The following is a 288,358-nucleotide window of genomic DNA, read 5'->3' as shown; positions in this document are numbered from 1 at the left end:
AGCAGGTAAAACGTTCAGAAGATCTCTGTTTGTTTTACGAGGAGCGCTCAGACCGCCCGCTGAAGCTGAGAGCTCTTTTTAGAGGGGAGTGAGTACGTGTGTGTGTGTGTGTGTGTGTGTGTGTGCAAGATACGGGTAACAATTCCACAGATCACATATTTCTGGACATGAGACAAACCTAAGAGACAGAGAAGTCAGAGTGGGTGGAGTCACACTGTGAAACAGACTATGATTGGCTCAAGAATGCCACATGATTGGAAAGTGGTGGTGATAACTGCCCTTATCAGATCAAACAGATCAAACTGAGCCCAGCTTATTTCATATTATCAACAAGACTTTCTGTTCTCCTTCTTGAAGTTGCATTCTCCCCAGAAGAAAAAGAGTATAAATGCTATACTGTATCTGTTGAAAAGTCAACATGTTGGAGTACATTATCCCCGGCCAGAGTGTTTTTTATTTTATTTTATTTTATTTTTATTTTATTTTTTTTGTCAAGTGTTTTTAATCATTTTCACAAAAATGTCATGCACCCCACTATATTCTGTGTATGAATACCTGAACATTCAATATATCAAAAGAAGAATGCTTTTAAACAACAACAACAACAACAATAATAAATAAATAAATAAATAAATAAATAAATAAATAAATAAATAAATAAATAAATAAATAAATAAATAAATAAATTAATTAATTAATTAATTAAAAAAAACTTTTATTCTTGTTCAGGCTTGTGCAAAATTGGCCTCCATTCAGTTCATGAATTGGAATTTGAATTGAATTGACTCTGCCCCACAGGAAGTTGAATTGGAATTTGAATTGGAATGACAGGAAGTAGAATTAAATTCATGATAATTCAAAGAAATTCCAGTCACACAACAGAAAGAATGTGTTGAATCTCACATACATTCAGTGTTAGGAAGGTTACTTTGGAAATGTCATTGCTTACTGTTATAAGTTACCCATTATAAATGTGGTTTGGATTACTTTATCAATGCAAACCAATTGCCTTTTAATATGATTAGTGAATTGAATTACACATTTTACCTCAGTAATACAACAATTGCATTCATTTTGTAATTTAATAACACAATTTAATTACACGCATCTACACTGTAAAAATATTACACAGTATCTACTTTAAAAATATGGTATATTACATAATAATAAAAATATTACATTATATTTCAGCAGTTTTATGATGAATTAAATCGTATTAGTGGAATGTTCTTTTCTAATTGAAGTTGATTTTGAAATATATATATATATATTCGAGTAAATGGAAAGGACCTGTTTATATTTGACTTTCAGTTATGTTATTCGATTAATAGTCTGTTTGATGCTGGCAAAAGTAAAAATAAACTTGTTCTTGCACTAGCATTAGCAAAATTATTGCTCACTGAACAAAGCACCATTCTTCATAATAATGATAAGTTATTCACATCACAACCTAACCATAAGCTCTACTCTTCTGCACAATGGTAACGGTCAAAACTTCAACATAACAGTAATTCTTTCAAATGTCAAACATAAATGAACATTATACCTTAACAGAGGTTTCCCTTCACTCAAAAACACATTAAACAACACTTCATTTCAATATTAATCTCCATTTCCAGCCATATGCAAAGCATGATGGGAACTAACAATGGTCTCTCTAAATAAAACTGCATAATTGAGCTAATTCTCTTAAAATAAATAAGTAACCTTATTTTCCTTAATGTTGATCGCTTAACCGGTTCCTCAATTCAAGCCTCAAAATTTTGCTTACATTTCCTTCAAAAAAAAATTAGAAAAGTGTATCTCTTGGTTTTATTTCTATACAAGTCTGAACCGCAATTTTCTTAAGAAAAATACACACTATTTTTAATTATCACCTTCATTTTTTTTTTTGTGAAAATTACAAGACCCATGATTTTTTTTTTTTTTTTTTGTGTCACTCCTCAACCCTGCATATTGTTTTAAAATACAGATAATGATCGATTTAAATGAATTAACCCTTCATTGTTGTTTAATTAGTTTTGTTCCAATGTTATTTAATTTCAAAGTAATCAAATAACACAAAAGTTGTTGTAAATACAGTTATCATAAATTCAAATGCAAAACTCACTGAGCAACACTGATGCATCTAATTCTCAATCACTCCTCAAATGTTTTGTTTAACACTAAAGATTCCCTCAGCAGGTGCAGAGGAAGCTGCTATGGCAAGATGTATATGAATTTCTTTGAATTTTTCTTTAATTTCGATTCTGCTTCCTTTAATTCAAATTTGAAGTGTAATTCTACATACTGTTTTTGACATCAATTCAAATTCAATAATTGAATTGGTATTTAGGAGTCATTCTCAATTCAATTCTGAATTGTGCACAAGCCTTTTCTTGCTTGTGGATAAGTTTCATAAAAAAGCAACATTTTGAACAAGTTTTTGAGTTTTTGTCAAAGACTACGCCTCGATCGGATCAAAACACAAATGCAGTAGATCAAATCCATCAACACCCCAAAGCTTCACAGCCCTATAGCTCGTCCTGAGTCGACATTTAATGTTTTTATTTATATGCTGTTTAATGTTGGTAATCACGTTAATTTACATATTCATAATTCACTTGTTTCTGCATCTTCTCATCCTGTGTTTTGATCAGGAGATTTAGTACTCATTCAGAAGATGTGTAACAGGGCCATACAACGGTGAAAACACAGAAAGCCGGAAAATTCTGTCAATGGCGAAGGAGCGTTTTCTCACAAATTAAGGACATTTCTGTTAATGGCAGGGAAAGAATTAAGTCAATTTAAACCAGAACGTTATACCTCAGATAGTAACTATAACAGAACAAATGAAGTCATAGTTTACATATCCTGGGCTCGAGGGGCTTTCATGAAAATCTTTATCCCAGCCCACAGACTGTCAATCAACAGAAGGTTATTACCCGCACGTGACAGCGTTTTGCATTGCGAGGTCGGACGAAACTGAAAGAGTTGCTTTCAGTTTCCCCCCTCTATTTATCCTTAAACATTGTGTTCGTGGTGTTCCAGTTTAAAGTGTTGACTACATGCATAGAAATGTTCAGATTTTCCGTTGCAGTGTTCTCTCCTTATTTATGAATCTCTGCAGCCTACAGCCACTGCTTACAATGCACTGGATCCTTCACTGGAAACCGAGAGTAACTCACTCTCACTAAACGTTTGCTCTATGAATTCTTGCACCCGGGAACAATACAAGACACACTTATATATAAGTACTGAGTAATATTAATTAACAACATGTAGTTACTATAGGGTTAGAGTAGGATTAGGGTTTGGTTGAGAATTAGTTGCATGTAATTATGCATAATTTTCTGTTATTACTGTGGTAAGTACATGTAACATATGTAACTGTACAATTAGTGTTACCGCACTTTCTACTGCACAGGCAGCCACGTTTTTTTGAAAGCCCATTTTGGAGTACCACTCTAACTGCTCAATGAGATGTTAAACAACAATTTTATGAAATGCTCTAATGAGAAACCTCTTCACAGCCAGAAAACTGATAATAAGAATTATTAAATATGTGTTTACACACGGCTAAGGGTGCATCCAAACAGTATGTGTTCTTGTATTCTGTTGTGTTATTTTTAAACTGTTTCAGCAGATGGACGTCTCTGGCTGTCGTGTTGCGTCTGTTTTTTTTTAGCATCTCATGCCACAAGCGCTGAGTTTTTAAGACTCCATGTCAAGTTAAAAGTATTTTAACCTGAATGCGTCTCGAGACCCCTACTGTACATGCTATTCCATTTATGCCACAAACATAAACACAATCCAATTCAGCTACACACACATATGGTGAGGCTTATTTACATTATAGGCAACATATTGCTACTTTGAGGACACATAAAAATTTAAATGACACATGATGCTGTCAGACTTGACCTTTGCCCTTTAAACTTTCCATCTTCTATAACTGCAGGCAGCTTATATGCTGGGGTCAAAGGTCATTGCTAGTACGACACTCTATTTCTCCTTGCGTATGAATGATTCCAACAGTTAAGGAGCTTGGCCTCACTTTTCATTTCATAATGATCATTAATGTCAACATGGTCAATTTTAAAGCAGGTGCAGTCTGGAAAATACTTCAAGCATACGCCATTTTAAAACAATTTTACATTGGTGTGTTGTAATAAAATGAAACATTTTTGAGCAACAAAATATTGCATCATTGTTAGATCGATGAATAATGTGATGGAAAATAAAAAGCAAAGCTTTTATGTCTGTATTGTTACACAGTGGGTCATCGTTGCGTTGCATGTAACAGACAACACAGCCGCGCTCCCAATGCTTTCTTGTTCTCCAGAAACGAGACTATTGCACAGCAGAAAAACAACCCCTGATATTGACACAGTATCACTCAACTGCAATCAAAACAAAAGGGCATTTTTTCCAGCAATAAATCCAGTCTATTGATTGCAAGTACAAAGTGACGCGTGGAAGAAAAATATTGTGTGAAAGCAGAAAAGAATGGCTAAAAGCGATGAGGATTTCCATCTCTATCCACATAGCATAAATAAAGGGGGTCACAGTGAATAGAGGCCCCTCTAAGTTAATGAGAGCTTTGTGTGGCCGTGAGGTTTTACTGGCTTAATTCTTTTGCATATATTGCCAACATAAATATGGGCTCGCACCATAGGAGGCCCTACAGAGTATCGTTAAGGACGGCCATTGCTTGAGCGAGCTCGGATGCTCAGGTTTTACTGCGGCTCGTTCAGATTTCTCTCAACCATTCTACCCCGTTTGTGGAGGAAAGAGGGGCTGTAGCATCAATGACCGGGGTTACAAACACACAACAGCGCTGTCGCTACATCCAGCTCAAGAATGAGCGAGTGATTTGGGGCTTCTGGAGCAGTGATGTTTCAGCTGGGCTTTTCGAACACTTAAGCTGCTGGATACCATAAGATCTTTTCTCCGTCGAACGTCCTGCGGTCTCTATTTAAAGTTTTTATTGTGCGTGACATGTAATTTACACCAGCGAACAGATGTCTTCACTAAGACACCAGTCTGGACAATAAGTCTACTCCTTTCAAATCTGGGATTTAAAACATACACCAATACTCTGATGGGTTGGTTCTTGGAATATTCAGTTAGCAAAGACCTGATTATGCAGAGCGACAGAAACATCTACATTAAGATGTTACTCTTTGTGCTGGCTTTAATGTCCATGTAAAATGGTACATAAAGTTACATAATAAATATATTGTGTCCAAGACATGCATAGACTACTGCGTTCCAGCTCATATTGACTGAAGTTGTCATCACACACTTGAATAGGTTAAATGAGAAATTTAGGGCTCTATCATAAACCCGGTGTAACGACTGCACCATTGATAAACATAAACCTGCTCTTAAAGTTATTTAAAGGGCACGCTAGTAATATGCACCTATAGGTGGGTGCACATCGCGCGTACACTCTTCAGAGTGTGCACACAGGGTGCACAAACATTTTAAAATATTAAAAATAAAAGGATTCCTCTCTGCAGTCTTTCCCATCGCAAATTCCGCAATGTAAGTAGCAGGGGTAACCCCTAATAGTCGAAGATTCGATGCATCGATATGCAGGACCGGATTCGAGCACTGATCTCATGGTCGAATCTTTGCGGGTGTTATGAAACGAGGATCATACCATTTTGGCAATATGGGGGTGCTCAATATTAGTGTTATAAAGACGTGTCGCGGCGCTGAGTGATCGCCCCTTTAAGGGAACTGAGCTTCGCACCGGACGCGCCATGCCTTTAAAATTCGAATACATATACACCGACAGCAGCATTCGATGCCTGTCTGCGGCGATTAAATGTATATTTCCCTCAAATCGTGAATGTACATACTGATTTCACCCTGTGCTACAAGATACACTCATCGTGCAGCTCTTCTGTCAGAAGTCAATTGAAAATTGACTTTTAACATTTTAATTGAACAATGAACAATTGTCAATTGAACAATTAACAGCTTGCGGGCGGCGCATATATAATGTTCACGTCTGCCTGAAGTGTTATCTGAGACATGGCGCTGAGCTTCAGTCCGGTGTGTGACCCCCTTCAGGCACAATCGGCTTGAGAACATGCATATAAACGCACTCAAAGTGTTCTTTTCCTCTCTAGGAAGGTATTTTTTTAGGTTTATTTATCAAAATGTTATTTTATATATTTGTGTGATGTTCTGTGTTTCGTTCGCGGCTTTTAAATGTTAGAGATGAGACTCTGATTGGATTATTGTATGTTATGCCCAAAACACACCCATGACTCATTAAGAGACTAAGTACAACCCTTTTGGAGCATGTGCCTGGCGCGTTGACCTTGTTTTGTATTCGAACAAAATTTTTTGCTTTGTTTTGTATAATTTTTTATTGTATTTTGTTTTCTTTTGTATTTGTTTTGTATTCCTTGTATTGTATTTTGTATTCTAAGTCCACCTGCACCATCCACTCAGACAACACAATCTCATGTGTATCAATAGTACGAGTGTGAAATCTCGTGGAATGGATACGCCATAATTAGTTGCATATGATACGCACTTTATCGCGTGCATATGACACGCTCTTGGGTAGGATTAGGGTGGCGGGGTGGGGGGTTCATACGTATAATACGCCATAAAGTGCGTATCATATGCACGCAAAAAATCACGTACCATATGCATGCCAAAACTCATTTTGGTGTATATATTCCACGAGATTGCACACTCGTACTATTTATACGGATGTTCATGAGATCGGGCTTGCACAGATCGTTACAATAGGGCCCTAAGTCTCAAAAGCCCTTAAAGTTTGTTTTATAGACACCATTTGTTTCCTTGAGTGAGCCATGAGAGTCATCAGGGTTTAACCTCTGATTAATCACCCCAAAAAAAAATATTGTCATACCTTACTCACCCTCACATTCTTTCAATCCATATTTTTATACAAAAGGAGCTGAATGTTCCAGCTGCTATTATCCCTAAAAGGAAAATGAAAGGTGAATGATGTTGCCAGTCAAAATGATTCCACAATATACTGTATGTTTGATTAAATGACAACTCCGGACAACAAAGGACAACAATTAACAGATGGTTACCGAGTAGATCATTCTCTGGGATGCGTTTTCATGAAAATTGAATGTAAAGAGTTTTATCTCTAAAAACAGTTTAGCTTCTCAGACGCTTGTCTATGGGGCAAAGGGTAAGTGAAATTAAATCACTAGTTAATACCACTAACAAGGCTCAAAATAGCCTCACACTAACACGGTAGCATAATGAGGGTCCCTACATGCAAAGATGAAGACTTTAACATGAAGATACTTTATAAAGACAGTGCATTACTTGTTCACGGTCAGGCGCCATCTTGATGAGTCAAACCACCTAAGTGATAAACTATGACTTGGAATATCATATGGTCCTTTGTTTCCGGAAGCACTGAAGATACTGAATGCAACAGAGAAAATAAATAAATAAAAATAAAAATGTCCATGTAATTAGATTTCACAAACTTAATTCCTATCGACCAGCTCACTTAGAACACCGTTCGTCACTCGACTAGTCGAGACTGTTTTCCAAGATGGCACCTGTCCGTGAACACGTAATGCACTGTCCTCAATGCTTCGGTTTGCATGTAGGATCCCTGATTATGCTACCGTGTTAGTGTGAGGCTATTTTGAGCCTTGTTAGTGGTATTAACTAGCGATTTAATTTCACTACCCTGTGCCCCATAGAAGTGTTATAAGCTAATCTGTTTTTAGAGATAAAACTCTTTACATTCAATTTTCACTAATTACCCCTATGATCATTTCTCACTGGAGTCGCCCTTTAAATAGCCTAAAGGCAGTCTTGGTGAGCACAAGAGACTTCTTTAAAAAATCTAAAAAAACACTGGTGGTAACAACATGAGGATGAGTAAATGAAAAGCATTTGGTTGAAATAGTAGCCAATGATTTCCACTGAACAAGTCAGTAATGCATGAACACACCATATTATTAAGATCCATGTCTCAGCTTAGGCCGCCGATCTTTGCTAGAGTAATCTGGCTGGAAGAATCTCATTTGTGGAAACTTGGGCATCTACAACAATATTTATCTTCTTCCTCACGCACAGTAATGACTTTGGCAGGATGAATGAGACAGTTGTCTTCTTGCCTTCAGGTGAAGAACGACGGAGAGAGAGAGAGCGTAGAGTCCTGGCCTACAGCCAGCTCATGACAACGTGGAAGAGAAACGCCTCCGTTACTCGACATATCACCATGCGAGAACAATTGAACATTAGCATAATTAGCTAACATATTGTTAATTTTTTGTGTGTGTTGTTGTTGATGTTCCACAGCAACTAAACAAATTTAATTTCAGGGTGAGCTAACAGACTGCCTGAGCTATGGGAAACCTTCGGGGTGAGAAAAACTTTGAGAAGAATACGTCCTCTGTGGCATTAACTCTTTTGCCTGATGGTGCTTGCTAATTATGGCACTTCCTGAGAATGAAAGTAATAGGCTGGTGTCAGTGCCTGAAGCTTATCAAGAAACATGCAGGCAGCCATAACTGGATGTTGCCTTTTTGTCACCATGTTCCTTTGAGGGAGAGGAAGAAAAAGTCTGAAACCAAACACAAAAAAGACAGAGACAGGAGAATGAGCGAGATAAACGCTCGGAGAACCAAAGCAATGGGGTCAAATTGCAAATTAAGTAGTCAGTTTCAGATATAATTAACCTTTTGATTCAGGACGCACTGTCTTGTAAACAAGCGTAGCAATTAGCTAGTATTTTTTGCTATCGGCTGATAGCGATGATTCTCATTAGCATGGCATGACCTCCTCTAATCTATGCGGACGCAGATATGCTACTTGGCCCGATCTGACGCTTTGCTGTTCCTCCATTGACAGCGCCATACACTGGAGGTAGAGCAGGGGGTCTCTAATAAACACGACACACAGAAGTCCTTGATTCTGCCTTGTTTAAGCTTTTTCCCTCTCTCTCTCTCTCTCTCTATTGCTCTTATCTGTGAAAAGAGCCGGGTCTGTCGTTCCGCCTAAGTTTTGTCTTCTGTTTATTTCTATGCATTGGCTTCACTAAGCATTCTTAGCAGCTCATTTGCTCTGAAAGGCAAAAGTCATGTTACATGATCATATAGCCTGCCTGAAAATATGTAAGTATTTGTGTTATCCTTGAATCTGGTAATGAGAGCTGCTGACAGTTAATCTTTGTAAAAAGTATAATTTAGGAGAAATGTATCAATGGAGAAGACATGGTACAGACAAGAGTTAATGAGGTAGTACACACACACAGACACACACGGGAAACAGTCAACAGGAAACTTTAGGAACAACTGTTTGAAAAGAGAACTATGTTACCATTACTTTGTCTTAACCTGAATCACGTTACATGAATTAGAAAGTTTGAAGAATTTCCCCATTTCATCTTGTTGTTTAAATAAAATATGCATTTCACAGGGTCTTCAATGAAGATAAATCAGCAGTCATCTTTCCGAACAGCATATTTAAAAATATTTATTATTAACACATATGCATTTTTAATATATCTTAATAAGGCTATTTACCACAATTATAGTTATATCTGCAAGTGAAACACTGAATACATTGTAGATATAAGTAGTGAAACTCTGAAGTTGGAAAAACCTACCAGCATAAGCAATACATCAACAAATGCTTTGGGTGACAAGTTGCAATTAACCGTGAAGACAGTAGACATTTGTATGCATTTCATATCTCATTAAATATAGTTATTTATTTTACAGGGAAGGGTGTTCGCAGAGGAAACCGAAGCTATTTAAACTGGAGTAAAAACCTAAAGCTTAACGATATGTGAAATGTACCAGGGCTTACTACCAGGTAATGAATCATACATCTGGGAAACCAGAAACATCACACATGGCTTTATGTCATGCAACGCGTTACTTTTGGATATTAAACAAATCACTTTGCCTCAACATATCAGATTAATCCATGCCATAAAATAGATTTGTGACTGCAAGTGTCAAAGTCTGAAAGAGAACGGGCACACAGAATGAGAACATACACTTACAAATTTCAATTTGCAGTAAGACTGAACTCCCAATTTGTCTTTTGAAAATGTTGTGTAAATGCTTTAGCTCAACTGAAATCATACAACCCTTGTTCAGCATAAATGTTAATCAGACTCCAGTTTGTCTTGCAGTTATGCACAACCCACTGGGGATATTGCAACATAAGCAGGAAATTGTAGCAGTCCGTACGATAATAAAAGTTTATTAATTTACAGTAAAAGTACAATTTAATGTACATGATGTTAATTAACATTACTCAGTACATCATTGTATAATTACTATGTAATTACTGTACCAAGGACATATACAAGTGATTATTTAGCTTTATTTAAGGAAAATAAAAAAGTTAACTCATTGAAATTGCATATGCATTGTGCATTACTTAAAGGAAATTGATGTGTAGCCTTAATTTTAATTATTTTATTAATTTTTCATGACATTAATTTCTTCATAGCAAGTCAATACTTTTGACTATATGAATAAAGCCCAATTTGCAGAGTATATTGCCGAACAGTCTGAATATACATAAAGATAAATTATCCATGTAAAGTGACAAACCAGACTTAATTTTGTTTTTAAGTGCTGTTTAATGGTGGTAAATATAAAATAGTTTGCAATAGTAGATCAATGTGGACCAAAAAAAAAAAATGCAAAAACTTCATGACAATGTTGGTCTTTCTGCACAGAAAATACCAGAATAATGTTAAATGTATAAATTGAGATGGTTATTATTTACTGATTTTATTAGACAGTTTATGAGGGGTGTTCTGGCAGTCAACTGGACTTGCTTACTAATTCCAATGCAATGATATAAAAGACTCTCTTTTTCATAACCATCAACCAATTCAGTGATTTATATTAAATTTAAATCATTAGAAGTCAAATTTATATGCATAATCCTATAAAAGTGTCAGGCCCATGATATTAAATAAATATGTTTAGGGGTACCATTCACTTCCCCTTTTAAAACTTTTACACTAGGCCTGGAGTGTTTTCAGTATCCAAGGGAATTATAGCATATTCTTCCGCAACTAAATACGCCTGAGACTCAATATGAGCACACTAGACCTCCAAGGCATAACCAGACCTATGAGATAATCTTTCTTAGACTCTGATAGACAGGTGTAAATATTCCCTCGAGGACCTTCAAGTGAATCAAACAACCTTAGAGACCTACATGTGATGTCTGTTGAAACTCTGAGAGTGAACTGTGTCGCTACGCCCAGCTTGACTTCTGAGCACTGTAAAAGCAGAGGAGAAATGCCCTAAGATGGTGCAGAGAAACAGAAACGTGAGAATCATGGAAGACCAGCATGAGAGAAACGACTAGTAAATGTCACCTTTGTCAAACGAGGCTGCAGTTACGGCCTTGGCCTGCTCTGCGTGAAGCCCATATAAAGAATCAGTTGTGCTGGCTAAAAAGGATTCCACATCCTCTGGGCGGCCATCATGGTGATCTTACAGGCATGGAGTTCCCACATCCACCTATCCTTTCCATCCAAACCTCAGCCCAAACCAACACCACAAAATGAGATATGATTGATCACAGCACCGCTACGATCATTTCATCTGTCTCCATGATTCCATTTTCAGATCATGTCATTAAGCATATGGCTCCAACAGGTCTCTCAAGAGGTGCCAAAACAGATTCGGTTCAAGAGGGCACACATTCACCTACTCTCAAATGCACCCCATTGTGTACTTTGGTGTGTTTACAAGTTACCACAAATCCAAAAACTCTTGTCGGTGGTTTTTGAGTTTCAAAATCGTGCAGCACAAACAAACCGATTCCAGTTTTCTGGAAGGCCTCTAGGTGGTGATGGAGCCATCTTGCACCGGTTAACAGCAAGAGGGTCCAGTTCATCTCCATGAGCTAACTAAATAAACAACCGATGTGTTTGATCACAGATGTAAGTCTCAAAATATCCCACAATAGTGTGTTTGCCTTGGCCATGTGCGCTGACTCTATTAAGCAAGACCATCACGGCATTTCAAAGCTTCGTAGGCCTTGTATTCCTGGACCTTGAACCTCCCTGAGATGTTTATCTGCCCTTTTGAGATCTTGAAACCATATAGCCCCGGGCCAACGATGTGGTCTACTCTGTCTTAGACCGTCCCAGTTGCACATGCACTCTCTGCCCAAACACTCCATATGCAGGAGTTCATAATGAGTGCAACCATTTTACACGCGTGCGCGTTGAGAAAGACCAATCTATTGAGGGAAAGAAGAAAACATTGCTGTCTTCCATAAAAGGTTTTGAAGAAAAGTAAAGAAAACATCCTCATCTTTTGGACTCCAACTAAGTTTCCAGATGTGCCCGGGGTCAAAGGTCATAGATAAAAGTACCAGGATGTGGCAGGACCCTAACTAGAAGCTAGCTTCTAGAGTGAGCATTCCTCGCAAGAGGGGAGCGGCTTGAGGAGGGCCGCACTGTTTCTTCCCTCCGGCATGCCCAGCAAGCGGTCTCATTTTGCACTAGTGAGTTATTACACTGCAACTTCGTCCTCACTACCTTTGCAGTGTTTACAGACGCCGGCTGGGCAAAATGTCAAGTCTGTTAAGCATCACTAAAGGCTGGAAAAAAGTTTGAAATGCTTCGAAGGTTTCACTCAAGAGGCCCTGGGATCCAGGGGTCCAACGGTGACGCGTTTTACCTTGATGTAATGAAATCGGAGATTTCTTTACTAGCCTAGCGTGCTCACATCATCACCACTTTTGCGATAGCTTGTTTGCGGATCCGAGCTGTGGTGCGAAGCGGGCTTCTTTTTAAGACTAGGGGAAGGTGATGAGTAATTTTATGATTGACTAAGTCCAGAGGCCTGTTTTAATTTTTGTTCCCAGCTACGTCTTTTTCTTCTTTAGAATACAGATGATAGAGACATCGCATGTTGGATACGTCGGCCTTCCATTACCATGAAGTGCACACATGCTAATACACAATATTAGGATAATTTATAGAAAGCACTAATACGATTACTTCAAGTGTGTCAGAACCTTAATAAGTGTGGAAATTGCCCTGTCAAATACGACCAAAGAGAGGGGGTCAATTACACGATTATGAGGGAAAATCTTCCAGATTGTTTCTTTACATAAAGTAATCTGCTCGATTAACGGACATGGAGGCAACTTCATTCCAATTTTGAAAAGTAGAGAAAATCGGAATGACAGCGACAACTTTATTTTTGTGAATTAGGATAATACCAAGATTTGGAGGATGGGCTAAGCTCATATGTTCATGTAGATAGCCCATGCCATCACTTTCATCACAGGGCTAACCTCCTAAAATAGTTTTGATCCCTTCCTTTTTTCAAAAGCAAAGGTCTTCTGTAAATCTCTAAGTACATAATTTACTCCTAATTGGTTTTTAATTGGAAATTACTGTAGATGTTAAACACAGGATTAGTGAATAGAAAGGGCATTGTGTTCTTGTGAGTGTGTGTAAATGATGGTGTGTGTGCTCTGTGAAGGCCTAGTGGTCATGGAGTTACTCAGGACTGAAGGAAGCTCAGTGAACCACTAGATGGAGTCAAACCCTAGTTAAGAGCCACTGGGAGGTGGACATTACCCTTGTTGTGAAGGAGTGAACCGGTGCGTTTGTATAACTAACAACCTGACTGTGCCACCCAACTGTTTGGACCACACTTGCCCTCTGCTAACCCGCTTTCTGTGTCATGTTTGAGAGAATTAATACATGTTGCGAGCACATGCGATCCCCATAAATATAATTCCTTGTAGAAAGTATGTAATACGGAATATGAAAACTTTATTCACAAAATAAACAACACAGACACATTGAAAAAAAAAAACTTCCAATTACCTTATATTGTATGTTAAATGCTGTTGTCAATAAAATAATATAATAAACTATACAATAAATCAAATATATAAGAAAATAAACCAGTTCAAATAAGAGTACTCAAATCATCCTTTTCAAAATGTGTATCCTTACAATCGTAAGACCCGAAAGAAGCTCTTCATGCATACGTCAAACTTTACATTTAAATCCCAGAGGTTAAAAATATAATGTATACGAACATGTCTAACATGGCTTGTCATGTACGACAAGAGACAAGAGAACAATTGTCAGAGAGTCTGCTGTATGTGAAAAAATGAGGACTACATGCTCGACTGCTTGATATGATAACCCTTATAGCATGTGCCATATCCTAATGGAATGAAAATTATAGCTGATATGGTGACGGTAGAAAAGTGACGTGCTTTTCTGTTCCTTCTGGCCTGGACGCAAAGCCTGTGTTTTTCATATTGCTGCTGTCTCTATGCGCAAGTGCCAGGAAAAGTTCTACGATTGCAATTAGATCATTTAAATACAGCCTTTTCCCTCATTTGTGATAAATTACAGATCATTTGTGGCATTGTAGAAAAAGAGCATATTCATGTTCCTCCATTTTTCTTAATATTATTGCTCAGAGGAGTACAGATTTGAGAATGCAGTCTTTACACGTGTCACGTTATTTCCTACTTAAAGGCAAAACGTCCCTCTTACAGAAAGCGCATCGCTCTGTCAACAGATGTTTGACACAAGGAAAACAGCTAAAAATTACACAGCTCTTGATATAGCGCTCTCACGTGAATTGCACCATTTAGCATTTTGCCGTTTTGACAGGTAATTGACTTTTCCCTCTGACAAAGTGAAACGTGTGTGTTGTCATAAATAATGCATAGTTTAAGAAGCTCACATTTACACCAGCATGAATATTCATTAGTAAACAGAGTTGAGAGAAACAACACCAGCCACTTTAGCCTACCATGTAGCTATACGCGCCGTTTTTCTCCTTGTAACAAGATACAGTTGAAAAGTCTCTAGGCTTTTAACTTTCTCCAGTCAAGATGCTAATGCTAATATAGCATCAGTAAAATTTTAGCTAAATCCTTTTTAAAAATAGGTTGTGTGTCTAAACCATGGATGAAGTCAGTTAAACTGTAAAGTTTATTATACAATCTGCATTCCCTTTGAGGTCAAAACATGCACATTGATCCCAGACTCTGTTTTGTCATTTGCTAGCGTTATTGTCTAATATGACCTAAAAGCCCTGAGTATGTAAAGCTTTAGACAGCTGAGCTGATTAAAAACTTGCCTTTTGAACATTAATTTATTCCAAGCCATCATTTTGTCAGGGATACAATTGTTTCGTTTGAGTTTTTTTTTTTTTCTTCTTTCCCCCCATCACCCTCAGATGGATGTAGGCCTAATTCTGCCGCCTTTTAGAGAAGCTCTTTAGTCTTGTGAAATATGATTAATCTGATTAGTCATTCAGGCCGGTCTGCCTTTATGCTTACATTAACTAGCACAAAGAGCCCCCCTACAGGTTAAAGTTTAAATGTGGATTACCAGATAAAGCCAGCCCTGATTAGGTTACTAAGGGCCATGCAAGACGGAGAGAGAAAGAGAGAGAAAAAAAAATTAGATATGCTTCGCTACTAATTTCACAAACATCTTCATTTTATTTTTTGCCTTTTCTTCTGTTGTTTTACGCTTTAATTCAATCCAATGACATTCACTTGGATATCAGTTTTAGACAAAAATCTTTCAGCAATTATGTAAATGGATAGGGCGCACACAATACTGCATGGAAATGGAAAACAGGAAGTAATGCTCTCATTAAGGACAGATGGTAACAGTGCTGTAAGTTTACGCTGAGGGGGCATCGCTTCAGAAAATGTCCAGATTTTTTGTTTACTACATATTTGCTGGGATGTTGTCTGTGATTAGATGCCTTTTTACAAAATATAGCTTACTAAAAACATAACCAACTTTGCCAAGATGCATTCTGAAGCATTTTTTGGTGAAAATTCCCATCATTTTCCTTCAACAGACTGACAAACTAGCTCAACACTGAGGCTTTTTATGTGTGTCTCAGTGTTGCATAACAATACCCTGTTTCAGTTTATGAATAAATCCATGCCCTATGAAGGATTTTTGGGCGTCATTTCAGAAGTGTAAATTGTATGCTTGTGGTCAGATAGCAGAGAAATTAGAGTATGTTTCCTGAATACAAATTGTTCAGGGCAAGCAAAAAGAAAAACAAGAAAACCCACAAAACAAGCAATTAAAATAATCTTTGAGATGCTTGATACATTTTAAAGGCTCCGTTTCACCCAAGAAATGTGACCGTAGCATATCACACACAAGCCTTCAAAGGGCTGCTGTGGAAAACCTAAACTCTCTTGAAGATTCCAGCGTGCAGAAACGAACAAAGGAATACATGGATGCTGACAATTAATAATAATAAAGGCGTGTAGCAGCAGAGGCGGCTGTTTTGTCCAGCTCAGATAAGAGGAAATGTTAGTTTATCACCATGGCTTGCATTAACCAAGGGTGGCGGAAAATTATTTGCCCAGTGGATTATGTTTTAAAAATCTTGTAGGTTGTGGCACACCAGCTTGAGTGTTGGGTAGTAAAACCCACATACATAAATCTGAGCTTCCGCCTTTGGACTCACCTGGTAACAGCAGAACATCCAACCAGAGGAAGCATGTCGGGAAGAATTGGGTGGTGGGAGTGTTGTGTGGATTGATATAGAGCAGCACCAATGTTTAATTTTCCCCCATCGCCCGCCGAGGCCTGCTCCAATACCACCGTCTGGGACTTTGATGTGACCGTGTTTATTGTCGTCTATTCTTGGTTGTCCACCCTGTCGTACAGCGAGACAGTGAGGGGATGAGAAAGAGAGTCCCATTTATTTCTGCTAATTTTCCCTTCTTTGTGATGGATGGCTTTCTTATTGTGCCATTTGGGCCTTTGAAAAATGTTCTCTGAAGCAGAAGAAATTGCCAGTTTCCATATCATGCAAATCTGCCATTCAAATATCCAGCAGTCAACTGTCTGGGTACACAGCTCTCTATCCCTGAATCTTTATTCGATCCTCAAACCAAAGTATTTCACACACACACACACACACACAAAAGTATGCTAAAATACAAGAACCAGAAATAAAATGTCATATAACATGTAGACTTGGCAAATGCCTAACTTTGTCTCACAGATGCCATATTTCAACTATATACACTCAACGTGCGCTGGCCATTTTGCAAGATGGAATGACCAAACAAAACTTGAAGCACAGTTTTTGAACAAGAAAATGGAACATAGCTTTAGATGTTTACGTCTGTAAGTTATATAAAGTAAGACAAAGTGCTGTAAAACTTGCAGTTTACAATTTACAAAATTTACGATTAAGCACATGTAACAAAAAGGTTTGTGTGTATATATATATATATATATATATATATATATATATATATATATATATATATATATATATATATATATATATATATATATATATATATATATATATATATATATATATATATATATCCCTACGGTTTTAGAAAAATGTTTCAAAATTGACAAAGACAATATTTCATGTTATGTTTGTGTTTAAGCTCTCCATGTTATAGTATAATGATACATTTAAGTACTCTGCAATATTAATTAACTACACATAAACATAAAGTTTATGATTGGGTTTTGATTTAGGCTTAGTTGCATGTATTTATGCATAAGTTTTAGTTATAGTAACATGTAACAAGAACATGTTTTTGTGTGTGTGTGTATATTTTAGCCATGCACACTCCTGCATGTATGCTTATGAACTTTCATTATCAACAGATATAGTATTGTCATGAAAAGTTAAATATTTCTCGTTGACCGCATCTCTTCTCTGATCAAAATATTTATACGCAAAGTGTGTCGAAAACAAAAACCTACAAAAAGTTGCCCGACAAACAAAGAAGGGGTGTCATGAAAAGAAAGAAGCTAAAAACTTTCATCTTAAAGGCTTTATTCTCTGAAGTTCCTTTTATCCTTTCTTTTCGGATTACGCCGTGTCTCAGAGGCTCTCAGAGGGCCCCAGTTCTTATTAAATTATTTCTGGGTGAAATGGACACAACTTGAATGGAATCATTAAACTTCACTAGTTATAAGAATGCGTCGGATCCTCCACGAGATGAAAAGCCACGCAGTTTCATGCTCCTCCAAAACATTTAATATGCCATGAAAAGATATGACATCAATCCTCGCAAAAACACAAGGGCGAAATGAATGATGCCATTGTGACTCCAAACATCAATCATGCCCAATACCCTGGAAAACAATGGAGTTTTGTTTGCATTTCAGAGGTGACAAACAACATTAGTGACTGGCTTAACATTGTCAATTCCATTACTCAAGACCTGAAGCAAATCAGAATTAAACTGTGGCCCAGTTGCTAGGCAGCTGAGTTCTCTTGACATGGTGGTTAGTTTTTCTTTCATTGCTTGACAAGAGCCAACTGAAAGGAGTTTTGAAAAAGTTGCTAAAAGCGCTGAGAGGAGGGGGATAATTGGTGCCGCTGGATTGTAAGGCATCTCTTGTGTGGAAACAGACTGTGGAGAAGAGAGAGAGAGCAGTAACCATCGCACGATAATAAAAAAAATCAACTCTTGTACACAAACTTGACCTGGAGACTTTCAGGGCCTTCAATAATTCAGGGGCCTGCCTTGGTACCACAAACACAGTGAAAGCCCTTCAAATGACAGGTGAGATATTGGGACAACCCAAAACACAAGAATCCAAAGACACTTCTCGCCTTATGTTCTGACAGTGCTTGTTAACTTTTGACCTTGGATTTTCCATTCTAATATGTTGCAAAAGAACAAATTGGGCAAACGCATTTTTTTTTTTGAAGGAAAGAAAAGATGCATTTATTTATGCAAATGAAGCTAGGGTAGAGTTTGTAGCATGTTGCTATGTGGTTGCCAGGGTGTTCTGCCTCTATAAACGTCTTGTCCCTAGATTTAGTTCATTCTACGACTATTAATTTGTGTCTTTGTTCGTTTAAAAAAGCAACGACACACATTTTCTTATCAGCCCTCACCCTAATGGTGCAAGACAAATTATGCTAAAATGTTATGTCCTGGATTGAAATCCCTAACCCTAAAAGAATGGTCACCCTAAACTTTAAGCATACAAATTTTCTTCAAATGAACAAGTTATAATGTAACGTTCTATGTTGCCTTTTTTAAACATAACGTCAACATAGACCCAATAAAAATAAATCCTAAAGAAGCCAACACCACTAACAATAAAAAAAGATTTAATTCCTAAGACTCCAGAGTAAACCCAACAATTATCAACCTTCGAGAGAAAAAAAAATAAAAAATCAGCTTTTTAAGTAAACAATAGAAGCAGAGGGTATTCTTCCAGAAACCTGCAGCACTCTCAAAAAAACTTCCCGAAAAGTGCACACCCAGTCTGAGAAAGGACCAATTAATGCTGGATTAAGACTCATGCTTATTTACTGTCGCTTTTGTGCTCTTTCCTGCGCTCTGACTTCCTCCATGGAAGAAAGATCGGAGGAATAGTGGGAGAGGAAAAGGGAGAGGATGAGAGAAAAAAGAAAGGAACTTGAGGGAGGGGGGCCGCAGTCTTGAGAGAGAGAGCTGGAATTGGGGGGTTGTTTAGACGCGAGAGGTGTAGTGAGGTGGCTGGTTCCATTGTGAGGACACCACCTCTCTCATTATACCCTCTCAATCAACACTCCTGCTCACAGGAAGCCCCTGGAAAGCCCATCTGCCATGGCTAATCTGCAGGCAAAGTCGTGGCCGTACCGTCTAAGGCCCCGCTACCCTCAGCTGTATTATTCTCTCCCTCCGCCACTGCACCAGGGATCAGCCAAAGCCCATTAAAGTAAATAATAGCCAGAAATGACAGGCTTAGTGCGGATTGGGGAGGAAGTTGAAGACCAGTTTGAACTGTGAGCTCTGATTAATAGAGAATAGCATTTGGAAGTAGATGGAGAGAGAGAAAGGCAAAGAAAGAGCAGGAGAGAGCGAGAAGGTGGGTAGGAAAGGGCAAATTACCTCAGCTCCAAAGACTTCTGAATCTTTAAGTTGATGAGGCTTCCATAATCTTAGGCACTACTCTTATTTTCCATAGGGTAACTTTGTTTAGCAATGCATTGTACCTGTTTCTGAGTGTACACATCATGTTTGTAGGAGATGCTACGGGGATCAGATTTTGGCACCAAATGCAAAGCCTGGAAGAATCTTAGGAAAGAGGAAAAGCTACCCAGCAAGCATCCCGTCTTTCTTACAGATAGCATCAAGGTCACCCACATGTAGTAGTACTTTATGCTTAGCCTAATCTTCATAGAACCATTTCAGAGGTCTTAAGGTTTTTCCATACATTTTGGACCGTTTATATCCGGCGCCAAAAAGATTCTTTGAACTCTAATCCCAAAAGGGAACATACTGACTGTGCTTCATAAATTCGATTTTGAGGTTATGTGCCATGCACCTTTTAGACACAAAAGTAAGGCTTATAGACAGAACCAATACGATGTAGTAAATATGATATTTAGAGATACTAAAAGAAATGTTAAACTTAAATAAATCACCTTTAAACCGAATCACATACCAATTTGGACCGCATTGAATTTCCACAGTAACTAGACAAATAGAAATTGGTCTGAAAAAGAAAGTCACACTTCTGCTGCAAACAAACAGTGATTACTATTAAAGCTTCAATTAACATTCTTTTATTTGGTGTATTAGACCAAAAATATATGACAGTGTGATTTCTATTTTAGGAGTAGTCTTACTATGGAGTGTCTTACATAGGTTGGTACTACAGTATGTAGTAATTATCTCAGTAAATGTACCGTAGTCAATATGTTAGAACAACGTGGAACTAAATGCAGTTTTATTCCAAGTTAATCACATTCCCTTCTGCCTACTTCCATTGCCTTCAGGCAGAGAATGGAGACTAAATAAGACTGCCTGACAAAGCTGTGGAGTCTCGCTTGTTTATGGTCGTACTTGAGGTTAGCTCGCTTGTGCCTGAGTTCAGCTGGAGGACTTAATATGACCTGTCATCTGGCCGACGGTGGAGTCTGTTTCTGCAAGATTATGTCAAGCACTTCCACCTCTGCCTAACAAAGGTTAAAAATTGCTTATACATCTGTGAATGAATTGGAATGCTCACAGGAAACAAAGGCTAAGGCAAATGGTTAGCGACTGTGAAAGCGTCTGATTGGCTGCTCACCCTTTGCCCTGTTCCATGAAGAGCAGATTATGTTAATGTTATGGAGATAATACTCAATATGATGTATGATACACCTCACAATGGTGTGTCCCATTTTAGATCTCTGGGTTTAAATGTGTACGATGTGAGACGAAGGGGCTAAGGAACAAAAGGATGTGTGGAAGGGAAACATAAGAGAATTTCGTGCTTTGAGACGTAATGAAGTATTTAAGATCTCCCGAATGTGTTATTGACAGAACTGTAAAATATATATTTATATAAAAAAACATAGGAGTTCACAGAGTCTCATGAGATGCGCTTATGTTTGTTTCTGAGATGTGTTTAATGGTATCGATTTTTAGTGTTCAATGGAGTGTGTGAAGTTTTTGACAGGCTTATTGAACTGTTCCGAAAAAAGTGCTGTTGAAGATTACTGTTTGGGGAACATCCATTTTAGGGTCATGAAAGAATTACAGTTTAACAAGAAAGGAACGGCAAGGAAAAAAACACTCTTGGTTCTCATTTCTTTAATGAGACTAAAGAGCACTAGTGTTGACAAGTCTGAGACTTGATTTGCACATGTCCTTCCTAGGATATGGTGTGTACCATTATCCTACTCGTAGAGATTCACATAAAATCCACTGGCTGTTGGTGATCTTGTAAAGCTTGTATTCCTATTCCCCTGGCTACGTCATACGTGTGAGGACATTGTCGGCCAGTAGAGGCCTCCCATGCTTTGTGCAACTTTTACACACTCTCTTGACATGTTTGAGACTAACAAACGGACGCCTGTAGCCATGCCATTTGTATGGCTCTCACAACACAATGTCTTTGGAATGCTAAGTTGCTTGGCGCCTCATATGACAAGTGTTTTGGTTCCAGCCATCAGCAGAAGCTTTTATCCATGCATTCAAGGTACACGTTTTAACAGTAGGTGTGTTCCCTGGGAATCTAAAATCTTGGCATTGCATGTGCAATGCTCTACAGATTGAGCTACAAGCTACTGGGTAGACCAAGATGATCAAATGCATTCTTCAAAACCTTTGTTCAAAGAGCGCAGAGCACATTGTTTACTCACAAACGTCACTAAAACAGTTTGAGCACTGCTTTATCTTCTTATTTACCAATCCACTCCATCTTTCCCAAAGCCCACACAAGAACCGCATGCATCTGTGCCAGCGTGTCACTAGGTCTGTTTCCCTTCCTGCCCAAGTCTCTTCTGTGATTTCTATATCCGTCGTCATGGCGACCCAGCAACAGGGAGGAAAATGGCAGCCTAACCTCTGGCATTCATGCAGACCAGGCCAGGCCTGAGGGCCAAGGGGCGATTGCAGCCATGAGCTGCAGGACCCTGCTGGGTCTCCCAGCCCTCAATCAAATTCTTTTGACCTCAGAGAAAAACGAGAACATTCTAATACCCTCCGCTACAGTTTTAGTGAGATTAATGTCCCAGATCTTTGCATTAACTCAGACGAGCTGCTTTTCTAGAACCGCCTGGATGAAACACTGAACGTGGGGTCTTGCATATGCTACCAGAAACAACTGGAAGATTTACAATTGGCACAATAAACCCTCAAAGAGGCAATCACATGACAAAGAGGTTGTTTTGTGTCTAATTTAGGGGCAAAGAAAGGCCCTTCGATCCGGACCCAGTGTTACTGTAAGGGAGCAGTCGGTTTTGTGCAAAATGTGACACAAACACCTGATTGCTCTTGAGGGGTGAATAGAGCAGAAGGGAGGGATTTTCATGACAATCTCACAATGCTGAGGAAGTACATTATCACCCGACTGCAAGGCACCACGGCTGTCGTAATGAAGACATCTACGTTATTAAAATCGAATTCGGAATCTTCAGCATGGCTTGTCTAATGATGAGCGAACAGCTCGGCTGTCGTAGACAGAAGACGAAGAAGATTTTTCCCTTCGTTGGCGCCATGCCCAGATCTCATTCAAGCAGAACTCTTCCCACAGCAAACTTCTGCCCTGCCAATTAAAGGACAGATCCGCCCTCCCCTTCCTCAGCGCGAGAGAACATTTCAAACTATATTTGTTTTTATGACATACAATATTTGGATTAACATGTTGATTTAATGTACTGATTCGCATCACAAAACTGCCAAACCTCAGAGGATTCACATTTTCTAATTTACATTGTGCATTTACACAAACAAATCAACCAAAATATCTGTCTATAACATGCCTTATTGATTTAAATTAGTGACGGGTTTTCCTGCTGCACTTGTGCTAGGTTTGATCGATCTGTGGGAAAATAAATATCTGTTCACTCAAAGCGCCGTGTTTAGTATTGTTTCCTGCTCCCCTACGGAGCGAGTGTAAAATCTAATAAAGAAGATCTGAGGGAAGGCACTTTGATCAGGGACGCCTCAAACAAGAAAGATCACATGGGACACAATGAGGAAATCTTTGAAGACTATAACATTAATGCGAACAGGTTCTGGCTGTAAACCAAAAAAAGATACATTTTATCTATCCCATCTTTTTATATTTCACCATTGTGCATTATATATAATATAGCTGCAGTGAATAGCTGCCGTGAAAATTACAAATATACACAAGGCAACATTTCATTTCCCCCAAAAAAAGGTATCGTCATTGCTGTCAAGCAGAAAACAAGTAGGATGGAAATACCCAGCTAATGTTAGCCATTGCTTAGTAAGGGATTGAGAAATAGTTTACATGCAGCGGTCAACAAAAAAATAAATAACATAACTTAATTTACGTCTCTATTTACAAAATAATATTATCCAAAGTGTGTTAACAGAAAAACTTCTGGTCTTGAGTCAACACAGCATGTGTCGTGGTGCTCCCCCTACTAGAGTGCAGGTCAATTTATTTAAAGGGTTAGTTCACCCAAAAATGATATTTCTTTCATTAATGACTCACCCCAATGTCGTTCCACACCCGTTAGACCTCCGTTCATCCTCAGAACACAGTTTAAAATATTTTAGATTTAGTCCGAGGCCTTTCTGTCCTTTAAAAGTAAGTGTATGCCCACTTGCTGTCCACGTCCAGAAGGTAATGAAAACATCATCAAAGTAGTCCATATGTGACATCAGTTGGTTAGTTAGAATCTTTTGAATCATCGACAATACATTTTGGTCCAAAAAAAAAAAAAAAAAAAAGACTTTATTCAGCATTGTCTTCTCTTCCACATTTGTTTTCAAACCTCAAATAAAGATTCAAACGGTTGTGAATCAGCAGATTGATTTGTGATTCGTATCGCCAATGTCACGTGATTTCAGCAGTTTGCCAGTTTGACACGTGATCTGAATCCTTAATCATGACCGTTTGATCCTTTATTTGAGGAACACAGAAGAGGTCTTACGGGTGTGGAACGACATTGGGGTGAGTCATTAATGAAAGAAATTAATTTTTTGGGTGAATTAACCCTTTAATTACTAAACAGGTGATAAATATATATAATATTTTTAAATTATTTTAAATTATTTTTTTCAAAGCTTCATAAAATTTCATAAAATTTAAATAATCTGGAGTGACATGGATTACGTTAATTATGTCTTTTTTATTATTCTGGACCTTGACTGCTTTAAAATGAGGGACTGAAAGCTCTTGGAAAATGGTGAATAATTAATGACAGAATTTTCATTTTTGGGTGAACTAACCCTTAAAAGCTATGATTTTTTTGGAAACATTCTTATTAGAAAAAATAAAAATAAACAACTGCAATATGTTTAAATTAATATTTTTTTGTGGCTTTGTGACATGACAGAAATATCAACTTCTACACAACTCGCACCTAAGTTGGCTGAATTGTGGCAGTTACACTGTGTGCATGTAGTTTACCCTGTTGGCAAAGGGTGTTTTGATTAACCCACAATTAAAAATGTGTGATATATTATAATTGTGTGTGTGTGTTTGAGTGTGTGTGTGTGTGTGTGTGTGTGTGTGTGTGTGTGTGTGTGTGTGTGTGTGTGTGTGTGTGTGTGTGTGTGTAGTACATACTAATTCATTATGTCTGTTTTTTGTGTAGTTTCTAATTATGTCTGTTTTCAAGCAAAATTTCCCAGACACAGAACCACGTTTCAAATTCAGTCATAGTAAGAAGTGTTATAGCTAGTGTTGAGAAATTATAACTATCAATGCTGTTTTATTATGGTTAGCAAATCTAACAGTGTAGATCTGTAGCTTCACACCCCAGATGTTTCCAGAACGCTTACAATTTCCAAGTGTCTTATCGCTTTTGACTTTAAATATATTACGCCATATGTCATGCGAGCTCAGAGCACTTTCTAAACACTTTCTGAGCAATGATATCACTGCGTTTAATATAAGTTACGCTCTATCTACAGCATCTGTGGCTCACTGTCAATTACAACTGACAGTAATATCAACTCATGCCTCTGTTTGTAAAAAACAAACCAAAAATATGTTGAAAGTTATGCACTTAGAATGGAAGTCTATGGGACAAGTGTACATTATTGAAATCTACTTTAATGAATGTGCCTTCCATATATTTTATATGAATATTCTGGATTCTACATTGTTGTGACCAGTGGAAAAGATTATCGTGAGCACCGCATGCACGACGTATTGCAGCAGATAATAATATAGAATCTTTACATTGAGCTGAAAACCAATTTTCAACAGGCTTTCAAACCCAACGGCTTTAGAGTAGTAGGATCAGCAGGTGGACTCTATGATGTGGTGTAATAATAGATTGTAATGCCCTGAGTGGTGGCTGCTTAGCTGTGGTCAGTAATATGCAGCACTACTGTCATGGTTCAGAGGACCGGGTCTACTGTTGATCGGCTCTGAGATGACATTCATGCTGCATTATTACAACAGCAGTCAGTGACAGTATAGCGTGAGTCACCTCCATCATGCCATGAACAAAGATTTGCACAAATAGGAGAATATAGAAATGAAAAGAAGGGAAGTTACCAGAACCAATGATATATTTTAAATGATCACATCCATGATTCGAAAGTGCAATTCAAACATTTTGTTGACATGATGTCCTGCACATGGGTCAAAAATAATTCAAGAGCCTTAGATTTAAAGTAACATGAATCACACAAGATGGTATTGTGTGGGGGCAAATAGGCAGAGGCTTTTGGGAACTGATAGTATCATGAGAAAGGAGTACATAACAGAAGGGTGTTTGTGGGAGTGAGAGATTGAAAATAAAATCGATCGACGATGTCAACCAATCCCGTCAGTTTTGTAGGCAAAACATTACATTTTAAGATTACAAAGACATTTTTCATTGACACTTTATTTTGATAGTCCTGCAGCTATAACGCTGCAGCTATATGTCAACTTCTAGATTTTAGATTATTAGTAGACTGTCCGCCTAATATTTACTAGCATTTTATTTTGATGCTTCCCCAACAGAGATTATATAAGTAACTTTGCATATACATGTCACTAATACTAATACGGAGTGAGTTGACATGTACAACCCTGATTCCAAAAAAAATCATGAACTTATATTTTATTCACAATAGAATATAGATAACATATCAAATGTTGAAATGTCATGCCAAATATTGGTTTATTTGAGATTTTAATGAGAGCTACACATTTCCAAAAAGTTGGGACATGTAGCAATAAGAGGGCAGAAAAGTTAAATGTACATATAAGGAACCGCTGGAGGACAAATTTGCAATTTATTAGGTCAATTGGAAAAATGGTTGGGTATCAAAAGAGCCTCTCAGGGTGGGAGTGTCTCTCAGAAGTCAAGATGGGCAGAGGATCACCAATTCCCCCAATACTGAAAAAATAGAGGAGCAATATCAGAAAGAGTTTCTCCAAGAAAAATCGCAACATGTTTAAAGTTATAATCATGCACAGTGCATAATATAGTCCAAAGATTCAGATAATCTGGAACAATCTCTGTGTGTAAGGATCAAGGCGGGAAAACCATACTGGATGTGCGTGATCTTCATGCCCTTAGATGGCACTGCATCACATACAGGAATGCTACTGTAATGGAAATCACAACATGAGCTCAGGAATACTTCCAGAAAACATTGTTGGTGAACAGAATCCACCGTGCCATTCAGCGTCGCCAACTAAAAATCTATAGATCAAAAAAGAAGCCATATCTAAACATGATCCAGAAGGGCAGGTGTTTTCTCTGGGCCAAGGCTCATTTATAATGGACTGTGGCAAAGTGGTAAACTGTTCTGTAATCAGACGAATACAAATTTTAAGTTATTTTTGTTAAACTGGGACGCCATGTCATCCGGACTAAAGAGGACAAGGACAACCCAAGTTGTTATAAGCGCTCAGTTCAGAAGCCTGCATCTCTGATGGTATGGTGTTGCATGAGTGTGTGTGGCATGAGCAGCTTACACATCTGGAAAGGCACCATCAATGCTGAAAGGTATATCCAAGTATGCCAGACCACATACTGCATCAATTGCAACATTATGGCTGCACAGAAGAAGGATCTGGGTACTGAAATGGCCAGCCTGCAGTCCAGATCTTTCACCGATAGAAAACATTTGGCACATCATAAAGAGGAAGATGCGACAAAGAAGACCTAAGACAGTTGAGCAACTAGAAGCCTGTATTAGACAAGAATAGGACAACATTCTTATTCCTAAGCTTGAGCAACTTGTCTCCTCAGTTCCCAGACGGTTGCTTTTTTATAAAAAAAAGAAGAGGGGATGCCACACATGGCCTTGTCCCAACTTTTTTTGAGATTTGTTGATGCCATGAAATTTAAAATCAACTTCTTCCCTCTTAAAATGATAAATTGACTCAGTTTAAACATTTGTTATGACATCTATGTTGTATTCTGAATAAAATATTGAAATCTGAAACTTCCACACCGTTGCATTGTTTTTATTCACAATTTGTACAGTGTCCAAACCTTTTTGGAATTGGGTTTGTAGTTGCATATATATATATATAGAGAGAGAGATTGAGAGAGAGAGAGAGAGAGAGAGAGAGAGAGAGAGAGAGAGAGAGAGAAAGAGAAAGAGAGAGAGAGAGAGAGAGAGAGAGAGAGAGAGAGAGAGAGAGAGAGAGAGAGAGAGAGAGAGGGGGTGGCTTTTTACTGCCTTTATATTGACAAGCATGCGCAGGACATTTTTTATTTTTTTCATTTTATTCTTCATTCATGGTCCATAAAATAAAGATGGGCATATGGCATTAGAACAACACCAGGGTGAGTAAATGATGGCTTATTTTTAGGGTGAACCATACCTTTAATAAAGTATACTTTATGAGTTTGTGGACTGTAACAAACCGCTCCAAGACTTTGGGTTGGGGATCCAAACACAGCTTTAATGAAGGGTAATCCACAATCGTAGTCAAAACAGGCAAAATTTCATACACATGCAAGCATTTCAAACAAGCAGACAGGAGAGACAGGCAAAAGGGTAATCCAAGGAACAGGCAAGTAATCCAAAAAGCAAGAGACAAGATACCAGGGAAAATGCTCAGAAATACAGTTGTTTACAACAAACAAGACTTAGCAGTGAATGAATGTGATAACCAGGTTTATATATAAATAGATAACATAGATCCTATAGATCCGAACCGTGTCTGCAAGGACACCCCAGAGAGCGTGATTCTGATATACACATAATTATAATATTACATAACACAGAATAATATAGTTATTTCTTATGTGAACGTTTGGTTAACTGTTGGGGAAAAACCTCTGATGTGTAACATTATATTAGACCCGTGCAGAAAGTCTTAAGCAATACATATAAGCAGTAGACTGTCGGTTTCAGGTTAATGTTATTGTGGTATTACGGGGGAACAAAATTGGTAAGGTTTTAAGGTATTGTTGCTAGATGATTTTGTTTTTGGAATCTTCAGAAAACTAAATTGTTCTCAAAATTGGCTTTCATGACTCTATCAACATCAAAAAGGGGTAGCTCAATAATTTAGTTTGATTTAAACAAACCATACGTTTTTTTGAATAGAGTATGTGAAAAACTCATTTTAAAAAATTTGCTCATTGCGACTCATTTTACCTGCATGGGTCACATATAAAACAGACAGCATTATATTCAGATATGCCACAACCCATAGCACAAAAGACCTGGATGCATTTCAAGCTCAGCGAAAATGCCTAACAAGTTTCCCCCAGATGCATTTTGACAAATGGCCCCCACTAGCAGTGCTTAGACCTTGCGATTTAGCATTAAAGAAAAGACCCTACGGTGCAGGGGCCAGAACGCAACTCGGATAGCTGACGGATAGCTTCATTAGAGAAGGGTCCCTCGTAAAAAACTCATCTTAGAATATCTCCTGGTCTGATTGCTGACGACATGAGGAACACACACATACAAACACACACACACGGTCACCTCAACAAAAACCACACACATCCATGGAGAAGCATGTGTAAAAGGACTCAGTCGAGCATCTCCTTTTGAGCTTGACTGGAACAATGGCTTGACTACACAAGTACAACATGTGGCTGATCCCATTGCCATCTCATTTGGCTTCTTTGTAGGCTTGTTCCTGGGACCACCGTGAAACAGGGAGGCGTTTGAAAGGCCCGGCCCGATAATCAGCTCTGAAGGAGGGCAAGCACATTTCATATTTCAGCCTTCTCTTTTTCCCTGACTGGCAGAGCCAGCGAAGCAGGAAATGACACGGGATGTTTCAATCTAGGAGCGGTGAGTACTGTAGCCCCCGAGGCTGGATGGTACAGCCCACTCAGATGTGACCGAGCAGCCTGTCTGTGACAGCACACACACACACACACACACACACACACACACACACACACACAAATACACACTTTCCCAGCAGTGAAAACTGCAATTCATCAGCAAAATTAATTCACACAAACTCCAAATGGGTGCATGTAAGGGCTCAACATCCACTCAAGTGTTTTTGCAACGCCGTGAAGTGGCGCATAATGTTTGGCTGTACACTATTTCGGAGTTCGCAGATCCACGTTCCTCCGGAGTGGGATTTGATTGGAATCGTGTGGCAGTAAGCTGCGGAAAGCTTCCAGACAAGCGGGATGAAATGTCTCTACGGGCCCAGGACGGCAAGTCCCAGAGCTGCTGTCATCCACGGCTGTCTGCCTTCCTCCAACAGGACGCCCAGGGACTTAACATGGGGGTGAAATGACGTTACAAACAATTATATTTCAACACTCTATTTATATCAGTGCCCTTTCACGAGATTGTCCCCTCTCCGCTATGACATGACGCCCTAATCCTAGGAATGATTTGGGGTGGGGGTGAGAGATTGTTGAGTGTGGGGCAAGTGGGGGGTAGAGGGGGTGTTGAGTAAGATCACGCACAGCTTGCAGGCAGAGGAAGAACGACACAGGAAGAGAGACAGGAAAAGCAACCATCAGAAAAATGAGTGTCTCTGGGATAAATTCCGCTAAGATGAGCTCAATATATCACTGTCAATAACTCAAGTGAACACAGGACAGGGGGACATGCATATTAATTGAAAATAATCTGATTAAATCACTAGTTTGACATTTTGTGAGATAGCCACTTTATCTTGGGGGACGTCAGTGGAAGATTGGCTATGTACGTTGGTTAGTTCTCTAATCTGGCAACACATCTTAATTGCATGTTATCACCGTCTGATTGCTGTGGCATTATTTTAAATAGTCTGGTAATTACTCTGTGGATGGTGGTGTATATAGCCAAAGGCTGCTGCTGCCTGCACTCTAAACGTAAGGGAACCGAGCGCCAGGCCAGAGGTCTAATCGTTCGGTTAGCCACAAATTTAGAGCCTCGGCGAAAGTGTCAAATATGTCGCAGTTATTGTTATAACAGCAATTAGTAACCCTGTAGTTGCACTTTAAGGCGCCGTTCCCCTTTTCCATTGCTTTTCTATGTAAACACACTAGAAACGTTAGCATTTGATCACTGTTTTTCAGCTTTTCCAGAAGCTCCACTTACTGTCAGAGAGTAAATTTGCATTACATTTTTAAGAACAATCAACTTGGATGTTTAAGTAATTTGGACCCACTTTATATTAGGTGGCCTTAACTACTATGTACTAACATTTTAAATAATCATTTGATACAATGCACTTATTGTGTATATACATGTTTTTACATTGTACTTATATTTTAAACAGGCTATTCTCACAAAAATGCGTATAAATAGTACGAGTGTGCAATGTCGTGGAATGTATATGCCAAAACTCATTTTGGCGTGTCTTGGCACGCTGTTTTTCGCGTGCATTTGACACGCATTTTATGGCGTATTATACATACGAACCCCCCACCCCACCACCCTAAACCTACCCAAGAGCGTGTCATATATACGCCCCACCACCCTAAACCTACCCAAGAGCGTGTCATATATACGCCCCACCACCCTAAACCTATCCAAGAGCGTGTCATATATACGCCATAAAGTGCGTATCATATGCACGTGAAAAACAGCGTATCATATGCGCGCCAAAATGAGTTTTGGCGTATACATTCCACGACATTGCACACTCGTACTATTTATACGCATTTATGTGTGATCGGGTTGATTTTAAAAATACCTGGATGTAATTACGTCTGTAATTAATTTCTGTAGTTACATTTGTAATTACACAGTTGGCACTTCCCTTACACCTAACCCTAACCTTAAACTGACCCACTCCACCACACCTGTCTCTAACTCTACCCGTATCCCACCTCAATATCAGCAAAGGTGTTTTGCAATACAATTTGAACACAGTAAGTACATTGTACTTATTTTTAAGGTAAGTACATAATACTTAAGGCCACCTTATATAAAGTGGGGCCAGTAATTTCAACTTAAATTACATTAGACTAGACTTTAAACAGTTGAATATTGTAAATAGCTCATAAAGGAAGTAGAAAATTGCAGGCAATGAAAATTGCATATTTTCTTAACTGTATGCTATGTACACTAAGTGCAAATAACAATATATTCTATTTACACATTGCAATAAAATAGTATTATTTTCTTTACAATAAGTGTAAATAGTAGTTAAATACTATTTTCACCTTTGTACTTTAGCATATTATAAAACAGCATGGGTAACACTTTCGTATGGGGAACACATTCACTATTAACTACGACTTTTGACTCAATAAACTCCTAATTTACTGCTTATTAATAGTTAGTAAGGTAGTTTTTGTAGCATTTAAGTTCAGGTATTGGGTAGGATTTAGGGATGTAGAATAAGTTCATGCAGAATAAGGCATTAATATGTGCTTTATAAGCTAATAAACAGCCAATATCCTAGTAATGTACATGCTAATAAGCTTAAAATAAAGTGTTACCACAGCATGAAATAATAACACATTGAGTGTAAATTATATATTTATTAACCCCTTGGACCCGAAGAATACGCCGATGCATTTTGCTGTATTTTTCCTCATGACAGTGTAAAACAACTTAAAATACTCGACCTAATACGATAGGTCTTTAGAAAGCTTAATGTGTCTACTTTTATTCATGTACCCTCAAAATAAAAACGAAGTTTTGTGTTTTTCGCTAAATAAAGGAAACTAACATTATGCACATTCTCCCGTCTGTCTCCCTGCCATGTCCATTCTGAAATGTGTGTGAAAATATACTCAGAACTCTCGCCACACAGACACGACAGATATCTCTTTATAAATACCACCTTATTGAGACAATAAATCCCTCCCTACCCCTAACCCTACCTCATAAACACATTATTAAATAACCGTACGGCACTTCAATTCCACTTTTCACATATTTTCTTCATGTTTATTGAAAATGAATGCCTTTCCATTCTGATATGCGATAGATAATGGTAGAAGAACGAGTTCGGCAAAAGACGGATTCGAACCCGAGTCGATCGCATCAAAAGTATATACTACATGCCTTACTCTCTAGACTACTGTTGACAAGTCACCCTTTTTTTGTCAGGGGAGACATTGAGGGGCGGAGTTAATGTAAATAGCGCTTGCCAACAAGGTGGGCTATTTGCACAATGTAGATTTTTTTATTTTATTTTTTGTCCAAACTTGTTTTATTTTATTAATCTCAAATTGTTTAAATTGCAGGTTTTGCAGTTTAGGGTGTTACCTTATACATTGGTGATATTTCAACGCAAAAATCCTACTTAAAAAAAAAACATGTAGTTATATTCTAACATCAGAATTTCCTGAAACAGTTTCAACTGCTGGTGCCAAGAAATTTTAATAGAAAAATGGATCCCAGTTCATCTTTGATCTAAGTACAATTTATTCGCCTATTTATCATTTGCCAGGTGAAAACGAAAGTCAAATCGCTTAGTAAAGTAATAGCACACCTCCATTAATCGAGATTTGAGATATCATTCATTAGCAATAGTGATGCTTCCCTTCAGTTATAGGTAAAACATTTCCTAAATAATATATATTGGACAATAATTAAAGCATTATATTGCCAGCCCCGTGTAGCATCAGCTAGACCAGGTGCAGTCTGATCACAGATGCACAGAGAGCCATTAGTTTGTTAACACAGCCTACGGTTTCCGTTTGCCCTGGAGCAGACATGGAGAGAGCAGCCGTCATATGTTCCAGACATTTGTACACGACCTGATAAATGTTCAGGCGGGCTGCGTGAGAGGGGAGGTCTCTAAGAGTGCTGGTAATAAGAGGCTAATAGAATAAAACAATAACCCACCGCCTCAGGGCTGAGACTTTATACTGACAAATTTATATGATAGATTTTTATTGTTATGGCGACATTAGCATTGGATTCAGCGATAACTCGGACTCAGTCTGAGGTGTTTTTTGTCAGAAAGGCACAATAATGAAATAGATTTCAGGTGGGGTTCTCCTTGTGGGTGCATAAATTGATTACGAGCGTATAACACTAAAAATACTGAGAAATATGCAGTATATTTTAAGTAATGAGATATTCTTCATAAAACAATAACATGGTGCAGAATTACCTGACTTGAGGGAAATAAAAGCTTTACAAATGATGATAAAAGTTTATTTGATCGTCTTGGAAATGGCCTTTCGGCAACAAAGAAACTGAAACTGCCGATATATTACCCGTTTTTAATTGTATTGCTCTTTTCAAAACCCAGTGCATTGCGTGTTGGTTTAACTTAAAAAAGTAAGTTACCTGGTCACCATAAATTCTGAAATATTATTATTATTATTTTTTTTTTAATACAACAAAGTAGATTGGTTTAATAAATAGAAAATCAAAAAAGATGATTTTACAAAAGAATGAATATATTGTGATAAAAAGTCATTATACTAAAAATCTGAAATGGCAGATGAGTCAAGAGAATGTTGGTTAAAAATGTATTTAATACTAAAAGTATTTATACTAAATAACTATTATTTGTATTCTATTAAGTGTTCTGTATTTTTATGATTAGCTGTTAATGCATTGAGTCATGTGTGAAATGCTATTTTGCCTTTGTAGAATTTAAAATTTGTCTCTTATGAGGGTCTTTTTTGGGTTACAATGTTGCTTTAAAAGGAAGCTAGCTATGTAGCTTGCTAAGTTTTGCAACAGAGCTTATAAGTCAACAAGTCAAAATATAAGGTGAAAAATCCGTGCGCAAGACTGTGAAAACACTGTCTGGAGCATATTTTTGACTAATTTACCCTAAGGGGTATGATGGGAATATTAATTAGCCACATCCATGACCGTCAGATAATAACAATGTCAGTGGGTTGAATGGAAGCTCTGACCTGTAAAAAGCCTATTCATATTCTCCAGTCTGCCATAGTTCTGCAGACACAGGACTTTTTCACACAGTTCCTAAATGTGCCAATTGTCCTTTTGCGAGGCATTGTGACTGGAGTCTGTAAAAAAACACCTACTTTTTTTAACGGAACGCAGATTTAACATTCACAGCTCATTTAGGGCATTTTTGGTGAATAGACCAATTTAGATACCACACTCGTGAAGGTTTCTGTCAAGAGGCCACAACAGACATATATGTTCTTTGGCCTTTTGAAGCACTCCTAATGTTTAGGTTATAATTACATGTCATGGACCACAAACACCAAAGCAGAGGATGTGCTGTGATTGGCCAACCCCTGCTAAGCGCGCTCTCTCTTCGCCTATGGTTTGTTCTCTCTTCTTCGACAAGTTTCACAGCATGAAATGTAAACATGAACCCTCTGACGGCGTCCTTCTAACGTCTGTCTTCAAATAATGAATCTTAAAACAGTTCTACTCGAGTCCAGTTGCTCTCCACAGAAACATGCATGTCGGGGAACATATTGCAGATAGCATGCACAGACATACTAACATAACACATAAAAAAATTAGTTATAAGAATAATAATAATAATAATAGTAATAAAAAGTTTTATATATATGGGGGAAAACTATTTCAGATTATGTCCTATTAAATTCTTGCTTTTGTATTATGGCAACACTTTACATTAAATCTACACTGTGTGATATTTTCCCCCATCTTAACTCCTACGGTGGCCGATTTAGTCCAAGATTAACATGGCAACCCCCCTCTTTACATTCGACACGGTGCCATCGAGTGTTAAAACGTGAAAGGCGTAGCTTGAATTTACGGGTATGTCCCGCAACCCGATCACACATAAATGCGTATAAATAGTACGAGTGTGGAATGTCGTGGAATGTATACGCCAAAACTCATTTTCGCGTGCATATGATACGCACTTTATGACGTGTATGACACGCTCTCTTGGGTAGGTTTAGGGTAGTGGGGTGGGGGGTTCATATGTATAATACGCTATAAAGTGCGTATCATATGCACGCGAAAAACAGCGTATCATATGCACGCCAAAATGAGGTTTGGCGTATACATTCCACGACATTGCACACTCGTACTATTTATACGCATTTTTCGTGAGATCTGGCTGGTCCCTCTTTGGCTAATGTACTTTCAAGATGGAGGACCAACATGGCGACCAGCATTCGAACCCCTCACCCGTATGTATTTTCGATGGCATATTATAAACTTACGAGAATACTTTATTACTTGAAAGAAGTTAAAATATATTAATGAGCACAAATATTTTTTAAATCACTAAGTGTTTTTAGCTAAGAATAAACGAAAAAAGTTACACAGTGAAGCTTTAAGCTACTACTTTTTTATTATTATTGGTTAACTCCATTAGGTAACATGAATGAACAACAAACAATACTTTTACAGTATTTAACAATATTTGTTAATAATATTTTTCATATTTTTTTATTAAAAGTTAAATATGGAAATAATAGTTAATACACTGTCAATTGTATGTTTATTAACTGTAAAATGTGCATTGTTTATGCTAATAAATTTACTTATGTTAACAATTGAGACCTTATTGTAAAGTATTACACATTTTTTTAATTATATTTTAGGTATCTTAAAATTAAAGGCAGTACAACTGATTTTTTTTTATTAAAAACTTTGATAAATAAATAATACATTTAAATTGAAATAATATAGCGCTATCTTATTGTTAGTAGTAGTATTATTTGTTTGATAAATCACAATTGTTGAGAAAATTGATGAAAAAAAAAAGCAAGATTTAATATAATACAAATGGCCTGTATTATTTTTACAAAACAAAACTCATGTCTCTTTTCCACTTTTCTTCACTTTTCAAGATGAGAGCACACAGTATTTAGCATTTCCTTTGCGGAGTGTCTTTGAATAGCTCCAAAAATCCACATACAACTAAAACAGTCAATAAAACATGGCCAGCAATACCCTTAAATGTTACGAAAGAGGATTTTGGGGGTCAGTAAGTTCATTGTTTGCATTGTGCGGCATCTAAAGAAAAGGCCGGCTGGGCCATTCTTGTGTGTTCCCTCTCTCCCTAAAGGAGGTTATTTAGGACTTAGGAGTTTTAAAGAAGTTTTAACGTTCTCGCTCGTTTATCCAGTGCAATGCCCAGCGGAACATACTCCATTCAGAGTCTGTTTGTTTGCTTACATGCGTTTTAAAGGCAGATGACATTCGCTATGGAGCTACAACCTTACAGTTAACGAAACCTGAATCGACAGAGGCCCATAAGACAATCCTTTCAATGGCTTTGAAGCAAACCACAACAATGTGAGTGTAAGACATGGAAATGGTGGGGAAAGAAGCTTTTCACAGTCCAAAACCGAACACACCCCTGCTGTTTTAGGTGATGTTAAATATGATGTACAATTACGAGCTCGATCTCACGAAAATGCGTATGAATAGTACGAGTGTGCAATCTCGTGGAATGTATACGCCAAATGAGTTTTGCCGTGCATATGGTACACGGTTTTTCGCGTGCATATGATACACACTTTATGGCGTATTATATGTACGACCCCCCACCCCACCACCCTAATGCTACCCAAGTGCGTGTCAGATACACGCCATAAAGTGCGTATCATATGCACGCAAAAAACTTTGTAACATTTACACGCTAAAACTCATTTTGGTGTATCCATTCCACGAGATTGCACACTTGTACTATTGATACGCATTGCCATGAGATCGTGTTGACAATTACACTTAACTTCTACACCACATCTCCACTAGTACTCAAATGAAATACTTATTCTTAAAAGGATTCTGCCAAAAGTTATTTAATAATAAAAACAACTTAAGTAAGATAAATCTTAAAGGGAAAGTTCACCCAAAAATGAAAATTAGACCATGATTTACTCACCCTCAACCCATCCTAGGTGTATATGACATTCTTCTTTCAGACAAATACAGTTGAGTTATATATATATTAGGGCCGGGACTCGATTAAAAAAAATAATTAATTTATTTATTAATTAATTAACTTTGTAATTAATTAATCGAAATTAATCGCATTTTATTTGCATATAAATATTTGACCTGGAACAATGAGAAGTAATTTTTCACATGGATTTTTAGTATACCATTGAATAATGACTGAATACATAAGCTTAATCAACAAAATATTGTTTATTTATTTCAGTCCAGCAGACCAGCGCAATGTTTGCCATTAAGTGTAGCAAAAGCATATTTGTGATATTTGAGGCTCGATGTGCTGCGGTGATACGCAAATTCCTTGATGTATAGCTTGCACCCAACCATGCTCTTGTCGACGCTTCCATCCTTTCGTTTTTTCAAACAAAATTTCCCATCGACGGGGCCAAGCAAAGCGGTCTCATCAGCTTCTTCGTTCATGTTCACTCATGGTTTGTTGTTTTCGTGACTCGTGAGGTGAGCGTTAGTTGGTGTTCCAGTATAATCGGTCGTCGAAACTCATTTATTGAAAAACGTTCCGCGGTGCAAAAATAAGTGTGGTTAAAATTATGTTAGTTATTTTTTTGCGTAATTAATTAACGCGTTAAATCCCCGGCCCTAATATATATATATAAAAAAAGTCCTGGCTCTTCCAAGCTTTATAATGGCTGTTTCTGTTTTGAAGTTTCTGTTTCTGTTTTGAGTAATAAAGGCCTTGTGGAGTGGAGCGATGAGTTTGTGTGCCATTAACAAACTCACAAACAAACTTTTTCTGTGCCGTTAAAACTTTACAAACTCCAATCTCTAACTTCCGCTAACTGTTTTCCGTGTGTTCCAGTGTATGACGTGGGTTCCGGTGACTAATGCGGAAGCGCAGAGGAAAGAGCAGAACAAAACTTGGTTCTTACCAGAACTTGCATATTCTCACTGCATAGCGTCCTACGTCATACGCTGAAACGTCATCAAAGTTATCAGAAGTTAGAGTTTACAGTTTGTAAAGTTTTAGGACCCACTTTATATTAGGTGGCCTTAACTACTATGTACTAACATTTTAATTAATCATTTGATACAATGCACTTATTGTGTGCATACATGTTTTTACATTGTACTTACATTTAAAAAAAATACCTGGATGTAATTATGTCTGTAATTAATTTCTGTAGTTACATTTGTAATTACACAGTTGGCACTTCCCTTACACCTAACCCTAACCTTAAACTGACCCACTCCACCACACCTGTCCCTAACTCTACCCGTATCCCACCTCAATATCAGCAAAGGTGTTTTGCAATACAGTTTGAACACAGTAAGTACATTGTACTTATTTTTTGATGTAAGTACATAGTACTTAAGGCCACCTAAAGTGGGCCAAGTTCTAAATATTGATTTTTTTTATTTTATTTAAACGCATCGCTCCGCTTCAGAAGGGCTTTATTAACCCCCTGGAACCGTTTGGAGCACTTTTATGATGGATAGATGCTCTTTCATTGACTTAAAAACAGAAACAGCCATTCACTGCCATTATAATGCTTGGAAGATCCAGGACTTTTTTTTAAACATAACTGTATTCGTCTGAAAGAAGAATGTCATATACACTAGGATGGCTTGAGGGTGAGTAAATCATGGGCACATTATTATTTTTTTGTGTGCGAACTATCTCTTTAAGGTCCTAATCTTTCAACACAATGAAATGAGTGCTTAAAGTCACTTCACAAATGTTTATCTGGTGTGCGAAGAGGTAAGAAAGCTGACAGAAGCACGGACACTGCAGAGAATGAGTTAAATCAGGAGCCAATGGAATTCACGTCAGAACGGGGCCAGAGACTCACGCGAGGCGGTTAATCTAGTCGTGAGAAAGAGCGACAGACTTATGTGTCCTGCTTTTGATCCTCTATCACATTCCACCTCCACTAGGGCTAAGCGGAATAACCAAAATCTGTCATGGTATGAAATATTCAATATCCTGAAAATATGAATGAAAAGTGGGTAGCACTTTATTTTGCAGTCCTGTTCCCCATGTACATACTGTGTACTTATACTAGTGATTACAACAACTGAGTAATAACTAGGTAATAACTATGAACTCACCCCTGAACCTAACCTTAACCAGTTGCCTTATATTATACTGTATTAGGTAAGGCCGCTGTATACAGTATATGAAAGTGCACATACTGTAAAATAAACTGAAACATTTGTATATATTAAATAATAGGGCTGGGTAATAAATATTGATTTCTCGATTTTAATCTATACTCATTTTTACGAACCAAGAATTGAGTAGTCATCCTGTTTTCAGTTGATGAATGAAAGGAAAATTGCAGAGCGCCTCCCATCCAATAAATTGCAATATTTTGTGTACTTTGTTACTACTGATATGAAACAGTCTCAGATTTCAAATTACATCCATTTTATCACAAAATTCAAAAATATAAATATTGTTTTGGCGCTGTGGCGTGAGATCACTCTGGCGCAGCTCAGCTCAAGAGAAGCGGCAGTGCGGTTTAATACCAGTTACAGCGCAAAATAAACATGAATGAGCATCTGAAAGTGTGTTAAAAGATTGAGCTTAAAATTGAACTTACAGAAATCATGTCATGTGGAATCGCTTAATCAGTGTTTCAATCATAGAAAGACACATTTACCTCAGAAAAACATATCCAGTGTCCATAAACTCATTAGTCAGCTTGAAAATTTTACTTTTAAGAGGAGCATTTTTCTAAATGTACCATATTACATAGGCTATGCCTTACAATGTTTAATGTTCTTCAATATTTTATGCACATATGAATAAATCTGGGAAGTTTTTATGAAAGCCACCATTTAAATGTTTATATCTCAAAAAATGAATTGGAGTAGAAATGTGATTATGTAATGGTAAAGTTAATATTATAAGAATTGAGAGTAATTTAAGCGTTTGAATAGAAATCAGTTCGTTTTTACCTTCAATATTATAGAAGGCTACAACTGACTCAGCATTAGTTAAGAGATTTGTTTTCCTTGAGAACATTCGCCATGTATTGTAATTGATGTATATCCAAAACAATCAATACTGAATCGAATCAAATCAAATTGAATTGAAATCGATCTGTGTCAATACCTGGCCCTATTAAATAATCTTGTGCTAATGCTTACTGTATTTATAGATAAAGAATTCAATATTTTACAAATGAAAGGAACTTAAGGTCATTAACCGACTCTGTTATTCCAAACCTTCTGCTTTCATTCTTCTATGTGAAGAATGTATTTATGAATATATTTGTCCGTACACTGAAAGTCAGTGGGGTCCACTGATGTTTTTGAAAACTGTTGAAACATTCTTCTAAATATATTTGTGTTCCACAGAAGAAAGAAATCCATACTGGTTTAACCCATACAGACATTAAACTTGTTGTTTCAACTTTAAGTTCTTCTGTTACAGAAGCCGTTGTAAAATATCCAATACATAAACCTGTGATGCACATCAGTTGAATTCTATATTGATAATGCATCAGCATTGCTCAACCATAAACGAACCGTTTGCTTTTTGCCCATTCAGGGTTATAAGTAAACTAAAACTTACATTTTCATTAAATGAATTAAAATAAATGTTAACACACATAATGTCACGTATATGAATCATGCAATTCAAAGGTTGATGCAGAAATAACAAAAAGTATTTAATGAACAAGTATAAAGATACTGAAGAACATTCAGGAGAATTAATAGTAGATAACACACACACACACACACACACACACACACACACACACACACACACACACACACACACACACATAACTTAAGCTTGATAACCAGCAAACAGGGAATATCAATACACTGAGAACTAGATTACAGGATATTAGGTAACTAACAAACAAGGACATAAACTGAAACCTGGGTTGAATCTAAAATCTGAATCACTCTTCCCTATATAAGTCCACTATTGAGGGTAAAAGGGGGATAATGGATTCAGCCCAAGAAAACTGAAACTAAACAGTGCTGTTTAGTTTCAGTTATTAGGGGTGTCCCTGACTAAGGAATTGTCGAATCTTTCTATAGTCGACCGATAGTCGAATCATCTATGTGTGTGTGAATGGGTTGGGAGGGGCACGACACTAGTCAGCAGGAGGGTAAAACTATTTTTATTTTCCTTTACACACTGCACACAGAAACAACTTTTAATAAAGTGACCAAAACTGCCTGCCAGCTGACAGACGAACTGACAATGGCTTTCTAATTTAGGTTTAAATAAAAGGTAATGTGGTGGATAAACATTCGTAAAATGTTTTCTCTTAACATTTTAAAGCTGTGAATGAAATACAGAACATTGCACATATATATAAAAGAATATTTTGATAAATAAAACTTTAAAAAAACACCTGACTAGAGAGGAAAAGAACACTTTGAGTGCGTTTGCATGCACGTTCTTAAGCCGATTGTGCCTAAAGGGGGTCACACACTAGCATCTTGCAGTTGATGGAGATTTGTGGGATGCACATCCAGGGCATGAAGCTCCCATTCCACCACATCCCAAAGAATGTCTATTGGGTTGAGATCTGGTGACTGTGGGGGCCATTTTAGTACAGTGAACCCATTGTCATGTTCAAGAAACCAATTTGAAATGATTCGAGCTTTGTGACATGGTGCATTATCCTGCTGGAAGTAGCCATCAGAGGATGAGTACATGGTGGTCACAAAGGGATGGACATGGTCAGAAACAATGCTCAGGTAGGCTGTGGCTTTTAAACAATGCCCATTTGGCACTAAGGGGCCTAAAGTGTGCCAAGAAAACATCCCCCACACCATTACACCACCACCAGCAGCCTGCACAGTGGTAACAAGGTATGATGGATCCATGTTCTCATTCTGTTTATGCCAAATTCTGACTCTACCATCTGAATGTCTCAACAGAAATCGAGACTCAGACCAGGCAACACTTTTCCAGTCTTCAACTGTCCAATTTTGTTGAGCTTGTGAAAATTGTAGACTCTTTTTCCTATTTGTAGTGGAGATGAGTGGTACCCGGTGGGGTCTTCTGCTGTTGTAGCCCATTCGCCTCAAGGTTGTGCGTGTTGTGGCTTCACAAATGCTTTGCTGCATACCTCGGTTGTAACAAGTGGTTATTTCAGTCAAAGTTGCTCTTCTATCAGCTTGAATCAGTCGACCTATTCTACTTTGACCTCTAGCATTAACAAGGTATTTTTGCCCACAGGACTGCCGCATACTGGATGTTTTTCCCTTTTCACACTATTCTTTGTAAACCCTAGAAATGGTTGTGTGTGAAAATCCCAGTAACTGAGCAGATTGTGAAATACTCAGACCGGCCCGTCTGGCACCAACAACCTTGCCACACTCAAAATGGCTTAAATCTCCTTTCTTTCCTGTTCTGACATTCAGTTTGGAGTTCAGGAGATTGTCTTGACCAGGACCACACCCCTAAATGCATTGAAGCAACTGCCACGTGATTGGTTGATTAGATAATTGCATTAATGAGAAATTGAACAGGTGTTCCTAATAATCTTTTAGGTGAGTGTTTACATATCAGCTAGTTGCCACATTTTTCATTTTCATTTAAAGTGTACTAAAAAAATATATATACACATTTTTCTGTGATTAATCGTGATTAATTGCATTTAAAAACACATGTGCTTTTAATTTTTGTCTGTGTGCACAATTTCTGTGCGTCGTGTGTGTGCCACATAGACAGGGCATTCACAGACAGTGCAGTCTCTTTTGTCTTGTCGCCTTTGAATTGTTAAAAAAACACTGGCTTGAATAAGAGCGTGAGCATATAATGTAACGCTAGCCCAAGATGACAGAAAAACGGATGCTGAGTTAATTGTGTCAAATATTTGAATGTGTTAAACTGGAAAAAAAAATTATCGCATGCGCGTTGACAGCACTAGACAAAACTTCCATTTCAATCTGTAGTTTTCAATTATTACATGTATTTTTGTTGCTCTCATTTGCAAATAACAATCTAGTTTTTCCATATGCTATACAATGTATAGCAAACCACCTCTCTACTGACAGGCACATTTGTACCATCATGACATACTGTCACATGCACCTCCCTGCCATAGCCTGCAAATAATGAATTAAAAACCTTTTACTAATGCAAGGCTTGTTAGCACCCAGAGTTTCATTCCAATCACATACAGTCGACTTGCTAACTAATGCACTGCCTAGCAGAAACACATCAATACATGCCCATAGCTTGCGGCTAGTCTGGCTACGATAATATTAAACCTTCCTCAGAGAGGATTTGTTCTTGTCACAAATGGCCATTACTGACATTAGCAGTGTAATGAGGGAGCGATGGCTGCTGTAGGACAGTCTGTGGTGCCGAGGTACTATTGGGGGTTGGACCTCCTCAAGTACCACCTGCTTTCGTTGTTCACGCTGTCACTGCTCAGCCTGTTTTGGGCGCGCAGGGGTCTTTTAGAGTTTAGATATGCCTTTGAAGCCCTCTTTGATTTTTAGAATATGCACACGATCAATAAGGAGCCTGGACTTCAAAGAGGTTTGCGGCCCTCACCTGCTGCTGGTCACCAGGGCTGAAGAGTTTCCAGTCCCACACAGAGACTAAACAAACCAACAGAAAAAGCAGACGCAGACGAGCTAATAAACTTAGAACAACACAGAAACTGCAAGCTTGTAAAGTGGACCTTCAAAAAGGGAATACACGTTATATTGCCAAGACTGTCTGTGACAAAAATTTACGGTGGGACTCATCTACCAAAATACTGTAATTACTGCAAATATTTCTAGATACTATGAACCTGTGATGACTTGATATTTATCAGCCACCACAATCAATCAATCAATCAATCAATCAATCAATCAATCAATCAACATTTCTAAAAGAAAAACAGAAACAAGAAATTATAATTATATATATATATATATATATATATATATATATATATATATATATATATATATATATATATATATATATGACCATTAAGAATGTGTATTGCACACACATACACAAACACACAGTAGTTGCCACATTTCTCATTTTCTTTTAGTGTACTAAAATATACAAAACTGAAATATAAATTAATGAAAAAAAGAAACAAAAAAAAAGATATTTTAAACACTAACACATAGACATATTTAAAAACAACAAATCTAATAAAAATGTCCAAAAAAAATTCAACGATTAATCGAGATTAATTGCAGTTAAAACACAAGTTTTTAATATATTTTATAATGTAATAATTTCACAGTTAATCTCCAAATTAATGTAGAAAAAAGCATAAAATAGGATATCATGGTTTAATGGGAACATTAATTTAACTGAAAGTTATCAATTTTTTACCATTAATTAGGCTTTTTTTTCTATTAATTTATACACTTTGTATTAACAATTTAATATGTATTAATGTATGTGGAATATGACCTTTAATTATAACAAATTAATGTTCATTTTAAATATTAGCTTATGATAGTGACAGGTTACATGGTATTTTTTACCATCTAAACTAAAACAGATTTTTTTTTTTAAATCAGGGGAAAAAAGTAAACGTCTTGATCGGAGAGCTTCGAATTGCATAATGAAATCCTCTTAACGCTTGAATGCAATATGAATTAGACCTATTTTTCGCATCATATGCTGAATCTACAAAATGAAGAAAGTTCAGTTCAATAACCTCCTCTGTTTGGTGCTCTTCCGTTCTCTGTGAAGAGAGTTATATCATGACAGCTATCCCCCCACTTCAAACAGCCTTTGATTAATGAATAATATTTGACATTCACTTTAATGTCACGAGAAAACGCTCAAACATAATGCCATATTTGAAACACTAAATATTCCTTAAGAATAGCTTTACAGAGCTGAGAAGCCAGTGAAGTGGCAGCAAAGGTTAAAGAAGTGGATTGTAATACATGTTATCTAAATAAACCCGAGAGACGATTATCCTGGACCTATGAAATGTCTGTCACATCGTTGTGAATGCTCTTTATTACAATTCATCTTAATCTCATCCAGTTTAGGCAAGGGGAGGGTTGTGAATAACAATGACCAAACTCTCCTTCACAAAGCTTCCGCTAAGCTGCGAATGCAAACGAAGCTTGTCATGTGCTGTAATATTTTTCGGGTACTTTCCTTTTGTTTGGTGCATCTGAATTAGAGTGAGGGGCGTGGATCAGAGAGTTGGACAGAGTCAGCATGACCTAAACCAGTTCCATCCATCTCACCTAGCATTAATAACCACGTGCAGGTGCTTTCATAATAAAAGGTGTGGTGGAGGCAAGTTACCTCCTCCTGACCAGCACAATAGGCCCCTGTATAGACATTAGGCAGGTAGAGAGGCTGGGACACTCGCATAATAGACCAGCAAGCACCCCATTTGCATTTCACCATTCAAGAGCCAAGACTATGTGCATCGAAACATATGAAAAGGCCCCATTCAAACATGCTAATGGGATTGTGTATGCCACAATGCGAGAGGGATGACTGCAAACTTCCTGAGTTGCGAGTCTGTGGCGGCTATAGCCTTTAATTGCAGGCTAGTGCTAGTTATCCATACTGTGAGCTCGTTAGCTTCGACTGGGACATGGATGGGTAACGTCTGCATTTAGATTGTGTGCTTTGAAAGATTTTGTATTTCTGAAATTAAAGTCAGATTTATTTATTTTATTTTTTCATGTTGACATGTTTCATGTTGACATGTTTTATTGCTTATCCAGCTTTAAATGAAAAAAAAAAGATAATAATAATAATAAAAGAAGGGTTGTGTAACCAACATGCAAAAAGCCATTTTGTTACTACAAACTACTGCACAACCGAAAATTACATCAAAGAAAGGAGCTGAGAGGGTTGTTGTTGTTGTTAAAGCTGTAGTCCATCATTTTTTGGGCTTGAAAATTATCCAAAATAATTTTTTGAGTAAGTACATAACCAGCCAGTGTTCAGAGCTATCTGCTTACCTTAGATCGATTAAAGGACAACTCCGGTGAGAAATGACCCTAGGGGTAATTAACAGATGGTTACCGAGTAGATCGTTCTCTGGGATGCGTTTTCATGAAAATTGAAGGTAAAGAGTTTTATCTCTAAAAACAGATTAGCTTCTCAGACGCTTGTCTATGGGGCAAAGGGTAAGTGAAATTAAATCGCTAGTTAATACCACTAACAAGGCTCAAAATAGCCTCACACTAACACGGTAGCATAATGAGGGTCCCTATGCAAACCGAAGCATTGAGAACTTTGTAAGTGTACAAACAGTTTAATAAGAAGATACTTTATAAAGACAGTACATTACGCGTTCACAGACAGGAGCCATCTTGGAAAACAGTCTCGACTAGTTGAGTGACGAACGGTGTTCTAAGTGAGCTGGTTGATAGGAATTAAGTTTGTGAAATCTAATTACATGGATATTTTTATTTTTATTTATTTATTTTCTCTGTTGCGTTCAGTGCTTTCTTCCGGAAACAAAGGACCATATGAGATTCCAAATCACAGTTCATCACTTAGCACAGCGTTCGTGGTTTGACCTGTCGAGACTGTTTTCCAAGATGGCTCCCGTCTGTGAACGCGTAATGCACTGTCTTTATAAAGTATCTTCTTATTAAACTGTTTGTACTCTTACAAAGTTCTCAATGCTTCGGTTTGCATGTAGGGACCCTCATTATGCTGCCGTGTTAGTGTGAGGCTATTTTGAGCATTGTTAGTGGTATTAACTAGCGATTTAATTTCACTTACCCTTTGCCCCATAGACTAGCGTTATAAGCTAATCTGTTATTAGAGATAAAATTCTTTACATTCAATTTTTATGAAAACGCATCCCAGAGAACGATCTACTCGGTAACCATCTGTTAATTACCCCTAGGTTCATTTCTCACCGGAGTTGTCCTTTAACAATGGTAAGCTATAGTGGTTTTAATTTCAGTGGTTCTGGTGGATTTCCAAAGAGAATTCAAGCATATCTTTGCATCATTATGGCACATTTGTACTGTACACATAAAGAAGGTGTCCCGGCTAGTAGGCCATAGCGTGTGAGGAAGTTGGAGATGGAGATTTATAGCCTTTTCTCACAGCACTTGATATAATTAAACTTATCAATTCCAGAAAGGTTCAAACGACAATACCCAGTGACAACTGGAGATTCACCCGTTGTAAAATGTAAAAGACTTAGGACTTCAGAGTGGCTACAGAAAAAATGAGGCACCAAAGGGCTTTTTAAAGGGGGGGGGGGGTGAACTCTGTGATTTGAAGGTTTTTTTCAGCTTTTTTTCTGCTAGACAGGATAGGCCTAAGACATTTCATTTAGGCTATGTAACAGTTGCACACTTGTTCGCTTAATTCATTGTTGAGTTTTCTTTGTTGTGTTCTTGTTTTGTTATGTGCATATCAATTATTTTGTGCTAGATATGAGAGGGAGCAATTCTCACCTCTGTGTTCCTCCACATTAATTTGCTGGTAAGCATATGTCTATTAGAAACTAGACTGCACAGAAATGTAAACTGAACTACAGGTAGCCCTAATTCACATTAAACCCAATGCCGATGTTAATATAAACAATTTGAAAACAAAGTATAATTTGCACGGTTATATTATAATCGTTAGTTAGATTTAATCATCACAATTTATTGCAATGCTTTTCCCCCCTTAGTTGGTCAGAACAAAAGTGGATGTTAACTACTTACTTGTTCAGATGGCATTATGTTGGTCATAATATCGCATTTCTTACAGTAGAATCTGTGATTCCGAATGACAGTATCCACACCGGCGCGGTGACTGACAGCCAAACATTCTCCTCAAAACGTTGGAATACTCTGGGCTGTGCCGAGCTGAGGCACAAGTCATGTCAAGTTAAAGGTGCACTATGTAGTATTTTTGCAGTAAAATATCCAAAAACCACTAGGCCAGTGTTATATATTTTGTTCAGTTGAGTACTTACAATATCCCAAATGTTTCCAACTAATAGTAAATTGTGAGAAAATTGCTATTTTAACCAAGGACCGGAAATGTTTCAGCATAGCGATTGAGGGAGTCACCTGTCAATTGAGTCATATCTGCGTTACCCTCGGTTTTATTCTGCAGAAGCGCTTTTCTCTTAGCAGTGTGAACATGTCACAGCAGTGCCGAGCGAATGCACAGAGTAACGTCATCACATAGTTTTAAACACACTTAAATGTATCTAATATGATAAACAGATCTGCTTTACCTTATAATAATGACCGGAAAAGGCGGAAGTGCGGGCGCCCGGCGACTGTGTCCCGTCCCGTCATAATAAAAGTCCCGGTGCCCGTGAGCCGTGTGTTTGTATAACAATCGCTCCAGCGGCCGTGCTCAGCTCCACAACACTCGGCCCTGCTCTGCTTCATACTACAGTAACATTAATAACCGCGTTCATGAACATGATTTCTGCCCGAGTCCTATTTTCCACCAGCTGTGAGGTGAAGACCACATGTCCCAAGATGCTGCACTCACACTCGGCGTCATCAAACTACGCCTTTGTTTAGAAAAGGCGCCCTCCAGTGGACGGAAAGTTGCCTAGTGCACATTTAATAATTCTGCAAATAACTGCAATTGCAGATTTCAAGCAGAGATGGCGACAAAGATCAAAATAGAATTAAAACTAAAACCACAAAATAATAATAATAATAATAATAATTTGTTGAAATAAAATAAATATTAACAAAATACAAAAAGTAAACTTATTTGCCAGCTCTTTGCTGAGGCAACATTTCTAATTGTCCTTTAGTTTAAGTTGAAATACTAAAATAACTAAAACTAAATAAACTAAAACTTAATAGTTTAGTTTATTTAACACTATAGACATATTTCAAAAATAATAAAGTTACTAAAAATGTACTGAAAAACAGTTACACAACAAAATTACTAAAACTTTAAAATGGTGATAAAAACGGTAACACTACAATATGGTTCCTCTTTATTGTTAACATGAACTAACATTTAACATTTATTAATCTTGTTATGTTAATTTCAACATTAACTAATGACTTTGCAATGAATTAAAATCTAATATTGTAATCGTGACATGGACTAACAATGAACAGTTGTATTTTTATTAAGTAATATTAAAGGAGTCCTATAATGCCCTTTTTTACAAGATGTAAAATAATGTCCCCAGAGAGTGTGAGTGTGAATGTGTGAATGTGTGAGTGTGTGAGTGTGTGAGTGTGTGAGTGTGTGAGTGTGTGTGTGTGTGTGTGTGTGTGTGTGTGTGTGTGTGTGTGTGTGTGTGTGTGTCTGTGTCTGTGTCTGTGTCTGTGTCTGTGTGTGTGTGTGTGTGTGTGTGTGTGTGTGTGTGTGTGTGTGTGTGTGTGTGTGTGTGTGTGTGTGTGTGTGTGTGTGTGTGTGTGTGAAGTTTTAGATCAAAATACCCCACTTTTTGAGGATGGGCAAAACCATGCCGGTTTTGTGTGTCTCTTTAAATGCAAAAGAGCTGGTGTGTGTTCCCGGGGGCAGAATTTATGTAAATTTTAGGGTTTGTGATGTCACTAACCCGTAAAGAAGTTTGCTGTAGTCCGTACCAGCCGTTTGCTCTGGTCCTTAAAAAGCAATGTCTTTAAAAAAAAATAACTCTCTTTGCATTGAACTTTGAGCGTCGTAACTATGCAGATGTTGTTTATGCTCAAACAGCTAAATTACACACTAACTAAAGTTCATAATCATAATCAAGGACCTCTTTAACAAAGATTCATAAATACTGTAACAAATGTATTGCTCAATGTTAGTTAATGGTAGTGTGTTGGCATAATCATAACATAAATTATTTATGTTTCAGAACTTAAAAAATGGCATGTGTTGCACTATAATGCTATTAACAACCCTCACATATGCAGAGATGGAGTTTGTTAACCGCACTGCTGAGACGCGCTCCACGCGTGTAGGCTAAATGATAACAGTACAACACTTAGCTATGAAACAAGTGCGTCAGACTTTATATGCATTCCTGAATGCACTTTATTGGGAACCCAAACAAACAGCACATGCACAGAGTTCGTGTGGAGCGGCAAACACATGTGGATGATTAAATTATTTATTTGAAAATTCAACCACTGCTGAAATCCACCCACATTTGGCGTGGTGGCTTGTGTTAATGTCAAGCCCTGGTAGTAAGTTTGTAGTAACAAGCACTAATCAATGTTTCTAATTATGTGAATTATTGTTCATCGCAATTTCAAAATAAAAGCTGGCCGGTTTTGATGCCCACATGTTCTTGTTCAAGAAATCACAGTGGCTATAGTATTTCTAGTGTAAATATAATATTAATATATTATATGTATGATGACTTTAATATTTGGCCACTTCTTTACATATTCACGAATACAACTCCATGTAATTATCTTAATAGCACAAATATTTCTGCCCGTTTTCATTCATGTGACTGCAGAGAAATTACCCCGCCACATCTAAATTTTGCAAGTAAAATCACAGGCTTTGCTTACTGATTTTACTTGGATTTACTGACTTATCTCCTGGATATGACGTCAAGACTTGTAAATGTTTTTCCGTTATAGATATAGCTGTATGATATATCATAAACAACAGTTCCTTTCCGCTTGCTGCTATCTTGTTGCAATAGTCGGTGTTATACCGGTTACATCACTTTCCCATCGTCATTTTAGTTCAGTTAGAGAACAGACAGTAAAATTAAAAACTGACCTGAGCACAGACCAGCGGCAGGAATCAGATTTCATTTATCACAAGAGTGACAAGCTGACAATATGACAGTGGAAGATTTGGTTTCAATGCTAAACGTAAAAGCGCCCATTTAAGTGAACTTGTCATTGTAGTCAACTGTTTTAGAATAATACTGACACACCTTTAAAGCAATTTGCTCCCAATATGGCTTTAACCTCTTAATCTGCATCGGATCGTGGGCAGGTAGTCTGACGCAAGTGGGCGTGTCTCTACTTATAATTACTTTTGTTTTATACAAACTGTTCAATCACAAACTATGCATCACTAGAAAGCTAAAACACTCAAGATGCATGTTCTGGAATCGTTTTTTCAATAAATACACCAGAGATGAAAGGGTTAAATTAAATGCTAAATCAGTGGCTATTTAAACATTAGCATAATAAACGCGGTACTCATCTTTCCTCTCCTGACGTTTAGATCAGATCGGACGAATCCAAAAATGGGCGAGAATTAAGAGGTTAATTCTAAAGTATAATGTGCACATCCGCACAGGCATTTATAACGGTTCACGTTATGAATGCAACCTCCATTCTAAGCGAAATATGGATAAAAATGCGCACAGAAAAAAAAAACTTGCAAAAGTTATATACCAAATATAGGCCAAATCACAGATGCCGATTCGCACAGGACTAATATTATCACAGGAACTCAGTGATCAGCAAAATACGGTAGGTCATTTGCAAGCGATTGTTTACTTTACAAATTACAGACATGGCCGATTTGCATGGGATTAAGATCACAGGTGTAAGGATAGTACACTAATGAGGCGAGGTTGAGAACCCAAGTGCAGTTTATTGACATTTAACATGAATCAAAAGCAAAAAATGGAACAAAGACTTGACTTGAATAAACTTGGCTTGCCATAAACAGCCTTTAACTACCACTCACCGACAGTGGGTTACACATGCAATAACAGACAAAGACTATAGCAAACCTGTGGGCTTAAATACACAAGGGCTAATGACAAGACAAGGAACACCTGTGAACAATGATTAACCCATAAACCAATGACAACACGACAAGCAGCAGGAACGCATGAGGGCAAAGTCACATGACAAAACCAGGAAGTGCATGACAAAACATGACAGTAAACATCAAAACCTTAAAACATGAAACATGAACCTACACCAAAACACCCTGTGACAACAGGCAACCTCCGCAATTATTACAAATTACTAGACGTCACCAGGTAATACTAATCCCAAGCGAATAGGTAGACATTTGAATTAAGTAAATGGCTAATGTTGAATAAGGATTTGATGATGATGTAGTAAAGTGCAACAACAACTATCACCAGGCCACTGGTGCCATCTACAGGCATTTGTTGTAATACTTAGACCTGGTTTCAAAGACAAGACCTAGATTAAGCCAGGATTAGGCCTTTATTTAATATGGACATGTAAGTAGTTTATATATGATATATGAAAAAAAGACAAAACGATGAGACAAAAAATAATTGACATATTTTAAGATATATTTCAACTGAACTTTCTTTAGTTAAAACAGCTGAAACTTGAAACCAGGGATAATGTGAATAAGTAGATTTTTTTTATTTAAAATAGCATATATGGAAAGGTCAGGTAGTGTACATCCCAAGAAAGCTTCATTTATTTTAATTTATATCTTTTTTTTTTTTTTTTTTTTTGAAAATGCGGTAAGCGCTTTTCAGAAACTCGCATGAAAGCAAAGATTATATTTCTAAAAGCTTGATACACTATTAAACATTTTTTCTCTCTCATTTTCATCATCTCAAACATTCTTATTTCACCAACAAATAATTACATTCAAAATAAAGGGTAGAATGGTAGAATTAAAAACAAAATGAAATGAGCCCTGAAGGAAACGAACCATTGATTCATTTGTCTCGGTGAATTGCGATTGACCCTTTCTTATGGTCTTTTTGCAGTTCTGCACAATTGTTCTTTTTTTCCCCCTTTTCTTCTTCTTCCTCCGTTTAGTGAGAGGCAATTACGTCCTCTCAGAAATCGGATGTGAGAGCTTCTACAAAGACACTTTAAGTGTACATGTTTTAAAGGTGCAAATACTCGACTGCAAATTCAAAATTAGAGCAAATTACGCATCAAGTGATTATGAAACTGTTGGTAGTATAGAAATCAGCCCCATAAAGAAGAGGGGAAAATGGCTGGGCAATTTGTAGCGACCGGCCATAAGAAGTGATGGCAAAGTCAAGTCCCGAAGCAACGTTAAGGGGGGCGCGGGTGTGGTAAAAATAATTTCAGTTAATGGTCAGAGCACGGACCTCGGCTAACACACTAACTGACACTGGAGGTGCAGGTAATCAAACTGACATTAATGCAGGCCCTGAATGTGACATCTCGTCATCAGGAATTTTCTTCATTGGCACAGAAAATGCCAGGCTGCTCACCTCTGACTGCGTGGCCCCCACATCTATTAACCTTATTGATTTGGAGTCCTGCTGATACCCTCCAGATCTCCAGCACCCCCGCTGAGCCGGTGAAGTGGATCAATCCGTCGCCGGGGGCCACAGCTCTAACAACGATGCGCATGGAGACCACTGTTTGTGGCATGAAATTAATATCCAGATATGGCTTTGAAAGTGCATTGCTCCATTTGCGCAAACCCCGCTTTTTTCGACAACCCTCCACCCCTTTCTCCTCTTTTCTCACATGCTCTCTCATTTCGTGAGGCTGAATGGAGTTTATGCAAAGGGGACCAGTGGGTGTTATGATATTGGTATTTCAAGAAAGCACATAATTTCACGGCCCCTTAATATCATAAAACAGGCATTACCATCATTACGAGTATCAAATCAATAATGGGATAATACAGTACAATATATGTATTGTTTTTTAATTCGTTGATTGCCTTTTGATAAATGAATGTTTGTGATTTGCTCTGGCAACAACGTCAAAATTACTACTACTCTGGATATCACATTTACATTTAATTTGCAGTTGCTATGAGCAAATACCTCTCCAGATTATGAAACATTTAGATTAATAAAACATTCTGTGGATGAAGTAGCCGTTCTTGATAAGGAAACCCCAGTAATCAGTATAATCCATGCACAGCCAACTGGAAAGTTAAAGTTTAATGCATGCAAAAAGCACGACTTAGCAATTGCCATTTAAATTTCATACACGTGGTCTCTCTTTTGTAGGCTACGTTCTTCTTGATTAATCAACATCATTAACATAGCTGATTTTTCATATTTGTTGAACTCTGATTGTGTGTGCCTCATATTTGATGAACACTGTGATGGACTATGGAGACACATTAGACATTATTTTCACTCAATAATTCTATTTCTGAAGCAGGCCGGTCAATGTCCATTAAGACGATGCATTTGCCGCGTTCAAATGCGAGGCCTGTGCGAACAAATGACATGGTGTTATTGATATAAGAACGTAGAAAGTTTCATACAAACATGAGCTTAGAGCTGAGGCATACAGCAAAATTTTCAATATATATGACCCTGGACCACAAAAGCAGTCATAAGGGTAAATTTTTTGTACATCATCTGAAAGCTGAATAATATGCTTTCTATTGGTGTATGAATATTTAACTGAGATACAACTATTTGAAAATCTGGAATCTGAGGGTGCAAAAAAAAATCTAAATATTGAGAAAATTGAATTTAAAGTTGTCCAAAGGAAGTCCTTAGCAATGCATATTACTACTAATAATACATATATATATATACAGTGCCGCTGCTCCCACCACGCGCATCATGCGCTGCGCGTAGGGCACCAAGTGCTGAGGGGGGCACCACTAGAATTTTCTCTCAGCTCTAAAAATTTAACTTTCATATATTTAAGATTCATTGCACACCAACTGAAATATTTCAGGTCTTTTATTGTTCTAATACGGATGATTTTGGCATACAGCTCATGAAAATCTCAAAAAATTTGCATATCATGAAAAGGTTCTCTAAACGAGCTATTAACCTAATCATCTGAATCAACTAATTAACTCTAAACACCTGCAAAAGATTCCTGAGGCTTTTAAAAACTCCCAGCCTGGTTCATTACTCAAAACCGCAATCAAGGGTAAGACTGACCGACCTGACTGCTGTCCAGAAGGCCATCATTGACACCCTCAAGCGAGAGGGTAAGACACAGAAAGAAATTTCTGAACGGATTGGCTGTTCCCAGAGTGCTGTATCAAGGCACCTCAGTGGGAAGTCTGCGGGAACGAAAAAGTGTGGCAAAAAATGCTGCACAACGAGAAGAGGTGACCGGACCCTGAGGAAGATTGTGGGAAAGGACCGATTCCAGACCTTGGGGGACCTGCGGAAGCAGTGGACTGAGTCTGGAGTAGAAACATCCAGAGCCACCGTGCACAGGCGTGTGCAGGAAATGGGCTACAGGTGCCGCATTCCCCAGGTCAAGCCACTTTGGGCTACAGAGAAGCAGCACTGGACTGTTGCTCAAATTTTGCATGTCATTCGGAAATCAAGGTGCCAGAGTCTGGAGGAAGACTGGGGAGAAGGAAATGCCAAAATGCCTGAAGTCCAGTGTCAAGTACCCACAGTCAGTGATGGTCTGGGGTGCCATGTCAGCTGCTGGTGTTGGTCCACTGTGTTTTATCAAGGGCGGGGTCAATGCAGCTATCTATTAGGAGATTATGTAGCACTCAATGCTTCCATATGCTGAAAAGCTTTATGGAGATGAAGATTTGGTTTTTCAGCATGACCTGGCACCTGCTCACAGTGCCAAAACCACTGGTAAATGGTTTACTGACCATGGTATTACTGTGCTCAATTGGCCTGCCAACTCTCCTGACCTGCACCCCATAGAGAATCTGTGGGATATTGTGAAGAGAAAGTTGAGAGACACAAGACCCAACACTCTGGATGAGCTTAAGGCCGCTATCGAAGCATCCTGGGCCTCCATAACACCCCAGCAGTGCCACAGGCTGATCGACTCCATGCCACGCCGCATTGAAGCAGTCATTTCTGCAAAATGATTCCCGACCAATTATTGAGTGCATAACTGAACATAATTATTTTTTTGTATTAAAAAAAAACTTGTATTGGTCGGATGAAATATGCTAATTTTTTTTAGATTTGGGGTTTTCATGAGCTGTATGCCAAAATCATGTATGTCCCTCTTTGGCTAATGTACTTTCAAGATGGAGGGGCAACATGGCGACCAGCATTCAAACCCCTCACCCGTATGTATTTTCAATGGCATATTATAAACTTACCAGAATACTTTATTACTTGAAAGAAGTAAATATACATTAATGAGCACATATATTTTTGAAAGAACTAAGTGTTTTTAGCTAAGAATAAACTAAAAAAGTTACACAGTGTAGCTTTAAGGGTAAAGTTAGGGTCAGGTTTGGAGGTATGCATGGGTAAGTTTAAGGGTAGGGTTAAATGTAAGGGAAGTGTCAAGAGTGTAATTATAAATGTAACTACAGAAATGAATTACAAATGCAATTACATGCTGGTAATTTAAAAAATGTAAGTACAAAGTTAAAATATATATATGTACACAATAATTGCATTGTTAGTAGTAGTTGAGGACAACTAATATAAAGTGAGTCCACTCTCACTAACATAAAGTGTTACAAGAGGATTCAGATTTCAGACAGTGGCTCCTATGAGACTTTCCCTAACTGTCCCGAGTGACTGCCGATGAGACATTCAGCTTTAAACAGGTGGTGTGCGTGGGATCAGAGCGGATGGATTGAGAATCTAGACCTTCTATTATAAGCCTAATCACACTCTGGAGGTCAAAGGTTAACTGCCCCTTCCGTGTGACCTCCCTTTGTTCCATGGAATGGGACAAGACAGGAAAATGTCCCACTTTGCCGTCTATTTATGCTCTTTTTTTGGAAGTAAAATATTATGTACAGCTGATTCTCATTGATTCGCTAATACTGCCAAATTCGAGTAAAAATTCCATTCCTTTTTGAAGTCAACTCAAGGAGAAAAAAAAGCATCTGCAAAAACAATCTTCAGTAGCTTCACACACATACTCTTTTTCAAACAGCCCAGCTGTAACAACCTTGTCTGGCCAGATGCAGCGCATACAGCAAAGAGATTGCTTGCTCTTTCTTTTACACTATATATATATATATATATATAATAATAATAATAATAATAGATTTTATTTATAATGCACTTTTCATTCCGAAGAATCTCAAAGTGCAACAGGGGGGGGGGGGGGGGGGAATAACAACAAAAAATGAATAACAAGTAAAAATATAGAATACTACTACAAACAATCAACCAACACAGAAAACAGAACAGAAAACAGAGCTGATGGTGAACAGAAACAGAGCTGATGGTGAACAGAAACAGAGCTGATGGTGAACAGAAAACAGCTGATGGTGGAAGTCTCTGTTAGCTCCGCAGCACACTGTGGTCCACTCCATGTTTCAGATTTCTCCCAGCGGCAGTGTACCGATGACATCGCCGAGGCAGGACAGCTGAAGACCAGATGATGGGTCTTCATGACGATTCAAACGATGGGGATCGCCGCAGCACCATGCAGGAGGCAGAACATTTTTTCGGGCACTTCTGTGGACACACCGGGGTCGGCGCAGAAGTCCAAGCCGCTCCACGGCCGCAATGCAGGACGGAACAGCGGCGCAGCCGAGAAGCGGAACATCCCAACATCATGCCGGACGCCGATTACGATGGCCCAGATGACGCTAGCCCGGTGCAAACTTCAGCCACCATGCAGCTTAAGCCCAAGGGAGTCCACCAGTGAGCAGTCGCGGCGAGAAACATCAAATGTCCTCCAAACCAGAACCAACCAACCGCAGCAATTCAAACGTAAACATTAGAAGCGGTGGAAAACGGCGAAACGAGGAACAACGTCCTCTCAGTGGCTGCCAGCAATCAGCAACAGCCCCAATTGTAGCTCTGACTGTTAGACTAGTCACAAACATAAGGAAACAAAATAAAATCTAAATCTAATAGTACATTAACATGATTTGCTGTGGGTGGAGAAGCGGCGAACAGACGACGCCAGCGTCCTCTCCCCCACGTTCAAATGTCAACCAATATATATATAATTATATATATATATATAATTGTGTCGCCCTAAGAACATGTTTAAATACAAAATCCTTAAGTTTCTAATTTAAGCTTTTTTAATTTTGAAACTTAAGTTTCTTTGATACCTCAGCAGATTCTTTACTGTCTATAATGTTTATCATATTGTTATTTGCTGAAATAATAATAGGATAAACATTATAGACAGTAAAGAATCTGCTGAGGTATGAAAGAGCAGCTTATCTAACCAATAAAAATGTACAAAAGACACATTCCCTATATTCAGAAACCACAATATATCCACCAAAATATATTTGTTACTACGGCCTGTGTTGCTCTAATACTATGATAAATAATCAGAAGGAGTCATTAATTCATTAATTGACATGTCGCCGACTATAGAGAGAGGTTTATCATATATGCATGCAATTAAGCCAGTTCCACCATATTACACTCAATCGTTCCCCTCTTCACCACTGTACGGGCGATCACCATTTCTCATTTAAATAATTACATAGCATATAAAACACACTGTATGCGGGTTAGAATATCCTAGGATTCGCCAATCAGCTCATGCTGGAGGTCATAAAACAATGTGACGGCAATTAATGGAGAGCATTAAATTACCAGGCCTGTCTTAATCACATGCATGCGTGCACTGGCCGCTCTGCAAGCCGCACTGACAACGGTGGATAGAGACAAGCCTCTCAATGGCAGCTTCCTTGACGGCCATAATAGCTTAATGTCGGGATTTGACAGCAATATTGGGGAAGGGGGTGGGGGGTGACTCTTTGTGCGGCTGTGTGGCCCAGAGGCTTTTGCTGTCACTGCTGATGACAGTAACTTTCTCCATGCAGATTAAATTGGTGTTTACAGATTTGCCCTGGGTGTAAGTCCCCTCTCCCACTGGGATGCAGTGACACAGGCTGATGAGGAATCCTAGACAGGACCAGCCACTGTAGACGGCGAAGCTTCTGTCTCCATCTCACCAGGACTTCCCGTCTGCTAGAGCTGATGGGACTTCACTGGGACTGACTGAGTACAGGATAAACTGAGCACAAGCTGGATCCGCAATAGCTTTAGACACAAGCAAAATATATTTTGTTTGGCCCTTTGGAAATGTTGTTGGTCAGGTTGCTATTTCATAACTCAACAGATCGCAGTTATGATTCATGTAAATTTAAATTAATTTATTAAAACAAAGACTATTTTTGACATAATGGTACGACAATAGAGTGGATAGCAGCTCAAACTAAATTTTAAGAATTTGATGAGAAATTACAGACTTCGGTATCTTGGTAAATCCGAGCACAGTTTAAGACATTGAGATCTCCTGTAAAACTAGAGGAGGCATGCTAGAATATTGTCTAAAGAGAAAAAAACAAAAAGCTGGAAATGTATTATTAGAAAACTCTCTATTTAATCTCCATTTAAGATCTTTGCTGTCTATGAGTAACAATTAAAATATTAAAGGGATAGTTCACCCAAAAAAATTGAAATTCTGTCATCTAAGTTGTTAGGATAGTCTCAAAATAAATAAATAAATAAATAAATAAAAATAAAAGATTCAGGCCCTTCATAGATATGAAACATTTAAATTATGTTCCCTTTACTTAAACATATCTAATTTTGTCACAACTTAATTTAATTGTGTTCAATCAACCTTATATATTTAAAACTGAAGTTTACTTAATTCATTTGTGTTAAAACTACATGCAATATTTGTGTTGACATAACTAACTGTGCAGTGGGTAGTTCCCATCATGCATTGCAAGGGACTCCTTTCAGAAAGAACATTTAGGGATTAAAGTGTTATTTGATGTGTTTTCTATAAAGGAAAAGATGTTGTTAGTTAATGTTAGTGTTTAATGTTCAGTTATGCTGGACATTTAGAGGAGTTTCTGTAATATATATATTTTTTTATTCTATGGTTACCATTATCCTGAAGAGGGGAGCCTGTGCTTAGGCTGTGGGCACTCAGTGATCTATGCTGATTACTGATGCAAAGTCCGATTCATTACGCAAACCGGTTCTTCTTGGACAGTTCGGCGGAATGACCCGGTTCAAAAAGCCAATTCATAGGTTCCTGACGTCTCATGCAATGATGTCACTATGCATTTCTTTTATGCTTTTTAATACATTTCTCTGTGTCATGTTATACCAAGGGAACATTCAAATAAATTAATAATCTGTATCAATGCATATTGAAACAATCGAATAGTTATTTGCGTGTGCATTTTCTGATCATTGCCTTTCACTCACTTAATGGTGTTTGTGTTGTGTTCAGTTCATTAATTTATCATTCGCGTCGGATTCACCTAAAATTGCGCAACTAAAGTACACATTACAGGCACTGATCAACAAACGCGGATATGTAACATGTCTAAAGTAGCTATATAGAAAGAATAAACCAGTCTCATAAACTTATACATTTTGCTTAACAATAATCTGCATGCACAATAAATTACAGTAAAATGTATGGTTTTTGTGTGTTTTAATAAAATGTTATTTAATAACAGTAGTCATCATCATAAGCGTATTTCCAGTAGTCTACGTGCCTCAGACTTGCGTCGTCAACTCAATCCCCCTCGCCTCGGAAATCCTCTGCAAACTTCGACAGATGTTTAAACCACGTCAATCAGTTATTTTTCAGTCAGACGTGCTACTTCGGCTTTTGCTTCTTATGTCATCATCAAGGAACTAAAGTTCAAATCAGTTCGATTAGTGAACCGGCTCGACCGGTTACTTGCTGAGAACCGCCTCAAAATAACGATTTATTCAAGAACCGAAGATCACTGATGATAAATCGGTCCTTCCAGGATTTCACAGGCCTTTTTGTGATTGTTGCGGCCTAAAATGCCTGATATTGCGGCCACTTTTCTTAAAAGTTGCGATGAAAGTTGCAATGTTTTTCTGCATTTGTTTTTCTAGGTTAAAATGGCAAAGGTAGATACATTTTTACTTAAAATCCTCATATTATGCTTTTTTGCTTTTCCCCTGTTCTTTATTGTGTTATAATATCTTTTTTGTTTATGTAATAGGTTTTCAAAATGAAAAAGCCCAAAAGTGCACCCCAAAGGGACCACAGAAAACACTGTTCACCATGTGCTCCATTGTAGTCCAGCCTTTACTCCAGAGACAAATGTGCTCACTTTGTAACAAACATTATAATGCTCGCCTAGCAGTATGAAACACCCTCATCATTTTTTGAATCATTAAATCATTACAACTTAAAAAGGATATTAATAAGGAGAACAAAACTAACCTTTAGTTAACCTATAAACAGGCGAAACAAACGATTTAAAGACACAGCAAAACATAACAAACTATGCTTTATTTTTAAACAATATCCACCTGCAAAAATTTAAATGTCCATTATAAACAGCAAAGTTGAATCGAAAGCAAATAATGTGTGATTATATAATAATCTAATCGAAAGCAGAGATGTATGGAGATATGTCCTTAGCCGACACTGATTTAGAAAACACTTGTTTATTAACTTTACCTCTTTATTTTTTTAAGACACACAGTAGGGCTATTATTAGCATACTTTTGCCTAAAAAAAGCTATATTCCTCCATGCACCCAGTATTTCAACAGAAATATAAATCTGAGATTAGTCGACTAAAGTTTCTAAATGTAGTTTCTAAATGTGTTGAAGCTACTATTTATATTACTAACATTATGTTAAATCTAGCCATGGTAATAAGAAGCCATTCATTGTTTAACCTGTGGCATCGTCTTAGAGTAATGTAAGAACTTTGAACTGAACCCCAAATCAATGTCAAACTCGGTAACGCCCAGCAGTTTCACAACATTTGGAGGGAGGCCCATACGTATGGTGGTCACCCGTTTGACACTAAAAGTCAAAAAGCGGCCTTAAGTTGAAGGGCGGATGATGAGAACTTAACAATAATGACAATTACTTTCGGTCCCTCCCCTGTTTTTCACACCCTAACATCTTGATTTCATGGGTGACACTTAGGTCTCCCCAGTGTACATTAATGGGAGCGATGGGACCCCTTTCTCTGTCACTCTCTCCCTTTGCTCACAGAGCTCCAATAGAGGATACAAATATATTTCCTCCTTAAAAGCAAGTGAAATGCAATATGGCTAGCAAATGGCATGAATTGTTGTTCCTTTGGTTTGTTTTGACTTTATTGTCTGATCAGGTCCCCCGGGCAGAAATTTATATTTAACACTGGCATAAAAAGATACACCAGACATGATATCCACATTACACATAATAAAACACAAGGGACACACATTAGCCCCCAATCAAAAATATGCATAAAACAAATGAATGCAATATATATCTGCATATATACAGGCAAACATACCTATGCATACACATGTACATACATATAGTAGAATTTCACTTTATATGATGTGCAAAACAGTATCTATTGCAAAATAGGTCAATGAAGTATCCTCAGCTAACCATTACCTAAAACAGTACACGCTGTGGAAAGTGCCAAAACACTTGAATGGGAATACATTTTATTGGCTGCAGTTGATTTCTTTCTAAAATACTCAATAAATACGGGAAATAACTGTCCCCATGGTCAAGGCTAATCTTCAACACGTAAGGCCAACCGGGATTAAAAGAGCGAAATAAAGACTGATCAGATATTGTCCTCTTGTTTTGGCTCACGCTGCCAAAACATGGCAATTTGGGGCTTGCCCTATTCATGCCAGGAGTGAGTTACAACCAGTAGAGACTGATCCTGGCTGACTGGTGGCCAGAGCATCCACGGTCTGCGATCTGTCAATCTGGGTTCTGCTTTAGCCGGTGTGATAGTGTCGGGGCGAGAGGTCTCCATGGTTCAGTTGGCTTTGAGCCCAAATGAGGGATCACTGCATGTCCAGGGACCATAGGCCCTGGGGCACACAGCGACAGACCAGAAGCATCAGGACAGATTTGGGAAAGTGCTATCAGCAGGGGTTCCTCAATGCGGCTAGGGCACGGTAAATAGAGAGCATGGCGGCAGCGGCGGGCAATTTTCCCAGAATGCATTTTGCAAAGCTTATTTCCAGAGCAGGGAGGACCGGGCATGCTGTGGGCAGGCCTCCACATCGAAACCACTTAATTTCCTCCTTTCTTCCAGCTTTTGGTTTGATAGTCTTTAAATCTCAGTTTTCTTTGGCCCGTTTGGTGTGGAACGGATCATCAGGAACTCTCCCCCCTTGATCTCTGGAGTAGATAGAAGGATCGCTTTCTCCCTTGCCCACTGTGTGCTGTGTATCTTGGCTGGCTTTCAACAACAGTGGTCGGTAGGTTTTGAAAGTGGGAAACCACACTAGCTGCAGATGACAGAGTGCTATATGACCTTTACCGGGACTGGTTCACCAGCGTTCTTGCACCAACACATTCAATTCTTCCCTACTTTATTTGATTTATATTTCATAGCGTGGTACTAGATCTAATCCAAATGCAACCCTGCAGATCTGTGATTCACTTTAAAGATGGCAGAGGTTGAATTACATCACCAGGTGAGGGAAATATTGTATGAATCCTGCTGATTTAACCCATTTACTATGTACCACTGGTTCAGGAGCTGCGTAGGAAATCCAAGTGCATGAAACGCTCTGCGATGTGCCCTCTAAAATAATTACGATGACACCTCCAATTGTCTCGTCAGCTTCTCGGAGACTAGCTCTCCGAGGCAGTAATTAAATGAAGCACAGGAGAAGAAAGCTGCAACAATTCCACCGCCTCATAAATCTTGCAGGAGCATTATTTGTTCTAAAACCGAGAATGTGAGAAAACATTTAATTTATTTATTCTGCTGGGGACGATCAGTCGGACGGACGTCTCGTTACTTCTGGAAGTGGTCAGTGCCCTGGTTGGCTTCCACAGTTTGTAAATGAAGTTAGCATAGACACCTTTACTTTAGCATAAATACATGCACATACCAATATAATATCTCTGTTAAAAGGATGTAGTTAGGCTTCAATAGGTCTGTTTCTCTTCATAATGACTAAATTGTTGCGCTAGCTTTGGCGCGTTATGGGTATTAGTGCAACATTGCAACTCTTATTCAAAGCAAAAATAAACAACGTCTGACCTTTAAAATGTAAATAGACTTTTCTAGCACGCGCTGCCTGAAGATGCTTATTAAATTACATGGGGATGAAGCATAATTAGGCATCATTTAAAAGTAGATGGGGTAATTATTGCAGAAGCAGCTTAACTTATTTTGGTCCTAAATTGAAGACCATCATGAATGCAGCATGGATCTGCCCAGACATGCTAAAACCCAATCTAAATCTTAATTAAATTTTGCTCAAAAAAGTGCAAAGAAGAGCTTAATCCATTTACGAGAGGCTGTTGAAGGGTTATTAGCAGACATTAATTCGTTAAGAGGAACTGTGCGTAGGCCTTGTCTATGTTGTAAAAGAAGAGGCTTGCGAGACGTACAAAGGGCTCCTGACTTAGCAATGAAAGCTTAGTGTGAATAGATACGTCAAGGCCGCTAATGTGTTTTCGCGGCGTGTTTCTGTTTTGGATAACATGACTTTGTTCTATTCCGTCACTAATTAAGACGAGAACATCCTGAAACAAGCACCTAAGCCAGGTAGGCTTGGTCCTACCCTGACTACAACTCCACAGGGGTCAAGTTCTCTCTATAGTCCTGCTAATAACATCATACGAGACAAAGCTGTATCACGAAAGTTCAAAGAAGCTGATAGTACGGAAGAGAAAAGAAGCTTAGAAGACGCGAAACCCCTATTTGAAGAGGTTTCAAAAAGCAGGGCCATCCACAGTGTCGAAACAGCATGGCCTCTTGGTTTCAATCAGGCAAACTGCAACACAAATATATGCAGAGAAATGCACAACAAAGGCAATAGCTTTTAAGCTAGCAATTGAGTTTCCTAATACTGCTCCAAAGGAGAAAAGGTGCTATTCATGATGCTTACTACTACGAAAAAGAGAAAGACGGAAAAAAAACGTTGAGGGTACATCCTTGACTAAATCCTCTTTTCAAGCATAATCCACCTTGCACTCTCTCTCTGAGAACTAGAGTGTGTAGCATCTGAACTCGTCCCAGAAGCTCATTCAACAGCCAGCTCAGCCGACTTGATTATGTCCCTGTTGTGGCAGACCTATTCACCCTTTTGAGCCTTTCCAACACACCTGGGATAAAAAGGGGGATTTAAACAAGCCTGAATGGTTTAACCAGGTGTTGAAACAAATAATGGTTTAACATTGTAATTAAAATAGCATGAATAGCACGTTGCTCCTGGTTAAAGGTCCCTCGTTTGAATGACTTTTGGTATGCAAAAGGAAATGATGCTGAAAGGTCCTTTTTTGTCTCAGTCGTTGAAGAAAATATCACGCTAATGGTGAATTAGATCCATTAAACTATATGTCGGTATAATGGCAGCTGGTGAAGTAGCCTGCGTACTGTCACAATTTCTTTATCTGAATTTGGGAGATTAGCTAATTCTCTCTTTAAAAAAATGTTAATGGTTTTGATTACAGCATTGTTTACATTTTCAATAAACCTCCATAAATTTGCCAAAAAACGAACAACCTGAAACATGACTGATGCATACTGAAATGCATCTATAGCTTCCTGACCCTAGATCTAACTTTTGTAATATATACTCTGGCTTGGCCATTCACACAGGACTTTTGTGTGTGTAGTGCGTGTGATATGTGCAGTCAAACACATCCATCTACGTAGAAAAACAATGGAAAAGCAGTGGATTGTAAAAATGTGTTCTGTGTGAACAGCAACAAAATATTTTATTTACACAAATATGTGGCAAAGAAATGCAAAAATAAAGTGTCATAAGTCAGTATGATCAAGGAGTGTTCATGGATGAAGACCGACATTGAATCTTACCCTTGCATGATACATTTGGCTGATTATAATGAAACACAGTACATCCCACAGCTGTATTGGTGTATCAGGAGAGCGTTGACTCCACTCAGCTGTGTTTAAGAGGATGCTGGGAAAGCTGAGGGAACCCGAACGGAGAAGTTTCCAAACAGGAGAGGTAAAACTTCCTAGCAGACCCTCATTTCTCCTGAGTGCCGCACGGCTCCCTGCAGAGAGGGTCCTAATCTCCACACATCAAGCGATGAGGAAACGAGAGCAACAGAAAAAAAAGGCTGATTGCGGGTGATTGGCAGTGCATGCAGTTACAACAGTCACTCCATTTTAGTTTTCTCTGAGAAAAATGTAATTCATTGTCAGAAAAAAGCATTTGGAGGACGATCCATTAAAATGAAGGCCAGATTAAGAAGTGGCCCAATAGAAATAAGAATTGGTGTAATTGGATGGCTCAAATTTTACAGTCCAGTTTTGTATAGAAAAGGTATTAACACTGACCCTTCGCCACACCGAAGGACCACCGCTATACCCCTTCTAGCTACAACTCTTCTTCTCCGTTTTGAATGTATTTCTGTGTGAGAATTGCAGCGCCACACACTAGCCTGGCATGCAAACTACTTCCTTTTGAGTTGGTTTCGGTAAACTTGTGTGGATGCAGATATTTCTTGAAACGAGTGGAAAAAAAAGATCGGATTGGGAAATCTCTCAGAAAATAATGCTGTAAAAAAAAAAAAAAAAAAAAAATGAATGCAAATGCCCACAAAATTCAGGTTATGATTGCAAAATATTACTTGCATGAGAGCTTATTTTTTTATATTATTACATATTATATAATTAAGCAATATAACAAGCGCAAGAGAGTGGTTTTCACAAACATGAACATGATTTTGTGCAACAACAGTGAAAAGTAGCCCGAAAAATGTCCCAATGCGATTTTCTCCATCATATGGCACAAGTCTCTACTGAATTTGTATGCCTGTGTTGGAGCTCTGAAATCACACATACAGCGTAGAAAATCAACCCGCAGATTTTTTTTATCCTGCACCAACAACTTAAAAGTAGCCCAATTTTCGACTTGACAAAACTGCAAACGCGATATAGATAAAATGTTTTTTAAAACATTAATCTCAACATTATTAATGTAGTTGTAATTGAATAAATTAAGATGCATCCACTTTGCCAACTCTGCAGTGCAAAGATTAATTTTGTTGTCATTTAATTTGTTTGGTTACAGCTTTATAGTCTTATTATTCTAATTGTATACTGATTAAATATAATATATTTCTGCAGTATATGTGGATCTGTAAGATGAATTTGAGGAATGCTGGTCTGATGTTGGTCTTGACTCTGTCTCTCCCTGCCTTGATCTTGATCTTGTCTAGTCTAAGTCTCAACACACACTGGTTTTGGTCACGACCTATTCTCGTTTTAGGTGGTCTTGACTAAAAAAAATACCCTCTGTTCAGTTTACGACACCATATTTGAAACCACAGATTTTGTCTGTGTGTGTGTTTATGACTTTTATAGACATTTGAAATAAAATGGCCAGCAAAAAAATATGCTGAACATTTGCGTTTGATCATGAATGGCTATTTAAAAGTTTGTCTTTAAATGCTCCATTTATTTTACCATTAAGTTTCATTGACACTACAGACAAACCAATGTGTATTTAGCAGTGTTTTGAACACTAAAGCACATAACCCTGTGAAACAAAGTAGGCACTGAAACAAATACATAAATAAAAAACTATAATGCTTTTACAGACAAAAAAAAACTTTCTAATTCTATGGTTTTTCTATATAAATGTTTTTTCAAATGTAAAATAATGTGTACAAGGGTACACAAGAATCAGTTGAAAAACAGATTTCTTTTTTTTTCTCCAAATGTGCACATGAAAACGATTGCGTGTGCTATCATGGGTGCGTGTTTGCGTGTGTCTGAGAGTCTGAGAGAGTGAGGGCTCGGGTCATCAGTGCTCCATAGCGTGCAGCGTGTGGCAGCAGACAGCGGGAGATTCAGCTCACATGTGGACTTCACATCAGCGCCAGCGGAAGGATGAGTCGGTGAGACAGCACAGCGGCCCACTCCGAACTTACTTAAGGTAATTAAACTTGAGAAAGGTTACGGTTTGATGCTGAACTGAGGAGAAAGGCCTTTCTCCTGGGCATGAGCCAGGAATGGCCACCTCGTCAAAGAGGCTAAACTGTGACGCATCTACTCTTTTTGGTAAGCGGAGAGGACACAGGAAGGCCTTCTACGCTGACAGAATAAGGATGAGGCCCAAAATAGAGATAGCTATGATTCAATTAGAAAACCAACCTTTTGTTTTTCTCAAAGTCCACTGTTTAAAGAAGAGAGGCTGTTCAGGATACATCACACAACAAATGTGTCCTGAAAGGAAACTGAAACTCGCTGCGAAAGTACACAAGGAGACTTGATACTAAAAAGGGTCACTGTCAATATCAGTAAGGGGAGAGAGAGCTGAAAGGAAGTGGAAGGTGTTACCACAGTCAATCCAATTTAGTTTTTTTTTTTCAGATAATTTTTTTTTTAATTGTCAGAAAAAAAGGCATTTGGAAGCGGATCTAATAAAATAGAGGACAGATTAAGAAGTGGCCCACTGAAAGTAAAAATCAAATGTAATTTATTATTTATGGTAGGCTAGTTTGCAACCTGTGGACATTTATTAAAACTAATATTGTTTACATATTACTGTAAAGATACGTTTCACTTTTACTTATTGCATCAATCTAACCTCTGATGATAGTTTGGTATCTTTACAATGACGCAAAAATTTTTTATAGAAAAGTATTAACACTGACCCTTCAAAACACCAAAGGAGCATAAGCATATGTAAAATAATCCAACCCGATCTCACGGCAATTCGCACATATTTTACGAGGTGCTAATTCGTACAAATTTTTACGAGCTCACTCGTTTGTTTTGTTAATATTTTGCTAAATCATACATATTTGACGAGTTCCCCTATTCGTATGATTTCGTACGAATGACAACCTCAAACCCCACCCCTAAACCTATACGTCACTGTGGCTTAGACAAATTGTACAAATTCATGCGAGTGAGGTTGTACGAATTAGCTATCTCGTACAAATAGGGAATAAGATTATGGTGGCCCAGTAGTGCAAAACACAATGAAATTTAAAAAGCAAACATAAGTTCACAACACAACGAAATTAATCCACACCACAAGGTAAACAAGCCACAACACAACAAAAACACCACAACACAATGGAAACACCACAACACAATAGAAACAAGCCACAACACAATGAAAACACCACAACATAATGGAAACAAGCCACAACACAACGAAATCAAGCCACAACACAACAGAAACAATCCACAACACAAAGGAAACAAGCCACATCACACGGAAACAAGCCACAACAACAAAAACACCACAACACAATGGAAACACCACAACACAATAGAAACAAGCCACAACAACAAAAACACCACAACACAATGGAAACACAACAACACAATAGAAACAAGCCACAACACAATGAAAACACCACAACATAATGGAAACAAGCCACAACACAACGAAATCAAGCCACAACACAACAGAAACAATCCACAACACAAAGGAAACAAGCCACATCACATGGAAACAAGCCACAACACAACGAAATCAAGCCACAACACAACAGAAACAAGCCACAACAAAACAAGCCACAACACAACAGAAACAAGCCACAACACACGGAAACGAGCCACAACACACGTAAACAAGCCACAGCACAAAGAAATCAAGCCACAACACAACAGAAACAAGCCACAACACAACAGAAACGAGCCACAACACATGTAAACAAGCCACAACACAACAAAATCAAGCCACAACAACAAAATCAAGGCACAACACAAGAGAAACAAGCCACAACACAACAGAAACAAGCCACAACACACGTAAACAAGCCACAACACAACGAAATCAAGCCACAAGACAACAGAAACAAGCCACAACACAACGGAAATAAGCCACAACACCACGGAAACAAGCCACAACACCACGGAAACAAGCCACAACACAACAGAAACAAGCCACAACACAACAAAATCAAGCCACAACAACAAAATCAAGGCACAACACAAGAGAAACAAGCCACAACACAACATAAACAAGCCACAAGACAACGAAATCAAGCCACAACACAACAGAAACAAGCCACAACACCACGGAAACAAGCCACAACACAACGAAATCAAGCCACAACACAACAGAAACAAGCCACAACACAACAGAAACAAGTTACAACACAACAGAAACAAGCCACAACACAACGAAATCAAGCCACAACACAACAGAAACAAGCCACAACACCACGGAAACAAGCCACAACACAACGAAATCAAGCCACAATACAACAGAAACAAGCCACAACACAACAGAAACAAGTTACAACACAACAGAAACAAGCCACAACACAACGAAATCAAGCCACAACACAACAGAAACAAGCCACAACACCACGGAAACAAGCCACAACACAACGAAATCAAGCCACAACACAACGAAATCAAGCCACAACACAACGAAATCAAGCCACAACACAACAGAAACAAGCCACAACACAATGAAAACAAGCACCAACACAACGGAAACAAGCCACAACACAACAAAATCAAGGCACAACACAACGGAAACAAGCCACAACACAACAGAAACAAGCCACAACACATAGAAAACGCCACAACAGAACGGAAACAAGCCACAACACAACGGAAACAAGCCACAACACAACAGAAACAAGCCACAACACAATGGAAATGCTTTAACACAATGAAAACAAGCCCCAATACAACGGAAAGGCTCCAGACCACTAGGGAGCTCTCAGAGTGTAGTAAAGTTCGGTTTCCTTGCCATTGTTCTCTAGATTTGTCAGTCTTACAAAGATTTAGGGTGCTTTCACATCTCTAGTTCGGTTCATTTGGTCCGAACCAAAGGCAAACAATTATACATTGTTGCATTTTTCAGCTTTTTTGGTTCCTTTTCACACCACACTGATTGCTTTGGTCCGAACCAGTTGAAACAAACCAAAACACAGGCACGTGACAACATCCACGTCACTCATTGGCCATGGTGTATTTCCTAAACTGCTTTTCGATTGGTCAGAATTTACGTGTGAAAAAATTCCAACAGAAGAGGCAAAGCCAGCAAACTATAATAACACTATGGAGAGACGACTGCGCGGGCCAGTTTTGTCCCTGGCCATAATCTACTACACTGTGTGTATTTACCACAGTATGCAAACCCGAGTGCGATTGCTGCTTTCAGACCTGACCAAACGAACCGCACCAAAGAGGGAAACGAACTCTAGTACGATTCAACCGAACTAAATGAGGCAGGTGTGAAAGCACCCTTACACACTACGATCAGTTTAAAATCACCTGCATGCATTAGCTGCATATTTATACTTTTAAACGCTTTTACTCGCTATCGCAGCACTTAGAGGGTTAGTTCACCCAAACATTTAATTTATGTCATTAATGACTCACCCTAATGTCGTTCCACACCTGTAAGACCTCCGTTCATCTTCAGAACAGAGTTTAAGATATTTTAGATTTAGTCCGAGAGCGTATCCAAGTGTATACACACTTTACTGTCCATGTCCAGAAAGGGAATAAAAACATCATCAAAGTAGTCCATATGTGACATCAGTTAGTTATAGTTATATGTAAATACATTTTGGTTAAAAAATAGCAAAAACTTTATTCAGCATTGTCTTTTCTTCCGGGTTTGTTTTCAGTCCTCAAATAAAGATTCAAACGGTCATGAATCAATACGCTGTATCATGACCATTTGAATCTTTATTTGAGGACTAAAAAAAAATGCGGATCAGAAGACAATGCTGAATAAAGTTGTAGTTTAGTTATTTTTGGACCAAAATGTATTTTTGATGCTTCAAGAGATTCTAACTAACTTATGTCACATATGGACTATTGTGATGATGTTTTTATTCACTTAAATTATTTATTGCACTTAAATTGACATATTCTGGGTCAACTGGTAATGGAGTGACTAGTTCTCACAGTTGCGCCTTTGGTTTTCGTAATTGTGACATTTATTTGTATAGTGCTTCTCACAATACATGTTTTTCAAAGCAGCTTTACAGAAAATGTACGTATATCCCAGTGTGACTTCATAATATGCTATATGTCTTAATTTATCGCCATTGTGTTTGTATAACTCACAGTATTACTTCTTACAATGTGACTTATTTTATAATAATTGTGACATTTAACTTAATTTATTGCTTTATGATTAATCAAAAGGACTTCTTATTATATTTTACTCTAAGGTAAAAATTAATCTACAATATAGATTCTTTCTTCCATGCAAATCTTTTTTGTCCACCAATCATAATTACAGAATTTTTTGCAGCCCTTTATTTTACAGTCCTGTTTCACGTGTACATACTGCATAAGTATGAATAGGCACTAACCCTAAACCTACCCATGTTGTTACCTTATATTACTGGGAACTTTCTTAGGTAAGTACTTTAAAATGCAACCAATTTTTTCATTTTTTAATGTTTTTTATAATTCATATATGTAATTTATGTTGTGTAATGTTGTATTATACCAACATATATCTGGTGTTCATTTCTTTTACTGAGTCTACAGGATTGTTTCCCTTGCTTTATTGTTCACCAATCAAAAATTGCACGTCCAATCATTTAATACCACAGCTCTTTCATTTGAGATATGGCACAAATGATGCAGGGCAAGTGATGCACAAAATCGTAATATTTAGGGATCGGGTTTGTTCAAATAACCAAGAGCAGTGCTCTACTAAAAACGCAACTAAAAGATTTTCATCAGCAACATGTGACGTGTCTCCAAAAGGCCATTACCTTCACCATTATATAAGTACTCTTGTCCTATTGGATTACAAGAGGGCTGTTTGAAAGTTGAGCACATGTTCCTCGGCTTTGTGGTCATCAGCAATTGATCCAAGCAATGCGCTTCTCCGAGCTTTTTGTTGACGTGTCAGTTGCACACTCCGGTGTCTCGTGAGAGTGGGGCACATACGCTGCGGATGATAGTCCTCTTTGTCTGCTGTCACAAGGCCTGCTTCCATCTCAATGGCCTCTGAATGGGTCTCGCCAGCTGTCATGCAAAATGAGTGCATTTCATTACAAATTAATTTATCTGATCTTGATGCTATTACTTTTGGTCCCCCCCCCCTTCCCTTTTCACGTCCCACCCCTCCCTAATCATAATTATTTAACGCTCCAGGCAACAATCTATAGCTCACCAAAAACAAATAAACAGTGGGTGTTCTTGATCATTTGTGAGAGGGCAGAGATTTTTTAATAGAAACATTAATATCATGCATTTTTTATGCAGGGTTTAATGTAGTTAGAGAAGTCTGTCTAACCATCTAAAATGTAAAAGGATACACTTGATTACCTGTCATTATATGACAACTGGAAATTTGATTACAGAAGGAATTATATATTTAACAGCCGTATGAAGACCCCATCCGGATTCTGCTTGCGGAAAAAATGTGCAATATCATTTTTGTCTTTTAATCAAGCCTTCAGATCGTTTGTTTGTCTGTCTCCGTCAATGAATGTGACACTTTGAATGAAAGCCTTCTTATAAATCGCAATTGAGGAGTTGAGTCATTCTCTTCCGCTTTATGTAAGATTTCAGCCCCAAATATAGTTGAAGCCACAATCAACCAAAATGACTTTGTACGTGGCGGTAACATTAGCACGCCCTTTCTTGAAATGATCTTTGATTTTCAGGTGTACCAGGCAGGCGCACTACACGAAGTAAGGTCGCTATTTACGCCCACAGACGTCTGTTCTTTAAGAGTCTTACTTAAAGAGTACTTCAACATCTCAGCAGCCAAAAAGGGCAACCTGAAGTGGAGCTCAATGCAGATCACACCGTTCAAGAGCTAAGACTCCTCTCAACACTGAGAGCACACTATTGTCTGTTTCAAATCCTACATAAACTGGTACGAAGCCTGCCAACGATCCAAATCTGCTAAGAAGATCAAATATTACTTTTAATTTTGCCTGTGGTACGTAGAAAATTAAAGTATTAACAAAAGCTCTGGCTAATACAAACATTAGTGCACGTTTGTACAAACATGCTACAATCAAATATTCCACAGTAGATCTTTTTGCAAGCGTCTTCTATTAATGCGGTCCAGATTAAGCGCTCTCGTGGTTCGCTAGGGCCCTCGTCACTTTAAAGCTGCTAATCTCTGGTTCCCAACTGCAGCAAATCCTATTAAAATCACCTTCAGTTTAACACTCACATTGTTACAAAATGCAAAACACGCAGCTTTCGCCTTACTCTGTTAATTGAGGGTAGCGCATTCCCTGTAAAAGCGTGCCTGCGAGTGTGTTAAATAAGTCGTGCGAATTTCCGAACGTCTGTCAGGAGGACCTAGCACATCTGAGTTTGGCAATGCAGATCTCCGTCTAGTTCTCCCTTGGGTTCTCCCTAGGGTCCCGAACGAGGGAATGGAAGTCTCGTCAGCCCTTCAGTGTGAAAGTGTCAGCATCTGAGGATTTGACTGATTAGGTAATATTCCGACATGTTCGTTGTGTAAGCAACATTTGAAAAACTCATTTGAAGGAATCTATCCCTACATAATTCTCCTTCCATCCGTCACTCCTTTTCACGAAACTTTCATCTCTAAGACCTCTTGTCACCGCTTAAGAGTCACCGGCGTTGATGGTGTTGGCAGGCGTCAGCTTTAGCAAAGCCACTTACTGAAGGGAGCGCGCCCCCGGTGGATGTGATGATGCTTAAATTGCCTGCACCTCTGCCTTAGCAACCAAGCATCAGTTATAGAGTATGTCCTTGACAGGGCTACTCTGTCAATCACGAGGTAAAAACACTCTAAGAACTACTGTCACACTAATGACACAATATACTGGAGTGCATTGCCATTTTAACCTTAGTAACAGCCATAGCCATGGTTGACGCGGACCATCGACTTGGGTCGTGTTATAAAATTCATATGTCAATTTCTTGACTAAATTCTAAAGCTGTCCAAAATGATAAATTTGGCACTCTTGCGAAGGACGTGTAAATTGAGGGAATGTCCATAAATATTTCTGGTAACACTTTACTTAAAGCCTATATGTACAATGCATTATATTGAGGGTTGGGGAGTAACGAAATACATGTAACTTAGTTAAATTACAACATTTTACTAACTGTATTTACATTTTAAATGGGTGGTAATCAAATTGCAGTTACATACGAAAAGTATAACCAAAGTGATTCATGTTTAAAAGAAATTCAATGCACTGCATGGTACTTTTATTTAGTACTGTCAATAAGCTAAAAATTGCCACATTCAAAAATATACATAATCCTGAATCTTAACTGTCCGTCACCTGGATGATCCACTACTGTTTTCATGTTTCATGTTAAGTAATTTATTTAGGTAATTGTGACTTTTTCATCTCACAATTCAGACCTTTTTTCTTGCAATCACAATTCAGAATTATTTTCTGAGAACTGAGATATAAAATCGCAACTACCAATTATTATATCTAATTATGAGGGGGAAAACAAAGACTTTAATAAAAAAATAAAAAAATAAAAAAAGCTAAGTGTGCCTTTTTCTCTCACAATTCTGATTTTATAACTCACAATTCCAAGACAAATCTTAATTCAAATCAAGTCATAATTGTGAGATAAAAAAAAAAGTCCCAATAACCGGTTTCATTTTTATATTTAGTGGAAACAAGCTTCCATGAAATAAAATGAATTAAGAGCAGGGGGTGAAAACTTTTGAACAGGATGATTATTTTGTTTAAAAATCATATTTTTTTTTATATAGCACTTCTCTTCAGATGCTAATAACTACATGATTCCCAGAAGACAACATAAGTATAATTACCCTGTTCATCCAATTCAAAAAGTTTACACACCCCATAATGCATTGTGTTGCCTTTTTGAATTGGATGAACCGGGTAAACAGCTGCTGCTTTGATGACCATAACGCACCCCAGTTTGGACCTAAAAATCAATCAATCAACTTTCTTTATATAGCGCTTTTATAAAGATGATTGTTTCAAAGCAGCTTCACATTGTTGGACAATATAATATAATATGAACACAGTCCAGTGGGGGCAGGGGAAGAGGGAAGCAATCGAACTCTAGTTCGGTCCAGGCAAACAAACCAAGTTTGAAAGCACCCTAAAATTGGGCCAGGATTAGGCCATAGGTAAATCAGGGCCTTTAAGTAGCTTTTATAACCATGTTTCAGTTAAAACATGCATTTTAGTATGGGACTAGCTTCAGCCTGGTCTGTGAAACCGTAAATCCTAAAGTTAAAATGCTTTTCCGGATTCCTTGTTGCATTTGAAATGGGTTGTTTGTCGTGCGTTTTAATGCTTTCTATAGGTTAATAGATAAGTATTTTACTGTTGTAATAATTATTAATGAGATCATATAATTCTTACTGGCCGCAAAACAGTATTTCACATTAATATTTAGTAAGTAAAATCATTATATTATTATAGTTAAGTTAAAGTTAAGATGGGTAAGCGTGTAAAATATTACTACATTGCAGTTTCAAAAAAAAAAAGCAATTATTCAGCTGCAGCGAAGTCCCAAAGCCAGTATGTTAGGGCTTATCGAGTATTGATTGCGTATTAAAACTGTCTTTTCATTTGTAAAAAGCTTTGAACAATTAGTGCAGTCACTCCTTCCACAAGACCGCTGTTCTTGTAAAAACACAGGCTCATAAAAGCAGTAAAAAATTAATGACCACTTCACACAACATCAAACAAGTTCCCTCCCCTTCACTTTGATGGCCTCTGACAACCTTTTGATGGCAATTTCTAGCCAAGTATCCCAGTCTTCTTAAATAAATATGGATCGAAAGATTATATGAGGTCTCTATAACCGGCCTCCACCCCCATCATCTACCTCCCAAGACACAGTTTTATTAAGGTAGAATTACACGCCCCATCTCATATGCAATACCCAATCCACTTTCCCCTGCCATTCACCCACTGCCTGCCACTATCAAAATTAGACAATTTTTTGATGACTGTACATGTGAATGCTAAATCTGTGGGGATTTATAGACCAGTGAGCCTTCATAATTGAACAATAATCAGATTAGTAGATTATCTGCACTGTATTCTTGTGATGTGCGAATAACGTTACAGAAACATTATGTAAAGAAGCAGGTTGCAGACATGGGTATTATGAAAAGAGGCTTTAGATTCCCGCCCATGGGCTCACTGGAAGGCAAGTGCTTTGTTAACCTATACAAGCGGTTGCTTTTCTATTTCCGATGATTTGCAATTCATCGGTTTCAAGAGAGGAATCGTCCGACAGCGAAACGCTCTTTCAAATGAGCGTGTGTTGACATAAACAGCACAGTGGTCAACCATCTGTTTTAAAGATAAACGAATGATCAAAGGGCATAACCAAACGTGTAAGGGCTCTCTCCCTACTGTCTCTCACTACCCTTTCTCTTTTTTTCCTCCTTTTTTTTTTTTTGAAGGGGAGTTTAAAGAATGCAGAGCGGTTTCCAGGGGATACGAATGAAAAGCTCTCGGAAATGCGGGGAGGAATTGAGCTGAAGGGGTAGGTTCTGAGAGAAATTCCCCCATAGCGTTGGGACCCATGCTAGGAATCACCGGGGTTCTTCTGATCACAAAAAGGAAGGAAGAGACAGAGGAATTACCTGTCAGGAGGTTCTAGGAGACCCGTTTAATGAATTTTGTTTATTAAAAAAAAAGAGAGCAAGCCAGAGTTAGACAGAGAGGCAGCGAGCAACAAAAGCCTGACGCCTCCGTCTGACCTCTAACCTTAAAAAGCCCTCTCTCTCTGACTCTGGTGTTGTCTCAGTCTGCTCTAATAAACTCTGACACGTTGTTTGGATGTCTGGAGGGAATTTCAGGATAACGCTTTGCTTGAAAAATATATTTTCTTTCCCTTGTTGGAGCCTGACAAAACTGAAACAGCTTACTTCAGGAATTGCATAAAAGTAACTAGAGCTGTTCACAATGATAACAAATGCAGCAAACAATCTTGCTATGTTGCATTAACCTGTACCAAAACCTAGTTCTCTGATATACTTCATGCAAAGCTTTGATCAACATCTGACCAAAATGAGTGCATACTAGGATTGCTTTCACTGTAATGCATAGTTTATATGTACTTTTTATCGTGAATTATTTACTGTAACCACAGTGTATGACACTACTGTACAATGCAGAAATGTCCCTCGATTTTTTTTTCCTTTAGGAACAAAGCAGTAAAGCAAGGTCATAAATTGCTATGTTAATACAATTGAAGTATACTGTTACACTGTAAAAAATGTCCCTGTAAAACAACAACAAAAACAACGTAATACACTGCCAGCTGTGGTTGTCAGCATGATACTGTAACAATACGGAGCACTGCTGTTTTTAGTAGACAACTGTAATGTAACTGTTAAATTACAGTTGTCTACTGTACCTGAAAAAACGGTATTTATACATATTTTTATAGTATCATGCTGGTAACCACAGCTGCCAGTAGATTACCGTTTTTTTAAAGGGACATTTTTTATAGTGCGGGCCAAAATTGTCACTGAGAAGCCGTGGACAGGGTTATTTTTGTGGCTGACGTTGTTGCATATGCATTTGTAGGAGTTTCCCTTTCAGACGCAAAATGTATGGGGGAATTATATAAGCCGATTTACTAAGGTTTGCTCTAGTCAATAAACTGGTGTTTGCACCATTATTTACTGCCCCAATAAAGACAGTACAGCATATGCAATATAACATACATAACTACGTTTTCATTGATGTATAAAGACCTTGCATTATGAACCGTTATGTTTTTATTACCTTAGAATTGGCCATTTCTATCACCATACACCGTGGATCCCTTACAGTCATGTTTCTACAGTAGCCCTAAACGGAAAAACTGCTCTAAAGAGCACTAGCTCCTCTCTGCTGTCTCAGATGATGGCATCTTTGTCCTGTGTCTGTCACCGTAGCTTTTCACTGAACCATTAGGGCCCTAATAGTTTCTGCTAGTTTCCGCCTGACAAGAGCCTAGGAATCTAGATGCACCCTAGCGGCAGCAAATCTAATTGGCTGCGAGTGTAGTCTAGCAACTCTCAATAGACTTCAAGGCTGGAAAAACCAAACTCTGGTCAGGTCAATCACATCATGTATAGAGTCGGTGGGTGGGGCTTAACATAATGACGGCAGTGTTGCCGCGGTTCCACTTGCTACTTGTAAACAAAGAAGCTGGCGAACGGCGGCCTTTCGAATCGGCTTTAGCCGCAACTCTGGAAGACTTGGAGTTCAGCTTTTCTCTGAGGAAAGAACAAAGAACGGCACTGAAGTCATTCTCCATTCTTAAGAAGGGAAAATGTTTTCTGAGATTTTCCAACCAGATACGGCAAAAGTTTTATCTATCAACTAGCTCTGCTTCTTTGCTCTGATTGGTTGTAGCGCTATCCAATTGCGTGCAGAGGGAGTTTGAAAGACAACCGTTTATCTGCCTCTCGAATTGAGCCCTGTCATTAGTGAGTTTCCAGACCAAACATCTTGATGTGGGTCTGGCTTGTCAGGCTAGCCTGACACAATTACAAATACCAAATGCATTGTTGGCCCATGGTCTGAAAACGAGTTGTGTTCAGGCGTATGTTGGCACATTGCTTTTGAGGCAACAGAAAACGACTGCACCATTGATCAACAAAACCCTGGTCTAAAGTCAATAGCCCAGTATTTTTCTGTTATTTAATGGGTGCATTAGTTATATGTTACTATAGGCAGTTGCACAATGCGCACACACTCTACTTATTACACAACAGGAACATGCAAAACTAACATTTTTTAGATATAAAAAAATAAAGAATTCCTCTCTTGAGAAGCGTTTAGTCTGTCCTCTGGCAAATTTCACCATGTAAATAGCAAATCCACTATGTTGCAAGCACAACTGGCTTTTAGATGGAATGGGAGATGAGACTTTTTTTTTCCATGTCATCCCTATTACACACCCATTACTCATTGAGAGACTAGATACAACACTTTTAGACCATGTGCCTGGTGTGCTTTTTTCCATCGTTAACCAAGCAAAAGGGGATTTGGACATGACCTGAGTGCACCTGAGCCATGCCCTTCAGACCAGGCGTTCAGATCAAAATAGGGCCCTTAATGTCATAGAAAATACCAATACATTTTATTAGTAATTTAATTTGATCAAACCACCAAGCTCTAATCACACATTGTGAAAAAAAATAGCAGGAAATGTACAATTGATGTATTTGAAAAATGTTCAGCAGTGACTTTTAGGTCACAAGTCGGATATTAAAAATGACGTCTTAAATATAACTAATGATTACACTATGTAACTTAACAAGAATGAATACTGCAAGACAAGCAACAAAGAAAAGCAAGAAAACAGCTATGAGATGGGTAAATGTGTATATTTGCTCAGCTCTTGCTTGAATGGCCATAAATGCACTTATGATGCTTTTACTAAAATAGTCTCCTCTTTTCTCTTCAAGAAGAGAAGGAGCTATTTTTCTCAGTTCTGTGCTCTGGGTAAACTTAGTCATTACTCAGTGCTGTAAAAAGGCATCTAAAGTAAAAAGTAAATGGAATAGCTTTGTGCCTGGTAGACATATAGATGAGGATAATGCACTTTTCCTTCGCCTTTAGTATATAAAAACTGACAAATTCCAAAAACACAATGTTTTGCACCGACAAGAAACTGTTTGCTAAGATTTTATGACTGTTTATTAAATTGGTTAAGGCAATGTATTTAATTCAGGTGTTTATGTGAAATAAATTAATGGTAACAGTGAAACATCACACTTCACACAATAAAAAAAAAAAAAAACTAAAAAAAAAAACTATACTGTATTCAACTATACTGATGATAATAACTCTAGAGCATCCGCATATTATATAATGATTTCTGAAGGATCATGTGAAACTGAAGACTGGAGTAATGATGCTGAAAATTCAGCTTTGATTGCAGGAATCAATTACATTTTAAAATGAATCAAAATAGAAAACTGTTATTTTAAATTGTGATAATATTTCACACTATTACTATGCATTTCGGTCAAATACCTGTATATACAGCCTTGGTTGATCATTAGAGCCTTTTTTCAAAAATCGTATTAAGCCCAAGCTATATTATTTCAGTCTTAACAAATATTAAAATGAAACAAATTTTATTGGTATATAGACTGAATTTAGAATCTTTGTGCTGCATATAGCCACTCAACTAGATCTGCTGTACACCCTTTATATCACATAAACACCACTGACATCACCGAAGAGTGAAAAATGGGGCATTAATGGGCCTTTTCTCGCCACCCCTGTTTTAATGCAACACATGGCAATGGCTTGAGCACATTTGGCCATCCATTTTTCGCCTCTCGTTTTCTTTCGAGGCCTGATGAAATGGAGGTGCCATTATTGTTTGAGCAGCGAATTTGGTGAACCATTCAAACGCGATTGCCTCATGAGGCTATGATTGTGCGAGATGGTTTCAGAGAGGATTCTCCTCCCCGCGCTCGGAGAACGTCAGATGCACTTCGCATGCTGAATGAAGGCCGGATCCATTTGCACCCGCATGAAAATCTACGGCAGAACCGAAACGACCCTTTTATTCTGCCAGCTAATACAAATTATATAACCTAAACAAAGTAGAAGACATTTCTCATCATTAGGTCAGATGGTGTGAAAAGAAGAGACCTGGAAATACTGTCCGAAACAGGAAATAATTGGCAGCTTGTGACACCCTCATTATTGGTATGCTGATAATTCTGTGCCTGCTGCCCTCATTAAAGCTGACAAGTCACGCAGCGAGTATAAATCGGAATGCTGCAACAACAGTGTAAGCATTAGGATCAGTGACTGCTTTAACTCCCAGTGACAAGGAAAGCCTGGCCAACGACTCCTCTCCAGTCAGTGGGGAAGCTTCAGCCTCACTGCGTACCAGCGATCTAAACTGACAGCTCTCTCAAATCTGAGAAAGAGGGGCCGCGGGTCCGGCAAAGGGTTGTGGGGGCCAGGGGGTGCATCTCTGTGGCCATGCTATCGTTTTGGCCTGGTCCGATCCTGCCGCTTGGAGAAGAAGGAGGGGGTCGGCGGAAAAGAAAAGCGATTTGGCAAGCGAGGCTACTGAAGGACGCCATACCGACAACCTTGAGTGGAAAATACGAATATTTATGCCATATGTTGTTTTCTCAATCTGCTTCTTAACAAATATTAATGTAGACAGTGGAAAACAAGCCAGAAACAGCTTGGGAACATCACAGTTTCCTAAGCACCACCAGCCCTGCCTGGCAAAGTCACGGAAAAGAGACATTAAGGGTTTAGTGAAGTGATAAATGTCCAAGAAGAAAGAACTTAAATTAATCATCTTTGAAGGTGACATGGTCTGGAAAGCATCAAGGATGCGAAAAAAGTGTTGCGGCGGTTGTAAATTCAAATGCTTAGCGAAGAAAACGAATCCAATTACTATTAAACGCCCCCCAAAAAAGCCTGTCACAACACTCAGAAAATCCAGAAGTGGCAAATGAAATATATCAACAGTGACTCAGTCGCTACGTGCCACCTCACCGTGACAGGCTGGGTATTTCTTTTTTGTGTTTGTTTTTTTGTGAGATGATAAACCGAGGGCTCGTCTCCTCTTTTCCCGTCACTCACAGCAAATCCTGATGGATCGGAGTCAGCGTGGTGCCAGGGTTGGCGTGCTGGGCACGTGGACCGAGGTGATGGATGGCTGGGGGAGCGCCAGTGGAGAGCAATCTCTCTGCCCATATGGGCCGGTGGCGGTAGCAGGAGGCGACAGGGCGATGGCACTTCGAACGCCAGCCGTGCTTTGGCCGGCCACCAGGCCCTGTCATCACCCTCGCACACTGAGCCTCATAAACCTCCACACCCGCTAGAGAAAAAGAGCAACCAACTGCCATTCTCCACTAACAAGGGCAATCAGGTCTGTTCTAAAAATAGGAAACATACTTAAAAAAATAAATAGACTCATAGATACATACAGCACAGTATATATACACAAAGATTTATACCATCTCTGTCTCCAGTCTGGGCTAACAGCACATATTTAAACAGAGGCCAGAGGGTTCTGCATCAGTTTGACGCCGCTGCTCAGGTCTGATATAACGTGAAACCAAAATAGAATGACGGCTTGGCTCTTTTCTGTTAAGAGATTTATGATTCCAAGCTCAATTCAGAGCTGTTTGTGCACAGATGATTCATTAGTTCACTTTACAACTGTGTTCACAGAGAGGCACTGGCAATCAGATTGTAAAACAGAGACCAGACCAAAATATGAAATCTATCGACATGTAAAATATATCACAATGTAAGCCACTGGCTTTGATGATATGGATGCAGCACTCCTAAAGACACCACCGTAACATCACAGTCCTTATATTTGAAGCGGTTTGGAAAAGGACTGAGACTTATGACTTGAGGTGCTGAAGTGTGAAATTTCTGTGCCACTAGCGTTGCCAAAAGGGATCATGACCGAACACTCAATGTCTGACATTGGCTGGACAAACAGACAGCTCCTCCACAAACTCAAGTCATTAGTTAAAACAATAATTCTGTGTTGGATTGGATTTTAAAACAAAGGGTTTTCACCCAAAAATGAAAATTAGCCAACGACTTACTCACCCTCAAGCCATCCTAGGTGTATGACATTCTTCTTTTTGACAAATACAAATCACATATTAAAAGTTATAGTACAAAATATCCAGTCTCTTCCGAGGTTTATAATGGCAGTGAATGGTAGTCCAAAATTTGAAGCCTAAAAAAAGTGTATCCATCCATTATAAAAGTAATCCATATGGTTCTGGGGGGTTAAAATAAAAACCTTCTGGAGTGATGTGATACGCCTGTGTAAGAAAAAATATACATTTTTAACGTTATATAATAAAATATCTAGCTTCTGTCAGACCGCCTACCATCTTGCGAAAAAAGCGTAACTGACGCAAAGTATGACGTCGGACGTAATGTAAGCGTTTTGAACTGCGAGAGGCGTTACTTTCTTCGTAAGCTGAATAAGGAAGGCGTCTGCTGTAAGCAAGATATTTTACTTTATAACGTTTTAAACATGGATATTTTTCTTAGAAAAACGCATTGTTTTGCTTAAGAAGGCCTTTATTAACCTTAGAGTTGTGTGGATTACTTTTATAAATTTTGAGCGAAAAAACAACAACAACAAAAAAACTTTTTTAATGACTCTTTTAGCCTGTTTCAGACTCTTACGCTGTTGACGTAACAGTGCAGCGCTTCCACATCCAGAATGCCGACTTACCATTGGCCGACGCTGAGCACCACGGCACACTATTTTAATGATATCTTTACTGCACTTTCTGGGCCTTGAAAGTGGTGATTAAATTGCTGTCTATGGAGGGATCAGAGAGCTCTCCGATTTCATCAAAAATATCTTAATTTGTGTTCTGAAGATGAATGAAGGTCTTACAGGTTTGAAATAACAAGAGGGTGAGTAATTAATGATAACATTTTAGTTTTGGGGTGAACTAACTCTTTAATGTTTACTCTGAAAAAGACTCTTGACTATTGAAATATTGATATAGGCTATATAAATGTAATCAGAAAGTGTACTTTTTCAATATCTTGAAAATAGCAACCTACACAGATGTTTAGTTATGATTGATATTCTGAAGAAGGTGTTTACAACACCCAAAATTCAGATTAATACAGGCACATGCTAGCTGCCCTTTTCAGAATCTGATTACTAGAACCAAAAATATTGGCTTAATTACGCTTAAAGTTGCACTATGTAATTTTTCCGTCCACTAGAGGGCGCCTATTCAAAACAAAGGCGTAGATTGATTTGACCAAGATTGAGCTCAGAATCTTGGGGACATGGTCTTGACCTCACAGCCGGTGGAAAATAACCGGGATTGGATTCGGGCAGAAATAACGTTCATGGATGCGATTATTAACGTTACTGTAGTATGAAGCAGAGAAGGGCCGAGTGTTGTGGAGCTGAGCAAGGCCGCTGAAACGATTGTCCCGAGCAGCGAGACTTTTATTATGACATGATGAGACACAGTCGCCGGCGCTATTTCTGCTTTTCCGGGCATGAGTATGAGGTAATGCAGCTCTGTTTATCATTAGATACATTTAAGTGTGTTTAAAATGATGTTATGACATTACTCGGTATGTTCGCTCAGCGGATGCTGTGACACTTGTTCACACTGCTAAGAGTAAAACATTTCTGCCAAATAAAACCGGAAACTGAGGGTAACGCAGATATGATGCAATTTACAGGCATAGCAATGGTAATAGCAATTTTCTCACAATTTACAAGTAGTTGGAAGCATTTGGGATATTGTAAGAACTAGGCTGAACAAAATATATAACACTGGCCTAGTGGTTTTTGGATATATTACAGCAAAAATACAACATAGTGCTCCTTTTATTGTAATATGAGCAAATTCTGATTAATATCGGAATATTCTTGTGTAAATAAACACAGTCAGTGCTTACAGTTTTCAGAAGTATCAAACAACAAATAGTTGTGTTTGCATGAAAACTAGTGCAGTTTGAATACACATGTCAAATCTGTTTCAGTCAACTTTGTTTATGTGCCATATTAATGATAAATATGTAAATATAAAGCTGAGGAAAAATGCTGTGACGTGTTATGGCATAACAATTATCAGTCTCTGCATTATTACAGAGATTTTATAGGGACACTTTGCATTATTTTTACTCTCCATGTCATAATCTTTAATTATATTTTGGGCAAGATCTAATGAAATTGGTGGGTTTCATTTTGACAGTGTGAGAGATAGCTTACTGTCTGATCGCTTGTGGTTACTATACATGTTATGCTTTATAATCCTGTGATTTTAAATTAATTTCCCAAAGCACATATTACACTTCCCAACAAGTTGTTCCTTGTTTCAACTTTGCCACAATAAATAGCAGAGGAGGCATGCAGTTTAAAAGAGAGGTTCCCAAGAAAAGTACCATTTTGTGTTGTTTTCTCTCCCCCAGGGGTAGTGCTCAGCTGGAGTAAGGTGTGCTGTATTCCCTAATTATATTCAGTGAGTCTGTCAATAATGAAGTACTGTAAATTAAAGAATAAACAAAATATTATGTGTATGGGACATATTTTACAGTAAACCCCAAAGGAGTGGAAAGGGGGAAAATAAGAGAAAAAGCAATTAAAAGAATCAAAGCAGATCCCACAACATCTGTCTGCCCTTATTAGAGCGTTTAGCAGCTTTGGACTTGAGGGACTGCCGGAGATTAAAGGGTTCAACTCATCAGGCCAAATTGAGTGTTCACCCTGAAATGACTGAGCACATTCAACAGCAAATTAGTTCACCTGGTATCGGCAGTGAGCATTGATTCGCTACGGCTGACCGGACTGTCGTAGCAATGCATTTCCTCAGTCTTGAACCACACCAAGCAATCGAAGTCCTAATCATGATACCTTGCGAGAGCCTTGTTATAAGTGGTTGTGATTCCTCTACAATTGTACATTCTGAGAGCATGTTTGGTTCCAAATGGGGAATATTCACAAAATAAAAATCTGGTGTCATTTCTTTCATCCAGAACATTTTCATGGACCCATTCTATATAGTAATATGTAGGATCATTTAAGTATAATTGAGACAGACACATCTCAAAATAAAAAAAATACTTTTGTGAGATAGTATGAGATATGAGAAAAAAAGAGGCGTTTTGTTTCAGAAAAACAGAACAATTTTTTTTTTTTCAAAAAAATTGTATCTCGTAATTCTGAGATAAGTAATTAATTTAGAAAACCAGAACAAAATATTTTTTTTTCAAGAAAAAATTAAGTCATTAATTCAGAAAAACAGAGCAAAAAAATTTATTCATGAAAAATTCTCTCATAATTCTGATATAATTAAGTCATTAATTCAGAAAAACAGAGTAGATTTTTTTTTTTCTCAAGTGAATGCAATAAGCTTCCGTACAATTTAAATGTTTACGTGCTTTTATTAAATTTTTTGGAGCGGTGATTATATATATTGCTCTTGTAAATACTTGCCAGCATTTAAAAAAAATACAAGTCTAGAAATGCATCCACATAACAGCAAAGCAACCGTATGGTGCTCTGCAGTGGTCAAAAATGATTATAAACAGTGCATTTTGAGGCAATATATTCTTGAAAACTCAGAGATGTGGATTCGGACAGCTATTACATCACACACGACCTTGGTGTTTGTCAAAAGCAGTCGGTAACTTGGCCGGGGATTTTTACACTTAAATGTAACTTAAATGATGGCAATACTTTCTGACCCCATGAGAAACAGTTACCCTCCGAATAGGGCTTCAACTAGCCTAGAAATCTAGACGCACCCTAGCGGCAGCAAATCTAATCTGCCGCGAATGTCGTCTAGCAACTCATAATACACTTCTGAGCTGTAAACACCAAACTCTGGTTGGGCCAATCACATTGTGTATAGAGTCGGTGGGGGGGACTTAACATAATGACGGCAGAGTTGCGCTTGTGTGCTTCTAGTAAACACAGAAGCTGGCGAACAGCAGTCTTTCGAATCAGCTTTGACTGCACTAAAGTCATTCTTAAGAAGGGAAGATGTGTTCGAAGTTTTGCTGACCGGATACGGTGAAAGTTTAATCTGTCAACGAGCTCTGCTTCACCTTTGTTGCTCTGGTTGGTTGTAGCGCTATACAATTGTGTGCACGCCGTGCAGAGGGAGTTTGAAAGAGCCGTTCATCCTGCCCCTCGGATTGAGCCCTGTCAATAGTGAGTTTGTCAGGCTAGGCTTCAGCCACTCCTTCACCACTAACAGATTGAGCTGGAAAAATTAAACTTTTCCTGAATTGCCCCTGTTGGGGAGGAGGGCCACAACATCATGGCCACTTCAGCAAACCTGTGAAGTAAAGTTACTTCTCAAATTCAAAAACTACTAAAGTAATCTCATTACAATTTACAGAAGTAACTAGTAACTAATTACTTTTCTGAGTAACTACCCCAACACTGTTTACAAATAACGTAATATAAAAGGTATAATAGCTTCTTTTGCCTTAGGCACAATTTTTTCTCCTCCGTTTCCCTCAAATTAGCAAGGAGTAAGCAACTTTGGCGCTAGTAATGATTGTAAATGAGCATAAACTCATTTACAAGTACGCAAGTATGATGTCAAAGGCAGTATTTTTCTCGGGTCCCTCCCTGTTAAAAGCAGTGATGAAATAGTTAGCAGATTATCATCACTCAATGGCTGGATGTCTAAGTGGTGTCTGCAAAATAACATAGGGTTCATAGACAATTGGAAAAGTTTTTGAAAAGTAAAGGGGGAGGTGTTGCTGTCATTTATAATAACATTTTCAGGACTACTCAGAAGTCTAGTTTCAAATATAATTCCTTTGAAGTTTTGGTGCTTTATGTAACATCGTGTAGTGTAAATGATAAATCCCATTTGACATTTGTGTTGGCTACTGTATACAGGCCACCAGGGCACAATACAGACTTTATCAAAGAATTTGATGGCAGAGTTAGTATTAGCTGTAGATAGAGTACTAATTGTTGGTGATTTTAATATTCATATAGACAATGAAAAAGACGCATTGGGATTGGCATTTAGAGACATTCTAAACTCTATTGGAGTTAGACAACAAATATCGGGACCCACTCATCACCTTAATCATACTTTAGATCTAATAATGTCACATGGAATAAATGTTGATACCGTTGAAATTCTGCAGCAGAGCGATGACATCTAAGATCTTTACCTAATATCATGTATACTTGATTTACCTAAGGCTGCAAAGCCATCCCCTCGCTTCAAATATGAAAATCTGCTTATTTCTAACCTAGAAATCTAGACGCACCCTAGCGGCAGCAATTTTAATCTGCCCGCAAGTGTCGTCTAGGAACTCTCAATACCCTTCTGAGCTGTATTCCTCTCAATCTGGATGGGCCAATCACATCGTGTATAGAGTCTGTGGGCGGGGCCATAATGATGACAGCCGAGTTGCGTTTGCGTGCTTCTAGTAAACACAGAAACTGGCGAACGGCTGCAGTCTTTCGAAACAGCTTTGACTGCGATTCTGGAAGACTTGGAGTTTAGCTTTTCTCTGAGAAAAGAACAAAGAACGGCACTGAAGTCATTCTTAAAAAGGGAAGATGTGTTCGGAGTTTAGCCGACCGGATACGGTGAATGTTTAATCTATCAACAAGCTCTGTTTCACCTTCGTTGCTCTGGTTGGTGTAGTGCTATCCTATCGCGTGCAGAGGGATTTTGAAAGACAACCGTTTATACCGCTCCTCGGATTGAGCCCTGTCTATGGTGAGTTTCCAGACCAAACATCTTGATGTGGGTCTGGCTTGTCAGGCTAGCTTATTTCTCAACTCTTTTAGAAGAAAACAAACAAACCCTAGGTATTTATTTGGTACAGTGGCTAAATTAACAAAAAATAAAGCTTCAACTTCTGACGTTTGTAAACAACACTGCAGTAATGACTTTATGAACTTCTTTACTAGTAAGATTGATAATATTAGGAATAAAATTATAACCATGCAGCTGTCTACTACCGTATCACTTCAGACAGACTATTGTAGTGTCACTGAAGAAAAATGACACTCATTCACTGCTATAGGAGGAGAAGAATTGGCTAAACTTGTTAAATCATTAAAATCAACAACATGTATGCTTGACCCTATACCGACTACGCTACTAAAAGAGATGCTTCCAGAGGTCATAGATCCTCTGCGTATTATTATTAATTCCTTCATCCTTGACATTAGGATATGTACCGAAAAGTTGGCTATAATTAAATCACTTATTAAAAAAAACGCAACTTGATCCTAAAGAATTAGTCAATTACAGGCCAATCTCGAATCTACCGTTTCTATCAAAAATACTAGAAAAGGCTGTGTCTTCACAATTATGTTTCTTTTTAGAAACAAATGGTATATGTGAGAATTTCCAGTCAGGATTTAGACCGTATCATAGTACTGAGACTGCTCTAATTAGAGTTACAAATTATTTACTCTTATCATCTGATCGTGGTTGTATCTCTCTATTAGTGTTACTCGATCTTAGTGCTGCATTCGATACTATCGATCACAATATTCTTTTGAATAGACTCGAAAATTATGTTGGCATTAGTGGAACTGCATTGGCATGGTTTAAATCTTACTTATCTGACCGTTATCAGTTTGTAGCAGTAAATGAAGAGATGTCACACCGATCACAAGTTCAGTATGGGGTACCGCAAGGCTCAGTGTTATAACCCTTGCTTTTCACCCAGTATATGCTACCACTGGGAGATATCATTAGGAAGCATGGCGTTAGTTTTCATTGTTATGCTGACGATACTCAGCTCTATATTTCCTCACGCCCTGACAAAACCTACCAATTCACAAGATTAACGGAATGCATAGCTGATATAAATAAAAATAAAAATTTGGATGAATAGTAATTTCCTGCAACTTAATTCAGATAAGACATAATTTTTAATTATTGGACAGAAAAGCTCCACAAGTAGTAACCTAGAATACTGTCTAACACTTGATGACTGCTCTGTCAAGCCCTCGCCATCAGTGAGGAACCTGGGTGTGCTCTTTGATACCAATCTTACATTTGAAAGCCACGTTTCTAGCATCTGTAAAACTGCATTCTACCATCTTAAAAATATATCTAAATTACGGCACATGCTTTCAATGCAAAATGCTGAACAGTTAGTACATGCGTTCATGAGCTCAAGGCTAGATTATTGTAATGCCCTACTGGGTGGTTGCCCTGCTCGCTTAATAAACAAACTCCAGCTAGTCCAAAATGCAGCAGCTCGAGTTCTTACTAGAACCAGGAAGTATGATCATATTAGTCCATTTCTGTCAACACTGCACTGGCTCCCTATTAAACATCGCATACATTTTAAAATCTTGCTTATTAATTACAAAGCACTAAATGGTTTAGCTCCCCAGTACTTAAGTGAGCTCTTAACACATTATACTCCATCACGTCTATTGCGGTCTCAAAACTCTGGCCAGTTCATAATACCTAGAATATCTAAATCAACTGCAGGTGGTTGATCCTTTTCCTATTTAGCACCTAAACTCTGGAACAGTCTTCCTAGCATTGTTCGGGAAGCAGACACTGTGCCTGGACATGACCAACACATTCTGGAGTTTCTGCTGAGACCGTGTCAATTGGTGTCTCCTTTGAATTTGCCTCACCGGCACGTCATGCTCAAAAGACCCGTCTCCGGCGCAATAACTCCGATCTTTCATGTATTCAGACTCTTGTGTAATCGACGCACCATCCTAAATAAACCCGTCTCTTGCGTGATACCCTGAAATTTTGAATATTCCGATCTAATGATTTCTGACCTGTACGGTTGTCAGAATAATAATCATACACGATGTGTTAATAGGCCAGAGGAGAACTGGCACCCCGACTGAGTCTGGTTTCTCCCAAGGTTTATTTTTCTCCATCATGCCCTGATGGAGTTTTGGCTCCTCGCCACTGTCGCCTTTGGCTTGGCTTGCTCAGTTGGGGACACTAAAATTATGATCAAATTTATTCAACTAATTATACAAATAAAATTTATGAATTAGGTTTTAATTAATTCTATAAACTATAATACAGATCTGCCAACATTGTCGCTATATGATAAATTAAAATAAGTTGTTAACATCACTGTTTTCTCCTGTACAGCCAAATCTAATTCTGTTGCAATATTGTCCTGTTTGACACTGTGAAGCTGCTTTGACACAATCGTGACTGTAAAAGCGCATTATAAATAAAGTTGATTGATTGATTGATTGATAAACCCCATACGTTCCACCATGTTTACATGTCCATTTGTTTACATCTAGCTACCTCAGTTCATTGCACTCAGGCAGTTGGGCGTGACTTTGCCTGGAACCCTACAAAGTAGTGAGTCATGGTTTGAAGTCATAACTTACAGCCTCAAAAACCTGCCTGAAACACAGCATGAGTCTCAGGTGTCCCCAGATTGTGTCTGTGAAGCTTCAATTCAAAATATCCTACAAATAATTTATTATACCATGTTGTAAATGTTCATTTTTGAGTGTGAATATGAACACAACGCGTTTAATTACACGTTGATTTCCTCCCATAGAAAACCAATCAGTTGCAAAGGTGCGTTTATTCTGCAAACAGTAAGGTGGAGATCCGTACCTGTATTTGTTGAAAATCATTGCTAAAGGTTTGATCATGGCAGAATTAGTCACACAAATAGCACAAGTGCACTGTGAAGAAACAAAAACTGGCTGTGACACTTTCATTAAAGCAGGAATTTGCTGGGACGATCGCAAAACTCCAGCGCACGTTTGTTTTCAGATCATCAGCGCTTCTGCCGCATCTTGTGGGAGCGTGTGCGCAGGGTTGTCAGATTGCACTGATTAAGTAAAACACCGGGAAGAAAGTATATCCTTTTATGGAGAAAAGCTCTATTTAGGGGATTTAAGCTCTTCGCATCTGGCAACCACAAGCATGACTGCTAGTGGAGGCTCGTTACCAACGCAAACCCCAAGGGAAAAACACGTTTTAAAGATAATTAACGAGCGGGCCAATATCGTCACGATTATTTGAAATCAATCGACAGAAGCCAATATCGTTATCATGATTCAAATTTGATTAATCGTGCAGCCCTAATCGCATCCATGAACATGAGTCCTATCCCGATTCTTTCCCACCGGCTTTGAGGTGAAGACCACATGTCCCAAGATTCTGCGCTCAAACTTGGCTTCATCAAACTACTAAAAACTAAAATTTACATAGTGCAGTTTTAAATGCTCTGGTAAGGGAATACACATGGCGGAATGTGTACAGTTCACTCAGGGCGTGGTCTTTGCTAATAGGGCAGAGTCTGTCAGCAGTCGTGGGCGGGGCTGAAGGACATGTGCAGTGCTGTTTCTAGGCATAGGCAAACTAGGCGGTCGCCTAGGGATGCCAACAGCTGGGGGGCGCCAGTGAGCCCCCACCCCAACAAGATTCTTTTGTTATTTCATATACATTTTATTATTAAATTGGAGTAAAGTCGCCATGGTGATAGTGGTGCAGCTGTAATGAAATGAGATCATGTAGAGGGCCGAACGTCGTCAGCAGGGTTGCCAACTCTCACGCATTTGACGTGACACACACGCTTTCAGGCTCGGTGTCACGCTCTCACGCTGCCCAACTTCATCTCATGCCAAATTGCCAAACCTGCTTTTTATATTAAACAAAGCTAGGCCTATAGCTTTTTTTTTAATCATTATTAAGTTTTAATGCAAAATGCAAACAATGAAAAGCGTTTTGGCGCTAAAGTTAAAGCCAGAGGTGTTGAAAAGCGGAGTTGCAACATGCTCTCATCTCCCGGCGGCGCACAGTCACGTGGTACATGGAGCACTCAATAGTTCCATCGCGTTGTCAATGCATTTAAATGGCAGTGGTGATAAACCTGGCTACATTATTGGATAAATGCATGTACAATATGACCATGAAATAGGGACATCATATTTGCTTTATAAGTTATTTTATAAATATAATAACTTATAATATTGCAAGATATGAATCTTGCCTGGGGTGCCAGAAAGGCTAGAAACGGCCCTGGACATGTGACATCACAGCATAGAAACTGCAAACACTTGTTCTGAGAATTTTAAAAAATGAGGTTGGTTTAAGATGGTTGTGAACACACATTTATGTTCAAAACACCCTGTAAATGTGAATCTTGCATTAGATCCTCTTAAAAGGTTTCAGTGTGATATTTTAGTCTGTACTGATAGTTTGAAGGCTGTTGGGAACTTGAAATGTCAAAGGAAACCAGATCTTTTTTAGCTCTTGTGAGACTGTTCATCTGGAGGTGAACCAATATTTCTGGAAATATTATTGATAGAGAAGAGTCATCACTCACTTGAGCCAGTACTTCATGGTTTTTGTGAATGCATTCGACTCCGCAGTCAAAGATAGGAGATTAACTATTTCTTGTGCTTTGCAATAAAGTAGAAACTGCAGTGCAACCTGCTGTTTCTTGGATTTGAATAGGCCCTATCTCCAAGAGAGCAACTCCAATAACAATGTACCACAGAGCACTTTATAATCCTATAAACATTACTCTATCTGCACATGATATGGCACACAAAAGACGAGAAGAGCAATCCTGAATATCATGTCTTTGTATTCACTGCATTAATGAAATTCATTAGTAACAGTTAGCTAACACTAATCTACTGAAATTGAAATATGAGGCCAGTATTGAGGGCAGAACGTAAGTAAAATGACAACTTCATTAGCATAACTACAACCGTGCATCATAAAAGTCTTATTAAAAATTGCTCCCTAAATTGCCATATTAGTTTCTTTATGAGGTAATTTCTACATACGGTAATAGAATAGTTCCTTTAGCCTCCAGTGCGTATTAAACTCACTCATCTTCTGCTACAAACTTATTTTAATCCACTCAAACCATAATGAGCAAATATGGCTAGTTCAACCATTTGCCAAATTGCAGAGACTGAGACTTTTTTTTCAGATGGATTAAGCCAACAATAAAAAAAGATAAATAAATAAATGAAAACAAATTATATTTCTCTTCTTTTGACCTCAGATGCCACACAATCACATCACATTTAATAAATAATAGTTATGCTTATCTTATTTTATTATAAAATATCCATTTGTGCGGTTTAGTCAGATTAAACAGTTGTTAATTGATATGTTGTCTGAAAAAATAGGGATTTTTGTCATTGTATTATGCTGTATTCCAAGGCTTTTTGTGTCTATTTGTTAATGAGGGATTTGTGGACACATTCAAGTTTTTATATATGTGTAGATTAAAAATAAAATATTCCTTTTTGAAATGAATGCATATTGTTCTTATAGGTTATCCCAAAAAAATAAAATTCTGTCATTACTCACTCTCATGTCGTTCCAAACCCGTAAGACCTTCATACTAGCTGGACGTCGTAATATTCACCCTGCGTCCCAATTCGCATAGTATCCATACTTAATAGTACTCAAAAAGAGAATTAGTATGTCCCGTATGTTGAAAAGAGTATGCCAAAGATACCCGGATGGTTTACTATTTCCGGTCAGAATTCGAAGTGCGGATCGATGAGCACTCTAACAGCTGATATTACCCACAACCCAATTGGTAGTTGGCCAATCACAGGTGTTGAATTTGGAATCCACTCACCGCTTGGGTGTTTGTCCAGTTGCTGAGTTCAGTAAACTCACGCATCAATCCTCTGTAAGTGCAGACATTGCGAAAATAAGAGACTGATTATATACCACCTTCACTGATTAATATAGCAGAACTTTGTGAGATTGTGTTTATTGAATGACAGCTTTTAGTGATTATAAAGTGTATTACCACATACATGCTTCAATACACTGACCCATCCGCATATAACGTTACATGCGGGATTCACTCGAAAAATGTGATGACTGACAGTTATAAATATTCATGTCATTATCCATGGATCACTGATTCTTTGGTAAGTTGTAAGAAACACTATATTACGGAGGCCCAGTAGTGCAGCTGTACTAAATTAAACTACAAAACAACGAAATTGCCACAACACAACGGAAGTAAACCACAACACAACGGAAACAAGGCACAACACAACAGAAATGCTCCTGACCACAAAGTGCAATAAAGGCTCTCGGAGTGCAATAAAGTTCGTTTCCTTTGCCATTGCTCTATAGATTGGCCAGTCTTACAAAGATATAAACACTACAATCAGTTTTAAGTGTGTAACCATAGTATATCGACATGAAATATCAATTCAAAATCACTTACAGACCAAGTAGGTGCACTACACAAACCAACTGTCTCCATTGTCTTTCTATTGGGAAGCGGCCTCTTTGTAATTTCTGACTTATTACAAAAAAATCTAACAATGTCTAAAAGCTCACATGTGACAAGGTGTACAGAAAACTTGAAAAAACGAGCGTTTAGAGACAAAAAAGTGCATACATGCAATAGAGACAGAGCGCATCATGCTATACACTGAGAACTAGCCCACTGGAGGGGAAAGTAATCAGCGACAGGAAATATAATATATAAAGCTAACATTTGGATATTTGACTAAATGTTTACTGCACACCTAGGCATACTGAGGCTGAGGCATACTAAGTGTCAGGATCCCCAAATTGGCCCATTCTTCCTGCTGAAGCTTCATTTATTGCCTTATCCACTTATGTCTCCTAAACACTCGGTCGACAGCTTATAAAAAAACTTAGTTATGTGTTTTTTTTAGTTTGTTTGCTGCACATCTTGTCATATAACAGCTTTTAGACATTGTTCTGTTTATGTAATAATTCTAAAATTACAAGGAGACGGCCTCACGCAATACAAAGTCAATGCTCTGTCTCTATTAGCTGCAGTCACCAGCTCTTCTGCCACCAGCCCCAGCTGAGGGGGCGTGTTCCGTGTTTCGATGCATACCCTCTATTCTATTGGATAGAGCTACAACCAATCAGAACAACGGAGCAACGCATAGTTGTCATGTCAACAGAATTCAACTGTAGGAAGAAGAGCTATAATCGGAGCAATGCATAGTTGTACCACAAAGAACAACAAATATTACTTAATTCAAATCAAGATTATTAATATTTATTACACTGAAGAAATTGAGTAACTTAACTTATTAAAACAATGCACCCCTCAACCGACCTGTGACGATTTGACTGTTGAGTGAGTTTCTCTTCAGTCTCCAGAGCAGTTCCTCATTCTCAGCAACGCAGAATTGGTGCATTTCCTCTGTGAAAATCAGGTTTGTGTGTTTTATTTGATCTATAAAATCATTACTGTGCTTAAAACCCTTTTATTAAATGCAAAAACAACATACAGTGAGTCAGTGACACAATGCGAGTCTAAATGTGTGTGGCATCTGTCTTTGAAACGCCCAGTGCCTTGCTCAAAAACACACTACTTTATTCCTAAAGAAAATGAATATAAATAATTTAGATGATTAAATGTTCTTAAAACTGTGCACTGTTTGTTTATTGGCTGGTTTTGGAGTCATGCTGGTCAGGACTGCAAGCGAAGTTCAAAGTCCAGTCATTTCAGGTTCGAGAAACAGCGCCGATTCGCTGGAAATCGTTAACAGCTGGTTGATTACTCTTGAATTACTTTTAAATGTTTAAAGGGGGGGTGAAATGCTGTTTCATGCATACTGATCTTTTTACACTGTTAAAGACTTGGAATCCCATACTAAACATAGACAAAGTTTCAAAAGTTAAGGTGGACGTTTGATGGGAGTATTTCTTTGTCAAAAATACTACTTCCGGTTAGTCATAAGTTTCGGCAAGTTTTTTGAGATCATGCGTCCCCTTTGACGTTAATGGGGCGGAATTTCCTTGTATGGGCCTTACGGACAATTCTACCGGAAGCGCGTGAGAGAGAGCGAGGGAGAGAGCGAAAGCAACAGCCTACGCCCATCAAAGCGCTGGCTTGTAGGATGCTGGACAGGTGACAATTACACATAGCACATAACAATGTCACCAAAAAAGTGCGTTTTTGGTTGCCAGACCAAGACAGTCCTGCACAGATTCTCCAAAACCCCGTGTTAAGGCAACAGTGGATGTAATTTGCTTTTCCGGATCAGCAACTGAGTTGCGCGAATGTTTATATCTGTTCGCTGCATTTCGGTGCCGACTGTTTCTGTTGTATACTTTGTTGGAACGATTAACTCCAATAAAGGCACGCACACAAAGTTAGATGTGTTTAACTTCTCTTTACTCAAGCGTGTTCACCTGTTTCATAGTAATCACATGCGCCATACATTTACGGTCCATACCAACTATACAAACTGTATAGGGGTGACCTGGACTGAGCCATTTACTGCATATACTACATCCCCCTTCTTAAGCTTTGAACAAAGTGTTAATTAGACATGAAACAAAACAAAACAAAAATATGCTGTAAAATTACCAGTGTAAAAATAAACATTTGCTATGAACGGGCAATATAAACAGTAGTCTAGCATACTTAAGTAAGCACGTAATCTTTGAACCGTACAGGTCGTCTGATGGTGCGTCCAGCTCTTGTGCATTCAGAACCTCGCACAGCCTTTTCCACACTTTGAGGTCGTTCAGTCTGAACAGGTTCTGGAATTGTGTGTTTGCACAAATCATTGTCAGTGTACATGGAACTGTCAGGTTGTGAAACAGGATTGATTGACCTGTCCGGCCTAAGGTGGCGTCTGTTCCTGCGGTAGATTGTGCCCGACGATGTAACAACGTCGTATGAGCGGGGCTCATCTCTGTTACTGATAACTGTAGCTGGTTTCCACGTGTTTTTGATTCTCATGTATACTCTCTGTCCCCCCTTTAAGGCTGGAAGTGGAGCTGCTGTTCTATCATACCAGCTCTTCTGCTGTGATTGGCGATGTTGCAGTGCTACCTGAACGTGTTTAGGTACAGAAGGTCGCAGGACAGCTTTGCTGGCTGGCAAGGTGGAACGTATGACTCTACCCATAAGGATCTGGGCTGGAGAGTATTTGAGACCAGTGATAGGAGTGTTGCGAAGATTCAATAAGGCTAGGTGAGGGTCAGTGCCAGACTGTGCAGCAGCTTTCAGCATCGTTTTGACAGTCTTTATGGCCCGCTCGGCCATGCCGTTGGACTGAGGGTAGTTCGGACTGGAATGTGTGATGTTGAAACCCCAGTCGCAAGCGAATCGAGCCATTTCAGCACTGGCAAAGGGTACATGATCTGCAATCAGGATCTCGGGCACACCATGTCTCGCAAACACTGCTTTGAATTGTGCTATCAGTGAGCCTGACGTTTTGTCTGACAGCTGTAGGACTTCTGGATATTTAGAGAAATAGTCCACTATCAGAAGAAATGGTCGCCCTTGAAAGTCAAAAATGTCAGCAGCTATTTTCAGCCAGGGTCCCTCTGGAACCGGATGCGAGATAAGTGGCTCCTTCTGATTTACAGGGAAGCTCTCTTGACAGCAACTACAGGCTTCCACCATGTGACGTATGGCATCAGTGAGTCCTGGCCAGTAGAAGCATGATCTGGCGTGTGCTAGAGACCGCTGTATGCCCTGGTGTGCCGTGTGAAGTCGTTTTAGCACTTCTGGTCGCAGTGCACGAGGGATAATAATGCGATCATCTTTCAAGAGTAGCCCATCATCTATGCTAATAGTGTGTTTGACTGGCCAGTAAGCTTGAGCAGTTAGTGGGACATTTTTCTTTCTGTCCGGCCATCCTTGCTCATGTAGCTGCCGTATCAGGTGAAGCTCGGGATCTGACTGTGTGGCTTGTTGGATCATGTGCATTATGTTCCCACTGAGCGATTCTCCATTCACTGCATAGATGACTTTCTCCTCACTCAGGTCAAGACTCTCTGCTCCGTCAGACTGAATGTATGCTCTGGACAGTGTGTCTGCGATTAGCATTTGTTTACCTGGAGTGTAGACAATGTGGATGTCATACCTTTGTAGCTGAAGCAACATTCTCTGCAGACGTGCTGGCGCTGCTCCAATGGGTTTGGAGAATATCGCCTCAAGTGGTTTATGATCAGATTGGACTCTAATGGGAACGCCATAAACATACTGATGAAACTTTTTTAGTGCGAACACTATGGCCAGCAGTTCCTTTTCTATCTGAGCATAGTTCTTTTCTGCCTCAGATAGTGCTCGTGAAGCGTATGCTATTGGTTGCTGGTTCTGCATCAGTGTGGCTCCCAGACCATCTTTTGAGGCATCTGCCTGTACCTCTATAGGCTCTTTTGAGTCGAAATGTCTGAGAACAGGAGCTGTTGTTAGTGCTGCTTTTAGCTGTTCAAGTGCTGACTGTTGTTCAGGGTGCCACTGCCAGGCTATGTCTTTCCTTAGCAGCAGTCTGAGTGGTGCAGTAAGGGTGGCTTCGTTGGGTATGTATTGTGACAGATAGCGTGTCATACCCAGTAGACGCTGAAGTGCCTTTCTGTCAGTAGGGGAAGGAAGCTGCACTATCGCCAATACCTTTGATTCATCAGGTTTCATTCCATCTGATGTGATGACATGGCCTAGGTATGTCACATCCTTGACCATATACTGCAGCTTGTCTTTATTGAACTTGATATTGAGACCCTCTGCTCTGTTCATCACCTTTTCAAGAATGGTATCGTGCTCTGCCTTGGTGGATGCCGCTATGATCATGTCGTCGGCCACCATGAAAACACCTTCAATGTCGCCAAAGCTCTCAGAGTTCAAACGCTGAAATACCTCGCTTGCCGACTTGATACCAAAAGGCATGCGATGAAAACGATACCTGCCCCATGGCGTGTTGAAAGTACACAGGTCTGCGGACTCCTCATCTAGCTTCACCTGCCAATAGCCGTCCTTCTCGTCTAGGATGGTGAACAACTTTTTGCCAGCTAACTTACTCCGTATGTCCTCCAGAGTGGGTATGTTGTAGTGCTGACGGAGTATGGCCCTGTTTAGGTCTCTAGGGTCCAGACAGACTCTCAGTGCGCCGTTTTTCTTCTCTGTGATGCACAGACTGCTAACCCATGCAGTAGGCTTAGAGACTTTGCTAATCACACCCTTTTTTACCAGGTCATCCAGTGTCTCTCGGAGTCGGTCATGGACTGCATACGGAATCTTCCTGCAGCCATGTATCACAGGAGGGACACTAGGGTCAGTGTGGATATGGTGCAATCCTGGAAACTGGCCCAGACCTTGAAACACAGATGCATAGCGGGTGAGGAGCTCCATTTTTGTGTTGGGCGATGATGGTGTAAGGGCCTCTACTTTTCTTATGAGGTCCAACTGCACACATGCCTGTCTCCCAAGTAGAGCTATATCTGATGCTGAGGTCACAAAGAACATCATGTCAGTCTTAATATCTTTAGCCTGCACGTGGAGGTTAACAACACCTTCTGGTTTGATGCGAGTGCCTCCGTACGATACAAGCACTGTGTTTGTCTTTTGGATTTTCACAGGAATCTGAAGCTGGTCAATGATTTTCTTTGGAATGACGTTCGCTTCAGCCCCTGTGTCAAGCTTGAAGTTGACAATCGTGCCTGCCATGCGCAGATTTGCGTGCCAGCCTGTGTCAGACGTGTTTGAGTGAACTACAGTACCGATAAACAGTGTATCTACTCCAGATAGCTCAGTGTCCATGTCGAGCATGTCCATTTTAGCTTTGGATTTGCACACAATCGCGAAATGATTATTTTTGCCACATTTTTTACAAATTTCATTATAGGCTGGGCACTGTCGTGGCATGTGAATGCGTCCGCATTTCCCACAGGTTTTTGCGTGTCCTCTCGTTGACTTTGAAGTTTGTTTATTTACTGCAGGTTTGCTTGATTTGAACACAGGCTGTGAGCCTTTCTTGTAAATGGCATGTACAAATTGTGCTTCTGATGATGCTGCCATAGCTGTGGCTTGTGCTTTTGTGACCTCTTTAGCTCTGCATACGTCAATGGCTTTTGAAAGCGTCAAATCAGATATGGACAGTAGCCGTTCACGAAGCCCAGAGTCAGTCATGCTGAATACTATTTTGTCTCGTATCATGAGATCTTCCGTTTCTCCGAATTCACATGTGCGTGCTTTGTTTCTTAACTCTGTTACGAACTTGTCTATGCCTGCTTGCTCAGAGAATGTATGGGCCCAGAACTGGTGTCGTTCAAAGACGACATTTTTCCGCGGAGCACAGTATCTCTGAAATGCCGCGAGCACCTCTGATAATTTTTTATGTTCTGCGTCCGCATATTCAATCTCCAGTGAGTTATAAATGTCTAGCGCCTCTTCTCCTATGCAATGCAGCAGTACAGCGATCTGTCTCGACTCAGGTTTATCCACTAGCGCTGAGGCAGTAAGGTACAGATTAAATCTTTGTTCCCACTTACGCCAATTTTCGGCCAAGTTTCCCGTCAGAGACAAAGGTGGTGGCGGATGAAGCATTTCCATCTTGTTCGCCGCTTCAACGTGCAGAGCTTCTTTTTTTTTCTTTCGTCTGCACTGCTGTTTCGTCACTCGCGCAGCGGTGATCTTTTGTCACTTCTTCATGTGCGCGGCGTTAGTTAGTGGGTACAGTCGCTTCTGACACCATGTTGTATACTTTGTTGGAACGATTAACTCCAATAAAGGCACGCACACAAAGTTAGATGTGTTTAACTTCTCTTTACTCAAGCGTGTTCACCTGTTTCATAGTAATCACATGCGCCATACATTTACGGTCCATACCAACTATACAAACTGTATAGGGGTGACCTGGACTGAACCATTTACTGCATATACTACAGTTTCATAAACAAGGCCCAGCTCGACGCCGGATTTTCCCAATCGCCTAATGCTGAAGGATGGAGCAGTCCCAACGTTAGAAGGGTGAGTGAGACTGCTTCAAATGTCTGTGTTTTTTTTAGTCCGCTTACTGTCTACACAAACCACGCGTAAACACACAAACACACGTGCACAACTGCACTTCCCACATGTACACCTTCAAAGACAAAAATACGACGATATAATTCAAGTATAAATATGTAAATAACACAAGCCGCTAAGCATATTATATAGTTAGTGTATAACTTGTAACTTACCACATACAGACGTCCTGCTCTAGTCGTTTTTGCTGCTGCTCCTGTTCAACTGCAGCCTCTGGGTCTGATTCCGGATCATAGATGTATGGCTGTATCTGATTAAAAGCCATATTTTTATTTTGAATAAAGTTTTTTTCCCGCTGTTAGGGATGCACTCGACTCAACACACAGCGCGCTGCTGCACACGTCATTATTTAGCTCCGCTCACACGACACGCCCCCACCCGCTCGGCTTTTTTCGGAAAGACTCGGAACAGCGCATCTTTCTTATATAATTATTAAAAAAATAAAGACTTTTCGGAGATATGCAGGATGCAATGCTACTCTACCTGTACTCAAGATTGACATGACACTGACTGAAACTGAGTGTTTCACCCCCCCTTTAATTTTAACTTCTAAAAAGTTTGTTACTTGAGTTTGAATGTCAAAACAGTAGGCCTAATATATGCTGTATTGCTGTAACATTACTCAGTGTGGTTGTGTGGAGTATTTTGTTGAGGAAAATAAATTTTATATTGAAGTTATACAATACAAGTTAATATTAACTTACTCATAAATAAAAACAGTTAATGATATTCATAAACATTGTTCTTTAAATGTTTCCCCCCCAGTTTTTTATACTCATTTTTTGTACCAAATTAGGTTACTCAGTACTCTTTAAAAGGTACAAAAAATAAAATGTTTCATGCAAAAAAAAATAATTCATAGTAAAATGTATAGTAAATTTATAGAGTGTAGTTAGTTAGGAACTTAATCTACAGTGTGACTGAAAAAACTAATTAAACCTCAGTAAATTAAGCTGGACCAACAGAAGGACATTTTGTTAAACAAACTAAATTGTGTTGAACAAATTAAACCAACTTAGCTAGAAAGAACTAACTTAAATGAGGTGTTAAAACTTTATCCAATATTTTTCTCTCTTTTTTTTCTGAATACTAACTGACTAGCTGGCATAAATCCTCAACTAATCAAAGTGAACAGATGGAAACGAGGCTGAGAGGGATATACTTTACAGTGTTATAGACTGAGGTCATAGATCACGACTGTTTTGTGGATTTTGTTTACTGAAAGTTTTTGGGAAGATGTTTCATCAGATGAACAATCGGTATGCGGTGAAACAACAGCACAGCTCTGAACAGTCAGCCAGCCTTCAGTACTTCTATCCCTCCTCCTCTCTCCTGTCAAAAATGAAATGCTGCAACCCTGACTAACGTTTTTATCCAAAGTTGATGAAAAGCTAATAAATAAGTCAAAAAAGAAAATTCAAAATAAGTTAATTTTCAAAATAAAACAATTTAAATAAGATGAAATATGTTTCATGAAAGGGACAAAAGTTTGAGCATCACATTGTTATGGAACAGAGACAGTGTCAATGGTCATTTCTTCATTAACACAGATGAGCAACCAGTAAATGCCAGTGATATTTTGATAGTTGGCACTTGACAGATGACAATGGAAAAATACTGACAGTTTTTCTGTCATAGGTAGATTGGAGAACATGGATGAGGGATGACAGATGATAGATCACAAACCTCAGTGAGGAAACCAATAAGTTACAGATCTGCAGGAACAGGAGATGATGGAAACAACACGGCGCTTGAAGACAATGGAGGCTTCAGGATAGCAGGTACGCCAGACAATGTGAGTGTTCGAGTTGAATGCTTATATGCAGCAGTGATTGGTGAGTGAATGAGCTGCAGGTGCGAATGAACAGTAGTCTGGTGATTGCCAGCATTGTGATTGGCTGACGGAGGAGTATGGCTGATCTTTGACATGCACTGTATGCATGGTATTGATGGATGTATGGATGTATTTATTTATTTGTCTTTTCTTAAAGTTGATATTACATCAAAATTCACCCTATCTACGATACTTTTTAAATGCATGTTTATATATATATATATATATATATATATATATATATATATATATATATATATATATATATATATATATATATATATATATAATGTTTTGACTGTTGTTAATTAAAATGTCTTAACTGACACATATGCCAAATACATCTGGGGCCATTATTCACAAAACATCGTAAGGCTAAAAGTAGCCCCCAACGTGCCGATTTAGGAGAAACTCTTAAAAATAATGGGCATGTCAGTCCGAATTTTAGGATGCAGAAAACTGTGGCGGTAATTAGAGGTGTGAGTCGACTGTGTATTCTATGCCTCCTCTCGAGCTGATTAGATAGTGCTCCTCCCAAATTTTGTTTATAAAACATAATTTGTCGTTTGAATTCTGCTCGATCCCTCTTAATCTCATATACTTGTTCACTTACTTTTTAAAATCTTTATTTGAATATGGCAACATGATACCTCATTCTACAATATTTCTATCACTGACAGAGACCCCTCCCCCATGAGCCAATCACTGTGGCTATAGTTAGTAAGTGTGATGACATCATTCATAACAACGAGGTCAACTGTTGTGTTGAATTACTATGGATGGGTATCATTAATGTTTTAACGGTATTACTACTCTTACCTTTACTGCTTATCTATCTGGTACTTTAACGGTATTCTTATCGGTTATTTTTGTTAGACTTTATTATAAGAAAATAATTAACATTGTTTTATAATCTGAACATGCAAAATATCTATAGCAAAATAAAGAGCAATTTGTAAACAAAACGAATATAATACATCTATCACCAATGCATTTACAGGCATTTTTGTTTCATACATGCATATGAAAAGAACAAGAAAGAAAGTTCAAACAAATGGTCAAATAAATACAGTAAATATACAATAAAACAAAGGTACAAATAAAATACGGTGCTTTAATCTCAGGAAGGTCTTCTAACATTACTGTTTGGGTAATGGCCTACAAAAGACATCTAATAATCAAATATAAAATAACACTGCATAGTTTTCACTGTACAAATTAATAGATTAATGCTTTTTAAAACTGAGAGTATCTTTCTCTTCGCATTTTGTTGTTTAATTCACATTAATGAAGATCGTCAGGGTTTATTAGACGCTGCCCCTTTAAGACCAAATGCATTTGTAATAATATACATAATACTTTCTCCCAACTATTAATGCCCATTTAAGACATAAACTGTGTTTAAGTGAATACTCTCCAAGCTGTCATTTTGACATAGACATAGTGTGTATTTGATGGTTTAGATGCGCACACAAAGCCTAAAGTACTTAAATGTGCAAGTTACGGTCGGATTTGAATTGAAGCGCACACACACACATAAGCTGCCTTGAAGCTGGAAACTCTTGCGGGGATTATTGTGCTTTTAATAGCTCTTTTTATTTTTTAACAAACACGTCCTGCAATTTAGCAACAGTTGAGACTGCATTTTACAATAATCACAGATTGTGCAGAGTCATGGTTTAATATTATTGCTCATAGAAACGGCTGGCAATATAGAATTCACACTATAACGTCTATAAAACAATTATACATAGTATGTGTATTTTCTTCATCTCTCCAGCAGAACCGCTAATCTAACACCGGGTCTTCGTACCCATCCCTATGAATTACTCTGTGCCTCATTTACAAAACAACAGGCCGTTTACAGGCCGTCGAGGCCTACAGTATGATGCTGTAAAACTACTTGTCTTGCTCTGAAGGCAGGCATATTCAAATGAATCTGCCAGTGTGACATCACAGATCCCACAATACCCAACCGAGCTGGGGCTGTATTAAAGGGCACCTATTATGCCCCTTTTTAAAAGATGTAATATAAGTCGCGGGTGTCCCCAGAGTGTGCCTGTGAAGTTTCAGATCAAAATTCCTAACATCATTTAATATGCCATTTTGAAAATGGCAATTTTGGGGTTGAAGAAAAATGAGCAGTTCTGTGTGTGGCTCCTTTAATGCAAATGAGCTGCTGCTCCCCACCCGAGAGGGTGGAGCCTACACATCTCCTTCACAGCAGGGAACACGCAAATGAAAACTGAAACATGACATCTGTTTGTTTTAATGATTATCTCTATCACAGACACCTTCATGTGATATTGCATTTCTTCATCGTTATGAAATATTATCATCTGCATGTGTTTTAAAGCCTTATCGCTCTCAACTTAAACACACACATGCTCCTGTCGCATGCGCTCTGCTGGATGTCAGCACATCTGTGAGTAGTCTATTAAAGGGTAATTCACCCAAAAATGAAATTTATGTCATTAATGACTCACCCTAATGTTGTTCCACACCCGTAAGACCTCTGTTCATCTTCAGAACACATTTTATGATTTGGATTCATGATTTGGATTGCCAATATCACATGATTTCAGCAGTTTGGCAGTTTCACACGTGATCCGAATCATCAATCAATCAATCAATCAACTTTATTTATATAGCGCTTTTACAATCACGATTGTGTCAAAGCAGCTTCACAGTGTCAAACTGGATAATATTACAACAAAATTAGATTTGGCTGTACAGTCGTTCTGGAGAAAACAGTGATGCTATCAGCTTATTTTAATTTATCATATAGCTACAATGTTGGCAGATCAGTGTTATAGTTTATAGAACTAAACAAAACCTAATGCATACATTTTAGTTGTATAATTAGTTGAATAACTTTAATCATAAGCTTAGTGTCCCCATGAATCATGAATCAATACGTTTATTCATAACCATTTGAATCTTTATTTGAGGATTGAAAACAAACCCAGAAGAGAAGACAATGCTGAATAAAGTCATAGTTTTTGTTATTTTTTGACCAAGATGTATTTTCGATTACTTAAAAGATTCTATTTAACTAACTGATGTCACATATGGACTACTTTGATGATGTTTTTATTCCGTTTCTGGACATGGACAGTATAGTGTGCATACTAGGGGTGACCCCGAATAGTCAAAGATATAATAATAATAATAATAATAATAATAATAATAATAATAATAATAATACATTTTATTTATAATGCACTTTATATTAAACAAAATCTCAAAGTGCTACAGAATTTAAAAAAAAAAAAAAAAAAAAAAAAAAAACAATAAATAAATAAAACCGAAAAATAAAATAAAATAAATTAAACAAGTAGCAAGTCATATGATATGATGCATCGATATGCGGAGCCGGATTTGACCACCGATCTCACAGTCGAAACTTCGCGAGTGTTATGATCGCGTTATGATCACAAAGTGTAAATAGCTGAAGATGCTATTTATTAATTGAAAATAGTGATTATTAGCCTGAAGTGGTCATACTCAATTCTAGTCAGAATATGAGTCTGCTCCATTGGGCTGTGATTATGAGGCGTGTTTCAACCGAACCAGGAAAGACCTGGATAGACCTTTGTAGGTCTATCCAATTGATGTCTTTCCTGGTTCGGTTGAAACACGCCTCATAATCACAGCCCAATGGAGCAAACCAATAAGAGCAACGAAGCGACGCATTGTCAAATGTCAACAGATAGAGCTCAACTGCACTGTGTTGCCAAGTCCGCGTTTTTTTCCGCGGTTGTTTTCTATGTCCAAGTGTTGAAGGGACTATTATGTGATATATAGACCCATTAGTGCTAATTTTAGCAGGCAACCTTGCCAAAATAACACACATTTTACCCCCCAAACACCATTTTCCCCCCAGAGAACCCCCCGAGAAGCTATTGTTTAGCGCTAGTAATTGGCAGATTTTGTTGTGAAAACTTGGCAACCCTGTCTGCACACACGCTGGAATAAATGAGCTTTGCCGGTTGTGTAAAAAAATAAAATAATTTATTGATAAACAGAGTACTTACCAACATGATCATCATCTTTGAGAGAAATTATGAAGGTGAATGCAGATACAAACAAGCTCTCCGTTTAGGATTCGAGTAAATATAAACCAAGCTCCTTTGATGACGTGCATGATTACGTTACTGTTTATCATCTGTCTTTCATCGTCTAAAGCCCGCCCTGATGATTTCATTGGTCCGAACAGTTTCTGTTCGGAGATAATTACTCCTCTATGGATCAAGGCCAGACCGAACTGCCTGACCTAAAAATGTTGTGGGCGGGGCTAAGTTCGGCTGTCATCCAGGCTAAGTGATTATATTTACTCTATGTAAAAGTAGCAGTTCTTTGCAATAATGTGTAAATAAATAGACACAATTTATACTATATTTTGACAGATGCATACTATGTGCACCTCAGTATTGTTGTACATTAACAAGATGCAATTATAACAGTGTAAATTATTATATTTATTAAAATTATTAAATGAATGCCGACTTAATGGGACAATAAAAGCTCCCTACCCCTAACCCGCCCAATAAATGCTTTTGTTATTATTTTTAAAAAAAATAGGCAATTTATTTCCACTTTAAGAACATGTTCTTAATTTTTATTGAAAGTAAATGCCTTTCCGATGTGATATGTGATGGGAAAAGGGAGAAGCGCGAGCTCTGTAACAGGCGGATTTGAACCCGGGTCGATCGCTTATGGATTACTGACTACGCCACTGAAGTCATTAAAATATGTGCACATAAAAAATTATCATATTTCATAACATGCTTAACAAATTTAAGACAACAAGCATTCTGAACTATTCACTTACTCGTTTTTATCCATTTACTTGTCTCCTCTTAAACTGCAAAAATGGGGCTGGACAGGGTCATGACCTTCAGATTAATAATTAAAGCTAAACTTTAATAGACTTTGGTAAGAGTGAGAAGAGAGCAGAGGGATTGAAGCATCAATCTCTGCAGGATTTGGTTTCAGGGTGGCGTGAAAGTCAAGAAGAAGGAAAAGGTAGACACAAAGGGCATGTTCGGAAATGCCAATAAATGAATGATGAACGATTTTACCCTGATTAGAAATATTGCGATTTTTCACCGCTGTCAGTGGAATAAAGGCATCAGCAACATTGCACTAGTTACTGGCTTTTTCATAATTGAGACTTTAGCTGCTAGCTGTGCCCACAGCTCATCATTAATCAAATGGGCTAAAGCTACGACACCGTGACAGCTTCAGATGGCATTAGATGAAGAAAGTGCTTTTCAGGTAGCCAGGCAAACATTACAAGTCATTTATCCACCACTGAAGTACTTAATTGTTTTCCCTCAGCATTATTATCTATTTATCTATTTCTACTTTTTTTCTTTCCTGGCTTTAGCATAGTTAATATTAGCTTTCATCCAGTTCCATTAGGCAGAATCAAGTCGCCTGGATCATTTATATTCCCAAGAATGAATTTGTGTTCATGAAAAGCCTGGCTATTCAGTTTGCTTTGATAAGTATAAATGGCATTTTATTTCATGGAAGCTCAGAGGAAAATTCTATTCTATTGCTCAGAGGTTGTTTGATCCGTATAATAGAGCTTATTTCATTTAAGCATCAATGTTGTCTTTCTTCAAATTCTTTAGGAAACTGTTTTTTTTTTCTTCTTTTTTCCGTGGGTTTAGGTTCATAAAATGAACCGTTTTTTTTTTTTTTCTTGGTCATGTAAATGTGCAATATATCTCGAAGAAACAAATAATAACCCTCATGTTCTATTTAGATGACTTTACATAATTTTGGTTTCCCAGAGAACCTTATGCTTTGTGTGTTCATAATTCATTATTTGACCTTCAAGTTCTTTTAATATCCAGTCAATTCCCAGTATGTACATATCATTTTAGCTTTTTCGTTATATACTTATATTTAAGTTTAATATAACAATCTTATCAGTTCTCATAAGATAAGTATGATTGGTTTCGTTTGACCTTTGGACTCTATTGTGAGATTAATTTATTTATATTTTCAATGATGAAAACTATTTTTCATGTCCTTGTCCCCTACTTAAGTGTTTATGAGTAATAGCATCTGGTCTCTCATAGGTCCTTTCCATACTGTGTCGTACCACGGAGAGAGACTAAACATTTATTTTTATGCATCATTGCTGGTGTTTTTAACATCTGTCTGTTCCATTAATCATATATTACATATTCAAACATACACTGTAAACACAAATTAATTGGCAAAACTCAAAAGAATTGAAGTAATAAGTTGAGAAATATAAAGTTTATGTTAAGCACTTGCAGATTTGTATTTTGTACTCATTAATTTGAATTGCTCTTAAAGGACAATTCCAGCGAATTTGAAAGTTTATCTTGGTTGTTATATCTTTGTGAGTACAGTCTATAGAAAAAAAACCCCAAAAAACTAACCGGATTGGTGCTTGCAACACGGAGCTGTTACAGTTAATGCCCAGAGCCCCCACTCAGCTAAAACGGCAGCTATGGGGGCATAAATGTAAACTGTGTCTTTGTAACAGACACAAAATGCTATTAAAATGTCTGTCCAACATGAACAGGTCTTTTACAAAACAATGAGATGCGTTTATCCACTTAGCCATTGTTTAAATTCACCTAAATAGTGTTTTAGACGGCTAGCTGTATCTTGCGCTGAAGTCTTGTGGGAACGCCGTTGTAGCCGGAAAAAGGCAAATAGTCCAGTTGGGAAGAACGTCGTGTGTGTGAAGAGGCTCTGCTCATCGGCTCGTCAGTTCTCAGTATCAAACGTGTCCAAAAGAAACGGTTTTCAATTCTGTACTGCTGACCCGAGAACCGATGTACGTTCGGTTACACGCGCATGGTCAGTATCAGCTGCTCGTGAGTTCTCATCAGTTCTCTCAGCAAAACATGTCTTAGTTCAGTGAACGGTTGGAGTTACAACATATAATTCAAGACATTTGTTTATTTCTATTCGGAGGGACTGTCACTCATGTCAGAAAGTGAATAACTAAAGTAACTTGTGGGATCAGCGCTGATTTGAGACGCGAACCGTTTAGAATGATTCAGTCCGATTTGGTAAACTGGTTCGACCGTTTCACTAAAAAGAACCGGTTAAAAAGAATGATTCGTTCGTGAACTGTGTTTTGTGTCTGTTAAAAGGCACAAAGACACTCTTTACGTGTATGCCCCCACAGCTGCCGTTTTAGCTGAGTGGGAGCACTGGGCATTAACTGTGACAGCTCCGGGTTGCAAACACAATCCGGTTCATTTTTTTTTCCTATAGACTACTCACAAAGGTATAACGATCAAGATAAACTTAAAAATTCTCCGGAGTTGTCCTTTAGCTTAAAATATTTGAGTAAGCTAATTTATATTGGAAATTTGGCTATCTTTAACTAGCTAATTGGTGACACAATTGTTTAGCAATTAGCATTAGCATAGCATATAAATTAGTGAATAAGTACAGCAATATTAAACATTCAATGTATATCTTTTCCCAAAAAAGATACTCTTCTAAACTACTGTAACATAGCAAAACAGTAAACACTACTAAAGCTCACACTTAACATTAATCTTACACAAAACAACAACAACAACAAAAAACATGCTAATTTAAGCATTTAGTATTCCTTTTAAAGGTTTAGTTCACCCAAAAAAGAAAATTAGTCCATGAATTACTCATCCTCAAGGCATCCTGTATGACATTCTTCTTTCATATTAATGCAATATGAGATATATATATAAAAAAATAAAAAAAATAAAAAAAATAAAAAATCTTTATAATGGCAGTGACTTCTTGGACCATTTTTGAAGTCCATATAAGTGCATCTGTCTATCATATAACTGCTCCACACAGCTCCGGGGGGTTAATAAAGCCCTTCTGAAGCAAAGCAATGTCAAAGCATGCCAGGAAATAGAAATCCTAGCCCGGTTTCTGTTCAATTTAAGTATGTCTAAATTAAAAAAAAAACAATACAACTCAAAACAATAAAACAATTTAGACTACTTAAAAGGTATCAGTTTTGTGAACTCAAAAGATAAAGAAAGTTCTAAATATTCATAAAAGTTAATTTAATGTAACTTATTTGTTTAATTTGAGTTGGCTCTACAAATTACTTTGAGTGTTAGGATGGACAGTGTATAGGATATTATTCCATTATACTGTACTCAAAAGCGTTTACACAACATAAGATCTTTGCAAAATTGTTGACCATCAAAAATTTATGGGCGGAATAGCTTGAATGGCAAATCCCATTATCGAAGTTAAGGATGTTCATTAATTATCTGGTTTAATTGGATGGATGCAGAGCATCTTGCCGAGTGGTCATTGCCGGTAGAGGACCATCCTTGTGTTTCAGTGTTCCATTAGAAAGCAGCATGTCCCCCAAGTCCCTGTATTACACTGTGCTTTATTGATTAATGACTATAATTTATTATAGAGAGGAGGGCTGTGCATCCGCTTAAATGTACAATTAATCAATGCTCTGTCATATTATGTGCTGAGGTAAAGGTATAGAGGCCACTACGGAAAAGGAGACGTCAAAACGTGCGGCTATGTGGCCCGCGCTACTTCAGGGTGACTTAACACTGGCTTAAGACTCTTTTGTGTTAATGCTGCCTGTCCCATGTGACAAATGCTCTCCTCAGAAATTGAATATAACTGCTGTTGATGGACTCACCGCCATATCATGGGTCTATCACTCAGTCAAGCCCACCAGAATAATGTAGCACCCTGTGCACCCTGCAAAACCATCTATTAAATGAAAAAGTGCCCAAAGGTTCAAATACATCATTGTTAAATCAACAGCATTATATTAAGCAGGGAACGGATGTAAGGAACCCAGGGCAATAGGAGGATAAATTTCAACTTTCTGAAATCCATTCAAAGTCATTATTTCCCAGAGAAGCGTGACATATATGACATGTTAAATCCAGCTTTAGAAAAGCCATAATTGATCATAAATTTTAGTGGCATGCCTCAAGAGCACCACGGCTGTTTCCATATTGCTGACTTTCTGAAGAGTTAGGAGAGAATAGATAAGTATGAAATCTTTTTTTAAATTAATTTGGGCCTGTCGCGATTATTGATTAATCGCCTGATCGTGGTTATTCCATGTACTTATAATTATTTTAGATAACCATAATAATTGTGCAGTTTAAATTTAAATCACATTTGCCATCCAAAATTTAGACGCTTCAATAAATGCCATCAAATGTGCAATATCGTCTTTCTTTTCTGGTGTGGTAGAGAGAAGCAGGAGAGTTAAAATTGCAGGAAGAATAACGATTATATTATATTATATTATATTATATTATATTATATTATATTATATTATATTATATTATATTATATTATATTATATACAATTTCAAGTAAAAAAAAAGGTGATAATTTACACTGTGAGTGGCATGAGCACAACTATATTAAACAGATTCTGACAACATTTGAATTGCTGCAGTCTATTTAAAATGTTTTTTTTTTTTTTTTCACTTTGAAAGTATGATTTAAAGGCACAGTATGTAATATTTTTGGATTTAAAATATCCAAAAACCACTTGAACAATGTTATATATTTTGTTGACTTGTGTACTTACATTATTGTTTCCAAGAATGTTTAAATCCAGAGAAATAAACATTTTTAACCAGGACCGTGTCCATGCGACACCAGTGACATCATATCTGCCTTACCCTCGATTTCTGGTTTTATTTTGTAGTAACCATGTTAACAAAGATTACTATAGATAATCTATAGATAACCAAAGATTCTATAACATATTATGTGTTTTATTAGCCTAGAAATCTAGATGCACCCTAGTGGCAGCAAATCTGCCACGAGTGTCGTCTAGCAACTCTCAATACACTTCTGAGCTGTAAAAGCCAAACTCTGGTCAGGCCAATCACAATGGCCCTCATTTATCAAAAGTGCGTACACCAAATTTCCAGCGTACACCTTGCGTACACCCAAACCCACGGTGACTTTGAGATTTATCAATATGGAAGTTGGCGTACGGCACGCTCAAATCCTACGCCAGCTCAGGAAGTGGTGTACGCACGTTTGAGTTAGTGGGAAAATGCGCAGAAAAACAATTCCTAACACCACAAAACGCACTGACAAGATATGCTATATTATTATCCACTGTTAAAAACCACAACAACAACATTCAGTGCTTATTTTTGTGCAACATGAACGTCAATGTTTAATTTGTGTGACTTTACCAAAGCGTTTGATTTTTAGGCATATGTAGCCTATTCCTCCAGTTGCGAGCCCGGCAGCTGCGCACGGACTGGGACTAAAATAATTCAGACTGACAAAATAATAAAAATGACCTTCTTTTTTTAAATAATAATAAAATCAATAAAAATGACATTCTTCTTCTAAATAACAAGCGTCATTAAGAATATTAATCATAATAATAAGAAGAAGAATCTTACAAATTGTCATGTAATTATTAATGTGAATGAATGGCACATCACATCATCATCACTATTGTACACCCCAATACATGTGCCGTGATACGAAATTAAATGCTAATTGTTTCAAAACGTGCTGTAAAATAATGCATTGTGATGGTAATTTATCATCCAAACAGCTATTTAAACTGCTGGAGTGCGCTTCTCAACCGCCACACTATTAACAATACTCGTAATTTAGGTCCATATTTTGTTTTTGTAGGTGCCTCTAATCCCACTCTTTAAACTCCCAAATAAAACAATTTCGTTTTTTTTTCCCACTTCCCTGGTGATGGTCTCGATGGGCGCGTCTCGATCATCTCACTAGTTCAGTAGTCAGGGCACTGATCAGGGAGTCAGCCCATTGACTTATGTCCTAGTCAGTGCCCTGACTAGTGGACTATAGTGAGATGATTGAGTGCGCCCGATCTCCACGTCGGAGAAGTTTCGCTTCTTTGCCGTCTTCTGTTTGTCCATGGCGTAAAATGAAGGCGTGGGGGAGGTGGAGACTAGAATCTATAGGGGCGTGTTATTCAAATGACGATCGTTTTCAGCCTCCGCATTTATCAAGGGCAAGTATTGCGTACACCTGGATTGCAGAGGTACGCACAGCTTCATAAATCAGGCGATGAGAGGAGTGTAAGCATAATCTTACGGCAACATATACACCCGTTTCTACGCAAGATTGATAAATGAGGGCCATTGTGTATAGAGTCGGTGGGCGGGGCTTAACATAATGACGGCCGAGTTGCGCTTGCATGCTTCTAGTAAACACAGAAGCTGGCAAACAGCGGTCTTTTGAAATCAGCTTTGACCGCAACTCTGGAAGACTTGGAGTTAAGCTTTTCTCTCAGAAAAGAACAAAGAACGGCACTGAAGTCATTCTTAAGAAGGGAAGATGTGTTCGGAGTTTTGGCGACCGGATACGGAGAAAGTTAATCTGTCGACGAGCCCCGCTTCACCTTCGTTGCTCTGGTTGGTTGTAGTGCTATCCTATCGTGTGCAGAGGGAGTTTGAAAGACAACCGTTTATCCCGCCCCTCGGATTGAGCCCAGTCAATGGTAAGTTTCCAGACCAAACATATTGATGTGGGTCTGGCTTGTCAGGCTAGTGTTTTATTAGACAAGTGAACAACTTTACATTAATCGACAGAAAACGAATCATTGTTTTATATCAGTCTTATTTTTTAAATCTCGATTTCATTATTTACCACAAGTACCATGTTTTACCATGCCTAATATTGATCACTGCAGTGTGTATAACTGTCTCATAGTAGCCACCGGGCAAACGCACAGAGTAGCATTATAACATAGGTTTCAACACACTCAAATAATGTGTCTAATATGATAAAACAGCATGCATGACCAGAAAAAGCTAAAGCGACCTCTAGCAGCAAAAAATTAGCTCGCTCATAAATACTTCACTTGTTTCATTATTGGAAGAATCAGCATTTTTGAACAAATCGCTTGAATGAATGATTCAGTGACTAATTTTTTAAAAATCACTTGTCGCCACCTACTGGTGTAAAGATGTAATTGATATGATCGTTATTTAAAGCATCAAATGACGTGAAAAAGGAGACATCAGTGTTTATATCCAAACTATAACCTTTTATCCCAGTACTTCTGTGATCATTTAAATGATTGTATAATGATACAGTGTGGTCGAAAAGACGGTGTGTGAAGCTGTTTCACACCTGAACGTGACAACTGCTCTCTCTGCATCAGAACGGAGATCTGAATGGTTGTGGGTGTTTGACTCGCAATCTTTTAACAATTAATCAGGAAGCTCTAGTAGTAACTGTAACACAAGTCGAGTACCAGGATTTGTGTGTGTGTGCTTGTGTGTGTGTGTTTTCTTACTCTCTGGTTGACAGTGTATTTGAAGTAGTGTCCCTCAGTCTTTTTCCATTTTACATCAATGGACAGGGGCGTAGCCATCTTTTCAGAAGTGAGGGGGACAGAAATGTTTTTTTTTTGGACCAATATAATTTATCGCATCTCTTGCTTTTAATTGGGCAAGATATCAAATACACTGCTGAACAATAACCATTAATTAATATCTATAATGTTATTCTCCTATTTTTTATGCCAATTTTATGATTGGTTTATATACTACAAACACTTCTGCATTAAGACTTTGCAGATTTTATGCAATGTAAAAAAAAAAAAGTATTCTAATGTAAACCATGCTGTTCTCTATGTGAAGATATAGTAAAGTGTGATTTATTCCTGTGATCAAAGCTGAATTTATCATCATTACTCCAGTCTTCAGTGTCACATGATCCTTCACTAATCATTCTCATATGAGGATCTGATGATCAACACACATTTATGATTATTATCAGTTATGCTGCTCATGGTGATGCTTAATTTTTGTGGAAACCATCTAAACATTTGTGGTAAAATTAAAAAAAGAGCTAAATTAATACTTTTATTGATCAGACATGCATTAAATTGATCACAAGTGATATTTTTAATATTACAAATTAGATAATAATTGATTTAATAAATGCAAATAAATGCTGTCCATTGAACTTTCTATTCAAAAAATTATATTCAAAAATTCTATAGAATCCTGAAAAATAACATGTAGGCTATCATGGTTTCCACAACATTTTTAAGCAGAACAACTGTTTTCAACACAGATAATAATCATAAATGTTTCTTGATTATGAAATCCTCATATGAGAATAATTAGTGAAGGATCATGTGACACTGAAGACTGGAGTAATGATGATAAATACAGCTTTGATCACAGGAATAAATTACTATATATTCACATAGGAAAAAAGCTGTTTTAATTTGTAATAATGTTTCAAAATATTACTTTTTTAACTTTTTTTCATTACATAAATGCAGCCTTGGTGAGCAGAAGATACTAAACATTAATCACATGATAGCCTACTTTATTGTCAATAAATAGCCTACATCGAGATGACTTGAAAAACACACATAAAGCATATATTGTCGCAATCGTCTGATTGTCGTCGTCACGTTTAATCTCTCATAACGATTGTTTTCCTTCAGCAGCGTGACTGGGTATTACGAATCCACTATTGGACTTTCTATGTGAGCGTCCTCCTCATATTAGGAATCGAAAAAAATTACAGGTCATGCATAGATTATTTTTTGTCTCTGAATTTAAATCTTGATGTATTCACATTGGTTTCTATGTAAATACACTTGCCCGTGACCTCAAGAAGCGCGCTATAAACCGAGGATAGAGAAGGCTGTTTTTAGTGTCCCTGTTAACTTGGCCGTCGCCGCGCAGGGTAATGCCGGATCGAATCCCGCTCGGAGCGGGTCGACTAGGATCGGTGAGACCCAGTAAAAGTGCGGGGGACGAAAATACATTTTATTAAAAGTGAGGGGGACATGTCCCCCGCGTCCCCCGCGTAATCTACGCCCATGTCAATGGATATTCAAAAACCTTTATCGTAATGATAGTTCTTTATAGACTAGATGTTAAAGTCTCTATCTTACGTTTTGTGTTTTTCAGCATAAGGGGGATATTAAAATGTCAGAAATTAGGCTCAGGATGACCCAATTTTTAACACTGAAACACATTATTTGCCTTCTTTAAAGTCTTACAATATCTTTTTTTTTTTGCTAAAACCTAACTCCCCTGGTCAACCTGGAAAAGCACCTGTTTCATACAATGACCCCTAAAATGATACATGCTACAGACCGACGACTCTGCAGTCTACAAACTGCAAGCAAGACCCTTGTCATTCAAACATGCATGCCTGAAAACAATTAGTCTTGTTGTGGGGTGAGAGGTCTTTACGAGAGATCTAAAGGGACATTCCCCATGGGACCTTCAGGGCAATGACATAGGGGCAGTGGGAACAGGCACAGAAATCACAGGGGAGTTGCAACTTCTCGTCAAACTCTTTCCTGTACAAGATATTGTAGAACATAGTTTGCCCACTTACCCACAGAAAATGATGATAGAGGCATTCAGCAGTTTTCACCATTGATTACCTTTATTTTCTGGTTCTTATATTCGTCCAAAAATGTGTAAGTCTGGACACTGGGTGATGATTATGAATAATCAATACAGCCATGAACATCCAGAACCCTGGTTGTCCAGACCACCATTTCATATAGTATTGCAGAATGTTTAAACTTTCCAAATATTTTCTCAAATATACAAGATTGTAATCATGGAAGCTGTATTTGTACTGTTATGAGTCATTGCTTTGTCCATTGTAAACCATTTTGTTTTGGTAATTTTAGTAACATTTTAGTTTAGAGTCCAGTTCTCACTAGCCAGCAGCCATATCACCCTTTAGCCCAAGACTGGTTTCCCACTGAAGCTAAGCAGGGCTGAGCCTGGTCAGTACCTGGATAGGAGACCAAATGGGAAAACCAGGTAGCTGCTGGTAGAGGTGTTAGTGAGGCCAGCAGGGAGTGCTCACCCTGTGGTCTGTGTGGGTCCTAACGCCCCAGTATAGTGATGGGGACACTATACTGACAAAGAGCACCGTCCTTCGGATGAGACGCTAAACCGAGGTCCCGACTCTCTGTGGTCGTTAAAAATCCCAGGATGTCTTTCGGAAAAAGAGTAGGGGTGTAACCCCGGCATTCTGGCCAAATTTGCCCATTGGCCTCTGTCCATCATGGCCTCCTAATCATCCCCATATCCTGATTGGCTTCATCACTCTGTCTCCTCTCCACCAATCAGCTGGTGTGTGGTGAGCGTTCTGGCGCAATATGGCTGCCGTCGTATCATCCAGGTGGGTGCTGCACATTGGTGGTGGTTGAGGAGATTCCCCCCTTCAATGTAAAGCGCTTTGAGTGCCTTGAAAAGCGCTATATAAAACGAACACATAATAATAAACTAGTAGTGGGCGGCAGTGGCTCAGTGGTTCACATAGGTTGGATTCCTGGTTCCACCTGACCAAGTGTCGAGGTGTCAATGAGGAACACACCATGAGGACGTTTCTAAATTTCCAACACTGGACTGCAGTTGTATTACTCGCCATGATGGCAACTCTCACAGGGTTGTAGCCATTGCTTTCAGTGGCGATGTGAATTGATGTCATTGGCAGACGTGGTGCGCTGCAAATTTAATAGAGCCAATAGAGCCATTCTACAATGAATGTAATTTAACATATTTATACAGCTTTATATATATTCTATATATTGCTTATATTCAGTCGTTAGTTAACGTTAGCAGTCGTTAACATTTTCATAATTAACTGTAAATAAATTAAACAGTAACTGTGTGATTACAGTTACATGTATTTTGTAATTAGATTACGTAATCTAGGCACATGTAACTGGTTACTCCCCAACATTGGCTATAGTTTAGTTTAGAAAATGGTAATACAATAGACAAAACGGCCTACCTGAGCATTGTTTCTGACCATGTCCATCCCTTTATGACCACCATGTACCCATCCTCTGATGGCTACTTCCAGCAGGATAATGCACCCTGTCACAAAGCTCAAATCATTTCAAATTGTTTTTTTTTGAACATGACAATGAGTTCACTGTACTAAAATGGCCCCCACAGTCACCAGATCTCAACTCAATAGAGCATCTTTGGGATGTGGTGGAACGAGAGCTTCGTACCCTGGATGTGCATCCCACAAATCTCCATCAACACAGTATTAATATGGTGTTCCTATTAATCCTTTAAGTGAGGGTATATTCTCACAAACACCAGAAGATTAGACTTCTAATTCCCAGGCCCTTTTGAAACACCAAACAGAATTGCAAAAGCACAAATAAACATGTATGACTTTCTTCCATGCAACACAACAGTAATTGTTTTGAATAATGTACTTTTTCATAATTATTATTTTACCTTCACTGTTAAAAAAAGATTGAAGATAGATATTCTTTATAATATTACAAATATTGCATGACCCCTGTAAGTGAATAACGCACCAGTTCTGTCCTTATAGTTCATAGCTTTCCTTTATTTTTACATTCATAGAGCGTCAGTGTTTTTGGACTTTATGGTGGAAGAGTTTACAGCGGAAAAGCACTGCTCTGAGATCATCAGGGGCATCTTCAATCGTCCGCAATAGTCTGGCAGGACTGGTGGATACCTTGTTAGATTGAGGTGCTCAATCAAGGCAGCTGTAGAGTGCCAAGTCGGTGCAGAGAGAAAGAGTGGTGATTACAAGGCTATGGGCGCGCAGAGCAGGGGAAACGGACTAGCTCTCCGCAGGTGGCCCTCTGACATTCAAGCCTGCATTTTCTGAATCAGTCTTGAGTGATTAGGGCAGCGACAGGCAAAGGACAGATCAAACAATTATTTCCTCTCTTCCACTTTTTTTTTTCTTGGCCTCATGAAAGCGGCAGGTCATTTTTTCCTCTCCTTTCACTCTGTGTCTTTCTCCACGTATGACTTCTGCTTTTCTTTAAAAGTCAAAAGAATCTTTGGTGGTTAATGCTGCCATGTTGATTATTTTGTTGCCAAACATTTTAATAAGATCAAGACAACAGTGTATAATTGAAATCACACATTTGAAGAAAATTAGAGACACTGTTGAAGAAGCGTTTTCCCAAAAATGTGACTTTATTTCTTCTGTGGAACACACACAAAGATATTTTGATAATACATAAATGTTAAGCAACATTTTATGTTGCTTAATGCACTTATCAATGCATCAAGAAAGATTGAAACATAGAGCTTAAAGGAGAAACAAGCCATTTAGATTCATAAAACACTAGATAAGATGCAGAGCATCATGCAATGTTGAAATTTCTACATGTTGTAAACATCATTTCACAACCCATAATACAGGCAGTGTAGAATCCAGCACAAGAGGGCAGCATTCAAACCCACAGCTGCTTTAGCCACAATCTCCACCTGAAACAACAACCATAAAAACAGCAGCCGGTCTGTAGGCTTCACTCTCTCTCCATGGCTCCATGTGGAGCTGTGGAGGCATACAACCAGAGCCTGCTCTCTTTTCCTCGGCCTTCACACTGCCGCCTACCACTGATTCACATCACAGAACGTAGCTCAGGCTTGCCTGGCCACTGACAATGTTGTCCGGCAGTACAGCAGGGACTCCCTTTTGATGTGGTCTTAAGACGTTTTCATTTCTTCCAGGGAAGCCTGGCAAGGCCTTGCAATTTAGGGGGAGCCTTTGTAAAGTTTTAGAGATGATTTCTGCTGAAAGAATAAGTAATGGCTTAGTGTTGTGCATTATCTGACATTGTTTAGTGTCATTGTTATCAAAATGACCATTTATTTTCTAAATAATAGTATTAAAGAATAGTTTATCCAATAACACTTTAGAATACTCTTCCGTCATTAATGAATAACTACAGGAGTAATGCACTATTAAAGGTCCCGTTCTTCACGTGTTTTCAAAGCTTTGATTGTGTTTACAGTGTGCAATGTAAAAAAACACAGTATTTTTCACACAATTTACTTATCTGTACAGCGCTGTTTTCTCTTTCCTAAAAACGGCCTGATGATTTCCTTGTTCTATGAAGTCCCTTCTTCAGAAACACGTAACGAGTTTTGATTGCTGCCCGTGTTGTGATTGGACAGCAGCTTAGCGCACTTTGCCCGGAAAGGTCCCGCGTCTTACAATAATGGGGAGATACAAGCGCTGCGTGCTCTTCTCCACTTGGGAGAGCAACAAGACCACGCCCCCTATTTTGCGTGTTCTTATGGGCGGAGGGTTAGTCAACAAACGGTTCTAGTGACGTCATTCCTGCAGGAAGTGCAGGGGTGTAGTCCAAACTGGCCGTTCGCTGTAGGCTTTGAAAGGGAACTTCTGTTAAATAAAATATCTCGCTTGGCATTGAACTTTGAGCGTTATAATTTTACAGGTATTATTTATGCTCTAACAGCAACATTACACACTAACTAAAGTTTGAAAGATCTGGAATTGCAAAGAACGGGACCTTTAAAGGATTAGTTCACTTTAAAAGGAGATCTTCTGTCGAAAAGAAATGAAGTTTTTTGAGAAAAACATTCCAAGATTTTTCTCCACATAAGGCACTTCTATGGCAACCAATGGGTTAAAGGTCCAAATCAATGCACTTTCATGGGGCTTCAGAGGGGTCAGCATGATCCCAGGAAAGGAATAGGGTCTTATCCAAGGGGCAACATCCTGTGATCTCTCTTGAAGGCAATGCGGAAGTAATGTAAACTGCAATTAATTGTCTGGCCACTAGGGACAGGCTCCCGAAGGGAGCAGAATCTCAGTGATCACCATGTTAAAATTCCCAACTTTTCAGCAGAAAAAAATCATGTTTACAACCTGGTTCAAATTGTTTTTTGCCTATACGGCTAATTTTGACCTTCATGACAACTGTGAGGGGGATTAATTGTTTTATAACTCATGAATTTACAATATATAAAGGCTTAAAGTTCTGCATAATTAAGGACGTGATTACTTTGAGAGACAGTTGGATAGCCATTTCTCCGCCGTCTATAGTCATTGCGTCACATAAGCTCCGCCCACATCCCGCCTTTTTGTCCCTTTTCTGTTATCTGGGAGTGACACGCGATGACTCACTCACAAGATGGCAACAGCCAGCTCGTTTCTACTTTAAGCTTCAGAACGGCTTATCGGAATCCTATGGGTGACAACACGGACACTACGTCTATGGCAGGGGTCTCAAACTCAAATTACCTGGGGGCCGCTGGAGGTAGACTCTGGGTCAGGCTGGGCCGCATCAAATTTTCCACAAAAAAAACAGATCCAATCTTCTCAATCTTTATTATTAAAAGCTCTTCAACATTAATGTTTCTTCTGAACATGAACATGGCTTCTCTTGCTTACTCGTTTTTTTTTTTAATATTGCCATTATATTTTGGATCTGGTTATCCTTCGTACCTATCTATTTCCCAACAGGTGTGTGATGGTAATTGTGTACTAATAAATATGTAATACTGAAATAATAAATGTTTTTATTTTTATTTAAAATAATAGACTATTTCAAAGCAAGGCCATAACCAGGTCAAACAGATCAGTGAACAAAATTCTAGATCTAATTCTAGTTGGGAAATAATTAATTTTGGACCATTTGCAAACAATATTTGCATTAATTGTCGTCAAATATATTATTAGTCCTGAGGTTTTTCGCATAAGTGAATAAATACGTACATCCATTGTGTGTGTGCAATTTAGTTTTGTGATTTTACCGGAAAGAATAGTCTCTCTTCGCAACACGAGAGATTGACACGCTCGTCTGTGTGTGTGTGTGTGTGTGTGTGTAGACTGCGGGAGCATGTGCGCGAGCCAAAAGAGAATGTAAATCCCGCCTACTTCGATTTGATTGGCCATTTGAGCGCCGTTAAACCACATTCATTTCGACTGTCTGAACATGTCGATCACGCGGTGTCAACCAATTATACTGCATGAGAGAGGGCCGAGCTAACTCTCTCAAACACACACACACACAAAGTGAGGCATAAAGCACGGCACACGCAACGACTCCGCCAAAAATGGTTTTCAGAGCAAGGCGCGGGCCACACTAACACTAAACTTTGATGTCAAGTAGGGGGCCACACAATTTCATCCTGCGGGCTGCAAGTGGCCCGCTTTCATTTAAAAAAATATATATTTTAAATGTATATACTTTTTAACCTAAATTGCTCTTCTGGATTACGTAATGTCGGAAAGGTCACACTAGACGTAGGCGGAAGTACCAGCCCTGTGTTTACAAAGTGCACATGAAAAGACTGATACAAATGTTCTTTAGCAAAAAAAAGGTGGAGATGGAGTTTTTTTTTTTTTGGTAGGAGGTGTTTGTTTTAGTCTTTGATCGACTAATTGTATTAGTCTTGAGACGGTACTTCCGCCTACATCTAGCATGACCTTTCCGACGTGATTCGCAGAGCAGCGCAAGATGAGGAATATAAGAAGTTTTAAATGTAAAATTTTAAGTGATCTTATCCTTTAACACAGGGGTTTCAAATCCTGCTTCTGGAGGGCCACTGTCCTGCAGAAATTAGCTCCAACCCCAATGAAACACAGTTGAACCAGCTAATCCGGGTCTTTCTAGGCATACTAGAAATTGGAGTTAAACTCTGCAAGACAGTTGCCCTCCAGGACCGAGTTTGGAGAGCCCTGCTTTAACATATTAACTTACAAGAAACTCTTACAAATTAGTTGGTTGAGAACTATTAGCTAATCAGCAACAACTATTTTTTTTCATGCCTCCCACAGAACATACTAAGAATTATGTTCGGGACACTGCCGCTGGGAGAAATCTTAAACATGGAGTGGACCACAGTGTGCTGCGGAGCTTACAGAGACTTCCACCTTCAGCTGTTTTCTGTCCACCATCAGCTCTGTTTCTGTTCACCATCAGCTCTGTTTCTGTTCACCATCAGCTCTGTTTCTGTTCTGTTTTCTGTGTTGGTTGATTGTTTGTAGTATTCTATATTTTTACTTGTTATTCATTTTTTGTTGTTATTCCCCCCCCCCCCCCCCCCCCCCCTTGTTGCACTTTGAGATTCTTCGGAATGAAAAGTGCATTATAAATAAAATCTATTATAAATAAAATCTATTATTAATTACTATATTATAGGTTCATAAGTAATGTGAATAATGCAAATTGTATAATTCATTCTAAAGTTAAGATCATGGTAACCCAATATCAATGGCTCAAAATCCTTCTTCTTTATTACCAAATCCTTCAGAAGGAATTACATCTAGAAGAAAAACACTATAACTCCCTAGTATGACTGAAATTATTGTACGCTTTTGAGGTTTTTGTAAGGTTTTGGATAGTAATGACTCAAAATGTTACCAAATCCATCAGAATAAATTAATATACGCCTTACAAAAACCTCAAAAGCTTACAATGATTTCAGTCACTGCTAGGTAGGTATCATGTTTTCACTTTAGAACACTGATCTAAATAATTAGTAATTTGGGGACCCACTTTATATTAGTTGGCCTTAACTATTATAAACTAACATTTCAATTAATAATTTGATACAATGCACTAATTGTGTACATACATGTTTTTACATTGTACTTACATTTTTACACTGTTGACGCTTCCCTTAGACCTAACCTTTAAACTTACCCATACCACTACACTTGTCCCTAACTTTACCCTTAAACTAACCCACACCACCACACCTGACCCTAACTTTACCCTTAAACTAACCCAGACCACCACACCTGACCCTAACTTTACCCTTAAACTAACCCACACCACCACACCTGACCCTAACTTTACCCTTAAACTAACCCAGACCACCACACCTGTCCCTAACTTTACCCTTAAACTTACCCACACCACCACACCTGACCCTAACGTTACCCTTAAACTTACCCACACCACCACACCTGACCCTAACGTTACCCTTAAACTGACCCACACCACCACACCTGACCCTAACTTTACCCTTAAACTTACCCACACCACCACACCTGACCCTAACGTTACACTTAAACATACCCACACCACCACACCTGACCCTAACTTTACCCTTATACTGACCCACACCACCACACCTGACCCTAACTTTACCCCTAAACTAACCCACACCATCACACCTGTCCCTAACTTTACCCTTAAACTTACCCACACCACCACACCTGTCCCTACCTTTACCCTTAAACTAACCCACACCATCACACCTGACCCTAACGTTACCCTTAAACTTACCCACACCACCACACCTGACCCTACCTTTACCCTTAAACTGACTCACACCACCACACCTGACCCTAACGTTACCCTTAAACTGACCCACACCACCACACCTGACCCTAACTTTACCCTTAAACTTACCCACACCACCACACCTCACCCTAACTTTACCCTTAAACTTACCCACACCACCACACCTGACCCTAACGTTACACTTAAACTTACCCACACCACCACACCTGACCCTAACTTTACCCTTATACTGACCCACACCACCACACCTGACCCTAACTTTACCCTTAAACTAACCCACACCATCACACCTGTCCCTAACTTTACCCTTAAACTTACCCACACCACCACACCTGACCCCACCTTAACCCTTAAACTGACCCACACCACCACACCTGACCCCACCTTAACCCTTAAACTGACCCACACCACCACACCTGTCCCTACCTTTACCCTTAAACTAACCCACACCATCACACCTGACCCTAACGTTACCCTTAAGCTTACCCACACCACCACACCTGACCCTACCTTTACCCTTAAACTGACTCACACCACCACACCTGACCCCACCTTAACCCTTAAACTGACCCACACCACCACACCTGACCCTAACTTTACCCTTAAACTGACCCACACCACCACACCTGACCCTAACTTTACCCTTAAACTTACCCACACCACCACACCTGACCCTAACTTTACCCTTAAACTTACCCACACCACTACACCTGACCCTAACTTTACCCTTAAACTTACCCACACCACCACACCTGACCCTAACTTTACCCTTAAACTTACCCACACCACCACACCTGACCCTAACTTTACCCTTAAACTTACCCACACCACCACACCTGACCCTAACTTTACCCTTAAACTTACCCACACCACCACACCTGACCCTAACGTTACACTTAAACATACCCACACCACCACACCTGACCCTAACTTTACCCTTATACTGACCCACACCACCACACCTGACCCTAACTTTACCCTTAAACTAACCCACACCATCACACCTGTCCCTAACTTTACCCTTAAACTTACCCACACCACCACACCTGTCCCTACCTTTACCCTTAAACTAACCCACACCATCACACCTGACCCTAACGTTACCCTTAAACTTACCCACACCACCACACCTGACCCTACCTTTACCCTTAAACTGACTCACACCACCACACCTGACCCTAACGTTACCCTTAAACTGACCCACACCACCACACCTGACCCTAACTTTACCCTTAAACTTACCCACACCACCACACCTGACCCTAACTTTACCCTTAAACTTACCCACACCACCACACCTGACCCTAACGTTACACTTAAACTTACCCACACCACCACACCTGACCCTAACTTTACCCTTATACTGACCCACACCACCACACCTGACCCTAACTTTACCCTTAAACTAACCCACACCATCACACCTGTCCCTAACTTTACCCTTAAACTTACCCACACCACCACACCTGACCCTACCTTTACCCTTAAACTGACTCACACCACCACACCTGACCCCACCTTAACCCTTAAACTGACCCACACCACCACACCTGACCCCACCTTAACCCTTAAACTGACCCACACCACCACACCTGTCCCTACCTTTACCCTTAAACTAACCCACACCATCACACCTGACCCTAACGTTACCCTTAAGCTTACCCACACCACCACACCTGACCCTACCTTTACCCTTAAACTGACTCACACCACCACACCTGACCCCACCTTAACCCTTAAACTGACCCACACCACCACACCTGACCCTAACTTTACCCTTAAACTGACCCACACCACCACACCTGACCCTAACTTTACCCTTAAACTTACCCACACCACCACACCTGACCCTAACTTTACCCTTAAACTTACCCACACCACTACACCTGACCCTAACTTTACCCTTAAACTGACTCACACCACCACACCTGACCCCACCTTAACCCTTAAACTGACCCACACCACCACAACTGACCCTAACTGTACCCTTAAACTGACCCACACCACCACACCTGACCCTAACTTTACCCTTAAACTTACCCACACCACCACACCTGACCCTAACTTTACCCTTAAACTGACCCACACCACCACACCTGATTTTAACCAGGTAAAATTAGTGTTTTCTTACAATACTAATGATAATTTGTAATAAAAGTATATTACAAAAATTTTCATTTAGATGAAATCCTAGAAGAATCCTACTAACTTGTACAAAAATGACATTATATGACCCCTTTAATCTAACTCATACCACCACACCTGTCCCTAACTTTACCCGTATCCAATATAATATGAACACAATAAGTACACAGATTTTTTTTTTAAGTGCATAGTTGTTAAGACCACCTAGTATAAAGTGGAACTGGATTTTGTTACTTGAGTGTTAATGTTGTGTTCTCATTTGTTCCTGCAGTTATCCTTTAATGATGGAACAGTATTCTTAAATGTTACCGTTTATCTTAATGTCTTAATTATACTAAAGTGTGTGGTCTACTTAGTTTTATTTTGTTTTCTGAATGTGACTCATGACTAAAATGTTACCAAATGTTTACATACCGAATAGTGTTTGGTCACTTCTGTTTTGCATCTGTTTCATTTAAATATCGTTCAAAACAACCTGAACACTTACAAAAAAGAAAAGAAACTATTCAAATCTTCCCTCAGAGGGATTTCTGTCTTTCCAATAACATTTTGCTATAACATTTCTTTAAAGCATCATTAATGCTGTAGTTTTAATATAATACACACCAGTAAGGGATAATTAGAGGTTTATTTAGGGCTGTACGGCAGAGCTGCAACCTAATGATACCTGGAGCTAAAAGCATGCAAAAGGGGCCACTTATCCTGGGATCAATTTATATGTAGGCTCAGTGAGTCCACAACTAGGGAACATCTTTACAAACTATAAAACAACATGCAATATAGGGAAAATCCAGTTTGCTAGTTGAAGAGGGATCATGTGTGCTATTGGATGGGACTGAATAAGTGGGACAGGTCCTTAAAGGTGCCCTAGAATGAGTTGAAACAATATGTTAAATTGTTCTCTGATATCTACATAGAGGGTTTTTGGCTTATTTAAGGGCAAACGTTGTCCAGATACAGTTTTACAGGTCCATTTTACAACCCTATAAATTTTCCCTAGGATGTAATGCTCTGTTTTTGCCTTATTTAGAAGGGTCATGAATATTAAAGGGGTAATGAATTGAGAAATCAACTTTCCCTTGAGCTTTTGATATATATATATATATATATATATATATATATATATATATATATATATATATATATATATAAAATGTCATGGTAAAATAAGAATATCCTGTAAGTTTCAGAGCTGAACACTTTCTTTCAGAAAAGAAAAGCTTTTCTAGACACCAGGCTCAGCAAACAATCTTGTGCTTCATTCTTACATCATAGCGCAACGAAACTCCACCTCTACAGTGCATCTAATTCAGTAGCCTCGCCCACCGACTCATGGAGCTGAACGGCTTGTGCTAGCTAGCCAACAACAATAAACATGCCGAGGAAGTTTAAGATATTGCACTATTCCTGGTTGTGGAAGAACACAGTCGCTGCATAAGCTTCCTTCTGATCCTAATATTAGGAATCTGTGGTTGAACTGTATTTTTAATGAAGTTCCACCTCACGTGGGGAAGACAGTGGTGTTCACTTCATTTCACTGCGGAATCGTTTGTAAACAAATCTCCGGTAGATGCAGGATTTGGATCCGACAGGAATGGTGCAACACACTTATGTGAGTAAAACACATTTTTATATGTAATAGTACTGCACTGTTATAGATCATTTTGTTTATGTGTACGTGTCTAAAAGAACATGCCTATAGCTTTAGGAAGGAACTTTTACCTTTACCTTTAACATGCAATATGCTATAGCTATTAGTGTGTAAAATTGATTTTTAAAAATTATTATATAATTTAAAAATTATATTTTGACAACGATACCATTTATGTGTTTCACATTCTCTCTGGGAAAAGAAAGCATCGCTACAACTTCTGAAAGTGACCAGCAGTGTTTAAGCATACATTTGTCGAAAACCTGATTACATCATTTTATTATAAATGTTTCGGTGTGTGTGTGTGTGTGTGGGTCAGACAGCGCTAAATTGTAAGGAGTTGTTTTTCACAAGTTATTGCATTTAATAACTCTTTTAACATGAAGCAAGTCACATAAGTAACAGTCGTGAGCCCAGTCTATTCTCTGCTTATGTGTCAACCTAAAATGTACACTTTTCACAATGTTGAATAAGCCTATTTAAATCATTCAGATACTGCTTGCCGTTGCGATATGCATATTGTGTTATGTACATTTGCGATATTTCGCTAATTTAGATATATTGCAAACCCCTAATATATATATATATATATATATATATATATATATATATATATATATATATATATATATATATATATATATATATATATATATATATATATATATAATTACAAAATGAAGTCTTGTCAAATGACAATCATTTTAACTTGGTGGAGGTGACGTTAGCTAGAAGGATCGAGTGAACCATCTGTAAGCAACTAAACTAACATAGTAATTTTATACTAGTTTTATAAGTAATACAAAATAATAACCTTTGTCATTAGATACACCATTTAGTTTTGTATGGTGTCTCTTTCAATTTAATTAGAAATTCTTTAGACAGTCAATAAGTGGATAAATCACTACTTACTGCTCTCTGGAGTATAGTTGGAATTGCCCCTTTCTTCAGTTTTAGACACTGAGCGAAGCTTGCTTGATATTGTCCCAGGTTAGACAAACTCTGTGGTGAAATGGGCCGAGGAAATGAACGATTTTGAATTAAATTGTTGCGGTATCCGATTATAATAAACATCAACATGACTGTTGACATTTTTATCTGTGGAAAGGTTATGGAAATATGAAAAGTCCTCACGTCCCCTGCACAGCCTGGAACAAGACATTTATTTCCATGATCTGCCGTTTTCGCTATCCTCGCGTGACGCTTGTTTACCTGCAGTCCCGATGATTCGGCTCTGTCAGTTCCGCCTGACAATGAACATGGGCTGGCATACAAATGTTGGGGGCGTACATATCTGGCTTCAATCTGTTGCCCAAGACTGGTTTCCCACTGAAGCTAAGCAGGGCTGAGCCTGGTCAGTACCTGGATGGGAGACCAAATGGGAAAACCAGGTAGCTGCTGGTAGAGGTGTTAGTGAGGCCAGCAGGGGGTGCTCACCATGTGGTCTGTGTGGGTCCTAACGCCCCAGTATAGTGATGGGGACACTATCCTGTCAAAAGAGCACCGTCCTTCAGATGAGACGTTAAACTGAGGTCCCGACTCTCTGTGGTCGTTAAAAATTCCAGGATGTCCTTCGGAAAAAGAGTATAGGGGTGTAACCCCGGCATTCTGGCCAAATTTGCCCATTGGCCCCCGTCCATCATGGCCTCCTAATAATCACCATATCCTTCATCATTCGGTCTCCTTTCCACCAATCAGCTGGTGTGTGGCAACATTGCTGCCGTCGCATCATCGAGGTGGGTGCTGCACATTGGTGGTGGTTGAGGAGATTCCCTCTTCTATGTAAAGCGCTTTGAGTGCCTTGAAAAGCGCTGTATGAATCAAAGAAATTATTATTATTAATAATTATTTGACCAAAGACACCAAATACCAAATTTATCACTGCAAAGTTCCTTCCTTATAGTTTTAAGTAATCAACTTGTATGTTTCAGTCATTTCAACTAAAATTGCTTTAAACTGACTTAAAATAAATTAGTTGAATCTTGCATAACTTGGCCAAAAAGGCAGCTTGAACATATTCTGATTAGTTTAAGCAACGTAAAAACATATTGTCATAACATAACCTACTGATCATATCTTTTTTTTTTTTTTTGCAGTTTGTGCTGCACATGCAGATTAAGGGTGATGGAATTGTTAAAACCAGACCCAAGGAGAAAATGAAAATGAAAGGAAATTAGTCTTTTTTTCCCCCTCCAAATCACACAGTAATATAGCATTCAATTTTTTTGTGTGCTCCAAAGTCCAGCTTCAAAACCAGCCTGGTGCTTCAAAGGCAAAGGATTAGAGTCTTTATCCCATAATTAATATGGTGGAGGGGAGAGTGACAGCACCTGAGGACGGGCCAGAGCAGCCAGCTTCCTGCTGAGGCCACAGAGAGCCTGCTTACCCACAGTGCAATGCAGTCCAAACCCATCAGCCAACACATAATAACCCACGTCTCCTTCTGTCTCTATTGATGGAGCATAATCTATTTCACAAGCCTTTTCTCCTTTTTCATTTAATGGACGCTGAAATACATGCTTCTGATTGTGAAGCACAAATGAAAGCGAGCCTCCTTTTCACTGTCCTGGTCGCCCTTGAAATGTATCCTGGGAAATTCTTGACATGTTTTTTGGCCTTTAACCCTACCAGGTCATTTTCATTTCCCACCAACTGTTAAGCAAAATAGGCAGGTCCTCTTCTGGCGCTCTCTCAGCTTCTCTCGCTCTCTGTTGCCTCCCACTCTCTCGTATCTAGTGTAGAGCTGCTGTTTACGGCACCTTGCTTTTATGACAAAACAGTACATTCTGTGATTTCAAAACATTTGTTAATAATAACTGGTCTCTTGAATAACTGAATTATTAATTCACATTCATTTAGTTTGATTAATTTATTTTTGAGGATTCACTGTGACATTCTATGTTTTGGGAAGAGGAAAAACACAGGAATTACATATCTGAAATAGTAAGTGGTACATGAATCATGGGGAAAATTGGAAGAGGAAATATTTTGGAATATCAGTCTGAGAGAGGGGATGATTCAAAGGGTGGGTTGATTTGAAATTGCCAGCAGTTGTTTTTGGAGAATTCCCTTTTTGCTTTGAAGTCTGCACCCCACTGAGTGCCCTAACTTTGACACAGAGGGGCATGAACTGAGCTATTTTTATATCATGTGGGAGAGGGGCTTTCCTCTGGATTATTTATCTAGAAGTATAAATAAAAATAAAAATAAAAAAACTTATTGGCATATAGAATGTGCATGTGTGTGTGTGTGGCTTTCAAATGGTTAAACGGTTAAAAGTTTGTTGTTACATATGTGTCTGTTCTGTGTATAATTATTATGTATCTATAAATACACACATACACATGTATAAGAAATATTTGCATGTATATACTGTATGTATATTTATATAATTTATATTATATTTGTATATACAATATTTATATATAACCATTTTTTCTTAAATATATACATGTATGCGTGTATTTATATGACATAATTGTGCACAGAACACACACACAAATAAACTTTTATTTTGATGCGATTTTTTTTTTTACTTACAAGTACACATTACATACACCTAACACGTTTTTAATATAGGTTTGTGTTGTAAAAATGTCACATTTAATCTTTAAATTAATGTAGAAACAATATAAAGACAGTATATTTTAAATATATGATCTAACAGGTAGGTAATATACAGAAGCTGAGTAAAGTTATTAAACATTTCACAGTTTTCCCTGCCTAAATCAATTTAATATAACATTCCAGTCAAGACCAGTGAGTAATTTTTTTCAAAAATTATTTTGCTTTTTGATTCACCATAAACACAGACATTACCTCAGCAGGTTTATTAGGCTGCTGTCACTTTAAGATCTAAAGCACATGACTCAAATCTGGATCTGATGTGCACTATTTAACTCGTTTAAGACTGCGCTTAAAGGGTTACTTCAGCGATTAGCATATGGCTTTCTATCAGTAGAAACGCTGGAGTATATTTGAATGATCGTGCTCCCCCCTCTCATATCCCCCTGAGATGAGAGATTTATGCATTTTATTTCTGGAAAAATTACTCCGGTCATGCAAACTTTTCGATTTGCGTCATCTGTAAAATGTTTGGCCAGACGCTAAAAACTACAGCTAGCAGAGGGAGCTATTTCCGCATGTTTTCAACTCGCACATAGGATATGGAGATAGCACTCGCAGCTCAGGCATTCATGGAAACGGTGCGGCCAGCGGAGCAAAGTGAGTATTTTATCTTCTCAAGTTAATTCCTATGAAAGTTAATCTTAAAGGCATGAACTGAAAACGAGCCAGACTGAACACGCGTGTAGAACTACTGCCGTGAGCGTGGACGCGTTTACCTCAGCTCTCATCAGCAGTGAAGCATTCTGGTAATTGTAGTCTTTCATCCCCATGAGACAAATTGATTTTCTGTCTTTTCTCAGTCTAGAAAGCACCAAATTCAAAAATAATTTTACATTTCTACTACATTAATGACCCAGTTTAAATACAGATTAATCTTCCCACCGCTGAAGTACCCCTTTAAGAGGACACTCGATGAAGTAAACATTTTGACATACTTTTGAGTGTTTTTGGCTGTTCAAGCATGAATGAGAACTCACTGCAGCCGCTCAAATACAGATTTATTTGAATGAGTGATATTTTTATCATATTCTGTAGCACAGCCAAAAGATGACTGAAAAAAATGCTGCTGTGTAAATGCATAAAATATTTTAGTGCGTTAAACTGAAAAAATGTATTGCATGCATTAACGCTAATTCTAACAGCCCTATATATATATATATATATATATATATATATATATATATATATATATATATATATATATATATATATATATATATATATATATATATATATATAATATTATCTATTGTGCAAAGAAAATAACTCTGTAAAACCTTAAAAGCCTAATGCACAGGTATAGATTTATTTATTTTTGCAGCATTTATATGCCCTTCCATAACTTTCTCCATTGACAAGCCCTTATGAAATGCATGTCTGTTTGCTGCGGACCCCCTGCGGTGACTCTTTTGGCAGTCTTATAGTGGGGTCAGTCGAGGAACAGAGCGGAGAGACCGATTCTGGCTGTTCCCAGCCCATGCACATCCACCCTTACATCTGCTCTCTTCCAAACACACACACACACACATGCCACTGCTACATCCCTGCATGCTGTTTGCCTTAAGGAGTCAAGCCTCGACAGTATTCAAGACAAAAGAGGAGAAATGAGAACGAGAGGTGAAAAGAATCACTCCAGCTGCACAACGTTTGTTTCTTTATCCATGCAAAAGCCGCTACGCTCTTTATGGGCATCAGTGTGAAGGAATAATGCTTCCTTTGATGTTGGTTTACAGTATCGCACTGGGGCATCACTAAGGCCACAACTAAACCCTTACAAAAATGTCTAAAGGAATTACAAAATGCACCGTGGGGACCACTAATAAATTGTAGGCATTTTAAATCAAACCGACGTGCTCAATGGAGAAGGGTCGGTGACGCTCAATGAAGACACTGTGCCAATTTTCAAGTCACTGATCCAGCGGCAAGACGAGATGCACGTAAGAAGGTCAGATTTTAGAGGAAAGTTAGAAGGACAGGGGACTTGTTCGGGCTTTAATCTCCAAGCTCTGGGATCGAAATCCAGTCTTCTCGTCTCCCAGAGGGCACTGATCAATCAAGACCTGACTCACTCAAACTGTTTGCGCTGGGTTCTCCATCTATCAGCAGGCCTGCTCCTCCACCATGTCTAAATACGTGGCTGTGGAAGAAAGAAAAAAACACTTTCAATTAAGCACCTTGAGATAGATTGATTCTGCTTGATTTATAGTGCATGAATAATTACGTAAACAGGATCTCTAATGAAATCGAAGGGTGGGAATATAGGTTTATTTTCCAAGCTTCCGCCAGCTCAAGCTACATACACGAAGGAGAATGGTCCTGTCCCTCAGAAATGGGAGGATAATGAAAGAGTGACAGAACCTCTTAAGTGGCTTTCTCTGAAATCTGAATGAGTTGAAGAGAGAAATGCAGCTTTAATGGCAAATTCATTCAATTTGACAAAGAAACTATTTACGGAGGGCAATGCATGAGGCATGTATGTCTCTTTATCTTTTATGTGTTCTCTCTTCATCAATGCTGAATTTGATTTCTAATATCATTTAGATTGAAAATAAACCCTTCTATAATGCAAAACTATCTTTCTGGCATGGCACATGGTAGTTTGAAAATAACAGATAATATTATGCACACATTAGTCTTTCTTTCTTTTTTCCCCCCTATTTTTGGTGGCTGACTATGACTGGATATGTTGTGTTCTGGCTCATGAATACCTTTAACTGAATGATGAATTTGTATGAAACAGCATATTATGATAGCAGCGTTTTCCGGCCTAGCTTTTCTAATGGAGATACAATATCAGAAAATGTACCCATAAATTTGGCATAAATACTCTAAAGGTCAGTGATTTTACCATGGTTGAGGGCATTGTTGCACTATAGGCCTAACATCAATTCCTTTCTATGGTAAAATCATTGTGGTTTGGTCTTGATTGGCCCATTGCTTTAGTAATTGTGCATGCAAGACTCTATTTAAACACCTACTTGTATGTCTCATTTTCAAATTTATATTTAATATATATAATTTAATAACTTCTACTACAAATTATTCTGCTAATTGGGTAAAATACCTAGCCTAGCCTCTTTTGGTCATTTCCCTTCTGATCTCTATGGCTGTTGTAAGTTAAAGTCAGCATTTTTTTTTTTTTTGTACTATTTCATCCAAATGTTTTAATTGGCCTATTCGGTTAAAACGTCAGACTTTTTTATTTTGCTTAAACCATACAACTCCCATATCTCAAAGATGGATGCATAAAAAAAATAAAAATAACATATGTAACATATAAATGCACATATAACACACACATCGGTTGTGGTAAATGGAAGCTCAAGCATCATTGCTTGATGTGCAATGGCCATTGAGGTTCATTCCCATTTTACGTAGCACTTTTGAGCTTCAAAGGGGGGTGAAACGTCTCGGTTACGTATGTAACCCTAGTTCCCTGAGGGAACGAGACGCTGCGTCGAAACGCTGTGAGAACGCCTCTGCGTTAATGCGTCGTGAAGCGCCTGTAGAACCATTCCATCGGAAAAAAGATCGATCGTCGCCGACGTGATGACGTCGCCGACGTGATGACGTCATCAACCGGAGACTATAAAAGGTCCGCGAACACAAACAGGAACTAGCTTCTGATAAAGCCTGAAGTAAGTGATCACGGACACGCCGGGAGTATGGCAGAGCGACGCAGCGTCTCGTTCCCTCAGGGAACTAGGGTTACATACGTAACCGAGACGTTCCCTTTCGGGGAACTCGAGCTGCGTCGAAACGCTGTGAGAACGCTTATACCCACATCGCCATAGGACCCAGTGTCTCGTATGTGTGAAGCCGAAGCGCACACGGTTACGAGAGTACCTGTGCCCCAACTGTAGATGCCAGGTCTAGTTCATAGAACCTGACGAAAGTTAAAGGAGACGACCATCCGGCCGCGTTTACAAATATCGTGGAGGGACGCCCCCGACAAAAGTGCTTAAGAAGCAGCCATACCCCTGGTTGAATGCGTCCAGACAGCCAGTGGAGACTGCTGCCCGGCCGCCTCATAAGCAAGTGAGATGGCCTCGACCACTCACTTGCTCATCCTCTGCTTAGATACTGGGGCCCCTTCTTAGGGGGCCCGAAACAGACAAACAGCTGATCAGTTTTCCTCCACAGCTTTTTGGCAGCTCTGTGGACATAGTATCTAGTGCTCTAACAGGGCACAGCAGATAATCTTCCTGGTCTGACGTCGTGAAAGGAGGAGGACAGAATGCTTAAAGAGTAATGGGGCCCCGTGGGCTCGAGGAACCTTGGGGACATAACCCGGCCTGGGATGAGAAAACCCCGGCACAAACTCTAGACATGAGTGCATAACAGGCCTCAACCTTAAAGTGCCACGGAGGAAACGTGTAATCAGAGGGTGTCTTCCCAAGACACTCCACCCAAAGGGACGTGGACGGCACCCAAGGCCGCCACGTACGCCTCTATTGTGGAGGGGGTCAACCCTGCCGAGAACCTTGCCTGCAGAAACTCCAGCACTGTACCAACCGGGCAGTTAACTGGGTCCCACTGGCGTTCTCTGCACCATGCTGAGAAAAGTTTCCCTTTCAGAGCGTACAGTTTCCTCGTGGACGGAGCTCTGGAGTGAAGGATGGTCTCTACGACCTCGGCCGAGAGACCTTCCTCTATGAGCCTAGCCCCCTCAGAGGCCAGGCCCACAGTTTCCACATCTCTGGGCGTGGGTGCAGGAATCTCCCGCCCGCCTGAGAGAGTAGATCCCTCCTGGTCGGAATCTCCATCGGAGAGCCTTCCAGAAAAGATATCAGGTCCGAAAACCATACTCGGGTCGGCCAGTACGGAGCCACTAGGAGTACCTGGGCCCCGTCCCGGCGTACCCTCTCCAGAACTCCTGGAAGCAAGACAATCGGGGGGAAGGCGTACAGAGGTAGCCTCGGCCACCCCTGTACCATGGCATCCAACCCAGGGGCTGGATGGGTCAGAGAAACCACTGCGGGCAGTGAGAACTCTCCGCCGAAGCAAATAGCTCCCATATACCTTCCATAGGAGCTCCACCACTTCTGGGTGGAGTCTCCATTCCCCGGGCCTCGGCCCCTGCCTCGACAGGCTGTCTGCTTCCTGATTCAGGACCCCCGGGATATATACTGCTCTGACTGACAGCAATTTCCCTTGGGCCCACAGGAGGATCCGATGTGCCCATTGTCCACCGGACGGGACCTCAGACCCCCCTGGTGATTTATATAGACGACCACCGATGTGTTGTCTGCACATGGTGGCCCCTTGAGGTCGGGCAGGAACTGTTTCAATGCAAGAAACACTGCGAGCATCTCTAGCCGATTTACGTGCCAGTGCCGCTGATGTTCCTGCCATAGACCCTGGGATGAGCGACCACTCATGGTCGCCCCCCCAGCCCGTGAGAGAGGCATCTGTCGTTAGCGTTACGCGACGAACATGAGCCCCCAACACGGGACCCTGAGCGGGTTTTCCCACATGACCAGAGCACGTAGGCATCGCCGCGTGACTTTGATCGTGCGGAGCGGATTTCCCCTCGGGGAGAACCCTTTTGTTTTGAGCCACCACTGCAGTGGCCTCATGTACAGTAGGCCAAAAGATATCACGTTGGACGCTGCTGCCATGAGACCTAACAGTTTCTGGAACCGTTTCACAGTGACGGCTCGGCCTAGCTTCTGTTCTTTGGCGGCTGCCAGGATCGATGCTATGCGTGTTGGCGATAATTGCGCCCGCATAATTACCGAGTCCCAGTTCACACCTAGAAAAGTGGTTCTCTGAGCCGGAGAAAGCACACTCTTCTTGGCGTTCAGCCTCCACCCCAGCTTCGACATATGGGCGAGAACAGCATCTCGATGCTGAACCGCCATCTGCTCTGTATTCGCTAGAATCAGCCAGTCGTCGATATAGTTCAGTATGCGGATGCCCTGTAGACGCAGCGGCGCCAGAGCTGCATCCACACACTTGGTGAACATGCGGGGTGACAGTGCTAGACCGAAGGGAAGTACACGATATTGGTATGCCTCTCCCCCGAAGGCAAACCTCAGGAACTTCCTGTGATGTGGAAGGATGGAGACATGAAAATACGCATCTTTGAGGTCTATGGTGACAAACCATTCCTCCGATTTGACCTGCGCTACAATCTGTCTGAGTGTAAGCATCTTGAATTTGAGCTTGGCCACCGAGCGATTCAATAGCGGCAGATCTAATATCGGGCGTAAGCCCCCATCCTTCTTCGGCACGATGAAGTAACGGCTATAAAAGCCAGACTCCCTGCTGGGAGGGGGAACCCTCACTATAGCCCCTTTTTGCAGGAGTGTCTCTACTTCCTGTGCCATTACCAGAGCCTGCTCCGGGCCCACCTCTGTAGGTAGGACACCGCAGAAAGGAGGTGGCCGACTTCTGAACTGAATGGCGTACCCCTTTTCTATTATCTGCAGGACCCACTGAGATATATTCGATAGACGTTTCCACTCGTCTAGAAAATCTACTAAGGGAACCAGCCTCTCGAGGCTGGCCTCTGGTGTATTTTGAGCAACAAGCACAGTGCCCTGAAGCGGCGGACCGGCAGGGAACGACTGACTTGACTGCTCGGGAGCCCCCCGAAGGGGGAGCGGACCACCCTCGAGTGGCCCGCGGGGACCGTCTGCGCCCCGGCATTGCGGCGGGGTTGGCAGCGCGGCCCCCAGAGGGCGCTGCAGGACAACGGGTACCGTAGGCAGAGGTAAACACCGTTTCCCTTCGGAGGGGACTACCCTCAGCGTCCTTTTGTTTCCCCTGCCCTCCGAGGAGGGGGCGGACCACCCTCAGGTGGCCCGCGGAGACCCTCTGCGCCCCGACATTGCGGCGGGGTTGGCAGCGCGGCCCCTTGAGGGTACCGAAGGAAGACGGGTACCGTATGCTGAGGTAAGCACCGTCTTCCCACGGAGGGGAAACTAAGGGAACCAGCCTCTCGAGGCTGGCCTCTGGTGTAATTTGAGCAGCGAGTGCAGTGCCCTGAAACGGCGAACCGGCAGGGAACACCTGACCTGACTGCTCGCATGCCCTCCGAGGAGGGGACGGACCACCCTCAGGTGGCCCGCGGAGACCCTCTGCGCCCTGACATTGCGGCGGGGTTAGCAGCGCGGCCCCCTGTGGGCACCGAAGGAAGACGGGTACCGTGTGCTGAGGTAAGCACCGATTTCCTTCGGAGGGGAAATGCCAGGGACGATGCAGCTGAAGGCGAGAGATAGCTCGCAAGCGTCTCTTCGATCTTCGGCATCGCCCCATAACCATAGTGTCTCAGCCCAAATATATTACTATATGCAGATGTATGTGGGCTGAACACTCTATATGATACCGCTTGTTTCCTCCATGACCTAGACACCTCGGTGTGCAGGTCAGGGAAGAATGGCAGGACGTTGATGCTTTGCACGAGAGGGCAGGAATCGCTCATCTAATTTCGTTCTCTCTGATTTCGATGGGATTCAGATATTCCAGCCAGCCAGTCATTTCTTATCTTTATATTTAACCTGGCCACAGCTCTCGTGAGAACCTCAACTCACTAGCGGGTGACTGAAGTGGCGAGTCTTCAGTCGCGATGCTCTCAACGTCCACCTCCTCAGAGCTGGATAGTTGGAGCACCGGTGCCCCGCCCAGGGAGGAAGAGACCGCAGAGCGGGCTTCCAAACCCCGAGACGAGACACTGGACGATACAGGTGAGGGCTGAGATAAGGCTGGGCCCGTCTCAAACCCCTCTGTAAAGTCCACTTTTTTTTCTTTTTTACTCGCAGGGGACTGAAGTGGCGAATCTTCAGTCGCGATGCTCTCAACGTCCACCTCCTCGGAGCTGGATAGTTGGAGCACCGGCGGCTCTCTCGGGAGGGAAGAAACCGCAATGCGTGCTTCCAAGCCCCGAGAAGAACCGCTGGATGGAGCAGGTGAGGGCAGAGATAAGGCGGTGCCCGTCTCAAACCCCTCTGCAACATCCCATTGTGAACCCCACGACTGCAGCCTCCGCTCTGCCTCGGCAGCAGCGGGACCAGAGCCGCGGGGAACACGAGCCGAGGCACCCTCCTCGAAGAGTGCCCGGCGGGAGCGCAGCGTTCTCAGTGGCATACGCTCACAGTGCTCGCAAGCAGCCCCCTCGAGGGCTGCCTGGGCATGCTGCGCTCCCAAGCATGCAACACAGAGAAGATGTGTGTCCCTGCCCGTGATGTAGCGTGGGCAGGGAGGAACACACTTTCTGAAATTGCTGCTTTCACTCGCCATTTCTATCTATTTTATTTTCTCTTTTTTTTTGTTAATATATGAAATATTTAACAAAAGGGTGGAAAATCTCTGATAATAGACAGACAAAAACACCAAATAGACAGACAGGTTCACACAGATCGCTTACTGAAGGCACAGAAGCTAGTTCCTGTTTGTGTTCGCGGACCTTTTATAGTCTCCGGTTGATGACGTCATCACGTCGGCGACGTCATCACGTCGGCGACGATCGATCTTTTTTCCGATGGAATGGTTCTACAGGCGCTTCACGACGCATTAACGCAGAGGCGTTCTCACAGCGTTTCGACGCAGCTCGAGTTCCCCGAAAGGGAACACTCAGTTTCAGTCAATCTCATGTCAATCTTGAGTACCTATAAATTAGTATTGCATCCTTCATATCTCTGAAAAGTCTTTAGTTTTATTATATTTATAAAAGAAATATAGGCTGTGCCGAGTCTTTCCGGAATAAAACGAGCGTATCGTGTGGGCGAAGCTAACAAATGACGAGCGCGCAGCTACAGCACAAGAGCTTCTGAAAGCTGACATCCTCAAGCGTGGAGATGAAAACGTTACTCTAATAAATGGCTATCAATTAGATTCAACTAATACATATATGATCCAGAATCAGATTCGGAGGCTGAAATAAATTGAACAGGAGAAGCAACAACATCAGGACGTCCGTCTCTGTGACGGACATGATTGGACATGATTCGGTTTATGGACTATTGTATGCGACAAAACCGTTTTGCACGTCAGACTAGTGTAACGTTATACAGAGAACAACAATGGAGTAACCGTTAGCGCATTTGAATGACGAAGCACGCTTTGTGAGAACGCTAGGTTTATGTTTGGGTGGTTTTACTGACACCTATAACGTTAGTGGTCAGCTAAACAAATGTATTTGAACACACACCATGAATCGCATGCTCCATTGATAAATTAACTATACACGATCATGTCGTTTACTGATGTTTACTCACGTGACGATAGCCGACAGCACAGACATTTGAAACAGTTTAAATCACCGGCTGCTTCCAAAGCAGGACCGAACCTTTATCGCTAGGACCGCTCCGTCAAAAACACACTTCTTTGGTATGATTTGGTGAAGTCCTGTGACAGCATTGACCGTGGAGGTCCGCGATGTTATGAAGCTTCCCGTCATTTCTGCGTTCAAATCCAACCCAATCACACATAAATGCTTATAAATAGAAAGAATGTGCAATGTCGTGGAATGTATACGCCAAAACTCATTTTGGCGTGCATATGATACGCTGTTTTTCGCGTGCATATGATACGCACTTTATGGCGTATATATGACACGCTCTCTTGGGTAGGTTTAGGGTAGTAGGGTGGGGGGTTCGTATATATAATACGCCATAAAATGCGTATCATATGCACGCAAAAAACAGCGTATCATATGCACGCCAGAATGAGTTTTGGCGTATACATTCCACGACACTGCACACTCGTACAATTTATACGCATTTTTCGTGAGATCCGGCTGCAGCGCTGCCTTCCCGGAAGGCTGTGCTGAAGCGTTGAAGTCGCTTGATGTCACCCATAGGAATAAAGTGGAGCGCGGCGCGACAGACGTGTTGCACGGACTAGTGGATCTGCTGCACCTGAGAGCAGTGTTTATGGGCGGCGTGCATCTAGTCACGCGCGCGCGCACCTTTCCGGGAGAAGAGCCCGTACAGCCCATACAAGGACCTTCCGCTCTATCAACGTCAAACTGACCCATAACCGACCTATAAAAAAACTCTCTGAAACTTGAGAGAAACCGGAATGAGTATTTTTGACACAGATATACTCCATCATAACGTCCAACTTGTTTGAGCATGTTTGAGCTTCTGCCAGGACAAATGTGGTTCATTCTTGTTATACGGAGCACTTTTGTGCTTCAGCAAGAACCAATGAGGTTCATTCCCATGTGTTATACAGCACGTTTGAGCTTCAGCTAAAACAAATGAAGTTCTTTCTATGAAGGTATTTTTGGTGCTAAACAACTGAACACGTGTGAGAGTGAAATTTGTATCTGTAGAGCATATCCACACGTGTATCAATAAATTAGAAGTCACAGAGAAAAATCTTTTAGGAGTTGTAAACAGTTGCTTTTTTTCTCTCTTACTAACACAACACAAAATTTACACCTTCACATGTTCTTCACTGCAGGTGCACAAATCCTATTCTACGAATCACACATGAAGAAACTCATACGCTTACATTTTTGCTACAGTTGCTGCAGTGCATATGGTTCAAAACGCAGTCATACACCCGAATCAAAAATGTGAAGTTGCGGACACATTTTGCACATCTGCGAATTAACACTTGAATCCATGCAATGAGAGTTGAACACTTGTTGAATACTTGGTCACAAATGCATTACTTTTCTTGTATATTTTTCTAACAAAATCACAACTCCAATCACAACAACTGCTTGAATCTGCTGCTACAAGTCTCACGTGCAGTTTTTCCACTTTCAAATGACAAGTTTGGCGCGCTCTCACTTTTGCACCAAATACACGAGAAATGTGGAGCGAGAAAAGTGAGTAGTGCACACGAGAAAAGTGAGTAGTGCATCTGAGAAGCAGCGGCAGGCCCTGTGCAGAGAGCAGAGTATCTTGACCAATTAGAAGAGCCCGTTTGTTCTGAGCCCCGCCCCCAAAGGGACGGGTGGTGGAAGATGAGAGATAGATAGATAGATAGATAGATAGATAGATAGATAGATAGATAGATAGATAGATAGATAGATAGATAGATAGATAGATAGATAGATAGATAGATAGATAGATAGATAGATAGATAGATAGATAGATAGATAGATAGATAGATAGATAGATATTGAAGGCGGAAAAACTGTGTGAAAGTGTAAATGTTGTGTTGTGTTTGTAAGAGGGAAAAAAGCAACTGTTTACAACACTCCTAAAAGATTTTTCTCTGTGACTTCAAATGTATTGATACACGTGTGGATATGCTCTACAAAAACAAATTTCACTCTCACACGTGTTCAGTTGTTTTGCACCAAAAATACTTTCATATCTTTCTCGTGTTATGCAGCACGTTTGAGCTTCAGAAACACACCAGTGATGTTCATTCTTGTTACGCAGGCCGATTGAGCTTTCACAAGAACCAATGAGCTTCTCTCAGTTTTCATTAAAAATATAAATAAAAAAAATATATGTCTTTTGTGTTAGATAAATGAAAATCTTACGGTTTTGGAATGGCATGAGGGTGAGTAAATGATTACAATTTTTATTTGTGGATGAACTAATCTTTTAACTCTCTACAAAAAAGAAGCTCCATAGAACCAGAAAGTCTCATTGAAGGAATTAGTATTCAGTCATAACAAGGTTTGTTGACAATTAGCATCCATTTCTTATTCCACAACGGATGAGAAGTGCAAGCCAGCTAACATGGTTGGTTAGCACACAAATTGGTGAAAAGGGTTTACATGCGAATGGATTTCACACAGCTAACTTCCAGTTCACAGCTGTAGGTGTTATCTCAAGAGTGCACGTCTGTGTATGTGTAAATATGGAAAAATACCAAGAGAAGGTTTTCAGTTTACAATCTCACCCTTCTTCACAGCAACTCATTAAGCTGGTCTCCCTAGAAACAATACTTCCATCAAGTGACTACATTAGAGCGCCAGTGTGGCAGCTCTGAATCGAGATGGCTTCATGCTAATGAATGTCATGAATATTAATAAAATAGCCAGTGACAAGAAAAAGAATCCTCCCATTGATTAGCGAGGGATGATGAAAGTCAAATCACCTGCTTGTGTTTGTGCTTTGTAGAATAAATCAAAAGCAACTGCATTTAAAACGATATTTCACCCATTCTGTCATATTTTATTCAGATTCATGCCATTCTAAACCTGTATCACTTATTGTGGAACACAAAAGCTTTCACATAAATAAAATGAATGGGGAACGAGACAGACAAGCTGAAAAAGAAAACACCATAACAGAATTATATGATACATGTAATATATTACATTTTTCCTGAAGCCAACGGACAGACTCTTAAAGCATTTGCTGAAGTTATTTGTAAATGCATTTTAAAAATGTCATAAATTCTATCATGAATGTGAATTTTGTCTTATGGCTTATCATTCCTTCATTTGTACTCACTGTACTTAACTGTAATTTTGCACAATTACAAGTAACTAACCCTAACCCTACACCAACTCTATTGTAAGTACATGTAGTTAATTCATATTACTTAGTACTTATTTGAGTAAGTAAAGTGTAACTGTGTCGCCTTAAAATAAAGCGTAACTGAAAAAAACTTAAAAATTAAGTTACTTGTAATGCATTACCCCCAACACTGGCCACTAATATAAGCTGTTGTATAAAAAGAGCGGTTTGTAAATACAGTTGTTTTTTTGTGTTACAACTCATACAGGTGTGGAACAACATAATAGTTAGTAAATTATGAACCAAGCTAACCCTTTAATATCGATTTGACAATCCAATCCCCATAACCGCTACTAACCTGAGATGATACATTCGGGTAGGTAAGTCTTATGCCACATTTTAAAAGTGGTTCATAGGCTGACACGTCACAGGGTTGATTTCAAAGCCATTTAAGACGTCGAGAATGAGACGGATTTCCTGCCCACGTTGTCTTGAGCGAGAGGATATGAGGGGAAGTCACGGATGTCTCCAAGGCACAGGTAATGAAGGTGCCTTAATCAGTTAGCTGGTTCTGCTTGTCGCATTCTCTGTCACATATCCACTTAAATATGGTGTGATGGATAAAATCGCTAAAATGCTTTATCAGGCTCAGTCACACTCCCAGGCCTCGGCCAGGCAAACGGGCGAAAGATGACAGCTGTTTATCACATTGTAACTTTACCGAAGCCAAGTGCATAATCGCTGTGTTAATACTGTTTGAATGGTGTAAGTTTGAAACTCTTGGATTAAAATAAAGCTGAGAGGAGAAAATTGCATATTTTTGCATGCAGAATGTTATAGCAGTCATACAAGATCAAGTGGCTTAGCGGTTAACCTGCATTTATCCTCCAGACACACATGGTAGATGCCTTTATGCTTTCCCTGACCGGAGATGTGTCCGAAATCAGACTATGGGATGTCGGCCATTTTGAATTATTGTCTGAATTCTTAGTGAATCAACTTATAAAGTGCAATCATTTGTTACAGCTCATTCTGATTCGTAGTATAATGTTGTACACTTGCCAACATATAATACCAATGATGTAATGCAATAAAATATGGCAATTTTTAATTATTATTTAAAAATTTCGTTTTGCAGTAAAAACTCTTTATCGGCTCTTTTACCTGAAAGCGGGACTTCTTCTCCTCCTTGTACTGTCTTTGCTAACATATATCTAATTAAGACAACACTGATACAAATTATGTTTTGTTGAAGTAAATATTACAGGCTAAAATGTAAATGTAATGTTTACCTGAATAAGTTAGTTCAGGCAATAATAATAATAATACTAATAAAAACGTAGGCTACAAATTGAGTAATATCATTGCACCGCTGCATCCAAGGTACGGCAGCAAAGTTCTGTGATTATTACGCAGGAATGAGAGTACAGTCCCTAGCCATATCGGTCTAGAAAATCACAACTTTTCATTTTCCGTCAGTCTTAATGCATGGTGTAACTATACACATCACTAACATGTAAATAGGAAAATAGTGGCGCTATTTTTGTCAGTAGTCTAGATGGAGTCGTTTACCTTCAGTCTTCGTGCTAAGCTAGGCTAGCGGTGGGTGCATCAGACAGAGTTATGGCACACACAGAGATGAGAGTGGTATGAACTTATTTAACTCTGAGGGATAAGGTGAATAAGCTAAAGTCCCAAAAAGTCGCTGTGTTCCTTTAAGCAGACAGTCTAGTAATACTTACAGTCTATAAGTAATACTCTAAAGAGAGTTAGGCAGTGGATTATCGAAATAAAGTATTACGGTTTTTCTTTCTTCTTCAGAGAAGTTGTTGATGTGGTCATATTCTATCCATCCATCCATCCATCCATCCATCCATCCATCCATCCATCCATCCATCCATCCATCCATCCATCCATCCATCCATCCATCCATCCATCCATCCATCCATCCATCTATACATATACTATATATAAACTAATTAAAAAAATAATACATTATTGATTTAGTGTAGTATTGTATTTTATGAATAACTTTAATAAATAATTTATTTAAAGAGAATCTGAGTAATGTGGCTTAAAAAAAGTGTGTTAAAAGATTAAACACGATTTAATCTTGTACATTGGTCCCACATGAATCAATTAAGTTAAACAAACATCATTTTTTTCATGTAACTTCAACATCACAGAGTTAAGTAATTTAAACGGTTAATAAAGGGTTAGTTCACCCAAAAATTAAAATTCAAAAAACAGTTAAAAATGATTACGCCATGTCTGACAACATTGCATACCAGTTACGCTCATCAGATGTAGCAAAGCATTTTTGTAAGATGAATACAGAAGGCGATCAGCCAGAAGCTAGATCATTTACTCTATAAAGTTTATATATATATAATGTGTTATATTAATAACAATTAATATAATGTGAGTAATACATAAAATGTAACTAATATATATATATATATATATATATATATATATATATATATATATATATATATATATATATATATATATATATATATATATATATATATATATATATATATATATATATATATATATATATATATATATATATATATATATATATATATATATATAGTTACATTTTATGTATTACTCACATTATATTAATCTGAAAGAATCAGTTCCCTATCTCGAGGGAACTTCGAGCTGCGTCGAAACGCTAGGGGACGCCTCTGCGTGCCATGTCATGAAGCACTTGTGTAATCAGTCCAATAGCGGGACGATACGTCACGGGCGGGTGACGTCATCGACCAGGAAGCTATAAAGCATGCCCGGACCAAACAGTCACTAGCTTCTGTGTCTTCACAAGCGCTCTGTGTGAATTGTATGTCCATTTATTGTGTGTGTGTTCAAAAAAGAAAGAAAGAAAGAAATATGGCAAGTCAGTATAGGTGTTGTGTTCCTCCCTGTGGGGATACACACGTCCTAATGTGTGATGTGTTTGGGGCTCGAGCATGCCCAGTCAGCTCTCGAGGGGGTCGGCTGCGAGCATTGCGAGAGACTCCCAATGCGCATATTAAGATCACGCCGGGCACTCTTCGAGGAGAGTGCTTTGGCTCGCGGTCCTCAGGGCTCGGGTCCCGCTGTTGCCGAGGCGCAGCGAAGGCTCGCGTCCTGGGGATCGCAGTTGGATCTAGTGGCGGGGTTAGAGACGGGTGATCCCCTATCTCTGCCTTTACCCGCTGGATCTCATGCCTCAGTTAGCGAGCTGGAAGCACGCTCTGCGGTTTTCTTCCGCTCGCGCTGAGGCACAAGCGCAGCAGCACTCCAGCTCCGAGGAACTGGATGTTGTTAGCGCTGGTGATGATCTGCCAAAAGAAAACGACACACACACACACTCATAAAAAGAGGTGCTATTGGTGTAACTCGCGCTGTGTCCAGGTTAAGTTTAGACTGGCCGGCCGAGTGTCAAGAAGTTCGCCAAAAAATAAATAAATATATAAATAAAATAAGAAAGAGAAAGAACAATATAATGGCGAGCAGACAGTATGTTTGAGATTACGAGGGGCTGAATCTAGTGGCTCGGATCTCGCGTTTGCCGAGGCAGCGTGTAGATCACGGGTCTACAATATAGATTCTATGACTCGATCGCGGATCTCGCGCTTGCCGAGGCAGCGTGTAGATTACGGGGTTGAGTTTAGTGGCTCAGATCGCGTGTTTGCCGAGGCATCGCGTAGATTATGGGTCTGCATCTATCATTCAGAAAGGGCGACGATGTCTCGCGGGGAAGAGACGCTTGCGAGCTATCTCTCCCCCGAGTCCACATCGTCACACAGCCCCACAGCTGCCCACAACAAGCCGGTAAAAAAAAAAAAAAAAAAAAGTCGGCTTTGGGGGTAGGGCATATTCGGCAGCAGATCAGGCGGCCGCCGGTTTGTATACGGCGGTTGCCCTGCAAGCATATAAAACAAGCAGACCTGCTGGGGGATATTGATATTGAGATGTGAAATATAAAATATATATATATATATAATAAATAAATAAATAAATCAAAATGTCCCTCTGGGGCTGTCGGGCGGGGCAGCCTCAGCCGAGTACATCCTTTCTCAAACCTACACCAAGCAAAACAAAAGAGAGAGCGTGGCCGCTCGGGGCCCCCCCGCAGAGAGATCGGGGGTCCGGGCGACGCGCTCAGCCGGGACCTTCCCGTGGTAGGGCGGATCTGAGGGCCGTCCTTACTGCTAGGAAGGCCTCGGCTAAGAAGTCCTGACGTCAGAGGCGCAGGACTTCCGATGGCAGTCCCCTCCGGGAGAGTGCGGCTCGCCGAGGCGCCCGCTCTTTCCCGGTGCCATCGGGGGGGGCCGGTCTGCCAACCCTGCCACCGTTGGTGCTTCAGGGCGCGGCGGTCCCCGGCGAACATATATCTCCTTGTCCGCCCGGAAACGTAGCGGCTTGGGGATGTTCGCGCCCTCTCGTGAGGGCCCCGGGGCGGTCAGTTCGGTTGCTACCTGCCGGTTATCCGTTACAGGACACCGGGCTGACCACCCAGGAAAATCCAGAGACCAGCCTCGAGAGGCTGGTTCCCTTAGTAGATTTTCTGGCAGCGTGGAAACTTCTGCCGAATATCTCAGAATGGGTCCTGCTCACATTATAAAAAGGGTTCGGGTCACACCCACCCGTGTTCAGCAGGGTTACTCCTACGGTAGTAACCCCCGAGCAGCCTCTGGTCATGGAACGAGAGGTACAGACTCTTCTGCGGAAAGAGGCTATACACGGGTCCCTCCCCTCTGCAGAGAGTCGGGCTTTTACAGCCGGTACTTCATAGTTCCAAAGAAGGATGGAGGGTTAAGGCCTATTTTTAGATCTGCATCAGCTAAACAAAATGCTCACGATAAAACAGATCGTGTGTCACGTCAGGTCCGAGGACTGGTGTGTCACAATAGACCTAAAAAATGTATACTTCCACATCTCCATCCTTCCGCAGCACAGACAGGTCTTCAGGTTTGCTTTTGGGGGCGAAGCTTACCAGTATTGAGTGCTGCCATTCGGCCTAGCTTAATCACCCCACACTTTCACCAAGTGCGTGAATGCAGCTCTGGCTCAGGTGCGACTCCAGGGCATTCGCGTGCTCAACTATATCGACGATTGGCTGATGTTAGCATAGTCGAAACAGTGGGCGTTCAGCATTGAGATGCTGTTCTCGCCCATATGAGAGTGTTGGGGCTAAGGTTGAACGGAAAGAAATGTGTGCTGGCACCTATAAGCTGCAGAGTACTACTTTTCTGGCGGTAGTCTGGGACACGAAAATAATGTTGGCTCGGCTATCCCCTCCCAGGATAAAAACGATCCTGGATACCGTGAACCAGATAAAGCTAGGTCAGTCACTCACTGTGAAACACTTTCAGAGAGTGTTAGGGCTGATGACAGCAGCGTCCAACGGGGTACCTTTTGGCCTGCGGTACATGAGACCCTTACAGTGGTGGCTCAGGACCAAGGGGTTCTCCCTGAGGGGAAACCCTTTTTCGCTTGATCAAGGTCACGCGGCGCTGCCTACGTGCCTTAGTGAAGTGAAAAGATCCTTGGTTCCTGTCCCAAGGTCCAGTTCTGGGGGCTCCTTGTCGTCGCGTAACGCTAACGACGGATGCCTCCCTAACTGGCTGGGGAGCGGTCATGAGTGGCCGCTCGGCCCAAGGTCTGAGCGGCCGTCAGCTCTCCTGGCACATAAACCAGCTGGAGCTGATGGCTGTGTTTCAATCATATAAAATCAAACACTTCCTCTCAGACCTGCGGGGCCGCCATGTGTTAGTTCGGTCAGACAACACTTCGGTGGTCTCGTATATAAATCACCAGGGGGGGTTGAGATTGCGTCGGGTGTGGAAGCTGACGCGTCATATGCTAACATGGGCCCACGGCAAGATGCTCTCGCTCAGGGCGATGTACATCCCGGGGGTCCTGTATGTAGCGGCAGACTCCCTGTCGAGGCAGGGAGTGATGCCGGGAGAATGGAGACTCCACCCGAGGTGGTGGAGGAGCTGTGGATCCGCTTTGGGCGAGCCCAGGTGGATCTGTTTGCGTCTCGAGAGACGACACACTGTCCAGCATATTTCTCCCTCACGCATCCAGCCCTGCTGGGGCTGGACGCAATGGTACAGACGTGGCCGAGGCTGCGTCTGTACGCCTTCCCCCCTCTGGCATTGCTCCCAGGAGTGCTGGAGAGCGTCCGCCGGGACGGGGTTCAGCTTTTATTGGTAGCCCCGCTCTGGCCGGGCCAAGTATGGCTCGCCGACATTATGTCTCTCCTAGAAGGTCCTCCCTGGAAAATCCCAGTCAGGAGAGATCTTCTTTCGCAGGCCGGGGGGGTCAGTACTGCACCCGCGCCCGGAACTGTGGAAACGGTGGGCTTGGCCCCTGAGGGGGCCCAGTTCATAAACACGGGTCTATCTACTGAGGTGATAGAGACCATGTTGCACTCCAGAGCACCATCCACAAGGAGACTTTACGCACTCAAATGGAGAGTTTTTGTCGCCTGGTGTACGCACCAGGCTTTGGACCCTGTTAACTGCCCGTTCGGTTCAGTTCTTGAGTTCCTACAAGAAAAATTCTCCGCAGGGTTATCTCCGTCAACACTGAAAGTATATGTGTCGGCGATATCTGCTTATCATATTCCATTAGATAATGCATCATTGGGGAAACACCCTTGGGTCATGCGTTTCCTTCGTGGTACTTTGAGGCGCAGACCTGCGGCACGCTCGAGGGTGCCTACTTAGGCAGTGGCACCCTCTTGTATGGAGTTTGCACCAGGAATGGTAAAAGCATTTCTCTTCCCGAGGGAAGGATATGCTCCCAAGGTCCCGACTAATGTGCCGGGACCACTAATGCTGCAGGCTTTCTGTCCGCCTCCGTTCACTAGTCAAGACCAAGAGAAGCTAAATCTGCTATGTCCGGTCAGGGCCCTAGATGCATATGTCCACAGGGCTGCCCTGTGGCGAAACTCAGAACAGTTGTTTGTGTGTTTTTGGGTCCCCGAGCAAGGGAAAACCGGCTTCAAAGCAGATGCTTAGCAAGTGGATAGTCGAGGCTATTTCGCTCGCTTATGAGTCGGCCGGACATCCTTCACCAATGAGGGTCCGCGCCCACTCCACTAGGAGTATGGCTGCCTCTATGGCTCTTATTTCGGGAGTTTCATTGTCAGAGGTATGTGATGCGGCTGGGTGGTCCTCTCCGCATACATTTGTGAGGTTTTACAATCTAGATGTAGCCTCTACACCGGGGTCCCGGGTGTTTCTGGGTTGATTCACACATACAGACATTTGGGACTCTGGCGGCGTGGGTATTGAGGTCCCCTAGCGTTTCGACGCAGCTCGAAGTTCCCTCGAGATAGGGAACGTCTCAGGTTACGTATGTAACCATGGTTCCCTGAGAGGGAACGAGACGCTGCGTCGAGATGCCATACTCCCGGCATGCCTGTGATCGATTTGTTCGACTTTTCCAGAAGCTAGTGACTGTTTGGTCCGGGCATGCTTTATAGCTTCCTGGTCGATGACGTCACCCGCCCGTGACGTATCGTCCCGCTATTGGACTGATTACACAAGTGCTTCATGACATGGCACGCAGAGGCGTCCCCTAGCGTTTCGACGCAGCGTCTCGTTCCCTCTCAGGGAACCATGGTTACATACGTAACCTGAGACGTTTTCTAGTACATTTGGAAAACCAGGGTTAGTCACAAGTGTCTCCCTAAGACTCCATTGATACCCTGAAATATAGTGGAACTATATACTTTTGCTTACAGTTCACTTGACAGTGCCTTCACCCCTCCTCCCCCCAGAAAATAATCCATTGTAACACACTTTTTTACTCCTTCTTTTTTTGTATTGAGACTGTCTCTCTCCCCGTGCGTTTTATGAAAGACGCAACAGTGACTTGAATGTGTAATGTCCCTTTCAAAGGGGACTCTTGACAGGAAAAGAAGTTGGCAGAAATAAAGTGGCACTCTTTCCTTCCCCCTTCTTTGCTGCTGTCACACAAGCATCACAGACTCTCCCATAACCTCCCGCCATCTCACTTGTCATGTTATCAAGTGCACACTTATATGTATTTCCCTTGCATTAGCCTTGCTAGGAAAGGCAGCCCAGGACTGACATGCGCTGGCCACTGTCCAATCATCAGCTGAATAAACACAGAGAACATTTGCTTGGGCAGGTTGGCAGCCACAGCCGTGTTTGTCTTTCAGACCTTTTCCCCACACAATTCTCCTCCTCCTAGTTTCAGAAGGGTGAGGGGGGACCATACTAACTTACAAGTGTGTCAGCCTCCCAGTGTGTGCTGGGTAGGGCTGCCAATGGCCTGATCTTTTGGAAACGTGCACTCTGTAAGGAGGACTTTGAAGTGTAAGAGAATTTATTGACAGTGAAATAAGAATGGAAGAGTAGCAGTCGCTAAAGTGCACATGAAGTGCTGCCGATTGAGTGACTTTGACATATAATCCTAATAAACTAATACTCAGTAAAGCTCCTTAATGTATCTGATGAATGACAGTTTCATGAGTCATGAATTTTATATAAAACAAAATGTCTATAACTTCAATGGTTCCCTTCAATTTAACATAATGATATGATTGATATATATATATATATATATGGTCGTTATTTTGCTAATTGAATTTGATATACTTTTGAAAATATTTGTCAAATTTAATAAATGAAAAGAACAAAATTACACATTTTGTATTTTACATACAATGTTATTTTGAATTTAAAATACCACTTTTAGCACTCAAAATACTCACTTTTAATACCTCTACACTCAAGTTTAGAGTTTAAATGCATGCTGTCAGAATGTTATAATCAGTGCCACACACAACTAGACTGGGTAAACCCAGCCTGATCTGACAATTTCATTTCGCCCTTTACATTCATTTCTACTGCTTCTGTTACACTTTTGCGGGTACCAATCACAGACTGGCTGCCATTGGCGGGTTTAACACCATGAGAGAACCAATGGGTCTGCTCGTTTATCACACCTTATGTGGTCTGATTGGTTGAAAGACTATCCAACTGAGTACAGAGTCATATATGCTGTTTATCACGTCTCTTGTGCAGTAGAAAATAAAAATGTTCAATCTTAAATTGAGCTTGGTCTGTGATAGCCAGACAAGCACACAACACCTCTGCAACAAGTATTCATGTTTTGTTGTTGTTGTTTTTTTTCCATTCCAGCAGAATATTTCTTTCTTTTTAATGCATCTTAAGTGTTACAATGCCAAATGACAAACCATTTTAAACAGTTTTTTATTGTTTGTTTTTTTAGAGCTTTTCTTATAAGATTGGAACTACATTTATTTGGTTTTATATTTATATTAATGCATTTTCCTTCAATGTCTAATTCATTAACTACAAGCTTAAACGCTTTCAAAAGCCAGGAATTGTACATAAGATGTTGTCTTGCATCTTAAGATACCACTTAAGTGTGAAGCTCTTTGAAATGAATTTCAAATGACCTTACATAACCACGTATGCAACATACAAACAATCTTGTGTGCATACAGATCACAACAGCAACTTATTTCGACTTGTTTCTCTATCCTCAAACATTTTGCATCTCAAGTCCTTAAAAACAATAGAGACAAATGTGAATTACAAACTAAGTGGAGACTGAGCTGTGACGAACAATGTGACTTAACAAAGCTAATGTAAACATCTAAAGGAAGCCATGCCATCTTCTATTCAGCCAGAGCTTCTTATTTGGAGATGCTCTTTCATAGGCTCACAATGACACGCAAATTCTGCTGTTTCTGTCAATTTAAACAAATAACAATGATACAAAAGGACACTTCCAGCGAATGTAAAATGCAGTGTGAAGGAGCAATGGGCCCGTCAATAGATCTCCTGCGCATCACAACAGCCACTGCAGGGCAGGACAGGCTCAATATTTACATTTCCTTTTTGAAATTTGGTGAAAGGTTTTCTTTAACCCACAGAGGCCCGAATGAGAATTGCTAGATAATAAGAGATTAAAAGGTGAAGGGGGACAGAGAGGAGAGAGAACGAGAGAGAAAGGCAAATACTGGCCTGGGGGGCTGATGTTAAAACACAATGGACACCAGAGCAGTAAAGCAGTCAACTGTTTTTTTTTTCCTTTTTCACCCCCTTATACAAGTGCCACCTGCATTACAATTAACCTCATGGCAACCTTGAGGTCCCTGATTAGTGATGGCCCATTGTCTCAGCACCCATTAGAGCAATGGCCTCCTCTGCCCCTCAACATCCCCCCAATCGACAAATCAAACCTCCGTTGCTTGCGGGGTGCTCGAATCTGCGTTGAAGGGAACTAGCCCTCGTCACAACAGAGCAAGGCAGTGCGTGGGGTCTTGTAGTGTGTGCACACTGCTACCTGTGAGGGTCACGACCTCTGACCTGTGTGGTCTGACACTAGTGGCCTTGAGTGTGATACGTGGACCTCGTGACAATAGAAACGTTTAGCCTTGCAAAGGTGATTTATTTTTTAAGTGGACATAAACTCAAAATGGATCCTAATTATATTATCACTTATTGTGATTGGTATTGCCAATATTGGCATGTCATTGGCTATTTGCAAAACTCCATGCTGGTCCTGCTTTTTTTTTTCTGCTTTTCACAATAAAAACCAGGGCTCGACATTAAGCATGTTCATGTGCTTGTCCTTTGGGCAAGTAAATCTGTCATTCACTTGTCCGAATAAAAAATGTGCTTGTCCGGAAAAAAGTTAGATTTGTGTGTTTGTGTGTGTGTTTTAAATATAACTTATTCTGAAGCAATATTCTCACTAGTGTTCAATCAGCTTTGACTTATTTTAAATCTGCATATTTGTGATATTTTACCTTTTATAAAGGGCATTTCCCCCCTAATCGTATTAAATATAAGATATGCTTAAGGTTCCAATTATATTCTTAATTTTGATCTATACATTAAATTAAAATAAGACACTATAGGGCTGGCACCAATTAAATTAAATAATTTATACTTAAAAATTACAACTGCATTACATAATGTTATGAGATTTGTATTTTTGAATAAACAGAAATGTTGAAAAGTATATGAAACTAAACCACCAGTAGGTGGCAGCCGGTGAGTCTTAAAGAGTGAGTCATTGAGTCATTAATTCAAAGGATTCATCCAAACAACTGTTTATTCAAGAGGCAATCATTTACAAACAGGTCATTGAATCTTTGATTCAACCGATTCATTCAAACACTGAATCATTCAGGAACACGTGAGAAGCGTTATGGTTCTGCTGTTTTGAACTTTGTTGCTTGGAATCTTTATTTTTTTTTTGGCAAAGACTTAATATTACATCTAAAGTGTAAGTAACTAAATGTTCATTAATTGTTTATGGAACTGTCATATGAAATCCGTGTCATTTTCAATTGTGACAGTATTCAGGAAAACACTCTTGGTAGTGTTATATTGTTTAACTGTACCATATGTTATAAATATAAAAGCTTCACATGTTGAATGTTTACCGTCAGTTCATTACATATGTTATTCATATGCACTATCAATCACCACTTACACTAAATTAATGCAGAGTCAGAATTTGGCATAAACAGAATGAGAACATGGATCCATCATGCCTTGTTACCACTGTGCAGGCTGCTGGTGGTGGTGTAATGGTGTGGGGGATGTTTTCTTGGCACACTTTATGCCCCTTAGTGCCAATTGGCCATCATTTAAATGCCACGGCCTACCTGAGCATTGTTTCTGACCATGTCCATCCCTTTATGACCACCATGTACCCATCCTCTGATGGCTACTTCCAGCAGGATAATGCACCATGTCACAAAGGTCGAATCATTTCAAATTGGTTTCTTGAACACGACAATGAGTTCACTGTACTAAAATGGCCCCCACAGTCACCAGATCTCAACCCAATAGAGCATCTTTGGGATGTGGTGGAACGGGAGCGTCGTACCCTGGATGTGCATCCCACAAATCTCCATCAGCTGCAAGATGCTATCCTATCAATATGGGCCAACATTTCTAAAGAATGCTTTCAGCACCTAGAATTAAGGCAGTTCTGAAGGCGGAAGGGGATCAAACACAGTATTAGTATGGTGTTCCTAATAATCCTTTAGGTGAGTGTATATTTTTGCAACTTTTAATACTATATATATTGCTGGGTAATAATATAGGTTACATGTTTGATGATATAATAATAAAGCAGTTTAGATTTTCTACATACCTCTTAAAGTGGGTATACTGTATATGGGTTTTTGGATACCATGTTTCACTCAGAAAAAATAAATAATTAAATGGATTTCAATTTGGCTTTAATTAAATATTAATGAAATTTCTGATAAAATGTAGCAATGAAAAAGCAGTGTCAAATAAAATTTAAACTACTAACTTTTTAAATTACAAAAACACAAAACTGCAAGAGTGAAATATGCTTGTTAAAACATCACCAGTGAATCCCCAAAGGGGACGGACCACCAAGTAACACCTCTGTCACCTCTGGTGCCGAAAGCTGAATGTGAACTGCTAAATAGTCTGACGTCAGTGTGAATACTGCCAACAAACATTCAGAATATAAAGAAACCTCAGTTAAGCCTGCTAACATAGAGCCACAATCACCAGAGCCTACAGACGACTTGCTGCTTTTATTCCTGCTCAAATCCTGTGAAAACCATTGAGCAATAAACAAGCTCTCACATTAACTTCACGGCAGAAGTAACCGTGATGCATATATCAGAGGGATGCCTACAATGTGGGGGTCGATATACAAGTTGGCTGGAAAAGAGGAAAGGGTTCTGGAGAACACCTGTCAGCTGTTTAGCCCAGCAATGCCATAAGGCCAACCAATGGGAGAGTACCAATCTCTCCTTGTCTTGCTTAAAGACAGTAGCAGACAGTCCCCAGGCAACCACCAGGTGCACAGATGTGGAGCGTCTTATACTATGGCGGATTGTTCTTTGGTTTTAAAGGCATTCGGGGCTGTTTTGTAACTGTACTTTGCGATAATTTGAGAATTTTTATATGTCATGACCTTTTAAACCTCTAAAGTGGGGCTGCTCTGACCAATGATGATGATGTGTGTGTGTGTGTGTGTGTGTGTTGGGTGTGTGTGTGCGTGCGTGCGTGCGTGCGTGCGTGTGTGTGTGTGTGTGTGTGTGTGTGTGTGTGTGCGTGTGTGCGTGTGTGTGTGTGCAATAGTATGCCCTTTAAAAGCTAGTAAACAATTGCATTCTTTGGCAAAACTGTGCTTCCTGCCTATTAAGACATGAGGGGTTGCCCAACACATTACAAGTGCATATTATTGTTGAACTTACCTGCATGCACTCCTACTTCTTCAAATCTAAGTATTCAAAGTATGCATTTTGAAGAGAGAACGTAAAGGGTTAGTTCACCCCAAAATTTTAAATTCTTTCATTAATTCCTCACTCTCATGTTGTCCAAAACCCTCAAGACATTTGTCCATCTTTTGAACAAATATGATAGATATGAAGATGATGAAGATATTTTCTAATAAAATCTGAGAGATCTTGTCTCTCCATTGGCAATCTACACAACTAGGTGCTTCAAATAAGTTCATGAAACTAATCCATATGAAATGAATAATTTTTTTAAGAGACATGATCATATTATGAACAGATTTATTTAGGCTTTTATTCACATATAAACATTAATCAACGCTCACATCTAATATGGTAAACGGAAGCTCAAGCATGCTTGCTTGATGTGCGAGAACCAGTGAGGTTCATTCTTTTGTTATGCAGCCCGTTTGAGCTTCTTCAAGAACCAATGATGTTCATTCTTGTGTTATGCAGCACGTTTGAGCTTCTTCAGGAACCAATGAGGTTCATTCTTGTGTTATGCAGCACGTTTGAGCTTCTTCAGGAACCAATGAGGTTCATTCTTGTGTTATGCAGCAGATTTGAGCTTCCACAAGAACCAATGATGTTCGTTCTTGTGTTATGCAGCACGTTTGAGCTTCTTCAGGAACCAATGATGTTCATTCTTGTGTTATGCAGCAGATTTGAGCTTCCACAAGAACCAATGATGTTCGTTCTTGTGTTATGCAGCACGTTTGAGCTTCTTCAGGAACCAATGAGGTTCATTCTTGTGTTATGCAGCACGTTCAAGCTTCTTCAAGAACCAATGATGTTCATTCTTGTGTTATGCAGCACGTTTGAGCTTCTTCAAGAACCAATGATGTTCGTTCTTGTGTTATGCAGCACGTTTGAGCTTCTTCAGGAACCAATGATGTTCGTTCTTGTGTTATGCAGCACGTTTGAGCTTCTTCAAGAACCAATGATGTTCGTTCTTGTGTTATGCAGCACGTTTGAGCTTCTTCAGGAACCAATGATGTTCGTTCTTGTGTTATGCAGCACGTTTGAGCTTCTTCAAGAACCAATGATGTTCGTTCTTGTGTTATGCAGCACGTTTGAGCTTCTTCAAGAACCAATGATGTTCGTTCTTGTGTTATGCAGCACGTTTGAGCTTCTTCAGGAACCAATGATGTTCATTCTTGTGTTATGCAGCACGTTTGAGCTTCTTCAGGAACCAATGATGTTCGTTATTGTGTTATGCAGCACGTTTGAGCTTCTTCAAGAACCAATGATGTTCGTTCTTGTGTTATGCAGCACGTTTGAGCTTCTTCAAGAACCAATGATGTTCATTCTTGTGTTATGCAGCACGTTTGAGCTTCTTCAGGAACCAATGATGTTCATTCTTGTGGTATGCAGCACGTTTGAGCTTCTTCAGGAACCAATGATGTTCGTTCTTGTGTTATGCAGCACGTTTGAGCTTCTTCAAGAACCAATGATGTTCGTTCTTGTGTTATGCAGCACGTTTGAGCTTCTTCAAGAACCAATGATGTTCATTCTTGTGTTATGCAGCACGTTTGAGCTTCTTCAGGAACCAATGATGTTCATTCTTGTGTTATGCAGCACGTTTGAGCTTCTTCAGGAACCAATGATGTTCGTTCTTGTGTTATGCAGCACGTTTGAGCTTCTTCAAGAACCAATGATGTTCGTTCTTGTGTTATGCAGCACGTTTGAGCTTCTTCAGGAACCAATGATGTTCGTTCTTGTGTTATGCAGCACGTTTGAGCTTCTTCAAGAACCAATGATGTTCGTTCTTGTGTTATGCAGCACGTTTGAGCTTCTTCAAGAACCAATGATGTTCGTTCTTGTGTTATGCAGCACGTTTGAGCTTCTTAAAGAACCAATGATGTTCGTTCTTGTGATATGCAGCACGTTTGAGCTTCTTCAAGAACCAATGATGTTCGTTCTTGTGTTATGCAGCACGTTTGAGCTTCTTCAAGAACCAATGATGTTCGTTCTTGTGTTATGCAGCACGTTTGAGCTTCTTCAAGAACCAATGATGTTCGTTCTTGTGTTATGCAGCATGTTTGAGCTTCTTCAGGAACCAATGAGGTTCATTCTTGTGTTATGCAGCACGTTTGAGCTTCTTCAAGAACCAATGATGTTCGCTCTTGTGTTATGCAGCACGTTTGAGCTTCTTCAGGAACCAATGAGGTTCATTCGTGTTTTATGCAGCACGTTTGAGCTTCTTCAGGGACCAATGAGGTTCATTCTTGTGTTATGAAGCACGTTTGAGCTTCTTCAACCAATGAGGTTCATTTTTGTGTCAAAGCAAATACAGTTCTTGCAACAATCGTGTCTCTTCTAAATACTCTTCATCTAAATACTCTTCAGTATGATTCATATGGATTTATTTTACAATCTTTTTATGAACTTTTTAAAGCTCCAAAGTGGATGCGTAGACAATGGAACAATAGAAATCTTACATCGCTTCATGTGATGAACAGATTGAATTTAGGCTTTTATTCACATCTATTCATCACATAAAGCGATTTTGTCTCTTCAGAAAATGTGGATTAAACCACTCAATTCATATGGATTAGTTTAACAATCTCTTTATAACTTTCTGAAGTGTCAAAGTGGTAATTCTGCAGCTGTCAGCAGAAATCTTTATTCTGGATTTGGGTTTGGAGCGACATGATGGTGAGTAAATGATGACAGAATTCACATTTTTGGGTGAACTAAACCTTTAAGCCACATTTTTTCATAGGTTAAAAGGGGGCATGACCAAAGAAGTTTGAGAAGCACTGCTTCAATCTATAACCTTTTTAGTTTGCTCGACAAGTCAGACATCACAATTAATGTTATCGTCAATGCTCATCTTAATTTAAAAATCCAAATTTGTTAAACTTGTATCCACAAGTAAAAGTTAAATATCGTATGTATGATGAAAGAAATCACTGAAAACCTTTAATTGGTAAGTTAATACAACAAGCTGAGCATACTGAAAAAAGAATTCCTTCAAGGTTTTGAGTTTTTCCATCTTCTGATTTATTAGTGTGCTTGTGTTCAATGTGGTATGTCTCGGTCTCCAGTCTTAAATATTACTTGACATTGTCTCAAGAAAACTTGCCACTAATTATTTCTTTAAAGTTAATACGAAACTGTTCACAAACCTAACCTAACAAACCTAAGTCTAAGTGATCTACAACAGGGAAAAATAAGATGGGGAAAATGAAAGTAATTTCAAACACAGAGCAAAATATTACATAGTGATGAAAGACTGAGAAGAAAAAAACATATAGTTTATTTGACAAAACATGCACTGATGAATTGTTCAAAAACAAAATCAAGTATATGCATTAAGAAAGTAAATAGGGTGCATTTGGATTTCATATTGCTTTTCAATTTTAATGGATGCTATATGAATTTTACTCCACATTATTACCAAATGGGAATCTAAAGGAGATCGTTCATCGAAGCGCTGAATAAAATGAAAATATTTCACCATGCCATATACGTGATATATGAGGAAAAAATTGAAAGCACCTGGGAAGTATTTCACACATTTAATAAGAATTTGCTCTTTAATTTAAGGAAAAGAAGCAAGCTGAATTTGACTCAATTATGTAAATCACAGGTGAGTGACGTTTAATAGGACAAGTGTGCGAAGCAAATGGGTAAAAGAAAATGGGGTTGGAAACGGCAATCCCAGGAGGTCTCTAATAAGGGGGTAGAGGAGCGAGCGCAAGTTTGCCATGCACTGAGAAGCACGTGCTATAGTAAACTAGGGGCTAATCCAACCCCCGCTGCGTGGCTTCCCTAGAGGTCTAATACTATGCACTCAGTGAAACAAAGCCCCCTGCTCCCTGCAGCCCCTGCCAAGCCCTACGACACCCCAGTCACTCCACCCCCGATGGCACACACATCTTTGACACCCTATCACTGCTCCAGCATGTGGCCACAAGACCAGTCTGTCTGTCAGTCAACGTAATACCCTCATCAGAAATTCATCTCTCCTATGTGCAATTTCCCATACTCGCAGAAAAACAATCTGGGTAATTATAAAACAATTAGAGATTACATGTTTGAAAACCTCGGCTACACGGCGATAATTTCCACAGTGACTAATAAACCCGTACGAGCAAGAGGTGGAAGGATGAAATATCATTTGGCGTGCGCAGAATTCAAAACTTCAGCCTTATTGAATTCAGGGCCATTGTGTTATGTTGTATGTTCATGCTTGTTGGTAGATATTCCCTGGACTCCCTCGGGCACTAATCTGTTTTCCCTGTCATCTTGGTAAACTGTGTTATTCAGTTAAGAGGGCATAATTCTGTTTCTTGTACACGAGGCTGTTACACAGAGGACAGAGCACAGAAAGGCTACACTATCAAAGCGATTCCATGCCTGTATCGGCTTAGTGTGTTTAGGATGTATGAATACAAATGCGGCTGAAATACCTTGCTTGATCCCAGACATATGATGATTAGAAGCTGGATTTTCAAGGATTCAATCCCAGCCAGTCAGAGTCTAACACTAACAGTATTTGTTTGGAGCCGTTCAGATGTCAATTTGTACTGGAGTTTAAAACTACAGTACATACACAATAAAACAAATTCTCACATATATATATATATATATATATATATATATATATATATATATATATATATATAACGACATTATTGTCACAAAATATGCAAAGGGATAATTAAATGTAACAATAAAATGCATTATTTTATTAGAGAATTAAACATTTTATCAAACTTTGATAACTGCCTTAATCTTTTAAACAACACAGAAGATAGTGATCAAACTACAGTTTATAAAAACCATCTGTCATAATTACCTGTACATTATATCAGCATATGAGAGTCAAATTGAACAACTATATCGGATGCCTCTCAAGATCCCTCTTTCAACAGTTTATCTATTACCAAAATGATGAAAAAAGATCAGTCAAGAATAAGAAATATTCATTGTCAGAATGTATAGTTTGTGCATGAAAAAATGTCTGTCAAAATATAACATGCAACTTCCTGTTCCAATATTCCAAATTCCAAGCTTTTTGACAGACGTGATAACGTACGTGAGGGGTGCTTGACTTTTGGTTAGTTGTAAAACGTGATGGATCAACAGGTAATAATTATTTGTTTATTAGTGACATAATTCAGAGCCCGATCTCAAGAAAATGTGTATAAATAGTAAGAGTGTGCAATCTCGTGGAATGTATACGCAAAAATTAGTTTTGGCGTGCATATGGTACGCGGTTTTTCGCGTGCATATGATACGCACTTTATGACGTATTATACGTACGAACCCCCCACCCCACTATCCTAATCCTACCCAAGAGCGTGTCATATGCACGCGAAAAACTGCGTAGCATTTGCACGCCAAAACTCATTTTGGCGTATCCATTCCACGAGATTTCACACTCGTACTATTGATACGCATGACCATGAGATCGTGTTGTGATTCACGCCCATGAGTGTTATGTTGATGTTCTTGGTTCCAATGTTCTAACTGACAGCCAGCCTAAGTTTTTGATGGACGTGACAACATGCATGAGGGGTGAACTATGTTTGATTTTTGAGTAGTTGTGCTGGTTTTGATGAACCAAAACTTCTTGAACAATGTTCACTAATCTGGCAAAGTTTTTCAATTGGATTGGTGGTTATTGTATTTAGCATGCCGTGTGAAATATTCAACACGATCTCATGGTCATGTGTATAAATAGTACGAGTTTGCAATCTCGTGGAATGTATACGGCAAAATGAGTTTAGGCGTGCGTGTGGTACGCGTTTTTTCGCGTTCATATGATACGCACTTTATGGCGTGCATATGACACGCTCTTGGGTAGGTTTAGGGTGGTGGGGTGGGGGGTTCTTATGTATAATACGCCATAAAGTGCGTATCATATGCACGCGAAAAACAGCGTACCATAAGCACATTCCACAAGATTGCAAACTCGTACTATTTATACGCATTTTCGTGAGATCCGTCTCGAAATATTTCAATCAGTTCCCTGATTATTCCAATTCAATTTCAGAGAGTCAAGAACAAATGTATACTCACGTGCGCTATTTATTATGCATTTTATTGTCTATGACAGCCACTTCCTCGTCTCAGAAAGCGATGATGTGGTCAAAACATCCGGTTTTCCAGGAAATGCGTGGACCTCTCTGTCAATACTGTGTATTGTGCACGTCTTTGTTTTTTGTTTTTTTAACAAATGGATCATTTTTTATTTTAAAGATTTATTTCTTAGTGATGTGATGGATTATTTCAATGTTATTTCAATGTTTTTTGTTCAATGTTTTTTTTCTCAATATTCCAACCGACCGCCAGACAAAATTTTTTTGGGCCAAGAATTATAAAATGTGCTGGTTTTGATGCGCAATTTTTTTTTTTTTTTTTGTCTTTTATAACAACTCTGTGTTGTACCTGAGCAGATTCCTTACCTGTGGTAAACTCACTTTATCGCATGTCTATGAGTTGTGGTTAATACAAATGTAATTTTTATTGGCCTGCATTGGTAATAAAAGACATTTGGCAGCTATGATTTAAGTTTATGCTCATGTCTGTTGGTTTTAGCTGGTAGGCTTACATTTATATGCCTGTCACTGAGTGAATCTATTGGATGTGAACAGAGTGGTATTTGTGAAGCATGCATTGAATGCAAGCCATACTTTAAGTGTGTAGTAGTTTTCAAAGCATACTGCATCTTGAGGTATATAAAACGTCTGATAAAAAAGAGGTGTATGAAAATGCCTCCAGTACGCTGTAATTTAATGCATTGACCTTTAGATATTAAAGGCTTAAACGACATTACCTTCCCTTCAGATGTATAATATTTACCTCTAAAAATTCAGTCAAAATTCATAGCCAGAAAATAATTTTATTTATTTTTTATTCCTGTGTAAAATATGAAAGCAGGTGAAGTTCTCACAATTGGAGGCCAGATTTTGTTTCACTAATTTGCTTCACTTGTAATGGCAGAAAGTCCCAGCACAGCGGCACAACAATTATATCCAGGTGCAAGAATTTGATTCAACAAATTCTAGGTGGATACATCCAGGTTTTTTCCCGGCATCCCTCCTGTTTTCTCTCTCCCATCGGAACAGCCAGAACCAGATGCCCTTGGAAAAAAAAAAGATTAAAAAAAATCCTGCCCACATGTGACGGAGGACCTTGACGAAAAAGCTGAAGCTTTTCCAGTATCTTGAAAGTCATAAAACATTTTGTTTATTATAATAATTAGAATGGCGGGAACCAGAGACTAGTCCGGAAGATAATGGGACATGCTAATGAGTGTGGAAGCGAGCCAATCAGAGGAGGATGAAGAGGTGGAGGGACTGTGATCTTTTGGCAGGGTCTACAACTGGGAAAGCAATACGATCTGGAAGTCTAGAGACTCAGTTGGCCTGTCATTGTGGGAGGGGGGCACGATTAGGGAGGCTTGAGTCTTTTTCAGGAGGTGTTGGTGAAGGCAGAGGTTCAAAACTGGTTTTGCTTAAGGGCCCAAATGTTACATTAGACATCAAGTAGCGATCCAATTTTGACAATATTACCTAAATTATTTATTGTACAAATGTAAATGCAACACCCTTAAATGGACATAACACATTTTCTGCCAATCTCATGTTAAAGTCCCAGTGAACCGGAAGTTGCAAATTATTTTATTTCAGTGCTGTGACATATTAAGTAAAATAGAATATTGAATAGAGGGCATGGTTTTACTTCAGTGGATAATAATATTCAAACCCAAGCTGTCAAACTGCCGTAATCGGAAAGGGAACACCATTCCAGACCGGAAGTTACTTTTCAGATACTGATTAAAGATTACCAGGGCAAAACATTTGTTATTTATTTATTAAAAGACAGATATGCGGTACCAATTCTTTCCGAAAACACCCAAGCTTGTGCAGGCGTGCAGACACACACACACACACACACACACACACACACACACACACACACACACACACACACACAAACAATACATCATCGCATAATCCCTGGATAACTTTCGATTCACTATACATTTGTGTTGTTGACATTATATGCACTTACAACAAAATTTGATTGCTAATAAAACACAGACATTTGATGCAGTTTTACTCACCGCCTGCGGTTTCCACTCATGACTGGGAACAAACAGAAACACTTTCAGAACTCAAACTGCATCCACTGTTTTCTTAACACTGGGTTATTCTGGGAGCTGTATTTGAATTCCGACATTTTTTGACGTCATAAAGGGCCATATGAAAAAAATAAATTAAAAAATCCGAGGGGTGGGATAAACGGTTGTCTTTCAAACTCCCTCTGCACGCGACAGGATAGCGCTACAACCAACCAGAGCAATGAAGGTGAAACAGAGCTAGTTGATAGATTAAACATTCGCCGTATCCTGATTCGAAAGACCGCTGTTCGCCAGTTTCTGTGTTTACTAGAAGAACGCAAACGCAACTCGGCCGCCGTCATTATGGCCCCGCCCACCGACTCTATACACGATGTGATTGGCCCGGCAAGAGTTAGGCGAATACAGCTCAGAAGGGTATTGAGAGTTGCTAGACGACTCTCGCGGACAGATTAGATTTGCTGCCGCTAGGGTGCGTCTAGATTTCTAGGCTAGTTTAGTATTGATTCAGTGTAAAGTTCAAGTACGAAACGAGTTTAGTCTTTGGTTTCACTTTATGTCCTTGGTACAGTGTAATTAGACATTTAAATAATGAGTAATATTAATTAACTACATGTACTTATTATAGTGCATACTAAATTTCCCCCGGCGATACCGATTAGACCAAATGTTATCGGACGATGCCGATAGATCGATTTTTCTTAATCTCCTAAATAATTCTGCGGACAAAACAGGGAACCCTCTCATTTGGTACATTAATATTAGAGGTTAAAATGAACAACATAGCTATTATATTCAACTGCTATTTATTTTTATAGATATAATAATTACACTCAAACAAAACGGAAATTTTTGCATACCCATTGCACATAAGGTAGTTTTCATTACTTCCTCCTTAAATTTATGTAAACACGCATATATAATTAACATTAAATAAGCTCTTCTCAAGTGTTTTTATACTGGATAACTTACCGAAATCCTTATCATGTAATCGCCCGGTCTGTATTAATATCAGTTAATTTAGCATTTACCTTAGAAAAGTTGCACTTTATCTTTCAACATACCCTCTGATATTCATACATGTTTTTTTGTTTTTTTTCTAGATATAATTTGTATTAAAGTGGAAGAAAATACTTGTTTAAACCGAGGCGCTACAGCGATCTGTCAGGACCAATCCGTAACCCTAACTGTACCTCTAGTAAGTACATTATTACTCAGTACTTATTTGAGTAAGTACAATGCAACTACATCACATTAAAGTGTACATTTTACAATCAGTTTTCTCCCCGCTGTCCATGGGTGAACAGACCTGCAATCCAGTTTTAGGCTGTAACTCTCCAGTTGAGAACCACTGGTTTATACTGGGCCGAAGCTCTCCAGTCATGCCATGCTTAATTTAGAGCCCTGTTGCCCCTGTGGTCCTCCTGAAAATATGACAGGAGGGACATAAATAACTATTTGCTGCCCCTAAAAACCATACTACCCCCTTGCATCCATGAAGTGCCCTATCAAAGCTCACTCAGGGCTAAGAAAAGGCTCGTAAATCTTTTAGAACTGAGACAGTGCCTTCATTTGCTGGCGTCGCAGTTAGCGATTGTTACAGAGGATGTTGCTCATCCCTTGCTCTCTCTAAATGGTGGGAGACCCAGGTGGCAGAAGGGATGGGGAGGTTTGGATGCCGGTTTAATGAGGGTACCCAAGTAAACTGGGGCGGCAGGAGGGGTGCGGAGCCAGATTGCGACCTCACTGCCAAGAACTCGATGCCGAAGAGTGTGTGTATTCGTATGATTGTAGGAGACGGTCATGCTGTTGATGAGTAATTGATGTAAAAATCACACTGGTAAACGTGAGAGAGTAATCCATAATTGCCTGAAATGTTTACAGATGTGCATTAATTACTCAAGCGTAATTAGCTTTTAGAGATAATTACTACTTTGGCAAGGCCTTAAAGTGTAATGTATTATTTAACAAAAATCATTGGAGATACGTCATGATGAAGCTCGGTTATCAATGACACGTAGCGTCTCTATTCCGTGGACGGCTGATTGGATTTGCTGGAGTCGCGGGTCGGCAGAAGAACATGCTGAGAGTATAAATTGACTCTGGCCCATAGTAGAAACAGGGATAAAAGCCGTCCAGTCGTATAATGCTAGATACCCTTCCTCGCCACAGGTGCTCCACTCTGGCCATGTTATTACAGCATGTGTGCCAGCATTCATTTCATATGATGTCAACACACCATTCAGCTTTAGATATTACTATGGAAAATCATCACACCAAAAGTCAACAGACCATAGACCTGTAACTAAAGGACTATTTTCATCATAAACCATTAATAAGTCTCAAACAACCCACTGGAATTAAATGAAACTAATGAGAGTAAATGACACACGTATAATACAAGAACGGCCTGTATTTAAACATTTTTTATTTTTTTAAATGTCATTATTTATGTGAATTTCGCTACTAGTGCAAAGTCTGAACACACTTGATTAAATTTACATCTATCTTATAAGTTTTTTTATTATTTTATTATGATAAATGTTATCTTATTTTGTGGACAAATATATATATACACACACACACAGGTTACATTGATTCAAGATATAATGTAAATAATTGCATCACTTTAATATTGAATTACTTTACTGATAATATTCTGACAAAATCTCTATAAAACTCATAAAGTGCTAATAAAAAAGACATTTGCAATAATCAACTCCCATTGTGAATGATACAACATCTCTCATGCACTTATATGTTTGACAACCCAAATCAAATTGTATCTCTATAAAATGATTCCAAATTGCATGTCGATGGGCTTGTATAATTATATAAAGGTATAAAAATGCAGATAGGTTAACATAGGGAGTCTTGTGTAATCTCATTCCCACACAAACCGCCACAGGGTTCCTGTCTGTTGGCCACGGTACCTTCTCTGGCTTTCATTTGATTTAGAGAGCTGAGCTACACACCTCCAAGATGTCTTCATATCGCACCAAGTGTCTGCAGTTCTTCCAAAAATATTGACTGACAGTTTATTGAGTTTCAGAGTCAACTGATAAAAAAAAAAAAAGACATAACCAGAATACATGTAAACATGCTACATCAGTAAGAAGGGTTTATCCACATGTGCCTTATCTGGCCGACAGTTTATGAAAAGCCACTAAATAATATCACGTAACATTATTTATGAGGTAGTGACATCACAGCATGTCATTGAGGAATGCTTTCGCAGTCCTGGCGATCCAGTTTCTGTAGACCTGCAGTGAGTTAATAAGGCTGGGGTCCTAACTTTAGGTCCAAATCCTTGGTAGTAGATTTCACTGTTTGATTCCAATGAATTAATAGAGTATTGACTTGCAGTGTCTGGTAAAATTGTACGATTTGTAATAAGATAAATTAATAGGTATACATGAAAAAATACCCAGTAACACTTTATTTTAAAGTGTGTAAATTGACATGACACCTTAAACATGACACCTTAAAATAAGGTGTTACCCCGAATACTCTCTGAAAGTTACTTTTCAATGGATTAGGGTTTAAGCCATACGCGCCGCAATTCCATTTATTCCATTTGACCTATCGTAAGCCACGCCCCCCTCAGTTACTGTTGCTAACTCGGACCAACAAACATAATTGCTAACTGTCTAACAATGACAGCTGCCAGTGTGAAAACCTTATCCCAATATGTTTTTGATCCATTTTGGACACAGGAGGAACAACGCTCGTTGAGGAGCATTCAAATATGCCATGGAGGGATATATAAATATTTATCACAAGATTAATTTGGAAGCAAGGATTTACAGTTCACAATGTAAATGGAAGAAGTCTCATGTCACATCAACACTGTTCATGTGCTGTAGGGTAAGATTCATTTACGTTTAACCAGTTTAATATGGAGAGGCACTGAAATGTAGACCTTCGTTTATGTGTTTTTGACCTACACTGTACATGACATGAGAACAGTTAACGTTAGCTATTTAGGTTTGTACGTTAATATGGACTCACTAACTTTAAATTGTAAATGAATGAGAGTATGACACCTAGAAAATCCTCTCAGGATACCTGGAATCAGTGTTGTACATATAGGCTACTCAAGTGCCATTGGCTCATCTGCTTTAAAGATCCCGGTTTTCATGTGTTTTCGAAGCTTTGATTGTGTTTACAGTGTGCAATATAACATGAGTTCATGTTTCGCGTGTAAAAAAAATACAGTATTTTCCACACAATTTACTTATCTGTATACCGCTGTTTTCTCAGTCCTAAAAACGGCCTGATGATTTCCTTGTTCTATGAAGTCCCTCCTTCAGAAACATGTAACGAGTTCTGATTGGGCCAGCGCTTCCCGTGTTGTGATTGGACAGCAGCTTAGCGCACTTTGCCCGGAAAGGTCCCGCCTCTTACCATAACGGAGAGATGCAAGCGCTGCGCTCTTCACCACGTGGGAGAGCAATAAGACCACGGCCCCTTTTCTGCATATTCTTGTGGGCGGAGGAATAGTCAACAATAGGCTTGTTCGACTTCACCCAGCGATGCGCAGACCGATCAGCGGCTGACTTGAAGCACTGCGTGCCGGTTAGAAATTTTGTCTGACTTGAGACCAAGGGGGTAATCTAGCACTCGGAAAGCGTTCCACCCATAGGGGCTGCCATTGCTAACCAAGCCATCACCTGCTGTTAGCATCCCATTGACTCCCATTCATTTTTGAGTCACTTTGACAGTGAATAGCTTTACATCTGAGGCATTTAAAGACTCCATTTGTCCATTGTTTATTTCTAAAGAAACACGACAATGCATAAAAGGCTCCATTACCTTGTATCTTACACTATCGCCCCGTAGAAGCTGTTTTTGTAAAAATAGGCTAACGATTGCGTCATAACCAACGCGAGCGACTCTGTCGCACAGTTGAGAAATTACCGTATAGACAGGAGGAGACGCTTAGAAACAATCTTTTACTGTCTATGAGACAGTCGGGGGGAAGTGGAAACAAAGTCCGATAAAGTCAAGGGAGAAGAATGGGGAGAAGCCGATAGTGAGCCAAAAACAACGGCAGAAAATATTTAAACAACGTGATTCAGATTTAACTTTCCACAACTACTAGAAGACCTACAGCTGTCCGACAGGTTGCTTACGTCACATCTACGTCGTCAAGCTCAGTCTGAGCCTGCGCAGTTCGCTCAGCCATCAGGAAGTGAGTGCCTCTGATTGGCCTCATTTTTCCGCCGTTGAAGTCAATGGGAACGCTCTGTCCATTTATTTTACTGTCTATGCTTGAGACAGCGCCGACAGCACGTGACTGTGACGTATGTCAACAAAGTACCGCGAGAGCGATTCGAGAGTAGCCGGCTGTTGCAGCCGCTGCAGATTCTCAATGGTGGCTGCAGGAGGCTGCTCGAGCTCTGATGACGACACAGCTGATCCACGATTGGCCGATTCACCGCATGACAGCGATCACGTGTGTTTCCTGTTTAATCTAAAACCTTGTTATGCTAATGCTCACAAATCATTTATTCATAACAGTAAGACCTCTTTTCATGTAGTCGCGATGTTATATTCTCATGTTTATCAAAATAAAACTGATAAAAAAAAACGTTTACAACACTTCATTGATAATGTAGGTTTATATGTTGAACATTAATCTTGTCCAAATAGACGCTTTATTAAGGAGTACATAAAGTGTTGAATGAAAATGTAATTTGAAACATCTGTGTGTTTGAGAAATATTGCATTTATTTAATTTCAGCTCTGATAAAGTTTGCAAACGCAGCGCAAGCGTCACTGCGGGAGGTAGGAAGTGTCCGACTTCACGTCTCCGTTTGCAGCTCCTCCTCGCCTGCACTCGGCTACTCTCGCCGATCGGATGCATCCAGCCGCAGCCGATGTCGAACACACCTAAACGGTTCTAGTGACGTCATTAAAGCAGGCGGTACAGGGCTGTAGTCCAAACCGGCCGTTCGCTGTAGGCTTTGAAATTGAACTTCTGTTAAATAAAATATCTCGCTTGGCATTGAACTTTGAGCTTTATAATTTTACAGGTATTATTTATGCTCTAACAGCAACATTACACACTAACTAAAGATGTAATCGCAAAGAACAGGACCAGTGTGACTTTAGTGACTTTATATCTCGCAATTCTGACTTTATATCTCGCAATTCTGACTTTATATCTCGCAATTCTGACTTTATATCTCGCAATTTTGACTTTATATCTCGCAATTCTGACTTTATATCTCACAATTCTGACTTTATATCTCGCAATTTTGACTTTATATCTCACAATTCTGACTTTATATCTCACAATTCTGACTTTATATCTCACAATTCTGACTTTATATCACGCAATTCTGACTTTATATCTCACAATTTTGACTTTATATCTCGCAATTTTGACTTTATATCTCACAATTCTGACTTTATATCTCACAATTCTGACTTTATATCACGCAATTCTGACTTTATATCTCGCAATTCTGACTTTATATCTCGCAATTTTGACTTTATATCTCGCAATTCTGACTTTATATCTCACAATTCTGACTTTATATCTCGCAATTTTGACTTTATATCTCACAATTCTGACTTTATATCTCACAATTCTGACTTTATATCTCACAATTCTGACTTTATATCACGCAATTCTGACTTTATATCTCACAATTTTGACTTTATATCTCGCAATTTTGACTTTATATCTCACAATTCTGACTTTATATCTCACAATTCTGACTTTATATCACGCAATTCTGACTTTATATCTCACAATTCTGACTTTATATCACACAATTCTGACTTTATATCTCACAATTCTGACTTTATATCACACAATTCTGACTTTATATCACACAATTCTGACTTTATATCACACAATTCTGACTTTATATCACACAATTCTGACTTTATATCACACAATTCTGACTTTATATCACACAATTCTGACTTTATAACTCGCAATTCTGACTATATCTCGCAATTCTGACTTTATATCACACAATTCTGACTTTATATCAAACAATTCTGACTTTATATCTCACAAGTCTGACTTTATATCACGCAATTCTGACTTTATATCTCACAATTCTGACTTTATATCACACAATTCTGACTATATATCTCACAATTCTGACTTTATATCACACAATTCTGACTTTATATCTCACAATTCTGACTTTATATCACACAATTCTGACTTTATATCTCACAATTCTGACTTTATATCACACAATTCTGACTTTATATCACACAATTCTGACTTTATACCTCGCAATTCTGACTTTATATATCACAATTCTGACTTTATATCTCACAATTCTGACTTTATAACTCGCATTTCTGACTTTATATCACACAATTCTGACTTTATATCACACAATTCTGACTTTATATCAAACAATTCTGACTTTATATCTCACAAGTCTGACTTTATACCTCGCAATTCTGACTTTATATATCACAATTCTGAATTTATATCTCGCAATTCTGACTTTATATCTCACAGTTCTGACTTTATATCTCACAATTCTGACTTTATATCTCACAATTCTGACTTTATATCACACAATTCTGACTTTATATCACACAATTCTGACTTTATATCTCGCAATTCTGACTTTATATCTCACAGTTCTGACTTTATATCTCACAATTCTGACTTTATATCTCACAATTCTGACTTTATATCTCACAATTCTGACTTTATATCACACAATTCTGACTTTATATCACACAATTCTGACTTTATATCTCACAATTCTGACTTTATATATCACAATTCTGACTCTATATCACAATTCTGACTTTATATCACACAATTCTGACTTTATATCTCGCAATTCTGACTTTATATCTCGCAATTCTGACTTTATATCACACAATTCTGACTTTATATCACACAATTCTGACTTTATATCTCGCAATTCTGACTTTATATCTCACAATTCTGACTTTATATCTCGCAATTCTGACTTTATATCACACAATTCTGACTTTATATCACACAATTCTGACTTTATATCTCGCAATTCTGACTTTATATCTCGCAATTCTGACTTTATATCTCGCAATTCTGACTTTATATCACACAATTCTGACTTTATATCACACAATTCTGACTTTATATCACACAATTCTGACTTTATATCTCGCAATTCTGACTTTATATCTCACAATTCTGACTTTATATCTCACAATTCTGACTTTATATCACACAATTCTGACTTTATATCACACAATTCTGACTTTATATCTCACAATTCTGACTTTATATATCACAATTCTGACTCTATATCACAATTCTGACTTTATATCACACAATTCTGACTTTATATCTCGCAATTCTGACTTTATATCTCGCAATTCTGACTTTATATCACACAATTCTGACTTTATATCACACAATTCTGACTTTATATCTCGCAATTCTGACTTTATATCTCACAATTCTGACTTTATATCACACAATTCTGACTTTATATCACACAATTCTGACTTTATATCTCGCAATTCTGACTTTATATCTCGCAATTCTGACTTTATATCTCGCAATTCTGACTTTATATCACACAATTCTGACTTTATATCTCGCAATTCTGACTTTATATCTCGCAATTCTGACTTTATATCTCGCAATTCTGACTTTATATCTCTCAATTCTGACTTTATATCACACAATTCTGACTTTATATCTCACAATTCTGACTTTATATCACACAATTCTGACTTTATATCACACAATTCTGACTTTATATCACACAATTCTGACTTTATATCACGCAATTCTGACTTTATATCTCACAATTCTGACTTTATATCACACAATTCTGACTTTATATCACACAATTCTGACTTTATATCTCACAATTCTGACTTTATATCTCGCAATTCTGACTTTATATCTCGCAATTCTGACTTTATATCTCGCAATTCTGATTTTATATCTCTCAATTCTGACTTTATATCACACAATTCTGACTTTATATCTCACAATTCTGACTTTATATCACACAATTCTGACTTTATATCTCACAATTCTGACTTTATATCACACAATTCTGACTTTATATCTCACAATTATGACTTTATATCTCGCAATTATGACTTTATATATCACAATTCTGACTTTATATATCACAATTCTGACTTTATACCTCGCAATTCTGACTTTATATCTCACAATTCTGACTTTATAACTCGCATTTCTGACTTTATATCACACAAATCTGACTTTATATCTCGCAATTCTGACTTTATATCTCACAATTCTGACTTTATATCTCACAATTCTGACTTTATATCTCGCAATTCTGACTTTATATATCACAATTATGCTTTTATATCTCACAATTCTGACTTTATATATCACAATTCTGACTTTATATCACACAATTCTGACTTTATATATCGCAATTCTGACTTTATATCACACAATTCTGACTTTATATCTCGCATTTCTGACTTTATATCACACAATTCTGACTTTATATCACACAATTCTGACTATATCTCGCAATTTTGACTTTATATCTCGAAATTCTGACTTTATATCACACAATTCTGACTTTATATCTCGCAATTCTGACTTTATATCACACAATTCTGACTTTATATCACACAATTTTGACTTTATATCACACAATTTTGACTTTATATCACACAATTCTGACTTTATATCACACAATTCTGACTTTATATCTCACAATTCTGACTTTATATCTCGCAATTCTGACTTTATATCACACAATTCTGACTTTATATCTCGCAATTCTGACTTTATATCTCACAATTCTGACTTTATATCACACAATTCTGACTTTATATCTCGCAATTCTGACTTTATATCTCGCAATTCTGACTTTATATCTCGCAATTCTGATTTTATATCACACAATTCTGACTTTATATCTCACAATTCTGACTTTATATCTCACAATTCTGACTTTATATCTCACAATTCTGACTTTATATCTCACAATTCTGACTTTATATCTCGCAATTCTGACTTTATATCACACAATTCTGACTTTATATCTCACAATTCTGACTTTATATCTCACAATTCTGACTTTTTATCTCGCAATTCTGACTTTATATCTCGCAATTCTGATTTTATATCTCTCAATTCTGACTTTATATCACACAATTCTGACTTTATATCACAATTCTGACTATATATCACACAATTCTGACTTTATATCTCACAATTCTGACTTTATATCACACAATTCTGACTTTTTATCTCGCAATTCTGACTTTATATCTCGCAATTCTGATTTTATATCTCTCAATTCTGACTTTATATCTCACAATTCTGACTTTATATCACACAATTCTGACTTTATATCTCACAATTCTTACTTTATATCTCGCAATTCTGATTTTATATCTCACAATTCTGACTTTATATCTCACAATTCTGACTTTATATCTTACAATTCTGACTTTATATCACACAATTCTGACTTTATATATCACAATTCTGACTTTATATATCACAATTCTGACTTTATATCTCGCAATTCTGACTTTATATATCACACAATTCTGACTTTATATCTCGCAATTCTGACTTTATATATCACAATTCTGACTTTATATATCACAATTCTGACTTTATATCACACAATTCTGACTTTATATCTCGCAATTATGACTTTATCTCACACAATTCTGACTTTATATCTCACAATTCTGACTTTATATCACACAATTCTGACTTTATATCACACAATTCTGACTTTATATCACACAATTCTGACTTTATATCTCGCAATTATGACTTTATCTCACACAATTCTGACTTTATATCTCACAATTCTGACTTTATAGCTGGCAAATCTTACTTTATATCACACAATTCTGACTTTATAGCTCGCAAATCTTACTTTATATCACACAATTCTGACTTTATATTTTGCAATTCTGACTTTATATCTCGCAATTCTGACTTTATGTCAAAAAAGTCTGACTTTATATCTCTTAATTCTGACTTTATATCTCTTAATTCTGACTTTATAGCTTGCAAATCTTCCTCTTATTAGGCAATTCTGACTTTATATCACAAAATTCCGACTTTATAGCTCACAATTCTGACTTTATAACTCGCAATTCTGACTCTATATTTCACAATTCTGACTTTATATCTCACAATTCTGACTTTATATCTTGCATTTCTGTCTTTATTACAAAATTCTGACTTTATATCTCACAATTCTGACTTTATATCTTGCATTTCTGTCTTTATTACAAAATTCTGACTTTATTCTGATGCAGTTCTTCTTTTCTCAGAAGTGTTTTTGTTTATATTCTGTCTTAATAACTCGCAATTGTGACAATTTAATTGTGAGATAAAAAGTAGCAATTATTAGCAATTTATTCTGTGGCAGAAACAACTTAATTCTGTATGTCACGTGTATGTTTCTATTTGCCTGTTTGACCTAGTGTGCTTCATTGATTATCCTGATCACCTGTTGTTTTATTAAATCATTAAATAAATCTTTTTTTGTTTGCTCAGTCTATAAGTCCTGTGATCATTGCCCGATCTCATTTAATTACAGCTGTTGTGTTTACTTCATCTCCCTCGTCTCCTGTGTGTATGGAATAAAGATAATTTATATTGGATATTATTTGTTGTGTGCTCTTGATCATAGCAAGACTTTAGAGAATAATATTTGATGATAAATGTATATACTTTTCACAATCCAAACAATTACAGTGGATTAAATTAAGTATTTGGATGGGATTTTCATTTCATGTTGACTTTATATGACTAGTACAAAACATCTGACAATTTTTGACAATCTGACGACAAAAAAATATCTAAATGAATAGCTTAATATAGTCATTATAGATCATCAAACTTTACAAAGTAGAATGTCTGACTGCTAACTGTCGATGCATTTCCTCCCAGTGAAGCACAATGAACCGATCCAACCCGAGCAATGAGAATCGTCACGTGACCTAGTCGCCCTTCAGTGGTTATGAAAAGAAGCTTGGAGTTTCTTTACTGCCTGTTGGAAAGATTCCTGGACCTTGTAGCGGCCAAGGTCTTGAGATTATCATGAGTATGTTCCCAAGTTACTGAGAATAAATTAAAGGATAAAAAAAGTTTGTAGTTTTTTGAGTTAAATGTACATATGGTTGCCTTGGTAGTGGATACAACAGACCGGTCCCTTAGATGCATCTGTATTTTGAGATGTCGGAAAGGAATGATGGACTTGAATTAAACAGGGAATCCTGTTGTCAAACGTGATGGACATGCTTATTTTTTTTAGAGACAGATGTTGATTTTAGCACGCAAACATTGCAGAGAGAGACCAGTCAACCAACACCCCCAAGATTTTTCTTTTCTCATAAGCACTGTTTGTCTTTATGGCTAAACAGAGTATATTTTTTTGATAAATGTGATATATGAAACAGAATACAGTAATTATATATTTTAACAATGCAATAAAGTAAATAAATAAAAAATGTGCTCAGGTGGACAGAGACAAGCAAGTTTGTAATTTTGAGTGTTAAATAACGCCTCTGAGATACAACAACAAAAAAAATGTCTGCTTTGCCAATGCAGGTGCTAAAATCAATTAGTAATTAATTAGAGCAAAGAAAAGAAGCGTAATAAATGGCAGCCACCTGGACCAAGCCAAGGTATTTGGGCTGATAATTATCAATCATGAGAAGGTAGCTGACTCCAAACGGCTAAGCTCCGGTCTGCTCGCACAAATGGTGTTATCTGCATAACTGTAGTCGCATCTGGCATGAAGAATCGTCTTTCCTGCTGAATACAATACATGCGACTTCTCTGGTTTATGTAACGTGCATAAAATATGTGTGTTTCTGTATAACACCACAGTTAGTTAAAGGGAATGTTTGATAATGTTATAATTCTTTATGGTATCATATGAAAACACTGCTGTGTAGTGGTTACTTTTAGAGGGGGGAAATAAAATGAATACATTAACATATAAAATTTTATGTTGTTTATGGTGAATGTTAAACAGACATGTTGCATTTTGATGCCAGCCAGTAACTATAGCTAGAGCACAGCTCTATTCTATATTCTCTACTCTGATTCTGAATGAAGCCAAGATTTTGCTGCTTATGAATATCTGTTTAATAGACTCAACAACTCATTGCCCATCCCAAACGTTGAATATTGTAACTTTAAATAGAATTTAATTACGACTATAACTGTTTTATTCTACACACACACACACACACAGACAGAAAATAATTAGACATTTGTTTTTGGTATGGGAGATAATAGATGTTTCTTCAAATTACATCATATCTTTCCTTTAAAAAAATAACAGCTGTACAACATGGTGATTTTTACAAGAGGGAAACAGTTGATATATATATATATATATATATATATATATATATATATATATATATATATATATATATATATATATATATATATATATATATATATATATATATATATATATATATATCAAAAATCATGGCAGGTCAGCCATCAGCATTAACCGTACAAAATAGCGCTTGTTAAGATGCCCCCGTGTAATGCAGACTATGAATTGTGAAATTCCAAACCTCGTTATGCCAAATTATAGGGAAGTGTTGTGGCATGTGCAGCAAGCAGAAACATCTCTATCCAGCTCGTCCTCTAGTCCTCTAACATGAGGGAATCATACAGGGGAGTAACAGTACATTTCACCAACACTTGGGGAAAAAACGGAACTGAAGGTGGAATGGGTTCATAGCACTTCCACGTACAGATCGCCAAAATAATGTTTCCTTCTTGACGTGAAAGATTCTGTATAATGTATCCAGGTACAGAAAGTTTATATTACAACATGCAACACTTTGAAGACAATGCAAGAATCCAAAGAACACAGAGCCATGCCAAAAATGATTTATTGAGATTTTTGACTTACCTTATTTGCCTCCTTCACTTACTCCGATATATGAGGTCACCAAAGGAACAGATGACTAAATTTTGACTGGTTTCACTGGAATTGAAGTCACTGATGGTGATTTGTATGTGTTCTGCACCAAAGTTATTCTTCCTCGGGCATAGACTTGAATGATTGTTGCTCTTTTAAAGCCAAGGCTTTTCTAAAGCCAACTTTTGCTCTTTCAAAGCCAACTTTTCAGGCGAACACGAAGCTCAAAGCATTTTTAGTAGTTTAATACCAAATCTGAATTATGTACCAGAACACTCAGTATAATATAAAGGGTTTCAAGTTTTGTGATATACACTATACCATTTAGCAATTAGAAATGGAAATGATTATTTTGTAGTCGACAAATATGCATGCGACAGCCACCAAATGCTATCGTCCATGTATCTCATCAATGCCAGATTATTATATTCCACTCACCTCTAGGTCATGAAAACAAAGAGTTGCGCACTTCATTTCTGACCTCTATCGTTCATCGTGTATTCTCTCAGATCATTCTCTCTGAGATTGCATAGCTACTTGTGAAGAGCATTTCAATAACTTTAGTCTACAAACATTTTCCCTCCAAAACGAGCTTCTCTCTCTGTTATCTTTGTGCCAAGGTGTGTTTGATGTTCTTAACAACTGTTTCCAAGATGCAAACATATCTCTGTATCTAATTACAAAGAGCCCAAACTTCCCTTCTTTGGTTCAATGCGCAATATTAATGAGGTCAACGATTATGTTAATTGGGGAGCATTCTACAGCATGTTTTAATTAGTTCTCTGTATTCTGATTTAATGAAGAGCATGAAAACTTCACTGGATGCTTGAAATCATTCAGTTCTCCGCATACACGCTTTAAAAGGACATTTAAAGAACTTTGCACTCTGTACACTGTAAGTTGCTGCCTTATTTTTTTAAGTGCAATGAACTTAATTTCAACTTACATTGGATTAAACTGACGTAAAAATGAGTTGTATCTTGTACAAAAGTTGACCTGACTAAGCATTGTAAATCCTTAGAAGAACAGTAAAGCAAACGCTCTTCTTTTGAGGTGCGAGATAAAGGGAAAAAAAATCTTAATCCAAAGAAAATATAGCAGCACACTCTCTTAAGCCCATTTTATTTGTAGGGCTACTTGAGTCGAAACATTGATAACAAATGAAATGTGCTTAAGAGACTGTGCATATCTGTACATTGTTGTCATAACGTATGGGACTTTGTTCAAATTATTTGCTATTATTAATTTGCTTATCAGATTATACAAAAAAATTGTTGTCACTTTTCTAGAAGTTTAAAAATAAATAAATACACCCATCCACACACACGCACTATAACCCTTCTCCCGAGATTTCCATCTTGCCGTTTACGAGCATGATAGATCTGATATATAAATAAAAAATGAAAAACATGTTTGCTCACAGTGTGCAGAGGGATTTTTCCTGCATGTTATGACCGTCTTGTTTTTAATTCGAGTATGTACGCTCTCTTATTATCTGCTTCTAATGTCTGGCCCATGAAATGCAAAAAGACCCAATATTAAGCTATTTTATAAGTGCATTAAGTTTATAAATTACTTCTTTAATGAATAACCTTCCAAGACTCCATTTGAAGGGCCATTATCTGCGTGTTCCAATCTATTGCCTCACCTCCAGACTTTAACATTTATTATACTGATGAGATGCAATTAAAAGAGCAGATGTCCACAAGCTGCTCTCATCTGAGACGAGTAAATAAAATACCAATCCACACAATAACATTACCCATGAAAAGACTTTCCTTGGCGTCACGACAGGTAACCTAAGAAAGCAGGGTTTGTTCTGCACATTTTGTTTTCATTTATGCTTATTAAAATGCCATACCTTTTGTATATGTATAATGTTTAATGTTAAGATAGATAGAAACCAATGTTTTGCAGATAATACGCTTATTTTTTATTAATTGTTTTATTAAATATATTGATTTTATGGACTTCCTATTTCGTTATTTTTACCCTAGACACTCAATATCCCTGAAGAAGTCCAGCTCTGTCCCAAACAACTAATTGGAATGACCCTATTTAGCAACGTGTCAAGGGAACACGACAACATAGACAATGTCAGCGCCTCCACAAATCTTCTGTGGTCCAAACTTAATAGCGTGTCATGGTGTCCACAACTAATGCTGGAGGGGTCACAAAAACCCTTATGACTCATGTTAGTTGACGGCTCTTTCTTTAGCAGTGTGAATCCAAGCTGTGGGCAGAGTGAAAAAAACACAGAGTATGGAGTGCGCAAAGGGCCATACTCAATAAACATTTGGCTATAGGTTCACCAGACTTCTCCAAGGTCCCGTTGGATCTCTAAGAGGGTGAATTTTAAAGTTATTCAGCACAATTTTATCTTAACGTGTCCATACATGCGCAAATATAGGCTGATTAAAACAGTAATAAGTGTATTTAAATAACTCAATTTTGATATGCTGTGTGTGTGTGTGTATATATATATATATATATATATATATATATATATATATATATATATATATATATATATATATATATTATTTCACAGTGTAATTACATGTGTTATTACTAAGTAATAACAAACAAAATTGCTCTGAAATTATAAATATAAAATTGTTAATTTAACTATACATTTATATATATATATATATATATATATATATATATATATATATATATATATATATATATATATATATATATATATATATATATATATATATATATATATATATATATATTACTTTTTTGTGGCTTTTTAAGTGTGTGGTCACTCAGTTATTACACGCAGTATAATATTTTGCATTTCTCCCTATGCCCCCTTGACCTATCAAAACAAGAAAAATGACCTATTTGCATATCTTTGCACTACCAATCTATAGTGCTTTCTTTACAAAGCAATGATAAATACTCTGAAAATAATCATCCATCTCAATGCAGAATAACAGTCACCCTCCACAGACTCTCTGGCGCACTCTTGTCAATTTGCACTCTGCGTTCAAGTTTAAATGTCTTTTTTTCTCATCCTGATCTCGTTTCTACGCGTTCAGCCGAACACGACGGCGCTGAAGTCAGAGAGAGGTCAAGCGCATATGAATGAGAGGGGAAAACTGTCAGCTACTTTTACATTACAGAGAAAGAACAGCGATGCATCCATCTCTAGACAACAGCTGCGCAACAATCAGAAAGTTCATCGCTCAGTATCTGGATATGGAAAACATACTGGAGAGCCTTAAAAACAGGCAACCGACGGTTATTTAGGACTGCACAAGTGCATGTTAAGGTTAATAGTTACGTAAGGCTCGCATTGACTGTTATGTAACTTGTTGGAAAGTCATTTTTCGTTCTTATGAAAATAACTAATTTGAACGGTGAAGTGATTTGTGTTTAATGTAGGCTACGAATGTCAAAAAGCTTTGACTCATTTATATGACGTTTGCGTTTAGGCTGCATGTCAAAATTAGACAATTCTTCGCTCAAATTAAACGGTAATTGTATTATAAATAGAGCCACCATAGAAGCTTATTATAAAAATATGCGGTTATTTTCTGAGAAAGTTTGGCGTAATATATTCATAGAGAAACGCATGCGGCTTTCAATTAGTCGACTATAAGATTTAGGTATATTTCATATATATATATATATATATATATATATATATATATACACACACAAAATGTGTACAATTTTCACTATCGGATTTTTGTAATGATCATAAAAACATGCTAATTATGACTATTCATATTAGGCCTAATACTCAGTAGGCTGCTAGGTCCAGATTGTTTACGTTTTTCTAAACTAGTTTTAGTGTGTTTAGAATCGAAGACAATGCAAAAATATATTTGCGTCTATGTTTATGAACTGTCATCTGTGCGCCTTTTATGTGGTGTTATTATGAATAGTATGTGTAAATGTGACATGCACCTAAATGTATTTTTGCATTATAATTTTTAAATAGCCATTTGCCTATATTTATTTGAAATGCTGGGTGTACTACAACGGAAAACTAACACCAAAAAAATAAATAAAAACAAGCACTGATATCTTAGTTAACAGTCATATCCGTCAAATAATCTAACATAGCCATATTGTAATGGCGTTTGTCCATGGATATGATTGTTGTGCTTTTATTTTCTGGGGAAAATAGGAGTAATGAGGATAACAGGCAAGCGAAACGACTTCCTTCAAAAATGTGCATTCCATTGTACGGATCAATACGTAACACTTTCTACTGTTACTCTAACGGTGCATGAATGAAAATGTACCAGAACGTTTGAATAGATAGAGTGTTAAATAGAGTCGAACAATTCATTTTATTACCATCATTCACATATCTCAAAACCTAATAACCCGTGGAAGGAGAATATGAACATATTTCGGGAAAAAAATCACCTCCGACATAATGCATTTCGCATTCGCCCCTACTGTTTGATGTGCCAATATGTTTATATTTTCCCGAAGTCAGTATCTCCTCCTGTCGGTGGGCTATTTCTCACGCGCATGCACGCGCACGGCAGTCAACACTCGCGCCTGCACTTGTGCACACCCCCCAAGAGGAACATGTAAACACTGTAGGGTATATCGCATTTTCCTTTAAGCGACTAAGCACCGCTTTGCAACGAACATGTCGTCGGAACACATTTAAAAACAAAAATACATCCAAATGGCCGCGAATTAGAAACACTGCAATGCTCGATTCATTAGTTTCATAGCCTTGGGGCACAGTTTAAATTTGCACATGCTAATGATCTTGTGTTATCTGAGACAAACACACAAAGTTGCATGCGTGCATACTCCTAATAGTAGCCTACAGACCGCGTGCTTGCCTGGACTTAGAAGCGCTCAGATTGCCCCCTCCCTCCATAGGTGCACATTCCCTCTCTGATTCCAGAAAACTTTGCGCTTTTTTGGCCGTGAAGAAATACGCAATGGTTAAGCATTGTATCACCGTATAGATTTGAATATCCACACAGCATCTTTAGCAGTTGGCAAAACCGCTGAGTGAGAATTGTGCAGTGGCGATATCAAGCGCGCTCGTGATCTTGATGTGCCTAATGGGGCGATCAAGCAAGTTGCAACCAAGAACAAAAGCCCAACAGTGACTCTTTTCTTGGGCTCAAGTCCTTCACTCCTACCATATACTGGTCCCAAACAAGCAGAATTATGTAAGGCCACGAGGAGAGTCAAGTAATGCAGACTTTTTATATTAAAATGAATTCGTCACGATTTAACGTGTTAATGCTTTAAAACGTTACCTTGGGGAAATGGTTATATTTAATCTCTGTTAATAATGAGGGGGACAAAAGTGAAATTAAATTACTTAAACAATAATTCGTCCTGCTGAATTAGTGGGGCAAAATATAAAAGCAGGCGGATTTTCTTCCTTTTCTTTTTTTTAGGACTGAAATGTAATTTCCATTTTAAGCGTTAAATCCTAAAGACTAACTCTTGTCCTCGTGATACTTAACACCAGTGGTTATTGTTGCAATTATTAATTTAGACTGATAGAAAAATAAATATAAATAATATTTGTGTTGTTTCTCAACCTCCAATTCAATTGTTTAAAGAACAGTCGAGAAATAAAATATTGTAGGCATTTCTGTTGTACGTTTAATTCTTTAATATTGTACGAAAAGTAACCAAACATTATTTCGTAAACTAAATTTTACATACCCTACGAACGCATTTTCCATAAATACCGATTATCTCTAACATGTGTTACCGGTCCTTTACATGCGGATAAATATGGAAAATTGAGTTATATACAAGTAATAATTTCTTGCAATTGCCAATGCAATAGACAGATAGGTTTATATTTTATCACTTACATAAACAAGATTGACACGGAGCTTCAGGCTTTCACTACACGGTTTATCGACATGACATTAAATAACAACAACTGTGTGCTACTCAGACTGGACTGGAGACGAAATGTTGCACTGGATACAAAAGCACATTAATACTAATCGGTTAGGTAAACGTGTAGACTGTGGTAATACTGGGTAATTCACATTTGGTACACATAAACTATAACATTCTTTTCAGTCAAGACTATTCATCGCAATATTCGTAAAACCATTTCATTTTCCATATATCTAGGGACCACATTTTTTCACAAATTCCCTTAAACTGTATTATGACTATTTACAAAATAAAATATTACATTTTAAACTAGGTGAATCTTTATGTACAAAACAAAACAGGCTGTGACCTGCTGGTAGCATGCAATTGAAGTTCTCTGTGCAGTCTTCCGAAAATATGAAAAAAGGAAGAAGAGGGGAAAAATAGCAAAAGAAATGGAGGACAAAATCGGCTGTCAAGAGCGTTGCACACTCCGTCCATGCACTGCTCTCTCTAGACAACCGTTCAGATTCTTCACATTGTGTGTGTATGTAGGTCCACGCGAGAATAGGCTGACTTTTGAGTCTTGGTTCCAAAGCAGTCTTAATTCTGCAGTCTTTTGAAAATATTTACACGTACCATTCATTAAAATTTGACGATAGGGTGCTGTGGCTGCTCGTGTGGTGAACTGTGGATGATGCTGGTGATATGGAACTGCTGCTCTGGTTTTCTGTGGAAGGGGACACGATGGTGGGCGGCGTGGAGGACTCGTAGCCGGAGCTGGCTGCAGGGGAGGGTTGGGATCCTTGAGACGACGCCTCGTGAACCTGCGTCGAAGGCAAACAGAGATCAGTGTGTGCATAAAGCTCCACCGCCATGTGTGCTTCATAGTTATCTCAAAAAAAAAAAAAAAAAAAAAAAAACACTCGAACAATGCAATAGATTCTATCAGATTGGATTTAGCGTCATGTATAGATTACATCGATATAACATTATAATTTTGGTGCACATTTTTTGGGTGCAACACCATAACAATATTCCATAAAAAGCCACAGATACTGTAAAATAGCGTTCAGTAAACTGAAAAAAAAGAAAACAAATGGAAGTGTGCAGAAATAAAATAACGTAGGTGAAAAATAATATTTTGTAACGTTACCTTCATGTGTTTCCGGAGGGAGCTGGGATGTGTGTAGGATTTATCACACATTTTGCAGAGATATGGTTTGTCAGAGGTATGGACGTGCATGTGTTTCTTACGATCACTGCTGTTCGCAAAGCGCCTGTCACAGCCGTCAAACTCACACTTGAACGGCTTTTCACCTAACAAAACAGAGCAAAAAAATCTCTCAAAATACATTTAAAAATTATTTTTAAAAAATCAGTTACATTTTGTAGATGCATAAATAGAGCAAATAAATATGAGCAAATATAAAAAGTTACTACCCCTATATTCCACTACTAAACTCAAAATTATTCCTGCAATTTTTTCTTTTGCAACGATACATGTTTTTATTTGTTTGATATTATACAACCCATAACGAACATAAATAGGCCTACTAATTCGCGTCGTATATAATTATGCTTGGTGTGATTTTTCTTTTTCTTTTTTTTTCTATAGGACAAAGAAACAAATAATAATACCAGCATTATTTGCTTGGCAATAAATGCTTATTTACGGTCCCTTAATTACAACATCAATGATAGAAATGTATGTATAGGAAAATAATGCATTTCTTACCGGTGTGTGTTCTTTTATGGATTTTCAGATTTTCCGATCGGGCAAATACTTTTCCACAGCCGGGGAACGGACACGGAAACGGTTTCTCTCCGGTGTGAACTCGGATATGATTCACAAGTTTATACTTTGCTTTAAACGGTTTCCCTTCCCGGGAACACTCTTCCCAAAAGCAAATGTGGTTCGACTGCTCTGGCCCCCCAACGTGCTCCACCGTCAGGTGGGTCACGAGCTCGTGCATGGTGCTGAAAGTTTTGTTGCAGGACTTTTTCGGATTCGTCAGCTGCTCTGGTTCGACCCATTTGCAGATGAGCTCTTGCTTTATGGGCTGTCTCATGTACCGAAAGAAGGCCCCTGCCCCGTGATGAGCAGCCATATTCATGTTCATGGGGCCATAGCCGTGCAACTGGGTCGAGGCGTAGTGCTCGGACCTCGGACTCGCGACGTGACCGTATTGCTCGGCCCTCCCGTACATGTCCCCGGAAAAGCCCAGGCGCATCTGACTGTTCACCACGTTGGAGGATGCGTGCGTGGCCGCTTGCTCGTGCAGTCCCGGGAAGAGCAGGTGCCCAGCGGCGTCAGAGTGTCCATGTGGCCCGGCGAAACTTCCTGCGGCGGAGGCGAAGAGACTGTGTTGGGCGCTCGTGGCGTCTCCGAAGCCCCGATTGCGAAAGAGAAAGTCCCGAGTGGAGTTGAACGCGGCCGTGGAGTACGAGCTGACATGAGTGGGGTGATGATGGTGTCCCAGGGCAGCGGCGGCGGCGTAACCGGGTGCCTGCGAGGAAAACGCCGTTTGTCCAGAGCCAAGATCGTGGGAGCTATGGTTGATTTTAAAAGCGCCCATACCGTCGGCGAACGGATTGATACCCAAAGCCACTTCTCTGTCTGTAACTTCGCCTGTTGAGTGATGTCTGGTGGAGCCGAAAGTAGTCACTCCAATGGTGGGATACTGTGGTCCTGCGTCCAAGAGCATCTTCAGTCTGCAGCGGTGGAGACTGCGAGAGGAAGAATCTCTAACAACTGTCTCTGCTTGCTATTTCTCTGACTTAAGTCTGTGCAAGGCAAACTCCGATCCCCTATTCCTATTTACTTTTAGTAGAGAGGAATTTCCCTCTCTTGCTCATCCGATGCACACGCAAATCATGTGCAATATTGTCTTTTGCGGTTTATCTTCCTGTGGCGCAACTTTCACCTCCTCAGTCAGGCGGTGAGCTTCAGACTGATAGTCGCAATCATTCCTGCAGATAAATGAATTGAAAAGACAACACAGTCCACCCCTGATGAATGGGGAAGGAGGGGGGCAGCACGTGACCCCGTGCTTGGACCATCATTGGAGAGGGCGCTCTCCCCCTACTAACATTCACTCACCAAATAACAGCCCGCCATGCCTCAGCATCAGTGCGATTGGTCGGTTTACATCATCAATCTATGGGATTGTCGGGAGGTTGCTGACTGTGATTTTGCTCTGGATGTTAAAATTCAGAAACAGAGTTTAGCGAATGCATGGCCGAATAATAGCTTTTGTCCTAGACGGAGTGCTTCCACGTTTGGCCTACTTATGTGGCAGCCCGATGCTATGAGAAGAACCTGGCGCGCATCGAGTAAACACTCGCTGAAATGTGATACAGTGTAGCTATTCTTTCATGACATGAAACTCATACTCATGAAAAACAAAATAGTGTTTTGTGCGGTCTTTCCATACATGTGAAGTTAAAATGACATTTTTATTAGTTTTTGAGCAATTCAATGCATACATTTGAGCTCATCCAATGTATACATTTGTCAACAGTAGCTACAAAATATGATCTATAAGGATAATTGGAATGCACCGACATCACGTTTTTTTGGTTACTTTAATAGTGGGCGTTGTATGGTTTACTTTTACGGGCATTGAGAGATCTCTGGCAAACTATTCCTTCACTGGTTTTGCAATACGCAGTAAAAGTCACTTCTGCTCAACACTTGTTTGATGCAGTTGTTGGAATCTAATTATTGCTTTGATATCCACATTATATACTTAAACGCAGTGCGTTTTACGCCTCTGATTAGTTTAGTTTAAAAAAAGGCTCTGTGCCTAAACTCAGTAGGCCTTCCGTAGAAACCTTCAAACTTCAAATAATAGTTTCAAACCTGCGAACGAGGTGTCTCTTTCTGTTATTCATATTTTTAACCGGTGTTTTTGAAAGATTAAGGCCGTAATGTATCACCCTTGTGTATGTGTGTAAAACTTGTGGGTTGTGGAAGTTGTGAAGTGGGATTTCTCTCTGCAGGAAACTCCGGCGGCTGGAGTTCAAAGCCGCATGAACAGACGAACCATTAAAATATCATCCAGACTGCAGCCTTCAGTTCCATACACTCTCAAACTCCTTCCAGAGAGAGAGAGAGAAAGGGAGAGAGAGAGAGAGGGCCAGCCGAAGCTGCTGAGTTGAATGTTTTGTCTAACGGACGTTATCTTTATAAAAGAAATCTGGACGGTGACTTCAACAGGTGAAAAACGGTAAGACTCTAGCGTGGAGACGAAATAAGTTTTGGAGGTTGGGATAATTTGGAAATATTTTAATAATGTGTTTTTTTTTTGTTTTGTTTTTTCATATGCAAGTAGGCTACTGCTTGTAACAGTTAAATTAGATTTTGAAAAAAAAAAACTGGAATCAGTAAAGTGTATTACACTATTTTTATTGTTGAAGTTAAAGAATATTAAAGGACAAGCACACCTAATCTGTTTGGCGCCATTCAACTTATTAAAAAAAAAAAAAAAAAAAAAAAAAAAAAAAAACTTGTCTTCCATTTTCTTTATTGTCAAATCAAAACCGTATTCAGTCTTAGCATATTTCCCCTTTTACCACACGAAAAGAAGCTGAAAAATAAACTTTGTGTTACGAGCTAAAGAAATTCCTAAAGAATGCAACTGCGATCACTTCGACCCTAAGCCCCAGTCATTTGACTAACATATTCACTAGTCATAGTTCATACAATGTTTACTTATTGATGAGACGGATTGTGTGGTTTTGTCACCAGAGGCCTGACAGATCAATTCATGACCTTTCTCAAGGGAATACCAATTTATTTGCATCAGTAATTGAATGCATCTTGACCTTGATTAAAATAAAGCCACCTAAAGTTAAAAAAGGTCACGCTTTTATTATTTTCAAAAATTAAATGTGTGGATTTTAGACTTAGTGTTGGATTCGAGTGTTAATACGTGAACAACAAATACGAACACAATGGTCTTTAGATTAAGTAATGTTTCCGTGAAATGCGATTTTTCAGTCTTGCAGCCACAAAGTAAAAGTGTAAAAAAAAAAAATGTTATGTCACGGCTGTTTCTATGTTTTGCACTGATATGCTGTAATACCATAAACTATGTCTTTGAGTGAAGTTACTAACTGTGGGCTGTGGGTGGGGGGTGCCAACTTTTTCCATTTTTCATCGAGACACATGAGCACTAATACAATCTAAATGCGGTCTGTACTCTCCCGTATAATCAGCCTAATACCGGTACAGCTTGAACATATGATATTTAACATATATAGTAACTGTCTGACCTTATAGGCCAGTCCACCCAACACCTTCTATCTGTGTCTGGCAGGTTTGATTAAGATAAAGCTTCGATCAAGGTAATAATTTTGTATTGGAATTAAGTAGTAGACTATTTGCAATTTTTTTTTTTTTAAGCAGGAAACATTCCATGCACGAAAACTTATTTCACTGCATCATGGTGATTGCACTTATGGCATATTTCATTACATATTGGAAAATTAGATACATACAAACAATAAGATCAAACTTTTTTTATATAAGTTGTGCTATTTTGGTTTGGCTTGATAATTTTTCCTCGTGAGTTCTATTTTTCTCTCCTTGCGGCAACATGGAAGCAGGGTATTTAAAATACTACCACTGTATTAGTATTACATGTAAACTTCATTTGCATTAGATAGATATATCCTACATTTTTTTTTTCATGTTAAACCTTGTGGACATTTAAAACACCACTTAGATATACATTCGGATGAAGTCAGTTTTATATTTTAAAATATCAGCATTCGCTTCAAATGCCTTCCCATGGGCAAAGTTCAAAGAATGCCATTACAATTCCTGAGCTTGTTTTCATGAGGTGGATACTTGCCACTTGCTTTCAAGCTTTTTCCACAAGATGAGGCGGCAACACAACAGCCGGTTGTTGATTCATGGCTACTTTATTCATAACAGGTGCACTGTCAACAATATCTTTATTCAATAACGATGAGATACATTTTACGTCTCTGAAAGACGTAAATTAAGGATTATTGTGTATTAGGATTTTTATTTAATAGCTACTCGAGCTATGTTGCCAAGACTTCTTTGCTTTGCTGCCCTGTAGCCTACACTTTTGATGAAGCACCACCTCCTGCGTGCCTGATCCGCCGCCGCTGAACAACTGAGGCCGAAAATTACCCCCGATCATAACAACAGGTCTTTTGCGTTACTTTTTCCCCTCTGGACAATAGGCGACCTTCGCGCTTTTCACAAGACACCGATCCCATGACGACGCAGAAGCACCGTTAGAGGAAAAAAAAGGGGTGTGAAAACTTTTTTTTTTTTTTTTTTGTCAACAAAATGGTTAATTATAGAAAAATCGGAGTCTAAGCAAGCAGCGTGCAAACTTTGTAGGCTACTAACCGCCGTTTTCGATGCTTATTACGGAGCTTCTTCAACATGTTTTCTATAACGGACTACCAGACTGAACATACATGTCGCTTTTTTATTGCATGCAAGTCCACACTTTCTAGTTTGCTTATTGCGGTAAGTAGCACTGTTTTAAAGCGCAGTCGCTCATTCTCCACAGCTGTAATATAAATAAAGGTTACATTGCTTCGTTGCAACTTTGGGATTGCAGTTAAAAGTACAATAACCTTTGCATAACAAAAGCATTTTTTTCATCCGCTGCCTGAGGCTCGGCGCATGCGCGCTCGCTGTTTGCTGTCACTAAAACATTTTTCTTCGCATTGGAAACTGTCACGAGTGACGTCAATCACGGAGCTCTGACCAATTAGAGCGCTCGGTGATTGTTTGGCTCCACGGGCTGCAGCGCCTACCATGAATCTCTATTCAGTATATCAAAGCGTCCTGCTGCTGCCTCTCAACCGAATGGGATTCCACGTAGGCACTGAGATAGCAACTAAACTTTAGGGGAAGTTTAATTTTTTTTTCTTCTGTATTCTTCAAAGCGATTAAAATATATTTGTCATCATCATTATTATTATTTTGCCTGCTGTCAAGTTATTCTAAAATTAGGAGTAATGAGCGTGGATGCTTTGGGAAGCCCTGTGATGGACCCCGCGTTTTCCAAACGGAACACGACGCTGAGATTAGTTGACTTGGCAGGGGCTCACCACCATCACCATCATCACCACCATACCCCTCAGAGCGTGACAGGCTTCCCGGGGTTCAGCAGCCATCCACACTCAATGGCTCACTCGCACCCTGGGGAGATGACTGCGGAACCCCGCCTGGGGCCGAGTCCATTCGGGCCAGAACACATGGGGCACTCCGCGGCCCTCAAAATCAGCCCAACCCATCATTATCCCCACCACCATCACCACCACAATCATCATATTGCAGGCCACAGTGAAGTGGTCTCCAGTCAAACGGGAGCTTTTGGCCCGGTGCAGGCGGCAACGGTCCCGTACTCTATGTCTCACACGGCCCAGGCGCTATCCGCAGGTAGGGATTTCCTCATTCGCCGAGATTTGACAGCTCAAGCCATGCCTGTGCTGACCGATCAGACTTCTGGTTCAGCCTCTCACCACGGAATGTTTGTCTCAACAACAGGTAGCTATCCGGGACACTATGGTCATCACCCCGACCCTGGGAACCATACCCTCTTCCCTGGACTTCATCACGAGCAGCCATCTACCGGAGCACCAGGTGGCCAAGCCTTGAACGGACAAATAAGGTTAGGAATACCTGCCGAAATGTACGTTCGGTCTGATCATTTGAGTCAAGTAGCGAGCTCCAGGGCAGACCCGTTCGCTGCTTCTCCGCTGCACGGATACGGCGGGCTCAATCTGAACATGAATCTCAGCGCACACCACCACCACCACCACCACGGAGCTGGCGCTTTTTTCCGTTACATGAGGCAACCGATCAAGCAAGAACTCATCTGCAAGTGGCTGGAGCCAGAGCACTCCGCCAAGAAACTTTGCTCCAAAACTTACAGCACCATGCACGAACTAGTGACACATGTGACTGTGGAGCACGTTGGAGGACCAGAGCAAGCAAACCATATCTGTTTTTGGGAAGAATGTCCACGAGAAGGAAAGCCATTTAAAGCAAAGTACAAACTTGTGAATCACATCAGAGTGCACACCGGAGAGAAACCGTTCCCCTGTCCATTCCCCGGCTGTGGAAAAGTATTTGCGCGTTCGGAAAACTTGAAAATCCACAAGAGGACACACACAGGTCAGTGACTTAATTTGCTGTCCCTTAGGAGAATTTAGCTAAATTCTAGCCACGCATAATGCTGAAATGTAAACAAATCAATGCTGGGCAACTAGTTTATTAATGAGTGAGGGAGTGAGCGAGCTAGCTTGCAAGCTAAATAAGCGCAGTCTGTCTAGAATTCTGCTTATTTAAGATATTTTATAGAAATATAGAACGCAGTGACTTGTTTATGCTGCAAAGAGTGTTCGCATAACACTGAGTCACTTTCATTATTTCTTTGTTGTTTAATGAATTTGATACTTCTATGTAGTTTACGCTAATAGTACTACTCGTTTAGCTATGCGTCGCTTTTAAAAGAAGAACAACCACAAAGGTGGATCATTGTGGAGTTGTTTTAAAAAAATGTGCTTGCTTTTTTGTACAAAAATAATGCATTCCTTAATTCATAACACCTTCACGATGTCCCAACACATTCATATGTTTGGGGCCTACTGCGTCCAGTTTAGTCGTCTGGGAAATCAATATGAAAAAATTAAATACAATAAGAGATTAAGAAATAGGGTCATGCCTTTTCCCCCTCACACAATAAATCGCTTTTTACATCAATTATTGTAAGTTGCACACACAGTTTATTAGTGTTTATTCGCTACTTTTCAGTAGCCTATATTGTGAATACTATTAACAGTTGTGTTTTTATTATTAACGTATTTCCTTTTTTCAGACATATTTTTTGAAGTAATCTGTTAACCCCGCAGAACGGTACACAGAGTCATGGTAGCATATTTAGAGAGCTAGTGTCTTGTTTTGCTTACGCTGCACAGCTTGTGTGTGTGTGTGTGTATGTGTGTGTGTGTGTGTGTGTGTGTGTGTGTGTGTGTGTGTGTGTGTGTGTGTGTGTGTGTGTGTGTGTGTGTGTGTGTGTGAGAAAAGGCTTTAGAAAGAAACAGTCCAAAATGACTGTCATTAATTGCACCTAGAGACAAGATTTGTAATTATTTCCATTTATCTCAGAAGTGAAGATAAGAAAGTATTCGCTGTTGACACATTGCAGATTGGCCGCATGCAACAAGTCGTTATCAAAGTTCTGAAAGAATAAATCAGTCGTGACTTAACAGGATACACTTTAATATTTAATACTACGTGGAACACATTGATACAATCCGTTCGCTTTTGTTATTTTGTTCGTTGTAATGCTTTGTGGGCTCTGTACAAATGGATGAATATGTTTTAGTATGTTAAATTAGGTCATTTTTCGACAGTGAGTTTTGTCTCCTTTGAGTGTAACGTTTACCTGGAAACTAAGATAACAGTCCTTCGGTTTTGATGTTTAACCAACGTTGTTTATTACTTCTGGGCGACGTTCCCGGGGGCGGCCACATTATTTTCTTGCTTGGGCGGTATTTGAATCTTTGGTTATGGATATGGTTTCCCAAGGGTCTCTTCCTAGCTGTTTTCTTGTAGTACACTAATATTCTTGATTGGCTTTCTCGGCCCAACAGCTGAAGGTCAAATTGATATTCAGCAAGCAACTGTAATTAGACAGCAGCAATTACGTAGTCTTATAAACTCCTGGAGCTTATGTCCTTTGGAAACAAGCGTGATGTGATTAAATGTAATTAATTCAAACATTTCTATTGCCTGGACGCATTTTCCTGCAGCTATTATTGTTACAGTGGGACAGGCCTAATAGCAGTTTAGATGGTGGATCAGATGTATTTTATGAGATCTTCTTACTCTTCATTCCAAAGGTAAATGAAACTACTATGAGAGCATGTGCACGCTTTAAAAACGGATGCCCAATAATCTGTAATTGTGAAAAGAAATCATTGCTGTCTGATTGTTTCAGTCACAAGGGGCTTGCCATGAGAGCAGACAGAGCAGTAAAAAGATAATCACGATATCATGGGGCTCATGTGACCTGATTTACCCTGTACAGACTGACATACGTTTGACTAATGCAAAGTGTATTTGGTTATGCGCTCGTTATAATGATGTGCTTCGTTATAATGGGTACACTTGTGATGCACTTTGCCTATAATGACCATTGTCACAACTGTTTTGTTGTTTTAGGTGAAAAGCCTTTCAAATGCGAGTTTGACGGCTGTGACAGACGGTTCGCCAACAGCAGTGACCGGAAAAAGCATTCCCACGTACACACTAGCGATAAGCCGTACAACTGCAAAGTCAGAGGTTGTGACAAATCGTACACGCATCCCAGCTCTTTGAGAAAACACATGAAGGTGCACTGCAAGTCTCCACCTCCGAGTTCGGGCTACGAATCATCGACTCCATCTCTTGTTTCTCCTTCATCGGACTTGGGACGGGAGCCAGCTCCCTCTGCGCTCTCCGAGCCTCTCTCATCATCGTCCCAGCCGGCCAATCTAAGCGAATGGTACGTGTGTCACAGCTCCGGTGCCAGTGGCCCTCAGACCCCACCCAGCGGCTCCTCCACACCGGGCCATACGGAGGGGCCAACGTACGGCAATCCCGAACGGAGGGACGCCTTCTAACAAACTGCTAGCCCTGTAATATACATTTGGCAAAGTGACTGAAATGACTTTGACATCTTTTCTTATTTGGACTGTCCGTTTTGGACTGAATGGTCACAGGTTCAAACAGTAGGCTTGTCCACTGTTACTGCCTTACTGAAGGATGCACTGGCCCTTTGACAGCTAATGTCACTGCCTAACCACCAATCGATATAAAACATGTCCCGAGTGTCTATGTTTCTAAATAGAGTACTGACCGTACGCATGTCACTGTATTATTTTGTAAATTCCGCTTTGATTTCAATATCTTAATTTATTTTTTAATCGGTAAAGAATTTCTTTTTGTATCATTGAACCAAAGTGCTTAATTATTAAACATGTACAGTTGTAAATGACGACGTTTTAATGTCTACGTGTGAACAGTACTTTTGTAAGGTTTCGTCTTTCAGCGATTTTTAAATGTTTGCTACTCTACTTTGTACAAAATTAATATTTCGGATTATTTGAATTTCATAAAGACGTAGACTCTTTCCTCTTCTTGTGCTTTCTCCAGCCAGGCCAATTTGATGGAAACAGTGTTATTGTATTTGATATGACGTTTCATTTATGATTAGTCATTTATCAATGTGGTTATTTTGTGATTTTGTAAAACTTGTCAGCAATCCATTTTTATGAAAAATATGAATTATCAGAAGAGACCTTAAAATGTGTACCGAAATGCCTTGTACGTTGTCAGTATTTTGAATAAATTGTGTATGATGCAAAGGTAAACGACCTCATTACGCTGTATAGGAAAAAAATAATGATTAGTCATTCATTATCTAACCCACTAAAAAAACAATAGCAAAATATGCATTATCCCAAAATAACGTCACAGTAAATACCAGCTAACTTAAAATAAATGTAATTCTCTTAGCGAACCCCATTCCAATAACTTTTTTTATTTCCTTTTGTATTCCTTATACACACAAATATACCCTAGCTTTACACTCCAATTACATGGCCAGCAATTGATGAAAGAGTTGCATATTTTCACACAGACTTCAAAGAGGCTTTTATACAAAGAGACATTTTTTTCCACGACGGTGAATCTTCATGGTGAGTTAAGATTTCAATGGCAAAAGCCCAGTCAAATTTAAATAATATGGGCGACGGGGCCGTAGAATATGTTCTGTCAGAAAGAATGCAATATTTGCTCTGAAGAAAAAAAAAAACACGAAACACGCTTTCGTTTACTGACGCGAATGTTTTTTTTTTGTTTGTTTTTTTTTTTTTTCTGTATTAGTTTGGTAAAGCGTTCTTTTAACAAAAGTCGAAAAAATATTAATTTTCATCATGTTCACTGGATTGGAATAACAAACTAACAACTTAAAATAGCCATTGCATATCCAAGCTAATTAATAATTTTGTATCAATTAATGGCTCATTAAGTATCAATCAATATCAATATTTCTTCACGTTAGAAATCGCCATACAACGAAAGCAGAAATCTACACAAATTAGCTTAATTCTCAACTGGCCCCTTTAAGACGACACACTTGTGTGTGTGTGTGTGTGTGTGTGTGTGTGTGTGTGTGTGTGTGTGTGTGTGTGTGTGTGTGTGTGTGTGTGTGTGTGTGTGTGTGTGTGTGTGTGTGTGTGTGTATTAGCACGTTTAGCTTTAAAACTTCTCTGTTACACACAGTGTAAAATAAATACAGCGGGGAAAGCCAAACAGTGGCGTAGTCTAGTGTCGGAGCTGCTGTATCAGAGGAGAAAGGGATAGTCTGTCTCAATTGAAGCAAGGATCCTTTGAAGTGATTTTATTATCAAGAGGATTCTTGTATGTCGTCTAAACGACGCTGATGACATGGAAAGGGCCTTTCTGTCTCTCCATTTTATCGCGCAGATGTGTTTCAAGTTTTCCATTCCATTCAACAAAATAAGAGGACATGAATTGACCAGAATCAAGTACTCCCAAGAAATATCAACTATCGACAAGCCGCCATTCTCGGACTCCCGGTGAGCATGTGAGCGCGCGCTCGTCCGTGTGTCAAAGTTGTGATTAAAGGGGACAGAACAATAAATGTTTCCTTTCAACAGTTTCTCGCTTTTGAATAGTGTCGAATCCGCTTTCCATATCCCCCCCTCAAAACAAGCCAGCCATTCGTTAGTTAATAAGACTATATAACTTTTGGGAAACATAAATCATGATCATAGGCTACACGAGGAATTAACCATTTAATGAACAGCCAGCCCACTGAAAGTAGCTACAAGTGAACAACAGCAAATAATAATAATAATAATAATAATAATAATAATAATAATAATAATAATAATAATAATAATAATTGACTCCTTTCAAATGCAAAGAAAGCACTTACAAGTGTGAAGTGAACACAACTGGTACACACGACGCGCATCCATTTAACCTTTACAATTCTTATGACAAAATTTAAATCAAAGTTTGTTCACTTGTCACAATATGGTGGACTTGGCCTTCCTATGAATTCGTATTCTGGTTATATTAAGCAATAGCCTGCCTCTCTAAAGGAAGCAGGAAAAAACGTCTTTGTTAAATGCAGTCCAGGGCTCATTTGAGTGTGAAATATAATTTCTTTGTGAAATAATTGAGGCGATAATCACACTTCCGGAAACTGTCCTGCATTATTTAACAAAGCTCTTTTAATGGGGGATTAGCGGTTCTCTCCACACCATTCAACGCTCTATTTAATGTCATAATTACATGACAAGGGCTGACTAGAATTCGTATGCAAAATGACAGGGCAGGTGCAATGGCAAATAAATAAATAAATAAATAAATAAATATATATATATAAACTAGTAAATAACACAAAGCTTGTTAAAACATATTAGGCTACTTTTAGACCTATTTGCCCCGTCCAACTCCAACCAACTAACTGGCGCTGGTCTTGCCGTTCAAGTATTGTTACTTTGTACTAAATGATGATACTTTACACTTTATTATACTGTAGCCAATGCTTTGTCTATAAAAGCTGACTATCAATCGATCAATCAATCAAATATTTCTAAAATGTGTACAATTATTCAAGTAATGTTATGAAGATTTAATCTTGGTGAAATGAGAATTCAGCTCGAATCGACTTGAATTTGTAATATTATTTGAAGAAAAAAAATTGCAAGCCGAGTTAAAATAAAGTACAACTATTGCTAATTGTTAGTACATTTATAACGCTGTGATTGACATGTATGGCATCCCAATATGCACCATGTTTATTTTTTTATTTATTTTTTACAATAAAAAAAGTTCTGGTAACACTTTCTTTTACATTGTCCTTGTTACATATACTCAATAACAGTAAATGATGCATAACACATGCAACATAATCTCAACCGAAACCTTAATCCTACCACAACCCTATAGTAAGTACATGTAGTTAACTAATATTACTCAGAACTTAAATATATAATTACACTGTAACAATGACACCTTAAAATAGTGGGTTTCACTTTATGTTAAGGTGTCATTGTTACAGTTTATTTATAGGTACTGAGTAATAATTAACTACGTTTACTTAGGGTTAGGGTATAGATTAGCATTTGGTTGAGGGATAGTTGCATGTAATTATGCTTCATTTACTGTTATTACTACAGTAACTACTGTGTGACAAGGACACTAAAATAAAGTGTTCCCAAAAAGTGTTATATATAACGTAATTACATATTAACTAGCCTACACCTTTTTACACTTACATGCTTTGTTATGAACTTTAAACTCATTGCTAAACGAGTTCTTATGGCGCCAACAGAAGTTTAGACATCTCGTTTTAGCACCTGCAAACGTGACCATAAAAATAAAACAAAATTGTGTTTAACAACGTAAAACAAACTTGAACTTAACACGTGATGACATCACTTCCTGCACTATTAGGTGTGGAGGTGGAACGGGGCACAGAAATGTTACTGGCGTGGACTAAATGAAACGAAATAGCGAGAAATGACTAATAAATTGGGTAGCCTGATTGAATAAGCTCCTAAATAGTCAGATTACCACCATCATCTATTCGTTGGCGCTGAGTTATTGTACTTTCATGGATGAAGGAGTTTTTCTCCAGTGAGAATCAGCCCCTATAGTTAGCAGAGTGAACACTGATCTCTAACAACCTTCAGATAATGTAGCAGAATGTGCCGCACTACTTCGCACCTGCACTCTGAATGGGAACCTTCTTTCAATGTAAGATACGCTTGTTGGCCTTGAATCTCAAAGCAGCTGCATGAATGAGTCGAGCGACCCGTGCTTATTTCGCTTCCTTTGATCTCTGATCTCTCTCTCTCTAATTTGTTCGTATAGTCTGCAACAAGGACTTTCTATTTGCTATTAAAACGTTGGAGTCTATAAGAGGCACATGAACAGGATAGATGCCATGCAAAGGAGCGCGCTACGTGGGGAGCATCGTGCGTTTCCACTAAAAAACATTTAGTCGGTGAAAGCACATGTCGTTGATGTTTTATTCGAGCATTTAATAGCATTTAAACATTAAAGCCATTGGAAAGGTGATCATTTGAGGAATGCTTGACTGCTGATATGAGGGCAACTTTGCATTTTTCATTCAAAATATAATATAGGTGTCTAAAAGTCAAGATACGATGCAATGCAACCCCAGATGTGCACTCTGTGGGGTCTATACGACATTCTTAGGTGAGTTGCCAAGTTGTACCTGCAGTTATTTTATCTTTGGTATTTATGCTTATTCACCACCGACCGTTTCATGTTTCACGTGACTTGAAGAAAAAAAGAACTCAAACGTGTTTAGTTCACTTTTGCCTAGTTGTGAAGGTTTGCTTTGAGTTTGAGTTCAAATTGGTTCATTATTTGTTTTGTTTGTTCTGAACTGCCTAGTTACATGCGATATTTTCAGCTAAACCCTTTTTATTGATGCTCCACATGGAAATTCCCCTATCGTAAACATTGTTAACTCAGTTGGTTTCCTTTAAGAACTCGCAGTTTAATTCAATGTACAGCATTCAGAGGGTCTATCTCCGCACAGGCCTACACTTAAATGCAAACAAAAGTAACTAAATTAAGAACATTTCCATATTTCCCGTGCTCCCTATGGATGATCCACCTTAATCTCCAGATGCCTAAACTGAATGGTCAAAGCTGTGCTGGCAATAGGCCATGTGTAGTCTTCTAATACGATGATACAAGAGGCATCAATCAATGCAACTGCTCCAGCGTTAAGCGTGCGATACAATAGGGTAATGATGATAATGAAAAGTAAAAATAATGAAATCGTTTTTATGGGAGTATCAGATTTATTTAAGTGGGCCATACATCATCACCATGGGCAAATGATAATGAATTGCAGAATGTGCCCTTCAGCGATTAAGTATTTCTGAAATATAATTTATCATCTCGTGGTTCATATTTCATATTATGAGCAGCATATGAGGTGGTTGGTGTAGAGAAAGGGAGAGGAGAGGACGTTTTTTTATTATTTATTTTTATTAGCTGTGAAAGTTTGAGGCAGAAGAAGAAAGTGTTGTCTTCAGATATCTGTGCAAAAGCAAATTTTTGGTTTCATTTACTCACTTGAACACACGGCGTAAATGTAGGTCTTGAGAATGGTTGGTAATTCTATATGTTCAGTAAAGAGGCGGACTTAAAGGGTGTAAACCCGCTTATAAGGCACGCTGCCACATGCTTCCGATTGAACATCTGCACTAACCCGATATGAACCTCTGGAAAACATCTAATTCTAATGAATATATATATATATATATATATATATATATATATATATATATATATATATATATATATATATATATATATATATATATATATATAATATAGTATAAAATACTCACAATATCAATGAGTTGTGACAACATATATTTTTACATTGCTTTAACTAATCAAAATAGGTTAAGCAATTTCAAATAATATTTAAATCAGTTTGATAAAATTTAGGTTGGTTTAAATATCCAAGTTGATTGTACTTAAAAATGTAAGGCAGCAACTTTTTACAGATAGTCAAAAATTATATGATCAGTAAGTTGTGACAACATATGTTTTTACATTGCTTTAACTCATCAAAATAAGTTAAGCAATTTTTAAATAATTTTATGTCAGTTTAATACAATTTAAGTTGACTTAAATATCCATGTTGATTGTTAAAACTGTAAGGCAGCAGATTTTTTTACGCTTCATACACTGTAACAACATATTTAGAAAAAAAGTTACCTGGCTGCCTTAACATTTTGAGTTCATTGAAATAAAAAATTTGAGTTAATACAATGAACATTTTTTTGAGATTCGATAACCTTTATTAAAATAGTATTAAAAGATTTTGTATGCATATTGGGTAAGTGTGTGCGTTTTATTTTTGATAACAAAGTGAAACATGCCAAATAGTGCTTTTTTCATGATTTATCACATTTTTTATGTGGTTCAGATACAAAAATATTTTGAGTTTCTATTTATTAAACAAATTTCCTTCCTTGTATCAACTCAATTTTTTTAATTTCAATAAACTCAAAATTTTAAGGCAACCAGGTTACTTAATTTTTTAAGTTAAACCAACATTTTTTTACAGTGTACATACACATATTGTCAAAATTATATGATAAATAAGTTATGACAATATATGTTTTTACGTTACTTTAACTCATCAACATAAGTTAAGCCATTTTCAAATAATTTAAAGTCAGTTTAATAACATTTCTGTTGACTTAAATTAAAAGTCTCAAATTGATTGTAATTAAAACTGTAAGGCAGCAACTTTTTTACTTATTATTATTATTATTATTATTATTATTATTATTATTATTATTATTATTCAGCCTCAGCAACAGGTTGTAAATTGGTTTTGTATTGTGCAGCTTTCTGCAGGTGTCAGGTTTCAGACGCCTGAGAGTAACAGTGGAGATTGACCTCTGGCACCTGAACGAGGCATGTTTCAGAACTCTGCTGTGCGAGGAAGCGCCTTCGCACAGAAACACTGACACCCTCCATGGAACAGATCAATTTACATTTAAGGTAAAGCAATGCATATAGGGCAGAAAACTGCATGGAATAAGGGCATAAACTAGAATAGAATAGAATAGAATAGAATAGAATAGAATAGAATAGAATAGAATAGAATAGAATAGAAAATCTCACATCTAGGCTACTCGTTTTTGAAAAAGCGCAAATAGATGAGGCGTAAGATATCATGCATCATAGTAACGTGTGAAATGTTTCAGACATGCAAATGCGCACTGCCAACGTGACGTTTTAAGTCATTGGTTTATGTGCACTATTTCACACGACGGCTCGGAAATGTGCTGTGCATGGTGAAAGCACAGTTTGAGCAGGGGAATAATTCTTGTGATCACTCTAGCAGCAACACAGACTTTGGGTCATTTCTTCATCTCCCGCAGAAAAGACATTACGCCTCTCATATTTACATACCCTGTAATATTTGTCAAACATTCATAAATTACAAATTAATGAAATGTTCCACGGCCCTCTGAGATCACTCTAATGAACATATGGAGTATTATGTGCATTTTGACACATCTTTGTTAACTTTAATGTCTTTTGCATCATCACGGTCTATTAAACAGCATTATATCTGTGCTGTCACAATGACTGTATGACCGACCTGCTGAAGGTATCGACACACAACCCGGAAACAAATGACCCACAGACAGACAGGGGAACAAAGCAGACCTGAGATGTACCATATCATTCAAATAAATGAATTTATTGTATAATTAAGATGTTTTACACCAGTCTGTGCCGTTTTACATCCTGAAATCGTGTACAATAAATATCTTATTTTTGTTAACTTACCTTTTATTAAGATCATTAAGATATATTGTCTTTTTTCCCTTTCAATATAGCATTATTTTATTGTCTTAATGTTATTGTATTTACGCATATTGTTGTTGCTGTTGATGAGAGTGTTGTTTTTTGTGTCTTTTTGATTACTAATAATTTGTGCAATGTTTTGATTTATTTATTTAGTTTACGATATTGTGTGTGTGTGGATTTTTGGAGGTGAAGTTTCGAGTGAAATGTCAACAGCCACCTGCGCGTTGTTAAAGCTCGGCGCTTGAAGGGGGTGTGGATCAATATTAATCACCGGCAAGTAAAGTGTCATTCAACTGCAGTTCATTTCCGCTCCGGCATTCTTTCTCTCTTTCTTTCTTTCTTAGAGCTACAGACGCGTGGCCAGACTTCCAGCATCGACTTTTCCAATTAGACACACACAAGACAAGTTATCTCGATATATGCGCTCTCTGTACTTGACAAATGACACGTTTTCAAGTCTGTCTTGAAGGAGATTTAAAGGTGTAGATGAAGGAAAGAAATTCCTGTTGAGTCCTGTTGTTTCTGATGTATGATGAAATAGCTCATCCAATAGTTTTCAATACGATTTTGTGTGTGTGTGTGTGTGTGTGTGTGTGTGTGTGTGTGTGTGTGTGTGTGTGTGTGTGTGTGTGTGTGTGTGTGTGTGTGTGTGTGTGTGTGTGTGTGTGTATTCGACAACACCAAAACAAAGTCGAATTGCCAAAAATATATAGGCTAATAAACGTTTTGCACGTTATTTTATTATTATTATTATTATTATTATTATTATTATTATTATTATTATTATTATTATTATTATTATTATTATTTTTGGCGGTTGTCTCAAGATAACTACATAAATTCAAAAATTAATAAACAGAGTTGAAATCAACCTGTTTGCATTATTGTTTTAATTGTCGTCGACATTTCAAAATCATTTCCGCTAGCACATCGATCCTGATACAAAAGCTGATGATCTTTCTTTTAAAGTCTCAAACCATCATAAAAAGGCAGAATTATGTCCAGCGAGGCTTTTCCCGTTGTGCACGAGTTAATTCACCAAAAAGAAAGTTTCTATAAGTTTTTTTTTTTTTTTTCTCACCCATATAATGAAAGATTTAAATAATAAGCCGACCACTGTGGCATTCTTTGGACTTGGGCTATTTTTCATAATACTCTTTTGTGTGGCTGAGGAAACTCCACAGACGAGGGCTGAGGAATAGTCTGCGATTTCCCCCAATTTTCTTTCTTTCCTTTTTTCTTTCTTTTTTTCTTTCCCTGCTCATATTCAGTGTTAACAGCTAGTTAAAAATGTGTAGATTCAGACTTTGGCTGGCATAAAAATGATCTAGGAGACAAGGTAAGAACTATTTATTTTTATCTGAAAATAGAAAAAAGCCAAATCCAGTCACAAACATGGCTGACCACATAAAATGCATGATTTTGCTTGCATGATACACGAAGGAAGAATAAGAGAATAATGTAAGCGTCTTTATGATGGACTCGAGACGATTTCCTTTTGAACATAATTAACTATATGCTTAAAATCAATTGTTTCCCGAGCTCAGTAAGGGTCCATGGCTGCAAGCAGAGAGAGGCCTATTTTTGCACGTGTGAAAGCAGGAAGTAGCTCTACCTGTCATTCATTAAGACGACACAAACTCAATAGAGAGAGGGGAAGCAAGATTGGACCTCCTCGTTATACCTGCCGCGCAATTAGTGTTACTTGTTTCTTTAATCCGTCTGTCTCCTCACAGTTATAATTGAACTTGCGGAGCGAGATGGAAGCACGCAACCATTAAATATGCATTGTATATTTAATTCATATTTTATCAAAGTGTAAAAGGTATTACTGCAGTTCGTAATTGTGCTGGTAGTAAGAGAAGATTCACAATGAGCGCTCTTAAATATATGGCGTGCGAATATTAATCTCCAAAACCAGCCGTGTCATATATCAGATAGATAGATAGATAGATAGATAGATAGATAGATAGATAGATAGATAGATAGATAGATAGATAGATAGATAGATAGATAGATAGATAGATAGATAGATAGATAGATAGATAGATAGATAGATAGATAGATAGATAGATAGATAGAATATGTGGTGCCCTGTCGACCTGTAGGTGAATCAGCACACACTTGAACTGGAAAAGGACTTGACCTTTGCCTTTATGTTGTCTTCCAGTGTTTGTCTAAATGACAATCGCTCTTTATAAAGGACTTGCGCAGGCCTGACACCTCCTTTTCATCAGATGGATGTTCGCACTGAGAATGAATCCCGTGGATGTGAATGGCGTCTAGATGTTTGTAAACGTTTTTGTGTCTGGTCTCTGTTTTCAATCAATATTAAGACAGTGTGTGCTCATCGACAAGGATGGTGTGTGTGTGTGTGTGTGGTGTGTGTGTGTGAAGAGGTAGCAGGGTTATATAATGCATTAGAATGCATAAAAATAGCAACGCCACTGTTATAGCGGGGATCTCAATCATATTTCAGGGCATTGGATAAAATCATAAATTCCAGTGTATGTAGCCTACGCATTAAGACGGATAATAATAATAATAATAATAATAATAATAATAATAATAATAATAATAATAATAATAATATAAAAAGATACAAGTGGTTTAATCACAATTGCTGAATCCTTTATTTACCCTATAAATGATCAAAATGATGGGGCAAAAAGAGAAACCGACTTATCTGAACATTTAATAAGGTGTCCCCTTAATCACCCTAAACGAAAGTAAAGCAGCATAAGACTATTAATGGAAATAAAAAGATTAGGCATATTATAATCCGACATTTTTGAAGGGAACCGATAATAATATTACCGTCAAATCAACGATAATCTTGCTTTTGACTAATTTTAGAATTTATTTTGCAGCGAAGTGCGAACGACGCGAGAGAGAACATTTTGTTTTATTTATAGAATGTTTGGTCGTTTAAAAGTCAAGTTAGGATCCGATAGCAACAAGTCCAGTTGTGTTCGAGTACATGTATCATTCCCAGGATTTGATTGAACGTTTGAGCATCACGAAAAACGAATATGATCTCGTTTTGGTCAGTAGTAAAATGACCACAATAGCCTAAATGTCGCTCACTGACGTTTAAAGAATGCCAGTGGTGTCTTTAATGTTTAAAGAAAAGTTTTTTTGTAGTAGCCTAGTTAATATATTTCGTTGAAAAACGAATGCATTTAAAAATGCATGTTTAGCGAGTAGGGCTGAGAGAGAGAGAGAGAGAGAGAGAGAGAGAGAGAGGAGAGAGAGAGAGAGAGAGAGAGAGAAGAGAGAGAGAGAGAGAGAGAGAGAGAGAGAGAGAGAGAGAGAGAGAGGAGAGAGAGAGAGAGAGAGAGAGAGAGAGAGAGAGAGAGAGAGAGAGAGAGAGAGGAGAGAGAGAGAGAGAGAGAGAGAGAGAGAGAGAGAGAAGGATGGGTGGGTGGGTGTGGTGTGGTGTGGTGTGGTGTGGTAGTGGGTGTACGTGGTGGTGGTGGTGTGGGGTGGGGTTACTTGATGATTGCTCATGTAATTCAAACAGAGAGCCATGAAAGTTGACACTAGACACATAAAAGCCGCATCTCGGAATTAATGTATGGTCCATTTTAAACAGTCTGGCCAACAGGGACCAGATGATTCTCTGGATTTCGGTATCAAATTAGCAACGATAAAAGTTCATTTTGACTTTACAATTACTTTTACGGCGACTTTGTATCATTTTACTCATGTATCTGTCTTTATCAGCTGGTTCATTTTATATGTGCATAATTTGAAACTCCGCTAAAAAAAATTCTTAAACTGTATGACATCAATCATCAATTATCTGGTTTTCCACATTGTCCAGTAATATTAAGAACATCTAAAAGCCGGAACACAAAAGCCCCTTCTCTCCATAACTTTGTTCTTTTCACTCGGTAGATCAAAGAGCTCTAAAATTGGTGTCCAGGAGATGAACATTGTTGGGGTGACATGATGACAATGGGGAGTGAAAGTGTGCTGGAGCAGATATGTCAATGCTGGAAAGAAAGAAGACGGGAAAGGGCTCTTTTTAATTCATAGAGCATATGAATTTGCCATGGCTTACTGAGGGAAATTAAGCGTTTCGCGCGCACATGTCACAATATGATTCCGCAACACATTGTTGATACAAGCGAAACATTTAGCCATATAGGGAAAATGAACGATTTTTATGACTTGCCTGCATAGAAAGAAAGAAAGAAAGAAAAGAAAGAAAGAAAGAAAGAAAGAAAGAAAGAAAGAAAGAGGCCTCCTCCAAGTCTATATTCTCTCCAGTGTACAGAACCTGCTGCTCCAACAAAGAGTCGAAACGTTGAAAAGCAGCTGAAGTGACTAGAACGTGGACATCAACAGAATAAACAATATTTGTATTCATTTGAGAAACGAGGGGTTTGAACAACAAGACAAAACCAGACAAAGACAAAAAGTGACCATGAATACTGCCATTGTCCGTGGCTTTGAGATTCTGATTCACCATATCATAACCCCCGCGAGGAAGAAAACATCAATATTCCCAGGGAAAGGAGATGTTTCTATGGAAAAGCAAAGAATTTTAGCGCATAACAGATCTGGTGTAGAAACAGGAGGGAGAGAAAAAAGAAAGGGATCAAAGGGTGAGCTCTTGGGAGCGTGGATGCGTCTGTGAATCAAAGATAGACGATGTTGACTTCTAAGTACTTGGCAAGAATTGGAAAGGCGCCTGAGCCCCGTTTCCAGGACATTCTCCTCAGAAGAGCCAAAGCAGTTATAGGCCCTCAATGGAGCGAGAGAGAGACCAAGTGCAACTGTATACAGATTTAAACTGAAAGCATTTTAGGGTTACACTTGCACAATGCTTACCAGAGCAATTCTTAAATATTACATTTCAAATAGGCCTATACATTTTATGCTAACAATGTTTGCTGTCACCGTTCTGCGAGCGACGGTCTTTTTAAAATCGCATTTTAATACGCATACGTAGTAATCATAAATTATGTATCACTCGAAAGCTTATACGAACTTAAAATTCATCCTGTGGAAACCGTTTTTTTTTTTTTAATTGGACGTTGTTGCCATGGAAACGGTACTTTAAATTATTCCAGTGACTCCTCCCCTAGTGGGCGGTGTCAGGTTTCATATTTCATATTATTTGAGGTACTTTTTTAATCTTGATTAAAAAAAAAACTCAGAAAGGTCTGCGTCTCAAGGTTCCGTGTTTTGTGAAGAAAAATAAATAAATACAAAAAAAGTGATATTTGGACAGAAATGTATTAATTTGCAACAGGAAAATGCATTTTAAAAAGCCATGGAATGCAGGTAAAACTCTAAGGCTATTTTTGGAACAGCCTAAGCAACAATTTTTGTGATATTAACTTCAAATTTGGAACACACCTTGGATAGACATATGGCTTTGATTTTAGAGTAACTTTAGAGTACAAATATTTTGTAAAATAGTAGCCTATATATTTTTGAATAAAATAGAAACATATTTAATGCAGTATATTTAATTCACGGTAAGTTTAATCTTTCATTACTTTTCCATACTTTCATTTTCGCAATTCTTATGCTGAGTGTCTTCTTTAAAACAAGATCAAACTTAAATCTATATCCCAAAGCATTCATGAATTACAGCCACATACGTTTGGATTGGACATTGTTTGGGGGAGGGTGGTTACAAAATAGGCCTACTAATCATTTTAGTTGTACGTTTCTATAAAGTATGTAAGTAGTAATGGCATATCTAATGGAGAGAAGTAAAAAAAAAAAAAAAACTTCCTGAAACTCATCTCGCATGGCAGATTTTTCTCCAAGGCTTTTTCTCCTGCATTTGCAGGTTTGTAACACATGCGTCTTTAATTCGTTGCTAAGTAAACAGCGCTGAACCTTTTGTCGGGCCACAACAGCTGCCCGGCCCACCATTGTGCCGAGATAGACTGACCGCGGCCAGCTCAGTGCACAAGAACAGAGCGAGATGTTCAGCCTTCACCTCCTCCAATGAAGAGACTGTCAGTGGCGTTCACAATGTCTTAGTAAAACAGCCCTCCAGGAGAACTCGAGTGACGGAGAGTCTCGAGCTAGAGGACGGATGTGCACACAAAGAGCAGGCCGTGTAATCTCTGGTCCAAGTCAACATGATTTGCGTGAATGACTTATTGGTAATATGTCATGAAAGAGTCTTCAAACTGCTAGACATCAAACAAACCTGTGGGCTCGATCCTACGTGTTTAAATAATAATTCATATGTTAATATTGCAGCCTACTTATTAATAATGACATTTCATTAAGACTAATTTAAAAGAAGAAATACAATTGAGCTAAATGTTGCACAATACAGCAATGCCCGTGTACATATATTCCCATAAAATGCCTGTGGTTTGATAAAATACTGTAAATGACATATTAATTACTATTTTAATTCCTCTGTGTTTCTCAAGTTTCCCCCCAGATTTCCATTCACTCGGAACTTCGCGTCAATGCTTGATGAGGTACGAGAACACTTAGAATCAGTTAATGTGGTTGCGTACACCCGTAAACAAACACCAACAAATAAACAAACACAAAGTGTTTTTCACGCTCAATTTAACTGCCTGACACAGTTTCAAGAGTTTCACGGGGAGATAAAAAGAGTAAAACCCTCAGCTGCAGTCAACATGAAATATACGGAGAACTGGTCAGCTGTATAGATCAGATAAGTTGATTTAATAATAATACAATGCCTTATTTTAAATGGAACATCACAACATTTGTTTAATGGAAATTATTGGGGTGTGTGTGTGTGTGTGTGTGGGGGGGGTGTGTTTGAGAATCAGTCAGTTTTTGGAGTAATGATGATCTGTCAACAAATGTCCCAACAACTATAGCATTACCAGTACATTTTGACGTTTTGTTTTGGTCCCCATGAGGAACCAAGCTTATAAATCATACATAATTATCCTTTTGTTGTTGTTGTTGTTGTTGAAATTCTAAAATAGTAGAACATTTTCTGTTATGGGTAGGTTTAGAAGTAAGAAGGTAGAGTTTTGTATCAAGTTATCGAGTTACGACGACTTTGAGGGAATTTACATTCAACCAACAAGCTAGACTGAGTTAGAGGAACTTAATCTGTCGCATAAACCAGTCTCAATTTTAAGTTGATTACTCAAAAAAAAAAAAAAGTCACTCCAATTACCAGAGCTGTAGCCCTGGACCCAAATAATCTTATCTATTTCAGTTCAAATCAACAGCCATCACAGCACATGTATGCTAACATAACTTATTTAACATGTATATTTGATGAAAGTCAAGTGTTTGCCTTCATGTATCTCTTCAGCACGATGGTAGCCACAAACACTGACATTACAGAAACACTTTTAAATGGTCTTCTCCCTCACTAAATACAATAACACTTAATTTAAACATTTATTCTCCTTATCCAGTCTTATGCAAAGCATGCTGGGAACTAGAAATCCACTTTCTAATTTCAGAAGTTATCAAAACAATTTCCTTAAGCATACAACCTAATTTAAGAAAAAGCCAATTAATGCAGAAATTTGAGTTGAAATTACAGACGATATTAAGTTGATTTAATGAAGACATTATAATGTCAACAGAACTCTACAGAATAAAGTTTGCAACTTAAAAGGTTCAATTAAAACAATAAATTTGATTTTTTAACGTTGTGGTAACAGGTCCCCTGAATTACTTTTTAGAGTGAAAGTCTTTAGGTCTATGGAATGTCCCTCAACAGTGTGTGTGTGTGTGTGTGTGTGTGTGTGTTGGGGGGGGGGTAGGGTGTCATGTTTTTGTGACATATTAGGACACAAATGTGTATGACATGGGTATGACAGGTATTACAAGGAGAGGGTGAAATATGAGGACATTGGCCATGTCCCCACTTTTCAAAATACTTATAAATCATACAGGATAAATTTTTTAAGTAACAATGCAGAATGTTTCCTGTGATGGGTAGGTTTAGGGGTAGGGGCAGTGTAAGGGGATAGGAAATACAGTTTGTACGGTATAAAAACCATTAAAAGCCTATGGAATGTCCCCATATGTCACAAAACAAACGTGTGTGTGTGTGTGTGTGTGTGTGTGTGTGTGTGTGTGTGTGTGTGTTCTGGTAGATCCTACATAATGGGGAACAAAACAGCTTATAAATCATACTAAGTGATGTTTTTTGAAAATGTAAAAATGCCGAAAGTTTTCTATGATGAGTAGGTTTAGGTGTAGGGTCAGTGTCATGCGATAAAATATACAGTGTGTACTATACAAATCATTTCTATTTAATAAATGTCCCCATAAACCATGCCTGAGAATCTCTTCTGTAACCACTCTGCAAACTTACACATTTAGTCTATACTTTTAAATAGACTTTTAAAAACGGTAATTTCGATTTCTCTTCTGAAATAAAATAATAATAATGTCATCAAAAAAGCATGCAGTCAATCTTCATGGCAGCAGTGGGCGTAGGAGCCGGTGGGTGTTTGAGACTTGTGGGCACAATGAATAGCAACAATCGTGCACTCCCTGAACAGCAGTGACAGGTATACTAAAGCTGTGATGACTTGTTGAGCGTTGTTGTGCAGGTTTTAGAATTTACACTGATGGAGGAGACGTGTGGTGCCTGGTTCCGTATGGCACTCCTCAGGCGCGCCCCGCTCCAGCCAGGCCTGGAATGGTGCCCCATGCAGGGACTGGAGGTCCAAGCACGACAGGGGAAGAATACGACCCTGTTGTTTCAGAATGGCCTCTTGATTTATGCTCGTCACAGTTTAAAGGGCTTGTCATGTCAGCAGACACATAGGTGTTGACAGCCATACTGAACTGACTCGCGCCCATACTGTTATAGTACTGTTATGCTATAGTAATCCTCATTGCAGGGTGTTGCTCAGGCCCAGTCTAACTCCCAGAAGGCCGACTTATTCAAAACACCACATCATCTAATGGAGAACAGTGAGATTATGCTGCCACCCTTTCAAAACACAAATTGAGATTGTGCTTTTGTTATTTAAATGATCACAAGCAATTGAATATTACATAGAGTCTTTATAAATACATTAGGCATGAAATATCGTTTTGTTGTGCACAACCATTCCACCAGGTGTAAGTATGAACGCTATGAATAAAACGAGGCGCCGGAAATTGAGACGAATTTCTCGCAGAAATATCTTGCACCGAAAATCTTTGTCGACTGTGCATTCCAAAGGTCATAGTTCGAGAAAGCTTGCAGCATTTGGAGCTGCTGTCTCAGCCAAGTCAGCATTCGTCTGACCCGTTCAGTTGCCTTGAGATGCACATGCTCCGGAAGCTCGTGGATAAATACAAAAGCTAGATTTACAGTAACGGATTACGAAACCGTAGAAGCCAAGTTGGGCACGTAAGCAGAAGTGCAATAATCTTACATGATGTATACAACGCCTCATGGATGGAAGCTCATGCAGTGGATAAACGATTGTCTGACTTGCAAGCTTATGTGAAGTGTTCCCCATTTTCCACATTATTTTCTCAAATTATATATATATATATATATATATATATATATATATATATATATATATATATATATATATATATATATATATATATATATATATATATATATATATATATATATATATTTACATATATTACATTCTGTGGTAATGTACATTATATATGTTTTCATTTCAATGAAAAATACTTCTTTATACATCTTTACATCAAAAGTTGGATCTGTTAATATTATATAATGCACTATGAACTAACAAACAATGCACAATTGTATTTTATTAACTGACATCAACAAAGATTACTTTGTTGAAACTCCATAAATAAAGTACATTGCATATTGTCAGACAATATATTAACTGAAACACTTTATAATACTGTTCCGTTATTAATTCATAACTACATAGGAATGCATAAGTAATGCACAATTAACATTCTAGTAACTATAACCTAACAATAAACTTAATGAATTACTGTGAATGCGGTACACTGTAACAAATATTTTCGGTTTAACTAAAAGTAAGTAACCTGCATGGATGCCTTAAAGTTTTGAATTTATTGACATTATAAATTTGAGTTGATACAATGAAGGAAATTGGTTTAATAAATAGAAACTCAAAATATTATTGTGGCTGAACCACAAAAAAAGATAAATCATGAAAATAGTACAATTGATCATGTTTCACTGCATCTTCACGAATAAAACACTCACACAATTACGCAATATGCTTGCAAAATCTTGTAATAATATTTGAATAAAGGTTGTCGACTCTCAAAAATGTTTATTGTATTAACTCATATTTTTAATTTCAATGAACTCCATATTTTAAGGCAGCCAGGTAACTGTATTTGTTTCCAGTGTAGTTCACTATAAGTTCATTTTTCACACCTTCTAGAGGACTACTAAGAACTACTATATACAGATTCATAATAAATGTGAATAATGCATGATATATAATTAATTCTAAAGTGAAGGTCATAGTAACCCATTAGTAATTACTCAAGTATTACCAAATCATTCAGAAGTAATTACTAATTGTTTGGATCAGTATTCTAAAGTGACGATAACACACTAGTAATAGCTCAAGTGTGTCCCCACTTTATATTAGGTGGCCTTAAGTACTATTTACTTACATCAAAAAATAAGTACAATGTACTTACTGTGTTCAAATTGTATTGCAAAGCACTTTTTCTGATATTGAGGTGGGATACGGGTAGAGTTAGGGACAGGTGTGGTGGTATGGGTCAGTTTAAGGGTAGGGTTAGGTGTAAGAGAAGTGACAACTGTGTAATTACAAATGTAACTACATAAATGAATTACAGGCGTAATTACATGCAGGTATTTTTAAAATATAAGTACAATGTAAAAACATGTATGTACACAATAAGTTCATTGTTTCAAATGAGTAATTATAATGTTAGTACATAGTAGTTAAGGCCACCTAATATAAAGTGGGTCCTCAAGTGTTACCAAATCCATTATGAGCAAAAACTTACAAAAAGCTTACAATGACTTCAATCATTACTAGAGTTATGTTTTTCACTTTAGAATACTGATACAAATAATTACTTCTGAATGATTTGGTAATACTTGAGTCATTACTACACTGAAAAAACTGACTTTGTGGTATTGTAAAATCTATTACATTAATTCATGTAATTTATACATTGTAAAATCAAGATTAAGTTGGAACTATATATCTTATGTAAAATTTACACAATTTATTAATGTAATAAATTAACTGAGAAGAAAGAGTACATTTTACCATATATTTACAAATAGTATTTAATGTTTTATAGTCACAGCACATTCACCTAAAAATACTAAGTAAATTTTAATCTGAAAAGCAAAGTGTGTTTGAATCTGCCCGGCCATTTTTGTTGTTGCTCAAAAAGATCCCGGTTCAGTGGCAGAGACGGTCGGTTTGGGATGTCGCTTTTATATGGCTGACTTATTCTCGGTAAGTTCTGACTTTTCTATTTTAGATTTGTGATAACGATGTACTTCGTTTTGATGGTTTGATTATTGCATAGACGTTACGGTTTAAAATTGACTAAAAGTGAGTTTTAATCACAATAACGGTAGCTAAAGCTAAAGCTTTATCCACTTCTATAAAGTTGAGACCGGTGTTTAGTCAAAGATAGAGGGGATTAAATGTAGTTAGCCACGTTCTTGTAGAAAAAGTCACCCTGTCTGGTTAACTTCAAAATAATTTAATGTTAGCTGGCCGTGATTAAGTGCTGGCTGCCTGTGTGTGTGTCTTCTAGCTAATGTTAGCATTTTTAGCAAGTGTCTAAGTTGTTTTTATATCCAATGAAAATTTCACAGCAATTATTTTATCAAAGCATAAGTTAGTCTGCACTCTGCACTAAAGAAGGAAAGTTTGGATGGCAGGTGAACTCTGATACCAAATAAGCATTGATGTATAACGTTAGCAACAAGTGCATGAATGTCAGCAATTCTATTTTAGTGAGCTAACGACATGAAGGTCCGGTCACCTTTTTAATGAAAATAAAATGTAATGTTATAAATGTAATTCTATTTCTTAAATGGAATTGTGTTCTTTCTTTCTTACAAACTGTATGCAGGAGGACAGTCGCAGTGTTGCCGCTGAACATATCCTTAAGATGGGCGTCCATGGAGCTGATCGAGAGGATCCAGTCGATGAATGAGCATTAAGGAAAAGTGACCATTCTGTTTCAGCTGGACTATGCATGTGCTCGTCATTAAAGGGTTAAGTTAGTTCAGTTCAGTCTAAAATGAAATGTCTGTCATTAACTCCTCTCCCTAATGTCGCTCCACACCCGTAAGACCTCCGTTCATCTTAACACACAGTTTAAGATATTTTATATTTAGTCCGAGAGCGTATGCAAGTGTATGCACACTATACTGTCCATGTACAGAAAGGGAATAAAAACATCATCAAAGTAGTCCATATGAGACATCAGTGGGTTAATTAGAGTCTCTTGAAGCATCCAAAATACATTTGGGTCCAAAAATAACAAAAACTACGACTTTATTCAGCATTGGCTTCTCTTCACCGTTTGAATCTTTATTTGAGGATTGAACACAAACACGGAAGAGAAGACAATGCTGAATAAAGTCGTAGTTTTTGTTATTTTTGGACTCAAATGTGATACATTTCATATTTGGCTGAACTAACCCTTTAATGTTAGTTATGCCACTGTTGGCTGCTGATGTTTAGTTGAACCATACATGGTTAATTCTACAGTTATTGTAAATTATAATGAATGTACCTTAACTACTTAATCAGTTGATGTGAACATTACTGATTTAATGGTTAATTGTAAATTTTGACATAATAAACTGTTCAACTTTATTGTATTTATGTGTGATTTGTGATAAATGTATTTGATGCAGAGAAAATTATTACATTTATTTGGTTTAAAATAGCAACATTTACATAATAATAGTGAGTAATATAAATTAATTCAACTAAGTAATTCAAAATGTCAAATGGACAAACATTATAAAATCTACTTAATTACTTCATAAGAGTAAATAATACAGATTTATAAAATTTACTTGATTACCTTTAATAAATACAACATGCTAAGTTAAATATAATTAAGTAACATTTACTTAATGTCTTTGCAAATGTTACATTTATAGTTAAGTACATTTTACTTGATATTGGCAAGTAAGTTGTACTTGATATCGCAGCAGTAAATTTTACTTAGAAAAACTGAGTGCAAATTGTTACAAAGATTTTATCAAGTAAATCTTACAAGTTGTTTTTATCAGTGTAGTGGGTTACGATGACCTTTACTTTAGTATTAATAGTATATAAATGTAATAATAAATAGTAGTTATTGATGAACTAATAGTGAACTACCCCATTCCACTACACACTATTACTTACTAATTTATTAATCAGACTTTCTTGTCAGTTAATATTAGTTACTAGAATATTAATAATGCATTACTCACTGACGGAACCGTACTCTAAAATGTTACAGCATTAACTAAAATTAACAAATGAGACCTTAGTGTTACCATTCTAACATTTTACGTTACATTAAAGACATGTAAATAAATAAATAAAAATTGTTAATGTCACACATTTAAAAGTACTTAAATTGCACACGGTATTATTCACTGCACAAAATGTATGATGTGTAAGAATACCTACCACAGGCCTTTATGCATGTGAGCTTAAAGGATCTGAATGGCGCTATACAATTCCATGCATTTACAGCACGGGTCATGTTGGCATTGTGTCATTATGACACTGTCACTCCGGCTGTAAAAGTATGCACCCTGAGGTGGACACTATATCAAAGTGCTATGTTTGACATTTACAGAGCCATGATCGGTTAAGGTAGTATAATCGGGCCTTATGCGATTATGAGCACCAGTATTTATGCAGATATATAATGCCTCATATAACATAGACAAGCCAGGCTTGCAAATAATGCTTTATTGTTTGATCCGGCGGAGATGGCAATGAAAACGTAAGGGAATTACAGACCCTTCTGTTTGTGGGGACACAAATCATTGAAAGTGTATCCCGAATCAATGGTACTCACATTTGCTCAAACGCTATGTATGCTTCTTGCACAGAGATTCAGTGTTTTGTCAGACAAAACAGCTCTTCTAGCCTAGAATATCGATTCTTTAGTCTAAAATCTGTTGTTACTCTCTTAGTCGGTGTAAGAGGCCCACACTATTAGGTTTTTTATTGATTTTGCTTTCACTTCCCAATGCCTTCTGAAGTCAGCAAGCGCTTTTTTTGGCGTATGAAGCATAAGATATGTAGTTTGTAAAGGGGGAATGGGGGGATGGGAGTCGGGTTGGTTTGTATGGATGAGTAGTGAACACATGAGGGGGTCAGAAGGGGCCAGTCCTTCCTGCCCTCTTCTTTTCCCGCTCAAGGGCCCCCCTCGCTGGTGGGAACAGCATGATGGGTATGCATGGCTGCCATGCGTGGGCCCCTGCATCTCACACATGTAAACCAACAGGCCGTGGACCGAGGCCTGAGAGAGGTTTGCTTTATACGTGGTGCGCCAAACATGTGTTACGGCCAAAGTTGCATCAAAGGTCAGGGAGCTATGCTTTGAACACTTCAAAGCCTTAGGATGGGACTGTAGCTTTTAAGTTTTATGGCAGGTGTAAGCAGGGGTTGCTGACCAGCCCAGGGTGGTCCGTGCCCTGGTCTGGAGGAGTCGGTATGGAGGGGGGTGGCTGACCAGACTGTCCGAAACATCTCTGTGCGACAGGGCACATTTGGAGCGTCAGAGAGGCTGGAAAACATTGTGGACTGGCTGGACAGTGCAGACGTTCACTTCAACAGTCTCTGGTTTCAGAAGGACCCAGCAGGGTACAGCCAAGGCCTGTGTCTGTCCCGTTCTGAAAGAGATGCATTGGGCAGAGGGCAAGCCCCACTGCTCTTCTCTCGCACTGGCTCCAGTGCTGTCGCCGCACAGTTAGAGTCCGGCGAGTTTGGCGTTCCATGACACTTCTTCTTGTTTTGTGCCGTGTAGAGGGAAAAAACATTAAAGACTGACTTTAAAACAATAGGAAATCGTTTATGCCAGATTGACCCTACAGACACATCGCAGATTCCTTATCAATTATTATAGAGTTTACTGCAGAGTCGAAGTGTAATCCACATCTTTAGTTGGTTGCTGAATGGGTAAGGTCTTTCAGAAAGCTTTTTCAGCTGACTAAAGCATCTCTTGTGAAAAAGCGTCTAGAGCAGGTGTGACTGAGGCTTTTTACAGATGGTGCTGGAGTTCAGCTTAGTGACTAAGATTAAAAGAAATATTTTTTTTTCCTCCATTATTTCATGGTCCACATCTAAAATATTCACTATTGGCATTTAACAAATAATAATTTAAGACCCACTCTTAATTTGTATTGTCCTGGTTACCATTGCTACACTCTAAAAAATGCTGGGTTAAAAACAACCCAAGTTGGGTTGAAAATGCACCGACCCAACAATTGGGTTGTTTTAACCCAATGGTTGAGTTGTTCTTACCCAGCAATTGGGTTGTCTTAAGCAACATTTAACCCAACCACTGGGTTAAAACAACTCAATTGTTGGGTTAGTGCATTTTCAACCCAACTTGGGTTGTTTTTAACCCAGCATTTTTTAGAGTGTACCTCAACACTGTCACAGAGGCAGACATTTAGCTTTAAAATCATCCTATTAAACATCCAGTTTTTGCAACATAAGAGATATTATCTTCCTCTAATGCAATGGCAGTTTTTTTCATTCATCTGTTGTGACATGACAAGTATAATGTCACATAGAGATGATTAAAAGAACATTACCTGAGCCCTGTGATTCCCTGAATGAACAGCTCTTTGCTAAATTGGTTGTTTTCTGTTCTTGATTAATTGAACTTCCAGAATCACATTTCAGCATGCTTTTTTCTGTGTCCCCAGTCATCTCTTATTATTAAAGAGAAATTCTGAATCTCTCTCCTGGAGTCCAATTAAGGATTTGCATTGTGACTATATTTTTCACTTTAATTACTGAATATAAAGTGGAGCGTTGACTTATTTCCTTATTTATCAAGCAAGTGGAGTATAAAAGAGGATTCATCAAGTAAATAGATGGGCGCACCTATAATTGCTTGCGACAACACAAAGGAAATATGAACGCCTAAACGTCTTTATGTTCGGTATAATAAACATTAAAATAATTAAATCTAGCATAAATGACTCAGATGTCAAATATTGGGAGAAGCAAGGTGCGCTTATTCCAACTTAGCCTTTCGGTATCAGACAACATCAACATTTTGAGAGTATAAAGGATCTAGAACAAAGAGCAATCATAATAAGCCCCCACACACTTAATCTGAAAAGGGCCATTGTTATCCAGATTGTCATGCAAACTAGCTGGCTGGAGCAATCGCAAAGTCAGTGTTCGGTATCATTAGATTCTCACAGCCTGTAAATCTTCTCCTCCGAACCCTTAGCATTACACTGCGGAGTTATAAAAATCTGCAAGGCCTCATGGGAATTCCAGGCAAATGCGCAGTCGACGTTATTAATTCCATTATACCCCACGTTGGGAAAACAGTAGGACTCGCTTTATAGTCATGGTAGCGATGTAAAATGGCTCTTTGTTGGGCTTGCCAGAGAGAGTGTTGAAAATATGGTTTACAATGATTCCTTGTGATAAATGTCTCGCGTAGCTTAGTAGGATCTAAACCGGACCAGGCCTCAAAGATTCCAGACAGAGAAACAGTGTAATGCTGTTAAATCTTAATGACCTGAAATTGTTACAATTTCCTCCGAGCCTCTCATTACTCTTTCTTTCCTCAGAGTCGCTGAACGAACAGCAGCCCAAACAGGGTTTCTACGGGTCCGTGGCATAAGGTAAATACTAGGAAAACAGCGATGAGACCCATCCCCTATAGCCGAGCTGTTGTTGATGGGATGGGGAGCTCGTTTCGCTGATGACAGCAGATGAGGATGGCCTGCAGAATTTAGTTGCTTGGCTTCCTGCTGTACGCCCGATTTTCTTTGCCACTCCACACCAACTCCTTTGTGTGACCCTGCAAATATCCTCTGGGCCTGCTCATTACTCTATGCAGCCAGCACATATCAGCACTCCGCTTAATTTGGCACCCCTGGATCTGGTCTCTTCAAAACGGGACTGTGGATGAATAAGGGAAGGCAAACTCCCTGGTGCTTATAATCACACAGTCTCCAATACATGCCATTGTGCATGCGAGCATATTGTTCTCGGTTTCCGCATCCGGCTTGTCCATTTTAAGGATTAGGAAGTTGGTGTGATGAGCTGTTGAGAGTGACCGTGCAACACTCTGGATGGGACACTCTGGATTGCTAGCACTGGAGCAGATTGCTGCAAATATGGCATTCGCAGGCCTGTTTGACTAACGGTTTGTTGGTTCAGTTGACCAGAACAGCCACCGATGGGTATCCTGACTAGTCCCAAGGGGAAATTGATAATCATGTCTCTAATATGTTGAAAATTAGTAGCTGTCGCTCATTCTCTTTACAAGTACTGACTTGATCAAATTGATGTTAATTTTGATATTACGCAAATTAAATTGATCTTTTTGCTGCTGAACTTCACTTTTTGCAATAGTAGTCATGGGCGCTGTGCCCTGGCCTCTCTGCTGGCGGCTGGCATGATGAGTCTGGGTGTGACATGTGCCTCCATCTGAAAGAGCGCAGCAGTGCCATCGCTAGACAAGAGGTGTCCATTCACGCCATTGAAAATGGAGAACCCTGCAGAGTCAATGCTCTCTTCCTGGCATCGTTCGTGGCACCAATCACTGCTGATGGTGTGGCAAGTCACTGCGGAGAACAAAGCCCTATGGGTTGTGCTTTGAAAGAGAGAGTATAGGGGTGGGTTGGTTAATAAAATGGAATAACTCTATCTTTGCCTACAGAAAATATCGGTTTGTCGAATCAAAGACAGATGCTCATTTTCCGAAAGACAAATTTTCTCCCGGGAACAATTGATTATGTGTCTTTGTCTACATTGCAGTTGGACTTCATCGGAATCAGTTTCAATGCTGAATAACGATGTGACCATAAATGTATGGAATTTCCAGAACAGTCTTCAATGAAAAACGCAAAATCACAGAGCATTTATCTTCTGCTTCCTGTTCTGCGTCGCTCTGTAATTTTCTCGGTTAAACCTGCTGTTTCTGGGTTTACATCAAGGAGTGGATCCCATAAGAAACAATTAGGGAATGAATCCCAAAAAATGAATATCTCTTCAATAAATGTGAGTGGGTGTTTAAAGCACATTCGTAAATGTCTAATTGGTTTCACTCAATGGGAGACTGTCGTTCCCTGTTGAAATGAACAGATTCACATTCTCTCTTGTGTGAGAGAGAACCAGAGAGTGAGACACATTAAAAACAAGTTGATGTGACCCAACGTGTCAGATATAATTTTGGGCTTTCTGGAGTAGCTTACTCGCTGCATGGTATGGTCTATTTTTGCTGGAGGTGGGCCAAATCTGTCTGTTCACTGGAAAAGTTGGAGGGATTGGGATTCTCTCCAGACTCCCTGGAGGAAGTAATCTACATTGCAGAGTCCTGGGAGCGCATGAGCTTTAGAGGACAGGGACGTGGGTGTACATTCCTCCTTGACTGTGCTTACTCAAATGTCATGGCGCAGCCAACAAGTTTACGGAAACTGAAATTGAAATGCTGATGTTTTAATTAATAGGCAATGAGATCGTGCTGGTTTCAATGTCATTGTTTCAATGTCAGCTTTATAAAACCTTGCAATAAAATGTGTTAACAGCATTAGGTACTCTAAGAAGGGAGTAGTTCTAACTTTGACAGACAGAAAAGCACAAGGACAGGTGTTAAGAACGCTGACTTCTTGGTAGGATCTCCACCAATTCTTGCCATCAGCGCTTTCCAAGTTAGTGGATTCCCAATAAGGTACTTGGTCAAGTACATGTTGTTGACCTCTACTAGCAAACAATGCTTGAAAGGATGTCATTAAGCACGGTCTGGCTTATGACGACATTAGTCGTAGAGCAGAATACATTAGGTTGCTGTCCACTTGAGGGTAATGAACCTTACATTGCATCTACATGCTTGGGTTGGAGGAGCAGATTGCTCATTTAGGACTCGTATAAAGCATTGCTCATTATACTAGCCACTAGACTCCCACAGCAAGGCAAAGATAGCTGGACGTTACCTCTTAAACAACAGAGACGTTCATTACACAGACAAATAGAGGTAAAACAGCGTCAAGTTTCCTCCAAGTCGTTTTCATCAGATTGGATGGCGGAGTGTAACTTTTTAAACTGACCATTTTTCTTGCTCAGTGCTCAGAGACGCGGGGGGTTGGGGGTTTAATCGTCAGAGTGAAATCATAGGTCTACAGATGTTTTCAAGATGTTTTTCTGTCAGTAGCAGATTATCCCCTGTAGCAAAATCTCATTAAACTGCAATTTACGGAGCTGTGCTGATGTTGCCATCAACCAAAATTAAAGGCATTAATTTTTCAAAAAGAAGTTCACAGAAGTCCCCGCAATAAATGATATAACACTTCCAAAGACTGATTTGCCCAGGCGTTATTTGTAAAAAATTAACCGGCATTAACAGAGTAAAGGAATTGGGTGTGAGCGGCTCAGGAAATGTGCAAATCCGTCGATTTAGTTGGAGAGGCGCTGCACAGAGATGTGTGTATTAGGGCTCTCATGCTGGGCCAGATGAGGGAGGAGAGGAATATGACACCCTGGCCAGGGTTATGACACAGACACATGCAGAAATGAGTCCCCATGCATTACTTTCCCCTCCATAACCAGGGGAGAGCAGCACTTCACAGACTGACACTAAAACTAATGTAGCACAAGACTCTATGGCACAATGTAGGCTGCATTTCCAAGCCAAGGTTAATGAGGAAACTATTCAAATATGTTCCGCTTTAGCCTCATCTTTGACTAATTACACTCTTGTCTCTATATACCAGCCAATTTCAAAGTGAATTCTCAGTAAATGCATTGACAGTATTGCTGTTAGTTATCACCGTCTTAAATATTTACCAAAATCAAATGTTAATCTAGCCTTACTATTACGATTTAACCAAGATGGCTATATTTTAAAGACTTTACATGTCACTTGTAAGTCAAAGCACATTGGCAGATCTAATCTTAAAGAAATGTATATTAAATTAATGTAAAATAACAAATAGTTTAACCTTTAACAAGATGGACAGACAAACATACGACTGACCATGAAAACGACCAGCCATCATAAATACATTTATGAGAAGAAAACTAAATTGAAAAAATTATTAAGTATATGAAAAAAAGTAATTCAATTCGTTTAATGGTATGCAGGCAAGAACAGATTTGAGATCGAAAAATAATTACATTACAAATCTAATTATTTGAACATGTCTTGATGTTTTTTTCAGTGAAAATCCACTTAAGCATCGTGCTGCCAGATGTTGTCTTTGAGTGTCAAACTTGCTCATAATAATTCTCATCAATGTCCGGACGGGGTTTTATTTATTTTTATATGCAGCATTTTGACGCGTGCACGTGGGGTTGATATAATGCATTTATGTAATAGCTTATTCGACGGAAAGCAAGCGTTCCCATGTTACCATAACGAATTATTATTATGTTGTATTTTAGGGATCATATTTATTATTACATAATAAAGTAATATAGTGCAATATCGTATTATATTCAAATTGTTATTATTATAACAAAAAAACTGTTACCATATCAGCAATTCTTAAGAGTAAAAAAGCAGACTTCTGGAACAAAGTAAAGCTGCATACAGAGCTTTAGAAGTGCATAAAATAACTTTTGTGACTGTGATGTCTTTAAACGCTTGATAATTTCAAACTGCTCCTGGCTTTCAGTAAGACACGGGGTCCTAATCTTCACCACAGAGCAGGAAGCTCCTGGGAAGTAAGTACATGATTTATTGGAAAAGAGAGCTGCTGCAGACCACGTTAGGAACGTAAAAATACAGAGAGAGTATTGTTATACAGTGCTGTGATTTATACGCGCATTTATGATAGGGAAACGGCGCAATTAACATTCATAGACTCTGGATCTAATAAAAGCGCGCGCGCACGCATTTCACTCATAAGGCATTCGTGTTTAATTCAAATAATTTTGAAGATTCACAATTTACGACTGCCCCCCCCCCCCCCTTATATGGTGCATTAAGACGCGGCAGGAACACGGAGAAAAGATTCGACTGCAGAAATAAATAAATAATTCATACATTACAATGTGCGCGTGTTATTATACAAGCTAAGATAATATTTAATGATCTACAATAAATAATAGCATTAAAAAATACTGAATAATATACATTCATTGCATTTTAAAATGATGTTTCAGTAGCTTATTAATATATATTTTTTAAACAATATTATTTAAAATTATATCATATTGCTATTGCAATTCAGAAAGCCGCTAATTATGTTCGAAGAATAAAATTCTTAAGCACAATAAAGAAGAGTATCAAGCCCTTGGATTTAGAAGACAAAAGTTGATGTAAATAACAGCGCTTTACACTTGAGGGGCTGTTTGAAGACAGTTAACAAAAGCTAAACTGCTAGAGAATATGAGAACAGTCTCGGGTGGATATATGTTTAATTAAGTTAACTGATGAAAAAGATGGCACAGCATGGTGCTGAAGAACTCATGCAAGCCTCTCTCAAAGCAAAGGCTCTTCTGGATTCCGTGGGCCCTTTTCGCCAGGGCATTGTGCCAAATGTAATCAACTAAATATGATTGGAACCGAGCAGAATCTTTTCTGCTTTTAGTTGTTGTTTCTTCCCTCTCTCCCCTTTCCAAAACCACCTGCTGATGAGGGTTAACTTCTTCAAATCCCTCGTCTTTTAGGAGCTCGAAGGCACGCACACATCCCGGAGCAGCTCTCGCTCAAAACGGCATTGTCGTGTTTGTTTCATCCTCAAAACGGAAATCATTTGCAAAGAAAATTATAGGCCTCAAGAGAACGGCTCTTTTGCATACTAATTTTGTTAGACTTATCTCCCGTGGACCCAAGTATACGGGGAAACCATTAGGGAGTGTGCGCGCATTCATTTGTTCCTTTTGTTCATGAAGAATGAGTGGCCCCTGTCTCATCTCACCTTGACGGGCCCTCTGGAGAACAATGGACAAGCAATCTTACATATGAAAAGTCGTCAGCTTAAATAAACACATTCTTTTATCAATTAGGGCTGCAGACGACCAGCGGTGAATAATTCATGTCAATATACGTTTTTATACGGCGACCGTGTTGAGGAAATCTCCAGACCCCACAGTCGATTTCAACAAGAGGTATACAGACACAGTTTTTGGCGGACCATTGTCTGGTTGGAGCCCCCCTTTGCACCGCTGAGGGCACTAATGCCACCTCCACCACCAGTCTGAGACCACCGCTCACCAGCATGAGTCCAGGCAGCTGTAGCTCTGTCGGAAAGATCTCGCTTTTTAAAAATCTACTGATTATGGTGGGAAAGCAACGTCTTCGATATGAAGCAATATGAACATAAACACAACGGTGTTAAGGATTTATTGAAGGATTTAAGAAATTATTTTATTATGAAATAAATAAATAAAAATTCGTTGGAAAGCAAAGGACTAGCCTACATTTTATGTTTTCTAGTGTTGTAAATGCAAATGTTGATCATAATGCCAACATAACATTGATTTTATATAGACAACATGCCTATCACGCATCATAAAAAAAGCATAATTTCCATTTATGCTCATTTTTAGGTTTTCATCTTTAAACCCCAATTGTTGTCATTAAATTTTGTCATTGCAATTCAATAAAATAGTAGGTTTTTGACATCACACTTTCACTTTTGAATAACATTTGTAAATAAATCATAAATGTAGTTATAAATATTTACCAATTAATTACCAATGAAAACAAAAATGAAGACCAATCGCATGTCAAAATGCAAATAAAATCAAGAAAGAAGACCAATCGAAATTCAGCATTTAGGAATTGCAGAAATGAGCAGTCTGTCATTGTAATTTCGAATTTAATCTTAAAAGGTATCTTTACAAAAAATTAAAATTAAAATACTATGCAAAATAAAGTTTTTGATGTCTGTACATTAGTCGGTAAGTTCTGAACGAATTCTGTACAGTGGTTTGGGTTTTATAATTCAATGCTGTTTCGCAAACAAATATCTTTAAAAATAAACGATAAGAGACTAATAATCAGATATATTAATTAATAATTAATTAAGTACAGTTTCTTATTTGTACACTTTAAAATAGCTGGGTTGTTTCAACTCAAATATGGACAAACCCAACGGTTGGGTTAAAATTTAATACAAAAAATAAATAAATAAATGATTGTGTTTATCCATATTTGACACAAACATGCTTGAACCAACCAACCAAGCATTGTTTAAAGTATAATTTAATTCGCAGGCGAATTGGAATGTGAAGAAGAAATAAAACCTGTAAATTTCCCTTCACCACCATCTCTGTTCTGAGGCTGTTGATGGAGAGAGAGAGAGAGAGAGAGAGAGAGAGAGAGAGAGAGAGAGAGAGAGAGAGAGAGAGAGAGAGAGAGAGAGAGAGAGAGAGAGAGAGAGAGAGAGAGAGAGAGAGGCGGCTGGGGGTGTTTTTTAAGTGGCCACACAGGGGGAGAAATCAAAAGAGATTACCAGCAGGTGGCGGCAGCATAACGTTTCAGCTGCCCCACCCCTTCTGCCTTCCAGGCCGCTGAAAGCTCATGGCATTTTCAAATGATTTATCATATTTACCTATCGAAATTATGCACATTTCATTGTTTAACATCTCTGCGGCGAAATCAGAAGTGGCCTGGGCTAATTTGTGCACTCGCACGAGCAAATGCTGATGGCGATTTGCAACGTGATTTCACCAGTCGGGCCCCATCAGACAGTCTGGGGTTAAACAGACAATCCAGGTCATATATATTTGATAGCACATCCGCTTCATACACCTCCAGACATTTTAGCATGTTTAAATGCACCGAGGAGCAGTCATTGTTTTGTGACCTCGGCGGTGACTTCCCCCTGGTGACGGCGGTCCTGATGCTGCGCGCAGGATGCGTCTCATCTCCATCAGCCGGTCCAGCTCTCTGCAGGTCCAGCGCGCACAGGGCGGCCAACCCGCAGCAGGTAAACGGTGTGGCATTTAAGACGTGATGTATGAGGGTAATTAACAAGACAGGGCAAAAGGGAACTTAGGTCACTGCACATTTTAGAAAAGAAGAATCGATGACATTGGGCTTCTTTTCCTTTAGCTTTTTGTTTCCCAGACCGAACTGATTTGAGTCTTACAGTAGTACTACTACACATCGCAGATCGCACATCACACACACACACACACACACACACACACACACACACACACACACACACACACACACACACACACACACACACACACACACACACACACACACACATGATTTCTGGATCTCTGCAAACCTGTATTTGACATATGTGCTGCTTATCAACACGTTTACAGACAACGCGGCAAATCACACATCTATTTCAGTTTTGGGTCCCCTGATTAGTTGCAGAAGATATTAAACATATGTTAACGCTCTCCCCACCCTGACATGGTGTAACAACAGTAGAAGATCAGGGTTAATTACGGAGGTATGGTGTAATAGCGAGTTCAACCGTAGTCCTTTTGTTTCAGCACCTTCTGATGGATTGACAGGAAAGGTTGTCCTTATTCCTCCATTCTAATATTACAGTACAATATCTGTTCCATCTCCAGAGGTCAATTATCTCTAGACTAGCTGTACATCTCATATGGAGCCCGGAGGTGGAAAGCTCGCCATATGTGGCCTGACAGTTAGGTTTTATGTCACAATATTTTCAGGATCGCAGATTTAAACAGATTGGAGCAAATGAAGGTGAGAGTGCAAATAATGCGGTGAGGACACTACAAAAGAGCAGTTTATTGAAAATTAAGCAAAAGCCTAATTGCGTCGAAAGCCTGTTCGGTTGCTGCATCCCTGATGGACCGAGAGGACAGTGTGTCAAGAAGATTAAAAATGGAGAGTCGGAGGAAAGAGTGGAAATGGGGGTGCCAAATGAAAGGAAATAACCCAAAATTTAATAATGTGCCGGACCACCTCTTGTGCGAGTACAAGCGTAGCATCTGTGTCAGATGTTGTTAATTAACGTCAGTATGTTCCTCACCCGCGCTCGGCTTCCTGTCGTCCACACGGGGCAGAGCCCAGTGTCGTGGCGCACTCGCACAGGGGTGATGTGTATGTGTGTGTTGGGGATAGGGGGGTGCTGAGGTAATCCCACTCATTATAATTCCAATCTGTGACTCGTCGAGGGACCGCTTCTGCTGGGGACCACCACAGCAACTTATCAATATGTATTTTCTCTCTGAACCCCTCCCTGCAAGGCCACGAAGCCAATGCGCGCGCGCGCGTGTGTGTGTTTGTTTTGCTGTTTGTGCAATTACAGCTCCAACCCATGGCCATCAGGAGGATGACCAAGTGTACATTTATGGTCTCTAGGTAGTGGCGTCTAATGTATATTTTTCTTTTTAGTATTTCTGTCTTCACACTTTCTAAATTTTATGCTGAATATTTTAGTTAATAAACAAACACATGACCAATGCCAATATTGGCAAATATACATACACAGTGCTGGGTAGATTACTATCACAATACACATTGTAGTCTGTTACTGATTCCAAAATACATAAAGTAATCCATTACATTTTGTTTCATATAATCTGACTACTTTTAGATTACTTTGGACCTAAATCGTTTATCAAATAGAATTGAATAAGGTAATGGGGTTTGTGAAAGAAATTCAATTGTACAATACAAGAAGACTTTTTTACTGTGGCGATATCTTTTTTAAAGAATTGGGGACAATTAATAAATTATTAAATATTTACTGCTGTTGTGTGAATAATATTGTATGTAATCATGTAATCAATAAAGTAACTACTCTGATTATGAACAACTGTAAAACAATATTATAATCTAATTTCAAATACTTCTTTTTGGGAATAGGAATATGTAATCCAGATGACATGTAATCAGTTACTACCCAGCACTGTATATCAAATAGCAACAGATTTTATATTAGTTTGTTATAAAAATATATGGGCTACGACCATTTTTTATTGAAATTTTTTAATTATTTCATAATATACACTCAAAATCTGCACGCATTAGGTGGCCTAATATGTACTAACATTTAAATTAATAATTTGATACAATGCACTTATTGTATACATACCTGTACATATTTTTACACAGTACTTACATTTAAAAAAAATACCTGCATGTAATTACACCTCTATTTAATTTCTGTAGTTACATTTATAATTACACTGTTGACACTTTGTTTACACCTAACCCTACCCTTAAACTGACCCATACCACCACAGCTGTCCATGAAAGCTTTAGCATAAGTTCTGCTGGGAAGACTTAAATGTTACGTAACTTAAACTTCTATCTATCCAATCACATTCTAATACTTGGGTAAAAGATCGGTACTTACTCATGTTTGACTTTGCAGATGCTGACGCCCTAATTCACTGCCATCCTCCCCACCACCTCCAAGTCAAATCCTTCCCTACTCCACCCCACCACCACCAGGATGGTCCCTTCCATACCTCTCGGGGGGGTCGGCTGCGCCTCTGCCTTTGTCTTCAGGCAGGATATGCAGAGTCCATAACCTCTGATTGCGAGCTATAGATGGGGCCTATGCCAAAGTACTTTATTGCTAGCTGGGTTGTTAATAAATGGATAATTGTCACAGTATTTATTCTCCCTAGTCTTTCTGGCAGAACTAACTTTACCCTTAAACTTACACATACCACCACACCTGACCCTAACTTTACCCTTAAACTTACCCACACCACCACACCTGACCCTAACTTTACCCTTAGACTTACCCACACCACCACACCTGTCCCTAACTTTACCCTTAAACTTATCCACACCACCACACCTGACCCTAACTTTACCCTTAAACTTATCCACACCACCACACCTGTCCCTAACTTTACCCCTAAACTTACCCACACCACCACACCTGTCCCTAACTTTACCCTTAGACTTACCCACACCACCACACCTGTCCCTAACTTTACCCTTAAACTTACCCACACCACCACACCTGACCCTAACTTTACCCTTAAACTTATCCACACCACCACACCTGACCCTAACTTTACCCTTAAACTTATCCACACCACCACACCTGACCCTAACTTTACCCTTAAACTTACCCACACCACCACACCTGTCCCTAACTTTACCCTTAAACTTATCCACACCACCACACCTGACCCTAACTTTACCCTTAAACTTATCCACACCACCACACCTGACCCTAACTTTACCCTTAAACTTACCCACACCACCACACCTGTCCCTAACTTTACCCTTAAACTGACCCACACCACCACACCTCACCCTAACTTTACCCTTAAACTTACCCACACCACCACACCTGACCCTTACTTTACCCTTAAACTGACCCACACCACCACACCTGACCCTAACTTTACCCTTAAACTGACTCACACCACCACACCTGACCCTAACTTTACCCTTAAACTGACCCACACCACCACACCTCACCCTAACTTTACTCTTAAACTGACCCACACCACCACACCTGACCCTAACTTTACTCTTAAACTTACCCACACCACCACACCTGACCCTAACGTTACCCTTAAACTGACCCACACCACCACACCTGACCCTAACTTTACCCTTAAACTGACTCACACCACCACACCTGTCCCTAACGTTACCCTTAAACTGACCCACACCACCACATCTGACCCTAACTTTACCCTTAAACTGACCCACACCACCACACCTGACCCTAACTTTACCCTTAAACTGACCCACACCACCACACCTGACCCTAACTTTACCCTTAAACTGACCCACACCACCACACCTGACCCTAACTTTACCCTTAAACTGACCCACACCACCACACCTGACCCTAACTTTACCCTTAAACTGACTCACACCACCACACCTGACCCTAACTTTACCCTTAAACTGACCCACACCACCACACCTGTCCACCTAATATAAAGACCGACATGTATGTAGTTCAATGAAATGTATATAACCAAAACTAAAGAACAATAAAAGTGTGTAAATGGGAACATTTTTCTAACTGCAACTTTTGTGAATTAACCAATCAGGGAAATTGATCAGTATAATCTCACAATTATAGTAATATATTTTTCACTACAATGAACTGAATTTCATGTATTTTAACCATTCACATAAATTATTTTTATATTGTATAAGAGATTGAAAGCCTACCCAATGACAGTTTGCCATTATTATTTTGCTTTAAAATGAGATGAGTACCATCATTTATTGCCATATTTATCATGTCACTCATCCGAAAGTACTGACACTTGTATCATTTTTGCTAATACTGATTGATAACTTCTCACGCTGAGCCAAAGACAGTCAGTTATGAATTATTACTTCTGAACGAGTCAAACAGGTTTTGATGAAGCAAGAGTTTTCAGCGATCTCTGAAACAACCTAATTTATCCTGTCAATCATCGTGGTGATCAAATAAGAGACATTAGCCATGACAACACTCTCTTGATTGATCTATTTTAGAAGTTTATAAACCCTTATAATTCCCTCACATTCACAATGGCTAGAGCTCAATGATTAATCACCCGTTTTAAAGAGAAAAAAACAGCTCCTCTGAAAGTAAGATTACAGGCCCAGAGACCCAGCCAGGTGAAGAAGCTTTCCTTATTCCACACAAGACATCTTAAGCATTACAACCATACTAACGTGCACCTCAGCTGGTGGTTTACTCCTTAAGTGTTTCTGGGTACAAATCAGGAGTTGAAAGTCAGTAAATTATCTTTAATGCTGGCAAAAAAGCAAGAAAAACGAATAGGCTATTTTCTAAATGATGTGGTGCGCAGTCCTGCGATCATCAGGATGTTGTAGTCGCCTCCCTGTTGATCTGATAATTTGCCGAGCTGTGCACCTGGTGAGTCTTATAGAACGGCAGACTCTGGAGGCAGCGCTAAGCTATGTTATATGCATGAGTCGGAACATCTAAAGACCTGCCGCTGACAGTGTTTGCATTAACATTCCATTTAGAGCGGAATAAAATCAGCGTGGAAATAGATCGAGGATGGTACAGGATCAAGATGGCTCCGCTGTACTGTCGGCCGTGGGCAGAGCGTGCTTTAATATGGATACACTCATGATGCGACGCTTTTGAATGGACTACTGTAGTTCCTCCTCCAGGGGCCTGTAACCCTCAGCCTGGGACTGATGATAAAAGCCGAATGGTTGTGGCTAGCAGATGGTGGATGGGTTCGAAACATCAACGAGAGTGAAGGGCCCCCAAAGCACATAAAATCGACTGCAAACTGGGTGCTTACGAGTCAGACTAGAGAGTTTATCGCCACCGCTTTTTTTTCTCCATGCGTCTGTCTTGTGTTAGCTAGTATATAGAGATGGTGGAGGTTATCTCTTGATTTTTGGGGGGTGCTTTTGGTACAGCTTGCCAAATGGATGTCTGTCAAAGGGAGTCTGGAATGCGATTTGGAGCCGCACACCTCAGCTCTAATTTTAGGGTTGGGGACCACAGAGTGCGAGCGTGCTGTTGCCATGGCGACGTGCGACTAACCGCGTAGTGCTCTCTGCACTGTCGGCCCCTCCCAATCATTAGCCAGACCGCTGCCGGTTCATACCATATATCTGTAATCCCCATCATGAGTGCCATCAACCTAATTGTACACTAAAAGTGATGCACTTATTTATGTCTAATTGCCGCGCTCGCCGTGCTTTCGCAATAATTAAAAGTTCAAGGTAAATGTATAACACTATTAATATCCTTTCCAGCCATGTAATTCCAGCTCATCAGTGCACCTTCCCCCTGGGAGAAAGGTTTTTTTTTTTTTTTTTTTTTTTTTTGAGGAAAATCCAAATTTACCACAAAAAGATGCTGGTTTAACAGACAAGAGATGGCGTGAAGTTGATCGATCGTGGAATTTTTCCGATTTTTCAGAATTCAATTTAACAACGCGGAACAAATGAGAACTGTAATATGAATTTGAGATGGGAAAATAAACCCTACTGGGATGCAAGGAAACAGCTTTGAACTGAAAGGAACAGATTCTTCCATTAGAAGCCAGTCATTTCATGAGCAGCCCTGGTGATATTAGCAGTCAGGCTGCAGATAACCGCCTGAGCACTGTCTTTGCTCCCCATCATTCTCCTTTTGTATTTTTAGACGCTCCTTTATGTGAGAACAATGGCTTCCATATCAAACATTTTAAATGATGCTTGAAATACCAGTCACTTGACTTTGATGTCACAGGCAATTAAATCCGACCTTCCCCTTCCCTGTTAATAACAGCAATCTCGCCCAGTCTAGTACCTAATTAATATGTGCTATTTGTCACTTTGCAGTGACACGTGTATTTCAAAAAGAGAGAGCCGTGGAAGGATAGTGCTGTTGGAAGGGACCTCTTCTCTGTTATTAGAAGAAAGATGTCACTCGTTCTTGTCTTTCCTTCTGTCTTGCGCTGCCATTTTGTGGGAGAATGCCACAAGAAAAGCGTGTGGGCACGGATCTGTGACACATGATGTCTTCAGTCGTTTCTTGTGTCTGGTGTGTGCGCTGCTGTGTTTGTAAACACATTTAAAAAAAATGGTATTTGTTCAATTCAATTTGATCTTTTAGTTATTGGTAGGTTGAGTTATTGCATTATTCTGTTGATAACAATAACATATTATTGGTTAAATGAAATATAATGTCTGCCAAATAATGTACAGCCCTGTACAGAATGGCACTCCTAATGGAAGTTGATGGGCCCTAAAATTATTACCTCAAAAAAGTTTCAAGATAATTGGTGATGTCATACTAGGAACTCAAGAAGGCTTTTGACACTTGAAAAGTTAAACCTGGGTTGTTCCCAGCTAATCCTTGGTTAGCTTACTTCATGTCTCACACTGCTCTTAATTAACCCTTGGTATATAAGCTGATGTTTCACACGCTACGTTTCCGGTGGATAACTGGGTTGACGTTCTTATTTGCATATTTGCTGTGTCAGTATTACTGATTGGACAAAGGCAACACTCGACCTGTTTACATAACAGCTCTAGCATTGCATCCTTATATTATTTATAGCCAATTGTACTATCAAGTTTTTACTGAATGACTTTTTAGACTATAAAAGTAAGAATGAAACAGTTAGTTCTTCACCCCAATCGTCATGCTTTCCATTACCATTTGACGTTTTGCTCTCAAATGCTGAAATAAAAATATGAGGCACACGATTGGATGCTAACTCCACTTTGAAATTGTGACGTGTACCGTTCCCTGGGGTTAAAGAGATAGTTTACCAAAAAATGAAAATTACCCCATGATATACTCACCCTCAAGCAATCACATGTGTATACACTCACCTAAAGAATTATTAGGAACACTTGTCCAATTTCTCATTAATGCAATTATCTAATCAACCAATCACATGGCAGTTGCTTCAATGTCTTTAGGGGTGTGGTCCTGGTCAAGACTCCAAACTCCAAACTGAACATCAGAATGGTAAAGAAAGGTGATTTAAGCAATTTTGAGCGTGGCATGGTTGTTGGTGCCAGACGGGGCGGTCTGAGTATTTCACAATCTGCTCAGTTTCTGGGATTTTCACTGACAACCATTTCCAACCAAAATTGGACAGTTGAAGACTGGAAAAATGTTGCCTGGTCTGATGAGTCTCGATTTCTGTTGAGACATTCAGATGGTAGAGTCAGAATTTGGCATAAACAGAATGAGAACATGGATCCGTCATGCCTTGTTACCACTGTGCAGGCTGGTGGTGGTGGTGTAATGGTGTGGGGGATGTTTTCTTGGCACACTTTAGGCCCCTTAATGCCAATTGGCCATAATTTAAATGCCACGGCCTACCTGAGCATTGTTTCTGACCATGTCCATCCCTTTATGAACACATGTAACACATGCATCCTGGAGTGTCTGCTGAGCCGTGTCAAATGGTGTCTCCTCCGAATTTGCCTCACTGGCACGACATGCTCAAAACCCGTCTTCGGCGCAATAATTCCGATCTTTCATGTATTCATACTCTTGTGTAATTGACGCCCCATCCTAAATAAATCTGTCTCTTCCGTGATACCCTGAAAATTTTGAATAATCCGATCTAATATGATTTCCGACCTGTAAGGTTGCCAGAATAATAATCATACACGGTGTGTTAATAGGCCAGAGGAGAACTGGCACCCCGACTGAGTCTGGTTTCTCTCAAGGTTTATTTTTCTCCATCATGCCCCGATGGAGTTTTGGTTCCTTGCCACTGTCGCCTTTGGCTTGGCTTGCTCAGTTGGGGACACTAAAATTATGATTAAAGTTATTCAACTTATTATACAAATAAAATATATGAATTAGGTCTTATTTAATTCTATAAACTATAATACTGATCTGCCAACATTGTCGCTATATGATAAATTAAAATAAGCTGATAACATCACTGTTTTCTCCAGTACGGCTGAACAGCCAAATCTAATTTTGTCGCAATATTATCCTGTTTGACACTGTGAAGCTGCTTTGACACAATCGTGATTGTAAAAGCGCTATATAAATAAAGTTGATTGATTGATTGACATGTACCCATCCTCTGATGGCTATTTCCAGCAGGATAATGCACCATGTCACAAAGCTCGGATCATTTCAAATTGGTTTCTTGACAATGAGTTTACTGTACTAAAATGGCCCCCACAGTCACCAGATCTCAAACCAATAGAGCATCTTTGGGATGTGGTGGAACGGGAGCTTCCTGCCCTGGATGTGCATCCCACAAATCTCCATCAACTGTAAGATGCTCTCCTATCAATATGGGCCAACATTTCTAAAGAATGCTTTCGGCACCTTGTTGAATCAATGCCACGTAGAATTAAGGCAGTTCTGAAGGCGAAAGGGGGTCAAACACAATATTAGTATGGTGTTCCTAATAATCCTTTAGGTGAGTGTATGACCTTCTTCTTTCAGAAGAATACAGTCAGAGTTCATGTTAAAATGTCCTGGCTCTTCCAAGCTTTATAATTACAGTAAATGGATAAATACAGTAAATCCATTATAAAAGTAATCCACACGGCTCTGGGAGGTTAATAAACACCTTCTGAAGCAAATTGATGGGTTTTTGTAAGAAAAATATCCATATTTAATATAATATAAAGTAAAATATCTAGCTTCTGGTGGACCGCCTTTTTATTCAACTTATGAATATAACTCTGATTGTATTTGTCTACTCTCAAAGAAGAACGTCATACACCTAGGATGGCTTGGGAATGAGTAAATTATGGGATAATTTTCCTTTTTTGGGTGAACTATCCTTTTAAAGTTGCCATGACATCAAAATTTAAGTATGAATAAGTTAGCCTTACTGTTATCTATAAGCTAGTGTGCTCAAAAACAATGACAAAAATCATATTTAGAAGATATAAGCATTAACAACTGACAGTCTCTCACTTCTGCCAATATGAATCAATGATTTTGATGACATACAGTAACTCTGCACTCCAGCTTCTCATCAGATTTGCTTTCCAATCAAATGCTTCTTAGAATCTAAAGCACCCCACGCGATACATTAAAAATAGCTGCGGCTAAAATCGATCACTTGTTCACACATGATGAATGGCACAGTGCACTATATAGGGGATAGGGAACGATTCAGATGTAAAAATATGTTTTCCATTGGGGCAAATTAAGTCTGGTTTCAAGTCAGTGTCATGAGAACCGCCACAGTGCACACAGTCTGCTACGGTCCAGACGCACTATAGCACAGAGCGGATCATAAGCACGAGTCGGTGCATAACTGAAAATTTATCAGACCCATTTGAATTCTGCACAGAATATTTTAAAGTGATGGAGGATATAGGAGGAAACTGCAGCTTTACTGAGCTCAATGGCTCTGGCTGAGCTGTTATGTAAGGGGAGGAGCTGTTTTATATGTCCTGCCTTGTTTTCCTGTTTCATTGGAAATTATGTGAACACATTGAATAATGCTGCGTGTTTCAAGGCACTATAGTGAGCCTTTAAAAGCAGGGTTTAGACCGCTGATAACCTGGAGTGCAGTGTGAAAAGCCCAAATCATTTTTTTGTAATTAATTGTTCATTTTTGAGTGGCAAATAGTTTAGAAATCATGTCTCAATTCTTATAAATGTACTGTTTGAATGTTGATTTTATATGTTTTTGGAGAAAAAAAATTATATACAGTATAATGTATAATTATTTATTTTCTGATTATTCACACACACACACACACACACACACACACACACACACACACACACACACACACACACACACACCACATTACCTTTCATGAATTAACTCGTTAGCCCCCCCCCCCCCCCCCCCCCCCACACACACACACACACACAAAAAAGGTTAAATTATCTTTTGTTGACTTGACAGTCATCATGAGGTTCAATTTTGAATGCATTCAGTTTTTCTTTAAGCTAGCGCTAGCGTCGCTGTTTAAACCATATAGTGTACTTGAAGTACAGTTGCCACAATGTCATTATACGCTGCACTGCCATCTATCGGCGTGGATCAGCATGCTCGTCTCTGAGTTAAATAATACTAGTTTTACCGAGCGCTCAACACAATAATCAGAAATCACTTACCTGTCTAACAGAGATAAATAAATGAAGTAATTTGGGCACCGCAACTCAGGATTTTATCTGCCATCAAAACGTTCCACCTGTTGCTTGCCGTGCTGATGTTTACCCATCTTTGCCGGGCTTTTTATCACGTGGCTGGCAATTCACTTCAGACCTTCTGCTTCCTCGGCCGTACAGGTATGAAGTCTCTCGTTGTCTCAGCAGGTAAAGCGCAATAACAATAAGTGTGTTTCGTTGTCTAATTTTCGCATTAGTTAACACAACACTGTGCTAGTATACTTTGCAGCAGTCAATGAGCGTGATCATTTTTATCAACGTTGAAACATTGCGGATCACGTCATTTCCAAAATAGCGAAATTATATAAAAATAAAGCAGTTGTTGAAATATTGCCCCCACCAAAAATAAATGTACATATGCTATATAAACCGAGTAGTGTAATACATATTTCGTTATATTTTTTCTTTTTTAAATTTTTCATATATGATTATATAATACCAGGAGAACCATATTCTTGCATCACCCGCTGGGCCAAGTATCAAAAATAGTTTAATTCAGAAATGAATGAATCATGATTATTATACAAGTGCATTCCAGTCATATAAATGTATGAATTGCATTTTTTCAGTTAGATTAATAGAACAAATGTTAATTAATAAAATGACCCAAATATTTTCAAAACACATTTTCATGCAAAAAATGGATATGTGTTTAACATAGCCAAATTAGGATATTTGACAACCTTAACCTGATATTCATATGTGATATCTTTCCTTGTAGAATGATCTGTCCTGCCTTTGATCATAACAGACATGAATTCAGAGGTCCAAGGCACAGGATTTGTGTAAATTAAATTGATATAAGCCCCTAGATGTATGGACAATTAGCATAATCCACCCATGTGACAAGGTCTATCACGACTGAGGGAAGTCAGACGCAGTAATGTGAAAAGCACGGGTGACATTCATTGGACTGTCTCTTTAATTAGAGCCACGTCGTGTGTGCGCGAGCGCCTGTGCGTGTGTGTGTTGACAATAGCAATTTCAGCAGCGACGCAGCAGGTGGTAGAGCAACATTGTGGACAAAATCAGTGATACTCCATCTCTGAGATGTGACCAATAGACTCCCTCAAGTCTTCGCTTGAGTGGATCAAAAAAAGAGACATTATAGTTGGACACAGGGCTTTGAGATGATCAGTTTGAGGCAACAGTAGAATTTCAATGAGCAACACTTGTACTGCTTCTATCCCAGATGTCATCGTGGTCATGGTCAAGAGAGTGTCTCATCTGTTCAAGCCTTTTCCCACTCACTTTTTCTCGCTATTTCGATCTCTTTTTGTCCCTTTCTTTCTGTGCACAACCCCGCTCACACATGCAACTCACCCCATGCCGCTTTCCGCCCGAAACGGGCTGCAAAATGCTGCCAGACTCTCACATCTGTGCTGCAAATGAATAGTTTCCCTGAGCTCTGCGACTCAAGGATTCACTTGTAAAGAAGGCGGTTTTTATTGGATGAACCGACTAATGTACCATGCAGTGTAGTAGCACTAGCATTTTATGCCACATTGGTAGAGCCAATTAATTTGCATAATTTGGTGAGCGGTTGCCATGACTCTAAGGAAGTCATGTCTGCTCCACGTGTTCTGATCGATTCATCATTCCACGCCATTCAATTAATTACATTTATGACAAACTGAAGCCTCTGCCCACCCGTAGGCCTCTGTGGTCGTCCTGTGATATTGCGTCTTTGCCAGAGCCCTCTGATTTACGGAGCACCTTCGCACGGCTCCACGCCTTAGGCTGAATAAAATTAATATTTTGTTTCCCATCTGGAGGACTCGGTAAAATTAATGAGGGAAGGAGGCCCGTAGCTAGAGCAGGACCGGGGATCAATCTATCCGTGTGTGTGCTACTGGATGTGCATCTGTCTACACGCTTGTCTGTGTTTGAGCGTTTTGCTCTGTGAATAACTTGGCTTGACTTGGCTTTTGAAGACCGTCATTTGTTTCCTGCAAAATGGAGAATGTTTCGTAGATAACATCTAGAGCTTGCAGCACTTTACACCAGGCTACAGTGACACTAGGCTTGTATGTTGGGCCACTCTCTCTCTTTTCTCTCTTAGCTATCGTGGAAAGAAAACATAAAATAAATAAATAAATGGCAGTCCAGATTTCACTTTGGATATCATGTGGTGACCCAAAGACCGTACCAACAATCTTTATCATACAAAAACTGTGACATTTTGACATTTTAATTGGTTTGTTATCAAAAATGTTCATTGAATTCCAATGGTTTCTTGCTCTTGGCTGTCATTAATACACAAAGTGGTGCAGGTATGGCGTCGGAACCCGGAAGTCTAATTCACCGCTGGGTTCTCTGAGATTTTCCAATGGATTTTTCAAATTATGAGCAAAACAAGCCTGCGGTAAACATACTGTGGCACTATATGTTTTGGTCTACAGCTCACACCCCAAGCTGTCTTATCTAGATACTCATTAAAAGCGTAAGTTTTCAAATATGAACATAGCTGCTTCAAAATGTGCGTTTTCCTTATGGGTGTGTAATTCACATTGTAGAGCAAAATGTATCATCAAGTTATGTTTACTACAGGCTTTATTTTACACATAAATTGAAAAAAAAACCATGATAAAACCCATAGGAAGTTCTCGAAAGAACCAGCACCAATAAGGGCCAGGTTTACTATCATCTTCACAATGAGCGATGAAAAATCATGGACAGAATGTCTTGCTTTTTTGGCAAAAAAAAAAAAAAAGTCTTAAAGGGATACTTCACCGCTTTTTCATATTAAACTATGTTATTCCCTTGGGGGGGGGGGGGGGGGGGGGGGGGGGGGGGGGGGTGAAATGCTGTTTCATGCATACTGAGCTTTTTACACCTTTAAAGACTTGGATTCCCATCCTAAACATAGACAAAGTTTCAAAAACTAATGTTGGACGTTTGATGGAGTATTTCTGTGTTAAAAATACTCCTTCCGGTTTCTCACAAGTTTCGGCGAGTTTTTTTCGAGTATGGGTCTACTTGACGTTAATAGATCGGAAGGTCCTTGTATGGGCTGTACGGGCTCTTCTCCCGGAAGGGTGCGCGCGCACGTGACTAGAGGGAGAGAGAGGAAATGCACGCTGTAAACAGTCTCTCAGATGCAGATCCAGTCGTCCGTGAACACTTATGACGCGCTGCGCTCCACTTTATTCCTATGGGTGACGTCGAGCGACTTCAACGCTTCAGCACAGCATTCCGGGAAGGCAGCGCTGCATTTGAACCGATTTGAACGCAGAAATGACGGGAAGCTTCAAGGCATCGCTTCAGTCGCGTCGCAAAGTGGATTTCCACGGTCACTGCTGTCACAGGACTTCACCAAATCATACCAAAGAAGTGTGTTTTTGACAGAGCGGTCCCAGCGGTAAAGGTTCGGTCCTGCTTTGGAAGCAGCCGGTGAGTAAATCAACTTCAAATGTGATGTCTCTGCTATTGGCTACCGTCGCGTGAGTAAACATCAGTAAACGACACGATCGTGTGCTTCGTCATTCAAATGCGCTAACGGTTACTCCATTGTTGTTCTGTATAACACTAGTCTGACTCTGACGTGCAAAACCGTTTTGCTTGCTACCTCTAAGGTCTAGTCACATACAATATTCCATAAACCGAATCATGTCCTCGTAAACTGCGCGTAAAGACACACAAAGGCCCCTAAATACAGTACATATCACAGAGACGGACGTCCTGATGTTGCCGTTTCTCCTGTTCAATTTATTTCAGCCTCAGATTTGATTCTGGATCATTATCTGTATTAGCTGAGATAGATGGGTTTATCTACGCTTGAGGACATCACCGCTTTGTGCACATTCGTCATTCCTTAGCTCCGCCCACACGATACGCCTCCAGGCACTCGTTTTTTTCTCGGAAAGACTCGGTACAGCCCATATTTCTTTTATAAATATGATAAAACTAAAGACTTTTCGGAGATATGAAGGATGCAATACTACTCTATAGGTACTCAAGATTGACATGAGATTGACTGAAACTGAGTGTTTCACCCCCCCTTTAAGTAAAATGAGTTGATACACCTCTCTTGTCTGAGTGTGTGCACTTAATCGCTCTGACGCGCGGTGACGATCTGATAGCATTCAGCTTAGCCCACTAAGCCCAGTGCATTCACTATGGTACCAAACAGAGATCGAGTTAGAAGTGACCAAACACCTCCACGTTTTCCCTTTCTAAGCGGATTAAAAAGAAGAACTATATTGTATGGCGGAATAGCACTTCTGAGAGTACTTCGACTTGGTGCAGTAAATAGTCCCGGCTAAAACATCCTCCCTCACATCTCCCCCTCCCCCCTCTGGACAGAAATGAGAGAGGTGAGGGAGGATGTTTTAGCCGGGACTATTTACTGCGCTGAGTCGAAGTACTCTCAAAAGTGCTAATACATCATAGTTCTCCTTTTTAATCTTCTTAGAAAAGCGCCACATTTTATTTTGTGTCACCTTGATCGTTCAACTATTCGTGTAACTGTATTTAAATAGGGAAAACGTGGAGGTGTTTGGTCACTTCTAACTTGATCTCTGTTTGGTACCATAGTGAATAAGCTAAATGCTATCAGATCGTCACTGCGTGTCAGAGAGATTAAGGGCACACACTCAGACGTGAGAGGTATGTTTCAACTCGTTTTAGTTAAGGGAATAATAGTTTAATATGAAAAAGTATCCCTTTAAAGGGTTAGTTTGAAAGTGGCAATTAAATCGTTTTCTATGGAGGGCTCAGAGAGCTCTTGGATTTCATCAAAAAGATCTTAATTTGTGTTCCGAAGATGACAGAAGAGTGAGCAATTAATGACATCATTTTAATTTTTGTTTTAGTTTTAGCATTAGTTTTCCGGGTTCTGAAGTCATACCTGCACCACTCTATTGTGGTCGTGGCAAACCTGTTTTCAGTCGGGGTCACATTTTCTTCTACCTTGTGCATTCTTTTTCATGGTTCTCAAGGATAGGGACATGTCACAAAATCTCCATGTTGAAATCTGCCTAATTTAACTAGCTTTTTTTTTTTTTTTTTTTTACCAAGTTAAAGATGAATTTGTACCAAAATACAGCAGACTTTGACATCAACAACAAAGCAAATGGACAGTTATAAATGGTTACTTGAATTTATTGAATTGCATTTTCCTTTTTTCCTCTGTTGTATGTGACATTATCATACCCACTAATTTCAAGTTAACAACCCCGTCTATTTCTCTCAAAAATGATGATCATGTTGGGTAAGTACTCTATGTATCATTAAATTCTTTTATTTTTTTACAACACCGGCAAAAAATCGTTTATTCCAGCGCGCGTGCAGACAGGATTGCCAAGTTTTTACAACAAAACCCGCCAACTACTAGCCCTAAACAATAGCTTCTCGGGGGGGTTATCCAGGGAAAAAATGGTGTTTGGAGGGTAAAATGTGTTATTTTGGCATGGTTGCCTGAAATTCGCACTCATAGGTATATATATATCACATAATAGTCGATTCAACCCGCGGACATAGAAAACAACCCGCGGGAAAAAAAACGCATACTTGGCAACACAGTGCAGTTGAGCTTCCTTGCCATTTGACAACTAACGTCATGCGTCCCTCCATTGCTCTGATTGGTTGTAGGTCTATCCAATTGAGGTCTTTCCTGGTTCGGTTGAAACACGCCCCATAGTCACAGCCCAATTGAGCAGTTTCAGACTCATATTCTGACTAGAATTGAGTATGACCACGTCAGGCTAGTCTACAGTATTACCTACAATTAAGGTTTTTTTAAAATTAAAACTGCAACTTGGTGGTGAAATGGTTTATAATAATCATAATACTAAATTTAATTATTAAAACACATTGTATCATATTGCTGTTGCAGCTATTAGGGTTGCTGTCTATCATCACCCATTAACTGTAGTAAAATGACTGGAACACATGGCCTTTTGTGGCTTTATTGCAGTTGGTGATCAACGGCATTTATTGATTTGTGCTTGTGTGTTTGACTGTGTGAAACGGCATGTTAAAAAGCTCTCTATATGCTAAACTCTTCTGTAAATCAGTGTCTGTAATGTTTTTGACACTTTGTATTGACCTCATTTACCCATCACGTCAGTCATAATAATTAGCCTTAAATGTTGATAAATGATGACAAATTCCCCCCAGTGACATCAATGAATATTAATGAAAAGGTGTTAGGTCTTCACTTCAACCGCAAACGTGTCTTTGTCAGCACATTATTTTGTAGCATTATTTCATTTTCACTGTGAGATTATCACGAAAGCACTTTTAGTATGGACAGCCCCATTTAAATATGGCCTACATTATTTACAAGTTAAACTTTTGTTTTAACACACAGTGAAAAGCGTCATCATCTATATGCGTGTAAAAAAAAAAAGTCTAGAGAATGTCATTGAAGACAGTCGTTCACAACCAGGAAAATGACTCTCAATACACATTTGTGCAATGGTGGAAAAGAATACATTACATCAGATCATTTGATTTTATTTATCCATTTGTGGCCCCGACACAACTTAATGTTGCATTTGTGTCACTCATTTAATGAGTGAAAGGAGATGAGAGAAGAGGGACAGAGCGGGAAAAAAGATGAGATGGATATAGAGAGAGCAGCTGTAGGGGAGATGAGACCTTCCCACAGAGCCATCCCTGTCCAATCAAACGGACACACACACACAGGACACACACACTGGATGCTGTCCCTCTCAAATGGTCCCCTCTTTTTCCACACTCTCACACACACAGTGTATGAAGGTGGTGGTCGTCTCTTTGAAGTATCACTTCAATTACGGGGTTTAACCCCACAGGTCAGCCCTTGATTATTTACACAAAGCCGGTGTAATTCTGTTGGAAAGCGTCGCTTTCAGGGCCATTACAAAGCAAGACCAAGCACTGCTGGAATAAGTGTCACGTCTTTTCCCTTCTGCTTTTGACCTGTGTGTGATAGGGTTAGACTGTGTCTGAAAAGCCGCGTTCCTTCCACCTGCCAAAGCACACACACCAATTACACCCATAACATCTATACTTTAACAAAATAAACCTCGCAGAATTCTTGTTGACTGGTGTATAAGGCCTGAAACATACTCTACACCAGTATATGAATTAAACTGACGAGCTACGCAAGCTTGATTTCACACGTTATTGCATTCTGAAATTTGCCCGAACACAATTTGTAATTCAAGTAAGATGCATTCTCAGTGTGGCCACAAGGGTGAGCATAAGGGTTAACTTCTAAATTAGTTAAACATTAAATAGCTAGCTATTTGCAATTGGCAATTACTTGCAGAATATACAATTTATAAAACAAAAGGCCACATATGTACTTAAAGATAGTACATTTCATGATTATGTTTTTAAGTATTTTCTTAAAAAGTGAGCTTTGTAATTGTCAAATTAATAGTTTTATTTTAAATATATTTGTTGTAATAATATTATAGCCTACATATTTGTGAAGTAAAATAGCAAAATGCAAATAGCAAAGAAAACATCTTACTTGTCACATTCAATTATGAATGACAATTTAAATGATAAATTCAAAATGGCGAAATTACATAAAAAATGTTGAGTAGTCTGTTTTGCCTTTGGATCATTAAACATATCCGTTGAAAAAACAGTTGTCAAATATTAAATATTTAGCTACATATATCTTTTCACACACGCACTCTTTCGCTGTAAAAAAATACATTTCCAATTATTCTTTTGGACATTAATTGGACATTCCAATTACTGTGGGGGACGTGTCCTCCTCAATGTCCATGGTGGTTATGACCCTGCTTTAAATAAATATACTTTGATGTTTTGACTAAAATACATCAATACAATTGATAAATCGGACACACAAATGGAGTTGCTAACTGACAGTTGCTAAAAACCGTCAGTGAAAACCTTATCCCAAGCTGTTTTTAGAACGTAGTGGACCACGTCCGATTGATGGTCAAACTTAAAGGTGCACTATGTAGTATTTTTGCAGTAAAATATCCAAAAACCACTAGGCCAGTGTTATATATTTTGTTCTTTTGAGTACCTACAATATCCCAAATGTTTCCAACTATTTGTAAATTGTGAGAAAATTGCTATTTTAACCAAGGAGCCAGGACGTGTCAGCATAGCGGTTGAGGGAGTCGCCTGTCAATCGCGTAATATCTGCGTTACCCTCGGTTTTATTCAGCAGAAACACTTTACTCTTAGCAGTGTGAACAAGTGTTTCACGGGTCGATATGTTTGTTGTCTGCGCGGACTCGCGCATATGATCCGCACTGCGCTCTCGTGTCTGTAGTCTAAATTTAGACCAGAGCCGTTGGAGTGAGTGCGCTGCCGCGGTGTGTGAAACTACCGTGAAAACAGACTTCATTGGCCTCAAATGAAAGCATATTTACACTGAATCGTTTCCTATCACATATATAGTGTGCTATGTGCCTTTTGCCATGTAGAAATTAGTAAATGTGTGTTAACTGACCGATTTCAGCTTCAGCAGTGTAGGGGGCGGGCTTTAGATTCTAGAGAGCATTCTGATTGGACAGAAGATTTGACGAGAAAGTGAAGTCTGCGATGATGTCACCAAAATCTGAGATTCGTTTTAGCGGAAGTAGGAGACTGTAAATTTTGAATGCTTATATCTCCTAAATGCAAATTTTGTCATAGTTTTGGAACATACCAACTTATTCATAACTTTAAGGCTAACACAGTCATACTAAAAGCTAAAAAAAAAATTGATTTCAGTGGACCTTTAAATATATATATATATATATATGAAGACGTATTTAAAGTTAGACAAACTGTCAACATGCCTTAAACTAGCCACAAAGCAATGAGAAGGCAAGCCTGCAATCTTAAAGGGAAAGTTCACACTTTAAAATGAAATTTCTGTCACAATCAAAACCGTGATGTGTACTCACCCACATCAAACCTGTATGAATTTCATTCTTCAGCTGAACACAAGGGAAGATATTTTAAAGAATGTCAGTAACCAAACAGTTAACTGGAGCCATTGACTTCCATAGTATATATTTTTTTTTTCCCTACTCTTGAATTCAATGTTCCAGTTACCTGTTTGGTTACTGACGTTCTTCAAAATATCTTCCCTTGTGTTCAGCTGAAGAAAGAAATTCATACAGGTTTGAAACAACTTGAGGGTGAGTAAAGGATGACATAATTTTCATTTTAAAGTGAACTATCCCTTTAAGCTAAAAAAGTGATACGGTTTGCAGCGAAGGAGAGCAGAGCCATTTTTTAAAAATAGATGTCAATGGAGAAGAGGCTTCACTACACTGCATAAACAGCTTTTGAGGAAATAGCTTATCATTTAATGCTAAACAATATTTCCGTTGGGAATGATATGTAGATTTTACTATGATAAAAAGGACGCAGATAAGGGAATGTCGCGACAGGTAGGACTCATTTAAGCCATTACCATAGTATTTAATAGTAATAAAATAGCAGCTTATAGAGAGAGTCCCGCACTTTTTTGTGTGTTTTTCGCAAGAAAGCACATTCCACAAACAACGCAGTCCTATTGTTTACTAGCGATATATAACACCAAATATAGAACTGAATGTGCTAATAATCCACAAGAAACTGAATAACCTAAACTCTAACTGACTGTCATAAAACTTTAAAAAGCAGGCACTGACGTCACTGCCATTACACAATAGTATGCCTCACGTGATTCAAGTTAGCCGTTACTCTTTCTCCAATGGTAAGAGATACAGACCCTCTCATCTTACCAGAATAATAGCATCTGATTTATTACAGAGATTTGAAGGAAATGATGTCGCCCCCTTGAGTCCTGGAGTCAACGCCACAGTACAGTACAATGATTTTGTGCACTGACCAAGTATTTGCATTTGCGCATTCACTAAACATGTGTTTCTAGCTTAACCCACATTTAGCATGGTTTTTATCAGCACTCTTTAAAATTGATCTAGTGCATTTGTATTGAATAATGGACCAGGCTGGTGTGTACTTACCCTCACTATGATTTCTGAACATCTCTTCACAGCTGGGGGCAACCTATTCCCCAGTTTCTTTTTTTCTTTTCAAAAGGACGAGAGAGAATATGGTGATGGCCTCCTACAATACATAAAAAAGAAAAAGGAAATAAATGACTTTCTCAGTTAGTTTATTCTGTGCTAGCTCACCCGCATCAACTCAAGATGCGAGTCAAGCAAATGGACGGCGTCACCGAGCAGAGGGATCCGTCTTGCTCCCTCATCTCTCCTTTTTCTCTTTATCTGCCTCTCTCTTCCATCTCTTCCTCTCTTTCACTCCCTCTTGCATGCTTTCATGGCCACGGAAGTTGTAAGTGGCAGCTCAGGTGGAAAAATGTTTTTGGAGTAAAAAATGTATTCAATAAATAGCAGGAGCAGCATGGGGTCGGCCCAAGTGTGCATGAAACGGCAGTTTGGAGATTGGAATAATGGAACGGGAAGGGTGATGGAGCATGAGTGTACATTAAACAGTGGAGCTCCAGACCCGTGACAGCCAGGCATCCGCTGGGAATACAGCCACTAACTATCCTCATATTCTTTCAATTTCAAATAACGGCCTCCACTTTCATCAGGGTGCTTTTTTTCTCTCCCCTTGCCCTCATCTCTTTCACTTTGTTCAATTGTATTGGTGTGAATATTAAGAGAAACCTCGTTGTCATCATGAAATCGGAATGGCTCCGTGCTGCTCTGGGTTATTCATGTTTCATGACCCCTGTTACAGTGTTGTGATGCGTTCAATGTTCTTTGCCATTGTGAAAGAAAAAAACAGTTGTGAAGTCATTATGGCTGCGAACAGCGCGACGCAACAAAACAAGATCGCACGCATTAAAATCAGCGAAGCTCTCTACACTACAAGCACCCTTTGATGTGACGTAGGATGCCATTTGCTTTTTTCTTTTTTGCTCTCATTTTTTTTTTTTTTTTTCAACACCACAAATGGATGAAGTGTAACTTCTGGCATACTAATTTAAATAATCTTTTCCTTCTATCCTTCCTTATTTATCCACAGTGGGGGCTAATATTACATGTGACATTTTTTCACCACTCTAAAAATCTGTGCAATTTTTATATAAAAAGTAAAGCAGGATACAAAGGTACTCTGAATAGATATGGTTCCTGTTGTTGTTGTTGTTCTGCACACTTACTCTAGCCACCTCTGGGGCAGCAGTGGCTCAGTGGTTCTACAAACCAGAAGGTTGGTGGTTCAATCCCCGGTTCCACCTGACGAAGTGTCCATGAGCAAGACACCTAACCCCAGCTGCTCCCGACGAGCTGGATGGCGCCCTACAAGGCTGACATCGCCGTCGGTGTATGAATGGGTGAATGAGAGGCAAAATGTAAAGTGCTTTGGATAAAAGCGCTATATAAATGCAGTCCATAGTCCATAAAAATGCAGTCCATAGACCTCATTTTTAATATTGTCTGCTTAAAATAAAACCTATTTTTGTTTACAGATATACAATGTATCAACTGATAGATATGGATATTATTAGTTATATGTTTAACTCTAGAGTGTATAACCACCCAAAAAGCTACACATGAAAATGATCCGTACTGGATTTGGTACTTTTCTACAAAAAACAAAATTATATGCAAATGTTTAAACATTTTAGGAATATTGATTTTTTCACTTCCCATGTACATTTAGAATAATGAGTAAAATTCAACATCACTAATTATAACTATAACGGTTATACATGCGTTCGGGTGAGACATTTTTATTTTGCAGATTAGGCAAAATATTAACCCTTTTCTGTCGATGCCTTTCGAGTAAATTTTTACACGACTTCCAAGAAAATGACACCAGGACCAGTCAGTCCTTTAGATCATGAGATTCAGGTGTACCCAATTGTTACCCAAATGATAATGATTAAATAAAGAGGAAATAGTGTAGTAAATAACCTGAATCCTTATAAAACTAAACTTAAATGTTTTGTTCTCTCTTTTTCACCCTCAAGTTGCTGCAAATCTGTAAAAAATATTTTTTTCTTCTTCTTCTTTGTTACCCCTGCTGAACACAAAGGAAGAAAGTTTGTAACCAGGCCACTTTGGAGCACCATTGACTTGCAAAGCAGAAGAAAAAAAAATACTATGGAAGTAAATGGTCCAAGAGCTGTTCGGTTTCCCACATTCTTCAAAATATCTTCCTCTGTGTTTAAGTGAACAAAGAAATGTATACAGGTTTGGAACGCCTTAAGGGAGACTCAATGATTAGAGAATATTTTGGGTGGAAAAAAAATATGCAAATGACATTCTTATGGCTCACATCAGATGAATCCTGAGGATTATAAAAAATATATATATTTATTTTATTTATTTAAAAAAATCCTATTCTAGGGTTAAATGCATGTTGACTATTACATGGCCTGCTGCTGAGAGTGTGTGCATCAGCTCCTTCCTCTGAAACTCAATCAGAGACGCATGTACGTGTGTGGATTAAAGAAACATTGTGTCAGACATCTCAAATTGCCTGCCACACACACACACACACACACAGAGAAGCCACACGCTCATTTAACACCTTCAAACAGAACAAATCTGCTGTATGACCCTCTCTTACATTCTGAATGTTTATGCATAATTGAAAATCATTATGTAAAACATTTAGCATTTTCTAGAGCGTCCTTTGTATGTCTCGAGGAAGAAACACTTAGACAGGCATGGGTCCTTCATCTAATCATCCGTCTCTCTGTGGTCCTCACACTCTGTAATCTGACTGACACAATAAAGGACATTTGGCCCTTACAAAGGCCTACCAGTCAGAGCGCCTGCCCTGCCTCCTTATCTCTCAAGTGCAGCCATTACCACGTCCTCTTCTTATTGGACACGAGACATCATTTCAAGAGCATAAGTGTGGGATCGTCAGGCATAAAATACTGCCTTTCCAACTTGCGAATGTCCTATTTACCTTGGAGGGTCAGCAGACATCATCACCAAACACCTTTCCTTTTTTCTGAGAGGCAGCTTTCTTTTAGGATGAATTCACATGGTAGATTCTAGGATGAATCTACATTCACATGGTAGATTCATCCAAAGCAACTTACATATAGCATTTAAGCTATTACAACGGGAATAAAGGCACTCCTTAAGGGAAATGTGCTTTCCACTTGTCCCAAAATGTATGATTGCAGGAAAAAAAAAAATATATATTGAATATGGATTAAACACAAATTATAAAAGTGGTTTATTTTTTTATTTTTTTATATAAATGTTTGAGACGGCGAAGGGGAAAACACTTGGGGCAAAAGACCCCCAGTATTTCCGTACTGTGAAACGTGGATGTTTTGGAAAGTACTCTGGCAAGTTTTTGTGCCACCTATTTGTTTAGAGGAGAATGAAACCCAACATTAGAAGTTCATGTATTCCCTTGAATCAAACCCAATCTACTGTTTGACAGGAACTTCCCTCTATGCCACATTTCAGGGTAGTACAGCAAATAAAATGCTGAGTTAAAAGAGAAAGACACAATAGTTGCATGATGAATGGGGCCTTCCTGCTCAGAGAAACACAGCAAAGCTATTCAATTTGCCGCATCTGCACCGTTTCAATAATTCATGGCGTTTGGTGGCATTTTAATGTTTTATAAGTAAATTGTGTACTCTTATGGAACATGGAATGGCATTTCATTTGCAGCTGTTGGGTGTTCACTTTATCTTTCATAAACAAGCTAAACACGGATGCTGCCGTAATGTGTTTTTCTACAGCCTGTTAACCCTTCGTTGTGCCTGCCTGCATCAGTCGCCTCGGCGTGTTGTTTCACAAGGAAAGCGGTTCAAAGCCATTTGCGTTCGCATCCTCGGTCTCCACGGGCATTATTGCGGCGTTGACGTAATTTTTGACAGGAGGCCACTCTGTGAGCAACTCCATATGAATGCTACAATTAGCGACAACCTCACACGGTTTTAATAACTTATAATTTAGGACGTGGCTAAAGACTATAAAAAAGCTACCAAGGGCACAACGTCTGCATCTCCGTCTTTGCGTTCCACGATTCCATCATCTGTGTTTGCGTTCAGCTCGGTGACTGATTATCATTACCTTTTCTTGCAAATATCTGGCTCATTATGACTAGCTAGCTGCCAACGCGAGCGCACCAAGCCCATCTCTCTGGGAGAGGAGGAGAGATAGGCTCAGCCTAGCCTCCTGCATTTGGCTATTAAACACAATAAATGTGCTGCTTTGTTATTAACATCTGTTCATCAGGAATGGAGGCTGGATAATCACCCCTCACACCTTCTGTTTCTATACTCCAACTCCGGCAGTCACGACCATCATTTGGCAGCTGGTTGAAGCCACTAATGTCTCTCTTTCCCCTACATTCTCCCATTTCTCTCTCTCTTTTGCTCATTTCCTACAGCTTGTTTTCCCCTTCCTAACCCTTTTATCCTGAATTTCAGTTCTCACTGACAGTGTTTACATTCAAAGATTTTCATCAATCGAATTCAGTTTAATCTGATTGCAGATTCTTATATTATTTAATCATACACTCACCTAAAGGATTATTAAGAACACCATGCTAATATTGTGTTTTACCTTCTACCTTCGGAAGAAGGTAAGGGGACATTCAGTTCCCTTTTACCTTCGGAACTGCCTTAATTCTACACATCCAGGGTGGGATGCACATCCAGGGCACAAAGCTCCCGTTCTACCACATACCAAAGATGCTCTATTGGGTTGAGATCTGGTGACTGTGGGGGCCATTTTAGTACAGTGAACTCATATCCATGTTCAAGAAACCAAGTTAAAAAGATTAGAGCTTTGTGACATGGTGCATTATCCTGCTGGAAGTAGCCATCAGAGGATGAGTACATGATGGTCACAAAGGGATGGACATGGTCAGAAACAATGCTCAGGTAGGCCGTGGCATTTAAACGATGCCCAGTTGGCACTAAGGGGCCTAAAGTGTGCAATGAAAACATCCCCCACACCATTACACCACCACCACTGTGCACCTGCACAGTGGTAACAAGGCATGATGGATCCATGTTCTTATTCTGTTTGCGTCACATTCTGACTCTACCATCTAAATGTCTCAACAGAAATCAAGACTCATCACTCCAGGCAACATTTTTCCAGTCTTCAACTGTCCAATTTTGGTGAGCTTGTGAAAATTGGAGCCTCTTTTTCCTATTTGTAGTGGAGATGAGTGGTACCCGGTGGGGTCTTCTGCTGTTGTAGCCCATCCGCCTCAAGGTTGTGTGTGTTGTGACTTAATAACTGCTTTGCTGCACAACTCAATTGTAACGAGTGGTTATTTCAGTCAAAGTTGCTCTTCTATCAGCTTGAATCAGTTGGCCCATTCTCCTCTGACCTCTAGCATCAACAAGGCATTTTTGCCCACAGGACTGCCGCATACTGGATCTTTTCCATTTTCACACCAATCTTTGTAAACCCTAGAAATGTTTGAAATACTCAGACCGGCCCGTCTGGCACCAAAAAACCATGCCACGCTCAAAATTGCTTAAATCACCTTTCTTTCCCATTCTGACATTCAGTTTGGAGTTCAGGAGATTGTCTTGACCAGGACCACACCCATAAATGCATTGAAGCAACTGCCATTTGATGGTTGATTAGATAATTGCATTAATGAGAAGTTAAACAGTGTACGCTAATATCTCATCTGATTTTACCTCAGGACCAATGCTTTAAAGGTGTCATGAACTGGCTTTTTACATTTTTTTTTTATACTGTTGTCTATGGTCAACTAATGACGTCTCTGTGATTTTTACATTCAAAAACATCATAATGAATGAATAAGTAATAGGCTATTTTCTACACTGGTTTTGAGGGTCTATCCTAAATCCTCAGTTTTTATGGGTGTGCCACACTGAAGGCTTAGAAGTACACGCCCACGGCTAGGATTGGATAAGATTTGCATATTTAATTAGCTTCAGCTCCCCTGTCAGTTCACGGGAGGGATTGTTTTGAAAGCAGCAACCGGAATAATTATCTGACAGGGCTCTCAAAATGTATTTATCAAACAAACACAATGATTTATCTCTCAACCACTCGCGATTTATTATTTTTTTATTACTTGACCCGCCCAATATAAGCACGAACCACACAAGCATAAGCGGGCTTGCGTTCTTCAAATATCAAGTCAAGAGAGTGAACATTAACTACACAGATCAATAAATTAATGTTATTTCACTATTTAAGTATTCACTATTCACCGGACTGCCGAAATGCTAACGTTTTGGTCTGGGAAACACATAGTCTTGGGACGTTGGGCTTTGCGAACCCTGGCTCATAACATAGCCAATCTGATCTGTTTTGGTCCTGAATCGCAATGAACCAACAAATAAGGGATTCTCTGGCCTGTGACAGCATGCTAAGGTATATTCTGTTAGACAGGTCATGTACACATAATCAGTATGATCTGTAACAATGCAATACTATCACATGAGTGATAGTTCTCTTTTAACACTTTTTACAGACAAAAGTGTGTTGCACCATTCCTCGGATCCAATATAGAAGACACAGCATTGTGTAAGCATATAAGCTTTAGCAAGCATTCAGATAAGATTCGTCCCAGAACCATTACGTTGCTGTGGGTGTGGCTGGGTCATGAAAGTTTTGTGCGAATTGTTAGTCCATTTTTCGTTTTCCAGTCGCGGACTTCACACCAGTGCCCTGGGCTCAGTTATCCGCCAGTTATCCGAGTTGGTGCATTGCTAAAGAGACAGAGCAACACGCATCATAACCTGAAAGCCACGGCCATTGAATTTCCATTGAATTTCTATTGCGTGAAGCAATTGACACTTCTGAACACTTTACAACCTTATTGTAAAGTGTTACCAGTTAACAAATAAAATAAAATAAAATAAAATAAAATAAAATAAAATAAAATAAAATAAAATAAAATAAAATAAAATAAAATAAAATAAAATAAAATAAAATAAAATAAAAAATATTTCTGACACCTTGACACTTCTGATTTATTACAAAACAACAGACAATGTCTAAAAGCTGATATGTGACAAGGTATACAGAAAACAGGCTAGATTTTAGAAACTGCTGACCTGAAAAACGAGCGTTTCAGGACACAAAAGTGGATACAGGCAAGTCATTTCCGCGACTGATAGAGCACGACATGTTTTGTTACACTGAAAACTAAGCCCACTGGAGCGGAACATAGTCAGCGACAGGAAATATAATATATAAAACTGACATTTGGATATTTGACTAAATGTTTACTGCACACGTACAGTAGATATACTGAGGCATACTGAGTGTCAGGATCCCAAAATTGACCAATTCTTCCAATTGAAGCTTCACGTCTTATTGCCTGTAACCACTTTTGTCTCCTTAAAAGCATGTTTTTTGGGTCGACAGCTTATAAAAACATAATGTGTTTTTTAGCTAGTGGCTTAAATGTGCTCTGTCGCTATTGCTTACAATTTGATGCTATTTTCACTAAATATTTGAACTTAGATGCTGTTTGCACTATTTTCTTAGCAATAGCTACTACTTCTTACACAATGTGAAGATAGCAGTATTTTCTTTGCAAAAAGTGTAAATAGTAGATAGATACTATTTGCACCTCAGTATTTTAGTACATTATAAAGTGGTATGCAATAATAAAATATTGAGTGTAAAATATTATATTTATTAAATAAATTGTGCCTTATTGGGACAATAAGCGTACCCCTAACCATGCCTGATAAACACTTTATAATTAAATAACCGGAATTCCACTTGTAACATGTTTTCTTCATTATTGAAAATAAATGCCTTTTATAAAAAAGGAAAAGAACGAGTTCGGCAAACAGTGGATTCCAACTCGGGTCGATCGCGTCAAAAGTATCTTCAATGCGCGTAACTCCCTACACAACTGCTGCTGACAGATCACAGGCGTTTTTGTACTTGTGTCTGGCCCAACCAGACATTTGTGGGCTGAGTTATTGTAAATAGTCTCTGTCAACAAAAGTGACTGTTTCAGCAGTCTAAACATGTTATAGCCTGGATGCCAGCCAAACTTAGCCCCGCCCACAACATTTTTAGGTCGGGCAGTTCGGTCTGGCCTCACTCCATAGAGGAGTAATTATTTCCAAACAGAAACTGTTCGGACCAATGAAATCATCACAGCGGGCTTTAGACGATGACGGACAGATGATCAACAGTAACGTAATCATCCACGTCATCAAAAGGGCTTGGGTTATATTTGTTTGAATCCTAAACGGAGAGCTTGTTTGAATATGCATTCACCTTCACAATTTCTCTAAAAAATTAGGATCATGTTGGGTAAGTATATCATTCAATTATTTTATTTTTTTACAACACCAGCAAAGATCGTTTATTCCAGCGCGTGTGCAGACAGGGTTGCCAAGTTTTTACAACAAAACCCGCCAACTACTAGCCCAAAACAATAGCTTATCGGGGGAAGGGTTGGGTGTTTGGAGGGGTAAAATGTGTGTTATTTTGGCAAGGTTGCCTGCTAAAATTCACACTCATGGGTCTGTATATCACATAATAGTCACTTAAACCCATAGAAACATAGAAAACAACCCGCGGAAAAAAACGCGGACATGGCAACATAGTGCAGTTAAGCTCTGTTGACATTTGACAATTCGTCGCTTCGTTGCTCTGATTGGTTGTAGGTCTATCCAATTGAGGTCTTTCCTGGTTTGGTTGAAACACGCCCCATAATCACAGCCCAATGGAGCAGTTTCAGACTCTGGCTATATTCTCACTAGAATTGAGTATGACCACGTCAGGCTAAGGAAGTTAGGCATCTAAGCAAGACATCCCGGATAATAACTGACATGTTTGACTTACTGACATAAAAAAAATAAGCCAAGAAAGCTTTCTTCTCATATTGCTAGCTTTAATAACTGCTTGTAAAAAACACAATAATTGGAAACAGACCAGTGCAAGTATATTAGCTTCATTCCCATTTTTTCACTAATAACTAGGCATTTCTGGATTAGCGTTAAAGTGGTCTTGCATTGACTCTTCATTCAGATCAGTTGGATTGTATGCATAGATCTGTTATGATGGAAACCATTGGCCTTCTCCATTCTGTAGTCCTTGACTGCCAAATTTTTGTCACTCTGAACCCATTTACATATGTTTTATGATCGTAATTGTTGTGTTGATGTGACATTTCAATAACTTTTTGGATTGTCAAGATTTGGTCGCTGCACACACAGTTGGCCTGACTGTAAGTAACTTGTCTTTGTGATGGTGGTAAGCCTTTAGATTTACTGATGGGGTCTACGCGCCTCTCGCTGGGTGGTAGAGCTAAACTTGCTCCGCTGCATCAGCCGCAGATGTTGTGAAGAGCAGAGCAGCTACAAGCATGTGCGTGGCGTTCAGAAATGGAGAGTGATTCCCTCTGAGACGCCAGATGACATCCAGGTCAATTTGGCAGTTAAATAAGAGTGAGTCTTCTGGGGAGGCTTGTTATAGTTATTTCTGAGGTACTATTCACAGCGTTTTCACTGCAGTTCTGATACTAGCTATAGCAGCAGTGAGTAACCACACTCAAGATTGAGTCATCACGGGTTTGAAAATGTTTCAACGTTTCTGAGCTGCTTGAATCAATTAATGTGAGATGGAACATATGTCCTCTGTGTGTTGTGTGTAGGTCTTTTTGTGAATGTCTGTGGGTGTTTTGTGCAGCTTTTCTAAACGTAAAATACATTTTTGTGTGTACATGTGTTTCTGAGGTGGCGTTTACACGGTTTTCAACTTAAAGCGAATAACTTTTGGTTTTTGGACGCTCATTTATGACACATACTGGCCTGACAACATAATACAGCGTTTCATTCATATTTGGGATCCGTGTGAACAGGGATAGATGTCTGTATTATACGAGAGTGATGCCTATGTAAGTCAAGGACAGTCAGCATCCGTGATCCACACACGGATTCCCAACACACATTTAATTATTTGTAAAATTAGACATGATTTTATGAATATTTATAGCCTACTTTTATATTTCGGAGCAACTAACTCCACTCCTACCCTAAACCTACCCACTCAACAATATAAAACACATAACAGACCAATAAATGTACAGTCACAGTTATTTATTGCAAAAACGGACCAGAAACAGTATAGAAGTATTAACTCATGTTGCGTTCCAAGTCTTCTGAAGTCATACGATATCTTCATGTAGTTGATCTTAATGTTTTAATCGTTGAAATGATGATCGTGCTCCACACACACACTCGGTTATATTTCTCATGATTCAAATGATACAGACGAGAGACGACTGACTCTTCAGCATGACGTGATCGGTCACGAGACACATGAGAGTCAATGGCATTTTACAATCAAAGCTGACGTAATGACACAATTGGTCACGCGACACAACAGCCAATGCTGTCAAACCGGACCTGACGTTCCTTCCGGCGGCAATATTTGAAATGTATTAATATTCGGCGGATGGACTCGACGTTTCTGATCGTTTTTGGGGATTTTCTTCACAGAAATCAATCGTTTGGCCTCGGAACACTTGGAATATTTGTAATTTCTGAATAAATTGTGCCTTCAGTCGTATCTGTGTATCTGCCTGTTATATCCTGTTTTTTATAATACACAAATGGGTAGGTTTAGGGAAGGGATTGAGTTACATGTTCAAAACGTGTCTGGATAAAAAGAAAAATAAATGTAAATAAATTATGCTGACTGAATCAAACTGACGAATATAAGGTGTTGGAACAGGGAATCCGTGTGTGGACCACGGATGCTGACTGTCATTGACTTACATAGGCATCACTTCCGTGAACCCATCACAGAATCTTCGGCGATTCCGTGAAACTACCACAGATTTTTGAGTTAAGGGTCCACGTTGATTTCACGGAAATCTGTGAGATCAGGTTGGCTTATACACAAAATATGCTAGATTTAAATATATCTTAACTATAACACTGATGAGTATTGCTTGAGGATATATATATATATATATATATATATATATATATATATATATATATCACTGTATATTAACACCAAAAAACAAACATATATTTTCAGATAAGCAACTGCTTTCTCTGAACTACACAGAGCCCTATCACTATTTTCTAAATTGAGTTAAAGGGGGGGTGAAACACTCAGTTTCAGTCAGTGTCATGTCAATCTTGAGTACCTATAGAGTAGCATTGCATCCTGCATATCTCCGAAAAGTCTTTATTTTTTTTATAATTATATAAGAAAGATGCGCTGTTCCGAGTCTTTCCGAAAAAAGCCGAGCGGGTGGGGGCGTGTCGTGTGAGCGGAGCTAAATAATGACGTGTGCGCGCCGCTGCTATTGTGTTGAGTCGAGTGCGTCGTAAAGCTGTGTCATCCCTAACAGCGGGAAAAAAACTTTATTCAAAATAAAAATATGGCTTTTAATCAGATACAGCCATACATCTATGATCCGGAATCAGACCCAGAGGCTGCAGTTGAACAGGAGCAGCAGCAAAAACGACTAGAGCAGGACGTCTCTATGTGGTACAAGTTATACACTAACTATATAATATGCTTAGCGGCTTGTGTTATTTACATATTTATACTTGAATTATATCGTCGTATTTTTGTCTTTGAAGGTGTACATGTGGGAAGTGCAGTTGTGCACGTGTGTTTGTGTGTTTACGCTTGGTTTGTGTAACGTTAGACAGTAAGCGGACTGGTTTTGCACGGCAGGTTAAGTTAGTGTTTACATAGAAAGACACGGAATAGTAGCGCATTTGAATGAAGAAGCGTGCTTATTTAGTTCAACATATTTCCCCCCTCTTTGTGTATTGTTGTTTGGAGTGCTTTTACAATACACAAACATAAAGTTACACATATAGTGGCCAGCTAAACAAATGTACACGCACTACACATCGCATGCTCCATTGATCAATTAACTATACGTGATCATGTTTGGGCTACTTGATGAGCATTGGCAATAACACAGACATTTGAAGCAGTCTAACTCACCGCCTGCGGTACTAACGTTGGGACCTTTATCGTTGGGACTGCTCCATCATTCAGCATTAGGCGATCGGGAAAATCCGGCGTCGAGCTGGGCCTTGTTTATGAAACAGTCGGCACCGAAATGCAGCGAACAGATATAAACATTCGCGCAACTCAGTTGCTGATCCGGAAAAGCAAATTACATCCACTGTTGCCTTAACGCGGGGTTTTTGGGGAATCTGTGCAGGACTGTCTTGGTCTGGCAACCAAAAACGCACTTTTTTGGTGACATTGGTAATTGTGCACATCACCTGTCCAGCATCCTACAAGCCAGCGCTTTGATGGGCGTTGCCTGTTACTTTCGCTCTCTCCCTCTCTCTCTCTCACGCGCTTCCGGTAGAATTGTCCGTAAGGCCCATACAAGGAAATTCCGCCCCCATTAACGTCAAAGGGGACGCATGATCTCAAAAAACTTGCCGAAACTTATGACTAACCGGAAGTAGTATTTTTGACAAAGAAATACTCCCATCAAACGTCCACCTTAACTTTTGAAACTTTGTCTATGTTTAGTATGGGATTCCAAGTCTTTAACAGTGTAAAAAGATCAGTATGCATGAAACAGCATTTCACCCCCCCTTTAAAGAGAGAGTTTTACTTGAGAGTTGATCATGTAGAGTTGGTGTGTACAGTGCTCATTTATGTATAACAACAAATTTCTCAACAATATTTTGGCCAGTGAAAAGTGCTGAGTGGCCCTGATTATCAGTGTTAAAAAAAGTTGCATTTGAAAACCTATTTTATTTAAATAATTTTTAACAAAATTTCCTAAAGAAAAAAAAGAATATTTAAATATTTAAATATTATTATTATTATTATTATTATTATTATTATTATTATTATTATTATTATTATTATTATTATTATTATTATTATTATTTTATATTATTATTATTTTATTTATGAAATTTAGTTACAAATCCTTATTGGCCCCAAACTTTTTAATGGTAGTTTACAAAATTAGACATACGTTAATTATAATTTTTCAATTTTTCCCCAAACTTTAATTTACATATTTTATAGTTTTGATGACTTTACTATTGTTCTAAAATGTGGACAAAAATTATAATATCTGGTTGTGTAACAGTTTCATGTGCCTATAGTTATATATTTTTTTGTCTTAGATTTTTTTCGACAACATAAGATACGTGTTGTGTGCTCATGCCAGTGCTAGCAGATCGTGGGCATGTCTGAGTATCGCCCAGCGTCAGCTCCGGCCGGGCTGCTTGGCGCTCTGCTCCTCCTTCTGTCATACACAGGAAGAGCTTGACTCCAGCATCTGTGTCTCCGTTCATTATGTCTAAATCAGCACTCTGCGCTCTGACAGAGGACAGAACAGAACGTAACGTCTTCTCCCTTTGTTAGGGGCCATGGCGGCCCAGCACCCCTACGAGTGGGGGAGCGAGAGAAGCCGTTCTCTTGAGGATGTCTTCAAATGGCTGTCAGATTCTTCCTCCACCGTCGGAAACCTGTGCCATGCACCATGCTGATTTGTCACTCAAAATGGCTGACATGGCTTCTGTTATTGTATGAAAGGTTGTACTTTTTTGACTGTTTATTTTTTTTACTTTGCACCAGTGTTGCAGAGAAAGGCAAAGAGTGCATGAATCTCATGGGTGACCATATGCAGGGTTACTGCAGCATTTTACCATATGTTCATAGCATACATTGCATGTGGGGGGGCTAGGGAAGTGCTGCATGATGGAATATGAGGTCGATCTAGTGCGTTTTACTCGCATATCTAGTTAAGGATCATGCAAATTCTTTCTAAAAAACTTTTGTGACACATGCATGTTTATACTTAGGATACATTCATCCATATATATTTAAAAACGCATCTTTTTCACAAAGTTTTGGCCTTCTGTTCACACTTTTTATCTCACAATTTTGACTACTTTTTCTCAGAATTGTGATATATACTTGCAATTGAGACTTATAAATAAAAAATTGAGACATAAACTTGAAATTGCGATGAAGTCAGAATTGTAATTGCAATTAATTTTTTTTTTTTTTCCTGTGGCGGAAATAAACTTCCATAACTGTAAAAACTAGTTTTTGTCTAGTGAAAACATCTTTTTGATAACCCTCTCCCAAGTTAATAAATTGATGGTGCTGTTTCCGTGTTGTAGTGTGGACTGAAAACGGAGATTTAAAAATTAATTTAGTCATGTGACACGTATTGCACCTATAGATCTCTTGGTGTGTGCCAACTTTTGCACAGACCGTATTGCTAAAGATAAATGTTACTTTGTACAATCCTCATATAAAATATCTGCAAAGATGACATGAAATTTGGAAGCACTTTATTTTACAGTCCTGTTCCACATGTAAATAAAATAATCCTCGTAAAATTTATGTTAAAAAAAAAAAAAAACGGCAGCTGTGGTTGCCAGAACTGTACCGTAAAAAAAAGAAAAAAAAAAAAGTGGTAGCAACAATTTAGATTTTACAGATTTAAGTTAAATTTACAGTAAATAACTGTATTTAATTGATTGAAATAATGTTACATTACCAAGCTATTGACATACTAATATCTGTTATGTACCTTTGATATACTGATAACCACCAATCACAGTGGTGATGAGAGTCACGTGATGAATCAAAGCTCATAACAAGCTGCTTTTAGGAGGACAATACTAACATATAATAGAAGGTGCAGCGTTTCATTCACAAACACTAAACACCATCATGGTAACAGGGCATTTTAAAAATACAATAAAAACGAATTTAACAACATTAAATGTAACACAAAGCCCTATTGTACAACTAAGAAACTAAATAAACTAAATATAACTAAAAAATAAATAAAAAAATCAGAAGAAACAGTTATTTCAATGAAAATACATCAAATGTGAAGTGTCATGCAGGGAATTCTGGGAAAGACAATTTATGGTTTTTCACTGTAAATTACACAATGACTTGTTTTGTTTTTTTTACTTCCAAAGACTGTATTTTACTGTAAAATTACGTTAAATAATGTTAGATCAATTACAGTTATTCACCATATATAATACAGAAAGTTTCTGGTAATCAGTTAACTGTCTTTTTAAACTGTTAAAGGTTCACTAAGTAGTATTTTTGCAGTAAAATATCCAAAAACCACTAGGCCAGTGTTATATATTTTGTTCAGTTGAGTACTTACAGTATCCCAATTGTTTCCAACTATTTGTAAATTGTAAGAAAATTGCTATTTTAACTAAGGACCGGGACGTGTCAGCATAGCGTTTGAGCGAGTCGCCTGTCAGTCGCGTCATATCTGCGTTACCTTCGGTTTTATTCTGCAGAAGCGCTTTTCTCTTAGCAGTGTAAACAAGTGTGACAGCAGTGCCAAGCGAACACAAAGAGTAACGTCATAACATCATTTTAAACACACTTAAATGTATCTAATATGATAAACAGAGCTGCATTACCTTATAATCATGACCGGAAAAAGTGGAAGTGCGCGTGCCCGGTGACTGTGTCCCATCATAATAAAAGTCCTGGTACTCGCGAGCTGTGTGTTTGTAAAACAATCGCTCCAACGGCCGTGCTCAGCTCCACAACACTCGGTCCTGCTCTGCTTTACACTACAGTAACGTTAATAACCGCGCTCATGAACATGATTTCTGCCCGAGTCCTATTTTCCACCGGGTGTAAGGTGAAGACCACATGTCCCAAGATACTGCACTCACACTTGGCGTCATCAAACTACACCTTTGTTTAGAATAGGCGCCCTCCAGTGGATGGAAAGTTGCCTAGTGCACATTTAAAATCAAATAATAACTTTAAACCTAACCATTACCCATGTAGTATCCTTATGGGTACTTATAGGTAAGTGCACTGTAAGTACATTACAAGTGCACATACTGTAAAATAAAATGCAAAGAAGGAACTCATGTTTTAGGCCATACATGGAATGGCATCCACTATAAGTTAAAAAAAAAATATTTAAAAAAAGTATTATTCCTTGTCTCCTCACGTCAGTGAGCTTTTTTGAATTTGTATGCATGTATCCAAAGATGTAGCCCTATTCGATTCATATCATCAGAAGCTGAACACAGAGACCATCTATAAATGTATTACACGTGATGTTGAGGATTATAATTTGTTACTGTAAGTAATGTGGTCAGAAGGAATGCTTGTAAAAATTGTGTAAAGTCATCCTTAACCTCACAAAAAAACATGCGTGTACCTTTACAAAAAACAAAAAAACATCAAGTGTGTAATAGGTTTAATTCACTAAAAATAGTAAATAGTCTTTTTTTTTGCACTTATTTTTATATTTAGATACATTGTTAAACCTTACACTGTTGTCAGCTAGTTACTGTAAAGAATCTGTTACAGTGACTAACTGGCAGCAGTGGTTTCAGTTAATTACTGTACTGCATATACATTTACATAATTTTTAATTAAGTACTTATTGTGTTACTCTTAAACTTATGAAGCATTCTGTCATGTTACTTAAAAAAAAACTATAAAGAACATTTAAATCTTTACACAAATTGACTTTACTACTTAAATGTTTATCTATTGCCCAACATTACAGAATTACAAAAAACTAATGAAATAATAATAATTTGCTCCTTCATAACAATAATATCAACACACATAATATGAAAATACACAAATATTCTCAAGATATGTCAAATCCTGCCTCCAACCAAATAAAAAATGAACTTGGATGCAACACCCAAATCTACATCTCAGGCACTAATGCCCCTCAGGTTATTCATGTTAACACAAATGAAATCACCTTTTTACATGTCCGTACAAGTAAAACATTAAAGGGGGGGGGGGGGGGGGGTGAAATGCTGTTTCATGCATACTGAGCTTTTTACACCTTTAAAGACTTGGATTCCCATCCTAAACATAGACAAAGTTTCAAAAACTAATGTTGGACGTTTGATGGAGTTTTTCTGTGTTAAAAATACTCCTTCCGGTTTCTCACAAGTTTCGGCGAGTTTTTTTCGAGTATGGGTCTACTTGACGTTAAATAGATCAGAAGGTCCTTGTATGGGCCGTACGTGCTCTTATCCCGGTAGGGTGCGCGCGCGCGTAACTAGAGGGAGAGAGAGGAAATGCACGCTGTAAACAGTCTCTCAGGTGCAGATCCAGTCGTCCGTGAACACTTATGACGCGCCGCGCTCCACTTTATTCCTATGGGTGACGTCGAGCGACTTCAACGCTTCAGCACAGCATTCCGGGAAGGCAGTGCTGCATTTGAACCGATTTGAACGCAGAAATGACGGGAAGCTTCAAGGCATCGCTTCAGTCGCGTCGCAAAGTGGATTCCACGGTCACTGCTGTCACAGGACTTCACCAAATCATACCAAAGAAGTGTGTTTTTGACAGAGCGGTCCCAGCGATAAAGGTTCGGTCCTTGGAAGCAGCCGGTGAGTAAATCAACATCAAATGTCTCTGCTATTGGCTACCGTCGCATGAGTAAACATCAGTAAACGATACGATCGCGTGCTTCGTCATTCAAATGCGCTAACGGTTACTCCATTGTTGTTCTGTTACACTGACTCTGACGTGCAAAACCGTTTTGCTTGCTACCTCTAAGGTCTAACGTTAGTCACATACAATAGTCCATAAACCAAATCATGTCCTCATAAACTGTGCGTAAAGACACACAAAGGCCCCTAAATACAGTACATACCACAGAGACGGACATCCTGATGTTGCCGTTTCTCCTGTTCAATTTATTTCTGCCTCAGATTTGATTCTGGATCATTATCTGTATTAGCTGAGATAGATGGGTTTCTCCACGCTTGAGGACGTCACCGCTTTGCGCGCTTGTCATTCTTTAGCTCCGCCCACACGATACGCCTCCAGGCGCTCGTTTTTTTCCGGAAAGACTCGGTACAGCCCATATTTCTTTTATAAATATGATAAAACTAAAGACTTTTCGGAGATATGAAGGATGCAATACTACTCTATAGGTACTCAAGATTAACATGAGATTGACTGAAACTGAGTGTTTCACCCCCCCTTTAACAAAAATGCTTTCAGTTAGTTGTATGTTTTCCGTTTAATTTCAGTGAGCCACTACAAAAATGTATGTACATGTGGATTTATGTTTTGAATCTTTTTTCATAGATGACAGTTTTACGGCTAGTTCCAGCTTTGGAAGCACACTTTGTCCCCTCAGGATTAATCCTCATTAAAAACCTGTTGAGCGAATCAGACGACAGCTATTTCAGAAATGGAGTAACAAATCAAACAGTTCAGAAAAAAAACATACTATAAAAAAATAAAATGCACAACTGTGGCAAACTCATTTTACATTATTGCACATGTACCTTTCAATGAGTTCTAATGTGGCACTGGCTGACTCTTGGTATTCAATGTTAAATATATAGAAGACACTGAAAAACACATGCAGTGCCACTGAGAAATCCAACTGCTTATCAATGCACTGTGTCACTTTCATCCGCTTAGATGAATTTAGAAGGCTATTTCGTGAAATTGGTTCTCACCATAAAAACTACCAAAACACATGAATTATTTACCATATATTTCATTGGTAGATGTAGATCATCTTCCACTGACATTCAGGTTGAAGTTTTCTTTGGAAAGAAATTTGCCCAATGTTGGAGTTGTTTTGTATAAAAAAAAATAGTTGGTGAAAAGGCAAATTGCAAAGTTTACATCTGTACATTGTGGCAAATCCTGACTTGCTGATACAGTTACTCCAGGAAAAAAAAAAAAAATTCTACACAAAGGGATATTACTTAGTGAGGAGTTGTAAGGAGAGTTGTAAGGAGAGGCTAAAAAACTATTTCAAACCATTCAAACTATCTAACTTTACATTATGTATTTTAAAAACACAAATATTTAAATTGTTTACTTACTTGTAGCCGTGCGATTCATTTTCAGTCTGAAAACATAAATCTACTATTGGAGTTCTTAACACAGCACGGAGCAGTAGCAAACAAACTCCAAACGGGTGACACGTGCTCGCTTAGGCTCAAACATTCAACCCTTGTGTATGTATTTGTGTGCTCACATGCATGCTTGCATGCGTATGTGTGTGTTAATGCATTAATCCTTGTTTTCCCACTGAAGATGTAAACAGTTTGAAATAAACGGAGACGTAATGCATCATGGGAATGTAGACCAGTAATTTACCAGTAAATGTTACAGTCATTTCCCTTCATGGGCGCTGAAAGTAATGTACTGTAGTTTATTATTAGTGCACAAAACCTCACCTCATATTATAGTAAAAAACCTTTAAATGATGTTAAAGCTAAATACTGGCGATTTTACAGTTATTTACCCAGATATCTACAGCAAGGTTTAACAGTGTATACTTAACAAAATAATACTTAAGTTTACTTGGTTTATACTGACAAGTATAAAAAAAATAAAAATAAAAATAAAAAACTGATTATGCATATTTGAATAGGGAAGAGCGGGGCACAACCTAACACTTTGACTTTCTCAGTTTATGTAAATCCACTGGGGGTTTTATAGAATTTATTTTTTCCCACATTAATTTCACACGTCTAGTACAATTATGTGTTTTTGTTTCATTAATACCGTTTATACTTTTTCTCTATTTACCCCGACAAAATAAAGTGAAATGTGACAACGTGCCCCATAGGGTACACTGTTACATGTGAAGGGCACAATGTAACATGACCATATGACAGCTTAAAATGTTACCAAATATAATTTTTAAAAAATCTAAGACAAACTAAAATATTTTGTCAATAAAATTAAATTATTCCCTTTTTTTTAATAAAATAATGCCATTTTTTAATCCTTAAAAATACACAATTGTTTGAGTTTGACAACAAACACATCGCTAAATACATCTATAGAGCATAATGCAAAGTATAATAATAATGAATCATTTCTGAACATTGACTCTCAGTCATTATTTACCTTTTTCTCATGGTTTCTCAAAAGAATTCATAAAAGAATTCACAATCGCTCTTTGATACCAATCTTTCATTTGAAAGCCACGTTTCTAGCCTCTGTAAAACCGCATTCTACCATCTTAAAAATATATCTAAATTACGGCACATGCTTTCCAAAAAAAATCCTGAAGAGTTAGTACATGCGTTGATGAGCTCAAGGCTAGATTATTGTAATGCTCTACTGGGTGGTTGCCCTGCTCGCTTAATAAACAAACTCCAGCTAGTCCAAAATGCAGCAGCTAGAGTTCTTACTAGAACCAGTATGATCATATTAGTCCATTTCTGTCAACACTGCACTGGCTCCCTATTAAACATCGCATACATTTTAAAATTTTGCTTATTACTTACAAAGCACTAAATATTTTAGCTCCCCAGTACTTAAGCTAGCTCTTAACACATTATACTCCATCACGTCTATTGCGGTCTCAAAACTCTGGCCAGTTGATAATACCTAGAATATCTAAATCAACTGCAGGCGTTTTATCCTTTTCGGAAGCATTGTTCGGGAAGCAGACACACTTTGTCAGTTTAAATCTAGACTGAAAACACATCTCTTTACTGTGGCATACACATAGAACATTTTTAACTCTCATTATTCAAATCAATTGACTGATTGTTAGGCTGCATTAACTAGGTCAGCCGGAACCAGGAACACTTCCCATAACACCTGATGTACTCGTTACATCATAAAAAGAGTGGCATCTACGCCAATGTTAGTCTCTCTGTTTATCCCGAGGTTTATCCCGGATCCAGGCAGTGTCCGGATCGGATGGTGGACCTGCGCCTGGACATGACCAACGCATTCTGGAGTGTCTGCTGAGACCGTGTCAATTGGTGTCTCCTCTGAATTTGCCTCACTTGCACGTCATGCTCAAAAGACCCGTTTCCGGCGCAATAACTCCGATCTTTCATGTATTCATACTCTTGTGTAATCGACGCACCATCCTAAATAATCCCGTCTCTTCCGTGATACCCTGAAATTTTGAATATTCCGATCTAATATGATTTCTGACCTGTAAGGTTGCCAGAATAATAATCATACACAATGTGTTAATAGGCCAGAGGAGAACTGGCACCCCGACTGAGTCTGGTTTCTCTCAAGGTTTATTTTTCTCCATCATGCCCTGATGGAGTTTTGGTTCCTTGCCACTGTCGCCTTTGGCTTGGCTTGCTCAGTTGGGGACACTAAAAATATGATTAAAGTTATTCAACTTATTACACAAATAAAATTTATGAATTAGGTTTTAATTAATTCTATAAACTCTAATGCTGATCTGCCAACATTGTCGCTATATCATAAATTAAAATAAGCTGATAACATCACTGTTTTCTCCAGAACAACTGTACAGCCAAATCTAATTCTGTTGCAATATTGTGCTGTTTAACACTGTGAAGCTGCTTTGTCACAATCGTGATTTTAAAAGTGCTATATAAATAAAGTTGATTTATTGATTGATAAAAGTATTGAATATAATAGTGTAGTTCTAGTAAGGGCTCATTGTAACGCAGTGTTAGAACCCATCTGCACAACTGCATCTATATTGTGTCTTCTGCTGTTCGATCAGCATTAAAGAACAATCTCAACTGTTAAATAACAGATATAAGATTACAATAATATCATGTGTGTGACTAAGTACCCAGTGTGTGTGCATTTCAGAAGTTGCTGAACTGCTAACTGCAAATGTTTTGTTCGATTTTGATCTAAGAACACATTGTTCAGATTACCACAGTAATGTCATGTTTATAAGTTTCCTAAAACTGAAAACAACTTTGTGTTCCAATAGGCCATAACTCATGTGATAACCACTCTCAATACAATCACAATCAAGCAACAGTAAGGCTTCAGCTAATAAAAGCATTTTCATAGGCAAAATAAATCTGACTATCAAAATGATTATTTATGCTATTCCATGCAGCCTTGCATGCATAAAAGAATGTTTGCACATTGTATGAATATGTGTGTATATATGTCTTCTCCCGTTGTTTGTGTTCCCTTTTCTAATTGAAAAATGTCGACTCAGATTGTCTCCATCTGTTTTGTTGAAAGCAGCGTGACCACAAATAAGTATGACCTTTTAGAAAATTACTCATTGGCACTGAGGAGCTAGAACTGAATAGCAAATATACTTCAAAAGTTTAACAGATGATGGTATACAGCAAATGAGGCTACAGCTATAAATACTCTTTGTACCTGAACAAGTAAATGAAAAGAGTTCAACATAAAATCACCGTTTTCTGAACTGACAGAAAGGGGGTATTATCATGAAAACCAAACTCGGTTTTGTTTCTTTTCATTCGAAATGTGTTTATATTCTAGGGTCTACAACTAAAATAGAGCAAAGAGACTTTTGGATATTCACATTTAAAATGATTAGTCATTCTACTAAAGGAGAAAGAGTTGAATTATTGATGACATCATCCTGCACTCATGGGACTGGCCAAGATTTTGTTCAATTCTACAAAGATTTCAATTATAGTTAAACCAAGAGAGTTTGCTTTTGTTCTTGAAGCGATTCCAAAGAGTGGGATGCTACTCTTAAATAACTCTAATTCAGTGGAGTTCAATATGGACAATCTTTGTGATAACATTTTTCATTTATAATGTAAGGATATAAGAAATACTTTGTCTTTTCCTGCAGCAAGATTATTTTTGTCGTCTTCATTTGGTGATATATCTTGGGTCAAAGCATGGAAGTTGCCAAATAGGTTTTGTGTTAACAAATACTTTATTGAATGTATCCTGCTAAGCATGTTTTGGAAAGATTTAAGCTTAATATTTCATATAGCTACCTGCACTCTAAAAAATGCTGGGTTAAAAACAACCCAAGTTGGGTTGAAAATGGACAAACCCAGAAATGTGGTTGTTTGAATGGGTCCATTTACTATGGTTCAAACAACTCAATTTCTGGGTTTGTCCATTTCCAACCCAACTTGGGTTGTTTTTAACCCAGCATTTTTTAGAGTGTGTGAATTTTGTAAAGATTTAGAAACCTTTATTAATAGAAAACTGAAGTGATATAAATGTGTGTATTCGATGTGCGTTTTCATACCCAGAACAACAATTTGGAATGTAAAGAACAACATATTATTACACAGTTATTGGTATTATTAGTAAAATACCATATACATACAAAGAAGTGGTCTCAGTGTAAACAAAGGTTTTCACATTTTGTAAATGTGAAGACATGTAATGCTTTGAAAGCATTGGATTTTATGGCTTTATCTTTATTTATTTATATGTTTAGTTCTGTCTCTTTTAATTTCCTGGCACTGAGTATGTGATATCTTTTGTTCCCATGGAATTGATTGATTTATAAGAATAATAATAAAAAAAAAAAAAAAAAAATATATATATATATATATATATATATATATATATATATATATATATATATATATATATATATATATATATATATATATATATATATATATATATATATATATATATAAAGTGTCCTATACATTGCTCTGAACAACCAAATTATTTCCTAATGTTTAAAATGTATTGAACATATAAATATGGTGAAAAGGTATATGGTACCCTTAAGGGTACATTTTTGTACCTCTAAGTCAGGGCTAGGCAAGTTCGGTTCTAGTGAGCTGATGTCCTGCAGAGTTTAGCTCCAACCCTACTAATCCACCACAGTATAAAACTTATGGCTCCCAGCATGCATTGCAGCATTAATTATGTCACCATTGTTGAGATTCATATGCTGATTCTTGATATCTGTGTGCATCTAAACTTTCCCCCCTTATTAAAGCTTTTAAAAATCAAAATTTAGAATGTCTGTGGCAAGAACGTTGTCACAAAGGTGTTTTGGTGTAGGTTCATGTTTCATGTTTTAAGGTTTCATGTTCACAGTCATGTTTTGTCATGCACTTCCTGGTTTTGTCATGTGGTCCATTGTCATGTGATTCCATGCCCTCATGTGTTCCTGCCTCATGTTCCTGTGTCTTGTTTTCATTGGTTTATTGGTTAATCATTGTTCACAGGTGTCCCTCGTTTTGTCACTTGCCCTTGTGTATTTAAGCCCTCATGTTTGCCATAGTCTTTGTCAGTTATTGATGATGTTGATGTATGTGTAACCTGCAGATGGTGAGTGTTTAGTCCAGTCTAGTTTATGTCAAGTTTAAGTCAAGTCAAGTCAAGTTTTATGTTCTTTTGCCAAGTCTTTGTTTTACGGTTATGTTTGGATTTATGTTAAGTGTTTAAATAAAGCTGCACTTGGGTTCATCAACCTCGCCTCTTCAGTGAATACGTGTTACAAACGTATTGCTGGTGAACATTATTTATTATTATATTTATTCAGTGATAAGTTTAGTCAAACATTATTCTTCACGATACATTTTGTTTATGGCTGCTTTTGTTTTAAACAATGCACAAATACTCAACTAAAGGAAACACTGATCTCCATAATGGTGACCAAATTTTTTCAATGAAACAAAAATCTAAACTTGTTTATTCTCAGATCTTCTATAGACGTCTTTCAGGGTTTTAACCAAACTCTGCAGGACAGCGGCTCAATAGGACCGAACGAAGGAAAACAATGGTATAATTGTACCATAATTGTACCAATTGTGTACCTTTAAAGGTACAGTTATTAAAAAAATTATCCAAGGAACAAAATTGTACCTCCACTGTACCCTTTTTTCTGATAATGTATATACATATTGTCTTTTGTATTAAAGACAACGCTTAAGAATTTTAATTCCTGAAATTAATATTCATTAATTAAAATTCATTATAAACAAATTGAAACCTTAATGCTTTAAGGTAAGATGTTTAATGGATTTGTTGGTATGTCTCAAATGTTAAGCATTGCCATACCTTGTAGTGTGTTGTTTTCTCTGTTGTTATGTAAGTTTGTAAAGCGCTTTGAGAAAGCAACTTTTAAAGGTGCTGTGTAAAATAAATGCATTATTATTATTATTATTATTATTATTATTATAATTATTATTATACCGTGATAATACCATTACGCATTTGTGGCGTGATATGAGTGAAAAAAAAACAAAAAACATTCTGGTTCAGTTCCTGCACACTCCAGCTCAGTCCTCAGCCAGACGAGAGTGAGTATTTTCTCCTTTAAAATGAAGTGTACCAAAGAGAGTCTCAAAAACACCGGTTAAAACTGCCCTTCTTTCCTACTTTTACAAAGATGTCACAAATCCTAGGTACATATAGCAATTTGGCAGGTGAAATCTAATGTATATTAGCTATATGGATATATGGACAATATATGGACAAATTCTGAAAAGGCATTTTTTGCACTTTCTGAAGATTATACCGTGATTAAAAAAATAACCATGAACAATATTGTTTTATTTGGCTTGACATGATTTGCCCTGACGGTGTTGTCTTTCTCTCTGTCTTGTTGTTTCCTTGTTTGTCTTGTGCCTGAGCGCATGGCTCTGTCTCTGGCAGCTCCCTAGTTTAGTCACTGCACTGATCAGGGAGTCGGCCATTTTAAGAATTGTCTCAATCCTTCCAGGGCAAGTCCCACAATGCCCTGTGAAAATCAGGGAAACATTTACTTCAAATGTTCACTTAATATTTGGCAACTTCTTTATAATAGAAATACTACACCCCTTGCAATTTCTTGAACAAGTAAATGTGGATAACAAAACATGCAAACTCAGATTGAGCATTTAGACTTTTATTTGATTTTATTATGAACCGCAGTTTGAATATTTAGAAACTAATTATAATGTCTTCTCCTGTGTTGGTTTAGGTTTATAAATGTTTTACCTTACAAATCTGATGAAATGGCATACATTGTGTTCCTAGACGAGCGTTACGCTGCAAAACATGCTCTTCTAGTCATTTCGTTTTGTTTCTAGTCTAAATATCTAACCATTCTTAAATTTACTATATAAGTAAAACAACATAAATTATTTGTTCTTATTTTGTTGAAATAAAATCAAAATAAAGTGAATTTTTGCTTAAAATAATCTGTCAGTGGGGTGAGAACTAATCTTGTTCTGATTGAAATCTTGTTTCTGTCCCAAACAGAAATAAGATTATTTTGCTCACACCATTGGCAGATGACAGTGTTTATTTTAAGCAAAAACTCATTTCATTTTTATATTTTTCCCCAGAATTGTTTTAGATATCTGAACTGGAAACAAGAAAAAAAAAAACTAAATAAGAAGAGCATTTTTGCAGTGTTAATGCAACCCAAACTCAGCACATTCAGAGATGGGAGATGTAAATGATAACAGTTCATGTGGAACGGAAGCAGAATGGAGCTGTTCTGAGATGCACATTCATGTAAATGAATATTAATATCAATACAGTAAAATATAAATACAGTAATTAAATAAAGCAGTATTGATGTGCACATGCCCAGCAGCCGTAGCTGTATCCCTTTTAACGTGCAGGACGTGGTGTGATGACATCATCGTTTCACAAAATGTACGGATTGGCTGTACACACGAAAACGCAAGGGTCTCGGTTTCAGATTTATCCACCCTGGGATCCGGTTCCAAAAAATATCGTTTTAAGTATAAACGGTACATTTTAAGTGTACAGCTAAACGCGTCTCCGTGTGGACGGGGCCTGAGATGCACCCTTTGTTTGTGTTGACCACGTGCTCCTGTCATCCCTCCTCATTTTTTATATTACACACCCGCTTGTTTAATCTTTTTCTAGTCCTCCTTTGCTTGACTGTGTTCACCTGAGCCACATTTGCTGCTCCCTTTATATATTGCTCCTGTCCCTTCATCCGTTTGCAGATTCATTGTTGCCTTGTGGTGTGTTTCTGTTTGCTTGCCTGTGTCTGCAGTTAATCATTGCTCTAGTCACCTATTTGATCTTGGTTCTAGTTCTACTGTACGTATCTAATGATGGGCAGGCCGCTGAAACAGTTGAAGCAAATGTGCCGTATTGTGTTGAAGCTTCGAAACAATCCGACACCCGTCTCCATGGCGACACCTAGTGGTCACTTGCATGTGTTGATCTGCAATGACCATGAACATTTTTTTTGTTTTTATCTATCTGACAACTACATGATCTTGGTTTTGTAGCATGTAGCCTCCTCATTGTGAATAACTGTACGTTTTTTTTTTTTTTGTCATGAAAAATTAAGATTAATAAAAGAAATAGTGCCACAATGTTTCACATTTGTTACATAACATTTTTATTCCAAAATATTAATTGCTCTGCTGTTGAAGGACTTAGCCGACTTCTTTTTTTAAATATAATTTCTCCAGACTTTGAAAAAATCTTCTCACAAGGGACACTTGTTACTGGCATGCACAAATATTTTTTTAGCAAGTACATGTGATTGGGACTTTTGTGTAATATGATTCAATGCATATATTAGAGGTCGACCGATTCATTGGTTTTGCTGATTAATCGGCACCGTTAGCTGGTTGGTGGAACAATCTGTTATCGGCACAAATCAATACCGAAAGTTTTTTTGTAGTGCGTCTGTTGCAGGAGCGGCTGAGAAGGGGCAGGTTCAGCCACTGCTCATTCAACCTGAAGAAATGTTTGTTGCATGTTATTTTTGATATTAATATTATATTTGTATTATTTTTATGTTGAAAAAAAAGAAGCAAAAATAGCAGGTAAACCCGCAGTTAATTAAACCCAAAGAGCTGTTCACTTTATTTTGATATTAATATTGTAATATTTTTATTTTGAAAAACAAGCAGAAGTAGTAGTAGTAGTAGTATTATGTTGGTTGCACTTTCTGTACTTTTTGAAAATGAGAGCAGAAAATATAACTTCCTGTTAAAGGTGGGGTAAGTGCTACTGGTAATCCTTGTTGATATTTCAAATCACCAAAACAAACATGCCCCTATTGTGATAGCTCCGCCCCACACATACGTAACCCAGGCAACGACTGTAGCAGAATCTGTGTAACTAATCCAGGTCGAATATTCAATGAATGGGAAAGAAATGAGATTTAAGCAATTTTGAGCGTGGCATGGTTGTTGGTGCCAGACGGGCCAATCTGAGTATTTCACAATCTGCTCAGTTACTGGATTATCACGCACAACCATTTCTAGGGTTTACAAAGAATGGTGTGAAAAGGGAAAAACATCCAGTATGCGGCTAGCCTAGAAATCTAGATGCACCCTAGCGGCAGTAAATCTAATAACCGCGAGTGCCGCAACTCTCAATACACCTCTGAGCTGTAAAAACTGGCTTGTCAGGCTAGTATGCGGCAGTCTTGTGGGCGAAAATGCCTTGTTGATGCTAAAGGTCAGAGGAGAATAGGCCAACTGATTCAAGCTGATAGAAGAGCAACTTTGACTGAAATAACCACTCATTATAACCGAGGTATGCAGCAAAGCATTTGTGAAGCCACAACACACATAACCTTGAGGCGGACAACAGAAGAAGACCCCACCGGGTACCCCTCATCTCCACTACAAATAGGAAAAAGAGGCTACAATTTGCATGACCTCACCAAGATTGGACAGTTGAAGACTGGAAAAATGTTACATGGTCTGATGAGTCTCGATTTCTCTGAAGACATTCAGATGGTAGAGTCAGAATTTGGCATAAGCATAATGAGAACATGGATCCATCATGCCTGGTTACCACTGTGCACAGTATAGTACCACTGTGTACCACGTGGTAGTGGTGTAATGGTGTGGGGGATGTTTTCTTGGCACACTTTAGGGCATGTTTAAATGCCACGGCCTACCTGAGCATTGTTTCTGACCATGTCCATCCCTTTATGAACACATGTACCCATCCTCTAATGGCTAATTCCAGCAGGATATTGCACCATGTCACAAAGCTTGAATCCTTTCAAATTGGGTTCTTGAACAAGACAATGAGTTCACTGTACTAAAATGGCCCCCACAGTCACCAGATCTCAACCCAATAGATCATCTTTGGGATGTGGTGGAACGGGAGCTTCCTGCCCTGGATGTGCATCCCACAAATTTCTATCAACTACAAGATGCTATCCTATCAATATGGGCCAACATTTCTAAAAAATACTTTCAGCACCTTGTTGAATCAATGCCACGTAGAATTAAGGCAGTTATGAAGGCGAAAGGGGGTCAAACACAGTATTAGTATGGTGTTCATAATAATCATTTAGGTGAGTGTATATAACCAGCAGCCATATTACCCTTTAGCCCAAGACTGGTTTCCTGCTGAAGCTAAGCAGGGCTGAGCCTGGTCAATACCTGGATGGGAGACCAACTGGGAAAACTAGGTTGCTGCTGGGTAGAGGTGTTAGTGAGGCCAGGGGGTACTTACCCTGTGGTCTGTGTGGGTCCTAACACCCAAGTATAATGATGGGGAGACTATACTGTGACAAGCACCATCCTTTGGATGAGACGTTAAACCGATGTCCTGACTCTCTTTCATCATTAAAAATCCCAGGATGTCCTTTTGAAAAAAAGAGTAGGGTGTAACCCTGTCATCCTGGCCAAATTTGCCCATTGGCTTCTGTCCAATCTCTGCCTCCTAATCACCCCCATATACTGATTGGTTTTATCACTTGGTCTCCTCTCCACCAATCAGAATCAGCTGGTGTGTGGTGGGTGTTCTGGTGCAATATGGCTGCTGTCGCATCTTCCAGGTGGATTTGCACATTAGTGGTGGTTAAGGAGATCCCCCTCTTCCATGTAAAGCCATTTAAAGGGGCCTTGAAAAGCACTATTTAAATGTAACAAATTATTACTGATTATATATATATATATATATATATATATATATATATATATATATATATATATATACAGTATATATATAGTAATAATTTGATGATATTCTAATTATATGGCCAGTGTGTGTGTGTGTGTGTGTGTGTGTGTGTGTGTGTGTGTGTGTGTGTGTGTGTGTGTGTGTGTGTGTGTGTGTGTGTGTGTGTGTGTGTGTGTGTGTGTGTGTGTGTGTGTGTGTGTGTGTGTGTGTGTGTGTGTGTGTGTGTGTGTGTGTGTGTGTGTGAGTGATTTATTTCACAAATTCCATTCAAAAAGCTAAATGTGTATATTATATACACAGACTGATATATTTCAAATGTTTTTTTTTTCTTTTCATTTTGATGATTATAACTGACAACTAAGGAAAATCCCAAATTCAGTATCTCAGAAAATTAGAATATTACTTAAGACCAATACTAAGAAAGGCTTTTTTAGAAATCGTAGCCAAATGAAAATTATGAACATGAAAAGTATGAGCATCTACAGCACTCAGTACATAGTTGGGGATCCTTTTACCTGATTTACTGCAGCAATGCGGCGTGGCATTGAGTCGATCAGTCTGTGGCTCTGCTCAGGTGTTATGAGAGCCCAGGTTGCTCTGATAGTGGCCTTCAGCTCCTCTGCATTGTTGGGTCTGGCATATCACATCTCCCTCTTCACAATACCCCATAGATTTTCTATGGGGTTAAGTTCAGGTGAGTTTGCTGGTCAATTAAGAACAGGGATACCATGGTTCTTAAGCCAGGTACTGGTTGCTTTGACAATGTGTGCAGGTGCCACGTCCTGTTAGAAAATTAAATCTGCATCTCCATAAAGTTGGTCAGCAGCAGGAGGCATGAAGTGCTCTAAAACTTCCTGGTATACAGCTGTGTTGACCTTGGACCTCAGAAAACACAGTGGACCAACACCAGCAGATGACATGGCACCCCAACCCATCACTGACTGTGGAAACTTTATACTGGACCTCAAGCAATGTGGATTGTGTGCCTCTTTTCTCTTCCTCCAGACTTTGGGATCCTGATTTCCAAAGGAAATGCAAAATTTACTTTCATCAGAGAACATAACTTTGGACCACTCAGCAGTCCTTTTTGTCTTTAGCCCAGGCGACACGATTCTGATGCTGTCTGTTGTTCAAGAGTGGCTTGACACAAGGAATGCGATAGTCTTGTATATGCCTGTGCATAGTTGTTCTTGAAGCACTGACTCCAGCTGCAGTCCACTCTTTGTGAATCTCTCCCACATTTTGAATGGTTTTTATTTCATAACCCTCTCCAGGGTGCAGTTATCCCTATTGCTTGTACACTTTTTTCTACCACATCTTTTCTTTCCCTTTACCTTTCAATTAATGTGCTTGGACACAGTGCTCTGTGAACAGCCAGCCTTTTTTTTACAATGACCTTTTGTGTCTTACCCTCCTTGTGCAAGGTGTCAATGGTGAGCCACACTGATTATAATTTCACCAACAGTAAGATTGCCTCCACCAAACAGTAAATATGAGCTAAGTAAATCAGAACATTGAGCGTCAATGCGCAAGGGTGAACTCCTAGTGTTTCTTCTGGCTGCGTATATTTTACTGTCTATGGTATCTGCCACTGCAACAGTTCTCCCTGAGACCAGAGTTTGGCGCTGCGCCTCCCCGTATTACTGGCAAAGTTCTGGTAAGATCACTGGCGGAAGTTAAGTTATTGTTGGTTTATAATGTTATCCAGGGTTTTTCCCGCATAGAGAATGACAAGATGGCCACGTCCGTCTGTTTCGGAAAAACTCTGCCTGATGCTAGACTGGCAGACATTTGCTCAGATTCGGCCTGTCATGATAACTAAATAATCAGAATAATACGGTCACATGATCCTGCAGCAATCACTCTTATATTATGATTTGCTGGTACAAAGTCATTCAAAGCCATTCTATAGCTAAATGTGCGGGACAAGGATATTATATTAATATTATTTCCATCTGTAAATTAAAGTTGACGGAAACTCGTCTTCCCTCCACTGCAGTTCCACTGCGCATTGCGTTCGGTTAGCAGGTAAAACTCTCCAAGATCATATATTCACATTATAATACTTGATCTGTAAATGAAGGGCTGTGGATTTGAGTTTATGGCTGTTTCTGAACGATGTTGTACTCGCTATCGGGTAACAACACAAGGACTATTCATTAGCATCACACGGACAGTAACTGGAATTTAAAACTGTGTAAAAACAAATGATCAGTAAACTGTTGGACAGATTATAGACTAGGATCTGAGCACATGAACTCTTCAATATGGAGCCACGGATTTACCTCTCTCTTTTTTGACCATACATGTGTTTGCATCCCTGTTTTATGCCCCTGTCACTTCTCCGTGAGATCCGAGACCAGTTTTAAACGCAGCTGACGCTCATCATCAAATCACTCACCAGCCTTGCTCTCATGGCACTCGCTCGTCCTGCTCATCATATACACCCATCGCCCCTCGCAGGCCGGAGGGCACCCACAAGACTGTGCTCTACTCCAACACCACCGCCTCGGGCAGCTACTCGCCGTCTTCTTTCTTCCGCACTGCCAGACCTCCTCAGCACCACGATCCCCCTCAGCAGCGAGGGCTCTCAGACAGAATGTCCCTGGGTTATGCCACCAATGTAACACAGTTCGAAGATATGGGAAGAAGAAGGCGGGAACCAGTGAAAGTTTAACACACTTTAATAAACAAAAACACAAACTGAAAGCAGGTGCCCTGGCTAGAGTCTGGTCAAACACATCACTGCTCATTCTGCATCTGGGTCCTCTCTTTTGCAGATCCGGGACAACATAAACATAAAAAAAAACTTGATTTTAACCACATGGGTCTTTTAGAGTTATTCAAGAATTATTTGATTCAATCTTAAGAAAGTTCTTTCTTAAGAAGGGTTCCTTAAATCTGTCCCCTGATTCTGATTCTTATCATGTTTCTGAGTTTAATGGAGTTTTTAATGCTCATTTGTTCCAGTATAATGCCCGGTAAACAATGTATACATTTTTAGATGACTAGTCATGCCAATTTCTGTGGTAATGTCTCCTAAACGGTGTTCCTGCAGCATAAAGTGATGACGGTTCAAAGACGGCCGATGTCAAGCCCTTGCACCCAAAGATAACATGCGATCATTTTCTGACAGTGTCATAAATTTAGTATGATAATCTCAGTGTGTTTGCTGCAACGGCCTATGTCTACTGACTAGCCAATAAAACTGCAACATGAAACATCGTATTGATCAATGTTTCCCTCTTTTCCCTAGCCATGGCTGTGTCCGTATTCTCTTATTTTCCTTCCTCCTCTTTTTTTTCAGCGGATATAAAAACCACAATTGCCAAAGTGCGGTTAATCTTTCTCTGTTAACCACTAGCACATACTGATGACATTTTATTCTTCTGTACTAACTTGCGTCATAGCCTACAATTCAATAGTTGTCATCATTGTACAGTCTACATACATGTCGTACATTGTGATTTGTATTGATCTTATAAGATTGTTGAAATTGCAGTCTGTAGCAAGCATAAAGCGACATTTTAATATTCCTCTGTACGTTTATTTCCACAGTACTCTGCATAAACAAGCAGCTCATGTTTGACTTTTACCTCTAAATGGCCGTTCTTCTGTCGACATGCTTCACAAGCTTCGAATTTCCCTCCACCTGTCCTGGCTGTAAATTAGATTGTTTAAAAGTCATTCTGCCCACCTTAATTGACATCGTTTCCCTCACATCTTGACCTAACTGCCCATGGCAATGTTCATTACCCCCGTTTCCCTCGCGTTCACTCGCAGCCTCTGCATTTCACATGTATTCACCTCACATCTCCCGTGAGTAGCACCCGAGAGAGGGAAAACCTCTCCATTACTTCTACATCTCATCTCAGGCTTAATGGACAGCATTCAGCATTTTACTCTATTCTTTTTTCTATAACATCAACAAAGAAAAGAAAACAAAGGCAGATGGTTCATTTTGCCTGTAGTGCTACACTGAGGTGTTAAAGCAATGCCCTTATGTGTTTGCCTCCTAGTACCAAGAGGAAACATGGGCAAAGCCGTAAACACATAGACCGTCGGCCTCGGTCCAGTGTCACGTGGATAAACAGGGCCAGATGAGAGAGATGGATAGCAGGGACCAGATAGATTTACCTCAGGCACTGCAGTGGCCTGCTAAACTCAGGGGGGGGTCGTAAAAGAGTGTCTCCTGTCTTCGTCCAACCTGATAACAGCAAGGGGCTAAACATGTTCCACCTCAACGGTTCCTGCGTGCTAAGAGAGCCATTAGAGTCAAGATACGAGCGTGAGCTAAGGAGAAAAGAGACAGGACCTCGGGCTGGCGGTGGTACAAGCCTGTACTTGCCCAGAGCGCCATGAGAGAGAACGATGTGGAGACTAAGAGACTTCGTGGCCTGCTTGAGTTGACCCCGCCACGGGAGGCCGCATAACAGGGGGGATGGAAGTCCAGTACATGCCATCAAAGAGAATGAGAGAAAATGAATACCTCAGCCGAGAACATACCTACACACACACACACACACACACACACACACACACACACTCGGACATGTTACGTTTTAACACACATGTTGAATGAGTGTTACAGCGTGTTTGTCCATGAGCGATGCCTTCCTCTTCTCATGGATTCAGCATGGGGCCAAATTCCATTGTCTGTTTGGATTTGATAGATGAGTCCTTCCAAACAGGAAACAGGAAATAAAGCACATCACAGTCAAACTAATCCTACCAAAATGGTTGTTGCTTTTGGAATATACAGATGCATTTTCCATTTTGAAAAAAAAGTTTATATTTGTTTTTAGTAAGTTCAAGGTTAGAATTTTCCAAGTTTAAGTTTAGAAATTCAAGTTTGGGGTGGGGTGTGTGTGTGTGTGTGTGTGTGTGTGTGGGGGGGGGGGGGGGGGGGGGGGGTCAGTTTATTATCTTGATTATCTCAAGATAAATTAATTAGTTGACTTCACATATTCAGAAAGGAAACAGTTCAACAGTTAATTTAGACATTACCAGCCTTGTCATGACTCTTCAAGTTATTAGAAGGATATTCTAATATTGATATACTGAAGTTAAACATTTTCAATAAATAGTTATTAGTTATACAAATCGAATAACGAATCGTTCTTTTTAACCGGTTCTTTTTAAGCGGTTAAACCAGTTCACCAAATCGGACTGAATCATTCTAAACGGTTCGCGTCTCAAATCAGCGCTGACCACACACGTTATTTTAGTTACTCACTTTCTGACATGAGTGACAGTCCCTCCGAATAGAAATAAACTAATGTCTTGAATTATATGTTGTAACTCCAACCGTTCACTGAACTGAGTCATGTTTTGCTGAGAGATCTGATGAACTCACAAACAGCTGATACTGAGCATGAGCGAGTAACTGAATGAGCAGCGGTCCTCATCGGGTCAGCAGTACAGAATCAAAAACTATTTCTCTCGGACACGTTCGATACTGAGGACCGACGAGCCGATGAGCAGAGCCTCTTCATAAACACGATGCTCTTCTCGACTTTCCGGCTACCGCTGAGTCCCCACGGGACTTCTGCACGAGACACAGCTAGCTGGCTAAAACAGGTGAATTTAAACAATGGCTAAGTGGCTAAACACATCTCGTTGTCGTGTGAGGGCCTGTTCATGTTGGACAGACATTTTAATTGCATTTTGTGTCTGTTAAGAGGCACAAAGATACCCTTTACGTGCATGCCCCCAAAGCTGCCGTTTTAGCTGAGGGGGGGCTCTGGGCATTAACAGTAATAACTCCGTGTTGCAGGCACCAATCCGGTTCATTTTTTTTTTTTCTATAGACTGTACTCACAAAGATATAACGTTCAAGATAAACATAAAAGTTCGCCGGAGTTGTCCTTTAATGCCAAAGTTCAAATTTTTCAACTCGGGTGTATTCAATTCAAAAGCGTGAATGTACAAAAAGCACCACTCGTTCAAGACGCTCAATTTGCTTCAAATTTGCGTTATTTGCACAAACTGGATGCGCGAATGAGACGGAATCAATAAGTGTCACTGCAACCGCACAGAGTAACGTCATCACATAATTTTAAACACACTTAAATGTATCTAATATGATAAACAGAGCTACATTACCTCATATTCATAACCGGAAAAGCAGAAATGGTGCAGACAGCTGTCCTGTCATTTTAAAAGTCCCAGTGCTCGCGAGCCATGTGTTGCTCAACAATCGCTCCAGCGGCCTTGCTCAGCTCCCTCAACACTCGGTCCTGCTCTACTTAATACTACAGTAATGTTAAAACCGCATCCGTGAACATGATTTCTGACATGAGTCCTATCCCGATTCTTTTCCACCAGTTGTGAGGTGAAGACCACATGCCCCCAAGATTCTGAGCTCAAACATACGCCTTTGGCGCCCTGTAGCAGACGGAAAGCTACATAGTTTAGCTTTAAAATAAACACCTGCTGACGCCACAAACATTATCTGTTATCGCTAACCCTAGCAAACAATTTGTTCAGGTAACAGGGTTGACAGTTTACAGTAAAGTTCAGAAACCACTTTGTATTAATCTATTCTAAAGGTGACCGGGTTGACATTTTTAGGTTGTGAAAACAGTCACTCGCTGACTCATAAATGTTCACTGGTAGCCAAAGCAGTGAGACAGTGAACAGTGAAGAAAAATCAAAAATTGGTAGAAAACTAGTTCTACAGTGACTCTCACTAGGGTCACTGTCCTGAACTTAGTGCTGTAGTGTTGACCTGCCAAAGGTCAGCTTCAAAAACTCCCAAGCACAAAGGCTTCTCTGATTCTGTGTTGTTGACTTTAATGCACAGCGGCCCCTGGCTCCTGAACCCACTGGCCTCGAGGAGTCCAACAATGTTTCTTGAGTGAAGTTCTCTCAGCAGGTGGAACTTCAAACAGGTCTCAGACCAGGGCCACCTCTGGAGGCCGGCTAGGGATAGGATGGCTGCTGTGGGGGCTGTCCTCGGTTTGACCTGCTGGAAAAAAAGCAGGCTTGTTCCACGCAATTGCAGCTCCCTACGTTAAAATAACACCATAATGTCCGGGAGGGTGCTGTCTAAAATGTGCTGTCACCCACACACACACAAACGGCCTGCTTCATTGGTTCCTGCCTTTGAAAAAGAAACGCTTGAGCAGCAACCGAATGTGTCGGAACATATGTAGACCAGGCCAGTGTGTGAAAGTGATGTTTGTGACGTCAAAAGTGTGAGACAGTGGAAGTGAACCATGTGTCTTTGATCTTAGAGGTAGTAGACTGTATAGTTTATTTTACTGCTTTTCTAGATACACCTATGTCTCTTGACATGTCTTTAGTAGTCAATGGCCTTACTTTAAGAAATGCAAATATATGTATAAAGAAGATGACCATCTTAAAAGAAGCCCATCTGTGTTCTTTGGGTCTCTGATTCACGACCCAAACTTGACCCTCCTTCCCTGAAAGAGTCATCAGTTTGAAAACATCCTGCAGTGGGAATGGCTGTTGAATGCCTGAAACATGCTCAGGAACAAGGCTTTCCATTTCATTGGCTCAATTTCAAAAGGCCCAGCGGAATGCAAAACATCTCTCAAATGTGCTGAGCAGACCTGACAGAACAGCCTTGAATACTCACTAACTCATCACTGGAGCTTCTGAGGACGTGCTAAGAGCGGATGCATGTGTAACTGAATTGAAATTGTGAGTTTAAATAGAGGAATAAACTAAAGAATGGCTTAATTGGATTAAAAGATTACCCTCATGTCATTCCATACCTATATTAATTTCTTTCTTCTAAGGAAAACAAAATAAGATATTTTGAGGAATGTTGGTAGCCAAACCTTTTAGAAACCATTGTGGTTGTGAGGGAAAGATAACCTTGTTCAGCTTCCCATAGAACCCGGCGTTTAGGAAACCGTGAATACAGTTTGTTTTTCAAGTGTGTTCCTGGCATTTTTGGTGACAAATGTTTTATAAGCATGGCCCGTTGGTGCTGTAGCAGACGGTGAGTGGAGTAGAGCGGGGGGGAAATGCCTCCTACCGGGTTTCCCAAAATGAGCACTAGAAAAAATCAAGATACATTTTTGTTGTTGCTATGGACTACGTTGACCAGAGTGATGTAGAAGTTTTGACTGCAAGTTTTGTCTGTGGAGGCATTGCTTCCCACTATAATAATTACTAGAGTTAGCATGTTCTGAACATCAAATTCTTTGTTTTTCCATCAAATGTAATCTAACTAGGTGGTTTGATAAAAATATTTGGGATTTATATTTAAAAAAATGCCCCACATTAGCATCAGCTAGATAGTTAGCCAGCCAGTTAGCATCAGCTACAAATATTATTTTTGTTAATTTTATTTATTTAATAATTTTAAAATAATATTTATTTATTTATTTAT

At 38.8% G+C, this 288,358-nt stretch overlaps 2 protein-coding genes and 2 long non-coding RNA genes across 5 annotated transcripts; 3 read left to right on the top strand and 1 right to left on the bottom strand.

Annotated features, from left to right (window-relative positions):
• Window positions 1–96,677: 96,677 nt before the first annotated feature.
• LOC137063878 (uncharacterized) lies at window positions 96,678–179,988 on the top strand. Its single transcript, XR_010901446.1, has 3 exons — window positions 96,678–96,912; window positions 104,164–104,302; window positions 179,546–179,988. It is a non-coding gene; the product is annotated as an uncharacterized lncRNA (long non-coding RNA).
• Window positions 179,989–187,135: 7,147 nt separating this feature from the next.
• Window positions 187,136–190,337, bottom strand: zic1 (zic family member 1 (odd-paired homolog, Drosophila)). The gene is made up of 3 exons (XM_067435169.1): window positions 189,130–190,337; window positions 188,548–188,711; window positions 187,136–188,218 (listed from the first exon to the last, which is right to left on the bottom strand). Exons 1-3 carry the CDS (start codon window positions 190,097–190,099, stop codon window positions 188,021–188,023), a joined length of 1,332 nt encoding a protein of 443 aa, XP_067291270.1. The 5' UTR covers window positions 190,100–190,337; the 3' UTR covers window positions 187,136–188,020.
• Window positions 190,338–190,509: 172 nt separating this feature from the next.
• On the top strand, window positions 190,510–232,716 carry LOC137063877 (uncharacterized). Its single transcript, XR_010901445.1, has 3 exons — window positions 190,510–191,623; window positions 204,885–205,041; window positions 232,307–232,716. It is a non-coding gene; the product is annotated as an uncharacterized lncRNA (long non-coding RNA).
• On the top strand, window positions 192,824–198,803 carry zic4 (zic family member 4). Of its 2 annotated transcripts, XM_067435168.1 has the most exons (3): window positions 192,824–194,829; window positions 194,938–195,567; window positions 197,620–198,803. In XM_067435168.1, the coding sequence occupies exons 1-3, from the start codon at window positions 194,406–194,408 to the stop codon at window positions 198,057–198,059; spliced, it is 1,494 nt and encodes a 497-aa protein (XP_067291269.1). In that variant the 5' UTR covers window positions 192,824–194,405; the 3' UTR covers window positions 198,060–198,803. The 2 variants fall into 2 exon arrangements, with proteins under 2 accessions (XP_067291269.1, XP_067291268.1); XM_067435167.1 differs by having other exon boundaries at window positions 192,825–195,567.
• Window positions 232,717–288,358: the final 55,642 nt, after the last annotated feature.

This window comes from Pseudorasbora parva, chromosome 24 (genome assembly GCF_024679245.1).
Source record: "Pseudorasbora parva isolate DD20220531a chromosome 24, ASM2467924v1, whole genome shotgun sequence".
NCBI classification, from domain to species: Eukaryota; Metazoa; Chordata; class Actinopteri; order Cypriniformes; family Gobionidae; genus Pseudorasbora; species Pseudorasbora parva.
This window is presented reverse-complemented; position numbering and strand designations above follow the sequence as displayed.

Coding starts and splice junctions, on each gene's coding strand:
- zic1 (XM_067435169.1), bottom strand. CDS start 190,099: ATGCTCTTGGACGCAGGACCACAGTATCCCACCATTGGAGTGACTACT. Junction 188,712..189,129: donor CCATAAAAGAACACACACCG/GTAAGAAATGCA, acceptor CTGTTTTGTTAG/GTGAAAAGCCGTTCAAGTGT. Junction 188,219..188,547: donor CCCTCCGGAAACACATGAAG/GTAACGTTACAA, acceptor CCTTCGACGCAG/GTTCACGAGGCGTCGTCTCA.
- zic4 (XM_067435167.1), top strand. CDS start 194,406: ATGAGCGTGGATGCTTTGGGAAGCCCTGTGATGGACCCCGCGTTTTCC. Junction 195,568..197,619: donor CCACAAGAGGACACACACAG/GTCAGTGACTTA, acceptor TTGTTGTTTTAG/GTGAAAAGCCTTTCAAATGC.